The sequence below is a fragment of the Lynx canadensis genome, chromosome C2 (genome assembly GCF_007474595.2).
Source record: "Lynx canadensis isolate LIC74 chromosome C2, mLynCan4.pri.v2, whole genome shotgun sequence".
Taxonomy (NCBI): domain Eukaryota; kingdom Metazoa; phylum Chordata; class Mammalia; order Carnivora; family Felidae; genus Lynx; species Lynx canadensis.
The window spans coordinates 92,954,567-93,202,520 of NC_044311.2; the positions used below are offsets into that span (position 1 = coordinate 92,954,567).

The 247,954-nt window shown below is 37.6% G+C and overlaps 2 protein-coding genes and 1 non-coding gene across 5 annotated transcripts; 2 read left to right on the forward strand and 1 right to left on the reverse strand.

Moving 5' to 3' along the window:
• The first annotated feature begins 16,215 nt into the window (after positions 1-16,215).
• Positions 16,216-212,886, forward strand: GSK3B (glycogen synthase kinase 3 beta). 3 transcript variants are annotated; one of them, XM_030330443.1, is made up of 13 exons: positions 16,216-17,049; positions 80,804-80,997; positions 105,095-105,178; positions 124,166-124,276; positions 134,307-134,437; positions 137,637-137,743; positions 146,079-146,176; positions 170,000-170,095; positions 178,521-178,559; positions 181,217-181,403; positions 192,866-192,964; positions 198,401-198,450; positions 207,948-212,886. In XM_030330443.1, the coding sequence occupies exons 1-12, from the start codon at positions 16,962-16,964 to the stop codon at positions 198,403-198,405; spliced, it is 1,239 nt and encodes a 412-aa protein (XP_030186303.1). In that variant the 5' UTR covers positions 16,216-16,961; the 3' UTR covers positions 198,406-198,450; positions 207,948-212,886. The 3 variants fall into 3 exon arrangements, with proteins under 3 accessions (XP_030186303.1, XP_030186301.1, XP_030186302.1); XM_030330441.1 differs by lacking the exon at positions 198,401-198,450; XM_030330442.1 differs by lacking the exons at positions 178,521-178,559; positions 198,401-198,450.
• On the forward strand, positions 59,581-59,687 carry LOC115524287. The gene has a single exon (XR_003972000.1). It is a non-coding gene; the product is annotated as a U6 spliceosomal RNA (small nuclear RNA).
• Positions 212,887-216,554: 3,668 nt separating the features above from the next.
• Positions 216,555-239,150, reverse strand: NR1I2 (nuclear receptor subfamily 1 group I member 2). The gene is made up of 11 exons (XM_030328453.1): positions 239,111-239,150; positions 238,538-238,590; positions 237,683-237,738; positions 225,372-225,590; positions 224,158-224,291; positions 222,643-222,830; positions 221,248-221,522; positions 219,383-219,525; positions 219,098-219,214; positions 218,606-218,711; positions 216,555-217,223 (listed from the first exon to the last, which is right to left on the reverse strand). Exons 1-11 carry the CDS (start codon positions 239,148-239,150, stop codon positions 217,079-217,081), a joined length of 1,476 nt encoding a protein of 491 aa, XP_030184313.1. The 3' UTR covers positions 216,555-217,078.
• Between the last annotated feature and the right edge of the window lie 8,804 nt (positions 239,151-247,954).

Here is a 247,954-nt window from a genome sequence, read left to right on the forward strand (position 1 = left end):
TATAGCATGACATGGGCATTGACCAATTGGGACACTGGCCTAGTGCATTGTAGCAGTGCAAATGGACTGAAAAATAGCCTGGATAAACCCCCTTGTCGATGGTGTCCACACTTCTTGACAGTCTTTCTGCCAAAACCCATATGTAAATCATTTCTTGGTTGCCTAAACCCACCAATTTTCTGGATATGCCAAGACACATTTGAACCCCAGTGGTGGACAGAACTTTGTCCTAACAGAGAAGTTATATTTGAATGCATTTAATTTAATAAAACTGATACTCAAATTATATGTAGCAACAATAATGGAAACATTTTAAATGTAAGAAAAAACATTCAGAAAACCAACAAATGAATGAATCAAGCAACTTTTTATTCTTGGACATTTTCTCTGGGTCCTTGCCCATATGCAAATATTTTATTTTTTATTTCTCTAATGTTTATTTATTTTTGAGAGGGAGAGAGAGACAGAGCATGAGCCAAGGAGGGGCACAGGAGGGAGACACAGAATCTGAAGTAGGCTCCAGGGTCTGAGCTGTCCACACAGACCCTGAACCAGGGCTCGAACTCATTAACCACGAAGATCATGACCTGAGCCGAAGTCTGATGCTTAACTGACTGAGCCACCCAGGCGCCCCCATATGCAAATATTTTATAAAACTGTAATTTTAATCATTACAATTATGTTTCACTTTTCAAGTGCAATCATATTGCTCATTTTGCCAACTCTTTTTGAGTTACTACTATGTGTACAACATCAACTGAGATCAAGAGAGATGCTTTATATCTCCATGTAATTTCATTTAAGTTGGAGAGAAAGATATAAAGGCAAACTACATGTATGTCCTCTTTGGGTCACTCAATGGCTTTTTTATCACTCAATGGCTTCTCTTATGCTTAGAAGTACTTTACTTTAACTCCTCTCATGCCAGATTAAAAGCTTAACCTCCACAGAATAGTTTACTTACTGAGAGTTCCAGCTGACTTGGCTCTGTAAGGGATTTAGTTTTAATTCTAAAAGGGCTCATACCCTGTTGACATTGAAAATATTTTAAAAATGCAGATGAACAGACCATAGCCAGGTTTTGAAACATATACAGCAGTTTTCTCAATTTGCTGTGAGCAAATGTATTTCCCACCACCTCTGGCATAGTTGTGGGCACACAGAGAATGTACAATAGGTACTTCCTAGTGGTGTCAGGATATTCAGTAGTGGGTCTTTTCCTCTTTTCCAGTGCAGACTAGCAAAACTTATAAAATGTATAGAATCACAGCCAAAGAGTTTAATGATAAAAAATTAGGATAATTGGATCACTTTTTTTTTTTTCAACGTTTTTTTTATTTATTTTTGGGACAGACAGAGACAGAGCATGAACGGGGGAGGGGCAGAGAGAGAGGGAGACACAGAATCCGAAACAGGCTCCAGGCTCCGAGCCATCAGCCCAGAGCCCGACGCGGGGCTCGAACTCACAGACCGTGAGATCGTGACCTGGCTGAAGTCGGACGCTTAACCGACTGCGCCACCCAGGCGCCCCTGGATCACTTTTGATAAGAAGACTAAGTGGGAAAACTGTATTCAAATTCTCAGGTAATGGTTGGAGAAAGTAGAGTGCTGAGAGGGTTGCGTGGGGGGAGTGGCGGGTGTGTGTTCAGCTGTTTCACGCTGGTAGATTCCTCAAAAAGAAAAAAAAAAACCCAAACCTGAATTTCTTACTGACCACATAATATGGACAGAATATAATTTACCTAACCACACCTCTATTACTGATCCTGTTTTCCTTTATTTTCTCTAGGTCTGTATCTTACATGCTAATCTCACATACGTAGATTCAAACTACCTCCAGCTCTCTAAATACCTCTTTACATACATGTCTGGCATTACATAACCTCTTCTCTTTGTCTGGAATGTTCTTTCTTTTACCCATCTGGAAAACTGAACTTTGTTTAAAGTAGTGGTCTACAAACTGGCTGAATTAGTACTTTCCTGAGACTCCTGAATGCTCCTAAAACAGTAGTAAGAGTTATTTAGGGAAATATTAGTTATTTTTCCTAAGTTATTACTTTCATCTTCAAGCACTGGAACACTGCTAATGAATACACAATGTAAATTGTAAAAATAAGGAATAACAGACGTGCTGAAATATTAATGGGTTTACAAAACTGAATTATAAACCCTCTCCCACAAAAACCCTTTCTGGTCTGATATCTGGCATTTTCTACTACTGTCTGATTGGGAAGTTACATAGGAACACACATTCCTTGGGGCTTTGTGTGTTCTCTCCCATCCCCTTGTAGAATTCCATCCTACAGGTATAGGAATGAAGTTGAGCAATGATGCATCTTAGTGGCCACAATCCAGTGATTGGCCCTCTCTGCATTCTGGAATTTCTTCTTGATAATCCATGGGACTTCAATATTTTTTTTTCAAGTTTTCGCTCTGAGTCAAAGGTATTCAATAGCCAAGAAACAGAATGCCAGTTTTCTCATAGGTTCCACATTTACCATCAACATTATATAAAGACCTAAAGATTTTTGTTCTATTCTGAAATAGTCCTATTTCATGTAAAGAAGAAAAATTTGACCATTTCTGATTTGGTGCCAGCTAATGAGTTCCCAAACTTTTGTTCTGACTGAGAACTTCTCAGGCCTGTATCTATTACATTATAATGCACATAAAACAAGGCTGAAATACCTAGAATTTGTTGTAGAGAAGTATGCTTAAGTCAAAGTATTCAATCAACACAAAGTACTTACAGTTGTCTAAAAAAGTTCTTCTGAAAAAATGTGAATAGAAATGGAATAATATTGAAATAACCCCAAATAATCTAATTAGTAATAATATATTAACAACACAATATGCCCTCTTAGGAGCAGAAATGTGACAAGCATAAAAAACTAAAAGGATTCATCAAAGGTTTGTTCTCCTTTTATCTTACATAGTACAGTCCTTTGGATAGTAAAATTAGAGTGTTTATATATGACCTATCAAAGGCTTGATATGAAACTTTTAATATAACCAGAGTCTACTTCACAGTGGCAATATTTCAAACACTGTCCTTTTTGGGTAGTCACCTATTACTGTCCCATTTGGGCCCACTTCATTGATTGGAACAAGCATGACCAAGTATGATATGTCTTGTTATCCTGGGCACATATTCAGCAACCACACAAGTGAGTTACCTCAGAGGCTTTCCTGCAGTGACATCTTATATCTGCTAAAATGCCTCCCATAATTCTCCAATGTCTACAAGACAAATCCCAGATTTCTTGGTGTAACATTCAAATCTGGCCCCAAACTACCTTTTAAACCTTATCTTCCATTAGTCTCTTCTATCAGCTTTCTGTTCTAACCAGACTGGTTTTTCTAAAGTCAGATAAATAGACTCACATTGCCCTCAGTTGCTCTGACAGCTCCACCCACCTCAGAATTTACTAAGAAGGGGGTTTGTCTGATGGGTTGGAAATGAAGTAGTGGAAAATAATTTACTTCCTCTCTCCTTTCTTCATCTCCAAATCCTAGTACTTATCCTTTAAGATCCACTTTAGACTGAAGTGTTTTCCACTCATTATAAATAGGACAGCATGAAAATTCATTTGAGCAAATTGTGTTCTGGCTTGTAAGTTTTTTATGGGTTCAAATTGTGATTTTAAATAATTATTTAACTTACCATGTGTTTGTTTCCCTATAAGATAAGCTCCCCAAGGGCACAGAGCCACTCATGTAGCTAATATACCTCTTTATATCAGGTATCTAACAAATGTCTTGCATATAGTATGTACTCAGTAGATACTGACTAGACTTATTAATTTAAGTCACATTACAAAGGATTATCAATAAAAATGTTAGTGGTGGATAGTGTTGCTGAGGAATTCCATGTAGAGGCTTAAAAAAATTTTTTTTAAATGTTTTTTATTTATTTTGAGAGTGAGACAGAGTGTGAGGGGGAGAGGGGCAGAGAGAGGGGGACACAGAATCCGAAGCAGGCTCCAGGCCCTGAGCTGTCAGCACAGAGCCTGAGGTGGGCCTTGAACTCACCCGCTGTGAGATCATGACCTGAGCTGAAGCTTGGAAGGAAGCTCAACCAACTGAGCCACCCAGGCGCAACCCACTCCTTTTTTTTTTAAGAGAAAGAGAGAGAGAGAGAGAGAGAGAGAGAGAGAGATTGGGCACGAGTTGGGGAGAGGAGCAGAGGGAGAGAAAGAATCTCAAGCAGGCTCCGTGCTCAGCACAGAACCCCAATCAGTGCTTGAGCCCATGACCCTGGGATCATGGCCTGAACCAAAATCAAGAGTCGGAGGCTCAATGCACTGAGCCACCCAGGCACCCTAGAGAGGCTTTCTGAGGAATATGTGAATCACAGTGAAGAAATTAGTCTGGAGGCAAATTTCCTTTAATATCAGATTTATTGTATAAATATTAAATGAAAACATTTAAAGCTAATATTTTCATCTATAATTAAATATGCTGATATGTTAACAGAATGATTGTAATTTCTGTCTTCCTTTTCAGTCTTGATCTGAATGTATATATATTTTGCAGAATTGGAAATATGGTAACATATAATGTGAAGTCCTATATTTTTCAATTAGTATTGTTTCTGAGTTGCTTTTAGTCTTTACATTTTTACTGGCTGCATAATATGGACATAATATAGTTTACCTAACTACACTTCTATTATCTGATTATTGTTTTCCCATGTTTTCTCTAAGTCTGTATCTTATATGGTAATATTCTTAAAAAAATTTATTAATTTTTTAAGTTTACTTATTTATTTTGAGAGAGAAAGAGACGTAGGAGGGGCTGAGAAAGAGGCAGAGAGAAAAAATCCCAAGCAGGCTCTGCACTGTCAACGCAGAGCCCAATGTGGGGCTCAAACTCAGGAACGGTAAGATCATGACCTGAGCCAAAACAGGTCGCTTAACCAACTGGACCACCCAGGTGCTCCAATTTTTTTTTTTTTTTTTTTTTTAAGTTGGCTTCACACCCAGTGCAGAGCCCAATGCAGGGCTTGAACTCACTACCCTAAGATCAAGACCTGAGCTGAAATCAAGATGCAGATGTTTAACTGACTGAGCTATCCAGGCACCCCTTATATGCTAATCCTATATGCATAATTTCAAACTACCTCCAGCTCTCTGAATACCTCATTACATACATTTCTGGCATTGAATAACCTCTTCTCTTTGCCTGGAATGTTCTTCCCTTTACCCATCTGGAAACCTGACCTTTGTTTAAAATAGTGGTCTAGAAACTTTTATGATCCTATATCCTACTAGTAAAAAAAATGTTAATATCAGCTCCAATATAATCTGCATATTTACAAAACATATATTCTTGACCTAATGTGATATGCACATATAAGACACATACAAGAATAAAAAAGGATAAGGTATAATAAACAATATTTAAACATATAATTTTTTAAATATTTATTTTTGAGAGATAGAGACAGAGCATGAATGGAAGAGGGGTAGAAAGAGAGGGAGACACAGAATCTGAAGCAGGCTCCAGGCTCTGAGCTGTCAGCACAGAGCCTGACATGGGGCTCGAACTCGTGAACCACGAGATCGTGACCTCAGCTGAAGTCTGAAGCTTAATTGACTGAGCCACCCAGGTGCCCCTCAATCATATTTAAACTTAGGGTAAGCGTTGACTTTACCAATAGTGGATGGTAACTTGGTATTTGCAAAATTTTTCTCAAGAATTTCAAAATTTCAGGCCAATTTCTTGTCAAATTTGATTAGCTCATTATTTTCACCTAACAATGTGAATGAGGAGGCGTTTCTACCAAGAGTAGGAAAATGTCAACTTTGCTATTTTGTTCATTCACTTACTCTTGCACTGCTGGTAAAATCTGTCATCTATATATATCTGTAGGAATCACTTCAACCTGTGAGGGTCAATATAGTTAAAAGTCAAATATGACTGAAAAGTCACTTAATCTCTTGTTCCTCAGTTTTCTCATCAGTAAATAGAGAAAAATTTCAACTACTATATAAAGGCTTATGTGCTCCAAACACCTACCGTGGTGTCTCAGATGATTTAAATTTATTGTTGATCAAAGGGTAAAATTTTCATTAAAGGGGATTCTTTGAGTGGAAAGGAGAGACCAAAAGTGACAAAGAAAAGAGTGGATCAGAAAATAACCAGAAACCATGACAAAATAAGTAATAAAATGGCAATAAATACATATCTGTCAATAATTACTTTGACTGTAAAGGGACTAAACATGCCAGTCAAAAGACGTAGGGTGTTAGAATGGATAAAAACAAACAAACAAACAAACAAACAAACACCCATCTATGTGCTGCCTACAGGAGCCTTACTTTTACAGCTAAGGATACCTACGGATGGGAAGTAAAGGAATGGAGAAACATTTATCATGCAAATGGATGTCAAAAGAAACCTGGAGTAGCAATATTTATATTGGACAAACTAGACTTTAAAACAAAGACTCTAACAGAAGATAAAGAGGGCACTATATAATCATAAAGGGGAACAATTCAATTGTAGATATTTATGCACCCAATATGAAAGCACCCAAATATAAAAACAATCAATAACAAACCTAAAGGAATGAATTGATAATACTAGAGGACTTTAACACCCCACTTACATCAATGGACGGATCATGTAAACAGAAAAAAACAAGGAAAAAATGGCTTTGAATGACACACTGGACCAGATGGACTTCACAGATATATTCAGAACATTCCATCCCTAAAACAGCAGAATACACATTCTTTTCAAGTGCACATTGAACATTCTCCAGAATGGATCACATATTGGGTCACAAAACAGGCCTCAACAACAACAACAACAAAAAATACTGAAATCATACCATGCAACTTTTCTGACCACAATGCTATGAAACTAGAAGTCAACCACAAGAAAAAAATCTGGAAAGACCACAAATACATGGAGGTTAAAGAACATGCTACTAAACAATTACTGAGTCAACCAGGAAATCAAAGAAGAAATTTTAAAAAGTACATGGAAAGAAATGAAAATGAAGACACAACAGTTCAAAACCTTTGGGATGCAGCAAAAGTGGTCTTAAGAGGGAAATATATAGCAATATAGGTCTACCTCAAGAAGCAAGAAAAATCTCAAATAGACAACCTAACCTTACATCTAAAGAAGTTAGGGAGAAAAAATGAAGTCTAAAGTCATCAGAAGGAAGGAAATAATAAAGATTAGGGCAGAAATAAATGATATAGAAACTAAAAAATCAATAGATCAAAGAAACCAGGAGCTGGTTCTTTGACAAAAAATAATCAAATTGATAAACCTCTAGCCAGACTTGTCAAAAAGAAAAGAGAAAGGAGCCAAATAAATAAAATCACAAATGAGAAGGAGGAATAACAACCAACATCACAGAAATGCAAACAATTATAAGAGACTATTATGAAAAACTATATGCCAACAAATTGGACAACCTGGAAGAAATGCATAAATTTCTAGAGATATATAAACCACCAAAACTGAAACAGGAGGAAATAGAAAACTTGAGCAGACCAATAACCAGCAGAGAAATTGAATCAGTAATCAAAACAGGACCAGGTGGCTTCAGAGGTGAATTCTACCAAACATTTGAAGAAGAGTTAATACTAATTCTTCTCAAACTTTTGCAAAAAATAGAAAAGGAAGGAAAAGTTCCAAATTCATTCTGTGAGGCCAGCATTACCCTGATACCAAAACCAGATAAAGACTCCAATAAAAACCAAGAACTACAGGCCAATATCCCTGATGAACATGGATGTAAAAATTCTCAATAAAATACTAGCAAACCAAATCCAACAATACATTAAAAAAAAATCACTCACCATGATCAAATGGGATTTATTCCTGTGTTGCAAGTGTGGTTCAATACTCACAAATCAATCAATATGATACATCACATTAGTAAAACAAAGGATAAGAACCGTATCATTTCAACAGATGAAGAAAAAGCATTTGACAAAGTACCACCTCCATTCATGATAAAAACTCTCAATAACGTAGGTTGAAAGGGAACATACCTCAACACAATAAAGACCATATATGAAAAACCCAGTTAATGTCCTAAATGGGGAAAAACTGAGCTTTTCTTTTTTTTTTTTTTTAATTTTTTTTTTTCAACGTTTATTTATTTTTGGGACAGAGAGAGACAGAGCATGAACGGGGGAGGGGCAGAGAGAGAGGGAGACACAGAATCGGAAACAGGCTCCAGGCTCTGAGCCATCAGCCCAGAGCCTGACGCGGGGCTCGAACTCACGGACTGCGAGATCGTGACCTGGCTGAAGTCAGACGCTTAACCGACTGCGCCACCCAGGCGCCCCGAGCTTTTCTTTTATAGTCAGGAACAGGGCAGGATGTCCACTCTTTCCACTTTTATTTAACATAGTACTGGAAGTCCTAGCCTTAGCAATCAGACAACAAAAAGAAATAAAAGGCATTCAAATTGGCAAGGAAGAAATCAAACTTTCGGTATTTGTAGATGACATGATACTATCTACAGAAAACCTGAAAGTTTCCACTAAAAAACTGCTAGAATTGATAAATTCAGTAAAGTTACAGGGTATAAAATCAATGTATAGAAATTCATTGTATTTCTGTATACCAATAATGAAATAGCAGAAAGAGAAATTTAGGAATCAATCCTTTACAACTGCACCAAAAACAGTAAGATACCTATGTATAAACCTAACCGAAGAGGTGAAAGACCTGTACTCTGAAAACTATAAATCACTGAAGAAAAAAATTGAAGATGACACAAAGAAATGGAAAAACATTCCCCACTCATAGATTGAAAGAACAAATATTCTTGAAATGTCTATACTACCCAAAGCAATTTACACATTTAATGCAATCTCTATCAAAATACTACCAGCATTTTTCACAGAGCTAGAATAAACAATCCGAATATGTGTATGGAACCACAGAAGACCTCGAACAGCCAAAGCAATCTTGAAAAAGAAAAGCAAGCTGGGGGCATCACAATTCTGGACCTCAATTCATAATTCCTAACTTGAAGTCTGGCTCTTGATTTCTCAGGTCATCATCTCATGGTTCCATGAGATCAAGCTTCACACTGGGCTCTGTTGCTGATAGTGCAGAGCCTATTTGGGATTCTCTTGCCCTCTGTCTCTGCCCCTCCCCCATGCATTCCCTCTCTCTCTTTCAAAATAAATAAATAAACATTTAAAAAAAAGCTGTAGTGATCAAAACATTATGGTACTGGCACAAAAATAGACCCATAGGTCAGAGGAACAGAATAGAAAACCCAGAAATGAACCTACAACTATATGGTCAATTAATCTTTGACAAATCAAGAAAAAATATCCAATGGGAAAAAGACAGTCTTTTCAACAAATGGTGTTGGGAAAACTGGACAGCAACATGTTGTCTTATACATACATAAATTCAAAATGGATTAAAGGCCTAAATGTGAGACCTGAAACCATAAAAATCCTAGAAGAGAACATAGGCAGTAACCTCTTTGACACTGGCTGTAGCATCTTCTTTCTAGCTATGTCTCCTGAGGCAAAGGGAAACAAAAGCAAAAATGAACTATTGGGACTTCATCAAAATAAAAAGCTTTTGCACAGCAAAGGAAACAATCAATAAAACTAAAAGGCAACCTACAGAATGGGAGAAGATATTTGCAAATGACATATCTGATTAAGGATTAGTATCCAAAATCTATAAAGAACTTATCAAATTCAATACACAAAAAATGAATAATACAATTTAAAAATGGGCAGAAGACATAAATAGACACTTTTCCAAAGAAGACATACAGATAGCCAACAGACACATGAAAAGATGCTCAACATCACTCATCATCAGGGAAGGGTAAATCAAAACTGTAATATCACTTCACACCTCTTAGAATAGCTAAAATCAACAACACAGGAAACAAGTGCTGGCAAAGAGTGGTGATAGGGGAACACTCTTGCATTGTTGGTGGGAATGCAAACTGGTGCAGCCATTCTGGAAAACAGTATGGAGTTTCCTCAAAAAGTTAAAAATAGAACTACCCTACAATCCAATCCAGTAATTGCTCTACTAGGTATTTACCCAAAGAATGCAAAAATACTAATTCAAAGGGATACATGCACCCTGATGATATAGCAACATTATCTTTAATAGCCAAATTACAAAAACAGCCCAAATGTCCATTGACTGATGAATGGATAAAGATGTATATATATAATGGAATATTATTCAGCCATAAAAAAGAATGAAATCTTGCCAATTACAATGATATGGATGGAGCTACAGAGTATTATGCTAAGCAAAATAAGTCAGAGAAAGATAAATATTGTATGATTTTGCTTATATGTGGAATCAAGAAAGAAAGCAAATGAGCAAAGGGGAAAAAGAGAGAGAAAGAGGTATACCAAGAAACAGACTCTTATTACAGAGAATAAAGTGATGATTACCAGAGGGGAGGTGGGTGGGGGGATGGGTTAAATAGGTGATGGGGATTAAGGTGTGCACTTGTGATTAGTGCTGGGGTATTGTATGGAAGTGTTGAATCACTATATTGTACACCTGAAACTAATATTATAAACTGTATGTTAAATAACTGGTATAAAATAAAAACTTTAAAAAAAGGGTATAATTTTCAAAATGGCTCAATACTGCTGCCAAATTAAATTCCTCTGATGATTCCTATTTAGTCAATAGTCCACTTCATCTCCCTTAGACATAAAATTGACCCATTTACATGGTAGTGTCAGTAATGACCAATCTCTTTTTGGTGTCAAAGCCTACTACCGAGGGAGGAGCACATTTCTTCTTTTGCTTCAGACTCTCTAAAGATGCTCTATTTTTCTAGGTCTCTTTTCTACTCAGCCCTGAAATTGTCTCCTTGAATCCCTCTAAAAGTGCCTGTCTAGCAACTGCTACTTACCTTTCCTGTTAGATTACTTTCCTGTGGAACATTATCAAAAGTTATTGACTAAGGTACCTCTGTACTTTTTTTTTTTTTAATTTTTTTTTTTTCAACATTTATTTATTTTTGGGACAGAGAGAGACAGAGCATGAACGGGGGAGGGGCAGAGAGAGAGGGAGACACAGAATCAGAAACAGGCTCCCGGCTCTGAGCCATCAGCCCAGAGCCTGACGCGGGGCTTGAACTCCCAGACCGCGAGATCGTGACCTGGCTGAAGTCGGACGCTTAACCGACTGCGCCACCCAGGCGCCCCCCTCTGTACTTTTCAATGTGTTAATTCCCAAATTGAGCTATTTTATTTTTTATTATTTTATTATTTTATTTTATTATTTTATTTTATTTTTTGGTTCTTCTGCATTCCTACCTTTGTTTTTTCTTCTTAAGTGTTTTCTTCCACATTGTAAAAGTGGAAAATGAAGATAATACTGGAAAGCATGGAAACAATAAAGGTCATCCAAAATGCCATCAGAATTAATATTTCTGAACATCACACACACACATATAACTTTATAAATTATGTTACTTTTTTGATGGAAGGCAGGGTGAGCTAGTAGAAAGAGACTAAGGTGTAGATCCCATCCCAGCTTTGCCATTTACTGATCATGTGACCTTGAGTGATGTCCTTATTTTTTCCTTCACCTATTAAAAGAAGGGCTAATAACACCTATCTCTTGGGGTTTTTTGGTAAATTTAAATAGTCACTCAATAAATGTAAATATATTTTTCCCTTTCTTTTAATCGTTGACCTTAATATTGGAGGGCTTTCCTAGAGTTCATTAACCAACTCTTGTTCATCTCATAGTATTTGACTGCAAGTATCCGGAGCACAGAGACCATCTCTTATTAAAATTTGAAGACCATGGGGCGCCTGGGTGGCGCAGTCGGTTAAGCGTCCGACTTCAGCCAGGTCACGATCTCGCGGTCCGTGAGTCCGAGCCCCGCATCGGGCTCTGGGCTGATGGCTCAGAGCCTGGAGCCTGCTTCTGATTCTGTGTCTCCCTCTCTCTCTGCCCCTCCCCCGTTCATGCTCTGTCTCTCTCTGTCCCAAAAATAAATAAACGTTGAAAAAAAAAATTTTTTTAAATTTGAAGACCAGCACCCAACATTTAAGTTGGCTATATTCTGGCTAAATAAATTAGGTTCTATGATGAAGAGTTTGCCTGTGGGCTTCTGTTTGGAATGGTTGACTCTGGGTTCATTTAAACTGCATCTCATATTCTATTTGCTATCTTCATTCTTAAACCTGCCTATATTTTCTTCTAGTTTCAATTAAAAATGCAGCTAAGTGATTTTAAGCAAGTCATTTACTCTATAGTTTCCTCGTTTGTAAAAACAGTAATTTCATAATAGTACTTCCTAAACTTTATAAACATGATAGTACTTCCTAACTGCAAACTGCTATACAAATATTTGTTACTACTACAGAAGCTAGTTCATTGTGCATTTATTTTAAAATTTATTTTTTATTTATTTTGAGAGAGAGAGATCAGGGGAGGGGCAGAGAGAGAGGAAGAGAGAGAATCTCAAGCAGGCTCCACACTGTCAGTGCAGACTTACAGCATAGTGTTATAAGTTTGAGATAATATGTGTGAAGCACTTTATAACACTGTCTGGGACATTGTAAACACTCAGTAAATATCAACTATTAAAATTATGATAGCCCCCCTCCCCACCGCCCCCCCCCACTGGCAGTGTGGAGCCTGCTTGTGATTCTCTCTGTCCCTCCCCTGCTTGCTCTTTCCCTCTCTCAAAATAAATAAACTTAAAGAAATTACTATAAACTGATAAGTGGTTGACAACAGGTGAGAAGGTAAAGCAAGAGTTTGAAAGTTCAGAGAATCACTTAATGTTAATTTCAGTACTGTATTTTCTCATAAACTTCTCCCTTCTTACGCCCTAATTCTAGACTGAAATACTTTTTTTTTTTTCCTATAAAATTTCCCTCTGTTGGTCAGATTTTTTTTTTGAGAGAGAGACTCCCAAGCAGCTGATGGCAGACAGCCCAACTTGGGGCTCGATTTCACTAACTGAGACCATGACCTGAGCCGAGATCAAGAGTCAGACATTTAACCGAGCTACCCAGGCACCCTGGTCAGACTTTTTTTTTAACAGCATCAGTTCAAAATATTTGGAGGCAGTAAGTTTGACTATTTTTGTGCTTTGTTGTATATACAAGAATAGCCATGTTTCCAATTTGTATAACCTGAACTTTTGTCATCCAGTTTCCTGCTGGTATAATTGGAAGCAGGGATAGGGAGTAAAGAGGAAGGCAGGATTTAAAGCTTTGCTTCACAGCACTTTAGATACTAGAGACAAAGGTCTTTTCTCTCTCTCTCTCTCTTTAATAAATGTTCATTTTTGGAAGAGAGAGAGAGCGAGAGAGAGAGAGAAGGAGAGAGAGTCAGAGAGAGAAAATCCCATGTAGGCTCTGCGCTGTCAGCAGAGTCCAGTGCAGGGCTGGAACTCAAGACCTGAGCTGAAGTCCTATGCTTAACTGACTGAGCCACCCAGGCTCAAGCAACGGTCTTTCATAATGGCATGGAGAGACAACATTCACCTGACAAAGTTGCCATATACTGAGTTTACTTTTAACATTCTTTATCCTCTTCCGTGACATCCAGAGACCTCATGATTTCTCTAATTGCAAAAACCAAGAGTCTCTATGGGCTATAAAACCTATGTTCAGGTTCGATATTGCAAATGTACTGCACGTTGGCCATGTCTACTTCTGAATGTTTTAAGTTTGGCCTGCAGATTTCTGAATATTGGTTGCCAACATTTAAAAACCCAGAGATTTCAAGGGGTGCCTGGGTGGCTCAGTCGGTTAAACATACGACTTTGGTTCAGGTCATGATCTCATGGTTTGTGAGTTCGAGCCCCGCATCGGGTGCTGTGTTGACAGCTCAGAGCCTGGAACCTGCTTCGGATTCTGTGTCTCCCTCCATCTCCCGCTGTCTCTCATAAATAAATAAATGTTAAAAAAAAAAAACCAAGAAACCAACAACCAGAGATTTCACACAAAAACCCAGTTTTAGGGTTTCTCTTGGGAAAAAACCATCTATCTCAGAACACTGGACCCACATGCCTGTAGGCAACAATTTGCTAGAGCTGAACAGCTGCTCCTTTCAGTTACACCACGGACAATAATTTGCCACATTTCTTATTATTCTCCGTTGTCTTATATATACAAGGCCAATTTCATTCATTTGCTTTACTTTTCTGGCCTTCGTAGACATGTGAGTCTGCAAGCCCTATCTAGACTTTCCTGTCTCCCATCAAAGCTTACTTTGTTCCAAGTCCCTCACAAGTATTTCAAAGCAATAGCTAGGTAAGCTGATCAACTGTATTTTTACATGTGCTTTCTGGAGATAGTATCTTCACAAAAAGGATGACTATGCACATGGAAATTACAGGCACCACGGGATTAGTCAGGATGGCAGCTGTTCATTCTACTTTTTCTGCTATCCTGGCGTAACTATACCTCACAGTCTTAAAGCAAACCAAAGGAATTGGTTCTCTGTAGAACAATGAATACCGGCCTATGTGTGAAACCTACTTAACTAGTACTTTTCTAGATCACCCTGGTTCCAAACGACCAAAAGCTATGGGCTGTTCTGACTCCCCGTTTCCTCGGAGGCTTCAGGATATCCGGCCTGACGGCATTTCCCCATACCTGCTTTCGGGACTCGCTTTGCGCTGGGCAGGCGCGCCCAAGAAGCGCGCGCATCCAGCATGAGCTCATTTCTCAGGGGCGTTTCCAGGAGGCCCGGCCTGGCTGCGCACACCAGGCGCGGTCGGCCTCTCTATCAACGGCCCCCGCAGCTGAGCAGGGCGCGAGCGCCCAGAAGCGCTGCCTCTCTGAAAGCTTTGTTACTATTTTAGCGACTGAGAGTTCGCACCCGGCCGGGTAGGCGTCCTAGTTCCGTCTGGCCCTTTCGGGGAAGACGCTGATTCTCGGCACGCGCTATCCCGGGCGGAGGGGAGGCTCGGGCGCGCAGATTTAGCCGCGCCGGGGAGAGAACCTCTTCGTGGGTGGGGAGAGCCCCTAAATTCCCTGTTCGCTTGAGCGCTCCGAGCCCAGCGCCGCTGACCGCAGCAGTTTCGGACCGGCTGCGCAGTGCCCGCGCTCCTGATCTGCGGTTTCCACAACGGCTGAGAGCAGCCGCAGGCAAGCCCGTCACAAGGTCCGCCACGACCCTAATCGAGCTTCCCTCCGCTCCTGGGACCGCCGCCGGAGGCGGAAGGCCAATCACACTGCATCTAGGTCTTGCGATTGGACGGCAGTAAGTGCCGATTGGCTGCCGCTACGGGTTTCGGCCTCCCTCCTTTTCCCTTTTGCCCCCACTCCAGCTACAAGGGTTCAGGCCAATGAGAAGGCGCTTTATAGATGCCCTCCCTTTTCTTTCTTCTCTCCACCCTGGAGAGGGAGGAGACATTCTGACTGGCCAGACTGTCCTCGGAAGCCCCCCTCGCTTCGCCAATCACCGAGGGAGGTACACTCCCAGCGGAGTTTTCGGCCAATTACAAAGCGGCCGCGGCGCCCGACCGTGCTGTTTCACCAGTGACTCCGGGTTTCACCGTCCTTAACTCTTCAAGCTTTTTCGTGAGGGCCGGCGATTTTGATTGGCCACTGGTGCCATTGTCGAATTTCTGTTCTAGCCAGCCACTGAACGAGGAGAACCCACCTTTTCGTTCGGCTATTTTCGGCATTTTCCGCTTTTTGGGCGTGGATTTCCAGCGACACTTCCTAATTGGTTTCTCAGGTCGATCGGCTTTTTCCGGGAGGAGCCACAAACAATCGACGTCCGTGATTGGCTCCGCTCGGGCTTCGGCACCGTAGCCTAAGTGGGCGGGAGCGGGGCTCGGCCGGCGATTCCCAGACGCCTGTTACGCGGGTGGCGGGGCGCTGGGCGGTGTAAGGCTGGGTGGGGGAGGAAGGAGGCGGAGGACGAGTAGGAGGGGGGAGGGGGGAGTGGGGAAGAGCTAGGCGGCTGCGCAGACGGCGCTCCTCACACAGAACAGCCCCCGACCCGGGCGAATGCAGGATTGTGCTGCCGCTGCCGCTGCCGCCGCCGCCGCCCGGGCCGAGTGACAAAGGAAGGAAGGAAGCGAGGAGGAGCCGGCCCCGCAGCCGCTGACAGGGCTCCGGGCTGGGGGCAAAGCGCGGACACTTCCTGAGCCGGCACCGAGCAGAGGCGAGGGGCGGGAGGGCGGCCGCACTGGTGCCGCGGACGGGGGAGGGGGCCCCGAGGGACGGAAGCGGTTGCCGGGTTCCCATGTCCCCGGCGTATGGGGAGCAGTCGAGGATCCGCTGCCTGGGGTCTGAAGGGAGCTGCCTCCGCCACCGCCGCCGCCATGGCCGCTGGATCCAGCCGCCGCCTGCAGCTGCTCCTGGCGCAATGAGAAGAGGAGCCGCCGCCACCGCCCGCCTCTGACTGACTCGAGACTCCGCCGCCCTCCAGTTCGCCGGGCCCCCGCCGTCAGCCCGCCGGATCCCGCCGCTGCCGGAGCCGCAGCGTTTCCCGTCGCATCGCCGAGCCACCCCCCCTCCCTCTCCCTCCTTCCCATCCCCCCTTCTTTTCAAGCGTGAGACTCGTGATCCTTCCGCCGCTTCCCTTCTTCATTGACTCGGAAAAAAAATCCCCGAGGAAATTATAATATTCAAAGTACTTATTTTCAATCAAGTATTTGCCCCCGTTTCACGTGATATATATTTTTTAAGATTCTCCCCTCCCTTTTTCCCCTCCAAGGAAAGGGAGGGGAAGGAACTGTATTTTTTTCCCAGTCCCAAATCATCTATATGTTAAATATCCATACTGATTTGTCTTGAAGGAGAAACATCGCTTGTTTTTTTATAGCTGTACAAAAGGAGTGAAAAGCCAAGAGGAAGAAGTCTATTTTTTTTTCCTTCTTGTGGAAGAACTTAATGCTGCATTTATCATTAACCTAACACCCCAACATAAAACAAAAGGAAGAAAAGGAGGAAGGAAGGAAAAGAGGGTGATTCGGGAAGAGAGTGATCATGTCAGGGCGGCCCAGAACCACCTCCTTTGCGGAGAGCTGCAAGCCAGTGCAGCAGCCTTCAGCTTTTGGCAGCATGAAAGTTAGCAGTGAGTATTGATTTTATTTTACACCCCTACTTCACCTCATCCTTAAGATAAGAAACCTTTAATAACCAGGATCTTAAAATATCGGACCTCCTGATATAATAATCAGAGGTAATGGAAAAGGGCAAAAACCTATCTTCAGTCAAGGATAAGGCTGCTCCCTCTTTTCTCCTCCCTTACCCCCTCCCCTGGTCTCATTAACCTTGAATTGAGAGAATATGCTTTTTATTTGGATGATTTAGTTTGAAACATGTTTTCTTATACTTTTTGTGCTGCTGGTAGTCCGCTTTATCAAGTGCTTGAGTATTTCCATGTTGAAGTAGTGATGAGTGTTTACTTGCTCATCTTTTTGAATAAAGAGAAGGACAAGACTTGATTCCATTCATTTTGTACATTTGCGGAGTATATGTCTTTTGGAAAGAGGCATATATCTTAGTTAGCTCAGGTCTTAGGTGTTACCATAGTTTTGTATACTTCCTAGAAACACTAAATGTCACAGTCTCCTAACAATTGTTTCTTGCCTGTGTGACTACAAAGTGTTTGTTCTTAATCCAGAGATGAACTTAATTCAGTTACCATTCAGGTTTGTAGGCGAGCATGGACCTTTAGAAAAGGTCCGTAGGAGCTGGTAGAGACTTAGTAGCAGTAGTATCTCTTCAGGCATTGTTTTAAATTGAATACGTGATTTAATGTTTTTTTAACCTCGTTTTGACATTACCAGTTTACCACTATGTAATTTACATTTAATCAAAAGGTAACTTGGAAGTAGGTCCAGGTTTTGATTGAGGTTTATATTGTCATGTTGCCAAATACTACGTTGAATGTTAATTGTCACTGACTCATCAAGTTCAGTTTTGGGGTGTCATTGCATTCAGCCCTTGTTAAATGAGCTAGAAGTCAGGGGTCCCTTCCTAGGACGATTTAAAATACTCTTGCATTGGTTTCCTGTCACATTTAGATAAAACTATGGGTTTAGTTATGAGAATATGGATTTAGACCTTTCTGTCATGGGTTTTGCTGAAGGCTGTGGTCCTGGATATAATAGAGATATTTGAGCTTGTGTTCAGGGTTGTTTCCGGACTGTACTTTTGTCCTAGATTTGTGCTAAAAAGTCTATGTTCTTGAGGTGTTTGGTATAGTTTTGAGCTTGTGTTCAGGGTTGTTTCCGGACTGTACTTTTGTCCTAGATTTGTGCTAAAAAGTCTATGTTCTTGAGGTGTTTGGTGTAGTAAGTTCCAGTGTTCCAGGATGTGGAACCATATTTAGTGATAGCTTATTTAAACCATACTTCCAGAATTTGACAAAAATATCTACATTGTTTCCTTATTCCTCAAGAAGGGGACAAGATGAGGGCAAAGAAAACCCATTTTGTTGCCTAGAAGGAGAGAACTGAAGAACTGAGATTTTTAAAAAATCTGTAAATGCTCCTATGTGAAATTTATTATATCCTTAAGGAACATAAAATTATCACTTTTAATTGAACTCAGGGTTTCAATTCATGTTGGCTTTTGGACTTGCCTGAACCAGGGTAGTCTAAGGTAGTAGCTGAATGGCAGATTATTTTTAAAAGTTATTTATCTATTATTTATTTACTTTTGTGACTCGTGCAGAATGCAGGGTGTGTGAGGAGGGGAGCTGATGATGCATTTTTCAGGGAAGAATCAAGCTTTCTAAGCACTTTATGGGGTCATTTGAAAGGAATATTTTAAAATTCTGGGGTAATTTTCAGCTATGATGAGGCAGATCTTATAATAGCTACTTAAGAGCCTCTTGTGATACTGGAGTGTTTGTATGTTTTTCATCTTGGTAGTGTAGTTTAAAATCCACTAAAAATCAGTTTTAGGTAATTATTTTATTAGATCAATTTCAGAGCTCAAAATAGAATAGCTTATAATGTTAAATTTTTGGACTTTTTATTTTGTTTTCGGGATTTTCTTCGAAAATGACTCCTTAATTCTTGGTAGCGTGGATGTTGACGGAGGATGGAGTAACTCTTGTAAAGTGTGTGTCAAAGTGTTTAATTTTCTATTACCATATAGTTTAACTTAACATTTAAAAACTTGGAGTTCAATGTGTTTTTGACCACTTGACTTTAAGGACAGTTTAGAAGAAAGGGGAATCATTAAACATTTGTTAGTGCTACTGTTCTAAGGAACCCCTGTTCAAAAGAGAGATGCATAAAGAAATTGAAGTCCTTGGATTCAAAAGCTTATCGTTTAGTTGTAGAGGCAGCTTATGGGAAAAAGTAGGAAAACAATAGCATGGTGACTGCAAGATTATGAATACAAATAGAATGCTTTGTTCAGAGGGATGAAGACTACAGGGGTGAGGCATCTTGGTTGGAGAGGAAAGACTTCCTGCAGAGATGGGTTTTAAGACAGGTGTTAAAGGAGGCAGTCACTTGAATTTATAGAGAAGCATAAAGGATTCTAGGTGGAAGGAATGGGCAGAGGCGCAGAGATGGTATTTTTTTGTATGGTAGGTAGATAATTTTTGTACTTAAAAAGCAAGTTGGTAAATCTGAATTAAAGGGTCTTAAATGGGAAAATAAGAACAGATAGAATTTGGGAAATGTGTTTTTGATAGCTGATGGAGGACAGAGGGGGCCTGTAAGAGTTTGGTTGAGGTTCAAGAGAGTTTAGGATTGTTAGAGTTAGGTTGTTGAACAAGATATTTGAAGATGATTTGGGCAGCTGAAATTAATGGCTTACAGTAGTCATTGGAGCCCTTTTAGGGAGATAGTAGGGGATGTTGTGAATCATGAGAAAATATAAAATAAAATGTGAAAATGGTATGAAAATAACACGTTTGAGAGGTGGTGTGAATGAGGAACTGGCAGGACTTTGGATTGGATCGAAGGGGAATATTTGGGAAGGAGTCAGGAGTTAAAAATAAATTCTGATGTTGTTGGTCTGGAAGACTTGACCTGCTGAGTTATATTGCCGATTGTAATGGGAAAGTTGAGAAAGTGCCTTGATGAGAGGGTAGATGAGTTCACTTGTTAATAATTTAATGTACAGTAGGTTCCCTTGAAGTTCAGACAGCATTTGGTTACTGGCAATGATATTTAACTTTACAGCCTATTAATTGCACAGTTTCTAACATTTCTTCCCCTAAAAATGTTGGATTTATTTTTTAGAGCAATAAACTAAGGGTTTTAATTTAAATGCTTTCCATTGAAGTCTTAAAAAAGAAAGTAATTTTTTATGTAGATTCAAAAGCCTCACACTTGACCCTAGTTATAATAGTTCCATGGTAATTTGTTGGAAAACAATGGAAATATTTTTTGGACTAAATTGTGACGTAAAAATAGGTATTTTAACTAGCCTTTAATTTAGTCTTTGGAACATGCTTAAAACCTGTTTTTCATAAATAATGATTATTCTTAGGTAAACCTTGCATTTAAAATAATGATAATAATAATAGTAATAATAGCAGCCTTTACTTGGTTTGTGAAGGCTTCAGTAGAAATTAAAAGTTGACTTTACAACAAAATGCTTTTTGCCTTTTTGGTTGAGTTAAGCCTGCATCCTAAGTTTGAATCATGTATTTAAATTGTGTATTTGAAATATGCTTTTTACTTACTATGGTGAAACCAGTGTTTCTTTTTTGTTCACATACAGACTCAAGTGTTACTAAATAAACGTAAATAGCTATACAATTCCTTCTGTAGAATTACGTGATATTTTATTCAAAAAAGAGAAGGAAAGGGACTATCTGTGGTGGTTTTGTTTAAAATATTAGTAACAAATGCTTTTGGTATACTCTTGGCACAAATTTAACTAATTGGGTAGGCTTAATGCTTAAGTATAACATTTGGAAAGAGGAAAATACGTGAGTATCTCTTAATTAGGTCAGGTTTTTTTTTTTTTTTTTAGTCAAAGAATAATTAATAGAAGTTGTATATTGTGCAGTATTTAGTCGTATAGTATTAAAACCAAAGATTACGTGGCAACCTAGAGTTACTGTATTCCCAAGGGAGTGTAATCTTGTGACATTTAAAAATTAGGTTATCAGAATTAGGCAATTTCTAAATCATCCATGTTTACGTGGAAGAGAGCTTGTGTATGAGACTGAAAGCTAGAACTTTACTTTCATTAAATTTTCATTCCTTTCCCAACCAGATCTTTCCAGAGTTTTTCAAACACTAAGACTTTCATCTAAGAATTGCATGCTCTCTTGATGCATGCATCTGTAGAATGCTATTGTGAAATGACTATAAGGCACAGATACTAGGACCAAACTTCAAGGGAACCAAGAGATTCACACATCAATTAATGGCTGATTGTGAATGACATTGAGAAAATGAGGTGACATTCATATCACTGGTATAGTTCATAGAAAATCAGTTCTTGCACCCTGTGCTGTCTGCTCCTTGTTTTGGACTTAAGTTGCAGATGTGAGATACTGTTTTGGAGAAACAGCAAGGCTGGGGAAGCTTGGTGTCAGCAGCAGATTCTGAGACTGCACGTGCTGTGTTTTTGTGTGTAAAGAGAATGCTGTGAAACAGGCATATGCTGACCCTGATGCTACTATTTCATACTTTATAATAAGACTCATGGGATTGTGAGATAGGGATGGGGTCAGGCAGGCTATAAGTCTGCTGTCTCTTTTGATACTCCACCCTACAATGGAGAATGGACGGACAGAGCACGCGTGTGTGGAGTACATGCTAGTATTAACAGGACCAACCTGATTTCCCAGATCCTCTTCTACTAAGAGCATAATCACCATAAGTAAATGAATTTGTTGAAACGTTTAGCCTCGTTTTCTGGCATATTTTTGGATGGGGGCGTGTGGTTCAAAGGGAATTTTGAATGATTTCAAGGATAGTATTTTTATGGTTTACTGGGTTTAAAGTAGAGGTTACAGCCTTTGCTCCTATTTTGGATTGTACAAATCTTCCTTGGTTATAAGAATTGCCTTTGAAATTGGTTGAATGTAATATAGAAATGTATATTCATATAAAGACCTGCGTGAATAGTACAAAGAAAAACTGACAGTAGAGTTAAAGGAGCAGTTTGCTTTTCCAAAAGTTTCTTACCATTAAATTGATTTTAAGAAGGGACACTTGTTGTTTTAAAAAATGAGTTAATACACAGTACATAATAGGCATTCTGTAAATTATTTCAATATATATTTTTGTCTGTAATGTACTTCTTCTGGTATAAAAAAATATAAAGATAAAACTTTGTAGATTTGGGTTTTTAGTTTACAGTCCCCCTTCCCACTCTTGTTTATGTTTTGGTGAGAAAGGTCTACTTTCAAAGGGTGTGCAAGTTAAAACTTTGTAAATAGTTGAGTCTTATATTTTCTTATCGAATAGTTTTCTTAGAAGCGTTTTGGTTTGATCAGATTGAGGTAATGATGTATTTTGTTGTTTTGTAGTTAATTCTGCCAAATCAACTTTTCCTTTTGTCTCCAGGGTACCATAGCCAACAGTGGCACAAAAGATGAACCCTTAATATGTTCCCTTGTCAACATATTCTGGGGTTGTTAATTTCTTGATTATCCTTTGAATTAATAATAAAAAGTAAACATTTCTGATTGAAAAGGACTGTTTTTCTAGAAACTTGTATTTTAGATGGTGATGAAATTTAAATGCACTTATAGGCCCTAAAGTCAGAGAGGTAGGTAGGCAGGCAGGCAAAAATATTAGTAACACTGGTATAGAGCACTAATATCAGTGTTTTATCATTAATTATGTCATGTGAAATCCTTGGCTTTTAAAGCTAAAAATAAATAGGTTGCTTTAATAGAAAGTGGCCATGAATAATAATGTGATTGACATGTGATGTGCCTATTGAATGTTTACTATGTTCTAAATAAGCATTCTGCCAAATTCTTTATATGCAATATTTTCATCTTTTTAAACATTTTTATTCATTTTTGAGAGACAGAGAGAGACAGGGCGTGAGCAGGGGAGGGGCAGAGAGAGAGGGAGACACAGAATTTGAAGCAGACTCCAGGCCCTGAGCTGTCAGCACAGAGCCTTATGTGGGGCTCAAACTCAGAACCATGAGATCATGGCCTGAGCTGAAGTCAGATGCTTATCTGACTGAGCCACCAATGTGCTCCTATGCAGTATTTCATTGTAATCATTACAGCAACTCTACAAAGTAACTAATACTATTATCCCTACTTAATAGGTTAGGTAAATGAAATTTAGAGAAGTGAAGCAATTTACCCAAGATGACTTGGGCAAAAAGTTGCTTTGCTAGAATTTAAACCCAGGCATCCTGATTCTAGAGCTGTTGCTCTCTATTGTATATGTTTCAGAGAATTGTATTGCTGTTGCCTGTTACTCAGATTCCAGAGATAAGCTAGAGTGCCTTTTGCTTGTAGGATAGTCTTTCATTGATAGTTTAGCAGTGTATGTATAAGACTTTCATGATTAGTACTGCTTTTGAATTAGTTTCAGGGCGTGCCTGGTAGCAAATACAGTACTTAAATATTTATAGTTATATTCAAAAAATGCTTAAAAAATGCTTTTAAGATTTCAGGAAAACTTTTTAAGACAAACATGAAAATGGAGATATTCGGGCTAATGCCAGCCAAAAAAGAAAAATAAGTAGTATTGATTTTTTTTTTTAATGTTCAGAGAACTGTTTTTTATTGAGAAGTACTGGTTGTTCGTAGGTAAATCTGGTGTATTTATATTTCCAGGTAATATTGGAATGTGATTCTCAATTCTCTTTCTATAGGGTGTGAAGTGTTGTAAGTGTTCTCTTCCTCCTTTTAATAGTTGGCAGCAAACTTCATGAAAATGTGTGTGTGTATATATGTATTTGATTTTATGTGTATACAACCAGTTAAGTGTTTATTGGACATTAGTTATGTTATAACTGTGAAGCTATCTTCTAGTTAAGGCACTACATACAGTTACTTAAGCTTTCTTATGAATTATGATTAGCTGTTAGAGAGTAACTTTACTAACACAGTTAAGACCTATTAATGAGAATTGAAAAGGTCACTATCTTAATTGTGGATCTGAAGAAAAAGGACAATCATGGCAAAGTACTTTTTTCTCTTTTGGAAGTCTAAGAAATTCTTACAGGCTTAATTGGCTAACATAACTAAAAAGGTTGGGTGTTTTAGATTTCTTTCCAAGGAAGGTTAACCTATCTCTTAAAATGTGACTCCTTCTACTTCCCCTTATTCCATAAAGTCAGTTAATTCTTTTTAATTGATTAACCACTTTCTTCATGACTTGTGTTGAAGTTACTGAGCTGAGTCAAATTGCTACTTCTAGATTTTTAAGTCTATAGAGGCAGCATCTGAAGAATTTGAGATGCTGGAGTTATGCCTGGCTTCAGACTGCCAGTATTGCAGGTGCATTAGCTGTCCGATCGGAATTTCAGTTTTCACATTCTGTTCATTAAACTCTGAAGGGAAGAGGGAAGCTTTGAGTTGGTAGGGTTTCAATAATAGTTTGTAATTATATGTATATATATGTGTGTGTCATATTTATGTAATAAATAGTAATAACCACTTAATTGCATGCCATATGATGGACAATTACGTGCTTGTCTTATTTACATATTTTGCTTTAAAAGTTAGAATTTACTCATATAATTCAAAATTTTCAAGATTTTCGGTGATGTCTTTGCCTTACTCCTGCTTTTTAACTACCAGTTCCCTTTCCTGGGGACTGTCAGCATTCCAGTTTCTTAAGTATCCTTCTGTAGATATTTTGATTCTTTACTGGTTATTTCTATTATGGAATTATACTTTGTGTATATACACCTAAATGAACACAGGCTTTACCATAAGAATGTTAGAATTAAAATAAAATTTAAATCAATGATTCTAGAAAATTGCTGTTGTTTTCCATCCTAGTAGGTTACTAAACCCTTATTTTTTCCAAACGTGAGTTAGATGGGGAGTAAGTGGAAAGATGAGAGAGTGCTTCTCTTGGCAATAAGAGGTAAAATGCTAATAGTCATAACCAGTGAACACTATCACATTTAAAATATTTCCTACTCTTGTTGTATTTGAGAAATGATCTGTAGTGTCAAGTAGGTATTATCTTTTTTGCTGGAAGTAGTTTGTCATGGTAAAGAAAAACACAAAGGAACATTTACTTTTTCCTTTAACTTTCCATTTTTCTAACATCGTAGGTGAGAAAAACCTGTTCTCTTGAGAGATCAGAGGCGCAGAGTGCGTCAGTGTCAATGAAGCCTGTGCCTTTTACCTCTTTAAGAGCGCACGGTTTCATTCTGCTTCTAAACCAAGCACTCCTTAGTCTGTTTTTAAAAATTTTTAATTTTTATAAAATAATATATTCATATGATCCAAAGAAATCAAATCATGCAGAAAGTCTTATTATGGAAGTCAGTCTTCTCTTTCTAATTTCTGTTTCTCACAGGCAACCTTAAAACTGTGATGGCTGTTTTCCCGTATAAGTTTCTGTCGTATTTTTAATTAGCATACTTTTGGCTATTAAAATTACTTTTTGATATTGTTATTTTCTCATTATTTGGATATTATTTATTCTCATCCTAACCGCCCTTTTGCTATCATGGTAATATAGTTATACCATTATTTTCAGTTAAATAATTATTTAAATTATTACTCAAATGGTTAATACTCAGTATCTAGACACTAAGCAGTATTCTTAGCAGGAGCAAGTAGTGTACAATGATCACATAAGCCTTTTAAAAATGATTTCATTGAGACATAATTCACATACCATAAAATTCATTCATTTAAAATGCACAGTGGTTTTTAGTATGTCCATAGAGTTGTGAAACTATCACCACAATTTAATTTTAGCACGCTTTTGTCACCCCAAAAAGAAACCCAGTACCCATTAGTAATCATTGCCCACATTCTCCTTCCTCCCATCTCTTACCTACTTTCTGTCTCTATGGATTTGCCTGTTCTCATTTCATATGAATGGTATATAGTATGTGACTTTTTGTGACTGGCTTCTTTTACTTCATATAATGTCTTCTAGGTTCATCTGTGTTCTAGCATTTATCAGTACTTCATTCCTTTTTATTTTTGAATAATATTCCATTGTATGGAAATGCCATCATTTGTTTATCCATTCATCAACTGATGGGCATTTGGATTGTTAACCTACTTTTTGGCTAGTATAATACTTTTGTGAACATTTGTGAACAAGTTTTTGTGTGGATATATATTTTTGTATCTTTTGGGTACATACCTATGAGTGGAATTGCTAGGTTGTATGGTAACTGGTAACTAATATTTTAAGGAACTATCAAATTGTTTCCAAAGTGGCAATCACATTCCATTCACTTTTATTTTTTTTCTTTTACAGTTCATTGTTGCCATATTATTTTTCTTGCCCTGTTTGCAATGATCATAATTTCGCTTCTGTCCCCCAACCCCCCCTTCAAACTTTATCAGGCATTCTCTAGATTCTGCCCCACCGTCTGTTATTTTCCTGGAATGTCCTTTCCTAGAGTCCTCATCTTATTGCTGACATCAAGCTTGGTTGTTCTCCGGGTCCTGCTATGCAGCTGTCATTCTGACGTCATTACTCTTCAGGGTCCACTCTTGTATTTCCCTGCATTCCATTTCTTTGTATTGCTGAATACTCCTTTAACAGTCTCTGACATCAGCCAGCAGTGCCTCCAAAATTAACTGCTTGGTAAATGTATCCAGAAAAGTTGTTAGTTGGTTGTTTTTTTACACATTTGCTCCAAAACAGTAGTTAGGCCGACATACTTTTCTGGTATGTGTCTCATCTTTTCAGTATCTAGACACTGAGGCATAGATGTTGGGCGGTTACCTTCTATCATTATGATCAAGTGATTGCCATGCCGACATGAAGCAATAACCTAAAGCCAAGTACAGACTAATTCAAGAACTAATGTTAAGCAATTGTTTAAACCAGAGCTTTTCAATAGAAATATAATGCAAGCCACAAATGTGAGTCACATATGTAATATAAAATTTTCTAGGAGACACATTAAAAAGAGTAAATAGATATAGGTGAATTTAATTTTAATATTGTTAAATAACCCAGTATATCAAAAATATTATTTCAATATGTAATCAATATAAAATTTACTAATAAGATACATTACATTCTTTTTCTTTTTCTTTTTTTTTTTTCTTGGTGCTGAATCTTCACAGCCTAGTGGGTATTTTATACTTATAGCACATCCTAATTTGAAGTAACCATATTTTGTGCTCAGTAGCCACATGTTGCTACTGGTTATTGTATTGGACAATGTAGCTTTAGAGTTTTGTCCAAGAATTATGTTATTGTGTAACACTGTTGTCAATCTGTTTAATCATATAGTCTGTTTATTTTCAAGGAACAGATAAGATGTATGTGGTTTAAAAACACTTCATTGATTTGTCTTATTGCTTTGTTTTGTTTTTAGTCATGTCTTCAGTTAATTTTGAAATTTTATACCACATTAAAAGAGGTTGAGACATTTATGTTCTTCAGAAAGGTGCTTGCTATCGGAGGCAATGAGTTTTTCCCCATATTTTAGCACAACTGTAAAATTGTATATGGAAATTCTTACTGGTATGTTTGTTAAATATTTTCATTGCCATGATTGTCCCTGGTCCCAATGGAATCTTATTAGTATAAATCTTCTTTGTCATACATTCTCTCTCCTTGCTGTTTCAGAGACCTACTCAGCTTTCAGGGTTTCAGATGCCACCCCAACCACTTACTCTTCCATGCCTTACCCCCCACAAGGCATGAAATTCACTTGCATGTAACTCCTGTAGCACTCTCTGTCACCCTTCTTACATTGTGCCTTGCGTTCTGGGTAACTTGTTTTGTCTCACCCTAGGGGATTTTAAGTTCCGGTACAGTAAAAGGAGCATTTTATTTACCTTTGTATTTACTGTAATGTGGAGCACAGTGCCTTTTAAATTGGGTCACTTAATATATGTTTGAGTTGAAGGCAATTTATCATGGTAGTTACGTGTATACCATATATGGTAGTTATATGGTATAGAGTTTCCAGGTCACCAAACTATCACTGATATTTATAGAAACATTAAAGTTTTGATATAAGAAATTAATTTATAAAGTCAAATAGGAATTTTTGTTTAAAAATGAAGGCGTAATACCAGGGAAAGGAAAAAGACACAGACGTAGACACTTTATACTATGTGCTTAGCAACTGAGTGGCTCTGAACTTTTTGGATGGGTAGCTGAATGAATGAAAGAATTGAATGCTAGGTCACACTGGTTGGTGAGCATAGTACCTTTAAAACCTTGAACGTGTCCAGCTCCTACAGTACCCTCAAACCTTCTGGGAATTTATTTGGAGTGGGTGGGGATAGAAGAGAAGATGTAGATCAATGAAATCTGACAAATTAATTTTAAAATTTTCACCAAGTAGCTTATTCTGCAGGAGATAAAGTAAATATTAACAGGCCCTTTCGTCATGGATTGTAATTGTATTGTGGGGATTTATGAAAACTTTAATTTTTACAGGACTTCTTTTTCTTCTCTAAGATCATATTTGTTTGGTCTAATAGTATATATTGTTATATCAGTTCAAGAGCTTTCCCAGAGAGTTGAGAAATTTTAATAAACAATATGGGCTATCTTGCTAAATGATCCAACCTCTTAAATAGCTGTGAAGTTTGGCTGTTTGTATTTGGTTTTGAGAAATCATATTGTCACAATAATAATTTGGATTCTACTGATCAACATGGTATCTGCCTCTGTGACTCACTGTGTTAATTGTGAAATGCTTGCCTGGCTTGGGGCATGATTTTTAGACATGGAAGAGATTTATTTTCTCTGTAAGTAACAATTGTTTGGTATGCCATTCTTGAAGTCCAGGAGGAGTTACTAAAGAACAGAGCATAGTTCTTTTTTTTTTTTTTTTGGAGTCACACAGGGACCCACAAAGATCTTTTTTTTTTTTTTTTTTTTTTTTCTTTTTTGAACAGAGCATAGTTCTATTTCAATTCAGTTGAATATCAGGGATAACCTTTGTTTAGAGACATTTGAGACCTTAATGTTCTATATATTTACCTCTTGTGAGTTTTTAGAAAAATTTAAGAGTGTCTATGTACTTTCAAAGGATAGAAGAAATATTCTAGTATTATATTTCTGCTGTAGTGGAAAGTGAGTACCAAGTAAAAAATAAAGGGTGTGTGTCATGGCTTCTAAAATTGGAGCAGGTGGACCAGTTCCTGGGGACCTTAGAAAAGGAAGATCCCAAGAAGCAGAGGATTCTATGACTCCACTGCCTTGCACGTAGCATCAGTGTAAATTGTACAGCTTGTCAGTTAACAGCATTAATTTAGGAGTAAGATATTGTTTAAAAATGTAGTGTCCTGATTAAAAAAATCTTTTTATTTCTCGCATATACCTGAGAAAGCCTGTGTACTTTCTAAAGTTTTGGAAAGAGATGAGCAGAGCTACGGGTTGAGAAGTGAGGAGTGAGGGTTGAGAAAGAAGTTAGAGAAATGTTAGTGATATATATATATATATATATATATATATATATATATAAACATTGTTCTAATTCTTATACATATACATATATACATATGTATATATGTATACATATATGTATATATGTATATACATATGTATATATGTATATGTATAAGAATTAGAACAATGTTTATAGTAATGATGAGTATTGAGTTTCCATGGATGCTGTATTGATGGTAGCCCAGATCTTAGAACTGGAGTAATTTAGATTTGGGTACCCGTTAAGTATTTTTACTGTATGCCAAGCACTATCCTTTCCTTTAACTTTCATAGTTCTTTGAGGCAATATTATCTCCATATAATGGCTGAAGAAGCTAAGTTATAAATATTATGATTGATTTATTAAGGATCTTACAGGTAGTAGAGAATAGGTCCAGTATGTTGAACTCGGGACGCTAGACTTCAAGTAAAAGAAAAAAATTTTTGAGTACTTACTGTGTCATTGCATTGTACTTAGCAATTTATCTGTATCTCATTCAGTCTTTACCACAACCTGGTAAGGCAAATGTAGTTTATAAATGAATAAATTTGAGGCTTAGAGAGTCTTACATAGCCAGCAGATTTTGTCACCATACTTTGAATTTGTTCTCTTAACTGCTACACTATATGGCCTTTATAATTTGGAAAGAGAATAGGAACATTGTGTGAAATTGATTGAACTAAGGTTTCTATGGGTAACCTAGGAACTTCTACTTTTTATGATGTTTCTTACCAAGAAGAACATAATCGTCAATCACATGCAAGTAAACTAAGTATTTTAAATCCTTTTTTGTAATGAAACTTTAATAGCAAATACTTTGCTTTCAAAATTAATACAGGCTATCTATAAAACAGTGGCTATAAGAAATGGGTAAGAGCTATAGTTGAAATCCATATTGCAGAATCAGTTTTGAGCCAGAACTCGTTATCTTTAAGGAAATTCAGGATTAGGTTAAGTAACTTTTGCCAAAGTTTTAGAAGCAGCAGATGGCAGAGCCTATATTCCAGTCCAGGTTATTTAGGGTAGAGCTCTAATTCTTAACTGCTTTACTGGCCTAAGAGAATGTGAATGATTGTGCAGAAATGGAGCCTTCTTACCTCTGATAACTTAAAGACACTAATTTTGAGCCCAGATAACACATCATTGTTTGACTCAAGGGAAGTGTTAGACTTTATCTGCTTCTGTCCTTATTGTTTCCTTTGCTCACTTGTCTCAGTATTTTTTGTTGTTGCTTAATATTCTTGAACATGAAAATTCTCTTTATCAAGTTGGCACTTAATAAATGTTGAATGTTGAAAAACAAAAAAATTAAAAGTCTTAAGTATAGAGATGAAATTTTAACATATTCATTGATAATCTTTTTTTTAAATTAAAGTTTATTTATTTATTTTGAGAGAGAGAGAGAGAGAGAGAGAGGCAGAGAGTAGGAGAGATAGAATCCCAAGCAGGCTCCATACTCTCAGTGCAGAACCCACAAACCATGAGATCATGACCTGAGCCTAAATCAAGAGGTGAACGTTTAACTGACTGAGCCACCCAGGCGACCCATCATCTTTTTGTTTGTTTGTTTGTTTGTTTCTAATTGTTTTGTTTTGTATTGTGTTTTTTTTTTAATTTTTTTTTCAACGTTTATTTATTTTTGGGACAGAGAGAGACAGAGCATGAACGGGGGAGGGACAGAGAGAGAGGGAGACACAGAATCGGAAACAGGCTCCAGGCTCCGAGCCATCAGCCCAGAGCCTGACGCGGGGCTCGAACTCACGGACCGCGAGATCGTGACCTGGCTGAAGTCAGACGCTTAACCGACTGCGCCACCCAGGCGCCCCTGTTTTTAAAGAAGAATTTCTGTAGCTTTGGGGACTAAAATGTTAATTTAAAAGGTTGATTTAAGATTCTCATGACTTGGAGAAAATTTTCTGTGCTTCTGAGGAACTTTTCTTAGTTAACGAGTGTTTTAAGTGTCAGATTACAATGAAATCCTGTGGTGATACAAAATTCAGGTAGAGTATAGTTGGCTCCCACCCTCTGCCCTGCCTTAGTGCCTGCCAGTGAGGCCAGGTACCTGTTTTGTTTGTAATAATTGGCTTTCGCACAATTCTGGTAAATTAAAATTGATATATGTACTTTTCCTTCCTTGTTACTTCTATTCTTTAACTGGAAGACTATTGGAAAAATAATTGTTTTCTGTTAACTTTGAAATATTAAGTCCTATTTTTCATGTAGTTAGATTTTTTGGACCATACTTATAAGAGGATATCTGGGTTTTAATGCACAGTACTTAATAAATGGAGTATTCATATGTCCAGAAGGCACTTCTTTGCCAGCTTGATTGTATAGAATGAAGGCAGGAACTAGATAGTTGATAAAGATCCAAAAGAGCTATTGTAGAATGTGAAGCAATTTTTTTTTTTTTTTTTTTAAGCCTATATGAAATTCCTTTGGTCAGTGTTTCCTACAGTAGTTACTCTAATAGGTGTTATACTATAACAAGTATTCTATAGCCAGACAAGTTGAGGAAGTGTAACTTATAGGATCCCTTGAAGGACTGGTATTCCTTGGATCACACTTTGGAAGCTCTGCCTTAGGTATTTGGATCTTGCATTTATTTTAGAAGAGAAGGGAAAGGAGCCAGCATTTAAAAAACATTACTTCACAGGCCCTAGGTGATGTCTCCATTTTACCGACAAGGAACCCAAGGCACTTCTGGAGGGTAGAGGATACTAACAGGGCAGAACTGGAATGGATCCCAATCTCTCTGATTCCTAAATCTTTGCTCTTTTGTCTTTGCTATGCTACCATGTGATTGTATTGAATTTCTGGTTTTACTTACAAATGGTGACTTAGCAGTAGTACTAGGAAAGAGTATATACTTCCCTATTTAGAGAAGAAGAAAAAAAGAATTTGACTAGTTGACCATGTCCTGCATCCTTTGTTTTGCATAGATGAACTCCATGTTCTGGGGGGGGAAGATTTTAGAGAATACTCTACAAATTAGGCTCCTGTTTGAGTGAGATTTGATACTGTCTTTAGGTATGTATAGTTTTATATCTATATTTGACATCATAAGGCCAGAGCCTCTCTTTGATCAGGTATAGTGAACTTAGACGTTACTAATTTCAGTTACCTACCTTTCTGGAGATTGTAAAGCTTAATGAAGATAATTATGCATGTAAGATGCTTGGCACAGTGTCTGACCCATAATAATCTTAGCTGCTATTATTAATAGTAATAATAATTAAGGCTTAGGTGTAGGTTGTTACCTCTTTGTATCTGTTGTATATTTTTTTTAAGTGTATTTATTTTGAGAGAGTGTGTGTGCACTCGCACAAGAGGGAAAGGGACAGAGAGAGAGGGAGAGAGAATCTTGAGCTGGCTCAACGCTTAGCACGGAGCCCAACACTGGGCTCGATCTCACGACCCTGAGATCATGACCTGAGCTGAAATCAAGAGTCAGATGCTTAACTGACTCAGCCACCCAGGCACTCCTGTGTATTTTATTTTTTTTAACAGGCATGTGTATTTAGGGTGGTCATAAGGAGGCCTCCAAATCTTTTTTTTTTTCTTTTTTAAATTTTAAGAAAAAATCATCACCAGATAACCTTTTTATTTTTAATTTATTTATTTTTTTCAGATAACCTTTTTAAAGTAATGGAAATTATATCTTGGATGCAGTTTATAAGACAGTTACAGTTCCCATTAGGGATCTGGCAAATTTTTAGTGACTACTAGTTGTAATTTTTTTTTTTTTTTAACATGTATTTATTATTGAGAGACACACACAGAGCATGAGCAGGCCAGGGGCAGAGAGAGGGGGAGACACACAGCAGGCTCCAGGCTCTGAGTTGTCAGCACAAAGCCTGACATGGGGCTGGAACTCACAAACCACAGATCATGACCTGAGCCAGAGTTGTACACCAAACCAACTGAGCCACGTAGGCAGGCGCCCCATCAGTGAATACTAGTTGTAATAAGCAGATGTTGGCCTAGTGTCCATAAAGGTTTTTTGTTTTTTAATGTGAGATTTGTATTTTAAGTCAGTCTGATGTCTGTGTTGTCAGTCTTTTAAAGGCTGCCTATTTTTCTTCTGAAAGCTATTTTTATCTAGTTTGTATTCATTGGCAGTTTGGTTTACATTGGCCATTAGGTTATTAAATGTTTAACTGTGATGGGCACACCAGAGTACTATGGAATGTGAAGATTTTTTCTCTCCTTCCCGCCCCCTGCCCAAATCAGGTTGTCAGCAGTCGCATTCGGTAGAGTTAAAGTGGTCTGAGGTGCTCTCTGAACATTTGGATAACTAGAACCATGCAAAACCACTGAGGCTATTAACTGTGAATGGAGTTAAGCAGAATACTGTGTTCTTTTCCTTCAGTTTTTTTTTTTTAATGTTTATTTTTTGAGGGGGGAGAGAGACAGACAGACAGACCATGAGCGGTGGAAGGGCAGAATGGGAAGCAGGCTCCAGGCTCTGAGCTGTCAGTGCAGAGCCCAACGCGGGGCTCAAACTCACGGAGTACGAGATCATGACCTGAGCCGAAGTAGGACACTTAACTGACTGAGTCACCCAGGCGCCCCCGTTTTCCTTCAGTTTTGATTCCTTCTTCTCTAATTTGAGGAAGCTGGGGAGAGAAACTATCCACTCCCCATCCCATGAAAAGTTTCTTCTCCCTTCTTCACTTTTTATTTACTGCTTTGAAACAGCCAAAATCTTTGGGGGCTTAAAGAACATCAGACACTTTTCACAGTTTAAGGCAGAGTGATTTTCATGGGAAACCTTTTCTTATAAGTAAAATACTCTTTGTCCTTGCCAGGGCATTCTTGAAAGGGCAGCCAGCAGCACCTCACTGCTTTGTCACTAACCGGAATAGAGAGGAGAGAATGAGTCACAAGGTTCCTTCTTTCACATTTTTCCTTTTCTCTTTTCCCTTTCCACTTAGCTTTTCATGGGGACTGAACCTGGCTTCTGGTGGAATGGGGGTAATTTTACTTCAGTGCGGAGCCTTCTTGGTATTTATTCTCTCTCTCTTTCTGAGCGTCCCCTGCTTGTTCTTGCTCTCTCTCTAAAATAAATAAATAAACTTAAAAAAAGAGCTTTATTTCAGTAGGTTACATGATTATTCTGAGGAACAGCAGATTCTTTTCTTACTATTTGATAGGGGTAGCCAATGACCAGTGAGATTGCTTAATTTTTTTGTGTCTATATGAACCTCGGTTTTGAATATGTTTGTTTTAATCCATTGTAGTTTTTCTTTTTAGTTTTCAAATTGTCTCATTTTAGTCAGTGGGAGCCCCTTCATATTGGTTCCTGTATCTGTAGATATAACCTCAGTAATCTTTGGTAATTCTGTTTTCTAGTATACAAGATGTTTCAGGCTCATCTTATCCATAACCTGCCTTAGATCCAGAACCAGAATTTAGATTTCTCTGAGGGATTCTGATTCCTATTAGTATTAGTATTTAAAGACCATAATTTGGATATTTGTCACTATGTGTTGGTTGATTGTTGTTTCTAGGCTCATTTAGTGGACAGAGCTAGGGTGTATATCTGTGGATGTGTGTGTGTTGGATTTTTCTTATTGTGGTGAAATACACATAAAATTGACCATTTGAACCATTTTAAAGTGTACAGTTCAACAGTATTAAGTACATTCCCACTGTTGTGTGTTCATTACCACTATCTTGTTCCAGAAATTTTCCACACCCCGAAAGGAACCCTTGTATTCATTAAGCAGTCACTCTGCATTCTTCCCTCCCTCCAGACCCTGGCACTAATCTGCTTTTGACTGTATGGATTTGCTTGTTCTGGACAGTTCATATAAATGGACTCGTACAATATCTGGCCTTTTGTACACTGGCTTTCACTTAATAATGTTTTCAAGGTTCATCCATGTTGCAGTATGTATCAGTACTTCATTCCTTTTTATGGCTTAAAAATATTTCATTGTATGATAAATTACATTTTGTTTATCTGTTTAGTTGATTGACATTTGAGTTTTGGCTATTGTGAATAGTGTTGCTGTGAACATTTGTGTGTAAGTTTTTGTTTGAATGCTTGTCAGTTTTTTGGAGGTATTTACTAGGAGTGGAATTGCTGGGTCATATGGTAATTCTGTGTTTAATTTATTGAGGAACTGCCAACCAGTTTCCTAGGGTGGTTGCACCATTTTATATTCCCACCAGCAGTGTATGAATGAGAGTTCCAGTTTTTCCTATAACCTCTCCAGCACTTTTGTTTTCCATTTTTTGATAATGGCCATTCTGGTTGATGTGAAATGGTGCTTCATTGTGATTTTGATTTGCATTCTCTTAATAACTAATGATGTTGAGCATCTCTTCATGGGCTTGTTGGCCATTTGTATGTCTTCTTATAGGAGTATACACTCAAGTCCTTTGGCCATTTTTAAATTGGGTTGTTTGCCTTTTTGTTGTTGAGTTGTAAGGATTCTTTATATTTATTCTGTATTAATTTATACTTATTCTGTATACTAGACCCTATCAGATACATGATTTGAAAATACAGTCTCCCATTTTAGGAGTTGTCTTTTTTTCCCCCCCACTCTCTTGATAGTGTACTTTCATGCACAAAAGTTTTAAATTTTGAAGTCAAATGTATCCATTTCTTTCTTTTTTGTGCTTTTCATGTTATACCAGGAAAAGCACTCCTGAATCCAGTTATGAAAATTACCCATGTTTCCTTCTAAGGATTTTATAGTGTCATTACTTACATTTAGGTCCCTGACCCATTTTGAGTTAATTTTGATTTATGATGTGAGGTAAGGGTCTAGTTTTCCAAGTTATATTTGTTGAAGAGGCTGTTCTTTTCCCATTGAATGGTCTTGGCACCCTTGTTGATAATCAGTTACCCATAGATACCTGGGTTTATTCATGGACTCTCAGTTCTCTTCTATCGAGATATATGTATGTATGTGTGTATATATGTATGTGTGTGTGTACACACATTTACTGGCATAAATACTATATATATGTATGTGTGTGTGTACATATATATAGTATTTATGCCAGTACTACACTGTCCTGATTACTGTAGTTTTGTAATATATTTTGGAATGGGGAAGTTTAAGTGTCCAACTTTTAAGGATTATTTTGTCTATTCAGAATTCTTCATGATTCCATATGTATTTTAGGATCCTCTTCTCCATTTTTGCAAGAAAGCCTTTTGGGGTTTGGATAGGGGTTGTGTTGAATCTGTAGATTGGTTTGGGTTGTATTGATGTATTAATAATAATGTTTTCTAATCCATGAGCTGGAATGTTTTTCTAGTTACTCTTCTTTAATTTCTTTCAGTAATGTTTTGTAGTTTTCAAGTCTTGTACCTCCCTGGTTAAATTTATTCCTGTTGTACACTGAATTGTTTGAAAATATCCTTTTCTGATTATTTATTGCTAGTATATAAAAATACAACTGATTTTTGTGTTGATGTTATATTCTGCAACTTTGCTGAACTTGTTGTATGATTCAGAAAATACACCATGAGTTCATACCAATATTTCCAAATCTGATGTCATTTCAAGGGTAAGAGGTTGCTATTGTAAGATTTTGCCTTTGACTTTTTAAATCTTTATATCTATAGCTGTTTTATGCCAAAAATCTTGTGAGTAGTGCATTACTTGATTTATATTTATATATACATATTAGTGTTGTTATTTTGAGATTATTGTAGAAAATGGTTGCTGCAAATAATTTAAGAATTCTTGTGTTTAATATAGATTTTATTAGGGATTTACAGTCAAATTACCTTTCTAAAATCATTTGAAATAACTTCTCTCTGACATTAAGCCACTTGTTTGATACATAATTTCTTTGGTCATTTTATTGTCAATTTTTGGCAGTAACTTATTTTCATTTTGATTAAATTTTGTTTTATAATTATGTAAAATATTTATGTTCCAAAACTACAGTATAAAGTATAATCAGAAAGTCAGCTTTTATCCTTTCCCTCCCCTACGGGTAACCATTTATATTCATTTTTGGCTATTAAAAAAAATAAATGTATGTGTACTTATTCATCTTTCTCTCTTCTTAGATACAACTTCCACTTTATTTTATACTTTGTATTTTTTTACTTAACAGAAATCCTAGAAATTACTCATAGTATATGAAGCTCTTCTTATTGCTTTGTATATCTGCATAGCATTCAGGTTTTTTATTCAAGCAGTTCTATATAGGTAGAGATTAAGGTGTTACATAGGGAAATTTTCAGTGAGACCAATTCTCTTGTTCTTCTGGCACTGAAACTTTAAAAGGTATTTTATTTTTCATTTTTATAAAGATACTGTTTTACCACAAATACTCCCAACAGTATACAACTATGTATGGTAAAAAAAGTTTTCTTTGATTCTTTTCTGCCCACTTTCCCTCCCTCTACTCACATCTCCAGAAATTACTACTAAGTTAGTTCAAGACATTTGTCTGTTACGAGTGTACATTTCTATGTACCACAAATGGTTTTTTAAGAAAATTGGGATCATATCTGAATGTTCTGCAACTTAATTTTTTAATATAATATTATCGATTGAGCTTTAAATTTGGGTAATGAAAAGAGATTCCTGAGTGTAAATAAGACTTAAAAAACAGTTTTGAGATCTTTTTTCCTTCTCTTTCATTAACACTGGATAGCATATTTTGTGTGTGTGTAACTTCCTAAATTTTCTGTATTTTAATTACTGCCCTAAAATACAGAAAGTAGTGAGGTGCCTGGGTGGCTCAGTGGTTTGTGTCAGAATCTTGATTTCGGGTCGGGTCATGATCTCATGGGTTCCTGAGTTCGAGCTCCCCATTGGGCTCTGCACTGACAGAATCCATTTGGGATTCTTTCTCTCCCCTCTCTTTCTGCCCCTCCTCTGCTTGTGCTCTTTCTCTCTCAAAATAAACTTTAAAAACAAAGGTTAAATCCAGAAAGTAGTGTGTGTTAGATTTTATTGTTGTAATCCATTGTGGCTTAATGTTAAAAGTGAATCTAAATAAAGTCAAGATACTTAGTAATAACCAGGTTGAATGTAAGTTTTGTAAAGGCAGGAAAAAAATTTGCCTTTCTTGTTTAGTACCGGGTCCCTAGCACCTAGGACAGCAACTGGTTCCCTGTTCTTCCCACTCTACTTATTTTATTTTCATAATGTAAATTATAAATGGATCATGCTATACAAACTATTCTGTTTTTTCACTTGTTAATGTATTATGGACATTTTCCATGTCAGTACTTAAGTGTCTATTCTTTTAAATTAATGGGTTAATGGAGATATCATATGTTACATATTTAGGTAGTTTAAAGACTTTAATTTGAACCATTTTTCTCCATTAGCCTTGGGCACTAGTGTTTTGTTTTTAAAATATTAGTGGAAGATACTAAGTTGAAGGATATGATGGAGTTAAAGTGTGTAACTCCCCTTTTTGAGTGTATAACATCAATGTGTTTATGTAGAGTGGTGGTGTATGTAACATGCTTTAGATAATGATCTGACTATTCTGACCATGAATGTTGGAGTAATTCATTTTAAAATATTTGGACAAACAATTCAGATAAGGAGAAATTATAGTTAACCTGTGAAAGTATTCATTTTAGTGTAATTGACAAAAAAATAAAATGAGAAAAAATTGTACCCCTAATCCCCATTTAAATTGACAAAGATTAGATACATAATAGTTGGTGACAAGGGTTTTGAAAGATGTGTTGCTGAAGAAAATAGGTTTGTATATTCTTTCTGGAGGGCAGTTTGACAGAATTTCAGAAGTTCTACTTCTGGGACGTTAGGGAAAGAAATTGAGATAGACTCACAAATTTAGATACATATAAATCGTTATGGAAATTTTAATCCTGGGACTAATAACAATAATATTACTTAAATAGTGCTTCCCCATGCCATACATTACATTTATTTAATCTTCTCAATGATCTTATGATATTCATGCAAGAGGATTAAAAATGATGATATAGAAGAATATTTAACATGGATGTAAATATTTTTTTAAGTACACATATAAGTTTTTTTAAGTACACATTTTTTTAAAGTTTATTTTGTGAGAGAGAGCACCTGTGAGAGCAGGGGAGGGACAGAGAGAGAGAGAGAGAAGAGGGAGAGAATCCCAAGTGCTAAAAGCACTGAGCCAGAGGCAGGACTCAAGCCTACTAACCATGCGGTTATGATCTGAGCCGAAATCAAGAGTTGGACACTTAGAGGCGCCTGGGTGGCGCAGTCAGTTAAGCGGCCGACTTCAGCCAGGTCACGATCTCGCGGTCCGTGAGTTCGAGCCCCGCGTCGGGCTCTGGGCTGATGGCTCAGAGCCTGGAGCCTGTTTCCGATTCTGTGTCTCCCTCTCTCTCTGCCCCTCCCCCGTTCATGCTCTGTCTCTCTCTGTCCCAAAAATAAATAAACGTTGAAAAAAAAAAAAAAACAAACAAAAAACCTCTGTATCAAAAATATCTTTTGATATAAATCACAGCATTTAAAATTTTCAGATAATAACTTATGTGTACCATGTGATGCTGTAATCAGTCATCCTCTTCTTGGTAGACATTTCATTGTTTCTGATTCTCTCTTTTGCAGTTATAAATAATATTTCAATGAATATTTTTGTAGTAGACCTTTAAACATGTTTTCATCCCATTAGAATGAAGCTAGCAGTCAAAGAATACATACACTTTTAAGATTTTTGATTCAAGTTGCTGGATTGCCTTCCGAAGATATTGTAACTATGTTCCTAACAGTAATTCATATGGTCACCTGTTCCCCTGTGTTCTTATTGTGTTACATATTATAATTTTAAATCATCATTGTTGATTTGATCCATTTTAATTTACATTGCTTTGATTACTAATAAGGTTGAGGGTTATTTTTCTACATGCATATTGGCCCCTTGTGTATTATCTATCTGTTTTCCCATTAGTTTTCAAGTCCTCATTTACATTTTGAAGGTTATTTATCTTTTCCTAGTGATGGAAAGAGCTCTTTATATATGAATACTCTGAACTCATTGTTGTATGTTGCAAGTACTTCCCCCCTAAATTATCTTGTAATTTTGCTTATGTTTATGTATTTATTTATGTTTATGTTTATGTTTATTTTTTTGCTTATGTTTATTTTTGGATGCATAGAAGTTTAAAAAGTTTATGCTAACATATGTGTTGATCTTCTAGCTTTAGGGTATTGCTCCACGAACGGTACAGATTGGCAGTTCTCAGACTTTGGTCTTAGCACCTTTTTGTACTCTTAAATACTATTGAGAACCCTGAAGAGCTCTTGTTAGTGTGGGTTACACCTGTAGATACTTGCCACGTTAGAAATTAAAACTGAGAATTTTAGGGGCGCCTGGGTGGCGCAGTCGGTTAAGCGTCCGACTTCAGCCAGGTCACGATCTCGCACTCCGTGAGTTCGAGCCCCGCGTCAGGCTCTGGGCTGATGGCTCGGAGCCTGGAGCCTGTTTCCAATTCTGTGTCTCCCTCTGTCTCTGCCCCTCCCCCGTTCATGCTCTGTCTCTCTCTGTCCCAAAAATAAATAAAAACGTTGAAAAAAAAAATTAAAAAAAAAAAAAACTGAGAATTTTATAAAATATTAATTTATTAGAAGCAATAAGTTTTTTACATGTTGGGGCGCCTGGGTGGCGCAGTCGGTTAAGCGTCCGACTTCAGCCAGGTCACGATCTCGCGGTCCGTGAGTTCGAGCCCCGCGTCGGGCTCTGGGCTGATGGCTCAGAGCCTGGAGCCTGTTTCCGATTCTGTGTCTCCCTCTCTCTCTGCCCCTCCCCCGTTCATGCTCTGTCTCTCTCTGTCCCAAAAATAAATAAACGTTGAAAAAAAAAAAAAATTTAAAAAAAATAAGTTTTTTACATGTTAACATAAATACCATTTTTAATGAAAAATAATTATATTTTCCCAAATAAAAAAATTGAGAAATTTTTATTTTTGCAGAGCTCTTTGAATGTAGCTGGATTCTCATATGTCTGTCTCTGCATTTAATCTCTGGGGATATCTATCATGGGACATATTGCCTCTGGAAAACTGTTTTGTATACTCCAAAGAATGAGTGTGAAAAAGCAGATGTTATATTATTATTGTTATGAACATAGTTTTGGTTTCATAGGCCCCCTGAAAAGGTCCAGAGATCTGAACTGTACTTTAAGAACTGCTGATACAAATGTTCACTTATATATTACTCTTGGAATTTTATGGCTGAATTTAATTTTCTTAATTATTATTTTTTAGCATTTATTTATTTTGAGAGAGAGAGAGAGAGAGAGAGAGAGAGAGAGTGAATGAATGAATGAATGAATCCCAAGTAGGCTCTGGCTGTCAGTGCAGAGCCCAACAGGTTCAACCTCATGATCATGATCATGATCATGACCTCAGCTGAAATCAAGAGTCAGATGCTCAACTGACTGGGTCACCCAGACACCCCTTTTATGACTGAATTTAAATGAATGAATTTGAGTTTAAGTTTATAATCCCCCCTCTTCCCAGTTAAGCATCCTTTTGTTGAAAGATCCATTTCTACGTAAATCATTGACTGATGAAACTCTAAACCTACCCACTTTTTCTCAGTTACTGAGTTTAACTGCAGTGAAAGCAGTAGTCTTAGCAATCTTTGCTTAATGTTCTATTTTGGTGTATTAGATTGCTGATGAATCCTCCAAACCCTGACTTCAGTTTCACAACCTATTGCCCTAAAAACTTAAAGATGTTTTATTCATGTTGATTATGGCGTTTTACTCTAACAAATATTGTTTCCTTTCCAGTTATGAAAGGGATACATGATCATTATAGGACATTTGAAATGTACACAGAAGCATAAACAAAAGAGTATTTTGTTACATTGAATAGGCAGAGTGCTATAGTCTCTTACTATACTTTAATGGGAGTTATTTCAATATTGAAAAATGCTAGCAAGTTGAACAATTCATAAATTCCTACTCCACAGTTGATGAATTGTATGACTTTTCATGTGTTGTTTAGCTTCTTGGGATTCCTAACTCACCAGACTTATGTTTACTATTCAGTGTGTGTTTCTAGGTGCTTTGGATACAAAGAGCAAGACATGATTTCCCCTGCCAGGGGAAACCAATTTGCAGGTTAATGAAGAAATATACATGTTCTGTAATAAGTATTACTATGGCCACAAACAATTATTAATATTATGGAAGAGCCTAAGCAAGCTAATGTTGAGAAATGATGGGGGAGTGAAGAGAAGGAAGTGGATTTGCAAAGATTCAGGTTGTACAGTCTTCCTTTAGTATTTGATGATTTATTGGCTGTCTGGTCAAGAATGACTCCCAGCTCTACCACTGAGTGGATAATGATGTATACTAAAATAGGGAATATGCCCCACTCCCAACAAAATAAATCTCCCAGCACATCTGTATTTTCCAAGGCTCTATTCTTTTGCTTTCCAAGATGAGTTCAATTGTGGCCATGTTGGATTTGAGGGGCCTGGAAATATTCAGGTGGAGATGTGTGGGAGGCATAAAGTTACCAGGAAAGTTGTGTAGACTAGAGTTCGTGGTGTAGCATATGTGATTGAGTGGAGATTAAGATCATCTTTTGAGAATTCTTAATAGGAGAGAAGAAGGCCAGTGATTCTCCAGCATTTGACGGAGAGTTAGAGGAAAATGAATCTAGCCAAAAGTTGTCAGAAGAGGGAAGATAGAAGAGTGGTGGTATAAAAGGCAACTGACCAGAATTTAAAGGAGGAGGAAGGGAGAAGGGGATCTGAAATGCTAAATCCTCCTTACAAGCTCAAATAAGACCTGAAAATTGTTCATTTGATTTAGGAATAAGGAGGCATTGATGACTTAAAAACAGCTTAACTGGGAAGCTGGGTGTGGAAGCTGTTAGCAAAGAGAATAGAGGTGACTGGGCGCCTAGGCGGCTCAGTCGGTTACGTGTCTGGCTCTTGGTTTTTTGGCTCAGGTCATGATGTCACGGTTTGTGAGTTTGAGCCCCACATTGGGCTCTATGTGCACAGTGCGGAACCTGCTTGGGATTGTCTCTCTCCCTCTCTTTCTGACCCTTCCCCGCTCACTTTCTCTGTCTCTCAAAAACAAATAAATAAACTTAAAAAATAGAGTAGAAGTGAGGAAATGGAATACAGTGAGTTTTGGCTACTTTTTTGAGAAGCTTGCAAATGGACATAGGGATTTGAGAATGTTATGTTGAGAGGAAGAGACTCCGAGATTGAACCGAGAGATGAGGACATTTGACGGAGAGTTAGAGGAAAATTTTAAACTTTCTAGAAAAACTTTTGTTTGCCCTTTTTGTTTTTTAAACTATTTTATTTATTTTAGAGAGAGAGAAAGAGAGCCCGTGTGAGCAGGGCAGAGGGAGAGAATCTTAAACAGGCTCCATGCCCAGTGTATAGCTGGACATAAGGCTCAGTTCCACGACCCTGAGATTATGACTTCAGCTGAAATCAAGAGTTGAACCCTCAACTGACTGGGCCACCCAGATGCCTCAATTGTTTGCCCTTTCTGTAAAAATTGTTTTAAAATATACAGTACATTTTAGATAATGCTAAATATGATTTTTATTTTTTATTAAAAAATATTTTTTTAATGTTTGTTTATTTTGAGAGAGAGAGAGAGTGTGAGCAGAGGAAAGATGGGGGGTGAGAGGCAACAGAGGATCCAAAGCAGTCTTTGTGCTGACAGCAGAGAGCCTGATGTGAGGTTCAGACTCACAAACCAAGAGATCATGACCTGAGCCAAGGTCAGATGTTTACCGACTGAGCCACCAAGGTATCCCTGTGATCTTTGATACTTTCTTATGCTGCTTCAGTTGCCATGAATATCTGTTACTTTACTGTTCTACTGAAGGATATAGAGATAGCCTCATTTAAAATACAACAGCTAAAATAAAAAAAATAAAATATAACATCTTAGGGCTATTTTGTCATGTTGTAGCTTTTTAATAGTCAGCTTCATCTTTTCTTTGTGCATATCTGCTCCCCCCCGCCCTCCCCCCCCAACTCATTAGTGTGGTTGATCCTAGCAATAACACGACTTGTTCCTACAAGCATGTACTGTACCTAAGTAATTGTGAACTGGGAAATCCATATTACCAGTTGTTAGAATTGTGCTCTGAATGAAATTAGTAATTTTAATCAGTAGATTGTAAGGATTTGGGGGGGGGGTTGCTTCTGTAAAGCTTAGTCTGTGATATATATGGTTTTCTACTGCTGTTTCACTTACAAAATTTAGAGCTCTATAGTTAGGTTGCATTAGAATCCTAACTCCAACACTTACTATGAACTTGAACAAATGACTTACTACCAGAACTTGGCTTTCTTCATCTTTAAAATGATAATAGTAGTATTTACCTCACAGAGCAATTGTGGAGGTTAAATGGTGTAATCCTAGAAGAACATAGCTTCGGACAGAATAGGTGGATTCAATAAACCTTTGCTGTTAACAATTATTTTCTGTCTCCAGGGTTTTGATTTTCTAAGCTTGATGTTCCTGGTAGTCTTCTTTTTTTTTTTTTTTTTAATTTTTTTTTTCAACGTTTTTTATTTATTTTTGGGACAGAGAGAGACAGAGCATGAACGGGCGAGGGGCAGAGAGAGAGGGAGACACAGAATGGGAAACAGGCTCCAGGCTCTGAGCCATCAGCCCAGAGCCTGACGCGGGGCTCGAACTCACGGACCGCGAGATCGTGACCTGGCTGAAGTCGGACACTTAACCGACTGCGCCACCCAGGCGCCCCCCTGGTAGTCTTCTTGATGAGAGAGGTGTTACTGTGTTTGAAAAATGAACAGATCAAGTAGAGTCATACTGTAGATTTTATGTATCTAGGGGGGAAGTGAGCATTTGTAGCATATAACAAGGGGATTTCAAGAGACTGTTAAAAACTGAGAACAAACTGAGGGTTGATGGGGGGTGGGAGGGAGGAGAAGGTGGGTGATGGGTACTGAGGAGGGCACCTTTTGGGATGAGCACTGGGTGTTGTATGGAAACCAATTTGACAATAAATTTCATATATTAAAAAAAAAAAATAACAAGGGATTTACTTCCTAAGGTAGGTTGGTTTGTTAGGGAAGGGTTTTTTTTTTAGAAGCATTTGGAAACACTCTATTTCTTGAGGTGGTCCTGTAAGCACTTAATTTTTTTATTGAATACTAAAAACTATTTTATATTTAGTATTTAAAAATTAGGGGGGTGAAAGATCACCTAGAATTATGGTATGGAATATCTTTGTGTGTGTGTGTGTGTGTGTGTGTGTGTGTGTGTGTGTGTGTAGGAAGTTAGGGGTTGTTGTAGACTAGATATTTTAGGACAGGAAATTAATGTAACCTGGTGAGGCTCATGAGTATTGCAGGCTGAGTAACAAAACTACTGGGTAACCTGTAATTTAACCCAGAACATTACTTGAAAGACAGGAAGTTAGGTTTGTGCCATGGTCTGAGAAAACCCTTAAAACCCTTATTCTCCTTTTTATATGAGACTTGCACTCTTGAGAGACAAGAGTGAAATTATATAGGATATTTGATAACCATCAATTTAGTCATTCTTTTCTTCTTTCTATCAAATAAATTGTACTATTCTTTTAGACATCTTAGAGTCCAGTTGAGAGTCAGTACCTTTTTGGTATAGTAAAACGTTAGTGGGTGGAAAATCCTATTTTCTAGATTTGTGAATGTAGGAGTACATTTGTTAAGGTAGTCCTAGCCATTAAATTTCTCTAACACCCACAGACCCCCTTTATAAAGGAGAGAAGCATTTAGTTTGTTTAAAAATAGTAAACTAGGGGTGCCTGGGTGGCTCAGTCAGTTAAGCATCTGACTTCGGCTCAGGTCATGATCTCACAGTTCGTGGGTTCGAGCCCCACATCGGGCTCTGTGCTGACAGCTCAGAGCCTGGAGCCTGCTTCGGATTCTGTGTCTCCCTCTCTCTCTGACCCTCCCCAGCTCGCACTCTGTCGTCTCTCCCTCTCTCAAAAATAAATAAACATTAAAAAAAAATTAAAAAAAATAAAAATAGTAAACTAAATTGTTTCCTTCTGATAATTGGCCCAGGTGTGTTAATGGTATTTAAAGTTTAACGCTGCTAAACTCACATAGGAATTTTGACTTGTTTTAAGTGCCGTAAAAACAGATTTTACTTTTGTGGATAACTCATTTAGTGAAAAGACTATGTTAAATTCAGGAATGATTTTAAAAACTATTAAAGTTTTCGTCTTCCTATTTGTAAGTCTCTCCATGTCTGCAGTCATACTAAATGACTCATGAATGCTTTATTTCTTGTCTTGCTGACAGAATTATCCTCTCAGCAATAGAGCGGGCATTGGCAGTGATAGGTCAGTGATTTGACAAAGCACTGCTAGTTTTTTGTTGAAGGGAAAAAAGATGAAGTCTGTGTCATTTGTTGAAGTATGTTTAGATGCCTGCCAGTTGAGAAAATGATTGATTGTACTGTTTGTGGAAGGTGTTGAATTAATATGGCTTAGTATTTTTGCCTTGTTGAAGTAAGATTTGATTGCCTTTTGTTTTAAAAGTTGCTCTTGGGGGGCGCCTGGGTGGCGCAGTCGGTTAAGCGTCCGACTTCAGCCAGGTCACGATCTCGCGGTCCGTGAGTTCGAGCCCCGTGTCAGGCTCTGGGCTGATGGCTCGGAGCCTGGAGCCTGTTTCCGATTCTGTGTCTCCCTCTCTCTCTGCCCCTCACCCGTTCATGCTCTGTCTCTCTCTGTCCCAAAAAAAAATAAATAAAAAATAAAAACGTTGAAAAAAAAAATTAAAAGTTGCTCTTGGGATGCCTGGGTGGCTCAGTCAGTTAAGTGTCCAACTTTGGCTCAGGTCATGATCTCCTGGTTTGTGGGTTTGAGCCCTGTACCCGGCTCTGCGCTGACAGCTCAGAACCTGGAGTCTGCTTCAGATTCTGTCTCTCTCTCTCTCTCTCTCTCTCTCTCTCTCTCTCTCTCTCTCTCTGCCCCTCCCCTGCTTGTGCTCTGTCTTCTCTTTCAAAAAGAATAAATAAATAAACATTAAAATAAAATAAAAGTTGCTCTTCTGGGACATCTGTGTGGCTCAGTCAGTTAAGCCTCTGACTCAATGTCTTGTGATTGTGGGATGGAGCCCTGTTTCAGGCTCAGTGCAGAGCATGGAGCCTGGTTGGAATTCTCTCTCTCACTGTCTCTCTGCCCTTCTTCTGCTTGTGCTCTTTCTCTCTTTCTCTCAAAATAAATAAATAAACTTAAAAAAAAGTTGCTCTTAAGGTATAGTGCTTCTGAAAATTAAAAGTCACCAAAGTAGCACTTGAAAAATTTAGAAACTCTTATTAGAGAATTCCCTCACTTAACAACAAAACCCTCTAAAAACTCCAATTTTAATTAGCTGTAAAAGTACCTCCCCTCAGTTGCTATCATGTAGTTATTTTCCAAAGACACATCATGTTATCAGAAATTGCATTTATGTTTTTAATGGCTTTAAGCTGCTGTAGTTTTAGGGGAAAAGGTGGTGGTAGCTTAGATCAGTTTTCAGATTCCCAATCACAAGTAATCGTAAGAATTTAATAGTTAGGTTTTCCTTTTCTCTTTAAGTTATAGGAGTATATCTGTAAAACCCAAACCACACTGAAGAAATTAGTATTAGATGACATAAATCTAGCTTTTATGCCAAATTAACGGTCTTTTCCTGTCATCACTACTATCATTAGTGTATGTTAGCTATTGATATATAACAAACCATTCCAAAACCTGGTTTAAAATAACCACCCATTTTTTATTGCTCATGAATCTTTGGATCAACTGGGTAGTTCTGCAGATTTGGGCTAGGCTTAAGTGATTTTATATGGGTTTGCTTGTATTTCTTGTGGCTTAGCTGGTAGATTGGGTAAGACTAGCTTGGCTAGGGTCGTGGTTGGTAGCTGAGGTAACAGGGTGACTGAGCAATGCATCTCTAGGTATCCAGCACACTGGCTTGGGCTTGTTTCATGGTAGCAGAACATACTTCCAAGAGAGAGGTTATGGAAGCATGCAGGAGTTCCTGAGGGCCATGCTCAAAACTGGCAAACTATCGGGGCGCCTGGGTGGCGCAGTTGGTTAAGCGTCCGACTTCAGCCAGGTCACGATCTCGCGGTCCGTGAGTTCGAGCCCCGCGTCAGGCTCTGGGCTGATGGCTCAGAGCCTGGAGCCTGTTTCCGATTCTGTGTCTCCCTCTCTCTCTGCCCCTCCCCCGTTCGTGCTCTCTCTCTCTCTGTCCCAAAAATAAATAAACGTTGAAAAAAAAAATTAAAAAAAAAAAAACAAAAAAAAAAACTGGCAAACTATCATTTTCACGGTTTTCTATTGGCCAAAGCATGTCATGAGTCCAGTTCAGATTCAAGAGGTGGGAGAAGACTACAAAGTTATGCAAAGGGTGTAAATATAGGGAGGCCTGCAGAATTGGCAGAACTTTTGCAATCAATCTCCCACAAAATTTCTGTAGTGCTTTTTTCGATTACCCAATCATATACTTTTTAAAAAACTTTTATTAGTGATAAAGCACCTATCCACTCCACTGTGTAGCTGTGCTATATCTACAACAGTTTTTATCTTATTTCTTTTACAGTTACAGCTTCCCCACATAATGCATATGGGTTCCCTAATTAAACAGTTGAGCTGTGTCCCCTTCTAGTTAAGAAAACTGGAAGAGATGCCTGAAATGGTCTTCTGTTTTAATCTGATTAAGTCTTCCTCTTTCCTTGAAGCCTTTTAATCTTGTTTTCTTCTCAGTCTGTTAATTTTTATTTCCCAGTATTCTGTTCTTTGGCTTGCTTACTGGTTTTCTCCCTGTCATTTTTTTTTCTTAGTAGAGATGAAATTGTTGTAACAACAACAACAAAAAACCAGAACCACTTCAAAGTCTACAATTCAGTGGCATTTAACATTTGCAGTGTGCAAAGCAACACCTTTATCAAGTTCCAAAACATTTTCATTACCTCAAAAGAAAAATCTGTATTCATTAGCAGCCATTTCCCTATTCCCTCCTCCCACAAGCCCCTGGCAACCACCAAGCTGCTTTCTGTCACTGTGGATTTACCTATTCTGGGCAATCGTTTTGTTTTTTACCTTGTGTATCTGTTTATGTTCTTTCTACCTAGAGTATCCTAAATCCTATTAGACTACTTCAGCGTTAGGTCCACTAATTTCTTCCCCCTCACAAAGATTGTATTCTAGAGTTAAATTAGGCTACAGTGACGCTTAGCATTCTGACTTCACTGAAACTGCTATTGTGTCTCTCAGGTTGTTTCTTCTCATTCTTTCCTGCAGGGTGTGGGGATGGGGAGGACCCTCCCCCAGTGTTAATATTTGGTCTTCATCCCTTTGTTCTTAGTCTTCCCACCTTTTTTCCTCCTGATCTTAACTACTTCTGTAATGAACCTAGACCTTTAGACCAGTTCTCTTCAGAATTCCAGACCTGCTGGAATTTCTACCCAGATGTTTCCTATCTACTTTAAACTGAACATGTTAAAATTGAAATAATTTTCTCTCCTCATCCTGTCTTCTTCCTTAAACAAAATGAAATCTCAGTATTGCTCTTCTTCCCATTTTCTTTCGTGGTAAATGGGACCATGATCGTCCATAGAGATCCCTGGGTTTGTTCCTAGGAGTCAGAGTTTGTTCCTCCTTATACCTAATTCTCTACCCCTAGTCATTCTTCAGGTCTACCCCACTCTTAAATATCTCAGGAATATCTATTCCTTTCCATTTCTGTAGCCCTCGCTTTAATTTTTTTAATGTTTGTTTATTTTTGAAGGGGAAAGAGACAGTGTGAGTGGGGGGGTGGGGTGGGGAGTGGGTCAGAGAGAGAGAGGGAGACACAGAATCCGAAGCAGGCTCCAGGCTCTGAGCTGTCAGCACAGAGCCTGACGTGGAACTCGAACTCACTACCGGGAGATCATGACCTGAGCCAAAGTCGGACGCTTAACCGCCTAAGCCACCCAGGCGCCCACCCTGTCTGTAGCCCTCACTTTAGTTTAGGATCTTATCACTCTTCTTAGACAAGGGTTCACAAACTATAGCACACAGGCTAAATATAGCCAGCTGCCAGTTTTTGTAGATCAAGTTTTATTCGGAATACAGCCATGCTCATTAGTTTAGGTGTTTGTTGTTTATGGCTGCTTTTATGCTACAAAGACTGAGTTGTGTACTTGCAGCAGAGCCCACATGGCCTGCAAAGCCTAAAATATTTACTGTCTATGGGCACCTGGGTGGCTCAGTCAAACATCCAACTCTTGATCTCAGCTCAGATCTTGATCTCAGTGTTGTGAGTTCAAGCCCCACACTGGGCTTTGCACTAGGCATGAAGTCTACTTAAAAATTACTGTTTGGCCCTTTATGGAAAAGCTTTGCCTACCCTTGGGCTATACCTGATTTTCTGTCTCTAATATTGTCTACCCTTCTCTCCCACCCCAGTTGAATATCAGAAGTTTGACATACATCCTCTTGCACAAATCTTTTGCTACTCATTCCTCACAGAATAAAATTTAAGACCCTTTCTTATCATAGCATAAAGCCCCTCCCTATTTGAAGTCTTTGACATTTCTGATTATTCTCTTCTTTGCTTCCTTCATACCTTCTACAACTTTTGCTGTACTTAACATAACTGTTGGGCTGTTTTATCCATTTAAGAGTATTCCCTAGTAGACTTTAAAACCAGCCTTGGAACAGGCCTGGGACCAGGCACTTAATACTCTTCAAGAAGTGTTTGTTGGCTGAATGGGTTGATTGCTTTTGTGTTTGTTAGACTCTTCCTAACTAGTCTGTCAAGGTAGGAATTAGGTCTCACTCTACTTTTACATCCTTTGATTATATCTGAGGAAATGTTCGGCCCATAGTAGGTATCTGTAGTTGTTAAAATTGATTTTGAATTATTACCTAGACAGAGTGAAGAGGTACAAAGATTCCTTTTGGGGAGAGTGGGCATTCATCAAAGTGAAACTATCTAGCTAACCCTGTTGAAAAGAACTTGATTGACTTAATTACCAACTTTCCCCCTTGTCACATAAGGCATTTTTTTCCCTCTGTACTTGGGAATTTGATTTTAATTGAATACTTTGTGCCATCCATTAGGCATCATATGATCTTTTCTATATAATATATCTATAAGGAATGATTTAGGTAGAATGTGCTAAGAAGTTGAGAGGACAGAGTTATTCCAAAAGTACTGATTTAGTCTGGGTGTAAATGGGAACAGGAATAGATTGTTACTCTTGCCATTAGCTGTGAGTTAGCTGTATTTTTTCTTTACTGGATTAGTTTGCCTATTTGGTGTGCATAGGTGCCAGTCCTGGTAGGATTCCTAGCCGCAGCAGCAGAAGTAGAAGTAGTAGAAGTAGTAGTAGTAGTAATCACTTGTCTAGTGTTTTTCTGTGTGACAGCTGCTGTTTTAACCACAATATATAAATTAACTCGTTTATAATCTATGAGATAGATATTATCCCTATTTTTTAAATATATTTTTAAATGTTTATTTTTAAGAGAGAGAGAGACAGAGAGCAAGTTGGGGAGGGGCAGAGAGAGGGAGACACAGAATCTGAAGCAGGCTCCAGGCTCTCAGCTGTCAGCACAGATCCCAACTTGGGGCTCGAACTCATGAACCGCTAGATTATGACCTGCGCCAAAGTCAGATACTGAACTGACTGAGCCACCCAGGGGCTCCATTATCCTTATTTTATGGATGAGCAGCCTGAGGCATAGGGAAGTGAAATAAATAAACTTGGCTAAGATAATATAGGTAGTAAGTGGTGGAATCAGGATTTAATCCAAGCTGTCTGGCTCCACACTACACGTTCTTGGTCACTGTGCTGGATTTTCTCTTTACGGATCATGGAATGATTTAAGTGCTCGGTTCTTGCATTCATTGCATTTCTCTCTAAAACAGAAACTCTGACTAGGATTTTGGGTCAGTGTGGAAAGGAGGAAGTACCAAATGGTTAAAGATCGATTTTTTTTTTTTTAAGACACATAAACACCACTTTATATTTATCATTAGTTGTGGACTTCTTTTTAGCTCTATTCCATTTTTATCTTTTAAAGGCAAGAGTGTGGTTTTCTTTTGCCTTAACTTATATGAATACAGTATATACGTACTAAATGATCTTCCTAAATGATCTGGCTTATGCAAAGAACTAGCAGCACATTATAATTGGAAAGTTAAATACATATAGTGAAACATAAAATCATGTATGTGGTTCTAGAAGATATAATTTTGTTTAGCTGTGAGGATATATAGTCCCTTGGCTTGGAATTATACTGTGGTAATCAAGGAAATCATCACTGGAGCTGGGTGGGGTTGGTCTTTTTGATGTTTCTTTTAGCAAACTTAAAAGAACACTTGGAGGTATAACTTACATACAGCAGATGGCATAAAGCCTAAGTGTGCAACTCAATGAATACATTACCCCTCATATCAAATGAAGTATAAAACAGTTTCATCATTGTTCAGAAGGCTGTCTTATGGCCCCTCTCGGTCAATAAATACCCCACCCCTTACTTACCTTGTTTTATTTTATTTTATTTTTAATTTTTTTAATGTTTATTTTTGAGAGAGAGAGAGAGCGAGAGAGCACAAACAGGGGAGGGGCAGAGAGAGAGGGAGACACAGAATCTGAAGCAGGCTCCAGACTCTGAGCTGTCAGCACAGAGCCCGACACGGGGCTCGAACTCAACACACTGTGAGATCATGACCTGAGCCAAAGTCGGACGCTCAACCAACTGAACCACCCAGGCCCCCCTGTTTCATTTTTTTAAATTGCATTTATTGCCACTTGGCATGTATTAGTTTGTCTTTCCTACTAGAGCATAAAGTTTATGAGAACAGGGACTTAGTTTTGTTCACTCTTTGCCCAGCATAGTACCTGACATACAGTAAGTGTTCGACTACTATTAGATTGCTACAAATTGATGAAAAATACAGAATTGTCCACTACATACCGTGTTATGTGGTATACAGGTGCTGGTTCATGCTGAGGATAGATAATAAATTTTAGTTTTCTAGGAAGAGACTTTTGACATTCAGTATGATACTCAGACCAATTTTAAGAGGGAAATTGAGCCATGCTGACATTAGGTGTGCTACTAGTCTTTGCTCATGTGAATGTTAGGAAATATGGAAATTTGCTACCAGTGAGATCAATTGGATTGCCTTCTTGAGAGTATCTAATTTCTTACAGTTATCTGAGATTCTTAACTCACACTCTTGATAATCTTTTTGAATACCTCAAAGAGTTGCAAAGGACTAAATGCTGTTCTTCCGAGGAGAGAATTGTGATGGAAAAAGCATTGGTTTATTTGATCAGGTAAGACAGTTTAATTGTAGTTTAAAGGTCTTTTGTAGCACCTTAGTTAAAACAATGAAAATTCTGTGTTTTGATTAGATTTAAGATAATTAAAGGAGTATGTAGTTTAGAAATCATTTCTAGTTACACTTATGTAGAGCAGAAAGTAATTTTGAGCTGAAAGTGACCTTAGTATTCTGGTTCATGCTCTTGTCTGTCAAGTTACCCTCTTGTTTTACATTTGAGGAAACTGGGGTACAAAGAAGTTACGTTGTGTTCAAGCTTAGTACAAAGCAGCAGTCAAACCAGTCTGTTTAACTCAGAAGTTGAAAGACTCTTTTGCATCATGTTGACAGTAGAATCATTTGGGAATTTTTGGAATCCTACATGAGTTAGGGTCCTACTCCCAAAGGTTTTTGTTTTTATTAGATTTGGGATGTGGGCCAGACATGTGTAATGAGATAATAAAAACAAAGTAAAATTAAAACTCAAACCATGCTATCCCCTTAGGTTTTTAATAATGAATTATTTTTCCAAGTGATACATAGTGTAGTGGTTTAGGACCATTGTGCTGTAATGCCTCCTTTCCTCTTCTCCCCTCTCTGTCTCTCCTTCCTCTCTCCCCTTTCCCTTCTTTGTAACTACTAGATTTTATTTCTTAGAGCAATTTCAGGTTTACAGAAAAAACTGAACAGAAACTACAGAGAATTCTCCTATACTCTCTCCCCCTACCCAGTTTTCCTTACTATTAACATCGTGTATTGTGTGGTAGTATTTGTTAAAATTGATGAACCAGTATTGATAGATTGTTACTAACTAAAGTCCATAGTTTATTATTCGTAACTGCCATTAGGCCCACTCTTTTTGTTGGATAGTTCTGTGGCTTTTGACAAACGCATAATGTTATGTATCCACTATTGCAATAGCATACAGAATAGTTTCACTGCCCAAAAAATCCTCTATGCTTCCCCTATTATTTGTATTCCCCCACCCTGGCAACCACTAGTCTTTTAAATATCTCTATAGTTTTATCTTTTCTAAAATGTCATGTAGTTGCATCATAGAGTATGCAGCTTCTTTGACTTAGCAATAGGCATTTAAGGTTCCTCCATGTGTTTTTGTGCCTTGATAGCTCGTTTCTTTTTATTGCTGAATAATATTCCACTGTATAACTATACCAAGATTTGTTTTTCTTACACTTATTGAAGGATATCTTGAGTCCTTCCATGTTTTGGCAAATCTGAATAAAGCTACTATAAACATTTTTGTGCAGGTTTTTGAGTGGACAGGTTTTCAATTCACATGCATAAATATCCATGAGTGCAATTGTTGGATTGTATGGTTAAGAGTATGTTTGGTTTTGTAGGAAACTGCCAAACTGTCTTTCAAAGTGGCTGTACAATTTTGCATTCCTATCAGCAGTTTGTGAGTGCTCCTCTTGTTCTGCATCCTTTGGTGGTGCCAATGTTTTGGATTTTAGTTGTCCTAATAGGTTTGCAGTAATATTTCATTGTTTTAATTTGCAATTCCCTAGTGAGATGTTGAATATCTTTTCATATGCTTATTTACCATCTGTATATCTTCTTTGGTGTCAAGTGTCTGTTCATGACTTTTGCCTATTTTTAATCATGTTATTGTTGAATTTTAAGAGTTCTTTGTGTATTTCGGACACAAGTCCTTTATTAGTTATGTGTTTGACAAATATCTTTCCCCAGTTTGTGGCTTGTCTTTCCATTCTTAATAGTATCTTTTGCAAAGCATAAGTTTTTATTTTTGATGAAGTCCAGCTTATTAGTTTTTCTTTCATGAGTCGTGATTTTGGTGTTGTACCTAAACAGTCATCACCAAACCCAAGGTCACCTAGATTTTCTCCTGTTATCTTTTAGAAGCTCTATAGTTTTGCATTTTACTTTATGTCTATGATCCATTTTGAGTTAATTTTTGTGGAAGGTATAAGCTCAGTTTCTATTCTCTCTCCCTCCCTCCCTCTCTGTTTTTTTTTGCATGTAGATGTCCAGTTGATGTAACACAATTTTTAGAGAAGATTGCCATGCCCTTTGATGTCCTTTTTCAATGGAGTATGCGCAAATATGCATACACAAAATTGAGTTCTTATTATTAAAATAAGAAACCTGAGATTATCATCATTATTTTGACTTACAAAGCTTAAAAATACTGAGAAGTTAGTAGCTAGCATATTAAGTAAGAGCTTGGGCTCTGGAACAAGTCATTTCTTTTATTCAGATTCTGAATATGCCATTTACTAGTTGTGACCTTGGACAAAATATTTAACTGCCCCAACCTCCTCATCTATAAAAAGTGTTTTTATACTAAATAAATTCTGTGTACTATAAAGCATAAAGCATTTAGTATAGTGCTTTGCCTATATTATAGTTATGGAAAATTAATAATAATAAAGAGCCTCAAATATTTTGGATACTTTTAATTCACTAATCTCTGTTGTTCCTTGTGGTGTGTTGTAAGGGAATAATAATATAAACAGGAATAAACAATATACTTGGACCTTTTCAATCATTATTGATGACTTTCTGGCAGAAGCAGATTTACATAAGGGAGCTTAATGAATGACCTTGAATAACCATCATTTAAAGAGTATAAAATGTATGGGGCACCTGAGTGGCTCAGTCGGGTTAAGCGTCCGTCTTCCGCTCAGGTCATGATCTCACAGTTCGTGAGTTTGAGCCCCGTGTCGGGCTCTGTGCTGACAGCTCAGAGCCTGGAGCCATCTTCAGATTCTGTGTCTCCTTCTATCTCTCTGCCCCTCCCCTGCTCATGCTCTGTCTCTCTCTGTCTCAAAAATAAATAAAAACATTAAAAAAAATTTTTTTTAAAGTATAAACTGTAAAAACAAAAACGGTGCTTCATTCTTATATGCTCTCTTTTTTCTAAAAATCAATAAATACCATCAAATCGCTTAAGACTAAAGGTTATAGGTATAAGAAGATGGTGAAAGAAGAGTTGTAGCACTTTATAAAATGTATTTAATTGCTTTGCATATGATGTATTATACACTATCTGCTTCGTTATATATTTAGAATCATTTCTTACTTTAGATTGTGTTTTAGTTTTTTAAGGTAATGTGTCTTCAGTTCTTCAGAATCTGTCACAGAATTTCTGGGCAGAGAAGCATGTGTTTCTTAATTGCTGTGGATAAGCTATTTCTTTAAAAGTGTTCTTTTCTAGTATCTTACTACTTGATTTTTTTTTTCCCCCTTAAGAGTAGATGAGGAACCGTTAACAGTATAATTAAGAAATGCCTGTCTGTTTTTAAAGTTCAGGCTGGGTAAGACAAAGGGATGAATAAGGGTCCTTTAGGGCAACACCTTGAATAAAAGCTAAGCAGTTCCTTATTTGCTTCAAGTAATTGCTTATGAATTGAATTATGGGTATTTCCACACTTACATATTCAGCATTTCTGTGTATTTAGTATATAAGGTATTGGGGTGATAATTGTTTAATGCACTGATAAGAATTGCTGTCCTGCTGAGTTATCATAAAGTTTGAGTTTTTCAAAGCAAATTTGAGTTTTAGGTTAAATTTATTTCTGTGGTACAGAATTTGTAAATGTGTCTTAACAGTGATTCTAAAATGCTTATTGATGCATGCTATTATTTTGATCTCTGTGTAAACAGTTCTTTTTTTTAAAACTGCTATGTGGCATAGATTTGTTTTTTAAATTAACTCTTTATTCTCAGTCATTTGGCACCTATATGAGTCATGGTAGCCCTTCTCTTTGATATTTAAATTGGTGATACCCTGAGGATGTTCAAAACAAAACAAAATAAAACAACAGAAGCTAGTGACCAGAATTAATTTGACAACATATTCTTAATGAGGATATCTTCTGAATTGCCAGAATAAACTAATAATTTATATTTTCCTGCTATATATTAAAAAAAAAAAACAACCAAGACTTTTTTTGGGGGGGGGGGCAAATTGTACCTGATACTGGTTTTAGTCATTGAATCCACCATAGAGCATCAGCAGGCTACATACTATATAAAGTACAGAGACTTTTTAAAGTACATTCCATTTAAGGGGCACCTCCGTGGCTCAGTCAGTTGAACATCTGAATTCGGCTTGGGTCATGATCTCGTGATTTGTGGGTTTGAGCCCCGCATTGGGTTCTGTGCTGACAGCTCAGAGCCTGGAGCCTGCTTTGGGTTCTGTGTCTCCCTCTCTCTGCCCCTCCCCCGCCTGCACTCTGTCTCTCTCTCAAAAATAAATAAGTATTTTTTAAAAGTACATTCCATTTATGATAAAGATATTCAACAAATGAGGAGTAGGAGGGAACTTTCTCTACCTGATAAAGAGCATCTATGAAAAAACCATGAGTGTACATCACACTTAATGATGAAAGACTGACTGCTTTCCCTTAAGATCAGAAGCAAGATAAACAACCTTCAACATTGAGGTTCTTGACAGGGCCTTTGGCAAGAAAAAGAAAAGGCATCCAGATGGGTAAGAAAGAAGTTAAAAGTATCTCTGTTGCAGACGTGTATAGAAAGTTCAAGAAATCCACTATTTAAAAAAAACTTTTTTAATGTTTATATTTGGGAGGGAGGGAGGGACACAGAGAGAGGGAGACACAGAATCTGAAACAGGCTCCAGGCTCTGAACTGTCAGCACACAGCCTGATGCGGGGCTTGAACTCGGAAACGGGAATGGCGAGATCATGACATAGGCCAAAGTCAGATGCTTAACCCGCTGAGCCACCCAGGTATTCCTAAGAAACCCACTATTAATTCACTGTTATAGCTGATAAACGAGCTCAGCAAGATAGAGAATCAATGTAAAAAATCAGTTGTATTTTTATACAGTAGAAATGAGCAAATTATTGGAAAACCATTCCATTTATGGTAGCATCAAACGAAATAAAATACTTAACAAAATTAACAATAAATTATTTAATAAATTTAATGAAAGAATGACAAAACTTGTACTATGGAAATTATAAAACATTGTTGAAAGAAATTAAGAAGACCAAAATAAATGGGAAGACATCCCATGTTTATGGACTGGGAGACTTAATATTGTTAAGGTGGCAATATGCCTCTAATTCCCAGATTCAGTACGATCCCTATCACAATTTCAACTGCCTTTTTGCAGAAATTGATAAGCTGATCCTAAAATTCATATGGAAATATAAGGGATCCTGTATTAGTTTTCTAGGGCTGACATAAAGTACCCAAAAGTAGGTGGCTGAAAACAAAAGAGGTTTATTGTTTCATAGTTCCAGAAGCTAGAAGTCCAAAATCAAGGTGTTGAACGGGTGATGCACTCTCTGACAGCTGTAGGGAAGAATCCTCCATTGCCTCTTCTAGTTTCTGGTGTTTGCCAATAGTCCTTGGCATTCCTTTGCTTGTGTATGCATGACTCCCTTTACCTGGATATCTTCTCCCTGTGTGTGTCTTCACATTGTCTTCCCTTTGTGTGTTGTGTGTGTCCCAAAGCCCCCTTTTTATAATGAAAGGACACCAGTAATATTGGATTAGAGACACTTGAATAATCTCATTTTAACTTGATTATTTCTATAAAGCCTTTCTTTCCAAAATCACATCCTGAGGTACTCAGGTTTAGAACTTCTACGTAACTGTTTCTGGGGGTTGGTGGTGGGCGGGGGGTGAGGGGGACCCAATTCAACCCATAACAGAACCTGAATAGCTCAAAAAATCTTGACAAAAAAAAAGTTGGAAGACTTTTACTTCCCAATTTCAAGACTTATTACAAAGCTACAATAATCAAGACTGTGTGCAGCTGGCATAAGGATAGACAGATCAATGAAATAGATCTGAGTGTTTAAAAATAAACCCTTACAGTGCTTGTTTCGGCAGCACATATACTAAAATTGGAATGATACAGAGAAGATTAGCATGGCCCCTGCGCAAGGATGACACGCAAATTCGTGAAGCTTCCGTATTTTTTTTTGTATCGAAACCAACTTGACAACAATGTCATATAAAAAAAAATAAACCCTTACATTTATGGTCAGTGGTTTTGAAAAGGATACCAAGACAAGTTGGAAAAGAATAGTCTTTTCCACAAACAGTCTGGGACAACTGGATATCCACATGCAAAAGCAATGAAGTTGAGGGTGTCTGGGTGGCTCAGTCAGTTAAGTGTCTGACTCTTGATTTCTGCCCAGGTCACAATGTCATGGTTGATGGGGTTGGGCTCTGCATTGTCATTCTCCCAAGAGAATACCACTTGGGATTCTCTCTCCCTTTCTGCCCCTCCCCTGCTCCTGTTCTATCTCTCTTAAAATAAACAAACAAACTTAAAAAAAAAAAAAAAAGCGGTGCGGTTGAATTCCTACTTTATACTGCATACAAAAATTATCTCAAAACAAATACCTGTGTGCAAGAGCTAAAACTAAAACTCTTAGAAAACAGGAGTAAATCTTTGTGACCTTGGGTTAGACAATGGCTTCTTAGCTATGACATCAAGAACACAAGCAACAAAAGAACAAATAAATTGAACATTATTAAAAAGAAAAACATTTATGCTTCAAAACACCACTAGGAAAGAGAAAAGACAATCTACAGAAAGGGAAAAAATATTTGCAAATCATTTATCTGATAAAGGACTTGTAGCCAGAAAATATAAGTAAATCTTACAACTCAATGAGAAAGACAAGTAACCCAATTAAAAATTGGCACAGGCATTTCTACAAAGAAAATATACGAATGGTCCATAAATACGTGAAAAGACATTTAACACCATTAGCCATCAGGAAAATTTAAATCAATACTACAGTGAAATACAACTTCACATCCGCTAGAATGGCTAGAATCAGAAAGTCAATATCAAATGTTTGTGAGGATATGGATAAATTGGAACCCTCATAAACTGGGAATCCCACCTGGGAATGTAAAGTGGTGCAGCTGCTTTGGAGAGCAACCTGTCAGCACCTCACAGTTACAGATAGAGGTATCATATGATCAGGATTCCACTCCTAGATATATACCTGTATGTCCATGTTCATAGCTTTATTATTTATAATAGCCAGAGAGTAGAAACACCCCGGTGTTCATCAGCTGATGAATGGAGAGACAAATGTGGTATATCCATACAATGGAATATTACTGAGTAATCAAAAGAAATCATGTAAAAAAAAATCAAGGCATACTACAACATGGATGAAACTAGAAAACGTTATTCTAAGTTAAAGAAGCCAGTCACTAAAGATGTAGGATTCCATTTATATGTTGTGTCCACAATAAGAAAAACTATAGAGCTAGAAAGTAGATTAATGTTTCCCTGGGGCTAGTAGAATGGAAGGGTTGGGGAATGATGGCTAAGGGGTGCAGATTCTTTTTTGAGTAAGGAAAATGTTCTGAAATTGATTGTGATGATAGATGCACAATCCTGTGAATATGATAAAAGTCATTGAATTATACACTTTAAGTGGGTAAATTATATGTTATGTGAATTATAACAATACAGCTGTTTTAAAACATATTCCAGGGGCGCCTGGGTGGCGCAGTCGGTTAAGTGTCCGACTTCAGCCAGGTCACGATCTCGCGGTCCGTGGGTTCGAGCCCCGCGTCAGGCTCTGGGCTGATGGCTCAGAGCCTGGAGCCTGTTTCCGATTCTGTGTCTCCCTCTCTCTCTGCCCCTCCCCCGTTCATGCCCTGTCTCTCTCTGTCCCAGAAATAAACGTTGAAAAAAAAAATTAAAAAAAAAAAAACATATTCCAGTTTATATGGTAATTTTATAAGGCTAGGGACACTTCATTTTAGGGAAACATGAATATTTAAATAACATAAGAGATGCTATAAAATGGTAATACATAAGCTGATATATATGGATTGATGGTTTAGATCAGTGCTGTTGAGTAAAAATATATTGCAAGGTACATATATAATTAATTTTCTAATAGCCACATTAAAAATTAAGTAGAATTAATTTGGGTAATATATTTGATTTAACCTAGTATGTAAAAAATTAACATTTCAACGTGTAATACATATAAAAGTTATTGAAGTATTTTACATTCTATTTTTTATACTAACTCACCATCTCTTATGTATTATAGCACATGTCAATTCAGACTAACCACTTTCAAGTGCTTAATAGCTCAATTTAGTTTAGTGACTGTTGTGTTGAAAAGCACAAGTAGAGTGAGTCAGTGTGACTCCACAGGAAGTATAATCATGGTAGTTTAGAATGATTAGGAAAACATAGAGAAGATGATACTTGAATTTATTTTGGTCATTCATTCATTTACTGATTCAGTCATCCATTAACCCAAGAGATTTTGAGCTCTTTGTATGAAAACTGGTGGAAAAATGCAGACATGTCTTATCTCCTAGTGGAAAGTACATTGAACAGTTAATTATACAATTATTTAATTAGAGGAGGTTGCTTAAGAAATCTTTAGTGGAAAGAGTATAGGCTTAGAGTTAAATATTCCCTGGGAAACAAAAGATGATGATAACTGTGTTGTGGGATTGGTGGGAGTAAGTGAAATACAATATGCCCAACACTGTACTTGTTGTAAAGTGTTCAATAAATACTACTTTTTTCCTTCTCTCCTCCCACTTCATACTGTGCTCCTTGTTGACTGCATAAGTCTGGGCGTGGGGCAAAGAGGCTTAGAACGTGGCAGAGTCCAAAAACGAGCTGGTTATCCAGGGACTCAAATGAGTTCCTTTTTTTTTTTTTTTTTTTTAATTCCTCCACTCTGTTTCACCACAGAGTCCTGCTCCTTGAACTCAGAGCTCAGGTTTGTGCTGTTAGTACTAAGGCCTACTTAACCATTGTTAAATAGGTTTTTGTGGGCTGCTTTAAGAATATAAATTACTGCTGAGGCACCTGGGTGGCTCAGTTGGTTGAGCATCTGACTTCTGCTCAGGTCACGATCTCACAGTTGTAAGTTCGAGCCCCACTTTGGGCTCTGGCTGACAGCTCAGAGCCTGGAGCCTGCTTCGGATTCTGTGTCTCCATCTCTCTCTGCCCCTCCCTTGCTCGTGCTTTCTCTCTCTCTCAAAAGCAAATAAACATTAAAAAATTAAAAAAATATAAATTACTGCCTTTTCTGGAAATTTTTTATCTGTGTATTTCATTCCAAAAAATTGTATTAGTTAAAATGTGGAACTCTGCTAAATTAGTTAATTGTCTGTCTCTTGTTTATTCACATATATAAGCGTTTTAGAAATATTTTGAGAAGTGTTGAAATGATAACTTTTTGAAAATCCAGACCCTCCTGTTACATTTCTTAGCATTCTGGTCCTTAAATTTTTACATTTTAAGATCTCTTAAAACTTTACCATATCCTTTTATAGTAAGGATAATTAAATATAAATATTAAATGTAGTTACATTATGCTTGAGATGAGGAATTGTAGGGACATTATTATTGTGTATTAAGAATTTAGATTGGGCAGCTTTTAGTTTTTTGTGTGTTAGCTGTATGGTTGTGAGTAAGCCCATTCATTTACTGATTGGGCTAATGATGTAGTTAGTAGTATGCTTAATATGGTCAGGATATTGTTTGTGTATTTACTTATTTACAGACTATGATAAGTGTTTTTTAAAGGAAAATAACTAGTTACTGTGAGAGGATAATAACAGAGGAAAATTACCTTAGATTTGGATAGTTCTAGACAAGGTATCTGAAGAAGTGACATGTAAGCTGAAGCCTAAAGAATAAAAAAGGAATGGGCTAGTGGGCTAGAGAAAGAACATTCCGGACAAAGTGAAACATCGTATAAAAAAAGTCCTGAAGAGGCAAAGAGCTTTGTGTATTCAGTAAATCAAAAGAAGCCTTGTATAACTGATGAATGATAGTGAGCAAGGGGAAGAATGGCATGAGATAAGAATCAAACCAAATCTTGCAGAGTCTTGTAGAACATTTTGAAGCTTTTAAGTGTTTAAATCAGTGAAACAAGATAGTCAAGTGTAATTCTGAAGAAGTGGGAAGTGGAATATAGAGGTCTCTAAAGGTTGAAAGAGTAGTCTGGGCTACAGAAATAAATTGGAGGGGTGCCTTGGTGACTTAGTCTGTTAAGCATCCAACTTTGGCTCAGATCATGATCTCGCAATTCGTAAGTTTGAGTCCCGCATCAGGTTCGTGCTGACAGCTCAGATCCTGGAACCTGCTTCGGATTCTGTGTCTCCCTCTCTCTCTCTGCCCCTCCCCTGCTCGTGTTCTGTTTCTCTGTCTCTCAAAAATAAATAAACATTAAAAGGCAAAGTAAATTGGAGAACCAACAGTTCTCAAATGATAGTATTTTAAATACCATGTATTTAAAGTTCTGGAAATGCCTAAGATAATTTGGGGAGAGTATAGAGACAGAAGAGAAAGGGGATCTAGGATCAAAGGGGATCTAGGAGTTCTAGAACTCCAACATTTAGAAGTTGGTAGAAGAGGAACCAACATAGGAGGGCCTTAAGTAATCAGGAATGTTTGTTGTTGTGGATGACCAAAGGTCCTGAAATGGCAATAGGGAGCAAGGAGGACATTATTTTGAGATGTGTGAAGGAAATGAATAACCTCAGCCTTTGTGAGATTTATAAGGTAGTTACATTTTCCTTAAGGCAAGAAGGTGGTGTTTGGTAGGCACAGAATGTAATTCAGAGAACATTCTAGAAGGGGTAGGGTTGAGGAGTCAACTCAGAAAAAGATATATAGAGTAGATGGAGGAATATATAATTACAAATGGGAAAGGCTTGCATTTCTGGTGAAGATTTAGGTAAACAAGGGTATGACGTAGATTTAGTCCTTGAAGTCTTTGGTCAGCTGAAGGGATCTATGGCATTAGTGGTGGGGTCTGGACAGTTTTAAATAGTTTGTGGGAGGAGGAACCAGTTTTTGGTGAGTTAAGCTGGTGTTAGCAGGTTCCATTTGTGATATGGTGAGGCTCTGGGCTGGCCTCTTTAGTACTTTCATTTGTTAAATAGTAATATCTCATTGATTGTTGTAGGATTTAAATGAATAGTCACAAAGTGGTTCATAGAAGTTGAGTCTGAGTACAGATATAGCCCTTCAGGAAATCTTTTAAACATACATCATTAAATGATGCATGATTTCCAAGCTTATTTTCTTGTATTCTTTTCTGTATTGAGTACAAGAATTAGTGCTTACTTGAAGAATAAACGTTGACTATGAATGAGGCACTCAGTCCATTTCTTCATAATGTTTTTATACTCAAGGATAAATCATTCAAGTAGTAGACATTTGCTCATTTTTACTTTAAACAGTTCCTTAAGCATGCTTGGACTTTTTAGAACCAGTGAAGAAATGTTAGATTATAACAATAATACTTTTATGAAAAGAGTTACCTTTTTAGAACTTGAAGCAGATTCATCTTAAAAAAATTTACATGCTTAATTGTAGAGAATTTGAAAATTATAAAGAGGTAGAAAAAAAATAAAAATTTACCTGTATTCTTACTATGCAGAGCAAACTGTTTACTTTTTGGTCTTCTTGTCTGTCTAACATTTGTGTTCCAAATTGGGATCACATAGTACATAGCAGTTTTGTAACCTGCTCTTTTGTATAATCTTACATCATGAATATTTTTTTTATAGCTTCCTTCAGTATTCTTTGAAAATGTAATTGTAATGGGTGTTAAATATTCTGTTCAGTGTGAACATACATTTATCTAATGACTTACTATTGGGCGTCTAGATTGGTTCCAGTTCAGTGATATTATATACAGTGCTTCAGTGAATATCTATATATAAGTCAATCATTTTTTTCTCAGTTTTTTATTACTTTTCCTCCACCATATTCCTAGAAAGGGAAATACTGGATGAAAGGCTTTGTTGTTGGTGCTGCTGCATTTAAAGAAAATTACACTTAATCAAAACAGGATCTCATATAAAATAAGACCTCATATTTAACAATATATATGCATATATTTAGGTATGACATTATTGCTCTATTCCAACAGTGGTTGATTTTTTTTTAATGTTTTTATTTATTATTGAGAGAGAGAGAGAGAGAGACAGATCTGTGCAAGTGGGGGAGAGGCAGAGAGGGAGAGGGAGATACAGAATCCGAAGCAGGCTCCAGGCTCTGAACCGGCAGCACAGAGCCTGATGCGGGGCTTGAACTCACAAGCTGTGAGATCATGACCTAGTGAAGTTGGACACTTGACTGAGCCACCCAGGTGCTCCTACATACCATAAAGTTTAAAATTTTGATTTAAAGTGTACAATTCAGTTACTTCTAGTATGTATACAGGGTTGTGCAACTGTTGCCATAATCTAATTTTATAACATTTTCATCATCCCCACAAGAAATCTCTTAACCCATTTGCAATCACTCCCCTTTTCCTCCCCACCTCCCTCCCCAGCCCTAGGCAACCACTATTACCTTTTGTCTCTGTAGATTTGCTTATTCTGGACCTCATACAAACAGGATCATGTAATTAATATATGGTCTTTTATGCTTGACTACCCTTCTTTTATTACCATATTTTGCTAAACTCCATCAGTGTCTTTCTTTTTCTGTGCCTTTATTTTCCCACCTCATTGTTCCCAACCCCCTTCACACCTTTGAAATTGCAACTGAAATACCACTTGCTCAAGGCAACCCAACCATGATTAGATGCTAGATCCTTCATTATAGGCTCCATTGCATTCTGTAATTCTCTTTTATATAGTCGTACCTCCACTAATATATAACTGGGCAAGTATTTGTATGAATAATATTTGCTATTCTTACTAGGTGGTAGGTCCATGGGAGAAGGGAGTTTGTAATTTATTGTTGCGTTTTCACAGTCTAGGGAGAAATAAATACTTCAGTGAATATATTCAGGTGCTCAACCCACTAGAAGGGGAAAAAAGTTTTCAGAGGAGAGGGAGGGGGTGTATGTGTATTATTAACTATTAATGTAGCAACACTACTCATAGTTGAAAATGGAAGCTGAAAAGTTAGAAAATTAGTGGTTAATTTGGCTTTGTGTATGTGTATCAGATACTATAAGAATTGTCTGTTTACACTCTCCCAGAAATATGAATCTGGGAAATTTCTTGTAAGAAAATTTAAGACTCTCAGTGCCTAGTTAATTTTTGGAGTCCATTTATGTTGTTGGCTAGGTTATCTGGAATTTTTACTCCACCCAAGAAGTCAAATAACACAACTAAAATATTCTCTTTTTTATTTGGAATCCATTTCTTCTCTGTCATGGTGCGTTGATTGTTAGGTACATTTGTTCTCTTGCTTAATGTTTACTTTGCCCCCTTTTGAGTAATGTAGGTACTTGGACAGAGGAATGAACTATGCGGGTTGTGTGTGTGAGGTCTCAGTATAGGGTAAATAGTCTTTTTCTTCTCGATGAAATTTAAAGTAAGACTTTAAGGGTAATGGGTTAGATGGCTTTCTGTTGACCTTGTTGATCTGTGGGACTATTTATTAAATCTCTGAAGCCTTAAACTCTACCTACTGTGGAACTCTTCTATGAGTATGTAGTTTCAGTTTTTATAATGGAAATGGGTGAGAAAATAGGATGGCTCTACAGATACTTATTTTATAGCTAACTTTTATTAACAATACGTTTCATCTATGAAGCACAAATGTTCTACAGAATGGAAGGCTGTATTGGATGGAATCTCAGAAGCTCAACTTGAAAAAATTTTCGGTGGAATCTTGGTCCTGTTATTTGCATATGTTCATACCAGAATTTTTTTTTTTTTTTTTTTTTTGGTGTTTGTTTTGTTTGTTTTTTTGAGAGAGGGAGAGAGAATCTCAAGCAGGCTCCATGCTCATAGCGTGGAGCCTGATGCATCAGCGTGGAGCCTGCTGCAGAGCTCAGACCCACAAACCATGAGATCATGACCTGAGCCAAAACCAGGAGTCGGATGCTTAACCGACTGAGCCACCCAGGCACTCCCACACCAGAATGTTTTTAAATATTTTTATAATTTTACATGAGTAAAAAGTTAATTTAGTAATCTGGGCATTCAATAGTATCTTTTCCCCTTTGGCCTTTTCTTTAGAAGCAGGTTGATACATTAGTAATAGAGTCAACACTTAGAATTAAAACAGCTGTTTTAATGTGGCCTTTCTTTATTTAGTTTGTGATCTCTAATAAGTCTCTTAACTTCTTAGAGCTTCAATTTCCTCATCTGAGATGGAGGTAATGTCATGCACCTCACGTGATTAAGATGAGGTGCATTAAAGAGAGGTTTTTAGAAAAAGAAAAGATTAAGAAAGGTTTTAGTGAAAATAATTGGTAAGGCATCTGGCTCTTTTGTGTAGTAAGAAATACTGAATCCAAATTTTGAATAAATACTGAATCTGGTTTTCTCAATAAATAAATTTTCTTTGAACAGAAAGCTTCATAAAGGAAGGGGCTTTGTTTGTCTTTATTTTTTTGTCTTACTCATTTTTGTGACCCTAGTTCCTAGCACATTCTGGTACACAGAATAGTGCTTATTAATAAGCATGTGATGGATTAATCAATAATGACAATGTATTTGAACCAAAAATTCTATCATATCATCATTACTTTTCTGTTCTCAAGATTTTTGAAACTTTTTGTCAGCCTAATCACCATTAATATGAGAGAATACTTACAAAATAGAAAGGATATGCATGCCATGAGCATATATGTGAGAATTAATAATATACAAAGCCACCTAAGGAGTGATTTATTGAAGTACAAGTATTGGAATTATAGGCTTGCATCCCTTTCTCTTGCTTTCATTTTAAATAGTACTCACTTTTCCACTGATTTTCTTTTAAAAATGAGGTTATGTTCCAGTGCTTCTGCAGAAGCATTGTGGAGGTATGAATAAAAAAAGAAATTTAGCCAGTGGTGTTAGCAAACTGGTGCGGGTCCTGCCCTGGTTTATTATTAGGTCAAATAAGTAACAGTAGGAGATGATAAAGACCATCTGAAAAGGGCAAGGTTAGGAATGTAGTTGTTTCCCAAGGACAAAAGTTCTTTTTCAAGAGAAAGTGTTTCCTATCTTTAAGTCCTCTTGACTTCTGTCACTTTAAGTAATGAGTCAGCAGTGTGAGAAGTACTCTGCCCTGGCATGGGGAGTATCCAGCATATGCTTCTCTGATCCCCTGGCAAAAGGATTAGCCATACATCTTAGGCAGTGACAGAACCAAAACTTACTATAGTCCCACTGTGAGTGTAGGACTGTGTCATTCCAGTGGTACTGTTAGCATCTCTTCTAGCAGAGCCTTGTAGTGAGAAATGCTAAATGGACTCTGCTTTGTGAATTTACCCGGTGGATCTGTCAATACTCTTCTGTGGAGACATGGGCCTAGGATTTGTCCTTTGTCCTACTTGAATGGTATTGCTAGGTTCTCTAAAGTCCATTTTTTTATGGGGAGAGTATTAGGGGATGTTAAACTAGTTTTAGAAAGAGGAAGAGGGGCACATATAAAAACCCAATATGGATTTGATTCCAACTAATTAGAAACAGGTGGGACAATGTTACTTAATTTATTTTTCTTTTAAGCATATTCCTTATTAACTATAAATGTAGCATCATTACTCATATAGTTGTAAATGTAAACTAAAATTAATTTGAAAATGTGTGGTGCCTCTTGTAGAAATGGAATGAATATAGGATTTATACCTGGTTATTTTATTTTTCATATTAGTGAGATTCTTGTAAAACTCTTAAGGGGGTACCCTACCTTATTTCTACTTTAACAGTTTATTAAGTTAAAATGTAATATCTTAGGTGTGTTTTCCACCAAGATTATACAGAAAAGTCTTAACCTGTAAGTAAATTGTATTCTAAAAGTTCATCACTTGTTTTGGGGGAAATTAGAACATATTTTTCCTTTGAAAGTTTTGTTAAGTATGTAAAATAAAAATGGCTAGGTGCTAGGCAGGCTATTCTACAAAAGCCTAAGCCATAATTAGCTCAGAGAGCTACATATTTATAGTGAAAAATAATAGTAAACAATAATATTGCAGGGGTATTAATTTAACAAAACTATTAAAAAACCCTAAAACTAGTTTTGAAAAATTCTCTTGAATGCTGGTAGTTGATTGATAAAAAGATTTAATTTGAGGGGGATAAGGAATAGATAGAGACTTGTGTGATGCTGACAGATCTTTCTGGTTACTGGAGCTTTATAGGTTGATGGCATTGGCTTTTCAACTCATGGCTTTTAACTTTCTCTTGACTGGTATAGAGCAGAAGTGCTATCCTTTTGCTTACCAGCTGTGGTTAAGGGGTCCTGTCCTTCTCCCCCCCCCCCCCCCCCCCACTGCACCCCAGCTCTTGAGTGGAATGAAGAGAGTAGGGAAGAGAGAAAAATTTTCCTCTAAGATTTGAGAGGAAAAAAAAAAAAAGACGATGGAAAACCCTAGGATGTTGCCTGAGGTGGATTTAATTGACAGAAGAATAATGCAGGCTTAAGGGGAGGGGGCAGTGTTAACAATATGAGGATTCCTGTTGGGGGAGAGAGAAGATGGTTAAGTGTGCTGGGTTAGACATCCTTGTATTGGTCAGTAGGTGCTCCTGAGTATCTTTGGAAGCTGTTTAGAACTAGGTATGAGGAATAGTGAGCGATTTTGGTGTTTATATATGCATATATTTCAGAGTTTTTCATGATGTGGAACAGCAACCACCACCCAAATAATTGTATACATTGGAGTATTTTTAAAAAATTTTTAAATGTTTATTTATTTTTGAAAGAGAGCATAAGCCGGGAAGGGGCAGAGAGAGAGAGAGGACAGAATTCAAAGCGGCTGCAGGCTTGGAGCTGTCCGCACAGAGCCGGACCTGGGGCTCAGACCCACAAACCATGAGATCATGACTTGAGCTGAATCAGATGCTTAACCGACTGAGCCACTCAGGCGCCCCAGTGGGGTATTTTCAAAATAATAAATTGAATTCTTCTTTTTCTTCTTGTTCTTCATCTTCTATTATCTTTAAACTTCTGAAAAGTAGAATAATGTAGGCAGGCGATTGTGATGTAGAGAGATTTAGTCTTCACATTCCTTTTTCTGTTTATTGATTAGAAAAATCATGCTTTCCTGCTTTTTCAGATCCCAGTATTTCTTATTTAGAATAAACCAGTCTAAAAAAAAAGCAGGAAATGCTCTTTGTATCCCAGCAAAAGTAGCAGCTGTTAACCAGTGGATTATTACTTTGTATTCTGATACATCTGCTCCTGATACAGGTGCTTAAATGTTTGTTGTCAGTTCATTGATTTGATTTTCCTCAGAATTCCAACTCTTCTTGTACTCAATTTAGATGATTTGTCTCTCAGGTAACCTTATATCTCAGACAAAATGAAGCAGTTTTATAGTAAAAGATATTTTTGCAGTACATATTAAAAAATGTGAGGACATTTACTTAAAATGTATGGTTATACTGGACAGTTATTTTTGTGACTATTTTGGAATAGAAGTAGATGGCTTGATTTGTTTCCTTCTATTTTTGGTATTGGAAAGTGTACTAAACTTGGGAGTTGGAGGAACTGGGTTGTAATTTTCAATATTACTGTATAAGCTAGAGCAGTTTTACTTATCTTTTGAACTTCAGTTCTCTTTTCTCCATTTAGTATTGGTTCTACCTCCCTCATAGGACTATTGCCTGGCTAAAGTGAGGTAATGGGTGTAAACATGCTTATAAACTGTAAAGTGATTCATAATTTGTTACTATGTAATGATGATGAGTGATGGTCATGTGTGGTGATTGTCAAATCTCTGAATTTTGTGTTTGCATTTTCTTCTCTATTGAATGACCCAACCATTTTGAGAGGTGTTGATAAGAGTCCTGTGTCATCTTAGAAGAGTAGTTAGAGGTTCTTTCTTTAGTGACTTTTAGACATTTAGTGGTTTCCAAAGTATAGTGGAATCTTGGATGAATTCATTCACCTATAAATAAATTAATATTTTACAGCCTATGTGCATAAAGCATAACATGGGGCTACCAGCAATAAACGTGTGATAAACATGATTGTTGCCCTCATAGATTGGATAATATCCAAAGCATATTGGACCAGTTGAGAATAAGCAAGTCTTCTGGGGGAAAAGAAATCCCATCCTGCCTTCTTTCCTGCACCAGTGTTTGAAATTTAACAGAAAATTTTAGTTTTATAACCTCCACTTTAAAATGTGTGTAAAAATGTGTGTAAATTTGTATACTGTGCTGTAGGAAAAGCAATTTGAATTTACAGGTGGGGATAACTTCGGTGCATAGTTCAGGGGAAAGCAAGGCAGTGCACTGTTACATTGCAGGGATCTGAGTTGTCAGAAGGCAGTATTGAGGATAATGGGGGTATCTGGCAGGCTGAGAAAAGACCTAGTTCATTAAAAAAAATGTAGAGTGTTGATATGAATTTTACACTCACTTAAAGGCTAAAATAAAATATATCAGCTTTGTTAGGGCTTGTTTTCTGGCTTTCTTCTGGACTTGTTGCTGCTCAAGACTCAAGTTGTCAGAAGTGTGACCACTGGATCAGTGAGTGTGTTTTGTAAAGTAATTATTTATTTCTTTTGTCTAAGTGTTTTCCATTTACTCTTTCTACTCATGTACCATATACATATTCATTTTTGTCATATGATAAACTTCCTCATTAAGAAAAATTTAAATATACCCCTTATTCCAATCTCCCTCCCCCAAATTTGGGCAGTTTGTAAATCAAACAGACAAATATATTTAAAACTTAAATATTCTAGGGGCGCCTGGGTGGCGCAGTCGGTTAAGCGTCCGACTTCAGCCAGGTCACGATCTCGCGGTCCGTGAGTTCGAGCCCCGCGTCAGGCTCTGGGCTGATGGCTCAGAGCCTGGAGCCTGTTTCCGATTCTGTGTCTCCCTCTCTCTCTGCCCCTCCCCCGTTCATGCTCTGTCTCTCGCTGTCCCAAAAATAAATAAACGTTGAAAAAAAAAATTAAAAAAAAAAAACAACTTAAATATTCTAATGTAAATTCCTAAAAGTTGAAGTTCTTATACACATCCTGCAAGCCTTTTAGACTTTCATGGAAAATAAACCTGTCTCTAAAATGCATCTTGATATTGTTTCAAGTGAGGGTTTAAGACCAAGTGAAATATTTATTCATTTGGGGTTTGGTTTAATTTTACTCCAATTCACTGGAGTCAGAGGAAAAATATGCTTGATTCCAGGTCATGGTTCAAAAGTAAAATAATATTTAAGTTCAGGCTGTTGAAAATTGGCAGGATTCATTCTGGTTTTTGGTTTGTTTGGTTTAAAGTAAAATTAGGTTTTTGAGAGAAGAGAAACATTTTGAGTCAATTAAAATTAGTTCAAAAGGACTATGGATATTTTGAGTTAAAACTTTTGAGATACATACTTTTGCGATAGATACCTCAGAACCTTTTGTAAAGTATTTCAGATTTTCAGTTCTGCTGAAAATAGAAAGTTGATTTTGGGACCTCAACGCCTGTGTTGTTTTTTAGCATGGATTTAAAGCAAAGTAACATTGTAGGGTACAGGTTTTAGTTCTGAATCCTGTGGGTGCAACCAAGGGAGTTACTTCGGGTAAGTTATGAAACCTTTTCAGTTACCTTAGTTTCTTCCAATTTTTTTTTTTTAACGTTTATTCATTTTTGAGGGACAGAGCATTAGAGGGGGAGGGGCAGAGAGAGAGGGAGACACAGAATCCGATGCAGGTTACAGGCTCTGAGCTGTCAGAACAGAGCCTGACCCTGGGCTGGAACTCACAAACTATGAGATCATGACCTGAGCTGGGGTCGGACTGAGCCACCCAGGTACTACAGTTTCTTCCAGTTGTTAAATGATTATCGTGGGTATGTCACAAGGTTGTTGTAGGGTTTCAATAGTATTATAGTTCTTTCTCAAAGTACGGTCATTGGAACTGCATTAAGAATTAGAAGGAGTACTTATTAAAAATGCAATTTTCTGAGCTGCATTGCAGACCTACTGAGTCTCTTTAGGGGTGACATTCTATTTTCAGTAAACTCTCCCAGGTAATTCTTCTGTCTTCTGTGAGAGGTTCTTACAAACTGTAAAATGGTACTCAAAGAATATACTTACATATAGACTGATACAAATTGAACTTAAGACCTCAAGAGGTGTCCCCTGCCCAGTTCTTATCCATTGCTGCATATTAATGCCTCAAAAAAACCAGAATTATTTGGAAAAGAGATATGAAACAGACTAATTCTCCTACCTATAAATAAATACAAATGTGGCACATTGGGTCATTTGTTTGGCTGCATGTTATCACCATATTTGCAGTAAACCCTTCATTCTGTTTTACTACTGGTAAGACCATTTGTACCTAGGGAGTTGTATCTGATCAATGGTAAGCATAAGAAGAAGCAAAAGCACTGCTTAAAGTTTAACACAAAGTAGTCAGTTCCCAAATCCTGACAATTGTGCTGGAGTAATTGTACAGAAATTCAACAGCAGACCTTTGCTGAGCACCTGCCTTGTGCCAAACCCTGTGTTAATAAGCGCTAGAGAAAGGTATATGATTCAGATAATGTCTGGCTTTCCTAAGAACTCCTTAGTCAAGTGAGGGGCTCAGACTCTTAATAATTATAGAACATTGTGATAAGCACTGTAGAAGAGCATATACCACATGTTAAAAGAGCATAGCAGGGCAAAAGAATGTTTTGTTTTGTTTTTTTTTCATTTCCACTGCCAATAATTCAAAGGTCAGAGAAACTATAATTTGTTGAGCACCCTCTGTGGGGCATGCACTTAAAAAAATGCTTAACCTATTAATCATCATAGCAGACTTACAAAGTAGCCGCTATCTCCATTTTATAGGTACTAAGTGGTAGAATATGTACTTCAGACCTTGATATGACTTCGGAGTCCATATAATACAATATATCTCTAGCAAAAAACTTGACCAAATTTTTTTTCTTGAGGGGAGTTTTACGGTTTTTCAGAATTGATGCTTGTTAATCCCATTTACATGGTATATTCCTTTGATTAAAAATGTATTACTATGCTGCCAGGGACTTTGGAGTCTTCTGTCTCATCTTTATCCTCCGCCACCCTGTTTTTCCTTTCTATTTCTAGAAGTGATATATAGGGAAACGTGTCCAAAGCCAGCCCATGTGTAACATCTGTCCGTTTTGTTTTCCCTGCCTCTCCTTTTGTTTACTCTGTCTTCAAAAGAAATGATAGCAGTTCTTTTGTTTTATTTTTCTCAGTCCTCTAGATAGAATCATGTGGAAATGAATGATGTCTCAGGGAAATGTCTCTGCTGGAAAGATTTTTAGCATATCAAGGTTTCATAGAAATTGCCTTAAAATTTGTATCATGCTCTTGGCCATTGGGGTTGATCTGGCTGATTGAAGTGCTTGATTGAAGTGCTTGATTGGCGTTCCTTTCTTCATAGTTTTGCTCTGGGGTTGTGAGCAGATGCACTCTGGCTAGAGCTTCCACATCATAGAGTCGAGTCCCTATTTCACGACAAGTTTATTTTTGAATTTGCTCACCTCTGATTCTGTGGACCTCAGTTCCTTACTTTTTATTTCTTTTGCTTATTTTTATGCTTTTTTCATGTTTTTAAACAAGTTTTCGTGTTTTGTGAACATCTTGCCTTAATAGATGTTCCTTAGCGAGTTACTTAGGACAAAAAGTATTTGAACTTTGAGATCAAAACTTGAAAGTTTGACAGTAGTCAGTGTTTCCACTTCAGACAATCTTAATCATGCCTGAAATTGATGTTCATTTTGATTCTTTTGAGTAATTTATATAATATTTTTTGATAGAGTTTTGCCATGTTATTGTTAAACATATGTAAAAATAGCTGTTACTTCTCTTCGGGATGGAGAAGCATAGGCAGTGTGTTTACCCTACTAGTACTGTTGTTAAATAAAACAAAACAAAATAAAACAAAATAAATTCTTTAAAAAAAATTTTTTTTAATGTTTATTTATTTTTGAGACAGAGAGAGACAGAACATGAACGGGGGAGGGGCAGAGAGAGAGGGAGACACAGAATTGGAAGCAGGCTCTAGGCTCTGAGCCATCAGCCCAGAGCCCCACGCGGGGCTGGAACTCACGGACCGTGAGATCGTGACCTGAGCTGAAGTCGGACGCTTAACCGACTGAGCCACCCAGGCGCCCCAAAACAAAATAAATTCTTAACAATACTTCATACCTTCCTTGTCACAAGTAGTATGCTGGTTTCTCTGGGTTTTTGTTACAGACTTTTAACTTTGTTATTTCTGTAGAGAGAGGTTATTTTTGAGTTAAAGGAAATTGTTAGACAGTCATTGACTTTGTTCAGTATGACTTGTTAACATCTCTATAAGCCTCACAGAAAGTGTAGTTTTTGCTTTTCCTCAGCTCTAAATCTTAAGAAACATCATGGGGTGTCTGGATGGCTCAATCGTCCGACTTTACCTCAGGTCTTGATCTCATGGTTCATGGGGTTTGAGCTCCCAGTGGGAGCCTGGAGCCAGGTTCGGATTCTGTGTCTCCCTCTCTGTCTCTCTGCCCTTCCCTTGCACCTCCCCTCTCAAAAATAAATAAACATTAAAAAAAATTGAATCTTAAACATCAAATCAAATGGCTAAAATATGAATGAGATTTATCATTCATAGAAAATTAGGATGTCAGTGTCAGATACCTCCTAAATATTTAAACATGCTTGAAGTGGCCTTTCGGTTTGGGGATGCTCACTCCACACTTGGATGCTTTAAAAAATGTAACCATGAGGTGTTGCTTACAAGGTACAAACCTATGTTTGAGAGGTTGGATACTAGGTCACACATATTATTTTAGGATATGCCTAAGGCTTTTAAAAAATTGTATTCTATATATATAACAGCCTTCAATAGAAAGTGGTTATTCTCTTGTATATCATCTTTCTGTTGCTTTATAAGGAGTCTATTGTGGTTTATATATTTAAGATTTATTTATTGTGGTAAAGAGTAGGGGATTTAATTCTATTTTCTAATTATAATAGGAAGTTTATACCTCCTGAGTGAATTTTAATTGTAATAGAGGATCCCAGGAGTCCTCTGGCAGGAGACAAAGCCTCCTGGAGCTAAGCTGTTCCCACTGTTCTGTTGTTGTACTGCATTTTTGGAGACTAGTTTTGTTGTAATTGGTATGAGACTCACTATGCCATGCATTCTGAGAAATTTAGCATTGGGCAGAGTGGTGACTTTTTTTTTTTTTTTTTTTAAATGAGGGAGATTTATTGCTTTCCAGTTTTTCATCAGGTTTTCGGCCTCTTGGTAGCAGTGCTTTATAATGCTCTGTTGCTAAGATTGAAAATTATACAATTTCTGGTAGCAAATGTTAAATTGTTTGAACATCACTGAATCGATTATTTTACATTTTTGTTTTCCATGTGCTTTTGCTTTGGGATAAGTTTTGAAATTGAAGGTTACCAAAGTATTTTGGAAAATAGCTCTTTAGCTATTAATAAGTGAATGATTGAGGCCTGAAATCTGTAACAGATTATCATTTATTCTTTTATTTCTTACTACTTTGGAGCTGATCTTTTTATATTTTCAGAAACATCTGCTTCTTGCGGGGGGGGGGCAATAGTATATGAAGTTAAAGTCTTTCAGCTGTAGTAGGAAGGTTGTAAAATATAGCAGAGGCAGTATGAGGCAAGGGAAGAATTCTTGCTACTCAGAGCTTTCATCTCTTAGTTTTACTTTCCTCATTTGCATAGTAAACATTATTATAATGTATCCCTACATTTATTGTAAGTATTAGAGTAGATAAAACAATGAACTGGATGGATATACAGTGAAATTTTATACAGCTATTTTATTGCTAAGTCGGCAAATTACAATGCCACATGGTGGCATGCTTTTCCTTGGCACATTAGCTGCTGACTGCCCCATGTGCTCCTAATGCTCATGCCAAGTCATCCCCAGTATTATCTTGCCATTTTTTACAGCTCTGCTATTTCAGATCTCCGATGAAGCATTCTGAATAGAAATTCCAGAATGCTTGAGGTAGAAAGCCTGAGAACCATCGTTCGTGTTATACTTAGAGATTTCATATTAGTAGAGAATGTAGCCCATAAGAGTTCTCAGCATTTTCTGTAACTGCTCGAAAGAGAATAGAGTGAATCTTTAATTTCTGCTGAGATAGTAAGTCGTTTTTTTTTTTTTTTTTTTTTTTTACTAGATATACAAGAAGGTGAAAGGATTGGTCCTTGTCCATATCCAATCATAATTTAACACTAAGAGGCCTTAAGACTTAAAAGTCTCTTCCAGTGATAGCATCTGTAGTACCTATCTATTTATCTTTCTACCCTGCTTTAATATTTTTGCAGAATTACTTCATTTATGCATTATAATTTGCATATGAGAAAAAGCACGATTAGATGTTAGGCATTACCCAGGCCTAATAGTTGATTTGAAGAGATTTTAAATCCCAGGGTTCTGGGGCGCGTGGGTGGCTTAGTAGGTTGGGCATCTGACTTCAGTTCTGGTCATGATCTCATAATTTATGAGTTTGAGCCCCACTTTGGGCTCTGTGCTGACAGCTCAGAGCCTGGAGGAGCCTGCTTTGGATTCTGTGTCTACCTGTCTCTCTGCTCCTCCCCCACTCACGCGCGTGCGCACTCTCACACTATCTCTCTGTCTCTAAAATGAAGCTAAAAAAAAAAAAAAATCCCGGGGTTCTGATGTATATCTTTCATAGCTGATTCTTGAAACCCTGAAACAAACCATTTTTCTGAAATGTGGAGAAATGCAACCTAAAGAGGCAAGTAAGGAAAGTCATTACACATGCTTATATTGTTTTAAGTTCTCTACTGAAAGCAAGTACAAAACTGTGGCTACTGTTTTCTTTATTGAAATATGGTTATACAGTAGAAAAGCATAATTTTTGTTTATGCCTCAGACAGCTTTTGTTTTCAGTTAAAGTTGTGGAATGCAACAGCCATTCTTAAAATCTGTTAATTTATTTTAAAAATAATGATGCTTTGTTTTGTGGATTAGACGTGTGAGATTTTGCAAGCAACCTGTTCAGTGAAATTATTCATAGTTCTTGAAATATATAGTTTTTGGTGATACGGTTTTGACTTGGATGATCTAGGGAAGAGTTGGTTGGACTGTTTGAAATCAATTCTGTTTTTTATTTTCTTTGGACAATTGGATTGTAAGAAAATGTGTTCAGTACCTTGAATTTTAATCTTTCCTGAATCTAACCTTCTAGATCTCTTCATTTTTAGTTTAAGGTCAGAAGACTGTGATTCTGTCTTTAGAGGAATGTTACAAGTAAAGATAGGTTTATTTTACAAATGAAGAAGAAAATAACTTACATTAAGGTTTATAGTCAACCTGAAAAGTTGTAGTTAACATTAACATGCTCAAAAGTGAAAGTGATATGGAATATTTGGGGGAATTGAGCATGATGATTTAGAATTGAGATTTGATTAAACTAGGTTTTGCAAACATATTAGATTTATTTTACTAGGAAGTGAAATGTGAAGGGATCATTTGAAAGCATTGAGAACTACTGTATATGTATTGACTTGTGCTGGGATTTGCATGTATTTAAAGTACATATAATACTGTTGTGAATAAAAATGTTGGTGTTGACAAGATTTGAGTTACCTTTCTACAAGTGGTGTTAGATTTGTGCTGTCATATCTGTTGGGCGTTATACCTTAGAACCAAAACCCTACATATTTAAGGTAGTTAGCCATGATATAATATATAATGTAGACTGCCTGTAAATTTACCTTGCTATCTTATGTAGGAATCCTTCATTGCTTTTGTGTCTGTCAGGAAGGCTGCCTTATAAACAGGAGCATTAATTAGTCACAGATATCACTTAGTGTGTTTTTTTTTTTTTTTTTTTTTGCCTATATTAGTACCTTTGTGAACCAAAATGGCTATACATATTGGTTAAATGTGCCACTAACATTTGGATATTCATTTGGTAATTTTATTTTGGGAAAAAACACTCAAACCATTGGAAAATGAGATTAATATATATTTTTTTATATGTGAGGTTCAAGTGAATACTTCAAAATCTTGGCTTGGTATCTAGAGTTAAAAACTACATTTTTTTCTTTTATTAGGTTAGTATGAATTCAGTTAGCATCATACAAATAAAATTGATATAATGGAAGAGTAGAAGAAGAAACAAACGGAAAAAGTGCAGTTTAGTCAGTGAGCCTAAGGACTTGGATGTACTGAGATTTGGTTTCAGATTTGTCAGGGAAGAGAGAAGCACAAGTCATACTTGCTACTTACCAATGATTGTACTCAGTAGAATCTCTGTGTATTCTGAAATCACTAAAAGAACAATTTAAAACTCTTTAGAATCAGGTTCTAGGTAGCATAGTATGGTTTAGAATAGTTTAAGAGTTCAGAGACCCAAGATGATTGTGAACTCTGCCTAGGCAATAAGAGGTGGCTCTTGAGCTTGAATTGAAGTCTTTAGATTGTTACTGGGAAGGGTGGGAAGGCACAGAAGATAAGGCAAGAGCTATTGAGTGGGCAGAGACCACAGAACCAGTGAGCTACTTATGAATGAGGCTCACTCAGTTCAGAATGGTTTTGGTTTTTCTTTTCTTACTCCAAATTAATACTCTTTCCCATGTTCCTTTTCCCCATTTGACCTTTCTCTAAGAGATAGTTGATTTTCTTAAAAAGAAGTAAGATGCAGAGAAAGAAAAACTCAAAGCCTTACCTTCCTAAAGGCAGAATGGTCTGAATAGAGTCAACATATTTAGATGTTTTCAGTAGTATTTATTTTCAAGTAAAATAAGGAAGCCTTGAGAAAAGAACTAGGGCCTTCTTTAGAAAGAACAGATGGGATTCAAACCCAGGGTCCACCATTTGACTTTTGACCTTCAGCAAATTTAACATTATTTCCATTAGTTTTGTATGGAAACAGTATTATATACTTCATGGGGTGATTGTTTTCATTAAATAAATCCCCATATGTAAACTAAGCATGATGTCTAGTCTACAGAATGACTAAATAAATGGTGGTTAAAAAGTTACTTACAAATTGAAACAAATAGTTGAAGTAATTCTATACAATAAACTAAGATGAGCATTTAAAAATGATTTGTAGTAAAAAACATAGTTTACTATGTAAACTATTGTGTACTTCAGCAATTTTCTCTGTTTAATTCTTTACAGTTCTCATTTTTCTGTCTCTTGTTTCTTTTAGGAGACAAAGATGGCAGCAAGGTAACCACAGTGGTGGCAACTCCTGGGCAGGGTCCCGATAGGCCACAAGAAGTCAGCTATACAGACACTAAAGTGATTGGAAATGGGTCATTTGGTGTGGTATATCAAGCCAAACTTTGTGATTCAGGAGAACTGGTTGCCATCAAGAAAGTATTGCAAGACAAGAGATTTAAGGTAAGACCTTTGGTATTTCATGCATTTTGTTGCTATCAGTTGATGTGAATGAGTATTTTTTCTAATCATTTCTTTTTGCTTCAAATTTCATTTACTGTGCAGATTTATTGTAGACACTGTATTTTCTCTTGTATATTTTGTAGAGATAAAAGTTACTAAAGATTGCAATATTATTTTTGAACCACTGCCTTAAGTGATATATGATTTTAAAATGCTGTGAAAAGTAGATTAAAATTCTTAATTTATACTTTTAAAAAGTGACCTCTCCTTGCCTAGGGTCTCATTGGTGTAGGAGACCAGAGAAATAGTACCTGTAGTGTTTGGTCATTTGACTATTGACTATGCCTCCTTTCTTAAAATTTCCTTTGAATCTGTAATGCAACACTATCATTTTTTTCCCCAATAACTGACTTTTCTTTGCTATTTTCTTATGTCTTTCTTCAGTCTACTCTGAGAAACAGTTTATTTTCATTTCTTACACCAGCTCTTTAGGGGATCCTATGCATGAATGTTGAAAGGTCATCTCTATGTTATGGTATAGTGTAGAGAGTCAAAAGATCTGGGCTCTAACGTATGTTCTGCCATTAACAAGCCATGCAGCTCTGTTCTCTTCTCTACTTCTGCCACCTCTGCAACATCTTACTGAGAGTCTCCCCTGTATTAATAAGTATGCCAAACATGAAGGGCTATAAAAATAAATAAGAGATGATCACTGCTCTGAAATAGCACAGAGTCTACTATCTTTATTGCTCTAGAGTGTCTCAAACATTCTAAAGAGGTTTTTTAGGAAAAAAAAATTGTTACACCTTTTGTCTTCAGTACTCTCTCTCTTAAGTTCTAGTCCCATGTTGCCAAATGCCCACTGGATATTGATATCTGGTATCTCACATTGCAAGGGCTTCTTGCTTAATTCTGATCTGACTTTTGAGACCTGGTGGAAATCCTTTCTGTTGCTTCCCATTCCTTTTTGCTTTTTGCTTCTAATGATGTCATTCGCTTTGTCATTCAGACTTTTCTGGTCTCTCATATCTCATATCCACTTGTCACCCTGCATTGATTTTTTTTCTTTTCTTTACTGCCTTGATGATTTGTGCCTTCTTTCCTTTTTTCATCACTAGTAGTCTAGTCAGGCCCTTGCCATTATTTGGCTTACCTACTAGTAAGACTCTACCTCTGATCTTCTGCATACCACCACAAGAATAATCCCACACTTAAGGTTGATCATTATTTCTCCTACACACAATTCTTCTGTGGTTCCTCATAGTCTAGAAAATAAAGCCTGCCTAGTTCAGTAGTGTGTTCAGGGACTTCTGTAGTCTTATCTCCAAATACTCAGCTTTCCAAACCTTTTATGCTACTGTCCGTGAAATATATATTGGTTTTTATTTAGCTTCCTTTCTGTCACTCCCGTTCTCTTGCTAATCTAAATCCTGTCCTTTATGAAATTTCTCAGATGATTCCGGCCAGCCATATGGATTTTGTTCTAAATTCCTTGAACACTTATTGTCCCTAAACTAGGAAATTCCAAAATTTTTCATGACAAGGACTCCATTTTTATTATATGTATCTCCTGGAAACCTGCAAAATCAGTGGGTTGGTTTTTTTGTTTTTTGCTTTGGATTAGTATTGATGATAGCAAATACTTAACAAATTCTTGTTATATACCCAGTGATCTCCTAAGCTTTTTACATAATTAGTTTTATTTGAGCCTTATCATTAGTACTGTGAGATTGGTACTGTTGTTATTTGGCTAAGAAAACTTACGCACAGAGATTATAAATTAACTTGTCCAGGGTCACACAGTTAGCAAGTAGAAAATTGGGCAAGTATTTGAATCAAGCATTCTGACTCCAGAGTGCTTTGTTAAACATTTTATCATCACTGCATCAGAACCATATATTCTGTTTAGAAAGTATTTGTGTTTGTATTCTTGCTTTTTTTTTTTTTAATTAAAAATTTTCCCTTTAGCGTGGTTTATTTATTCATTTGAAATAGTTTGGTTCATTTGTTTCTGAATGTATCCCTTCTTAGAACTTTAACCCTGTTTTTTTTTTTTTTTTTTTTTTTTTTTTTTACTTTTTAAAAAATTATATTTTCTATCTGTGAAACACACTAACATGGTTCCAAAGATCAGAAATATACAAGTGCCATTTCTTCTCTATTCCCTGTATTTTGTTTCTACTCGCTTCCTGTAGCTAGCCAGTCTCATTATGTTTTGGTTCATTTTTTCTGGGTTTCTTTTGCACAAGTGAGCAATTAAGTATAATTTTCTTGGCTTCTTTTTTACATAAAAGGTAATTTATTAAGGGAGCTCTTTTGCACTTTGCCTTTTCTCTTGATACAGTTCTTAGAAATCATTGCATATCATTTCAGAGATTTTTCTCATCTAGCTGCATAGTATGCCAGAGTTGATTCAACCATTCTTGTATGTATGGATATTTCATTTCTTTTCAGTATTTTTTTTTATCTCCAAGAGTGCTGCTCTGAAAAACCTTCTCTCATATATTTTTTTTTTCTCTCATATATTTTTTTAATTAGATGTGTATCTTTACAGTAAATTAAGAGAGGTAGACTGCTGAGTCAAAGCATAAACACTTAGGTAATTTTGTTTGATATTGTTAAATTCCCCTCCATAATGGTTGAATCAGTTTGCATCCTCTTTGGTCATTTGAGTGCCTATTTCCCCTTAGCGTGGACAACTTGCCTTGCCTAAGTTTTTCAATTTTTGCCAATCTGATATGTGAGAAATGGTAGCTCATTGTAGTTTTAATTTATAATCTCATTATTATGAATGTAGTTCAACATCTTTCCATCTGTTTAAGGTCCGTTTTGTTTTTGTATGTGTAAATTGTTCTTTTTTCTTTTTGTCCATTTTTTAAATGAGTTTTTGGTCTTTTCCTCTCAACTCTGAAGAGTTCTTTGTTACGGATTTATTCTTTATCTGTGATGTATTGAGTATTTTTACCTTGTGTATTCTGTTTTTATACCATATGAAAGTCTCCCACTACCCCATACAGTCGAATTTATTGTTCTTTTCTTTTATCATATGTGGATTTAAAAAAAAAAAAATTTTTTTTAACGTTTATTTATTTTTGAGACAGAGAGAGACACACAGCATGAACAGGGGAGGGGCAGAGAGAGAGGGAGACACAGAATCTGAAACGGGCTCCAGGTTCTGAGCTGTCGGCACAGAGCCCGACGTGGGGCTCGAACTCACTGACCATGAGATCATGACCTGAGCTGAAGTCAGACGCTTAACCGACTGAGCCACCCAGGCGCCCCATATGTGGATTTTAATTTATGATTAGAAAGCCTTTTCCTTATAAAGCCTTTCCTTATAAAAAGCCTTTTCCCCAGGTTAAAGAGAAATTCAACCATATTTTCTTTTGGTAGTTACAAGATTTCACTTTTTACATTTAAATTCCCTGATCTGTTTGAAGTTTATTCTTGTTTATGGTGTTCATGCCTCTGTATGGTATGAGTTACTGATATAATTTTATCCTTTCTTTAAAAAAAATTTTTTTTATTACGTTTATTTATTTTGTGAGAGAGAGAGAGGAGGAGAGAGGCAGAGAGAGAGGGAGACACAGAATCCAAAGCAGGCTCCAGGCTCTGAGCTGTCAGCACAGAGCCCAACATGGGGCTCACACCTACAAGCTGTTAGATCATGGCCTGAGCCAAAGTTGGATGCCTAACCGAGTGAGCCACCCAGGCACCCCGTAATTTTATCCTTTCTCAATCATTAACCGGTTAGTTGTTCAGTACAGTTTATTGAAAGGCCGATCTTTTCTCCAGTGATTTGAGATGCTATGGTTATTACATGCTAAATTTCCACATGTAGTTGGTCTGTTTCTGGACTTTCTGTTCTGTTCCACTAGGTCATTTGCATACATGTTCCTGTGTCAGTACCACATTATAGTATGTTTTAATATCTGGTTGAGGTAATCCACTCTTGAGGCTTTTTTTTTTTTCTCCTAGCTTTTCTTGAATGTTTATTTTTCCATATGAACTTTGACATAAATTTGGCTAACTCGATTTAAAATAGGTTGCTGATACTCTTAATTGAAATTTCATTAACTCATTAACTTAGGAAGAACTAACCTTTTTGTGATGTTGAATTATCTTATCGAGGAATAAGAGATAATCTGTTTGTTCACATTTACGTTTGTGTCTTTCAGGAGTTTTATTTATATAGACTTTTGACATTTCTTATTAAGTTTGTTCCTAAGTACTTATTGCTTTTATTGCTATTGTATGGTTTTGTTTTTGTTTTTATTTTAATTTTTTCTCTTACATGCTAAAAAGTGGTAAGTTCATTTCATTCCACTGTATCACCTTTCCTTTGTGAAACTTAAGTATTTGTTCTTCTTGCTAAATGTTAACTGTTTTAAAAAAAATAATAAAATTTGATACATTGACCAATTCATTTCTCTTGATTATTATAATATATATACTATGAATTTTTCTGACAACTTAAAATTCTGTAGTTTCACATCTGTGGTTTACGTAGCTGCTGCCTAGGATTATATTAAATAATTAGATATTTCCAGAAAAAGTTTGAAGTCTTCTCCTTGCCCAATCAAATAAACCAACCTGTTGAACCTGCTAGTATCAGTGAGAGGCAGTTTGTTTTGGTGAAAAAACAAGGAGAGAGAAAACGGTCAGAGACAAAAAGAAAATCAAGAGGAATTACCCTGCATCAGCAATCATGTAAACTATATCTAAGACACTGAGCTTTTCTATTAGAAATTTCTGGAATAATCTTCATTTCAGTAATGTTTTACCTGCAGTTTGAATGCTTCCCCCCCCCCCCCACCGTGACCATTCTGTGACAAATTACTTAAACAGAAATTAAATTACTTCACTTAGCCAGTTTAGAAGTACTTGTTATAGAAAATGCTCTTGTGGTTTTGTAGAGGTAAAGTCCAGCTAGGTACCTTATGTAGGAGACCTTTGATATTAGAGCAGAGAGAAGATTAATCAATCCCAAAAGCTACTGACACTTGTTGAGGCCAGCTTTTCTAATTTGAAAATTGGTTAGTTGCATTTTTAATTAATTAATGATCTTAGCTTCATAAACTATTAATTTCATTTCTCCCTTTGAACTAAGTCATAGGTTTCAGGTCTCCTGCTTGGTTTCACTTGTTCTGTGGTTAGATATGGGAGTGGAGGTGTGAAGTGTCACTGTTGTTCTATTGTGAATAGAGAGTGAATAGAGCCCTACTTGTAATATATACCATTTTCAAGAGTGAGGAGAAATAATGCCTGGTTTGATCCTTGAAGGTATGATTATTCTCTGCATGATGTTGTGGAGACACCATAGAAGAAAGAAGACCTTGTTGTTTGCATTAGTAGTTTTGTAAACTAGAGTATATTTATTAACTTTTTGAGTCTCAGTTTCATTATCTATGAAATGAGAATGCTACTACTACAGCAATGCCCCAGCTTACTGTTTGGCACAGAAAAGGAGTCATTATTGTGTTCCTTTTTTTCCCCTTCAGTGTTGTATAAATCAAATGAAACAATGTATTATGAGAACATTTTCTGAATTTTATTTATTTTTAAAGTTTATTTATTTATTTTGAGAGAGGGAGAGAGAGTGCAGGCTTGGAAGGGGCAGAGAGAGGGAGAGACAGAACCCAAAGCAGGATCCATGCTCCATGCAGAGCCCAATGCAGGACTCACAAACTCATGAACCAAACCATGAGATTATGATGAACTGAGCCAAGATGAGGAGTTGTATGCTTAATTGACTGAGCCACCCAGGTGCCCCACATTTTCTGAATTCTAAAACTCCTTATAACTAAGTTGTTTTTATTTTTAGGCATTTGAATTACTACAAATGGCTATTCACTTTGGATTTTTACCTGTTTGTTTTACTTTCTATTAAATTGGGTAGTCTTATTTTGAGGCACCTAATTGTATTTATGTAACTCTTTTAAGTCATTTGTGGAAAATCTATTTCCTGATAAAACTGACAGGCAACTTGAAAAGAAGTATACTTGAAAACAGGCAACTTGAAAAGAAGTTTACTTATGCCATACGAAGCTATGTTCTTTGGGTCATAGAAACTTGTTATCAAGGGAAGCTAGAAATCAGGTCTTAACCTCTGGGGAGCAGGAAAGACAGCAGGTAGGAAAAATCTTACACTGCCATGCAGCTTTAAGGAAATTCTAGCAAAACCGGTGGGGGGAAGTCTCAGCCCAAGGTTGACTATCAGGGGAATCCATTGTCTCCTGGGAAAAGATCTCCATTAAATACATCTGCCATGCTCAGTCAGTTTCTGGAAACAGCACATGGGTAGCTTGGTATGGCCTGAACAAGGGAATGGCTTTGAAAGCTCAGCAGCTGGGCCGTTGATCAGTGATGCTCCCTATAGTGGGAGATCTAAGAGACACATTTTCATAATTACCATACCAGTCCTTATAAGGATAGTGCTACTTTCCTAAGTGTGTAGGTATGACTAGTAAAATTTTTTAATTGAATTGAATTTTTAGAGACTACAAAGTTTCGTGTGGAACGGTCCTGTTGATTTTGCTTTTAAAATTATGTATAGAGGGGCTCCTGAGTGGCTCAATTGGTTAAGTGTTCGACTTTGGCTCAGGTCATGATCTCATGGTTCCTGAGTTCAAGCCCTGCGTTGGGCTCTGTGCTGACAGCTCAGAGCCTGGAGCCTGTTTCAGATTCTGTGTCTCCCTCTCTGTCTCTGCCCTTCCCTCCTGGATCTCTCTCTCTCTAGCTCTCTCAAGAATAAATAAAAAACATTAAAAAAAAAAAAGATTCCATCGAGAAAACTTTTGGAACAAATGAATTCAGTAAAGTTGCAGGATATGCAAATCAATACACAAAAATCAGTTGCATTTCTATATGTCAGTAATGAACTATCAGAAAGAGAAATAAAGAAAGCAGTCTCATTTACAATTGCATTAGAAAGGACAAAATCCTAGGAATAAATTTAACCACAAGGTGAAAGACTCTATATTGAAAATTGCAAGACAATAATGAAAGAAGTTGAAGATGACACAAATGGAATGATACTCTTTCTGTGCTCATGAATTGGAAGAAATCAATATTGTTTAAATGTCCATACTACCCAAAGTAACCTACAAATTTAGTATAATCCCTCTAAAAGTTTCATTGGTATTTTTTAAAGAAATAGAAAATAATCCTAAAATTTGTATGGAACCATGAAAAACTGAATAGCCAAAGCAATCTTGAAAAAGAAGAACAAAGCTAGAAGCTTCACATTCTCAGGTTTCAAATTCTATTACAAACTATAGTAATCAAAACAGTATGGTATTGGCATTAAAAAAAGATACATAGATCAATGGAACAAAATATAGAGAGCTCAGAAATAAACCTACACATACGTAGTTAATCTTTGACAAAGTAGTTGAAAGTATGTTTCTTGGTTTGTGCTTCTCGCTTACACTTGCTTGCTTTTTTTTTCCTTTGCTCATTTTTTTTTAAATTCCACATATGAGTGAAATCATATGGGATTTGTCTTTCTGTGACTGATTTGGTTAGCATTATACTCTAGCTCTATACATGTCATCACAAATGGCAAGATTCCATTTTTTTATGGCTGAATAATATTCCATTGTGTATACATATCACATCTTCTTTATCCATTCATCTATAAATGGACACTTGGGTTGCTTCAATAGTTTGGCTATTGTAAATAAAGCTGCTTATAGACATAGGGGTCCATGTATCCCTTTGAATTAATGTTTTTATATATTTTGGGTAACTATCCAGTAATGCGATTACTGGACCATAAAGTAGTTCTTTCTTTTAACTTTTTGAGGACCCTTCATACTGTTTTCCAGAGTAACTGTATGAATGCAGTTTGCATTCTCACCAACAGTGCAAGAGGGTTCCTTTTTCTTCACACTTTCACCAACACCTGTTGTTTCTTGTGTTTTTGATTTTAGCCATGCTGATAGGTGTGAAGTGGTAACTCATTGTAGTTTTGATTTGTATTTCCCTGATGATGAGTGATGTTGAGCATCTTCTCATGTATAATAGACTTTATTTTGCAGTTTTAGTTGTGTAGAAAAATCAGTGGAAAGTACAGTGTTCTCATACATACTCCCCTCCTCCTCAGTTTTACCTGTTATTAACATTTTGCATTTATGTAGACTTGTTACAATCAAACCAATATTGATACATTATTAGTAATTAAAAGACTGTAGTTTGCATTATAGTTCAATCTTTGTATTGTGTCTGTGAGTTTGACAAACGTATAATGACATATGTCCACTATTACAGGGTCTTACAGAATAGTTTCACTACCCTAAAAGTTCCCTGAGCTCTCTACCTTTTCATTCCTCTCTCTTCCCTCTTTCCCCAACCCTATTGATTTTTTTTTCTTACTGTTTCCATAGTTTTGCCTTTTCTAGAATGTTATGTAGTTGAAATCATACAGCATATAACCTTTTCAGCTTGGCTTTTTTCACTTAACAATAGATATTTAATGTGCTTGCAAAGTTTTTTTGTGGCATGATAGCTTGTTTCTTTTTAGCACTGAATAAGTATCCCAGTGTACTCATGTACTGCAGTTTGTTTATCCATGTTTATGCATTCACTTATTGAAGGATATCTCGGTCACTTCCAAGTTCAACAGTTGTGACTAAAGCAGCTGTAAACATTAATGTGTTTTTGTGTGGATATAAGTTTTCAGTTCATTTGGTTAAATACCAAGTACCACAGTTGCTAGATTGTGTGATAAGAGTTTGTTTAGTTTCTCAATAAATTGCCAAATATCCTCCAAAGCAACTGTAAAGAATAATTTTGCATTCCCACCAACAGTGAATGAGATTTTTCTATTGTTCCACATCCTCAGGAGGCTTTGGTGTTGTCAGTGTTTTAAATTTTAACCATCCTAATAGTAGAGCAGTAGTATCTAATTGACGTTTTAATTTGCAATTCTCTGATGACATATGGTGTTGAGCATCTTTTCATATGCTTATTTGCTGTCTGTATATCTTCTTTGATGAGGTGTCTGTTCATATAAGTGCTTATTAATGATTGTTTTCTTATTGTTGAGTTTTAAGAGTTTTTTTTTTTTTTTTAATACTTAGGATAACAGTGCTTTCTCAGATACATGTTTTGCAGAGATTTCTTCCAGGCTGTAACTTATTTTTTCATTAGAAGTTTTAAGTTTTAATAAAAATTCAATTTCTCAATTTTTTCTTTGATAGATTATGCTTTTGGTGTTGCATCTGAAAAGTCACTGCCAGGGGTATGTGGATGGCTCAGTTGAGTGTGCGACTCTTGATTTCAGCTGAGGTCAAGATCCCACGGTCGTGGGATTGAGCCCCATGTTGGGCTGTGTACTGAGCATGGGACCTGCTTAAGATTCTCCCTCCCTCTCTCTCTCTCCCCCCCCTCTCATTATCTCTTTTCTCCCTCCCTCTGTCTCCCCCTTCCCCCCCTTGCACTTGCTGTCTCTTAAAATAAATAAAATAAAATAAATAAAAAGTCACTGCCAAACCCAAGGACACCTAGGTTGTCTACTATGTTGTATTCTAGATGTTTTGTAGTTTTGCCTTTTACAGATAGGTCTATGATATATTTTAAGTTAATTTTTGTGAAAGCTATAAAATCTGTGGTTACATTCATTTATTTGCCTGTGACTGTCAGTTATTCCAGTACTGTTTGTTGAAAAGAATATCCTTTCTTCATTGAAATGCCTTTGACCCTTTGTCAAAGTTCAGTTGAGTGTATTTGGTGGCTTTTCTGGGCTCTGTGTTTTTTCTAGTGACCTATTTATCACTTTTTTTTTTAAACATTTTTTTAAGTTTATTTATTTTGAGAGGGGGGGTGGGATGAGTGGGGGAAGGACAGAACAGGAGAGAATCCCAAGCAGGCTCCACATTATCAGTGCAAAGCTCAATGCAGGGTTCGAACCTACAAACTGTGAGATTATGACCTGAGCCTAAACCAAGAGTTGGACGCTTAACCAGCTGAGCTACCCAGGTGCCCCTCACTTTTTTTTTTTTTTAACTGTAGCTTTATATAGTAAGTCTTGAAGTCATTCAGTGACAGTCTTTTGGTTGTTCTTCAATATTGTGTTCACTACTGGGTGTCCATAAAATAACTTGCTGGGTTTTTTGTTTGGCATTGCATTGAGTATAGATCATGTTAGAAAGGACTGGCATCATGACAGTATTAAGTTCTCCTATCCATGCACATGCAATATGTTTCTGTTTATTTAGATCTTTGATTTCTTTCCTCAGGGTTTTATGGGTGTCCTCATGTAAATTTTACACATATTTTATTGGATTTATACTTAAGCATTTCATTTGTGGGGGGTGCTAACATAAATTGTATTGTTTTTAATTCCAAATTCCAAATTTTTTATTACTGGTATATAAGAAAGCATTTGACTTTTGTACCTTAAACTTGTACCCGCAATCTTGCTATAATCACTTAATAGTTCCAGGAGGTTTTATTGTTGATTTTTTGAGATTTTTACAAGCAGATTTTTACAATCTTTGTAAACAAAGATAATTTCATTTCTTCTCTTCCAATTTGGATGCCTTTTATTTCCGTTTTTTTTCCTTATTGTATTCTGTACGGTGTTGAATGGGAGTGAAGTCTTTTTTTCTCTTGTTCCTGATCTTAGTAGGAAAACACCCAGTTTCTTCTCATTAAGTATGTTAGCTGTAGAGTTTTGCAGATGTTCTTTATCAAATTGAGGATGTATTCTGCTGTTGTTGGATACATTTTTCTATAAATGTTTATTAGATCCAGTTGCTCAATAGTGTCATTCAGTTCAACTATGTCCTTATTGATTTTCTGCTTGCTGGATCTGTCAATAACTGATAAAGGGGTGTTTAAGTCTCTGTAATAACGGATTTGTCTATTTCTCCTCATGATTCTATTCGTTTTTGCCTCAAGTGTTTTGATAGTCTTTTGTTAGGTGCATTCACATTAAGAATTGTTGTCTTCTTCAAGAACTGATCACTTTTTCATTATGTAATGCCCCCCTTTATCCCTGAAAATTATCCTTACTCTGAAGTCTTCTTTGCCTGAAATTAATATAACTACTCCAGTTTTTTTGATTACTCTTAGTACAGTGTACATTCTCCATCCCTTTACTTAAAAAAATATATATAACCTTAAATTTACCATCGTAACTATTTCTTCTAAGTTTGTATTTTGCTGAACTCCTCCCCCCCCCAGTTTTATTGAGGTCTAATTGACATAAAATTGCATATATTTTTTTTTTGATGATAATGCTCTTTATTTTTTTTATATATATGAAATTTATTGACAAATTGCTTTCCATACAACACCCAGTGCTCATAAAATTGCATATATTTAAAGTGTACACCATGATGATCTGTGTATGCATTGTGAAATAATTGCCTCAGTTGGGTTAATCAGCATATTCCTCATCTCACATAGTTACCTGTTTTTGCACATGTGCATGTGGTGACAACATTTAAGATCTCTCTTAGCAAATTTCAGCTATACAATAACTATCCTTACCATGTTGTATATTAGTTTCCCTGAATTTCTTCATTTTATAACTGAAGACTCCATCTTCCCCACTCCCCCAGCCCCTTGTAATCACCATTCTACTCTGTTTCTTTGAGTTTGACCTTTTTGTTCGTTTTTTAAGGAGTCCACATAAGGGAGTTTGTGCTTTTATTGTTCCCATTGACAGTCTGAAGTTTTTAAGTTTGTCATAGTCCCATTTGTCTTATTTTTGCTTTAGTTGTTTGCACTTTCTGGTGTCCCCTATCACTTGCAACAACAAGGGATGAACCTTAAGGATAGTATTGCTAAGTGAAATAAAACAGTCACCAAAAATCAAGTACATTGCCATCTCCAGTGTTCTGAAGCTCTTCTCCTATATTTGCTTATAGGATTTTTATAGTTTTAGGTATCATGTCTAGGTCTTCAATCCCTTTTGAGTTAATTTTTGTGTGTGGTGTAAGGTAAAGTTTTATCTTCATTCTTTTGCTTCTTAGTCCAGTTTTTCCAACACCCATAAGGGTAAGAAACTGTCTTTTTCCCATTGTGTAGTCTTGACACTATTGTTGAAAATTATTTGGCCATACATGAGGGTTTATATCTGGTTTTTCTTTTCTGTTCCAGTTGTCTATGTATTTGTCTCTCTGCTAATTCCATACTGTCTTGATTACTATTGGTTTGTAGTTTGTTTTCAAATTAAGAAGTATTAGACTTCCAACTTTGTTCTTCCTTTTCAAGATTGTTTTGGTTATTTGGGGTCTCTTCAAATTCTATATAAATTTTGGGATTTGGTTTTTCTATTCCTGCAAAAATGCCATTGGCATTATGATAGGGATTGCACTGAATCTCTGTATGGGTTTGGGTAGTATTGACATTTTAATGTTACTAAGTCTTCTAAGCTACAAGCATGGAATGTCTTTCCATTTATTCCTATCTTCTTTGATTTCTTTTGGCAGTGTCTTAACAATTTTCAGTGTATAAATCTACCTCCTTGGTTGGGTTTTTTCTTTTAAAAAAAAATTTTTTTTTTTAACATTTATTTATTTTTGAGACAGAGAGAGACAGAGCATGAACAGGGGAGGGGCAGAGAGAGAGGGAGACACAGAATCTGAAACACGCTCCAGGCTCTGAGCTGTCAGCACAGAGCCTGGCGCGGGGCTCAAACTCACGGACCGTGAGATCATGACCTGAGCTGAAGTCGGACGCTTAACCGACCGAGCCACCCAGGCGCCCCGATTGGGTTTTTTTTCTTAAGCATTTTATCCTTTTTGATGCTATAGTAAATGAGATTGCTTTCTTTTTTGATTGTTCAAATGAGCAATCAATAGAACCAATTTTTAAGTGTTCAGTTTGTATCTAAAACTTTGCTGAAATCATTTCTTAGTTGTAATAGCCTTTTCTTTTTTAATTCTTTAGAGTTTTCTACACATAAGATCATCCCTCTGTGAACAGAGATGATTTTGCTTCTTTTCCAATTGGGATACCTTTTGTTATTTATTTTTCTTGTCTAATTGCTCTGGCTATGATTTTAAGTACTTTGTTGAATAGTGGCAAAATGGGCATCCTTGCCTTGGTCCTGATCTTAGAGGGAAAGCTTTCAATTTTTTTCGGCTTTGAATACGTTAACAGTGGGCTTTTCATCATGTATAACATATTGAGGCAGTTTCCTTATATTCCTAGTTTGGTGAACATGCTTATCATGAAACAGTGTTGAATTTTGTTAAATGCTTTTTCTGTACCAATTGAGATGGTCATTTGGCTTTTGTCCTTCATGTTGCTAACGTGGTATGTTTTCATTGATTGATTTTTGTATATAGAACCATTCTTGAGTTCCAAGTATAAATCTTTGCATTATAGGTATAAAACTTGGTTGTGGCTTATAATCCTTTCAGTGTGCTATTGAGTTTGGTTTGCTAGTATTTTTTCGAAGGTTTTTGTATTAGTATTCATCAGGAATATTGGTCTGTAGTTTTCTCATTGTGTCCATCCCTTTTTTTAAATGTATTTGTGTCCTTTAAGGTGGGTTTCTTGTAGATTATATATAGTTGAGTCTTTTTAAAATTAATTTTTTATCAAGTTTTATTTTAAAACTTGAGATATAATTGACGTGACATTGTATAAGTTTATTTTTTAAATGCACTGACAGTCTCTGTCTTTCATGTCAGTATATTTAGGCTTTTGATGTTTAAGGAAATTATTGATATAGTTGGATCATAGTTTTGCCATATTTGTTGCTGTTTCTATTCAGTGCTCTTGTTTCTTCTTTTGTCTTCCTTTCTTTTTCTGTTTTATCTGTTTTTAACTGAGCATTTTATTTGATTCCATTTTTTTCCTCCTCTCTCTGAAATGTATTAATCAAAATGTATTTGGTTTCTAGCATTTATTTTTGAATATATATTTTTAACTTTTTATTATGGAAAATTTCAAGCACACAAAAGTAGAAGTTCCAGTTATAAAAAAAATGTCAAATATTTGTTACTCTTCTTTCATGCTTTCCCCTCAACATTTTTTTAAAATTTCAGGAATAGAATTTAGTGATTCATTTATATATAACATCTAGTGCTTATCCCAACAAGTGACCTCCTTAATGCTCCTTGCCCCTTTAGCCTTTACCCCCACTCAACACCTCACCAGCAACCCTCAGTTTGTTCTTTGTAGTTAAGAGTCTCCTATGGTTTGGTTTATCTCCCTCTTCTTTTTTATCTTATTTTTTGCTTCCCTTCCCCTATCATATGATATCTGTCTTTCTCCAACTAACTTATTTCGCTTAGTGTAACGCTTAGTGTAATATACTCTAGTTTCATCCATGTTGTGCAAATGGCAAGATTTCATTTTTTTTTAATCGCCAAATAATATTCCATTGTATATCTATATACCACATCTTCTTTATGCCTTCATCAGTCAGTGGACATTTGGGCTCTTTCCATACTTTGGCTGTTGTTGATAGTACTGCTGTAAACATTGGGGTGCATGTGCCCCTTCAAATCAACACTCCTGTATCCTTTGGATAAATACCTAGTTGTGCAATTGCTGGGTTGTAGTGTAGCTCTATTTTTAATTTTTTGAAGAACCTCCATACTGTTTTCCAGAGTGGCTGCACCAGTTTGCATTCCCATTAGCAGTGCAAAAGGGTTCCTCTTTCTCCACATCCTTGCCAACATCTGTTGTTGTCTGAGTTGTTAATTTTAATCATTCTGACAGGTGTGAGGTGTATATCATTGTGGTTTTGATTTGTATTTCCCTGATGATGAGTGATGTTGAGCATTTTTCATGTGTCTGTTAGACAGTTGGATGTCTTCTTTGGAAAAGTGTCTATTCATGTCTTTTGCCCATTTTTTCGGTGGATTATTTGGTTTTTTTGGGTGTTGGGTTTGATAACTTCTTTATAGATTTTGGATACTAACCCTTTATCTGATATGTCATTTGCCAGTATCTTTTCCCATTGAGTCTACAGTGTACATTTACAACTTTTCGAACTGTACTTTTAAGGAGACTGTACTAATCAGGGATAGTGCAATTACCTTATGACAGAGTATTCCCAATTTCTCCTTCTCATTCCATATAATATTACTGTCATTAGTTTCACTAATCCATAAGCTATAATCACTGAATACATTATTGCTGCTGTTATTTTGAACAAACTGTTGCAGCTAGATCAATTAAGAATAAGAAAAGTAAAATATATTCTACTTTCATTATTCTTTAATACTCTTTCTTTCTTTACATAGGTACATATTTCTTTTTTTTTTTTTAATTTTTTTTTTTTTCAACGTTTATTTATTTTTGGGACAGAGAGAGACAGAGCATGAACGGGGGAGGGGCAGAGAGAGAGGGAGACACAGAATCGGAAGCAGGCTCCAGGCTCTGGGCCATCATCAGCCCAGAGCCCGACGCGGGGCTCGAACTCACGGACCGCGAGATCGTGACCTGGCTGAAGTCGGACGCTTAACCGACTGCGCCACGCAGGCGCCCCACAGATTTCTTACCTATGTCATTTTCCGTTCTTCTGGTAAATATTTTACTTTAACATTTCTTGGATGGCAGGTCTACTCTTGACAAATTCTGTTAATTTTTGTTTTCTGAGAAAGTCTGTATTTCTCCACATTTGAATAATAATTTCACTGGATGCAGAATTCTAGATTTTTTTTCTTTCAACATTTAAAATATTTTACTTCACTCTTCTTGTTTGCATGACTTTTGAAAAGAAGCTCAATGCAGTTCTTATCTTTGCTTGTCTATGGGTGAGGTCGCCCCCCTCCCCATCTTCTTTCAAGATTTCTTCTTTCTCTTTGATCTTTTGCATTTTGAAAATGATATGCCTAGCTGTAGATTTTTTGGTAATAATCCTTCTTTATGTTCTCTGAGCTTCCTGCATGTGTGGTTTGGTATCTGACATTAATTTTGAGAAATTCTCAATTGTTGCTTCAAATGTTTTTTCTGTTCCTTTGTCTCTTTGCCTTGTGGTATTCTCATTATGCATACATTACAGGTTTTGTAATTGCCTCATAGTTCTTGGATAGTCAGTTATTTTTAATTTTTTATTTTTCTCTGCATTTCAGTTTTGAAAATTTCTATCGACGTTTCTTTAGGCTTACTGGTTCTCTCCTTGGCCATGTCCAGTGTATTCATGAGCCCATCAAAGGCATTGTTGGTTTCTGTTACAGTGATTTTGATTTCTGGCATTTACTTTTGACTCTTTTTAAAGTTTCCATCTCTCTCTGCTTATATTACCCATCTGTTTTTGTGTTACCTACTTTTTCCATTAGAGCCTTTACAATATTAATCAATTGTTTTAAATTCCTGGTCTGATAATTTGAACATCTCCACTAAATTTCAGTGATTCTGATGCCTGTTATGTGTAGTCACACTTTAATTTTAGTCTTTTAGTATTTTTTTGTAAATTTTTTGTTGAAAGCTGGTTATGATATATTCACTAAAAGTTATTTAGGTAATAGGTCTTTTTTAGGGCTTGACCTTTACAAATGCTTTTTCAGTTTTTTAATCCTCCTCCCCTCTCATAGGTGAGATAAGAAGACTAGAAGGGGCTGGAGTTTTATATCTCTCTTCTCACACATAGGAAGAGGTTAGAATTGGGTATTTCTTTTTCCCCACATCTAAGTCTAGAGAAGGCTAGAATTGGGTATTTCTTTTCCTCCAGTTCAGTTGCTCTGGTAGAATAGTTTTCTTTGAGGGCAGGTCTTTTTTTTTTTTTTTTTTTTTTTTTTTTTTTTTTTTTAAATTTTTTTTTTTCAACGTTTATTTATTTTTGGGACAGAGAGAGACAGAGCATGAACGGGGGAGGGGCAGAGAGAGAGGGAGACACAGAATCGGAAACAGGCTCCAGGCTCTGAGCAGTCAGCACAGAGCCCGACGCGGGGCTCGAACTCACGGACCGCGAGATCGTGACCTGGCTGAAGTCGGACGCTTAACCGACTGCGCCACCCAGGCGCCCCAAGGGCAGGTCTTAACAGAATACTCTGGGGTGCCTGGGTGGCTCAGTCGGTTAAGCTCCGGCTTCATCTGAGGTCATGATCTCACGGTTTGTGGGTTTGAGCCCCGCATTGGGCTCTGTGCTAACAGCTCAGAGCCTGGAGCCTGCTTTGGATTCTGTGTCTCTCTCTCTTTCTGCCTCTCCCCACTCACACTCTATCTCTCTCAAAAATAAATAAACATAAAAAAAAAAAAAACAAGCAAAACAGAATACTCTTGGGCCTGTTTATAAATGTTTCATCTCATCTCCAGATATTTCCTAGATTTTCACTGTAAGGACCTGGTAGGGCTCCTAGAAATAAAACTGAGAAACATGTGGAGGCCCCCTCTGGAGTTTTTAACTCTCAGACTTGTTCATACTGCTCCTCTGTCCATTACAGTTTAGGTTTTCCTCTACTGGTACTGACTCCAGAGGCAGTTTCTGCTCCTGGGTTTCTGCTCCAGTAAGCTGTGATTCTGTATATGTGCCTGTTTCCAGTTTTTAGGGCAGTGGTTTGCCACATGAGCCCTCAATTCTTTAATGGATTTAAGAAGAGTTGTTGACTTTTTTCAGTTTGTTCAGCTCTGTGAAGATGGGAAGGATGACTTCCAAGCTCCTTACATACTGGGCTGGAGACCAGAAGTCCTTCCTTTGCTCATTTTGGCTTTTTATTGTTGACTAGAGTTCTTTATTCTGGATACAGATTCCTTATCAGATATATGATTTACAAATGTTTTCTCCAATGGGTAGGGCAGTTGGGAGAAGCCTTGTTGGCTATAGTAAGGATTTTGGCTTTAACTCTTTTCAAGGTAGGGAGCCACTGGAGGTTTTAAGCAGAGAAATCTCATAGTCTATCTTATATTTTAAAACGTGAAAATCACTCTGCCTGCTTTGTTGAACATAGATGGAAGGTGAACAGAGGGAAGCTGAAAGACTTGCACTAGAGAGGTAGTGAGAAATGATTACACCCTGGAGATACACACACACACCATGTATTTTTATTGTTTTTTGTAGTGAGATAATTGTAAATATATCTGCAATTGTAGAAGTAATACAGAGAGATACCATGTACCCTTTACCCAGTTTCCCTCAGTGGTAACATCTTACAAAATATAGCACAGCATCACAGTCAGGATCTTGACATTAATACAATCCACCAGTCTTGTTGAGATTTCCCCAGATTTACTTTGTGTGTGTGTGTGTGTGTGTGTGTGTGTGTGTGTGTGTACTTCTATACAGTTTTATTATATGTGTAGTTTTGTGTATTCACTAGAACAGTTCCATCATCACAAGAATCCTCTTATAACCATACTTATTTTTCTCCCTGCCATTCCTCCACTCTTAACCCCTAATTTAAAACCCTTGCAACAACCAGCAATCTGTTTCCCATATCTATAACTTTGTTATTTCAAGAATGTTTATCAATAGAATAAATAGTGTACGTAACCTTTTGGGATTGGCTTTATTTGCCCAGCATAATTCTCTGGAGATTCATTAAAGTTGTTGCATATGTCAATAATTAGTTTTTTTCTATTGCTGAGTAGTATTTCATAGTATAGTATACTATGGTTTGTTTATCCATTCACCCTTTGAAAGACATCTGGTAGCTATTCTGAATAATATGGCTATGAACATTCATCCATAGGTTTTTGTGTGAACATAAATTTCTGTTGCGTAAGTGCCCAAGAGTGCAATTGCTAAAAGCTTGGAGAATTATATAAATTTTTTTTTTTAGATTTTAGAGATTGTGGGGCTCCGGCTCATAACCCCAAGATCAAGAGTCTCATGCTCTACTAAGACAGCCAGGTGCCCCTTGGATATATTTTGAAGGTAGAACCCAGCAGGATTTTTTGACAGATTGAATGTGAGGTCAGAGAGAAAGAGGATTCAAAATTGAAATTTCTTTGTAGAAGATTTTAAGCCTACCTGAGCAGTATGTATTTTATATCTAATTCACAATTTAGATTATTTATTTATATATGTCTAATTATAGTAATGTAAAAGAAAAATGTTACAGTAAACTTCCAGAACATTAGTTGATATTAGAAAGTCCACTATATATACGATGTGTGTGTGTGTGTGTGTGTGTGTGTGTATGCATGCACGCGTGCGTGCTAAGTTGTGAAAGAGATTGAATATATAAAGAATTTTCTTTCCTTGGCTTCTAGAACAAAAGATGGCAAACTGTGTGCCTGTTGCCTCTTTTTGTAAATAAAGTTTTATTGGGATATACATAGCCACCCATTCCTTTGCATATTGTTGACTGCTTTTCTGTAGAGTTGAATAATTGCAACAGAGACTGTGGGCTGCAAGCCTAAAGTATTTATAATCTGGCCCTTTATAGAAAATGTTGACTGACCCTTATTCTAATGTATTATTTTGGTGATTCATCTTTTACAGCTTTGCTCATTCTCAGTTTCTTGTATGATTCCTTTTCATCTGTCTGCCTAAATGTTCATATTCTCCAGGATCTTCTTCAGAATATCTTACCTGTCTTGGGGCTTATGTGACACCATCGTCTAGGTTTTTACTACCTAACCAGTTTCTTTTTTAGTGTTCTTTATAGGCTTTTCTGCTCCTGGAGACTTTGGCTACCTCCTTCTTATTTTACAGGCAATTTTATCTATTCCTGTAGCTTCAAGAACCATCTAGACCTCTTGCTAGAGGATAAGATGAACATATCAGATTGCTTTCTGGACCTTTACATATCTGTGTCCTTCAGGCATTTAAAGCTAAACGTGTCCCAAACTGAACTCATTCCTTCCTTCTTCCAAAACAGCTTCCTAGGCCAGTGAACTCTATTGCCATGTTAATAGTCACATGAGTCAGAAGTTTGATAGTTATCACTCCCCTCCTTCCATTTACCAAAGCAGTAACAGTATGTGATCAAATAACTGTTGATCTGCCTCTCAGAGCCATTCTCTTCCTTCTGTCTTGACTCTTTCTACCTCCGTACAGGTCTTAGTTTAATTTATCTTCTCCTTAAAAACAAAAAACTTTTTTTGATAACCAGTGATCTTCCCAAAACAAATCTCTTGCTTAGAACGTATTAGTGGTTCTTCATGGCTTGTAGTATTCAAACTTTTTAGCATTATATTTAAAACTTTCCACCAGGTCTCTTTCCCGAATTTTTCAAGGTACTAATAAGCAAAATTTTTATAGGTCCAAATCCCCATTTACCCTATCGCACTATCTGAGTGACCTACAGTTTCCACATTGTATTGTAATTGTTTGGTTTGCTTACCCATTGAAAACTGTGAGGACTATGAATTTTTATACGCTCAGAGCCCTGGCTCTGACACATAATTAGCTTCAAAATATTTGTTGTACACAGGGAATTATTTTGAGGTGACATTCTAGCCAATTGTAGGGTCTTTGGGGGTATCTGAATTTACTCTGGAATCAAAGATTTAGAAATGGATTGAAATAAACACTTTTTCAGTCCTAGTGTGAATTCAGAAGAAGGATGATGGAACTTTAGGTAATTCCTTTTTGAAGAAGAAGGTATGTTTTGGACAAAATAGCCTTTGAAGCAAAACTTTTTTTTTTTTTTTTAAGTTTATCGATTTTGAGAGAGAGAGAGAGTAAGCAGGGGAGAGTCAGAGATAAAGAGAAAGAGAGAGAATCCCAAGCAGGGTCCACACTGTTGTCAGTGCAGAGCCCAATGCAGGGCTCAAACTCACCAACTGAGAGATCATGACTTGAGTGGAAAACAAGAGTTGGACGCTTAACCGACTGAGCCACCCAGCACCCCTGAAGCAAAACTTTTGAAGTCAGTCCTATTTTACTAGATTTTATGAAAATGGAACTTTCTATGGTAGGAAAGATCCAGTGGAATGAAATTTGGTGAAGAAGAGAAGATGATAGCCATATGCTGCCTACCTGACATCTACAGTATTATTAAGCTTTCTGGTTGTTACTTCACCTAAAAGTTAGCTTTTCCTTTATTGAATTTTACATAGGGTACATAAAGTACCCTTTAGGGATTCCCTTGACACAGTGCTTTTAGCTTTGGAAGTACCCCTCCCCCCCCACTTTTTTTAAAGTGTGAGATGTCAAATGATGTAAAAATGAACAATAGCCCCTGTCTAGTTTAGAGGAGGATATATGTTAATGGCTATTGGTTAAACCAAAAGGATAATTTTTCCTTTAAATGTACTTTTCAGGTTTTCTTATACTTGTGTGTTATTTATTCCATCTTGAGCAGTCTTTTTGTTTTCTCTTATTTTGTTTTAGGTGGGAATGATAAAAATAGTTTACATGTAAGTTTTTATCGTTTCTGTATTGGAAAAAATTTGCCTTTATAGACAGGTTGTTTTTCTACAATGGATTTAAAATTTTTAACTATGATCTTGTAGTAAGAAGTAGATTTTACATTGCAACCCAGTGCACAGAAAAATAACTGAAGTAAGTTTGATGAAAAAGTCCTTAGTCTTACTGTATTAAACTTCTTATTCTTTTCTCCTTACCCACCCCCTTCTCATTTCCTGATTGGCTGATCCCACAGTTTGAGAATACGGGTGTACAGCAAGTTGTAAGGCAGAAGAAATTATAAAAACAGGGAATTTACTCTGTGAAAGACAAAGTAACCAGCTTTGAGAGCTCCGTCTCTGATACAGAAAGATACAAAATTCAGCTTTTCTTAAGGCACATGTATAGTAAGTTAGTTGGACAAGTTGTGTTAGTGTGTGTTGTGTTTCCCTACAGTGACTACAATGTAGTATCTGATTTCTATAAGGTACTTTTTGAAACGCATTCTTTTATATGACACTATTGAACTACAGTTTACAAAAATAAAAACCAAGAAAGTATATACTCAATTCTAAAATATTGGTAGGTGCTGCAGGAATTTAGAGATTAGAGAAGATTAGTGTGAGTTGGAACAGCTGGGGATAGCCTTGTGAAAGAGGTGGGAGTTGAATAGGAACTTCAAGGATGGATAGAATGTGTGTAGGTGGAAGGGAGGGATCAAGACATTCCAGTGATGATGTGATCAGTGGTTTAGAATTGGGAATGAGATAATATGGTCAGAAAGAGTGAGAAGTGGGATCTAGTTATGATCATGTTGGTTATGAGTGGAAGATAACATGAAGCTGATAATAAGGAACCAGAATATGAAGTGATTTAGACTTTATCTGGTAGGAAATGGGGAAATCGCTGTCTCTCAGAATTTACTTTGTCTGCTAATAACATTGCTGCTCCAGATCTCTTGGTGCTGTTTACTTGCTGTATCTTTTTCCATCCTTTTACTTTCAAGCTGTTGGTGTCTTTGAATCTGAAGTGTGTGTATCAGAGAGAGAATATAGTTGGAGCTTGCTTTCTTATTGAATCTGACATTCTCTGCCTTTGATTGTGTGCTTAGTTAATTACATTTTATGTGGTTTTTGTTACGGTTGGAATTACCTGTGCCATGTTGCTTTTTGTTTGCTTACCTCTCATGGTTTTGTTCCTCTGTTCTCATGTATGGCCTTCGTTTTTTAAGGTGCCATTTGTAGGTCCAGGTTTGATTTTTTTTTTTTTGTTAGTATTACATAAATTATTTTCTTTAAAAAAAATTTTTTTTACATTTATTTATTTTTGAGAGAGCGCACAAGTGGGGGAGGAGCAGAGAGAGAGGGAGACAGAATCCAAAGCAGGCGCCAGGATCTGAGCTGTCAGCACAGAGCCCGACGCGGGACTCAAACTCACAAATGGCGAGTTCATGACCTGAGCCGAAGTTAGATGTGCAACTGACTAAGCCATCCAGGAGCCCCTTCTATCATCTAAGAACTGGGGACCACTCTGTTCTAGGATAGTTCTGCTGATTAGGCTCCTCATCTGCTGTGCAACCCCCAGCCCCTCTTTTTTTGGCTTTTTTTTTTTCTAACCATAAAGCATTTTTTCCATCCAGATTCCCAGGTATATTAACTTTTATGTTTTGTAGCTCTTCTAATTCACTATTTTACCTGAAATTTTATATTTCCTGATCATATAGCTGGTACTTTTTAATATTTTTTCTGTTATGTAATTTGCCTTTATTAACTGGACTTTTGACAGCCAAGTATATTGTTGGAATGTATCTTCTTTGTTAATATATACTCTTCGAATTTATTACTGCAAAAACTTATGTTGTTAGGAAGCCATCATATTATTTGATGGTTTCTTTTCATGAAGAATGAACATAACTTTGAAACTCCCCAAAGGAAAAATTATTTGTGTGGTTTATAAATTTATCAGGACTGTACAGTTTCTGGGATGTCCTATTATAACTCTGTAAAACTTAGCAACTGAACCTGTCTTATGGGGCTCTCAAAAAAAATTTTTTTTTTGACCATATCTTGGAAGATAGTGGGGCTTGTAAGAGCTCTTTGCACCCAAATTTATGTGTTTAGTGAGAAGCTTGATTTTTATTACAGTTGTGAAAGATTCCAGTAATAATAGCTCATTCCAGGTATCTCTGTCATAATATAGATCACTGCTTCTCAAGCTATTAGTTGTGAAGTATTAGTTAAAAAAATTTCCAGTTCATCAGACTGATATTTTTGTAACATAAAATACAAATCAATTACTAGAAAAGTGAAATTAAAAAATACAAAATATAGGCCCCACTCTTAAGATTCATAAATATGAAATTATTCTGTCAAATTGCTGTGAAAGATTCTAAGCACTTATTCTCAATTTCTGTGTTTATCTTATCGCAAGGCAGTAGTAAATAGTTCATAGACTAATAACAAATAGTTTGCAGGTCAGTACAGACCATACTTTTTATCTTGTTTAGAAAATTTTTGTTATTGTTTTAGTTTTTAAATTTTTAATTGAAGTATAATTGACATTATATTAATTTCAAGTGTATAACATAGTGATTTGACAGTTATATACATTATGAAATTCTTACCACGATAAGTGTATTACGGTATTATTGACTATATTCCCTGTGCTGTACTTTTCATCCCTATGATTTATTCATTCTACAGTGGGCACTTTGTACCTCTTAATCCCCTTCACCTATGTTGCCCAGACTCCCAACCCCTAGACCATACTTTTTAGTAACATATCCATGGCCTGTTCTTTGTAGTGTTTATTATGAAATTTTAGTATCGTAGTCAATATGGTGAATAGCATTTATCCTTTAAAAAATATTTTCATGTGTTTCCTTTTCAGAACCGAGAGCTCCAAATCATGAGAAAGCTAGATCACTGTAACATAGTCCGATTGCGTTATTTCTTCTACTCAAGTGGTGAGAAGGTAGGTCTTGAAGAAAGTGTGTACTGAATATTGTGATAGACTTGTTATTCTAAAAATAGTCCTTGTTCTGCACCCGATCCCCCACCCTGGCCCAGTGAGTGAAACAGTTTTGCTAATATTAAATGGAAGAATTCTAAAGCATAAGCCCTAGTAATCCTGAGCTCAAGACATAATCATTGACTATCAGTAGTTGTATCAGAAAATGTTAATGAGATGATAAAGGGAAATGAATTTTGAAGAATTTTCTTTTTTGGAACATTTGTCTTTAGTTCTTTACACACACACACAAACATACACACTCATACACACACATATATTTATTTATTTTTTAAACTTCTGTGTTCCTTATGCGTTTCTGGAGCCACATGATAGTTCTAGTTGTTTATTAGAGGGTGGAAAATGATGTCATTTTGTTAAGTGGAAGTATTGGAGGGAAAGGGGAACAGGAGGACTTTAGTAGGACCAGAATGAGACTTCAACATTGGGAGGCAAATTTAACCTATCCTTGGTGAGGGAGAAAGTTAGAAAGGTACAGTATTATAGAGCTTGTTATACATGGTCATTATTTATGATTGCATTTAATTTTGTGAAAGCAAAGGATAATTTAAGAAGACCATATACTGTGAATCCCTGACCCTTTTGGTTTTTCTCTTCAAATAATAATAATTAATGTCATTGTGCTCCCTGGAGATGGAAGCACAGAAAGTCTGTTTCTTCTGTTTTACCTTCTTCTTTCTGCCTGTTCACTGTCCTTTCTTCCCAGATTCAGTATTTTCCTTAAATTTCTACTTTACTGGTTTCTGGTGAGGGGGCAGGGCAAATAACAAACCACTTAATCTTTTTGGCTAAATAAATATGACTTTGGATAGGTTCATTTGATATTTTTGACGTCAAGTTGCACATATTATCTTAAGTTCCTAGATCTGTAATCCCTCTTGATTACTAAGCCCAGTGTTCTTTTTACTTCATGTAACTACTTCCCAGTGTATCAGAGTTTAATCATTTTCCATTAAATTTTAGTTAGGTTATTTCCTTAGAAGTTATTTTTTTCATGACAGAGCCTGTAATATGGGAAGATGCCTATGTATTAAGCCAAAACTGTGATATACATTGTGTAGATACATAAATGTTATTTATATATTTGTGTGTGTGTGTGTGTGTGTGTGTGTGTGTGTGTGTGAGTGAGAGTCACAGCTAATGTTTTAGCAATGATAATTAGCAAATTGGTTCCTTTGTGACTCTTGTTTCTCAGGTGCTTGTATTAGGGACTGTAAGCCTTTATAAGTATTTGAGCTCTTTTGTTTCTAAAGCCCATTATGAGGTTCATGCCACTTTTTTTTTTTCTTAAAAACCTAGCAAACAGCGTGTTATGTCTTTAATCTTATTTGTTTTGATATGTCTTTACTTTTTCCTGGCCCTTCCCAAATAAAATTATGGAACATCTGTTATGTTCACAGCACTCTTACAATGGAATTTTGCATCCTCATGACTTTTTGTTGTTAGATGCTAGACCTAATAATACGTCAGGGAGGAAAGTAGAGGTCAGAATTATCAAAGCCCCTAAACATTTTCTCCTGATTACTTTATTAGCTCTCCCTATATGGCAGATACTGTTTTTAGTACTTTACAAATATTAACTCATTTAATGCTCACAAAGATAAAGAGCAGAAAAAGAAGAATATCAAACTTTTGAATATAAGGCTGTGTTTGTGGTGGCATCAAAAGGCTTACCTATCTGGTTTTGGTCTGGTGGAAGCCCTGATCACAGTCTGCCCTCACCCTCACTTAATTCTGCCTTGGTAGTGACAGTGGACTATTATTTGTGTATCCCAATGGATGATTTTCCTCCCTGTTGCTGTTTAGAGCTGCTTATTATTAAAAATGGTCTTATAGATAAAGAGCAATTGAGAAGTTATTAAAGGAGGTTAACCAGAAGGACAGTGAACCTCTATTATAAAAAAGAAACTACTTTATAATGTTTTATTTATCTCAGAACTTTCTCTTGAGCATTGTAAATTTTTCATAGTGAAAAAAAGATTCCTCTTAATTTTGGATAGCTTCATTAACAAAACAGAAAGGGGAAAAAAAAGTTGTGATATATTGCTGAAAATAATGATCCTTCCTTAACAAAAAGAGGTTTTCTGAAGATATGCAGAAATACACAGGTGCAGGACCTCCCATGATCTTCTAGCCACCGAAAAGATGATTTCTTCTTGCTTTCCTCACCATCTCTACTTCCATTCTTCTGAATTGTTTTGGCAGGGCTAACATTACTCAAGAGACCAGGTAATAAACTAATATGTCCCATATGAAAAGACGGGTTCTGCTCTAGGGTTGAGAGTTCAGGTTTGTTCTGTTGTTGTTGTTTTTTTTTATTTTATTTATTTTTTTTTTTAATTTTTTTTTTCAACGTTTATTTTATTTTTGGGACAGCGAGAGACAGAGCATGAACAGGGGAGGGGCAGAGAGAGAGGGAGACACAGAATCGGAAACAGGCTCCAGGCTCTGAGCCATCAGCCCAGAGCCTGACGCGGGGCTCGAACTCACGGACCGCGAGATCGTGACCTGGCTGAAGTCGGACGCTTAACCGACTGCGCCACCCAGGCGCCCCTGTTGTTGTTGTTTTTAAATATTTATTTATTTTGAGCAAGAGAGGAGAGAACGCTAGTTGGGGAGGGGCAGAGAGAGAAGGGAAGAGAGAACTGAAGCAGCCTCCACGCTCAGCATGGAGCCTGAGGCAGGGCTTGATCCCACAATCTATGAGATCGTGACTGAGGCGAAATCAAAACTCAGACATTAACCAACTGAGCCACCCAGGTACCCCAGGAGCTTAGGTTTGTTATTATCAGTTCTGACTCTCCAAGAGTAGATTACTGAGAGTGAACTTAGAACTACAGTTGTAGAAAGGGATCTAAATGTCTTAGGAAATTCTTACAGACCTTTAAAGATGATTTCTGTCTGAAGAGAAGCTTGGTGTACTGCCTGTGTGTGTGCGCGCGCGTGTGTGTGTGTGTTTATGTTTATATATATATAAATTTGGGGGGAGGAAGTAACAAGTTAATAGTTTTGAGATGTCTCTGGGACAAGCAAATAGAAATACCCATTAGATACATGTATGATTTCACATGTAGTGGTGGTGGTGGTGTCAGGAAGTGGGGTGCTAAGTGGAGAAATGATATTGACAAAGTTGGGTTGATAGAGTTGTGTAGCCATGTGAAAGAGCTCTTAGGAATTCTGGGAGAGGGGCTGTTTGAGACCAGCACAGCAAAGAGCCAGCAGTTTGCCAAGTATTGTCTGCTGGTCCTAGAATGTGTTGAGGGTGAGAAGAGTCCTCATTTGAGAGAGCTGTAGGGAAACCATTGCCTTTGGGTGGGATCCAGGTGGATCTGGGGAAAAGCAGTATAAGGGCAAAGCAGTATAAAAAGCCTCCATGAAGAGACTGGGATTCAAAAGAGTTCCTTTTTGGGGTTTCAGAGAGCTTAGGGGACCATCTGGACAGGAGATCAGTGGTCAGAACAGGAGCCCAAAGGAGATGTGAGGAGGCAGTTAGGGGGATGATTTTAGAAATTTTGAGGTTGAGAAAGAGCAGAATTCAGTGTTTCAAGATTATAAGGATGAAAGACTTAGTCGATGTATGAGTTCAGATATGAAATATTTTGTAACCTTTTCATCGTCATCATTATCTCTCTACCGTTTTCTGTCTCTTCTATGCCTATTGTCTCACTTCTGTTTAGTCTCCTCCATCTACTTTCTGGGTTTTTGCTCCTTTTACTCTGGGTTCTGGGTCTCTCTATGTTTTGGTCTGGGTTTCTGTCCCTCTTTCTTGGTCTATGTCACCCCCTCATTTCTTTTCCTGCTTTAACTCTGGTGTCTGTCTTTTGCTCTCTCTCTTGGTTACTCTCTCTGTGGATTTCAGCCTCATCTCTGGGTTTGTGTACTCTTCTTTCATTGGGTTTCTTCCCATCTTTCGTTGAATGCCTGATCCTTCCAAATCTTTATATAGATTCTCATCTGTCCTGAGCCTTCTTCATTCTCTTTCTATCCTGACTTTTAACTTCTACATCTCTACATATCTCATTCTATTTGTACATGTTTTACAAAATTGTATGAATAATTATTTATAATCTTATTAAATATTGGAGATCTCATAATATTTCTGGTTATTGATTATATAGTATGTATTTCACTGAGTTGTTGAACTGCATAATACCCCCTAACTACTCCCACATTGTTATTTTTTTTTTTTTTTTAAATTTTTTTTTTTTTTCAACGTTTATTTACTTTTTGGGACAGAGAGAGACAGAGCATGAACGGGGGAGGGGCAGAGAGAGAGAGGGAGACACAGAATCGGAAGCAGGCTCCAGGCTCTGAGCCATCAGCCCAGAGCCTGACGCGGGGCTCGAACTCACGGAGCGTGAGATCGTGACCTGGCTGAAGTCGGACGCTTAACCGACTGCGCCACCCAGGCGCCCCCCACATTGTTATTTTTAATTTTAAAATTATAGCTAAGCTATCCCAAAGCTTCATCATAATTTTTGTCCATAAGCACTCTTCAGTTGTGGATGAAGTTAGAGTAGGATTGTTGTAATACTTGGCAGATATTTCCACTGATCACAGTTTGAAAGGTTATATCTGTTTTGGTGAACTTGTCTTTATTTTGCTCCACTCTGCCATTTTAAACAGTATTTTTATTTAGGGATTATGAATCATCAGCTTTTAGCATATAACTGAGGAAAGGAGTAACCAGGATGACTAAAAGAAGGAGGAATTAAGTCAGAACAGAGACCAGAGGTGTTACTTAGTCTTAGTTGTAGTCTTCTGATTGGAATTACTAGTGTTTGCTATAGTAACTAGAGCATCATGTAGTCAATTAGTATACTTTAGATTACCCAGTAGGTTTTAGTAACTGATTTAGTTCAGAAAAAATAGCACTCTTTCTCCTTGACCAGAGGAAAAATGGGATTTTTGAATGTTTTGAAAGTCTAGGCTTAATATACTTTTGTGAATTCTGAGTACCCTAGAGAATGGTGTTTTTTCAATATCAGTATTTGGCAGTAGAAATTCCTTTCCCCCTAAATAAAATTTTATGAAGAACCCCTATTCTGTAAATAGAACAGATAAAAAGGAAAATTGCTTTGGTTCAAACTGGGGTATGGGGCCAGCTGACTTTGCTTTTCTGAGTTGCAGCTCACCTCTGTAGAACCCTAGGACTCTGAATGACATAGTTTGTAAACCACATTGTGTCTTTACAGGAGCCTTAAATTTTATTTAAATTAATTTTTTAAGAAAAATTTTTATAAGTAAACTTACGTGTGAAAATATCTTACCTTTGTTCATCATAGATTGATTACTTGGATAATAAAGAAATTGCCTTCCTTAAAATAAAACTCTCCCTCTACTTGCATGAGAGGCAGTTTAAATAGCAAGGATGACAAATTGATTTCATTCCTCATATTAACTTTGTTCTATTGATAGTAACTGTGTAGAGGGCTGTATGCAGAGGAAGATTCTACCACTGCTTTTGGGATCAGAGAGAAGAATGCTGTGCTTGATTATGCCTGTTTGTCACTAGCCCTGGATAGGAAAGGGTAGGAGTGAATCTGTTCTGAAAATTAAAGAGCACTAGCTGGATTTGCGTCCCAATTCTGCCACTTGATAGCAGTATGACTGGGCAAGATACTTACTGTAGTAAGCCTTTTCCCCTTCTCATCTATACAGTAAGGGTTTTGTAAGAAAAAAGTGTAATAAGTTTAAGTGCTTATCATAGCACTTGGCATATAATTAACACTCATTAACTATTTTACAATTTATTGTTTAATAATAGCAAATATATATTACACTTGCTCTGCATCAGGTATTGCTGTAAGCACTTTACATGTACTTTATAACTCACTTAAACTTTACAGCGACCCCGTAAAGAATGAGTACTGTTACTGTCCCCCATTTTATGGAAGAAGAAACTGAGGCAATTGCAGTTAAGTAAGTTAGCTGAGAGTCCTACCGCTATTGAGTGGCAAAGTTAGGAGTCAACTCTAGAAAGTCTGTCTCCAGGGTCTGTATAGTATGCTATATATACTATTTAGCATAGAATGTAAATTTCTCCAGGAGTAGTGTATTAGAAATATAACATTTAAAAATATCTCAGCAATTATTGCTAAACAAGGAGAAGTTATATAGTGTCTACTTTGGAGAATTTTTAGAAAAGAGTAAATAGCCTTTTGTTCTATGACAAAAATTATAGCAGCAGTGATAATAATATCCAAAATTTATGTGGTGCTTACTGCCACATAGTTGTAGACTCTTCAGCTATTAAGTCTGTGTTCTTTCCAAATACCCACTCTCTGAAATCTTCCAAGTTCATTTTAATTTCAGCCTGTTGGCACTATATAGTGTTTTAGGTACAAAGACAAAGTATAAGGTCTGTCTAAATGAATTTGAGAAAGACAAGAAAAGAAATATACTGTAAAATGACAAATGGAGTAACAATTACTTGCACTATGAACAGAAATACTATAGAGAAAAGTAATACATTATCCAGAGTGGTCAGCAAAGGAATTACATAGGAAAAATGATACTTAGGGTTTTGAGGAGGAGCTCTTTAGATAAATAGTACAGTATAAGTGTGCCAGGTTAGAAGTACAGGATGTTTGAAATGCTTGGTGAGGTTAAACAACATAGTCTGTGTAGAAGAGATACAAGTATTTTGAAAGTTCTGGTATATAAAGTATGGGAGTGTGGGTCTAGTAGTGGGAGTTGAGGCTAGGGATGTAGAAAGGAGTTCATAAGTGATTGATTGGATCAAGGTCAGCCTCCCTATGTGAAAAGTGTCTTTTGTTACTTTTTAATTAAATGAAATCTCAAGTTCTAGAAATGGTGTATGTATAGAAATGCTGTACAAAGTTATAACTGTGTACACCTGGTCTGCTTTACAAAATACAACTCTCCTCCATTCCTTTATCTTCTCTCTTTCACCTTCCTTATTTTGTGAAAATCACTGGTAGCAGAGAATTTTATTTACTGAAATAAAGACGTTGTGTAAATAACTCCACAATTTTGTTACTTAAAATTTCATGTTGAATTCTGTTAAAGTGGTATACATATTATCTGTATGAAAATTTTCCTGATGATCAATGCAGGCTTTTCAATAGGAGTGTGAACTAGAGAATGAATGTATAGATAATGCAGAATTCTTGAGGTAGATGAATTGTCAAGGCTCTTCATAAATTATAAATGATAGCAAGTGAGAGGATAACTGTCATTTGTTTGAAGATGTGAATCTATAGGTTTCTTTTGAATATCAGTTACCACCTTGTTTTTATGTTATTTTAATATATTTTAATGAAACTATAAAATATTACAGTTCATATTAGAAAAAAATTGAAATAACACAGGACAGTAGATAAAAGTAAAATCTTTAACCTGATATCTAAATCCTCAAATCCCTCTCTGTAGAAGTAAATTTCCTGTATTCATATATAAGCATGTATATCACATGTTAATGTAATAATACTCATATTATTTTGAAACATGTTGCCCTCATTCCCCAAAATATAACAATATGGTGTTTTATGTCTATATGCATAGACACTGCACCTAATTTCCCCCATTGTTAACGTCTTACATTAGTATGGTTACATTTGTTAGCATTAATGAATCAAATTGATACATTATTATTAACTAAATTCCATAGTTTATTTAGATTTCCTTACTTTTTCCTAATGCTTTTTTCTCTTCTGTGATCCCATTTAGGCTACCACATTACATTTAGTTATTTTGTCTGTTAGGCACCTCTTGACTATGGCAGACTTTTCCTTGCTCTTGGTGACTGACAGTTTTGAGGAGTACTGGTTGCTTGCCTCACTATTGGGGTTTGTGTGATATGTATCTCATAATAAATTGGTTATTTGTAAAAGTCCACAGTGCTGTGTTCATCACATCATATCAATGGCATATACCATTAGCACAACTTGTGGATGTTATTAACCTTGATCACCTGGCTGACCTAATACTTTTCAGTTTTCTCCACTGTGAAGTTATACCCCTTCCCTCCCACCCCTGCAGCTTTCCATGCTCTGTCCTTTGTAAGGAAGTTACTTTGGAAGGAAACCTACAGCTCAGAAGGGAGGACTTATGTTCCTTCTCCTTAAGAGCAGATCGGCTACATAATTATTTGGATTTCTTCTGCATGAGACATGGTCTTTTCTCCCCCATTTATTAATCTTTTTAGTCATTTTATTGGTTGGACTATTCCAGCTTTGGCCTTTGGGAGCTCTTTCCAGTTAGCTTCTGTCTACTTTTGACATCCCCTATTCATGTGGGCTTTTGTTTAGTTTTGCTTTTGAGCATGTCTCTACTTTCTGGCATGCAGATTATTTTTAATTTCTTGCTCTAAGCAAATTTCCAACTGTCTTTTAAAGTTTGTTTTCATGTTTATTTATTTTTGAGAGAGAGACTGAAGAGACTGAGCACTAGTGGGGGAGGGGCAGAGAGCAAGGGAGACACAGAATCTGAAGCAGCCTCCAGGTTCTGATGGTCATCACAGAGTCCAATGCGGGGCTTGAACTCATGAACCACAAGATCATGACCTGAGCCCAAGTTGGACGCTTAACCAACTAAGCCACCCAAGCACCCCTCCAACTGTCTTTTTGTGTGCACATGCAAAGACATATTTTCATACACGTGATTCCTAGAAATGGCATTGCTGAGTTGAATTGGATCTCTGTACATCTCTTTGGGATGTATTATATTAGTGCATTGATTTCCCAAAAGGTTGCAAGAGTTTGGGGTTTTCAGCACAAGTGTATGATAGTTCATATTGAACAATGACCCTATCCCAATACATACTTTTCTCAGATTGAATTTTCTTTTCTGGTTTGTTAGGTGAACAATGATAGCTCATTGTTATTTTTATTATAGTTCTTTAATTATGAATGAGGTTAAACATCTTTATTTTTATTGGCCATTGGTAGGACTTATCAGCCATTTGTTTATGTCCCTTTTAATTTTTTTTTTCATCGGTATGTTAGTATTTTCTTACTGACTTCGGTCATAATTAATGAGTTATTTGTATTTTAAACAAAACAAATTAGGGGCAGCTAGGTGGCTAAGTGAGTTAAGCATCTGACTTCAGCACAGGTCATGATCTCGCAGTTTGTGAGTTCGAGTCCTACATCGTGCTCTGTGCTGATAGGGCAGAACCTGCTTTGGATTCTGTTTCTCTCCCTCTCTCTCTCTCCCACCTCTACTCGCACGCACACTCTGTGTCTCTAAAAAAATGAAATTTAAAAGCATTAGTCATTTGTCCTATATGAGCAGAAATTTTTTTGCCAAATTGTCAATTTTTAAAAAATTATAGTTGATATACAATGTGTGATAGTATTTTTCAGTGTTCCATAGTGATTTGACAACTACGTACATTACAAAATGCTCACCATGATCAGTGTGTTTACACCTGTCACCATACAGAATTATTAATGATATTATTGGCTCATTCCCCATGCTGTATTTTTCATCCTTGTAACTTACTTATTTTATAGTTGAAGTTTGTACCTCTTAATCCCCTTCACCTATCCCCCCATTCCCCTCCCCTCTGGCAACCATCAGTTTGTTTTCTGTATTTAGAAGTCTCTTTCTGTTTTGTTTGTTTGTTTTTTCTTTTAGATTCCACATTTATGTGAAGGCATATGATATTTGTCTTTCTTAGTCTGGCTTATTTCACTAGCATAAACTCTCTAGGTCCATCCATGTTGTCACAAATGGCAAGTTTCATTCTTTTTTATTGATGAGTAATATTCCGTTGTGTATATATGCCACATCTTTTTTACCCATTCATCTATTGATGGACACTTATTTTGCTTCCATGTCCTGGCTGTGGTAAATACTGTTGCAGTAAACATAGGGATGCATATATCTTTTCAAATTAGTGTTTCTGTTTTTTTCAAGTAAATACCCAGATAGTGGAACTAGATTCTATGGCAGTTCTAGTTTTAATTTTGGGGGGAATCTTCATACTGTTCCACAGTGGTTGCACCAGTTTACATTCCTACCCAGCAGTGCATGAGGATTCCCTTTTCTCCACATCCTCGCCAACACTTGTGCTGTTTCTTGTCTTTTTTATACTAGCCATTCTGACTGGTGTGAGGGTGGTATCTTACTGTGGTTTTGATTTGCATTTCCCTGATGATTAGTGAGATTGAGCATGTTTTCATGAGCCTATAGGCCATCTCTATGACTTCTTTGGGAAAATATCTATTCAGGTCTTTTGTTCATTTTTAATTGGATTATTTGGGGTGGTTTTGGTGTTGAATTGTATGACTTCTTTATATATTTGGGATATTAACCCCTTTTCAGATCTATCATTTGCAAAGATCTTCTGTCACTCAGTAGATTGCCTTTTTGTTTTGTTGATGGTTCCCTTCACTGTATAAAAGCTTCTTAGTTTAATGTAGTCCCAATTGTTTACTTTTGTTATTGTTGCCCTTGCCTGAGGAGATGGAACCAGAAAAATATTGCTAAGGCAGGTATCCAAGAATGTACTGCCTATATTTTCTTCTAAGAGTTTTATGGTTTATGTTAGAAAGTGGTCTGGTTTCATTCTTTTACATGTAGCTCTCCGTTTTTCCTAACACCATTTATTGAAGAGATTGTCTTTTCCCCCGTTTTATATTCTCACCTCCTTCATTGTAGATTAATTGACCAAGGTAGGTTTAATTCTGAGTTCCCTGGTTTTTCCATTGATCGATGTGTTTATTTTTGTGTCAGTACCATACTTTTTTATTATGGCTCTGTAGTGTAATTTGAAGTTTGGGATTGTAATACCTCCAGCTTTGCTCTTCTTTATCAAGATTGATTTGGGATATTTTGTAGTTCCATACATATGTTAGGATTATCTCTTCTAGTTCTGTGAAAAAATACTCTTGGTATTTTGATAGACATTACATTGAATCTGTAGATTGCTTTGGGTAGCATGGACATTTTAACAATGTTAATTCTTCTAGTCCGTGAGCATGGTACCTTTTTGTGTTGTCTTCAATGTCTTTAATCATTGTTTTATAGGTTTTAGAGTATAGGTCTTTTACCACCTTGGATAAATTTATTCCTAGGTATTTTCTTCTTTTTGATGCAGGTATAAATGGGATTGTTTTCTTAATTTCTCTTTCTGCTACTTTGTTATTAGTGTGTAGAAATACAGCAGATTTCTGTATATTACTTTTGTACCCTGCAATGTTACTGAATTCATTAATTAGTTCTAATAGTTTTTGGTGGACAAAAATATTGTCCTTTTTTAAAATTTGGCTCTTTTTTTTTCTTCTGGAAAGTTGTATAAAAGTTTAATGTTTTTATATAATCTTAATGGCATCATTTTCCTTAATAGCTTATAGATATTTTGCCTCCAGGATTGCAAACACACTCATGTTTTCCTCTGGTAGATTTATAGTTGGTATTTTTTTAACTTTTGTAGTTTTGGTATTTATTTTGTGTTATATATAATGTGAGATGAGGATGAAGCTTGCCATTATCTTATATGCCAGGTACTTGTCTCCCTTTCCCCATTCCCACCCCTCGCAAGGAAAAGAATATTTCCCTTTCCCTAATCGACCCACTTTACTGTTAGTGTTATTCCCATCTCTGGCCTACTCTGACACACCCATTGGAGAAAAGGCATTCATTTTTAAGTTTTTTGTTTTTTGGGTTTTTTGGGGAGGAGGTTTGCTAGTCAAGTTCCCAAACCCAGTTCTGAGGAGAATCCTGGGCTGTCTACTTTGTTGAATGTCTTCTACTGCGGTTCTATGATAAGCCGCTTTGCATTCCATCAAATTTTTAGAATTATAGCATGATTTTGCTTAAAGCTGCAGCCTCAAGTAATTTTGTTTCCTTGACCTCAAAAATCATCCGTCTATTTTCCAAATGTTGGATAGAGTTGTCTCAGCTCTTGTTTAGTTGTTAGGTGTGATCAAAGTTTTATCACTTAAATTTATTCCTGACTGAATGGTTTTAGAGTAGAGTTCACAGAGGAGTGATTACCAGCAATTAGAGAGTAGTTTGTTAATTAAAGTGACAACTAGAAAAACTGAACCACTGAGAGAAATACTCCCTAAATTGTACATCATGTAATATATTAGAGATTTCTGAATAAGATCCATTTTGTATATTAGCAGAATTCTTTTTAAAAGATATTTAGCATGGGGCACCTGGGTGACTCCGTCGATTGCGCATCCGACTTCGGCTCAGGTCATGATCTCACGGTTTGTGGGTTCGAGCCCCGCATCAGGTTCTGTGCTGACAGCTCAGATCCTGGAGCCTGCTTCGGATTCTGTGTCTCCCTTTTTCTCTGCCTCTCCCCCACTTGTGCTCTGTCTCTCTCTCAAAAATAAATAAAATGTAAAGAAAAAAAAAGAAGCAAAATTAAAAAAAAATTTAAAAGATATATAACAGTGACTCCTTAGTAAATTTGGGGGAAACCTAATAATTGTCCTTTGAAATTAGTACTTTCTCATTATGTGAGAGACTGTTTTCAGGCATATCCATTCAAATGATAGTTTTTACATGTTGTATTTTTATATTTGGCTTTTAAAGCTTATAGCTAAGCTGTGAGTATTCAAATATTGTCTAGTAACCTAAAAGAGAGAGACTACATTGAGAAAATGGCAGACCTAGGATATTTTAGAAAATTACAAGCGATAGAAAAGCTGAGTCGTGGTCCTTTCTTCTCAAAATATTAGCATACCCTGTCCTATGAATTATATTTTTCATGAACCTCCCAATAAAACTACTTTTGGAATGTGAAAATATTAGTCTTTTCTGTACTTGATGTTTCCTACAGATGGGCTTTCCTCAGGGATTATTCCTATGACTATTACATTTAGCAGAATATCTGTCTGTAAGTTTAATAAGAGTATTTAAAGAACATGATATTGTTGAGCCCATTTATTTCAAATCAAGAGCAGTGATAGTGTTATTAGTTGGCTGCTTTGGTTTCCAGCCTTAGGATCCAGTTAGATTAAAAAAAAAAAAAAGTGGATGTGATTTTAATACAAGCACAGAACAATGAAATAAAAGGTATTTACAGTGCCTTTAAGTATAATGAGACACCTTCAATGTTTCAGAAAATGAAGACATTCAAAATGACAGTTTTAAATGTATATGGACATTTATACTTCACTTACAAAATGGACAGATGTCCTGTATGGTTCTAAAGAAGTTACAAGTTTTTGAGAATTAATGGAGTGAATAAACAAAATGTATTTGAGCAAAGAGACAGGTTTATGTTAATCTGCAAAGCAGTAGTCTAAATATAATTTAAATCCCATATTTCTCATAGCGTAGTGAATTAGAACATTCAGCCTATAGCAGACATGGTTTCTTTAATCTTTCTTTGGTGTATTCTGCTTTTTTAATATTAGGAATAAAATACATTGCCTAAAAATGGATACTTATCCGTATGTCAAATGAAGCCTGAACTGTGCCAAGTAGAGTGGAATTATCTTTACTGATCTGAACATAATAGTTCAACTGTAATCTAATATTGCATTAAGTTTCTCATCAACTGCACCTCAATGTAGATTGCCTTTTGAGTTCTCTTCATTACACCTATCATTTATTTTCCAACTGAATTGCTGTCAAGTCTTATCTGTCATTCTACATAATAAATTGATACTTTGAGTTTAATCATAGGGTTTTGTATTTATCTTTGTTAAATATTATATTGTAGGTTTCCTGGATATTAGAGTTCTTTAAACTCTTATTTGGTCTTCCATTTTAAGCCATTCTTCTTGGGTTTGTGTCAGTCTTTGGTGATTGTGTTAAAGTCAGAAATTGGAAATTGCCACATTCATCCCCTGATGTGTTTTATTTGGCTAGTGCATTCTGTTAATTTTTTGTGAATTAGGATGCTTAGAGTTAAGTTTTGTACTATCTGTCTGATTTATTAACCACTACCCCTTACTACAGTACCCATTTTGGCCTCACACATTTACATTTGTTGCTTAGCCATTGAAGGCATTTGCTTTTGCGACCCCTAATATACGAAATCATTTTTGAAAATATTGATTGGGACAGGGGAAGGACAGAGCTTATACAACTAGAAACTAGAAACTCTTCTCGAATTTGACATTAATGTTTTCATTTTTTATTCTTCACTTTTGGTATACTGTTTAGCAAATTAGTTAAATTGTAATACAGTGCTATACATATCTTCAGGTCATTCATAAATCATAAATATATCATAATTAACTCTTTCAAATGATTTATTAAAATTAAGAAACCCTGTAATTAGCTAATCAGGTTTTTTTTAAAGGATAGTTTTTTTTTTTTTTTTTTTTTTTAATTTTTGGGACAGAGAGAGACAGAGCATGAACGGGGGAGGGGCAGAGAGAGAGGGAGACACAGAATGGGAAACAGGCTCCAGGCTCTGAGCCATCAGCCCAGAGCCCGACGCGGGGCTCGAACTCACGGACCGCGAGATCGTGACCTGGCTGAAGTCGGACGCTCAACCGACTGCGCCACCCAGGCGCCCCTAAATGATAGTTTTAACACCTGTGTTAGTGACCTTTCTGAAACCCAAAGCTTACCATCACTTGAATTCTATGTACACATCCCTTTGACACCAGCTGGATGTTCTATTTATGTGTTCCTTTTATTGGACCTCAACTTCACTTGAAGCTTCTTGTCTAAACGTCATCTCTGAAATTAAAAAAAACTTTAATGTTTTTAAATTTATTTTTGAGAGACAGAGCGTGAGTCAGGGAGGGACAGACACAAAGGGAGACACAGAATCTGAAGCAGGCTCCAGGCTCTGAGCTGTCTCAGCCTGACACGGGGCATGAACCCACGAACCACAAGATCATGACCTGAGCCAAAGTTGTACACTTAACCGACTGAGCCTCCCAGGCGCCCTGTGAAATTTTCTTCTCTTAGCCTGCAGTATTACTTTCACTACCTTTAGTTCTGCAAATGACCTTATTTCTTATTTTACAAGAAAGAGCGTCCTTAAACATATACTTATTTTACTTACAATTCTCACTAACTTAATTTATTTTAGGTGTACAGGAAAAAAAATGTGGTGTCATTTTTTTCTAACAATGATAGTAGTGAAAATTTAGAGACTGTTTAATTAATTTCAACTTATTTGTTTCTCTGGTTCTCTGTTACTCTCATGTTTAGCTAGCCAATATACTTGCCCCTCCCAACCTCCCTTTTCTTTCAGTCCTTATTGCCTAAGCCCTGATGTAGGCCTTGGATTCTTACAGGTTTCTAGAGGCTGACACTGCTTTCACTCTTAACCTTCCTAACTCCTCCTTGCCCCCTTACCATATCCCACTTTGCACAGTGCTGTTTGAGTTAAAGCCGACTTGTAAGACTGTCATCCTAATTCTTAAATAATATTCATTGCCTCTGAGTTTAGTTTATTCACCAAATATTTATTGAGTACCTACTATGTGGTAGGCAATATTCTAGGTGGAAAAGAGCAGTGAACAAAAGACAGTCTTATTTCTCATTGAGCTTAGTTGGGGGGAAGCAGACAATGTAAACTATGTGGTTAGAAAGCAATAAATATCTTGGGAAAAAATAATATGGGGAAGGTAGGTAGGATTGTGGGGTAGAGGAATTGGGGAGAGTCCAATTAAGGAAAGCCACTCTAAAACAGTAACACTTTAGCACAGATTTGAAGGAGGTGAGGCAAGTGAGGTGTGTGTTTATGTCTCGGGGGAGAATACTCTAGGCTGAAGGAGTAATCAGTATAGAGGCCCTGAATGTGAAAGCCTGCCAAATGTGGTCAAGAAATAGCAGGAAGCTGCTGTTGTCACTAGAGATGAGTGAGCAATGGGAACAGCAGTAAAGTAGAGGACAGGAAAATAAGGAAGTATGTGTGGAGGCCTTTGCAGACCACTAAGAATAAATCTTAGTGAGATAGAGTGGAAGAGCTACAATCTAACTTCTGTTTTGTTGATATTAGATTAAAGGGTAAAGATGGAAGCAAGGAGACCATTTAGGAGGATATTGGCGATAATCTAGGTGAGAAGTGGTAGTGGTGGAGACTAGGGTTGTAGCAGTGAAGATGGTAAGAATTGATTAGATCCTGAATAAATTTTAAAGGTGGAAACATTAATGTTTTTTTGGTGTATGTATATGTGTGAGAGAAAGATGGGGGTGGGAAATTAATGATGATTCTAAGGTTTTCAGCCTGAGCAATGTTAAGTGCACAATTTGACATAGTAGCCTGGAGTTAAAAGCAGAGGCCCAGCATATATATGAATTTGGGAGTCATCAGTGTAGAGTAGTATTGAACCTTCGGACTGGATGAAATCATCACGAGAGTGAGCTTACATTAAGAACAGTGATTGGAGGACTGAGCCCTGGGATCCTCCATTCCTTAAGTGAATGAGCCAGAAATGGAGAGCAAGAAGAGTAGTCTTTGAGGTAAGATGAAAACCAGAAGAGTATAGTGTTTTAGAACCCAAGTAAAGCAGGCATTCGGAAGAAGGGAACATGATCCAACTATGTTAAATAGTGGTGCTCAGTCACGTAGAAAGGGAGGGATAAAATGATGACTGAAAATTGGCATTGGATTCAGCAACAAGGAGATTACTGATCTTGAAGAACAATTCTGCTCGAGCAGTGGTGATGAAATCCTACTGGAGTGAGTTTCAGAGAAAATGAGAAGAGACTGGTATTGGAGAATGTCAGTTTAGACGCCTCTTTGGAGGAATTTTACTGTTATAGGAGGCCAGAAAATGTGGTAATTAGTGCAGTTAGAAGGAGTTTTCTTTTTAACAATGGGAGAAATAACAGCAAGTTTGTGTACAGATTGTAATGCTCCCAAAGAGAGAGAAAAATTAATGGAGAGAGATAGGAAAATTGCTGAAGCACTGATTGTGATTAGGAAAAGCAGAATAGTATGTGTGTGTGTATGTGTGTATATATAATTATTATTTTATGTTTAGTAGGGTTTACCTTAAAAAGGAACTTAGTTTAGTTAGAGAAGGGAAGGAAGAGCATATGGAATTAGATGATGTAGATGGGTGCATGTAGTGGTGCAAGCAAGGACATCAGCTGAGGGTGAAATGGAAAGAGGGGTATCGGAAATCAAAGAGAAGGACAGAAAAATCAAGTATGGTACTTTGGAAAAGTGAATGGACTAGGCAAATATATTATTGCTGGGCCAATTGAATTTCTTGATAATGAATTTAATGTGAGAAACAAACACCACAGTTTTAGCCACATTCAGCAGTTTGGGTGCAGGCATGGAATGGATGGAAAGCTGGATTTAACCATGGTTGTGGCTTATTAAACAGATATGACTTGACACACTTTTTCATAAAGGGCCAGATAATAAATATTTTTGGTTTTGCAGGCTAAAGTCTCAGTTATAACTATTCAGCTCTGCCAGTGTAGCCCCAAAGCAGCCATAGACAATACGTACATGTATGAGCATTGCTTTGCTCCTTAAAACTTTATTTATAAAAACAGGCATCAGGCTTTTGCTGTTGTTTACTGACCCCTGTGTTAGAGAGTGAGGATAATGGTAGACTGTGGAATTTAAGCTGGATATGGAGAGAAGAGAGGAGAAAACGGGAGTGAGCAATAACGCAAAGGTAATAGAGTCAGTGGCATACTCTCTCACTAAACTGTTTCCTGTGCTCCACTGTATTCATTGATCTCATATCTTGTATACAGTTTTCTCTATGCCTTAAGTGCTCCTCTCATACTCAATTTAGATGTCATCTCTTTTATACCTACACCCTTATTACTTCCTTTGCAGTGGCTACTGACATGGAAAATGTCAGTATTAACATGAAAAATTTTCAGTAACTGCTGAAAATGGAAAATTTTCACTTCATTTTGGTAGATAACATGATTTCAAATTGGGAAGATTGTGAAAGTTTCTTTACTTACAGATTTTCCCATTCAGTAGCCAATTCTGGATTTGCATGTGATTCTCAACTTTGTTTTCTGCTTCATTTTATCTATCTGCTATTGTTCACATGAAGAGAGTAAGGGTAGCACTCTGTCCCTCTTTCCTACTTTGTACTTAGTTGGAATTCCCTTCTTTCTCTCCACTGATCTTGGATTCGTGTCTTTAGGCTGCTGAGAAAGGATGTTTAAACATATGACCTGCAATAAACTTGTGACTATGGTAACTCGCCTCCTTATAAGTTATTCTTTTTCTTTCAGTTACTTGTAGAAAACAGTGGTTATTCTACTAATTACAGACTATTAGACAACCATAGAACCTTGTAGAGGTTAGAGAAATTTTGAAGACCATCTAGCCCAATTTTTCATATTATAGTTAAGGAACAAAGCCTAGAGAGATTGACTTGCATACATTAGCACAGAGCGAGGGCTGGAAATCTTAGCTCCCAGTTCAGTATTCACTCTGCTACAGTGACAGCTTTCCTTATAGGATATGAGGGTACTGGTTCTCAAACTAGAAAATATGAAATTTTGTGGGGCACTGGGGTGGTTCAGTCGGTTAAGCTTCCGACTCCTGATTTCGGCTCAGGTCATGATCTCTTGGTTCCTGAATTCAAGCCCCATGTTGGGCTCTGAGCTGACAGTGCATGGCCTGCTTAGGATTCTCTATCTCCCTCTCTCTCTCTGCCCCTCCCCTGCTCTCTCTCTCTCTGTCTCTCTGAAAAATAAATAGACATATTAAAAAAAAGATGAAATTTTGTGACAGGTGATATCCTCTTATAACCAAAATAATAGTTTAAATATAGTTAGGAATCTTAACAGTATTGAAATGGCTGTGTTTTTTCCATGAAATTATTAGTAAAAAGGTAGACTTGCTTTTACTATTATAGTTACATTCTGAATTATTTTTGTATAATTAAAATTGAATGCATGAATCTTTTCTTAAAAATCCGAATAAGTAGGAAAAAATCTGAATAAGTGACTATATAGAGATTTTACTCTAATTTGAATACTTAAAAGACTAGTTTCTAAGTTTGTTTTTTCTGTTTGTTTGTTTTCAATAAACTCTTTCAGAAAGATGAAGTCTATCTTAATCTGGTGCTGGACTATGTTCCGGAAACAGTATACAGAGTTGCCAGACACTATAGTCGAGCCAAACAGACGCTCCCTGTGATCTATGTCAAGGTATGTAAAAATGGAACAACTTTCCACTTTAAAAAGTACTTACTATGAAGCAAGAAAAGTGCTGGATCTGTTTTAACTATATTATTGCATCTAATGCCAAGGGGGGAAGCTGCAAAGTAGGTATTGCTAGAGTTTTGTTAAATTCTTGTATACTTTTTAAAGTGTGAAACCTTCACCTTTTAAACTTTCATGACTCAGATATTAGAGATAACTTGTCATCTTTCTGACAAGTGAATTTTTCATAGACATTTATGCATTTTAATTTCATTAGCCATAGCACCTTTTTATTTAATTTCTGATACCTTTATTATGCCATAGACCAAAACAGGAGCAAGCATGTCATATAAAATTATAAAACATCTATATGTGATCAAATTAAATATTATATCATCATTTATAGATATGTTGTAACTGTAGCTAAAGTTTAAACTTTCTATAATTTTAAATATGCACAGATGTGCATATTAGGGTGTTACTTAAATTTTAGTACCTAATGTCATCTCATGGAGACACAGAGTGTCACAGACTGGCTAGGAATTTACCCAGCATAATTCTGATTAAAGTTGTGATCGCTAATTAGAAACATTTTTATTGTTATTATCATTATTATTATTAGGTTCAGATCTTTATCTATTTTTAATAATAATTATAATAATTTTCTTTTCTCTTTTCTTTTTTCTTTTCTTTTTTCTTTTCTTTTCTTTTATTTATTTTATTTTTTTTTTTTTTTCAATATATGAAATTTATTGTCAAATTGGTTTCCATACAACACCCAGTGCTCATCCCAAAAGGTGTGCCCTCCTCAATACCTATCACCCACCCCCCCCTCCCTCCCACCCCCCATCAACCCTCAGTTTGTTCTTATTTTTTAAGAGTCTCTTATGCTTTGGCTCTCTTCCACTCTAACCTCTTTTTTTTTTTTTTTTCCTTCCTCTCCCCCATGGGTTTCTGTTAAGTTTCTCAGGATCCACCTAAGAGTGAAACCATATGGTATCTGTCTTTCCCTGTATGGCTTATTTCACTTAGCCTCACACTCTCCAGTTCCATCCACATTGCTACAGAGGGCCATATTTCATTCTTTCTCATTGCCATGTAGTACTCCATTGTGTATATAAACCACAATTTCTTTTTTTTTTTTTTTTATTTTTTTTTTCCAACGTTTATTTATTTTTGGGACAGAGAGAGACAGAGCATGAACGGGGGAGGGGCAGAGAGAGAGGGAGACACAGAATGGGAAACAGGCTCCAGGCTCTGAGCCATCAGCCCAGAGCCCGACGTGGGGCTCGAACTCACGGACCGCGAGATCGTGACCTGGCTGAAGTCGGACGCTCAACCGACTGCGCCACCCAGGCGCCCCTAAACCACAATTTCTTTATCCATTCATCAGTTGATGGACATTTAGGCTTTTTCCACAATTTGGCTATTGTTGAGAGTGCTGCTATAAACATTGGGGTACAAGTGCCCCTATGCATCAGTACTCCTGTATCCCTTGGGTAAATTCCTAGCAGTGCTATTGCTGGGTCATAGGGTAGGTCTATTTTTAATTTTTTGAGGAACCTCCACACTGTTTTCCAGAGTGGCTGCACCAGTTTGCATTCCCACCAACAGTGCAAGAGGGTTCCCGTTTCTCCACATCCTCTCCAGCATCTATAGTCTCCTGATTTGTTCATTTTGGCCACTCTGACTGGCGTGAGGTGATATCTGAGTGTAGTTTTGATTTGTATTTCCCTGATAAGGAATGATGTTGAACATCTTTTCATGTGCCTGTTGGCCATCCGGATGTCTTCTTTAGAGAAGTGTCTATTCATGTTTTCTGCCCATTTCTGCACTGGGTTATTTGTTTTTCGGGTGTGGAGTTTGGTGAGCTCTTTATAGATTTTGGATACTAGCCCTTTGTCCGATATGTCATTTGCAAATATCTTTTCCCATTCCGTTGGTTGCCTTTTAGTTTTGTTGGTTGTTCCCTTTGCTGTGCAGAAGCTTTTTATCTTCATAAGGTCCCAGTAATTCATTTTTGCTTTTAATTCCCTTGCCTTTGGGGATGTGTCAAGTAAGAGATTGCTACGGCTGAGGTCAGAGAGGTCTTTTCCTGCTTTCTCCTCTAGGGTTTTGATGGTTTCCTGTCTCACATTCAGGTCCTTTATCCATTTTGAGTTAATTTTTGTGAATGCTGTGAGAAAGTGGTCTAGTTTCATTCTTCTGCATGTTGCTGTCCAGTTCTCCCAGCACCATTTGTTAAAGAGACTGTCTTTTTTCTATTGGATGTTCTTTCCTGCTTTGTCAAAGATTAGTTGGCCATACGTTTGTGGGTTTAGTTCTGGGGTTTCTATTCTATTCCATGGGTCTATGTGTCTGTTTTTGTGCCATCAGATCTTTAAAAAAATTTATTGAAGTATGATTTTTTTTACCTATGACATTGTGAAAATTAGGAGTTAAGTTTCAAAGTCTAGATACCTAAATATAATTTTTTACATTTTATCCTTTATAGTGATGACTCTAGAAAACAAAATGGCAGTGACTCTAAATATTTTAAGATTGAGTATTGAATTTTACTTAATAATTACAATTTTAAACTTTATAGTAATAAAATGGGTACCAAAGCAGGAGTTTGCTAGCTAATTTTGACAAGGAGCCAGGATTCCTGTTGAATTCAGTGCTAGGAATTTAAAACTTAGTTGAGTTTGTGGTTCAATTGATCATAGTAAGAACTAAAAAGACACAGTTTTTGTACTACAAATTTACTTTAGTATTTTATTCTGGTTTTAAAATAGCAAGGCCCTATTCAAGATAACCAGCATAATAGAATATCCCTTTGAAATCCCTAAATCTAGAGTAATCTTTGAACTTCTCAGTTTAGAATGGTGATGGTTTCATTCTACCTGCTCATAGCTCATAATATTAAATGTGGAGCACTGGCAAATTTATGAAGCAGAAAAAAAACCCTAGATTTAGTTCTTGAAGTTAAGATCCAACTGCTTTTGGGCAGTTACCACTCCATTCTCTCCTTAACTTCCATGTTGGTAGCTTCCATATTGGTAAAGTTGTACTCCTTTCTTTCCTGCTCACTATATAGCATTATGGGTCTATAAGATGAATTTACCATATGAGAAAACATTTTTGGAACTATAGAATAAAAGTAACAGAAGACCATAAAACTAGATTTAAAAAGTGACACATTGAGAACATTTAATAAGAAGTGCACAGTGGTTCTACCAGTTTTTTTGTTCTAACTCTAATTCAGCAAATAAATGGTAAATGATTGCAGCATAATGTGAAGGTTAATAAGATATTTTATTCCTCCTCTGGTAAGGAGAAAAAAGATTACACAAATAACTATAAAACAGGAAAAAAAAAGTGTTACAAAAGTGGTTAGATATGTCCTATTTTTTTTTTTTTTTTTTTTTTAATTTTTTTTTTTCAGCGTTTATTTATTTTTGGGACAGAGAGAGACAGAGCATGAACGGGGGAGGGGCAGAGAGAGAGGGAGACACAGAATCGGAAACAGGCTCCAGGCTCTGAGCCATCAGCCCAGAGCCCGACGCGGGGCTCGAACTCACGGACCGCGAGATCGTGACCTGGCTGAAGTCGGACGCTTAACCGACTGCGCCACCCAGGCGCCCCAAGAGAAGTTTATAGTAATACCTCTATTGAATCTGTCCTCCAAATTTACTTACCTCCTAGCAGATCTCTATTGCTCCATAGCTGAGCCAGTACCTATTTTCCCACCAACATAAAATGTGCCAAATGATTTTCTTATCCTATATCTGTCTACAAAAATTTTACTTCAGGATCTTTTAGCTCCTCTAAACATTTTTTTATTGAAGGTTTCAAATAGAAATAAAAAAGAAAATGAAATCATGAACCCCCATGTCCCCATTATACAGCTTCAACAATGACTAGTTCATCGCTATTCTTTTCATCAACACCACCATTTATTCCCTACTTGCTTTATTTTGAAGCAAATCACGGATGTTATTTTCATCTGTAACTATTTCAGTATATATGTGTACATGATAGGGACTTTCTTTTTAAAAACTTAGCTACAATATCATTGTCTTTACCTATACAATAAATAGTAAATCATCAATATTATTAAATATCTAGTTACTATTTTTATTCCCAAAATGTTATATTACATATGTTTTTAATTGGGATCTACATATGTTAGAATTGGGATCTAAGTAAGGTCCATATAATTGATTTATGTTTAATGTTTCTTTTTAATAGACTCACTCTCTCTTAAACTTCGTTGTTAAAGAAACTTGGGTCAGTTGACCTGCAGTTTGTTGGTCTGGATTTTGCTGATTGGATTACTGTAGTGTTAATATGTTTCCTGAAAATTGGTGATTAGATATATTTTTGTAAAATTTAAGACTACTTCATATATATTGTTGAGAGCTTTCCTAAGGAAGCACGTAATGTCTGTTTTTTTGTGATGTTGTGGGCATTGATCATTGCCTAAATTCATTAATTTATCAAGGCTTACAAAATGTTGGTATTCTAATATTAGTTCTTTTTAAATTTATAAGCTGGAGTAGTTCTGTAAATAGAAACTTTCCATGTCAGCTCTTTGGTTACCCTCAGATACTACAGTTAATATAAAAAATACAGGATATATATTTGATTATATCCCTTTATGTACCAAAATTTATAATAATTAGTTGGTTCCATAGAATTGGTTCCATAGCATCCCCCAGAGGTGACCAATGAGATATTTTTTGTTGTTGTATGTTTGTTTTAAAATTTCTTGCATGAGTCTTAATTATCTTTGCTAGCTTCTTCACTTTCTGTCATGATAGTGTTCTAGATTCATCTTAAACATTTCTTCCCCAGACTTGGACTCAGCCTTTCCTTCAAGGAGACCTGATTCTTTTAGTGAGAAATGGTGTTTGAGACCACTGTCTGGATGTTAGGAGTGCTAATTGCTACAGGGTTGGTTACTCTTTCTAGGGTTTTTAGTGGATAGAGCTAGAAAATATGTGGATAATTTTTTCAAAGATAGCATGGGGTATCTTTTTTTTTAGCCTCAAAATGAATATATATTGACATTTCTAACTAAATATTGGATGCAACAATCTACATTTGTATTTCCTTTCTCTTACATTAAAAATTCCAGTTTCAATGATAGTATAATTACTTGTTCTGTCCTATACTCTACATACAATATTCTTATAATAATAATACTGACACTACCATCACCAACTGAAAATAATTTAAGATCTCTTTGCAGTTCTTTTTATTCCCATGGTATATTTCATTAGGTATAAACAGTTAAATTTCTTTTTTAAAGAAGCATTGAATAATTCCTCTCTATGTGATTATATCTCACTAAGCTTTATTTCATTTTACTTTTATTATAGATGGCATTTTAAAAATTTTAAATTAATGTTACTTTAAATTTTATGTCAAAATTGATATAAAATATTTACATAGTTACAAAGTAAAATCTACAAAACAAGATATATATAGTCAAATAAGTTTAGCTTTTATCCCTGTTTCTTCTACCCTGTTCTTTCTTTCCCCCAGAGTTAAATATTTAAAATTTTTATGGTCCTACCATAGGTTAATAAATAAGCAAATGTATATAATTATTTTACTCCCCCACCTCCTTTTTATGTAAATGATTATATAATATGTACATTTTCTTCTGTCATACTTTTTATTTTTTTTTTTCAACGTTTATTTATTTATTTTTTTTGGGACAGAGAGAGACAGAGCATGAACAGGGGAGGGGCAGAGAGAGAGGGAGACACAGAATCGGAAACAGGCTCCAGGCTCTGAGCCATCAGCCCAGAGCCTGACGCGGGGCTCGAACTCCAGGACCGCGAGATCGTGACCTGGCTGAAGTCGGACGCTCAACCGACTGCGCCACCCAGGCGCCCCTCTGTCATACTTTTTAAATTAAAAATATATTCTGGGTTGGGGCGCCGGGATGGCTTAGTCAGTTAAGTGACTGACTTCGGCTCAGGTCATGATGATCTCATGGCTTGTGAGTTCGAGCCCCGTGTCGGGCTCTGTGCTGACAGCTCAGAGCCTGGAGTCTGCTTCAGATTCTGTGTCTGCCCCTCCCATGCTCATGCTCTGTCTCTCTCTGTTTCTCGATAATACACACACACACACATATATATATATAGAGAGAGAGAGAGAGAGAGAGATTCTGGAAATCGGTCTGTATTAATGTGGGTATTTCACCTTCCTTTTTTATAGCTGCACATTAGTGTATTATATGGCTATGTTCTAATTTATTAAGCTGGTAACCTATTAGTGGTGTATTGTTTTCAGTTGTTTGTTTTTGTTTTTGCTATTAAGAAATAATGTAGTGAAGAGCCTTGTGCTTTCTATGTTTTTGACAGCATGTATTTGGATGAGGTCTCTGGCATTCTATATTTTAAAAAAGAAAATAATGTTATTATGCATATTGAAGTTGGCAAACAAAGAAAGATATAACATTCCCCCTTACCCCTTGTTGAAAAAAGGATGGTTCTTTTATAAACCACAGACCTTCCAGAGTCTGATTTATTGGCCCTGGACATTGTTCTTTGAGGACACAAATCTATTCTCACATTTCAGAGTCTAAAAAAGATAAAAACATCTTCTGAAATTGATAATTTGATCTCCTTCACTTATTCCTTCTACCTAGTTTTATAAAAAACTATTTCCATGAAAAATATTGGATTGGAAGATGGAAGTAAAAGTGATAAACACATATAACTCTTGTCTTCATAGACCTCACCATCTAATAAGGGGTTGGTTAGCATATATGTCACCAAAATGGCAACTACAGTCCTTTGTAATTTTATGACTTCCACTTTTTTCACTTTTTCTGGGGAAGTTGAGTATATTATATTGTATTATTACATCAGTCCTTTCTTCAGTCTTATACTACGGGTTGCTTTGTAGTTGACAGTGGTTAAAATACAAGTTAAGAAGTTTTTGAGTACCTTTCCTTTCTGATGAGCATCATTTATAACTAAGTCGGTTTTAAAATCCAAGTCTGAAACAGATGCTGGGAAAATCATCATTGTGAACTTGAATTTTTTTTTTTTAATTAGAAAGACATGTTTAAGGATATGGTGTGAGTACACAAGAAAGCTGAGGGCGTTTTTGTGAATTATAAAATTGTTATTCTATTATTTGTTTTAAACAGGTTTAATAACACAGAGGAAAGAACATTGGACTGGAGTTAGATTTGATAACATTGTAACTGTTCAAACTGTTCATTGGGCTTCAGTTACCACTTCTGTAAAAATGAGGATAAATGAGCATCTCACAGAGTGATTGCAAGAATTAAATAAACAAAAGGGTGAAACCTCTTGGTTTGACAGTACCTATTAAATAAATCTTGAATTTAAAAATGTGTTGAATACCTCCTGAGTTTCTAAGTTTGTCATTCTAGTTTTTACTTAGTGATCAAGCTATTTAATGGTTACATTTTCCACTTTTATTTAATAGAATAAAAATATAACAAAATATGGAAATCATTATTAAAGAAGTGTACTTAGCCCAAGCCAGTATAGAATATTTAGTAATTGATTTGGATTAATTGCTTAACCTCTGTGCCTCAGTTATTTTATATGTAAAATACAAATAGCAGTACCTATTTAGATAAAGGTTAAATGAAAACACAGGCAAAGCATTTAGAATAGTGCCTGGCACATGATAAGTTATTTTTCTTGTTATTGCTGTCTTAATAGACATCTAGATTTTTTTTTTTAATAAATCTAGAGAAGGCCTCTCCATTTTTTTTTTATAAATAAACTTTTACAGAGTCAAAAAAACAAAAGATGAAATTGCATATTTCATTCTTTATCTTTTCAAAAGATAAAGTGAGGTGAATGAATATAATGAGTAGATCTTTCAGATCAATGAATATAGTAAAAAGACCCCTCAACCTCATTTAAGCTCTAAGCATTTTTGACAAGAAAATCTTTTTTCCCACTGATTATTGCTGACCTAGACATTAGTGCCCTGACACAGAGTTTGTAAGTTCTCTCCTTTAGTAAATGAATGCCTATGAACTCAGTTTCTTCTTGGAGCTCATTTTCTTAATGGTAGTAAATAAACTTTTAGGGGTGCCTGGGTGGCTCAGTTGGTTTAGTGTCCGACTTTGGCTCAGGTCATGATCTGCCAGTTCATGGGTTTGGGCCCCACATCGGGCTCTGTGCTGACAGCTCAGAGCCTGGAGCCTGCTTCAGATTCTGTTTCTCCTTTTCTCTGCCCCTCCCCTGCTTGCATTCATATTCTCTCCCTCCCTCTCTCTCTTTCTCTCTCTCTCTCTGTCAAAAAATGAATATATAAACATTAAAATTTTTTTTTTAAATAAACCTTTAGAATCCTGAGAGTAAGCTTTAGGACTTGAAGATGGATTCTGTGAACAATAATACTGTGGTAGAATTAGGAAGCTTTTAAAGAGTTATATGGATACCTAAGTTCCTTAATTCTAACTTTGGGGACAAAATGCAGACCTTACCTATACATTTTGCAGCATGCTTCATTAAAAAAATTTTTAATTTTTATTTATTTTTGAAAGAGAATATGAGTGGGAAAGGGGCAGAGAGGGAGGCACAGAATCTAAAAAGTAGGCTCCAGGCTCTGAGCTGTCAGCCCAGAGCTTGATGTGAGGCTCAAACTCATGAACCACAAGATCATGACCTGAGCTGAAGTTGGACCCTAAACCGACTGACCCCCTAGGCGCCCCAACAACATGCTTCATTTTAAAGATGGCTTAAACTTTTCCAGCTTTAGTTCAGTATTAACATTAATGATGTACTGAAAGTCAGTTGTAGTTTTCATCAATGCCTTTGAAGGAAAGTAGGTCTCATGTTAACTTCAAGAAACTGAGTCATACCAGTAGCCTCCTTAGGTGATGCCTTATATCAGTGCTTTATCTGACCTTTGACTGTCTTTGTTGATGTTGTTGTTTTAACCAAGATACTGGTGTCCTTGATTTGAATCATTTCAAAAATTCTTTCCATGATGTAGAGGTAACTTTGAGGTAGAGGTCAGAAGGTAAGTAGTCAGAAAAATTTAAACACCAGCCTTGGGATAAACAGAAGTTTAAGAACTCATTTTCTTCATGAAGTACCTCTTTTCCCCAGCCAAGAGTCTGAGTCTTTTGTCCATGCAGACTCAGTTCCTCAGTGTATTTTTTTGTAATAGAATTGAAATAAATATTCTTTAATTTGATGTCAGTAGTCAGCTAGGATCTGTTCTAAATGGTATTTTTTTTTCTAATTTTATTTTTGAGAGAGGGAGAGAGTGTGAGTGGGGGAGGGGCAGAGAGAGAGGGAAACACCAAATCCAAAGAGGCTCTAGGCTTCGAGCTGTCAGCATAGAGCCCAGCGAGGGACTTGAACCTACAAACCATGAGATCATGACCTGAGCCAAAGTCAGACACTTAACTAACTGAGCCACCCAGGCATCCCATTAAATGGCATTTTAAAGTCTACTTATTTCTGAAGGATATTACAGGAAGAGTGCTATGCTGTTATAACGGAGTTACTGATGTCTTGATAGGACATCAACTATAAATTTTCTCAGTTGACATGTGAGTTTTCTCAGGCCCCTGTATCAATAACCTGTATGGCTGACATCTCAGAAAAATGTTATTCTGAAGATGAAATTGTACATACTTGTAAAGAATGATGGACTTAAAAAAAACAGAAGACTTGGCTTCTGGTCTAATCATTGTTGTCATCATTGATTTGGGATACCTCTCTGGCTTTTCTGTTTTGTTTGTTTTTTGTTTTTTTTTAAAGAAGCCCATCTTAGCGGGCTTAACGCAAGATGTCAATAAAATAAAAAATTATAAAGCACATTGTAGCATTTCCTTTTTTAAATTATTAAAGGCTAGTGCAAATATGGCATGGTTAATGCAACTGCAGTTAGCTAATATAGAAATGACATGAAACTCTTAAAAGATTGAATGCTGTTCTCTTTTGAAAATCTGTTGCTTTATTTATTTACTGCTTAAGGATTCTGATTTGTTTGGGGCAGAAAGTCTTCAATTAATTTTTACTGTTTATTCCAGTTGTATATGTATCAGCTGTTCCGAAGTTTAGCCTATATCCATTCCTTTGGAATATGCCATCGGGATATTAAACCACAGAACCTCTTGTTGGATCCTGATACAGCTGTCTTAAAACTCTGTGACTTTGGAAGGTAAGCTAGCTCTCTTTTCTTCTTTCTTTCACTCCTCCCCTCCTTCACCCTCCCGCCCTATATGCTCTTTTAAAAATATATGCCTTTTACAGTGTCAGTCTAAAAATACCATAGTCCTTATTCAGGGAGTATAAACTAGTACAGGTTCTTGTGAGAATAGCTTTGGTAAATTCTGTTATAATTATAAATGTGTATAGTCTTTCATCCAGCAATTTAATTCCTAGGAATTATTCCCTTAGAAATACTTTAAAATAGTGTATACACAGGGATTTTTATTATAGCATTGTTTATAAATGTCAGTAGGAAAATGACCAGATAAATTCAAGTATATACACATAAAATGTAATACATACAACTGTAAAAGATAATGAGGTAGCTGTCTGAATTTAAAAGGAATGATGTCTAAGAAATATTAAATTGAAAAGGCAAGGTCAAGACTATATACAGTATGTTCCTTTTTGTGTTTTAAAAACACACATAGTATAGCCACGTGTATACAGATATATGATTATTTCTGGAATGATACATAATAAAACCACAACATTGGTTGCCCCTTAAGAAGGGAAACTGGGAGTATAGTATAGTTGCTTTTTCATTGATGGTACTTCTGTATCGTTTGAATTTTTTATTGTGTTTATATTCCTTTCTCAATAATAATAAATTTTTAAAAATATTATCATTCATTACTGCATTTTTTTCCACTTCAGTGTTAACCTTAGTAGCAGCGGTTTCTTCCTTTTCCTCTTTAAATGAGTCTCTTATTCTCCTTTTCTGCAAATTCTAGTGCACTTTGTTTTCTTAAACTAATTCCTTGGTAATAATATATTGTGTAATAAAACTTCATCCTTTTTATTTTCATAGTGTTCCACATCTTGTACCTCTTTGATCTACCTCTCAACATGAAACCAAGCTTACATATTCATATAACTTAGTTAACCTTCTTCCCCCTCGATTAGTTTCTCTCCTCTCAATCCCTAAGACATTGCAACATAACTTGAATTCTCTCCAATTTTTTTCATCCTCACAAATTCTTACTTTTCAGCTTTTCATAGATAGTGACCTACACCTCCTAATATCTCTGTTCCCACCTCTTTGTAATAGTTTTGTATTAACTTACAGTTTAAATTTTAGGTTTAATATAAGATATATTTTCCACAGGCTGTCTCTTAAGAGTGTCTTTAAAAAACAAGCACATCTGCTCTGTCAGGAATTCATTCTTAGTCTCACAAGGGTGTGCTCCTTCATACCATCCCCCTTTTACAGTTCACTGATTTCAGACACCTATTGTGGGATTCAGCTCATTTTGCAGGCTAGAACTCTTCCCTAAACTATCAGAAAGGCTGAAGGATATTAAATCAAAACTGTTATCTGATGATGGAAACAAAGCACTACTGCTTAATATCTATCTGTAGGACAAACTGAAGATCAGTTGAGTATTACTGTCACAGGGTGTCTTCTGCACTGACAGTGACTGATTAGTATGAACTGTGAAGAGACTGTGAGACATCAAGCTCAGTGAAGCTTCTGTTCTCGCTATACTGTCAGAACACTGTTGCTATGGACCTTTTTATTGGGATATAGAAGTTGTTTTGTTCTAATCTATTTGGAATAGGGATTTCACTTGTATGGTAATAGGTCATTTTTAATAGCTCTGATAAGTAACGAAACTGCCTGTTATGTTTTTATTAGTTGGTTTGGGCAACTAGAGTTTTCCATACACTTTGGATTCTTAGTGCCAGGTTGATGGTGACTTGAACAAAGCAGTATTACTCTCTTTCAGTAATTCTTTACTGGATGAAATAAGGCCTGGAAATAGGTTGAAGAGTTGGACTTTCTCAGAACTATTTGTAGTCACTGCATTGGATCCTCTTATCCTTCAAAGGGCAGGACGTAACAAACAGCCTCACCTGAAGGAGAGAGGTAGCTTCATCAAGTATTGAGGAAACCTACAGGGTTTCCGATATTACCTTCTTATAGTGAATTTTCTGACTATATAATAGGTATCTATCTTGTTAATAAAAAGAATCCTTTTTTTTTTAAATTTAGAAAAGTTTTATCAGTTGAGCTGAAAAGGTGTCTTAATTTTCACGCAGCCTAAAAACAAGGATTGATACTATTAATTTATGAAATTGTTGCTCTGTGTCAGTACTGGGGGAGAATATTAAAAAATATACTGCCTCCCACCTTCAAAAGTTGTAATGAAGAAAGAACAGGTTAAGGTAAGAGTTACCATTGACCAGAAATAAATGGAAGAAAAGAAAATCCAAACTTTGAAACCTTTATGACTATTTTCATTTGTCTCTTCTCTGTTTTCCTACACCATTACCTCAAAGTTTTCCCTTTCTTTGTTACTTACATTCTTAGTATTTTGATTTTGTTGTGTTTGTATTTATTGCCTCTATCTTTGCTGTCATCATATGCCAAAGTAGTCAGCTTCTACAGGTGTTTATTTCAGTGTATCTTCAAATGATCTTGAGAGACATCTCAAAAGAAACTAATTTTAATTTACTTTAATATTTAAAATACATGCCACAAAGTATTTTGGGAGGAAAGTTGGAGTAGAGAACATGTAACTAAACTTCAGACAGCAGAGTTAGAATTCAGAGACCGTGAATCATCTGTGTCCAAAAGTGGAGGGCCTGTATTCTTTATTGGGTAATGTATGTTTAGATAATTAATAAAGGGACCTACATAGTGGAAAAAGAAAGTAGATTGGGGTCTGTAAGCCTTGGGATAGTCACTCCGAGGCAGAAGCCAAAGTAAAAGAGAGTGATCAATTTCTGTTAAAAATATATTAGAGAAGTATTCATTCTTATAATCCATTATTATGCTTTTAGTGGGTGGAGGTACTTCTTTTTCTGCCCTTCCTTTGTATTTTAGAGGTAGTATTCAAGGAAAAGAGGATCACAAGAAATTCAGCATTTATCCTTTTATGACTTTGTCTCTTTTTCCTTAGGTAACAGTTGACAAATACATTCTTTAAAAGCTACTGTTATTTTTCTTTTTTAAATACTGTTATGTTAAAACTTTGTTTCTTTTGTCAGATAGTTAACGTTTTATATTTTCCTTTTTGTATTTTGTGTGAATAGATTGTGTGAATCTTAGATAAATGGTCAGTGTTGTGAATGATAGCATTTAGCTTCTCTTAAGGTTTAGACTTAGTTTAAAGAATTTCTGCTTTTTATTTTTTTTTCATTAGTGCAAAGCAGCTGGTCCGAGGAGAACCCAATGTTTCGTATATCTGTTCTCGGTACTATAGGGCACCAGAGTTGATCTTTGGAGCCACTGATTATACCTCTAGTATAGGTAAGTACTGACTATGAATATAATGGCTTGTAATTGTTACTTGTATCTTGTTTTTAGTAATTTAGTATTACTAATCTATACTTTAACTTAAATATAAAAATAAGAATGACCTAAAGTCTGTTTCTTCTTAAAGACAGATGTACAAAAATGTGTAAAATATTTTAAATTTCAACTTTTAGAATTTAAGATACCTTTACTATTTTATTTTACAGTTTCTATGATTTTTAGAAAAATAAAGCTATTCTTTATGAGTGTGTGGTTCCATTATGATTACATTTGTTTTTAACCTAAAATTTCAAATCATTCCTAAGTATATCTTTTCTTTTTAAAAATTGCAATCCCCCTGAAATACTAACTTCTGAGCTTGATCACTGGTGGAGAATTTACATCCATTATGTTTATGGTGAAAATGATAGGATGGCCATATTGTTGACATTCCTACTAGGCTGTCCCAGTGGGTTATTTAATTTTAAGTCAGGTCACAAAAAATAATTTTGACTTTTTCATTAGTTTGGCTAATGATTCTGATTCTGATTCTGTAGAAGTCTTCACAAAATATCTTTAGTGATAGCACAAATTGAATAGGGACAGTTTGCTTCAGTCTTCAGTGACCTCTTCTACCCCATTTTAGCCCACTAATAGAGAACATAGAGTACCATCAGCTGGACATGAATAGTGAAGCTAAGAAAGGAGAGCAACTTTAGGCTAGGTGTGTAGGTAGAGGTCAAAATTATTTTATTGTTGTATACTATTTCTGAAGAGAATTCCTTAGTCCAAAAACAGAAACAAGAGCATGCAGATTCCAAACAAACCAATCAAAAAAACCAACCATGGTTACAGAAAACTAAGAAAAACCACAATGTGAACAGTTTTTGTCTTTTAATTCAAGTGGAGGGGCGCCTGAGTGGCTCATTTGGTTGAGCATCAAACTCTTGATTTCAGCTCAGGTCATGATCCCAGGGTCATTGGATAGAGCCCTGCTTCAGGCTCCACGTTGAGCATGGAGCCTGCTTTAGATCCCCCCGCTCCCTCCCCTCCCTCTCCCCTTTGCCCCCCATCCCCCTTCCTCTCCCTCTGTACCTCTCCCCTGCTTACATGTACACTCTCTCTAAAATTTAAAAAAAAAAAAGTTTTTTAAGTAGTAATAATAAAAAAATAATACAAGTGGAAATTCTCTGTTGAGCACAGACCTCTGGACAGAAACACATTACCATTTAAAAAAAATGTTTTTTGATGTTTATTTATTTTTGACAGAGAGAGAGAGAGAGAGAGAGAGACAAAGCATGAGCGGGGGAGGGGCAGAGAGAGAGGGAGACCCAAAATCTGAAGCAAGCTCCAGGCTCTGTGTTGTCAGCATAGAGCCCGACACGGGGCTCGAACTCACAGACCACGAGATCATGACCTGAGCCAAAGTCGGACGCTCAACCAACTGAGCCACCCAGGCACCCCCACATTACCATTTTTATTTTGCCAAAGGACAAAATGCCAAAGAGCAATTTGATTTGTGCCAAGGGGCCCACAGGTTTTACCCACCAATTCTTATGGAAAATAGCTTTGCCCTTTAGGAGCTCTGAAAAGGGTCTAGGAAGCCCAGGGCCCTTCAGACCATACTTTAAGACTTGTTGCACTGGAGGATAGAGAATACAATGGGTGTGTGTGTGTGTGTGTGTGTGTGTGTGTGTGTGTGTGTAGTGCTGAAAGTTTCATCATGGCTGTGTATGTTAAGGGACAAATGAGAAATAGCAAAAAGGGTATTTTGATTGGAGTAGAACTAGATTTGAGTTCCAGGTTTGTTATGACTTAGTTAAGCTATGAAGTGGAGATTGCTAACAGTTCTGCCTACCTTTCTGAGTGGCTGTGGTGATTAAATACAATGTTAGTGAAAGTACTGTAGAAATGTAAGATGGTATTCACTTGTGGTATTTGTTAACTAGATTCTCCATGAGAGCAAATTTAAGTCTAAGCCCTTTATCTTTGGAAATATCATTGGATTTTCCAGCTGCTTTATATTTTATTCAAATATATGATACTGATCATCTTCATACCAGATATTGGGATGAGTTGTGCCAGGGTCACTGAAAGTAAATGTAGTTTGCTTCTTTTTAGAAAGTCATGACCGTATCATCTGACTCAGTAAGGCATGTTTATTATGAACTTGTGACCTGCTTAAGAGTGCCTAGCACTCTTCTATAAAGGTCCGTGTGCCTAGCAGTTCTTTGAAATTGTCTCACAAAAGAGGAGCCTTTTAGTCCATTTTCTCTCTTAGGAACCACTTCTCTGGATGTTATGAGTACCTGCTTTTCAGTAACCTCCTTTGTATGGCTAAAGCCAGAATCTGACTTTCTAGGCTTAGGGCTCACCTCAGCTGAGGTCTTTTGAACCATAATAAACCTAGATTTGACCCCCTCCCCTTTTTTTAAGTTTATTTATTCTGTGAGAGAGAGAGAGAGAGAGAGAGCATGAGCTGGGGAGGGGCAGAGAGAGAGGATCCCACACAGGCTCCGCTGACACAGGGCTTGAACTCATGAACCGTGAGATCATGACTTGAGCCAAAATCAAGAAACAGGTACTTAACTGACTGAGCCAGCCAGGAGCCCTGACCTCCCTTTTTAGACTTGGATATTTCCTCTCATGACTCTGGGAGATTTGTAGACAGACAAAAACAAAAATACTTAATAGTGTACTAATGCAGGTACATTTTAGGAATATTTTTAACAGTGTTATTTGAAATGAAAGAGTAGCTGTTTCTAGTTAGAGTATTGTCATATTTAGATATAACCAGAACTAAGGCTGATGGCTCTGGTTATATTGTCTTGCTGAGAAATGGCAGAGAATAAATGGCTTCTTTAGGACCAGGAATTGAGTTTACAGGCCCTTGAAGAGACAAGTAGCTATTCTTCGATAGTGAGGCAGTTATTCAAGACAGTAATGTCTAGGGGCGCCTGGGTGGCTCAGTCTGTTAAGCACCCGACTTCGACTCAGGTCATGATCCTGCGGTTCCATGACTTTGAACCCCACATTGGTCTCTCTGCTATCAATGTGGAGCCCTCTTCAGATTCTCTGTCTCCCTCTCTCTGTCCCTCCTCCACCCTCGCATGCATGCATGCTCTCTCTTTCAAAAATAAATAAACATTAAAAAAAAAAAAAAAAGACAGTACCTTGATTGGGAATTGAAATTGGATTCCAGGCCTACCTCTGCTACTCAGTAACTTTACCTTGGACAAGTCACTGAACTTTATTGTGCCTTAATTTCCTTTTCTGTGGATTAAGTATGTTAAACTAGGTAGTCTTGAACACTTTAACCAGGAATTAGAGGTAAGTATGAAGAGGAATGCTATTTTGGCTGAAACCCCAAATAACCAGATAAGTCAGTGGGCCAAAACACTTATTTTTCGTGCCTTCTGTTAATTCTGTTTTATTCTATTTGGAGAATATTATTCATTTGTCCCACGAACTATGAACAGAATAGATTTTGGTATCTCTCAGAAAGTGAATGATAGACCACTGGTGTAGTTGCTACCTAAATCTGTGGCAACCACTAAGCAATAGTATCCCTTAATGGTTTACTCCTTGTCTCCCATATTTGTACCTAAGTCCTGCCTAAGAAAGTATTTCCCATGGTTTTTAATGAACATTTAATTATTCTTCTGCAATTTTTCCAGCCTTGTCTTCTGAGATGAATTATTCTCTATAGAGGAAAGAAATGAGTGCATATTACCTTCCATCTAGTTACCTAGGTAAAGGTATATTTTTAAACCTAGATCAAGATAAAGCATTTATGTTCATGAAGATATACATCTTTTCCACTTCATTTTAAGAGTTAGTATTACTTGACTTTGAGTGAAGTACAGTTTTGTTAGCAGGTTTTGATATTTTCTTCATTTAGCAACTATCTAATATATCAAGGAGGGCTCTTTCGGTGTTTGCAAAATAGGTGTCTTGGTTATCATTGCTTAGAACTGGACAAAATCAACTTGAATTTCTTAAATAAAATTGTTGAATCCTTATTTTCCTAGGTCAGTAAAAAGTTAGTCACTGGAGCAGGGATTTCTAATCCCTTTTGATAGTGCATCTAACCACATCAGACCTTTTGAATTATTCGTTGTTCCAATGTCATTGACCATTTTTCTTTCCTGCTAGTAGATGAGAAAGCCCAGCAATGATTTACGTTCATCTCCTAAAGCATTTGATTGTTGGTTCAGACAAAACCCAGGAGTCTCAGTATTCCAGAAACTGAAAATTAGCTTTTTCTTGAAGGAAGTCTTAATGGTAGGCATAAATAGAGTAACCATGTAATTTCTTATTTGGTAATACTTTTAAGATAGAAAAGGAATGCTATTAGTAATTATCCCAGGACAGTAAATCTAAACCAGGACTATCTTGGGTAAGCCAGTATTGTGTACTTTAAATTATTTTTTGTTAATTAAATTTAGTTATAAATTATTAAAACTTATTTTAAAAGTTTGCTCTCAGGATTGAGGTAAAAGTGAATTATTTTGTCTTGTTTTTTTTTTTTTCTTAAAGTATTTTAATTTTACAACAAAATAACTAGCTGGCAGGCTCAGATCTCACATTCCCATCCAAATTTGGACTCTTCCCTCCTTCATTTCTTTTCTCTCCTCAATTGTAGTTTACATATTTCATTTTCTCGGTACTCATTCTGCTTGGTTTCTGACTCTGCTTGCTTTCATATACCTTGATATTCATTCTCACATCTCTTGTTTTCCTTTGTGCTTGTCCTTTGCTATCATGAAGCTCTTCTTTACCCTAACGTCCTTTCACCTGGTACTTTTTTCTTTTTTTTAACATGAAAAATTCATATATTGAAAAACTAAGTACAGAAAACTTCTAGTTGGCTAAAATAAGCAATACACAGTTAAATAAACCATCCTCATACCAGATACTATATATAGTCCGCTTCTTACCCAAATTACCACCTGGATATACCATAATAATAACAAAACTTACATATTGAAAATTAATGATTATATCTCTAATCTTAACCTTGACCTCTTCAAGGATTTCCCTTTTTTTTTGTCCTTTTTTAAAGCTTTTACTTAAATTCCAGTTAACATACAGTGCAATATTAGTTCCAGGTGTACAGTATAATGATTCAGCACTTCTATACAACATCCAGTGCTCATCACAGCAAGTGCATTCCTTAATCCCCATCATCTACTTAACCCATCCCCCTACCGACTTCCCCTCTGATAACCATCACTTTCTTCTCTATAGTTAAGATTCTGCTTCTTGGCTTGCCTCTGTCTATATTTTTTTTCTCTTTGCTCATTTCTTTCTTAAATTACACATATGAAATCATATGGTATTTCTCATTCGTCAGACTTCGCTTAGCATAACACTCTAGTTCCATCCATGTTGTTGCAGATGGCAAGATTTTGCTCTTTTTTATGGCTAATATTCCATCACATATATACCGTATCTTCTTTATCCTTTCATTAGTCGATGGTCACTTGGGCTGTTTCCATAATTTAGCTATTGTAGATAATACTGCTATAAACATTAGGGTGTGTGTATCCCTTTGAATTAGGATTTTTGTATTCTTTAGGTAAGTACCTAGTACTGCAATTGCTGGGTTGTAGGGTAGCTCTATTTTTTTTTTTTTAAAGAACCTCCATACTGTTTTCCAGAATGGCTGTACCAGTTTGCATTCCTACCAATAGTGCAATAGGGTTCCCTTCTCTCCACATCCTTGCCAACACCTTGTGTTGTTGATTTTAGCCATTCTGACAGATGTGAGGTGAGATATCTCATTGTAGATTTGATTTTTATTTCCCTGATGATGGAGTGATGTTGAGCATCTTTTCATATTGCTTTCAGCCATCGGTTTGTCTTTGGAAAAATGTCTGTTCATGTCTTCTGCCCATTTTTGGTGTGTTGAGTTTGACAAGTTCTTTATAGATCTTGGATACTAACTTTTTATCAGATATGCCATTTGCAGATATCTTCTATTCTGTAGGCTGACGTTTAGTTTTGTTGATTGTTTCCTTTGCTGTGCAGAAGCTTTTTATTTTCATGAATTCCCAATAGTTGATTTTTGCTTTTGTTTCCCTTGCCTCAGGAGACATATCTAGAAAGAAGTTTCTGTAGCCAGTGTCAGAGAGGTTATTGTCTATATTCTTTTCTAGGACTTTTATGGTTTCAAGTCTTATTTTTATTAAAAAAATTTTTTTTTAATGTTTATCTTTGAGAGATAGAGAGAGACAGAGTACAAGTGGGGGAGAGGTAGAGAGAGGGACACAGAATCCAAAGCAGGCTCCAGGCTCTGAGCTGTCAACACAGAGCCCGATGCAGGGCTCGAACTCACAAACCATGAGCTCATGACCTGAACTGAATTCGGACGTTTAACCGACTGAACTACCCCAGGCGCCCCATCAGGTCTTATTTTTAAATCTTTAATCCATTTTGAATTTATTTTTGTGTTTGGTGTAAGAAAGTCCAGTTTCATTATTTTGGACGTTGCTGTCCAGTTTTCCCAGCACCATTTGTTGAAGAGACTATCTTTTTCCCATTGCATATTCTTCCCTGCTTTATTGAAGATTGACCATATAGTTGTAGATTCTTTTCTGGGTTTTCTGGTCTGTTCTGTTGATCTATGTGTCTGTTTTTGTGCCAGTACCATACTGTTTTGATCACTACAGCTTTGTAATACAACTTTAAGTCAAGAATTGTGATGCTCCCAACATTGCTTTTCATTTTCAAGGTTGCTTTGGCTATTTGAGCTCTTCTGTGGTTCTGTACAAATTTTAGGATTGTTCTAGCTCTGCAAAAATTGCTTAGTGGTATTTTGATAGGGATTGCATTAAATGTATAGATTGCTTTGGGTAGTATAGACAGTTCAACGGTATTTGTTCTTCTGATCCATGAGCATGAAATGTCTTTCCATTTCTGCTTCCCCCCCACCCCACCCCCTCAGTGTTTTATAGTTTTCAGAGTACAGGTCTTTCACCTCTTTGGTTAGGTTTATTCCTAGGTATCTTATGGTTTCTGCAGCAATTTTGAATGGAATTGTTTCCTTAATTTCTTTTTCTGCTGTTTCATTACTGATGTATAGAAGTGCAACAGATTTCTGGACATTTATTTTGTATCCTGTGAGTTTACTGAATTCATATATCAGTTCTAGCAGTTTTTTTAGTTTTGGGTTTTCTATAAGGTATCATGTATTCTGCAAATACTGAAAGTTTTACTTCTTCCTTGCTGATTTAGGTGCCTTTCATTTCTTTTTTTGTCTGATAGCTGAGGCTAGAACTTCCAGTATTGTGTTAAATAACAGTGGTGACAGTGGTCATCCTGTCTTATTCCTAACCAGAGAGGAAAAGCTCTGTTTTCCCATATTTAGGATGATATTAGCTATGGGTTTTTCATATATGGCCTTTATGATGTTGAGGTATGTTTCTCTAAACATACTTTGTTGAGGGTTTTTATCATGAATGGATGTTGTACTTTGTCAAATGCTTTTTCTGCATCTATTGAAATAACCATATGGTTCTTATCCTTTCTTTTATTAATGTGGTGTATCACATTGATTGATTTGTGAATATTGAACCACGCTTGCAACCCAGAAATAAATCCCACTTGATTGTGTTGAATTTTTTTTTTTTAATGTATTGTTGGGTTCGGTTTGCATCCACGTTCATCAGGGATATTGGCCTGTAGGTCTCTTTTTAATTGGATTCTTTATCTTGTTTTGGTATCAGGGTAATAATACTGGTCTCATAGAGTAAATTTGGAAGTTTTCCTTCCTTTTCTGTTTTTTGGATTTATGAAATACAATTCATTCCTCTATATATTTGTATTTAAAAATGATGATACATTTAAGCACATTTTCCTGTCAATTGTATTACAACACAGAAGCCAACCATTTAAGGTTTAAAATTTTTTATCCTAATTTACATTGGCCTAAAACCCTGTGGACAAGAGATTGAACCCTTGTTTGTGGCTGTTCTGTAAGCACTGCTAATGTACAGAGGTTGTGTCACTTTGACTTATTTTAAAGTATGATAAGTAGATAAGCATGCCCTATGTTTGGGTGCTGTAATCCCCTGCCTTGGTTGTTGAAGATTTGAACATCTGATATTTGATAATTAAATAGACTTTACCCCTTTGTTGGAATTTTCTTATCAGCTTTGTTTCCTCTTTGGTAAATTTAACACTTTAGGGACGGTTTGAGGGCTTTCTTCCCTCGGTTTTGGATTCTACACTTTTTTGCTTGTGATATTTATTCTGGGATCAATGTGAAATTAGAACATGATACAAATAGTTTCCAATGCATCTTAAGCTACACGCATTACTAACTCTTGTTTTCTCTTTTCTACAGACGTATGGTCTGCAGGTTGTGTGTTGGCTGAGCTGTTGCTAGGACAACCAATATTTCCAGGGGACAGTGGTGTGGATCAATTGGTGGAAATAATCAAGGTGAGAGTTTGAATCAGAGTTTTTGAATGCAGTGAATTTTTTTGTTATTCTAAGACTCCATATCACATACACCCAGGGAAAACTTCAAAAATGGAAAAGATCACATAACAGGGTCAGGTATAGAGGAAGTATAAGAACACAGCCTTTTGGTTTTTAATTGAGTTATTTTTTTGTTATATGATCCTATAAAAGGTATTTTAGATATATCGTATGCATAAAACAAGGATATATCTGTTATTTAAAGTACTCAAAAGCCTTAAGATCACTAAAATGTATATACACCAAATACAAGCATAAGTTATGTGTATTTTTGCTCGCCATGTCCTGTCTGCTGAGCACATGATGCTTGTATTTTTTTCAGTATGTGTAAATATCAACATGTACAAACAGAGCATTGATAGAAGTAGAATTTTGACTTATGGGTTTAATATAATTTTAATTATTTGATCTTATCAGCACTTTTATTAACAACACTAGATTTAAAGTATTACTATCTTGGAATTAATATTGTGTCTTAAGAACAGTAGGGGTGAGATTTTAATTGAGTTTTTAAATGTAATTTTTAAGAGTTTTTAATATTTGAGACCTTAAATTTCCCACCCCCTTTAAAAAAAATCTAGTGTCTATATATTTACACCATTAGATAGCTTCATTCTAAGGTTACAGTTTGTTCAAAGCAGCAGTACCTGCTGTCTTTTGGGTTTTAGTCTTGATTTTCTAAATATTTCTTAAAAATGTAAAGTTGAAAATCTCCCCAGGGGTCTTGTAGTTCAACTCTCCAATCAGTGAAAGAACCATCTTACTTACATTCCTGACAGGATGGATTTGCAGTGTTTCCTTAAAGACTTCCAGTATCAAATCACTACTTTGGAATCCAATCTGCTTTGTATCTAGATAGCTTGAATTTAGTTTTTATTTGCTGAGCCATAACTCCTCAGTAGCTTTTACCAGTTGTTCACAGAACTATGATTGTTACTTAAAAATCCTTGCATTTCATTCTGTAAAAATATGTTACTTTTGATAAGGTGATTTTGTGAGTATGGTTGAAGAGACTACTGTGTGATCAAGAATCTTCTTAACTATCCATATTTTTTATGATTTACACCTGAAACCTCTGTGGTATATGCAGTCTTTTTTGGGTAACCATCTTTCAGTTCCACATTAAATTTTACTTTGTTCAGCAGATCTGCTTCCTTTCTGATTCTCACATTATACTCAGATCTGAGTTCAAATAATTTGGTCTTTTTTGTTTCAGAAAAGCCCATTCCCCATTATTCAAATTAATATTCCAATACAGGGTTTGGCAAACTTTTTCTTTGGAGGGCTAGATAAAATATTTTAGGCTTAGTGGGCTAAAACACAAATCAAGGATGTCATAGAGATAGGCAACAAGAGAAAACAAATTTCTTCAAGTTTTTCATCGAGGAACATCAAAATATATTAATAATTGAGTATAGTTTTTTTTTTGTAATACAAGGCTACTAATTAGAGGAATGGAGTTCTTTTAGAGGAACGGAGTTCTTTTGAGGGAAGGCTATAACATTTCTCTTCATTGGAGTTAAAAGTTAGTATTCCCTATCATCAAGTTGATATCTATGTCATCAAAATGATTATTTGTAAAATCAGTTCTTAGTTCATAGACCACAAAAACAAGAGTTTGGGCCTTAGTTCGACCATACTATAGTGCAGTCATTCAGCATTTCTTTTATCCCCAGGTTTTCACTTGATGTACTTGAGCTCACCATACTATAATTGTCTGGGCATATTGCTATTCTATTTGTCATTTATGTTTAGCTTATTAGAATTATGTCATTTTCCTATGGATTATAGTTTAGAATCTTGTGATGATTTATTCTGTTTGTCATTAATTTCAGTTCATATACGATACAAATGAAATTAGTCATGAAGCTAAGTGGCCTTCTGTAATAAGTCCCTGTCTCGTGCTTGCCATCATATCTTATAAATCTTTGTATCTAGAGCTTTTCTTATCACCACCATTATGGTCCTTTTAATTCATTTTTCACCTAGTATTGGTTTGTGCTTATTTGATAGATTTTAGTAGAAACTGTTACTTTGTTATTTATTGATGATTTAAGACTTTTCATTATCATATAGGGCTTATTTGTTTAAGTGTTAGTTAATCAATTTGTAATTGGAGGCCAACTCTGAAATATGTGTTGTCCTGTCATCTTGCATTTATATGTAAGGAACATAGTCATAACCCTACTGTAGTTCCACGATCACTGTCTATAGATGTTTTGAAGGTGATATGAGATAAAGGAATTAGGATCCCGGGGCACTTTGGAATATCCAGCTTCTTGATCCCTTTTACAGTTTTAAGCATAAAGACCCTGTACTAGTTTACTACCCATTTGGTGACCTGAAGTTATATATTACATTGAGATTATTAGACATTGTGTTGTGGTATGTGTGCGTAGTATGTACTAAATCTTACTGCCTGGAGGTTAATAAGCATTGTATAGGTTTTGTGTATGTGTTTAATATAGCTCTAAAATCTTGTTGATCTTGTATATTTGTTTTCTAAATATTGGATATCCGTGATGTTTCATTGACATAAAAATTCATAACTAATTCTGATGTAACTTCTCTAGTTTTCCTGATCTAAGTTGTAAATCAGAAAACAAGTTGTGTTGGTTAGCCTTTAAGTTAAATGTTATTAAACACATTTTATAGTTTAAACAGATATTGTCAGTATTGCTAATCAGGGCTTCAAGAATAGATTTGAGGGGTGCCTAGGTGGCTCAGTTGGTTGAGTGTCCATCTTCGGCTCAGGTCATGATCTCGTGGTTCATGAGTTCAAGCCCCCACATTGGGCTCTGTGCTGATGCCTCAGAGCCTGGAGCCCGTTTCAGATTCTGTGTCTCCCTCTCTCTCTGCTCCTCCCCTGCTCGTGTTCACACACTCCCTCTCTCTCAAAAATAAATAAAAACATTTTTAAAAAATTTAAAAAGAAGAATAGATTTGAATTTTCTATGAAAGTGATCTTATAGGTGCCCAATTCCTTTCTCAGTTTTTTTGAGATAATATAGTAATGAATCCTTAGGATAATTAGGGAATCTATAAAAATCTGTTCTTTTCTATTTTCTCCCTTTAAAATTTTATGATTGCTTTGAGTATCTGGAGGTAGCTGACCGCCAGTAAAATAAATACTCTTCTCTCAGGATTTGAGTTTATGCAAAAAATGAACAATCATACAGCAAATTTCATATATTTTATAGTGATAGACTTGCCACATTATTTTATAATGAATAGGGACTTTCTTTATCATTATGTTTTATTAGCCAATGGCATCAAAATAGTTTTCAGTAAAGATTTAAGTTGAATTAAGCTGCAAGACCATTGTTCATTCATGAATTTGGAATTATCTAGGAATTAATAAGAAAAGTTGTGATTGTTGTATATGTTGTTTATTAAATTTTGTTGACTCAGATGCTCATGCCAGTAATTTGTAGCATGAGTAACAGAGTTTTATAAACTGAGCTAACTTCATCTCTCTTTTTTTTTTTAATGTTTATTTTTGAAAGAGAGAGCGTGCATGCATGCAAGCAGTGAAGGGGACAGAGAGAGAGATCTCCTCTCTCCCTACCTTCTAATAAGAAGACTTTTATAAAATATTTAGAATAAATCCAAGTATGTTATCTTCAAATAAGTTAAAAGTATAAAGGAAAATGGAATTGAAAGTCTTGAAAAATCATTTCTAAGTGTGAAGAACACTTTCTGAGGTTGGTTTCATACATAGGACCATTAGATCAGCAATTCATTATGCCAGTCAATCTCTGAATATCAAGAAATGCTTGGATCTTCAAAATATTTATAAAAAGAGAAATTCTGTCAAGGACTTCTCAGTTAAGATTTTTTTTCCCCGTCAAATTCCTCCTTAACATACTACGTAAGATAAGTTCAAGAAATATCTGTCAGGAGGAGGAGGGGGGTGTTCAGCGTCTGACTTCAGCTCAGATCATGATCTCATGGTTCGTGGGTTCAACCCCCACATCAGACTTTGTGCTGACAGCTCAGAACCTTGTGCCTGCAGATTCTGTGTCTCCCTCTCTATTTCTCCCCTGCTTGCACTGTTTCTCTCTCTCTCAAAAATAAATAATAAAAAAAAAAAGAGAGAAAAATATCTGATGTGGTTTCAGCTATCTGATAAAAAATACAATATTTGGGGAAAATCTCTACCAGGAGTTTCACAAACACAGGTTCCGTGACATAGCATTGTCCTTTGGCACCTCTGCTGTCAGTCATAGCAGTAGAGTTCTTTAGAAAAGAGTCTTCTGAAGACTTGGAGAAGGTAGTTTTTTATTAATGCCAATTACTTGTTTTATAATTATACTGTATTTTCTGTGCTCAGTTCAGGAGACTGAGAATACACAGACACACAAATACAAAGAAAAGAACAAAAGCAGTTACAGTTCTGGCACATCATGAAAAACAACTTCTATAAATATTTTGATATCCTTTTCTGGACGTATATATGTTTAAACAAAAATGCCATCTGTTTTGTAGACTTTTTTTTTACTAAATAACTCATTTCATTTCTCACAAGAAGTATATTTTGACTAAGTGACTTTTAAAAATGCATAGATTCTATTGTATGATTATATTCTGAATTACATAATTGGTTTTGAAAAGAATAGCATAACGAAGGCAATGCGATATGTTATTTCCTTGAAAAGAAATTACATGATATTTTTGGCTTCTCAAAGATTTGATTATTACATTATATAAATGACAAATTTACCCCATACTCCCCAAATGGATTGAAGTTGAAGCAATCTCTGAAGCTCTGAACCTGGAAGTGCTGTAAATTTTACTAATAGTTTCTTATCCCCCTCCGAATTCTAAACTATAAATTTCAAGTAAGGAAAGGTGAACTTCAGTGCAGAGCTCAGTTTCTGGATTATAATATTACAAGAGGCTCCTGGATGGCTGAGTTGGTTAAGCATCCAACTCTTGATTTTGAACCAGGTCATGATCTTATGGTTTGTAAGAACAAGCCCCGTGTTGGGCTCTGTGCTGACAGAGCGGAGCCTGCTTCGGATTTGTCCTCTCCCTCTCCCTCTCCCTCTCCCTCTCCCTCTCCCTCTCCCTCTCCCCCTCTCTCCCCCTCTCCCCCTCTCCCCCTCTCCCCACCCATTCCCCTCCCCCCTCCCCCCTCCCCCCTCCCCCTCACCGGTCTCTCTCAAAATAAATAAATATTAAAAAATAAAATATTGGGGCGCCTGGGTGGCTCAGTCGTTTAAGTGTCTGACTTCGACTCAGGTCATTATCTCACAGTTTGTGAGTTCGAGCTCTGCATCCGGCTCTGTGCTGACAGCTCAGAGCCTGGAGCCTGCTTCGGATTCTGTGTCTCCCTGTCTCTCTGCCCCTCCCCTGCTTGTGTTCTGTCTCTCTGTCTCTAAAATAAAGAAACATTTTTAAAAAATAAAAAATATCTCAAAAAACTAAAAGTTTGGAAGAAACCAATTACTGTGTAGAATTTCAAATTTTAAATGAATTAATGTTCCTAAAGATATCCTTTTATTTATTACATAAATGTTTACTTATGCTTTGTGATAATTTGGCCATTGCTCCCTAATGGAAGAGTTTTAGAGCAGAATTGGTCAGAGTCCTATTTCTTGATAGAATTTCAATGGGGCTTCCATAGTTTTAGTAGCTAGCCTTTTAAGTTTGAATATTTTTCTTTTAGAAAAACATGACATTAAACATATAGATACTTAAATTATTTGCAGTAATAAAATTATTGTAAGGCAATTAAAGTTAATTTATCTTATAAATTTATCTTATTTTATCTTATTTATCTTATTAATTTATCTTATAATTTATCTTTACTAAATTGTTTAATTTCTCTTAGCAATAATTACTGTTTAGATATCTGCATAGGTAGCTCTTCCATAGATAAGAGCTAATAAAATCTTTCCTCTAGTAGAAGCATTATTTGAGAAATTTGAAAATAGGAAACAGTAAGATACAAATAATCTTTTGATTATGGGATTATAGCTAAGTAGGTGGACCTCATTTCTTATGCCTGTAAGTAGAGAAAGATTTAGAAGGAAAAAGATTTAGCAGTGGAGAGTGGGATTAAGGGAAGAGGGAAAGGAGAAGGTTTTCACTTTTTATTGTTCTGTGATGTTGATTTTTTGAAACAATTGTTATTTTTTTGCAGTCACAGAAACTAGGAAAACAGATGTTTTCAATTGTGCTGGAATCTTTTGTTAGTAAACAAAAACAGTTAAGAGAACCCATTTTGTTATAAATGTTTGTCTAAACAGTTGTTTTCCTGGTCTTCCAGCTTGACTGATGGTTGTAATATAATTTAGACAAAGAGATCAGTGATTTCTTGGTTCCTCAAAATCTGCATTTTCAAATATTGGGAAAGCTGCCACTCGTTGAGACTTTACTCTGCACCAGCCACTGAGCTAAACACTTTACATACATTACTACATCAACCCTTAACATTAATCCTAGGAAGATGATGGTGATGGTGATGGTGATGATTATGATGATTACCACCACCATATCCAGGAGAGGTTAGATGATAGAAAAATTCTATCTGATTCATCTTTAGCTAAATTGGTGTCCCCTGCTTATAGAATTTTATAGCTCTGGGGGAAAAGTATGATCCTTAATTTTAACTTGATATCCAGAACCAATTGAGTCATATTTATCATATATTACTGTTAAAAAAAGAAACGTGACCACAAACTAAAGGAAAAAGCTCCTAAATTTTACTGTGATGAATACACCAAATCAGCTTTGGACTAGGTCTAATTGTGCTTCATCTAAAGGAATCAAAGTTATAATGGTGGATTTCTTTGCTTTCAAGTATAGCTCAACCTTAACTTTCACCATCTTTGTTTAGCAAACGTTTTAGATTTTCAGTTATCCTATTCCCATATTATGGCTTGTTCAACACCTGTGTGTGTACACTCTCCTTTCCTGGCCTAACACTCTATCAAATAGTCTCTCATTCAGAGCTTTAAGATATTAGTTAAATCAGATTTTAAGAAGTATGAAAAATACTTATTTTCCTAAGATTTTTGATGGATCCGTGATGTGTCTTTACTAATATGCATTTGGAGTTTAAAGCTATGTTACCTGGTAAAATTTCTTATGTAATAGAGCTCTTTTGTTGTTAACAGACTGCAGGGATAATATATTAAACTTAATTCTGTCTTCTTTTTCCACTTTCCAGAACATGTAAGTACACCCCATTATACATTGTGGTATACACTTTTACTTGTGTGTGTGTGTGTATAAATATATATATACATATATATATAATATGTAATATATAGAGTATTTGCTTAATTCATTTTTTATTGTTTAAATTTTTCCATGTTTGTTACTGACCAGAGCAGCAACTTTTAATAACTTTTGGATCATGGACCACTTTGAAAATCTGATTCTAGCAGTGGACTCTTCTCTAGAAAAATGCATACATACCAGAATTTTACATATAATTTCAGGTGATTCTTGAGCTTTCTAAGCTCATTCAGGAACCGTAGGTCAAATATCCTTAAGCTAGTGCAAGGAACTATGGTTATGCTTTGTAGTAACCGCCTGCAGTGTAGGTATTACACATACAATATGATGTAAACATTTTTGAAGTAAGTGAATGGATAAAGGAGGCATTAAAGTAATTATTTTAATGTATTGCTCATCTGCCTTTTTACATTAAATAATGTTTTCCATAGACCAGAAGAAGCATCCGTTTTAACTTACTACTATGAAATTTTACTGGCTATATAGTAACTTACTCATAGTTGGCTAAATCTGTGTACACTATGGGTATGTGTGCCCAGGCATAGAAAGTGGCTTCCTGGCAATGTGACCTGGTTCATCTTTTGACTTGAGAATAATGGCATTCATTTGAAATCTTTTACTTTCTCCAAAACAACCAGTGTAGGATCATTTAATAAGTTGCCAGTATATGTTTTATTTAAAGAGATATTTTCACACAAATGAAGTTTCATGACATTGTCACCTCAAAACTAATTTTTATCATTTAATAAGTTGCCAGTATATGTTTTATTTAAAGAGATGTTTTCACACAAATGAAGTTTCATGACATTGTCACCTCAAAACTAATTTACTGGTAGTCCTATTGTAGAATCTGAGTCAAAAGACCATTCATAGGATTACTCTTCTTGGAATATAGTACCCTTTACTTATCAACTGCACATTCTTCTGCACAGTTGCATTATTTGTGTTTGGCATAATCTCTAAAAGTATGTAAAGGGGCAGGTGAGAGATGGGATAGGGAGAGAAATCTGTCAAGTTAACAGTATTCGTAGTCCAGACCCTGATTTCAAGACTGATGCTTTTACTGAGAAGAACTCTGTGTTTCCTTTTTAAGCAAAAGGTTAGAAGTTTTGAGAGCAATGATTCTTAACAGCTGAGCTGTGAAAAAAATATGAAGAAACTCTGGAATCATGGAGAGGGTTTATAGTTTATAAAAGTATACTGAATGCTATATCATATTTATAAAACACAGGTTGTGTTTTATTGATATATATGGTGCAAGGAAAACATGAAAAAATCTTGGTTGATTATGTTACAAAGAACTATAGTGTTAGTGATTCTCGAAGCAAGAGTTGGATGTTGTGTGAATAAAATGTTTACATACTCAAAGAGGGTGTGCTATTTTTTTAAGTTTTTTTTTTTTTTTTTCTATGTTTATGTTTGAGAGAGAGACTGAGGAGGGGAGGGGCAGAAAGAGAGAGACACACAGAATCCGAAGCAGGCTCCAGGCTCTCAGCTGTCAGCACAGAGCCCGACGTGGGGCTCGAACCCACAAACCATGAGATCATGACCCAAGCTTAGTTGGACACTTAACCGACTGAGCAACCCAGGCGCCACAGGGGGTGTGCTATTTTTAAAGTTAAAAAAATAAAGTGGTTTCTTTTTTTTTTTTTTTTTCTTTTTTTTTTTTTTTTTTTTTTTAAATTTTTTTTTTTTTTTCAACGTTTATTTATTTTTGTGCCAGAGAGAGACAGAGCATGAACGGGGGAGGGGCAGAGAGAGAGGGAGACACAGAATCGGAAACAGGCTCCAGGCTCTGAGCCATCAGCCCAGAGCCCGACGCGGGGCTCGAACTCACGGACCGCGAGATCGTGACCTGGCTGAAGTCGGACGCCCAACCGACTGCGCCACCCAGGCGCCCCCTTTTTTTCTTTTTTTTTTTAATGAACAGATTCTGATACCACCCCAATGCACACACACAAACACACCCCTGCCACCCCTTTCTATTTTTATACTCCTTTGTTGAGCATACTACTTCAGTTGAGATTCACCTAGAAAAAAAGGTCTTTTGATGCCTGGGAATATGTATCAGCCAAGAATGACTGTTTTACTTACATTCAGTAGTTTGCAAAACAATAGTTCCCTTTTTAGGGGGAAGGAGGAGACTTATTTCCAAGTATAAAGTTTTATTCAAGAAATAAAGAACGAGGGTCAAAACGGTCTTTAAAAAGAAGAATGAAATGGAGGAATTGTACTTCCCATTTTAGAAATTTATTATGTAGCTGTAGTTATCAAGACAAGTACATATACAATGGGATAGTATTTGGCCATAAGAAAGAAGGAAATCTGCCATTTTAGAACATGGAGGGACGTTGAGGGCATTATCCCAACTGAGATAAGCCTGGCAGAGAAAGACAAATACTGCATGGTATCAATTATACGTAAAATCCAAAAAAAAAAAGAAAGAAAAAAGTCTAAGTCTAGAAATAGAGAGTAGAGAAGTATTTGCCAAGGGCTGGGGAGTGGGGGAAAATGAGGAAAGGCTGTAAAGGGTACAGACTTTCAGCTGTAAGATGAGTAAGGTCTGAGGATCTAATGTAAAATATGGCAACTATAGTTGATAACACTGTACTATTTCATTGAAATTGGGAAAGAGAGTAGAACTTAAATGTTCTCACCAAAAGAAAAATGTGTGACGATGGAGATGTTACTTAACTAGATGGTGGGAATCCTTTCACAGTGTATATGCACATCGAATCACTACGTTGTATATTTTATGCTTTAAAAAAAAAAAAAAAAAAAGGACATGGTGACACAAGTATAACTCTACAGATCAAATAGGATTGAGAGTCCAGAAGTAAACCTTTACATTTATGGTCATTTGGTATATGACAGGGGTTCCAAGGCAATTCAGTGGGGAAAATACAGTCTTTTTAGAGCTTAGAACTGAATATCCATACACAAAAGAGTGAGGTTGAACTGCTACCTCATACCATATTATAAAAATTAACTCAAAATCAATCAAAGACCTAAATGCAAGAGCCAAAACTGTAAAACTCTTAGAAGGAAATCTTTGTGACCCTCAATTAAGCAGTGGTTATTTAGATATGACAGGAGGCACAAGTGATAATAGAAAAAATAGATACATTGAAATTCATCAAAATTAAAAACTGTTGTGTTTCAAAAACGTTAAAAACCCACAAAATGGCAGAAAATTTTTACAAATCATATATATTATAAAGGACATATCTAGAATATATAAGGAACTCCTAACAACTCAACAATAAAGACAGCCCAATAAAAAATGGGGAAAGGGTTTGAATAAACATTTCTCTAATGAGATACCTATGGCCAGGAAGCACAAGATGCTTAACATCACTACTCATTAGAGAAATGCAAATTAGCACCACAATGAATACTACATCACATTCACTAGGATGGCTAGAATAAAAAGACAAACAATAGCTAGTGTTGAAGATCTGGAGAAATTGAAACACTCATGCATTGCTGGTGGGATTGTAAAATGGTGCAAACCAAAAATGGTTTGTATATGTTAACTATGTTTAAAATATTAAACATAGAATGGCCATATGACCTGGCAATTCCATTCATAGGTCTGTATCTCAGAAGTTGAAAACACATGTCCACACCTGTGTTTGTACATGTGTACAAACTTGTATATACATGTTTATAGTAGCGTTATTTATAGCCAAAAAGTGGAAACATTTTAAATGTCCATCAGCTAATGAACAGATAAAATGTCAAGCACAAAAATCCACATGTTATATGATTCCATTTGTATGAAATGTTCAGAATAAATATCTATAAAGACAGATCAGTGGTTGTCAGGAGCTGGGAGGAGTGGGGATGAGAGTGATTGTTCTTAGGTACAGGATTTCATTTTGAGGTAAAGAACATATTATAAAATTAGATGGCAGTGATTGTTGTATACCTCTGGGAATATACTAACAAACCACTGAGTTATATAGGAGTGAATTTCATGATATATGAAGCATATCTCAATAACGATATTTTTTAAAAAGATAAGAATGAGTGCATCTACTTATGAAACTGTTGATTGATAAGGTAGCTTTGTTGTTACTCTGATCATATTTTTGCAAAGGACTCTAGATGACTTCTCATATTTATCCATCTACCCCCTGGCACCTGATCAACTGACAGATGGTACAAGAGTGAATGGACTAGAGCATGGAGACATAAAGGAACCCTCCTACCCCAGTTCACCTTCCCTAGGCTGAAAATTTAAACTAGCCAAATCGTATAGTTTTGTTCAAATAACATGACAACTTGCTGCCCTTTTCAGTGAAATTCCTAATGGAATTTAAAAATTTGTACTGCTATTACAGTTTTTTATTCCTTGCCTTTTGGAAATTGGAAGAAAACCCTAAGAGAGAAACATTGCACCATAAAGACAAGGGTTTCTTATATGAAAATTTCAATCATATATTATAGGGAAGAGGCAGATATTGGATAAAATCTACATCAGTTTTCTGGGAGTGCAAATGTAAAGTAGTAATTCCAATGTCATTAGAATACTGATAGTTTGAAATAGAATAGCTCAGTGACATGTTTTCTAGTTTTAGATACATTTGTCAAACTTATGGTGTAGGCAGCCAAACCTGAGAGTTATCCAAACTGGAAAACAGTTCTTTTTTGCAGAAAAGAAGTGAAGATGTTTGATTGTTCAGCCATGCTACATATAATCTCTCTTGCCTCTAGGTTATTCAATTTTTATCCACTTATTTAAAAAGCTTTATTATATAATAGGCCTGGCCATGCGCCCCTTTACTCTTTCAGGGAGCATACCACTTTAACTACTACTAATGTTTTTATTAGGTGCTGGGCTAGAACACAGAGAGTCCTTGCTCTCAAGGAATTCAGAGACTAAGAGGAAGGGGGGAATAACTGAGGGCAATGGAGTAAGGTGGGTATTACCCAAAAGTCTGGGCAGAGTACAAAGGCAGCATTGTATTTTTGGAGGGAGTGCTCTCTGGAAAGGTATCATGGGACAAGTGACTCTTGAGCTGAATCTTGAAGCAAGGAAAGGTATTCACCTTTTTAGAGGACCTTTTAGAAGGAAATAGAGGACATGTGCATGAATTTGGGCAAAGATGCTTAGTGAAATTGGGTCTGTTACGTGTTTATGGTTTGAACTTAAGGTTCTGAATGGTGGGTATACTAGGATAGGAATTTACTGGGACAGAGAAGGCTGGAGCTATGGGCCATAGCCAGACCACATTAGCTTGTAGGTAGTAGGAAGCCACTGCAGGATTTTAAGCAGAAGAGTAAAAACTGTAATAGGATTTCTTTTACTTCACCTTGCTGTTAAGGCTGCACATGCAGCATTCTACTGCTGAAGTTTGGCGACCTCTGGTGTTGAGCTATTAAAAATAAAGCTGTGAAAGAACTGCTTATCATACTTTAGTCAGATGATTCTTGGCTTTCTTTCTTTGAAGAAATAAATAAGTCCTCATTTGATATTTATCAGTGTCTGGGTACATATGTAGCTAAATGAGTGAGAAAATGTTACAACAAATGTGGATGGGCCTGGGTGCAAATGAAGTGATTGATTTAATCACGAACAGCATTCCCAACCCAACGTGGCCGACTAATCTCTGATTTTTTGGAACATTTCACCACCTTACCTGTCATGATCTAGGATGGTGGGCCAAACAAAAGGTGTTTTTTTACAGTAAATGGAGAGGTCTTATTCTAATAATAGATAACAGAATACATATACTCTTAACGGTAGTGTGATAATTTTTAACATCTCCCCTCCCCCCTTTTTTAATTGTGCGAACTATCATACTTACAGAAAGTACATAAAACATTTATGTGTAGTTTCATTTCCTTTAAGTCATGGCAGAACTCAGTTTTTAGGAAACCCAGAAAGAGTTATTTTTTTTCTTACCATATGTCCTTAATCTAAAAGTTTTGGAGAAAAATATTTTTCTATCTTTTAAAATTCAAGGGAATTTTAAAGAGTTGATAAGATTCATTTCAAACATTCTTTTTTAATCTATCAAATGAAAAGGCTCAGTTTATATAATTTGAAAAATTCCAACTATATAATTGAGGTGGAGTAAATCAGGTAGAAATATACTCCTAATAGCGTATCAGGTAGAAATATATACTCTGTATATAATAAAATTGAATATAAAACCTAAAGATATACTCAAATAGAAATAGGATAGTCAGTTAAATGTCCTCTGTGTTTATTGTATTGATTGCAGATAGTGATGCTTTTAGAATCTTTGCTCTTCATAATTTGTCATTTACTTTTCAGCCTGTAACATTGCTGTCCCTCCATTATCCAGTTCTTAGTCTCTGTTCCTATTCAGCTGTTACTGTTATCCAAATCAGGCTGTTTTCCACTTCACACCTATCATGCATAGAATGCGTGTCTGACTCATTTGCTTCCTAGACTCTTTAAGTAGAGTCATCTCTTGTCTCTCCTTCCAGAACTCTTTCCTGAACCCCTTCCCCTTCCTCTAGAGCAGGGTAGCACTTTCATCTCACACATGTATCTACGCTTATTTTGTTGTACTGATCTTTGTTGATTGTAGAAGTCTCTCTGCCCTACAGCTCTTTGAAGATAGGAACTCAATAAATGTTTTGAATGAATGAATGACTTAAGAGGCTGAGCACAAAATTTTAAATGCCTCTTGATTGTCTTACCTTTGCTTTCTTTAAATATTTATTTTGAGAGAGAGAGAGAGAGAGCGCACGTGTGCTTGCAGGAGGGGGACAGAGGATTTGAAGTGGGCTCTATGCTAACAGGAGAGAGTCCAAAGCAGGGCTTGAACTCCCTAACCATGAGATCGTGACCTGGGCCAAAGTCAGACACTTAACTGACTGAACTACCCAGGAGCCCCATACCTTTGCTTTCTTAAAGACCATGTATATATTATATATAAAATAATTCTGTAGAGTTTGGTACCTACTCTGACACTTTAGATGCTGGCCTTAACAGAGGATAAGGATAAGCATCTGGTTATATTTAGTGTAGTAAATGTATCACAAATTACATAGTGGTCTGTTTTACTTTTCAAGTCAACATCATCCAGGTGTAATTTACATAAAATGTAGCTGTTATAAGTATATAGTTTAATAAGCTTAGACAAATATATATAACCATGTCCAGGTCAAGATTTAGAACATTTCCGTCACCCCAAAAGTGTTCCTGTGTACAGCCTGGGCTGAGTAAATATTCCAGCGTATGCCAGGCAAACCAAGACAGTTGATCGTTCTCTTCATGCACCTTCGCAGTTAGTTCCCCATCTTCTGTCTCCGATGACCATTGGTCTGCTTTCTTTCAGTACAGATTTGTTTTTCTTGTCTATAATTTATTATGAATGTATGTTTCTTTTGTATCTTTTTTTGCTCAACATCATGTTCTTGAGATTCATCAGTGTTGTTGCTTATATCACCTGTTTTTTCCATTTTATGCTGAGGTATATTCTATTAGAACACACTTTTTTTTTTTTTCAACGTTTATTTATTTTTGGGACAGAGAGAGACAGAGCATGAACGGGGGAGGGGCAGAGAGAGAGGGAGACACAGAATCGGAAACAGGCTCCAGGCTCTGAGCCATCAGCCCAGAGCCCGACGCGGGGCTCGAACTCACGGACCGCAAGATCGTGACCTGGCTGAAGTCGGACGCTTAACCGACTGCGCCACCCAGGCGCCCCGAACACACTTTTTTTTTAATCTCTTCACCTGTACATGGACATTTGACTTGTTTTTGGTTTTTGGCTGTTGCAAGTAAAACTGCTATGAATGTTTGTTTACAAGTCTTTTTGCAGGCATATGCATATTTCTTTTCAAGAAAGGACTTGAAAGTATCTATAAAGGACTGAAGTTGCCAATCATATAATAAGCGTATGTTAACTTCATAAGAAATTAGCAAACTGTTTTCCAAAGCAGTTTTACTATTTTTCACTCCCACCAACAAATAAGAGAGTTCCTGTGTTCTACATTTTCGTCTATACATGGTATTCAAGTATAGTCTTAAAATTAATATTATCATTAGGAAATGTCCCTCTTTAGTTTAATTTCTTTGCCCTGAAGTCTCCATTTTCTGACGTAGACACTCCATTTTTCTTATGATAAGTGTTTGCATGGTATAAGTTTCTGCATTTTGACCTATGTGTCTTTATATTTCAAGTTTCTCACAGACAACATATACTTACTTTTTTTATAGAGTCTGACAATTTCTACTTTTTTTTAAAAGTTTTATTTATTTATTTCAGAGAGAGAGAGAGAGAGAGAGAGAGAATCCCAAGCAGGCTTAGCGCCATCAGCACAGAGCCAAACGTGGGGCTCAATCCCATGACCCATGAGATCATGACCTGAACCAAAATCAGGAGTCGGACGCTTGCTTAACTGACTGAGCCATCCAGGCGCCCCTTTTTTTTTTACTTTTAAATAGTGCAAGCCTTTGCATGACATTCCAAATCTATTGAACTACTGATGCAAAATTATACAAATTGTGCTACTTTACTTAAGGCTTTTAGTTTACACTTGACCACCTTTAAGCAGTTATGGCTCCCAAAACAATTTAATAACAACAATAGTTTCTGTAAGTTAGGCTTTGCAATTAAAAATTCTTGCAATAAAATTACAGTATGCACAACTATGCATAATATGGCACTTACCCACTGTTTAACATTCCAAGCAAGATTTTATACATGTGAAATAATCACGGCAGGCAAAAATACTAAAAGTTGAATGCTTAGTATTGCAAATATAGTTAGACATGAGTAAGCATAGGATTTATAGTGAGAATCTACAATTAAGGAAGTCTGAAAGTGATTTATCAAAGTTTGAGGTTTGTTAAACTTTCTAATCTTGTTTAGCTAATTAGATGCTTACATTTCTTCATATAATTCTTCTGTTGCCTCAGATCTATATTAACCGTTCAAGATATTCTTTTTATTTTTTTATTTTATTTATTTATTTTTTTTAATGTTTTTATTTTTGCAACAGAGAGAGACAGAACATGAGCAGGGGAGGGCCAGAGAGAGAGGGAGACACAGAATCGGAAGCAGGCTCCAGGCTCTGAGCTGTCAGCACAGAGCCCGATGCGGGGCTCGAACCCACAGACTGTGAGATCATGACCTGAGCCGAAGTCGGACGCTTAACCGACGAGCCACCCAGGCGCCCCAAGATATTCTTTTTATTAAGTTGAATTACCAGATATGAGTAGATTTATTTTAAATTATTTTTTATTGTTAATTCTATTTTTTTTAGCTTTTAATTATAGCCTTGTGATCTTATAAAATCTTAGTATATCCTGCACAACTCAAAGAGATTCAGACTTCATTTTATAGTATAATCATTAGAGTTTAAGAAAATGATTTTTTTGAATTATTTAAAAAAAACTTTTCCTTGTTTTTTTCCCTTAATATTAGGTAGACCATTTTAGGGAGTCAACTACACATGTGTTTGAATCCCATATTTACAGCTGACAAACTGTAGCTTTGAGAAGTTGGTTTACCGCCATCACTTGTAGGTTTCTTTTAAGTGTAAAATGGGTAAATAAGTATTTATAAAGTTTAAATGAGAAAAGAAAACTGATAATCCGTCACGCAGAGCTTTCTATATACTGAATGCTCAATATTTCTTCTCTTTGTTCTCTCCTTTTCCTCACTCATGGACCTTTTGAAAGGAGAACTTACATATGCTGTCTCCACTTACTTCAGATGATTGTGTCTGCTTCCTCTTTTCATGGTTGATCTCACCATGGTCAGAAGGGAAGTCTCTTCACAGCCAGATGTAGTAAACACCTTTTGGGCTTTATTTTAGCTGAGCTAATTGTGTCGTAAGTTACCTCTGTCCTTTAAATGTTTACTTTCCTTGGCCTCCATGGTATCATTGTCTGTAGGACTTCTAGTCTCTTGGACTTCTGTCTCAGTTTTCTTTTTAAATTTTCCTTTTACCTATATATTTGTGTCCCATGGGCCATCTTTAGTGCTCTTCTCCTTCAGCTTGCTCGACCTGTTATACACTGTCGCATCCACCAAGCACCTGTACATCAAGTACTACCAAACCTGTTTTCTACCCTCATGCCCTCTTCGAAATGATATACCTAATATTGGCCCCTTAGTTCTTCTTGAATGTCTTAAATATTGTTTTTTTTCCAGCACTATGCGTTCATGCTTAATAGCATCAACATCTTTCACGGCTTCCAAAATTAGAAACAAATACTGTCTTCCAATCAAGTCCAATAAATGGATTCTTTGATACCATCTCCTAAAATTGTTTTGCCACTGATGAGATTTGAATTATGCCCAACTCTGCTTCTAATTAGTTTTAACCTGAAAAGGTGCTCCTTCTGGGCCTCATTTTTTCTCATCTCTAAAACTGTTTGGAAGAGGTCAGAGTTTGGCAACTACGGCCCAGGAGCCAAACTCACTCTGCTACTTATTCTTGTAAATAAACTTTTGTTTATGGCTGCATTTTGCTACAGCAGCAGAGTTGAGTAGTGACAGAGGCTCTGTGACCTACAAAGCCTGAGTATTACTCTGATGCTTTATAGAAAAAGTTTGCTGACCCCTGTTCTGTGGGATTTCCCATTTAGTTTTCATCTCTTTTAGCCAACCTGGGGAGAACCTGGTTTAAGATTTTTTAAAAAATAGTAAAAAGAATAGAAAAATATTATAGTAGTTGACTATTTGGCAAGAGAAGTTAAACATAGAAAATCCTATGACATTAGAATCTCTGTTTCCCCATCTAATGGCCTCAGTGAGTCATGATCATGTGGCCATAACACGGATAAGAAGTTCTCCATTGCTGCTTTGTGGTAACAGACTAGTTTATTTGGTTAATTGCTTTTAACTATCTGATAGTGAATAGATCAGTGATTCCACTTACTGGTTAGTAACTAGGTTCTCAGAAGTCACAAATACACATATTTTAAAAGTAAAGGACACATTTAAACTCTGACCATCAATTATAATTATAATTAAGAATCTTTTTTATATCATTATTTGCCAAAACATTATTTCTCAGTGTGATAACAGATTTTGCACATATATACACTGTGTATATTGAAAGAAGATTCGAAATACACAGAAAAATACTTATGTAAAAGTCATAAATACTGAACCGTAATTAATTCCAGTACACATATGCTAAGGTGTACTAATGTCTGCAGCTGACTTTGAAATGTATCAAAAAATAAGGTGAATTTATATATGTGTGGATAGATGGATGGAAGTGTGATGAACCAAACACAGTAAAATGTTAATCATAGAATCTGGGTAGTTGGTATAAAGGAAAAGGGTTTTCACTGAAAAAAATACATATAAAATTTTGGGCAAATGTTTAGATGTGAGTAGCTCTGAGATAGGAATTTAAGGAGAAGATATGGGAGTGAAAACACACAGTATACCTTCTTGCTTTCACATTAAATAAATTATTAAAAGTTTGTAAAGCAAACTTGTATATATGGCATGTTTCACAGCTGTTTTATTGTGTATTTCACAGATTTACTTCACCTTAGGTTATAATAAAAAACACGTAAGAATTATAACATTCACTTCAGGGAGGATGCTGCCTTTTCATTATAGTTTGTAACTGGAATTCTCTTGCTTAGCCCCTATTGGAAAGTTAACCAAATGGCTGATAAGTCCATGTGATCTCTGTCCATACAGTCTGCATTTACTAATTGGACATCATTCAATTCTCATTTCTTTTGGCATTCTTACCAACTAGTAGGGAGTTAGGACTGTGTCTTGTGTTAACAAAGTACTGAATAAATAGAGGGGGACTGCACAGCAAATAGTGATTCAAATGTGGGCATTTTTCTTAAATGTCATTTCGTTTACTGTGAAATATATCATAATACAGAAATATATTAAAATGTATTCAGTGTAAAGCACAATAATAAAGTGAATATCATGTAATTATTACTCATATTAAGAATTAAAGGTTAGAGGTTAGAGAGGGAGGGAGCCAAAACATAAGAGACTCTTAAAAACTGAGAACAAAGTGAGGGTTGCTAGGGGGTGGGAGGGAAAGGAGGGTGGGTGATGGGTATTGAGGAGGGCACCTTTTGGGATGAGCACTGGGTGTTGTATGGAAACCAATTTGACAATAAATTTCATATTTTAAATAAATAATATTTTTTTAAAAGGTTACAAAAAAAACAAAGGAATTATTTATGCCCCAATCTGGTTATAATCCCTCCTATATTTTCTCTGTTGAGTTTAATAATCCATACTTGATTTTTCTAACACATATTCCCATGTTTGTTTATTATATAGTTTTAGAATTTTACTATATAAACTAAAATATACTTTGGTCTTGCCTGCTTTTAAGCTTTATATAAGGCAGTCCTACTGTATGTATTCATTGCTGAGTGAAAACACCACTTTGTGAGATCCTTCAGAAGGGATGTGTAGTTAATGTACCATTTTATGACTGTACCTCAATTTATTAATGCTACTTTGGGATTTTTGCTTTTGCCTGCAGTATTTTATTATTATGAACAATGTTGCTTTGGATGTATAAAAAGTTTCTCTAGGTTAGAGGATATACCTTAAAATGGAATTAGTAAGTTGTAGCATCATTGAAGATATGCATTTTATTTTTTTTTTAATTTTTTTTTCAACGTTTATTTATTTTTGGGACAGAGAGAGACAGAGCATGAACGGGGGAGGGGCAGAGAGAGAGGGAGACACAGAATCGGAAACAGGCTCCAGGCTCCAAGCCATCAGCCCAGAGCCTGACGCGGGGCTCGAACTCACGGACCGCGAGATCGTGACCTGGCTGAAGTCGGACGCCTAACCGACTGCGCCACCCAGGCGCCCCGAAGATACGCATTTTAAATACTCAGTTATTCATGTCGTTGTTGTTGTTGTTGTTTTCTTCCAGTAGTTAAAAGAATCCACTAGGGTTGCATTTGGGGAGCAGAATTATCGATTAGTTCACACTCCCTTCTTTTTCACTCCTCTCCCTCTTTCCCAGTACATATACACACATACATAGACACACAGACGTGCACGCGCGCATGCACACACACACACACCCTTCATTGAGGGTCTAAAATAGGATATTAGTGTTTGCTTTATTACTTAAAAATAAAAACTGAGGGGCTCTTGGGTGGCTTAGTTGGTTGAGCATCCAACTTCAGCTCAGGTCATGATCTCACAGTTCATGAGTTTGAGCCCCACGTCAGGCTCTGTGCTGACAACTCAGAGCCTGGAGCCTACTTTGGATTCTTTGTTTCCCTCTCTCTCTGCCCCTCCCCCTCTTACATTCTGTCTCTCTCTATCAAAAATAAATAAACATTTAAAAATAATAAAAATTGGGGCGCCTGGGTGGCTCAGTCGGTTGAGCCTCCGACTTCGGCTCCGGTCATGATCTCATGGTTCGTGAGTTCGAGCCCCGCATCGGGCTCTGTGCTGACAGCTCAGAGCCTGGGGCCTGCTTCCGATTCTGTGTCTCCCTCTCTCTCTGACCCTCCCCTGTTCATGGTCTGTCTGTCTTCTGTCTCAAAGATAAATAAACATTAAAAAAAATTAAAAAAAAATAATAATAAAAATTAAGATTCATTTTTAGCCTTCATATTTTAAGTGTGAATAGTTCCTTACTTACAATGTCTGATGTCTACAGCTACAAAAGCCTGTGATTTCCCTTCCCAATACTAGATAATACCTTGCTCCTGTCTGTAAAGTTGGACTTCTGCTACAAAAAGGAAGGGAGCTTAAATAACTGGAGATACGTTTCCAGTGCCCAAAAGTGAGCTTTCCACAGAGTGATGTGTTATAATTTAGATCATTTTTACACATCTTTTTTTATCCCCTCAATGACATCAGGGGTTTGCTCAGAAATTGTCTTTTAGGCAATTAAAAGTCATTTTATAGTTAACTAGATTCTTTTTTTACTTACATTGACAAATAATAGTATATAACTCTATAGCTCAGAATGTTCTACCTCTCTTACTTCAACTTTATATATTCTTATACTTAGTTTCTGAAAGATATAATTGACATATAATAAAGTGCACATATTTAAAGTGCACAGTTTGGTAAGACGTATGCACATAAGAAACTACCACCATGAAATCAAGACAATGAACATATTCCTCACCCCCCATAATTCACTAGTACTCTTTGTAAGGCTTGTCTCCAGCCTTCACAATCATGGCTTTCTTTTCTGTCACTGGAGACAAAATTTTCTACATTTCTGTACAAATGAAATGATAACAGTAGGTACTGTCTCTGGTCTGGCTTATTTTACTCAGTGTAAATTTTTTTAGATTCATCCATGTTCTTTTTCTTATTAGTGAATAGTATTCCATTGTATGGGTATACCCTCATTTGTTTATTTATTCATCTGTTGTGGACATTTGAGTTGTTGCTACTTTTTTGGCAGTTGCAAATAAAGGTGCTATGCACATTTGTGTAAAAGTTTTTGTATGAACATATGCTTTCATTTCTCTTGGGTAAATACCTAGGAGTAGGAATGATGGATGTATGGTAAGTATATGTTTATGTCTTTAACATACTGCCAAAGTATTTTCTAAGGCGCCATACAATTTTACCTTTCCACTAGCAATGGATGAGAATTCCAGTTGCTCTACATCCTCACCAGGACTTGGTTTACACAGGCAATCTTTTTTTTTTTTTTTTTAACTTTAACCATCTTAATAGGTATGTAGGTGGTATCTTACAGTTTTAACTAGCATTTCCTTGATAGTAATGAGGTTGAGCATTTTTGCATGTGCTTATTTAGTTTACTATCTGAGTGTTCTTTGGCGAAGTGTCTGATTCTATCTTTTGCCCATTTTTATTGGGTTGTTTGTTGTTTTGTTTTGAGTTTATAGGAGTCTTTTCTATAATCTAGATAGGAGTCCTTTGCAGAATGTATGTTTTGCAAATGTTTTCTTTCAGTCTGTAGCTTGCCTTTTTCTTAAGAGTGTCTTTTGGGGGCGCCTGGGTGGCTCAGTCGGTTCAGCATCAGACTTCAGCTCAGGTCATGATCTCACTATTTGTAAGTTCAAGCCCCATGTCAGGCTCTGTGCTGGCAGCTTGGAGCCTGGAGCCTGCTTTGGACTCTGTGTCTCCCTTTCTCTCTGCCCCTCCCCTGCTCACACTCTGTGTGTCTCTCTCTCTCAAAAATAAGTAAACATTAAAAAAAAAAAAAGAGTGTCTTTGAAGAATAAAACTCTTAAAATTTTGATTAAGTTCTGGTTTTAATGAAGTCTAGAGAATTAGAACCAAAAAACAAACCAGGAAAACCCTGAAATTCTTACTTTGCCCTGATTATCCACCGGTTACCACCACAAATCCAGTACTTATTATTAAGTTCCACTCTTTCTTTGCCACTATTTTTGAATTACAAATGGCTGAATATTGTAACAAATTTGTTTTATACCAGGCTTTAGAATTATAAAGAAAGATATGTATCATCTTTCTTCAAAGCACTCTCGTTTTTAGTAATTTATGTTTCTTCCTGTCATCTGTCTTGTGCAGTCAATTCCATAGACTTTCCTTTGTCCAGTGCATACTGCATCTCTAGAGACAATGATGCATTCAATATATTTTTATTTTGTATTATACTCTTTCCCATGCACAAATATGTAATTTCATTATAACAAGGAATCTCTTCTTCTTTGTATTCTCCATATGTCATAGCATAGTTCCTTGGACACAGAGAACAATCACTAAATACTCACTGAATGGTATTATTGATGACTGTTTGAGTAAGTTCTCCTTATTAATTTATTGATAATAAAACCTGTGGGGCACCTGGGTAGCTCATTCCATTAAGTGTTTGACTCTTGACCTCATCTCAGGTCATGATTTCATGGTTCATGAGTTCGAGCCCCACGTCGGGATCTGCGCTGACAGAATGGAGCTGCTTGGAATTCTCTCTCCCCCTCTCTCTGCCCCTACCCACTCATTCTGTCTCTCTCTCTCTCTCTCTCTCTCAAAATAAATAAACTTAAAAAAATTAAAACCTTTGACTACACTAAATGAATAAAAGATCTCATTTCAAATGTCCATGGTTACAGTAGATGGTTTTTCTAGTTAGAACAAAGATGTTTGATTTTTACTTGAATGCTTTTGAGTGATCTTTTTTTTACAACAGTGGCTTCACATTATGATTATCTCATAGAAGTCTGTGTAGGGTAGTATAGCATTAGGATCCATAGCCAGTTAAAAATTAAAAGTCTTGGAGCGTCTGGGTGGCTCAGTCAGTTAAGTGTCAGGCTCTTCTGACTTCAGCTCAGGTCACGATCTCACCCCCATGTTGGGCTCTGCGCTCACAGCATAGAGCCTGCTTGGGATTCACTCTTTCCCTCTCTCTCTGCCCCTACCCCACAAGCGCGTGTGCTCTTTCTCTCTCTCTCAAAAATAAACTTAAAAAAAAAAAGTCTCGTGCAAAGTCTGCTCTTTTTAACCAGTTTTGTATTTCATAACTTTGGAATTCCTTTTTCCAATGAAACCAATATGCTAAAACATAAAGACTTAATATTTGTAAGTATATAGAAAAATATGGCAATAACTTGCTTTCTTTATCTAGGTCCTGGGGACACCAACAAGGGAGCAAATTAGAGAAATGAACCCAAACTACACAGAATTCAAATTCCCTCAAATTAAGGCACATCCTTGGACTAAGGTGAGTCAAAAAGAGTTTTTTAAAAAGCACATTAACCAGTAGTTAACTTAAATTTGGGTTTCTCATTGTTCTTAAACTAAACTATTTTGATACTAGATAGCTGCCTGAGTACAAAGTATACAGCAGCTCTGCATCTAAATATAGTTGGGTAGTATCAGTGTGTCATTGACAGTATATAGTTTTGTCCCTACTGATTTTCTGTAGATGGTTTTCAGCCTGGGTTTTTATTTGTAGGATAACGACAGTGTACCTATATCATCAAAATAAAGAATTTCATCAGGAGTAGTATCTTATATATAAATTTTGACTATGTAAAACTCAGAAGTTAATTTCTTCACACAATTAGAGATACTTTTTCAATATATAGCATATGAAAATGTATATTTCATATATTTATTTTTAAAACTATTATTATATAGATCTTATTATAGATTATGCTGTCTTTTTTCTTTTATTTACTTTCCTGTTGGTGTTTTGGGAGAGAAATAAAAAGATCTGATCTGGCTTGGAGTATACATTGAAAGTATTGATATGTTAATGGGATATCACTAGCCCTTGGATAGCCTCACCCCAACATTAGATGGAACCAATTCTAAGAGCATAGGTACTAATTTACCAGAAAATTGATTTTTTTCTTTGATACTTAATTGAAATAATTTTAAGAGAGATTTTACTTAAAAGTTTTTTCATTTCGGTGTAATTTGTGAGATTAGAGCAGAGGAAGAAAAATCTCAATCAGGGCTTATTGCTAGAGTGAATCTCCAGTGTCCTTATTTTATAGATTCAGAAACTCTGGCCAAAGATACCAAGTGACTTATTCAGGATCACATAGGTGGCCATGACAAAGCCAGGATTAAACTTCTACTGTGTGTGTGTGTGTGTGTGTGTGTGTGTGTGTGCGCGCGCGCGCGCGCATGCAATGCCAGACTTTATTTAGAGTTATGTAACATGTACCTCTTCTCGTCTTTATGTATATTTCATTATATATTTTTGTGAGTTAGAAATGTTCAGCTCTTTTATGGTTCAAGCAGAGATTTTCTGTACTTAAAAATGTAGATGTAACATTTTGTTTTGAGCATTGATGGGTTCATTTAGTTGGTTATGTATCTTTTATGATAAGAGGTGAAATAATTTAGGGCTATAGATGAAATAATTTATATTCCCAGATTCAAAGTATGTTTCTTTCTGTAAATTGTATTATGGTTCTCGTTACTTTTCCTTCAAGTTCTCAGAATCTTATTATCTCTCTTCACTGCAGAAGATCCTTTTGTCACTAATTACTTGTTTAGAATCGGAGATCTTGGTGTTTTAGTGCCAGAATTCTAGGTTAGCTTTTACTGGCCATGATGTTGCCTTCCCCACCACACCTTTTAAAATTTATAATAAACACTAAGTATTCTGAGATAAACCATTCTTTGATCTTATGCTTAAAGTTTATTTTGAACTGGGTCAGAAGATACTTAGGGTCTCTCACCTGGCTCTAAACTCAGAGATTCCTAGGTGACCTTTTGGGATTTAAAGGTTGAGTTGTAGTTTGAATTCAGTGAAGTTTTATAAGTTAAAGTATAAGTGACTTGTAGTATACTATGATTTCAACCATGTTAAAGAAAAACAAAAAATAAAGAGAATTCTATATATTGAATAAATACAGGGAAATACTCCAAAATGCTAATGTTTGAGTGAGATGAGTGTAGGTGATTTTATTTTCTTTGTTCTGCATTTCCACACTTTCATTAATAAGAGTGTCATTTTTATGAAGAAAGAAAAATAAAGCTCTTTTTGGTATAATCTAAGTATTCCTTACATGCTACCCTTAATATAGAGTATCTGTCTAACCAACATGATGCTGAAATTGAGGTCATGAAATTTACTTTAACAGTTTCTATCCTTGTTTTTTTTACATCAAGACTGCTGCCAGTATTAGTGTGTGTCATATTCTGCATTTTTTCCCCCAGGATATATCTTTTGAAGTATTAGCTAAGATGGAACGTGAGGTGAGGAATGGTTGTTTATAATTAAAATGCAGCCTGCATAAGATTTGTGGTCAATATGTATACTTTACATCTTCCTCTACTTATGTGGACTCCTGATGTTTTATATCTTACAATAATGCTTTTCAAACTTGAATAATCTATATAAAGCCCTTTTGTTTGTTTGTCTTCTTTAGGCTTCCATTCCTATATACCATGTGTAGAATGATGACTCACTTCTCCCACCTATTTTGTGTGTTCAAACTACTGTGAACTCTTCATTCATATAGTGTGCCTTGGCATAATTTGATTTTCACTTAGTACAAATGCATTTATTATGTAACAAGTACACTTATGTTAATTTCTCATTAGCGCACATAACTAGGTTGATGTTATTGGTTGTAAACACAAAACCAAATTCAGACACAGAAATTCCATGACACTATTCTGTCATCTGGATGAATCTAGATGATCCAAAATATGCTTATGTTGATTTTTAAAATAGGTTATTATCAAAATGAAAACACAAAATTTTAAATTTCTGGCAGGAAGTGAGTCCCCTGTCTTCTCTGTTATGATAGTAAACACCAGCCTCAGAAGTACTGTCTTATGCTAGGCTGCCAGTGAAGTTATTTTTTAAGAAACACATAATGTTCTCTAAAGAGAAGAGCTTCTTGCCTTTTGAGGGCAGGTAACAAAGTCTGGAAACAAAAGCTGCTTTGCCTTTATTTTGGTCTTCTGATAGAACCTACATTAGGTCCATTTCCTAAAACTGTGAGCATGTGAACCCTGCTTTTCTGTGCTGCAGTATAGTACAGCTATATCCCCAAATACTGGAAGCTGGTGTGCTCAAAAATGTCGGCAGACAGAAAGATCAAGAAAGAAATGTCTTTTATGCAAACATTGAAGTGAAGGGATTTAGATGTGTAGGAAAAATAGCAAACAGAAGAACTAGACAATGAGATGTTTCTAGTATGGTTTAGGGCAGGAATCTTGAGAATTTAGAAATCCAATAAGTTGCCCTTGACTATTACTTAATAGCCAGAGCAATCTAATTCATTGATTTAATGTTTAAGTAGGAAAGAAAATGCTAATGTTTTGAAACAGGGACCATTACTGAGTGGGGATAAGAGGATAAAAACCTCCTGCATTGCTGTATACTGTAAACTTCAAAGAATAAAAAGCCAGATGGAAAGGAAAACAAGTGATGCAAAGAAAGTTTGAGAATTAAAAAGAGATGGAAATTGGCTGGCAGAAGAAGAAGCTTAAATTCTGCACTTAGTATACCGAGGTATGGTTAAATGACAGTCTGTCTATTAGGTATGAAGTGAGGATCTAGTTTGAACATCACTCCTACTCTTTGTGCCTGGAGTTTTTTCTTTTGCAAGATACCAATTAGCTATTGTCTTTTCTAGGATTCTTTGGAAAATAGTAATATGCACATAAAGGATTATTTTATTTTAGTTCTAAAGTAATATAAAGATCCTGCCTCCAATATAGTTCTATGGTTTGTCCTCTCTGTCCTGCCCGGAGTTTAGTTTTGGCCATCATCGTATCATAGAATTGTTAAAACAGCCTCCTAACCAGGTTCCCTCCTTCAGTTTCACATCTTTTTTTTTTCTTTTTTAATGTTTGTTTATTTTGCGAGAGCACATATGTGTCAAGCGAGAGTGGGTTAGAGAGAGAGAGAGAGATAGAAAGAGAGAGAGAATCCCAAGCAGGCTCCACACTGTCAGCGTGGAGCCTGACACAGGGCTTGATCATGCAGAGCTTGGTCTCACAAACCATGATGTTGTGACCTGAACCAAAATCAAGAGTGGGACGCTTAACCTACTGAGCCACCCAGGTGGCTCAAAGTTTTCTTAAAAGTACATGTAATACTGTCACTCCTATTTAGAAATCTTCTCTGATTACTCATTGCTTTTAGGAAAATATGACATACATATAAAGACAAGGTGATGATTATGTCCCACTTTTGCTTGTCTAGTTCAGTTATTAATTGAATGTCTCTTCACTCTCAAAAGTGTCCCATTTTGGATAATAGATTATACAGTCATTCTGTTCCTTATTGTTTCTTTTTTTCCCCAGAATAGCAAGAAGTTTATTCTTGTTCTGTTCCTGACCTTTCTAACCTCTAATTTTCCCCCAGAGAAGCGATTTATATTTCTCTGTTATTAGCGTCTTTTCACACTTGGAAGGATCTTCTTGCCTGCTTACCACATCTTAATCTTTTGTCAAGACTCAAATCTTAACTTCTCCCATGAAATATTTTCTAATTTTCTGAGCTCTCCATGATTAATTCCCACCATATAACTCTTATAGTACCTTTCAAGTTATACCATATGTATTGTAGCAGTTCCTAATTTCTTTTTCATAATGGTAATAATAAGATGGATATCAGTTACTTTAAAATGTTTGTTGCTAAGTCTTTGGAACACGTAGTAAGTTTAATAGTTAAGTGTCTGTGTATATGGGGCCGTAGATTATTGGTTAAGTATCACAGAAAGCAGTATCCACAAGTCAGTCCTTACATACTCAATTTCTTAGAACACTGTCCACATACTTGAAAATGAATAAATGTAGTACTATTTACAACTAGCTATGAGTAAGCAGAAAATTGGGTTCGGGGTCGTTTCAGCTGTTAAAGGTACCAGACTAGATAGGACATGGTACATTTTTTATTCTCTATGTTTAAAACTAAACACAAAACCTTACTGTACTTTTTTTTTCCTACCGTACTTATTTTTTGAAGACTTTATAATTTTACCTTTTTTTTCTGAGCTTTTCAGTACAATATTTTTCACTTGGTAAACTTAGCTGTTTCAACTATAGTTTAACACATTTACAGTTTTAAAAAATGCCTTCAGAGGGGTTGAGAGAGCACAAAACAAAATTTGTTGTCAGACTTCTTTTTTTGCAGGCAAGCTTATCAACCTTTTCTGGTTTTGCTCACATGTATTCCAGAAAGCCTAAAACAATGGTGGGATTTCTACTAGTTCCTAAGATTGCACCTGTCTGTTTTGTTCTGTTGCTTAGGTAAATTAGTTTTATATTATTACTTAACATCTGCCCTGAACATTCTACTAATCCATTATCACTTGTGTCAAAAATACACTGTTTTCTACTGAATTTTCTACCTACATCTTCATTAGTGCTAGAATAATCACTTCTTCTCTAACATTTATTTTCCTATGTGCGTAGACTTCCTCATTTTTCTAGTTATACTGGCTATGCTCCCATTTCTTTGCTGAAAACTATGCACTTTAAAATCTAGCCCCTAGGGTAGCTAATCCCTATGTAAGATGGATAAAATAAACAAGAAAGAATACTAAGGCATAAGTTTTGAGATCGCTTGTGGGGAGCAGAGGGATAGGGTTGGAGGTAAATTAAAAAAGAAAGCAAAAATCTACTTTTAATATATCATTTTTTCCTTAAAACACCTATCTCCTATGTACCCAGCACTGTGCCAGATACCATAAAGTATGAAAAAGAAGTAAAATATATAGCCCTTGTTTTTGAAAAGCTTACAGGTGATATAAATGACTCAGTTGAAGCAAATATTGAATAATATATAACCAGATACTTGATTGTGTGCTGTAGGTGTTCAGAGGTGTTTCACATGCTGTATAGGTATAAGGCAGATCTCCAGTGAGGGAGGTAGAGGAAAAAAGGAAGCCTTCTTAAAGGTGATAGAAGAAAAAGGTGGGGTGGGCTGTTGAAGGAGGATTTTGATTTGATTAGATGTTGGTAAGGTCAGGAATTGTTGTAGCCTAGGGGACTGTCCCTTAAGATGAGGAGGTATGGATAAAAAGAAAATATTCCTATATTCCTAGGAAGGTCAGTCTAACTACAGTAACTATTTTGTGAACAATGAGAGATTAAATTGAGTAAGTGGACATTTGGTAAATCATACTTCTGGGTAAGCCTGCAGTACTATTTTATCAGTGAGTGATGTTAGAGGGAGAAATTAACTAAATGCTGATGTCAACACATATAATAATTTCTTACTGTAGTAGAGCTCAGGAAAACTCAATAAGCCTTTTAATTAGTACAGATGAAATTTGTTGAATGCTGTCTCTGTTTTGGCTAAGGAAAGGATGTTTGTGCTTCTTATGAATGATGTACCACATGTGAACTCTTTAGTAGACTTAAGTTTTTTTCGTAGCTACTTAACCTGGTTAATTAACATAACTCTTCAACAAATCTATGGCATCGTCTCACTTTTAATCCTACATTTAGGTTTACAAATTGCAAATAAGTTTAGATGATAAATAGACTGCTTGAGAGGCAGTATTGGGGTTGCTCTTTAGGAGTGTTCATGGTTTATCAGTCTTCAACATTGGGTGCTTGTGTATTTTGTGTATAACCAGAGAACAGCGTCTATGTTGTACATTTATTTATCACAATGAAATCTAGGAAAGAATAGCTGTTCGGAACAGGCACAGCACTTGTTCTGTGTTCTACTTAGATTAATTATCTTTGCCATAGGCATTTTTACATTGCTCTGGTTGGCTGTTTAATATAGTAGAATTGCTGAGAGCTGATGCTATGAGAATCAATCATAGGCCTTGATATTTGTTTATAAATGGTAATTTTAAAAGGCTTAAGATTCAGTTATAACAGTTAGCTCCAGCTTGAAATTTGGTATTTGATGGCAAAAGTTTCTGTCTAGGACATGTAAGGAGAAAATTGCCTCTGTCATTTTTGAGTTATCCAAATGCAAATTTATTTTGAATAATTCTTCATTTAAGGACTCATTTGCATTTGTTCAATACCATAGAGACTTTCTTTTTGAAAAAATGAATTTTTTCTGTTAGTTTCTTCTATGGACTAGTATTTGTGGTGAGAGTTTGCTTCAATTTAAGAAAATGAGTTGCTGCACAGGTGAGGTAGTATTTGAATCACTTAAAAGTTCATGTCAGTGTTTTAGTTCTTTTCAATTTTTCCTTTCTGTTTTCTTTCTTTTGTTTATTTATTTATTTTTTTGCTTTGTTCTGTTTTATTTTATTTATTTACTTTTGTTTTTAGTTTTTACAGGGGGTGTTTTGGGCTCTTCATGGCCTTGCTAACATACTTGGCTGGCCATATTTAGTCTGCGCACTAATCGTTAGTTGGCCCAATTGAGTCTTACTTTGTGCTCTCATTTTTTTTAGTCTTGCTTTCTATCTTTGTCCAGCTGATTGTGTTTTAGTTCATGAGAGATTTTTATTCTGATGGGCCGGATTTTAATCCGTGTACTAAATTTTAGTCTGCAGACTAAAAGTAATCCGCGGATTATTTATTTTTGCAAAATATTAATTCCCCCACTGGAAACTATCCTAAAAGAATGTTAAATTCTCTTAGAATAGCCAAGGGAATTCACAGCTACTGGTGAGTTCTGCCATTTTTTATTCTCAATACCTAGACATAATAGATCCTACTAGCTCCCTTGCGTATTTGGCTCCGTTGTGCCTAGGTGTTGGTGTACATTACTATGCATGTCACCTATAACTGTGACTGTCCCTTAGTTGTATTGTTTATTGTATATATTTTTTGTTTAGCTTTTGGTGGGTGAATTGGGCATATTTGCACATGGAACTGTGTTGAATTTGTAGTGCTCAAAGATGTAGCATTTTTTTTTCAGTGAGTTTTTCCAAAAAGGAAAGAATGTTCTATATTTATTTTTACTAAGTAATGGGTGCAAGGGTATGAGGGGGCAAAGCCCACAATAGAGAAAGTAAGTTTATACCCGCACTCCTGAGGTGATATGTCAATTTCCTGAAGAATCCTAAAATAATGAGAATGTCAGCAAATATCTTTTAGCAGGGAAGTCAATCCAAAATGGAGAATAATCCGCGGTGGCCTGATCCTTCTTAGCTCACACAAATTGAAAATATCTGGCTTGAAATCTATAGTAATATAAATTAAATATATTTATTACTTTCTTCCATCACTAATAATTAAGCAAAAAAATGTTTATACTGTCTAACTGGAATAAATTAATAGATAAAAATTAGCATATTGGGAACTGATATCTTTAAAAGCAGGCTAATATGCCCCATCCCAGTCATGTCAATGGATGATGAATCCAGGTCGTAGAAGACCAAACACTTTACTTTGGGAAGTTTACTTCTAGATTTCATTTTGATTTTAACTTTTTTTGGTTTTGTATTTTTTTAATAAACGCACTGGCATTGGAACATAATAAATTAAAATTAAAATGTTTCTTTATTGTGCCTCACCATTGCGCAATCAAAAATTTTTTTGCATACACTGTGGTGAAATAATTTTTAAAACTTGGACTTGCTACTGTGGAGACTGATGTTTAAAGTTTATAACTGTATAAACATTTTCTATGTCCCCCCCCCCAACACCATGGATTTCTTATAACACTGGATATATTTTTCCTTGCTGGACTATTCTCTTTTGGATTGACTTCCCCTGTTTGGATTATTTCACTGCATTATCATCTTTAGGATTCGTCAGGAACAGGACATTTCACCTCAGGAGTGCGGGTATGTACTTAATTTTTTTTTCCCAAAATTTCAGGGCAGGTCTATAAAACTAGGGGGAAAACTTTTTTTTAGAAAGGCAAAACCGTTATTCATTCTGGAAATGTAAAAGTAAAAACAGCATAGGTAGCTAGCTGTGATTTCTTCTTCATTCACTATGTGGCGATACAGGTTTTACTTATCATATATTTAGGTTGTCAGTCTCCTGAGTGATTTATTGACATCTAGTCTAAAGTTTAGGAATTGTGGGGTTTAAAAATTACTTTTACAAGAATAAATATGAACAACGATACGCAGCAATAAAGGTTATGAATCTTAAACAATTTAAATGAGTACAGCAGCAGAAGCTTTGTTATTAGCCAGATTTCAGTAGTTACTGGCTTCCTTTTCTTTAGACACAAAGATAATTCAGAAGAGCTGTTTTCTAGTTTGGCCTCTAATTTTTTGAAGTTGTATGCTACCACACCCTATATTATGGTCACAAATCTGAACTTTGGGAGACACTGGTTTTGACTCCACATAATTTCCCACTTAACCTTTATCCATAGAGTACTGGTCTTATCAGGAATCTCTCAAAGGGTATAAAAAAAATAACGGATACTTTTTTAAAGGCAGCTTAAGTCTTGATTTTAATGTAGGCTCTTAGAATGAATTCTTCTTTATTGTTTTTAACTCTGTTTTTCCATGAGTTAGGATTCCCTGGCAAAATAAGCTAATACCTATCTTAGTACCAACCTGGATGGTCATTTGTAGCCAGTAAGATACTAAAAGGATGTGGGTGACTTTTTTTTTTTTTTTTTAATAATCAGAGATAAGGTTACAGTACTGGTTTATTAGTACCTTTAACACAAAATCTTCATTAATATAACATGAAATTATTCATTAAAGTACACTCACTGTCCAGCTACCCTACATTTGAATGTTAGCAGGAGACACTTATTTCTACTTTTAGTGGTACTTTTAATTCTACTTATGTGCTCCCATATTGGTGCAAAAGCATTTTTCCTTAGACTAGCTAGCAAAATAAATCCATGTGCTGTGAAATAAATGCAGACAGCCCTCAGGGATAAAACTTCTCAGTAATACTTGATATTTTTATGAAAGGTTTTCTGAGTTTTCCCACTGATTATTTTCTTTTACATTCTGAGTTTGAAAATGATCCTGGCTAGAAAGCAAGAGAGGGAAAAATTTCTTAGAATAGTGGAAGATCTGAACGTTTCAAATAATATAATACTTCGAAGATTTCCTTGACTGAGGCAACTCAGATCACTCAAAAGAATAAAGATAAAGCAGTTTTTGACTGTACAGAGAGTTTTCTAATATGGTCAAATGAATAATTAAGGCCTTTAACGTCCTGAAATGAATTCCTACTCAAGCCAATTTCTCGATTTCCATGGAAAATATCTTTATTAGCAATAAACTTTGTGTAAAAACAAAAGAAAAAAAGGTTTTCACTGTAGAAAGTACTCTTACAAGTAGTCTCTTGAAAAGTAATGAGCTCTATAGTAGTAACTAGTTCTCCTACCTCCAGTCTAAGTGAACGGCCAGATGTTACATGAGCTGCTCTCATCAGGAAACCTTACTCCCAGGGTCCTCCATGCCTCATCACAATCTACATGTCCTTCCTGCACTGTTTCCCTCCATTTATACTTTTCTGCCTCTCTTTATATGTCTGTCTGCTGCCACTACCACACCCTCTGTTATCCTGTGTTCTTCCTGTCAAGGGGTATACGTTTCATTTTTCTTTTGTTTCAAAGGCTTTCTGTTCATCTGTTTATATTTATTTCTGTTTTTCTCCTTTCTGTTTTTATTCTTCAACTCTCCATAATTTAGAACAGTTATTTTCATAGTTTTATGTATTGATTAAGCATTTCAAGACATAGATGTGGAAGGCGTTCTGTTCTTTTAAGCAAACTAGTTCATATGTATTTTGCTTTAATATAGCCTTCAGTTGACTTTTTCTGTGAATTAATGGCTCTTAATGAAAAGTACATTTCTTTCTCCCTAATTAAAACCCTAGAATATTCATTCAAATGAGGGTAATCTGGCCATGTTTGTGATAACAGCTACTCCTTGAGAAAAGCCTTGGACATTTTGTCAAATTCTGGGTACTCAAGAATTTTTTTCAAATAAGGTAGACTCTTATATTAAAGAGTTAATACCAAGTCACTGGCATTTGTAGATCTAAAGTAAATAGCTTTTCTCTTTTAAAAGATCTTGATTACCAAATTTGAGTAGGTCTGTCAATTATTCTGATAATTATTCTGCTAAAAATCACACAAAAGAGGCAGCTTTTTATTTTACTGCCACAGTAGTCAAATCTTTTTTAAAAATTTTATATTTTTCTAGGTGTGCTTACCTCCAGAATCCAGTCTTTCTCTTGTGCCTGTATTTTGTGTGCATATTTAATTGTGCTGTAGATTTTTTTTCCTATTTCCCCTAGTTTTTTCTCTGAGCTTTTCTCATATAGTTTTTAATTAGCAGTTCACCCCATTGTGGTGAAGCATATGCAGTTAACTCTTTTCATTCTAGATGCTTCCTTTCACAAATGCAACCATGTTGTTGTACGTGGTGGGAATTAACTCAGTACTCAAAGGATAATTTGCTAAGATTCTTACACTGAAGCATTAATTGTTCTTTCCCTTTTTTTTGTGCTGTAGGTCTTCCGACCCCGGACTCCACCGGAGGCAATTGCACTGTGTAGCCGTCTGCTGGAGTATACACCAACTGCCCGATTGACACCACTGGAAGCTTGTGCACATTCATTTTTTGATGAACTAAGGGACCCAAATGTCAAACTACCAAATGGGCGAGACACACCTGCACTCTTCAACTTCACCACTCAAGGTAATTCCAAACACTTAGCTCTTTTTACCATTTCTGAGAAAACTACGTATGTGTGTGAAGTGACATTCTGTTAATTAAAATCTGTGTAGGACAAAAGTGGGCACATTAAGTGCTTATGCAAGTAGGGAGCATTTTTTCTAACCACTTACTAGGCCACTAGGCCACTACTTGTATGGTTTGGACAAAATAGTGGCAGATAAGATTTTTCCAGTAGACATAGCTGCTCTCATTTTTGGCAGATTATAATAAATCTTGGCACATGAGAAGTTATAGAGATTTCGCTAATAAGACTAATGTACAATTTAACTTTCAGGTTTGTATTTGAAACTTAGAATGTTAGTATTTCTTGCTTCCCAAGGATTTATATCAAGTTTTTTAAACCTAGAAATAAATTGGTGGCTATATTTGTATAAAGTCAGATATAAACAGGGAAAACTGGAATTCTGTAACTCTTTCTTAGAACTTGTGTAAGGGATGTAGGTAGAGAGATTCTTATCCCTGCTGGGGCTTGGCATTATTGCTGCTGCTGAGAGAACATTGAGAGGAAAACAGAGTTTGTGAATCGGTGGTTTCTAAAAGACCCAGGGAAAGTCATTATTTCTTAACCACTTCTGTGTTCACTTTTCTCTCTGATTAAGACCTTAAGTGATTCATTTAATCAGCTATACTGCCTTTGATGCTGTGATTTTCTTCATAAACTGAACATTAAAAGTGTACAATTTCCTGTAGATAAAACACGCAATAAATATTCGATTGATTATTAGTTTAGTCAAGCTAAAAATATACAAGGGAAATGGAGAGCTTTGTGTGACCAAGAAATATATATTTCCTTTATTCTAAGATGAATTCCCCTCCCACTCATATTTAAACTTGGAAGTGGAAAAATGCATTTTGCTTAAGCAGTAGATTTGGAAGACCTGAGTTGTTAGTGAAATGGACTTGGGTGATTCCATTGATTATAATCTTAAGTGGTCAATAACATGTAACTATTAGCAGTGCTGATACAGTCTTAAACTGCATTCATAAAGGTAAAAGAAAAATATTCAGATATCCTGGGATTAATTCTGACTCTTTAGGGCTGATCAGAAATCATTTGGAATGTTGTTTTAGGTCCTGGCTACGCCATTTTAAGATGTTAATGAAAGACGGGTAGGGTATACAAAGGAACAGAACCGACAGTAGATCCTGGAAAAGTGAAAACTTAAAGAATACCTCATAGATTATCTTCTAAAGAAAGGTGTTAGCCTATATTCTTTCTCCATATTATAAAATTGGCAATAGTAGGTAGCAGAAAATTAGAGAATACTACATATTTGAGTTTATCATGCAGACCTCAGCCCCTGGCATAGATAGAGATTAATAAATAAAATTACTGATGAATCAGGGACTTTTTCAATTGTTTAACAGTGGAACAAGTGTTTTTCAAAATACTGATCTCAGTATGAGGAAGAATCTGGATGATGTCCAATGTTCTCCAATTTGGCAGTAGGTTAGACTGGGAGACTCTTGGCCTCTTCTGGAGCAAAGGTTCTATATAATTCCATGTCACTAAGAAAATAAACTTTATTTTCAGTTCTTACTGTTCTGTTTTAATCAAGAGTAGTACATGTAGATTGAGGAAAATGTTGAAAATGCAAAAGAAGTATAGAGAAAATTAAAATCACAATCCTGAAGTAATCACTTTTACCTTTCAAATTAATCACTGTAACATTTTCATAGTGTAGCTCTTTTCGGTCTTTTCTCTGATGCAACATATACTTATAATCTTTGAATATAAAGTGATACTCTATTTTCCCATTAAGATCACAAAAGGGTTTCTTTTGATTAACTCAAAAATATTTAAAATTATACATTATACAAGATTAATGTTTATTCAGGCATTTCACTTTTTTACCTCTCATTTCATGAAACAATTTTATTAATACTTCTTATAAATGCATCTTTTACATCTGTGTCTTTGTCATCAGTAGAGCTACTTTTTGAACTATCATAGATTTTTAGGTTATATCACCTAAATTTTTTGATATGAAGCACTTTTTGAATCTGTATGAGGCCACCACTGGAAATTCTACAGGTATCAAATTTCATAAGTTTTTTTTTGTTGTTGTTGTTTTGTTTTGTTTGTTTTGTTTTGTACTGTAGGTGTCTGTTAATTAGCTACACATATAACTATCTGCTGGGTTGCTTTTTAAAGTGGTCTCTAAAAGGCTCTGGATACAGTGACATCCAGCATTTGTTACTGTGGAATCTTGACATCAGAAACTATTATGTTAATGTTAACTTTATTTGTTTCTCTCTCTCTCTCTCTCTCTCTCTCTCTTTTTTTTAACCACTTTTGTCAGGTGAACTTAGTTTCCCAAACAAGCATTGATTGTGGTTTTATTCACACGAAGTATCTTCTCCAATGAGTACTTTGTTTCTCAAATACATGAATTAAGGAAGCCTTTTGTCAAGTAAGCAATTCAGTAGAACCCCAAACACACATGATATTTATAATGGACACATTTTGGAGAATGATTCTCCCTATATTCAGACAAATTTCGTATAAACTCTTTAATACACCTGTATGTGTTGATCAAAACTGAGATACTTAAACATTTTATTTAATCAGATTTAAAAATCCAGGATTTGGTTTCATTGTTCATATATACGATTCTTTACTCACTAATAATTATTCATTATTACTAAAGAAAATAAAATTTTAAAACAACTAAATTTATTATTCTATGGAATCCTAAGTTTTTTGAAAACTGAGGAAACATTTGTATAACATGAGCCATTTTAAAGTAAACAGTTCAGTGGCATTTAGTATATTCACAATGTTGTGCAACTACCACCTTGATCAAGTTCTAAAACATTTTCATTGCTCCTAAAGAAAACATAGCCATTAAGTGGTCAGTCCCCATTAACTCCTCCTCCAACTCCTGGCAACCACCAATGTGCTTCCTGCTTCTGGACTTCACTATTTGGGATATTTTATATAAATGGAGTAATACATTATGTGACCTTTTTATATGGCTTCTTTCACCTAGCATAATGTTTTCAAAGTTCATCCATGTTGTAGCATGTGTCAGTATTTTATTCCTTTTTATGGCTGAATAATATTCCACTGTAGTATGTCTTAATCAGTGTAGGCTGCTATAACAAAACACCAGAGACTGTGTGGCTTAAACAGCAAATATTTATTTCTCAGAGTTCTGGAGGCTGGGAAATTCAAGATCAAGGTGCTAGTAGATTTGGTGTCTGATGAAGACATAGTTTGTGATTTGCAGATGGCTACCTTCTTACTGTATCCTCGTATGGTAGAAAGAGATTACGTCTCTTGTGTCTCTTCTTATAAGGCCACTAATCCCATTCATGGGGGTTCTACCCTCATGACCTAATTACCTCTCAAAGGCTCCATTTCCAAACACTATTACGTTGGGGAGTAGGGCTTCAGCATATGACTTTTAGGGACACAAACAATCAGTACACAGTGTATGGATACACCACATTTTGTTTATCCATCATCTGTTGGTGGATATTTGGCTTGTTTCTACCTTCTGGCTATTATGAATAGTGCTGCTATGACCATTTGTTTACAGATATTTATTTGAATACTGTTTTTAATTCTTTTGGGTATTGCTGAGTCATGTGATAATTCTATGTTTAACTTTTTGAGGAACTGCCAAACTATTTTCCATGGTGGTTTGCACGTTTTATATTCCCACCAGCAGTTTACAACAGTTCCAGTTTCTCTACATCCTCCCCAATACTTATGTTCCTTTTTTTTTTTTTTTTTTTTTAATAGCCATCCTAGTGGATGTGAAGTGGTGTTTCATTGTGCATTGTGGTCCTAAATAAGTTTATTGCAATAATGAATCACAGCCTGGTAAATGCTATTTACCTATTCTCTAGTAAATTACATTCATAAGACAAACTGACATGAAAATAAATTGACTTAGATTTTAGAATATGGTTTTGAAAATATTGGACTTTTGTGAATGGACAGTTTTTCATATTATTTAATCAGATTTACTTAATTATTTGTTTAATAATTAAATATTTAATTAATTGTTAATTAAAGAGTTATTTATTTAATAGAGTCAGCTAACTTTAATGTCCTTAGAAGCCTCCAAAGTTTTTCTTAACTTCAGCTTTGACATATGCGTTTTAAAGTAAAGAAAAGGCTCAACTTGAAGAAGAATAAATAATTTAGCTCAAACTTTATTTATACATATCTGTTATTTACAAGCTTTTTAAAAGGAGTGACGATTGTTTTATTTTGGTATTTCAAATTGTTATATTTGCCCAGAATATCAGATATAATTATGGCTCTATGTATGTCTGAATATACATAATATGTCTTTGGGGATTTAAAGAGTGTGTGTGTATTTGGTGTGTATAGAGTATATGCAATCTCTACGGCGCTGTGACTCTGTGATTCTGTGCATATTAGTGAAAAGGATATGCAGGAGTCTTTGTATCTGTTCACATGAAATGTGTAGATATGTTCTTGAAATCCTTTTCCATAAAACTAAATGTGTTAAATTGAGAGTGCCATCATTTTGAGAGATGGTGCTTCCTTTTTAAGCATTAAAATGCCCTATCTTAACAACCATTCTGAAACTGGGCTGTCATCACTGGTAGTACTTTCTCCTTTTCCTTCTAGATCACTGTTACACTCGAAGAGTGTTTCGGCCCAGGGAAGAAGTGTTGTTTGATGTTGTTCTATTTGACCTTCTGTATTCTGATTTTGGATCAGTGTTTCCAAATGATGATCTTGTTTACCAAGGCAAAGATGTAACTGTTGTGCAGATGCAACTCTAAAGCACATATTAATAGCAATAAATGAACAACCAGAATAAAGCCGGGTAATACAAGAACTTGGAAAAGGAGAATCAATCCCCCAGTTGGTTGTATAGCTAGAGAGGGTTCAGAGATAGGAAACACTGGGGTGGGAGGGTGTTAGTGAGGTTCTGCTATAGGCAGAATAAAACCCTCTTCCAGCCTCATACATTTTCAGTGAAGTCTGTACTAATTCCCCCAAGTGAAATAAAGATAACTCCTGATCAGCATGTAGTAGGTGCTTAATGAATGTTTGAGTCACACATGCCACTTTAAGTAAACACAATATTCATGTAACCAATATTTATTGGACATTTCTAATGTGCCTTCTAGTTGCTGTTAGTGTTGTTTTAACTAGTAAACCTGCCATATGAATAGAACTATGAAGATTAAACACTTGAGTAAAATACAGGGCTGTATTAAAGTAAAGCTTAAAAAAAAATAAAGTAAAGCTTAACAATAAAGCTAACTGCAATTTGATATTTGTTACTGTGCCACAAGTAACTAGGAATAAATGGTCACTAGTATTACTCATAATTAAAACAAGCATTTCTGTGATCAGCTAGAGGAGGAAGAAGAGGAATGAACAAGGGACAGAAAACTTGGAGATCCTTTTGACCTTCTGGATTCACAAAACAGATTATCAGACATCTCATTTTTCTGGCACTGGGGCTTCAGTGCTCTGGGACCCCCTGAATGATACTATCTTCATCTAGATGTTGGAAACCTGAAGAGACCTTTGGCACACCCTCTTTCCTTCAGTCATTGGATCTCAAAGGTTGGACATAACTGAATCAGACCTCACGAATTGGAATCAGGAAATTCCAACGGGGATCAGTATTTTCTTTATTCACCAATTCCTTTCCTAATTCCATGGCTAGAATATATTGGGAAATTGGTTGCTTTGTATGTTTAAGTGAGTCTACAGTTAATCCCACCACACCTCCCCAATACCAAATTTTCTACCTAATTTGTATGAACTTTTACAAGGAAAGTTATTTTAGCAAGCATTGTCCTGGTTGGGGATTTCATCACCAGATCTTTTAAAATACTAACATTTTGCTGGGTAACTTCTAAAATATGTCACTGCTATAAATGTAGTATACTAAACACATTCAGACATTTTTTGGTGACTGGTACAAATTGTGATGCTTCCTCTTAGGCAGTTCCAAGGCAAAGTAGTCATGGATTTGTGTAGATATTATGTAGTCCTCACATTAAACATCATTAATATCACTAAGAAGCAGTAGTGAGCCTTCTAATTATTTTACTATTTGTCTGACCTTCTAATAAGCTTAATTATTTGTTTAATTTTAAGATTTTGTTAGAAACTTGGTCAGGGATTTTCTGGACACTTTGAAATTGTTAGGAGAAGAAAGGAGCAGTTATAATAGGGTTATTTGTTTATTAAAAAAAAATCCATAGAAGCAGCATTAGGATTCAGTAATGTGTGTGATCAAGGTGTACATCCTAACATTTGAATTCTTGCTCATGAAAAGTACACAGATGAAATGGGCATGCCATTGTGAAATTGTCTAAACCTTTTTGTGAGAGAAATACCACTTTACCTATAATAGACAACCACTGGCAATTTTCATATGTATATAGGAGGCCTGATATACACATGAAGACCTCGACCTAATTGCAGAAGAAAAAGCATGTCTGCCTCTTTCAGTGACTCCTTTCGGCAGGTCTGCAGGTTGAGCTTCAGAACTAATGAAGATTCCTCTCTACCTGATGAGTGGTATTTTATTACATCACTGTTAGAGAAGGTCTGGTGAACAAAGGGATTGATTTCTTCCCTCTGGTTAGCACATTGATTGCTTCTCTCCAACTTATCCTCAGCTTTCACACTATACACAGTTTGAACAAACATATACACCCTACCCACCCACTGAGCCACTGTCCCCCCTACCCCCCAAAAAAACCTAGGAAAGTTTCTTATCTACTTGTCATTGAATTTGGGATTCATATTTGGAAGAATAGAAACTTTAAGTTAAGGAATACTTAAGGTTTCGTCAACTAGATTTATGTTTTGTTTTAATATTTTAAAAGATTGCTTTATCAAGTAGTCAGGTATGTTTGAGTTTATTCAGTTTGCCCTTTCATGGGAATGTTTCTTCTTTCATTTGCATTATAAACAACAGTGCAGCAAAATTTAGTTAAATGAATTCAGTCAGCTTTTTAGCTGATGAATATCTATCTTGGCTTTATTAATTTTTTATTTTATTTTTATTTTTTAAAATTTACATCCAAATTAGCATATAGTGAAACAATGATTTCAGGAGTAGATTCCTTAATGCCCCTTACCCATTTAGCCCATCCCCCTCCCTCACAACCCCTCCGGCAACCCTCAGTTTGTTCTCCATATTTATGAGTCTCTTCTGTTTTGTCCCCCTTGCTGTTTTTATATTATTTTTTTTTCCTTCCCTTATGTTCATCTGTTTCATCTCTTAAAGTCCTCATATGAGTGAAGTCGTATGATTTTTGTCTTTCTCTGACTAATTTCACTTAGCATGACACCCTCCAGTTCCATCCACGTCGTTGCAAATGGCAAGATTTCATTCTTTCTGATTGCCAAGTAATACTCTATTGTGTATATATATACCACATCTTCTTTATCCATTCATCCATCGATGGACATTTGGGCTCTTTCCATACTTTGGCTATTGTTGATAGTGCTGCTATAAACATGGGGGTGCATGTGTCCCTTGGTAATAGCACACCTGTATCTTGGATAATTGGATAAATGTATCTTGCCTTTATCGATACCTATTTTAAAATTCATTTTGCTTTTATTTAAATTGTCCATTAAAGTGTTTGGTTATGGAGCACATAATGATTGATACACCATCAAAAGATTCTTAATATTCCCTGATAAACTACTATATGGTTTTTTTGATGGATAGTTTCATGGTATCTGCGGTTGGTTAAAGAAACCTTTATCATCATTAACGTTTCCAAAGCCTTCTGAGCCTGTTGCTATGTTGTTTTCAACCATGTCTCTGAGATAACATGGTCTATCTTATTCCTACCTTTTCTCCGAACTAGCACCAATTCAGTATTATGGACCTCCTTGTTTCCTTAATTATCTCCGTACTCTCAAGCCTAGGACAAATATTTATTAAATAATACTATTTACTTTTTTTTTCAGCTTTTTATTTTCAGTCTTTTCTGTACTTCTTATTCTCTGTCTTCAAGAATACATGCACTCTCCCTGATCCTGAAAAGTTCTGTTGCTTTGCTGTACCTGTCCTTTAAAATGTCATCTTATTTTGCTTTGTGGTGCCCACACTGCAGTTTGGATCTGCACTCATTGCCTCAATTCCCTTAGTTTTCATTGTCATGGATAGGCAGGGAGACCGGGAGTGGGTGTAATTCTTGCAAGCAAAAAATCATTACAGCCATTTTGTACCAGCCCCATAGAAGTGCCCATAATCTGTCCCCACAAAAGGAATAGACTTTAGTGTAGAGAACAGGACTATAGCAAGAATATAAGGAGGCTTCCTTTTTCACATAGGCAAAAGTTACAACAATTAACAATCTCTCTGAAGTAGAGAAAAGCTAACAGATGGAAAGCAGTGGACTTCAAGGAATCCCTATAAGGAAAAGAAGAAGGATAGTGAGTTATAGATAATGGGAAGGGTTTAGGATTCCTTAATTTTTAGTATGTCAAAGTCAAAAAAACTTGCAAAAGCCCCCTGCCTCCACCCAAAGGCCACTCATTGACTCTAGGTTAAGAATCTAGTCTTTGTAGTTGTTTTGTGGAATTTACTTACTCTCCCCTCTGTCTTTGGATATGGCAAAACCTCCAGGATCCCACAGCTTCTTTTTCTTGTTTCCTTATTTTCTTCACTTTTCTCCTTTCTTTTCATTAGTTACCCCTCTCTCCCTACCCTAGACCCAAATGGCTGTCTACTACCTAAGGAAAAAGAGGTTGCTTTTTTCAAGCCGTGTGTGTGTGTGTGTGTGTGTGTGTGTGTGTGTGTGTGTGTGTGTGTGTGACCTAAAACCACCATGACCCTTCAACTGGATATACAGATACATAGAAAGGTGATCTGATAAGAGAGTAAATGAATGGGAGAAAGTGGGCAGCATGGACAGTAAGTACAGTGACCACAGACTGCTGATATTCAGTTCATTTTAAAGATAATATTAAAAGTGGCTTTGTCAAAATGCCTTAAAATCTCTGGTCATCTTTTCCATTTTTAGATTTTCTTTTAGATGTTGGGCACTTAGTCATAGAGATCATTTTTTTTGTTTTTAATTTTTATTTATTTCTGAGAGACAGAGCATGAGCAGGGGAGGGGGAGAGAGAGAGAGAGGGAGACACAGAATCTGAAGCAGGCTCCAGCTCTGAGCCGTCAGCACAGAGCCCAATGCAGGGCTCAAACTCCCAAACCGTGACGTGAGATCGTGACCTGAGCCGGAGTCGGACGTTTAACCGACTGAGCCACCCAGGTGTCCCTCATAGAGATCTTTTTAATTTAAAAGTGCCCCTATCCTGAATAGGTTGAATGCCTTTCTTGCCGGCTTATTTGTGCAGTTGACCTTCCATTTTCAATTTCTTTTAATCAAAGATGGTTATCTTTTTCTCTGACTTAACACAGTTTTATGCTCAGTATTGATAGACACATGGGAGGATAGATGGATGAATTTTAAGAAGCCTTTCTATTTTAGCAGATTTTAATTGTAATTGAGATGGTAAATCTTTTAGGTTAATCAAAAGTAGTTACCACACCCTGCATTAATTTTTATTACTAGAACCATAGAGTCATCAGCCATGGTAATTAGGATTCTCTTGCTTTCATAGATACAAGATTGTGGGTTAAAATTGGATTAACTAGAAATAAAACAACTTAGGATCTTCCTTTTCCTCTGTGAGAACCAAAACAGCTAAAAGCTGATTATGAGAAAACAGCATCTCTTCAAACTTGATCATTAAGGCAGTGGTTTTCTAACTGGCTTCCAGGGAAGACATGAGAAATACTTCTATCCAGGGAAGCTGCCTTACATCTTCTCATTTAAGGGGAAGAATTAATAAATAATTAATAAATAATAATAATTAATAAATTCACTCAGTTTTAGGCTTTTGTTCCCATTCATTTTTCATAAATCTTGGGATAGGTTTGTTGAGGGTTTTTTGTTTGTATATTTTTACCAGAATCTGGTATCATTTAGTATAAAATTTAGATATTTAGGTACCAATTTGAGTAAGTCCATATTAACAGGGGCTTTGCAACAGAAAATGTTTTTAAGCTACTATATTAAAACACTATTTCCCTTGCTAGGGGCTGGGGGGAGGGACGAATGGGGAGTGAGTGCTAAAGGTTTCCCTTTGAGTGATGACAGTGTTTTGAAACTAGATAGAGATGATGGTTGTACAACATTGTGAATGTACTAGATGCCGCTAAACCTTTAAAATGGTTAATTTTGTTATGTGAATTTACTTTAAGATTATACTGGTTAACTTTTTTTTATTCCATGCCATATCTGTAAATTGTCAAAGTGTATGCAGTAGCTCAAAGAATGTCTTCCTGTAACTAGTATGGTTGTGTAATTATCCCTTCAAATTGCAACACTTATGAGCATGAAAATCAACAGTCACTAGATAAATGCTGGGATAACAAAAATAAACCAGAGTTATCCTGAGCAGACCAGGAAAACAGTCACGTTACCAAAGCTAATACCAGATACTTACATGTAAGAGCTCACTACCTACTTCTTGCTATATGTGTGCATCATTAGATCCAGTGTCATCTTAAATTGCTTCTTAAGGCTTATATATAGAACTTGATTCTTTAAAGAAAGCCACTCTGTTTACAGTCGACAAAAACTTCTACATGAAGGTAAAAAGCCTATTTCAAACTTAGAATCAAAGTAATGATCTTACTGAGTTAAAAAGGAAAATAGAGTGGAATAAAACCATTCTGATTTTTGGGGTAACTGGGTGACTCAGTCGGTTAAGCGTCTGACTCTTGGTTTCGGCTCAGGGCATGATTTCATGGTTTCATGAGTTTGAGCCCCAGGTCAGGCTCTGCGCTGGCAGCATGGAGCCTGTTTGGGATTCTCTCTCTCTCTCCATCTCTCTCTCTGCCCCTCCCCTGCTTGCACTATTTCTGTCTCTCTCAAAATAAATAAACTTAAAAAAATTATTTTTAATAAAAGCAATGAAACTTTTAACAGTCAGGTAGTTTGGTCCATGCATGCATACGCAAACAATAGTCCTAGTCTCTTTTCTATGACATCATCACTCTCAATTCCTGTAGTCAAATACTGTCAGAGCCGTATGGGAAAACCTAGTATATTTAAGTTAATGAAAGATGGAAATATATCTTAGTGATACGCTTATTCTCAAACCATCAGCCAGTACAGTTCCCTAAGCTATCTTTACTTCTCAGACATATATTAATTTTATTAGATAGTGCCTTAGTTATGTGTACAACATTTCTGTGGACTTTGTCTATAAATTGATTTCTAGCTCATTGATTTAGTTTTAGATGTAGGTTTATCATGTCTTTTTTTCTCTTAAGCCAGTGTTTTAATGCAGTATTTTATGCTTATTGTTAACAATAAAAGTAGTTTCACATACAGAGTTCAGAATGGGTTCTAACATGTATCTTACTTCTCTTTAGAACTGTCAAGTAATCCACCTCTAGCTACCATTCTTATTCCTCCTCATGCTCGGATTCAAGCAGCTGCTTCAACCCCTACAAATGCCACAGCAGCCTCAGGTGAGAACATAAGTCTCTTCCATAAAAACATATTCTGTTTTGATGAACATAAGAGAAGGGAAACAAAAATAATATAAAAACAGGGAGGGGGACAAAACAGAAGAGACTCATAAATATGGAAAACAGAGTGTTACTGGAGGGGTTGTTGGAGGAGGGATGGGCTAAATGGGTAGTGGGCATTAAGGAATCTACTCCTGAAATCATTGTTGCACTATATGCTAACTAATTTGGATGTAAATTTAAAAAAATAAAAAATAAAACAAGTTATTAAATGCAAAAAAAAATACTCTGTTTTTTTTAAAGACATGATTACTTCCATTTTATTTCATTTGATACATGTGAACATTTAATACCATCCAGGTATTAAAAACATAGCACAGCCAAATGAATAAATGTGAATAAAATGTTGCTTTATTTCCAAGAAGCATGAAAGGACCCCATAAATACTTTAGATATAAATTGTAAATATCTTAATGTTAAATTCTGTCATCTTAGTTGTTATATTAAAAATCATTCTTTTCAAATAATTTCTTGATTAATATAGGTCAGATGAGATACCTGTATCAGGAAACAATCTGTACAAATGTAATAATATTGAAGGTAATTTACTTTAGTTCCATCACTCTGAATGTAAACTATATCTACTAGAGAGGCAAATTTTCAAGAAGTATAAATATAGATTGGTATAATTTAATATTTTGAAAGGCTAAAACTGTAGTGTAAATACACTTAACTAAGATTTAGATCAAAAGTGACTAGATCTCATCAGTGAAAAAAAAAAAAATGCCCTCATGGTCTCCTAGGTTAGAGCTCGGGTATACTGCTAGTCTCCTTAGCCAGCTAATGGGGCCTGATTTTGTGAGAACTGCAGATATTCTGAAAATCTCCCAATTCTCTAATGAATTTAAAGGTTCTCCGAAGAATGGCTAGATGCTGTTTAAAATGAAGTTTAAATCATCTGTTATATTGAATTGAGTTTGATCAGACCCATTTTTGCCTAAGGGCATTGATGCTGCAAGAGATAAAATATTTCATTGTTAGTTCTTAGCATTCAGCAGAAAGGTCATAATTCATCTCTTGTTTTCTGACACACAGTTGTTTGTTCCTCTGCAAAGTTTTTTTAGAACATTGCTAATAAAGATGAGAAACATTTCACTTTAGTCCATGTCCTACCTTCATTCCAGAAAATGTCTAGAAAGGTTTCTTTTCTAGTTCTAGTTCCATCAGCACATGCTACTTTGAGAAAGTCATATGAACTTCATTAGTTTTAGTAATGTCTTATTAGTTTTCTCAACCCGTAAAATGAGTGGCAGTACTCTCCTAGAGTAATATTGTAAAAATCAAATATATGCTGAATTGTGCTTTAAATTTTTTAAATATAAATGTTTTTAAACTATGACCAATTTATTTAAAAGCAAGATAGAATTGCTTAGATGAGCTATTAATAAACTTAAATCCCTGGCCTGAGTAGAGTAGGTTGATTGTTCAAAACATGAACAGCCCCTAACCCTGAATTAATGCAGTTACTTGTTGAGCTAGTTTCCAGGAGTTTTGTTAGAATTGCTTTGGATTATGAATACAAATGAGAATTATGATTGGTAAGTTTTGGGTAATTTTAAATGACTTCCTTAGTATGAGATACTAAACAAATTAAAGTAAGGTTTGGGGCATATTATCTGCCTGGTCGAAGCATAGTATAACCTGATCTTTATGTTGCATTGATACAAGTTACAGCAGATTCCCCCCCACACACACCCGCTGCCAAAAAAATACAGTAAAATCTTGGTTTGCGATAATTTGTTTTGAAAACATGTTTGTAATCCAAAGCACTTGTGTATCAAATTGGATTTCAAGAACCATTGGCTGAGTTGTGGTCATATGACATTCTCCATCAGGTACTACACTTATTACAAGACATCACTTGTTTATTAGGTTAAAATATATTAGAAATGTTTGCCCATCTTGCAGAACACTTGAAGAACTCGCAATCCAAGGTTTTAACTGTGTGTGTGTGTGTGTGTGTGTGTGTGTGTGTGTGTGTGTGTGTATTCTTAAAGCAGTTGAAATCAGCTTTCGGTATAAATATGGAAATGACATTGGACTCTTGTCCTAAGAGTTTACTTCAAAGTTGAAGTAAAATAGAGTATGAGGAATTTAATACAGGGAGAAGATACTTGAGTATCTTAATATTTACCAAAGAGGATTTCAGATACTGCCTTGAGCTTCCTCCTAGTGGCTAAAGTAAATAAAGAAATGCTACCTGTTAAAATTTCCCATTTTTCATTAAATAAGCACACTGATGGCTTAGGAGAAGCAAAATGTTTCTGGCCCTGCTGTTTGAGTATTTCTCCCTTGGGGCCTCAGATTTGGTACTATAAGAGATACATTAAATGAAGTTCCCTTCAGCATTCCAATAATAAATGCAATAATGAGTTTTCATAAGGATACCTTTTTAAGCGCCCCATGGTGTAAGCCAACAGCATAACCCCACAGTATAGTCAGGGGGAAACCATTTTCTTTTGGGGTAGTAGTGAGAACTAAAGTATGTTACCAAACGTGTCTCAGGAAATGCTGATCTAGATGAAGGAATTGACTATGCAACATTAACAGCTGTCTATATTTAAATAAATATGTATGTATGATTATTTATATTTTAAATAAGAATTTGGCAATGTGGGTTATATTCTTTAATAAGACCTTAAAATATACATGCTCTTATTGTCTCTCTTGGCTTCAGTTTCCTTATCCATAAAAAACAGGAATAGTAAATACTCATTACATAGACTTGTGAGAAGATGTAAAGTATAAAAGTGCTTAAACTAGTGTTGTATTCAGAGTTCAGGGGATGACTGCAGGTAAATTGATTTAAGACCTGTTGGAAGGCATTACTGTATATAACAAGAACCACCAGAGTTCATACTTTTTAGTTCACTAACCCCACTTTGGAGATCTTAACTTCAGGATACTTTTAATAGAAGACAAAAAGCTACCGTGTACAGAGATACAAATAGGAATAATTATATAATAATAACAAGGAGAGCCAGTCTGATCTGAATGGTCAACAGGAGGAAATTGTTTTGATATATTATGGAATCTCCATCTTTATGTAATTATAAATAATTATGAGCTTACATAGACATTTGTAGAAATATTCATCAAATCTTATGTACCATGTTGGCAAGTGCCAAAATTAATGTTTGTCTATGGATAGAAACACGTTAAATATATACAAAAATTAAAACAGTTGTGTTAAATTAGTGGGTATGGATGTTGATTTTTTTTTTTTCTTAAAAACTTTCTTTCTAAATTGTTTTTAAAATACCTCAGTTTCTGGGGACATTATAGTTGATCATGGCTCTGATAAGAAACTCTTGAAAATTATATATACTATTCTGTCAATAAAATATGATTTTGCATATGTATGATATATAATTTTATTATACATATTAATATATAACAATTTTATATGTGTGTGTGTATGTATGTGTGTGTGTGTGTATGTGTGTGTGTGTGTATGTGTGTGTGTATATATATATATATATATATATATATATATATATATATATATATTTTCTGATTTGCTCCACTCTCCCACCTCTCATTCACTCCATTTGGAAGACCATTCATCTAAACTATTTAGAGTAATAAATCTTGAGAAATTGTAGTTTTACTGATCAAACATGAATCACTTTAAAGATTATCTGGTCCAAAGCCAGATGAGTTAAGTGTGAGATGTGGTAGGGAATTTTAGCTAGAGCAGTTTTCTCTCTTTATCTGTTTTGTATATCAGTCTTCTGAGTAAGGTTTCTTTCAGTGCAGTGGTTCTGCTATTAAATTTAAAAACCACTGATTTCCTGTTGGTGGGAATGCAAATTGGTGCAGCCACTCTGGAAAACAGTGTGGAGGTTCCTCAAAAAATTAAAAATAGACCTACCCTATGACCCAGCAATAGCACTGCTAGGAATTTACCCAAGGGATACAGGAGTACTGATGCATAGGGGCACTTGTACCCCAATGTTTATAGCAGCACTCTCAACAATAGCCAAATTGTGGAAAAAGCCTAAATGTCCATCAACTGATGAATGGATAAAGAAATTGTGGTTTATATACACAATGGAATACTACGTGGCAATGAGAAAAAATGAAATATGGCCTTTTGTAGCAACGTGGATGGAACTGGAGAGTGTGATGCTAAGTGAAATAAGCCATACAGAGAAAGACAGATACCATATGGTTTCACTCTTAGGTGGATCCTGAGAAACTTAACAGAAACCCATGGGGGAGGGGAAGGAAAAAAAAAAAGAGGTTAGAGTGGAAGAGAGCCAAAGCATAAGAGACTGTTAAAAACTGAGAACAAACTGAGGGTTGATGGGGGGTGGGAGGGAGGGGAGGGTGGGTGATGGGTATTGAGGAGGGCACCTTTTGGGATGAGCACTGGGTGTTGTATGGAAACCAATTTGACAATAAACTTCATATATTGAAAAAAAATAAAATAAAATAGTAATTGACAAAAACAAAATAAAATACTAATTGACATTCAAAAAATAAATAAATAAAAACCACTGATTTCAGTTCACCTTACTGACTGGTGAGAACTAGCCATCTATCCCATGCTTCTGTATATTCAGTAACTGGAAGCTCATTACTGCAAGAATGAGCATATTCTGTCTGTATTTCTGTTAGAAAGTTTATCCTTTTTTCAACCTGAAATTTGTCCCTAATACTTTCTTCCATTCTGTGTTCCTCCTCTGGAATTATATAGAACCAGCCCAATCCTTACACCCAAAAGTCCTTCAAATTTTATGATGACCAACTACTCTCCATATTAATGAGGATTTCAGATTCTGATCCTGAATATGTTCTGTGTCAAGGAGTTAGGTTTTCTGTACAATTATATATCATGTACACGTTTCATAAACATAACAATTTTTGGCCTCCTTTTAAGCAGCTAATAAATGATGTCCAACAGTACAAGCAAGGCAGGGCCTACTTAGAGATTTTTTTGCCTTTACCCAAGTTACTGATAAAATAAGTTAAATAGTATTAGGCAAGGCTTATTAGAAATTATTTTTCTGGTGGCCTCTTGAGTGATTGTTTACCCCTCTTGTTTGCTTAGCTATAGACCAACTTTACAATGCTTATGTGTATAATAATGTTATGAAAAATTTTATAAAATGCTTTATTGTTATCAGGAAATTTTTCAAGAAATGTTTTCCATCAAAAAGGTAACTATCAATGGAAATTAAACTTTCTTTTTAAGACTTAGGAAAATTTCTAGTGTCTACTATTTGTCCACTGTGGGTTTCTGTAATCCATTTAAGAGTTTATTTCTTGGACTTTTGATTCTGGGTTTAAAGACATTTAAAATGTATAGATTGCCCTCACCTTCCTTGGGCTGCATTTTGTTTATTAGGATTTTTGTTATATCCTTTCCAGGTTGAAAACCCTTCTAACAGAAAAGGGAATCATGATAGGAGTTGGACAAGGTCTGTCTTCTCTGTCTTTTTACCTGGTCAGAGGGTTTAACTTTTCTTGACCTTATTTTGAAAACCTTATGCTGTTACCTTATTTAAACCGAAACTGGCCTGTTCTTACAGGTTCATATTGTTATTTTCTGTTCTTCCTTGGATATGTGCCCCTCTTAAAGTTATCTATATTTAAAATTATGACTTTATCAGAGAAAACCCTTTCAGTTGGTTTCTTTGGTTCTTCTCCCTTTACTTTGCATTGAGATTATTTGCAATTGCTTGGTCAGAGTTTTGTTTTTTCTGATGTTCTATTTCTTGTCAGTTTTGAGCCCCTTTTGAAGACTATAGCCATAAAATCATACCTATTGTTTCCTGAACTTTTTGAAATCCATTGACTGAATCCATTGACTAAAGTCATGGCTCAGAGTTAGCCAGGGCCAGTGGTTCCCTTTACTTGCTACTACAGTTATTTTTACTTCAGAATTCCTGTCACCTACATCGCCAGTCAGTTCTTTCTAGCTGGGCAGAATTACACCCAGAATAATTTCTCCCATTGTCTGTTTTCACTGATTTTTGAGAGTTAAAATATTATACAAATTAAGTCCATATATCAAATACTTTCCAAAATGATGGTTACCATCCTTTCATCCCCTCCCCAGGTACTATTATCCTTTGTCTCTTTGCCACTGTACTGTGTGTTCTGGGAAAGCTGAATCCGTATCTTGTCTGATTGTAGAATCTGGAGGGTAGGCCCTCAGGTGTTCCATTTCCTAACCATGTCCTTTCTGTTGTCTCTTTATCTTAACCCAAATATATATGGAATTTCTAATAGTATATAACTTTTAAAAATGGGGAATTTTCTCTATTAAAAACATAATATATAGTTATTGTAGAAAATAGAAGCCTCCCATATTCTCAATCCTAAGATTAATGAAAGGTAACATTTTACATATTAGTCTATATATGAATGGGCAGTGAGACGTGCTTTTTTTTTTTTTTTTTTTTTTAATGGGCTATGGTAGGGGCGCCTGGGTGGCGCAGTCGGTTAAGCGTCCGACTTCAGCCAGGTCACGATCTCGCGGCCCGTGAGTTCGAGCCCCGCGTCGGGCTCTGGGCTGATGGCTCAGAGCCTGGAGCCTGCTTCCGATTCTGTGTCTCCCTCTCTCTCTGCCCCTCCCCCGGTCATGCTCTGTCTCTCTCTGTCCCAAAAATAAATAAACGTTGAAAAAAAAAAAAATTTTAATGGGCTATGGTATTCAGGGGGTAGGGGGTTAGGACTATACATCTTAAGCCTATACCATAATTTATTTAACTTAATTACTTATTCTTGGACATTTGTGTTACATCTCAGTCTTTAAAAGTATAATTGCCAAGTCAAAAGATAATGAAAGATTTTTAAGTTTTTGATACATAGCAAATTGCCTTCCAGAAAGTATGTCCCAGTTTATACTGCCAACTGGCAGTGGATATATTTTTCCATTTCTCCATTACCTTAACATTAGCCAGCCCAGAGTGGGGGTGGAGAAGGTGCTGTGTGCATGTGTGGACATGTATTTTTAGGTATTATTAACTTGGTAGCCCAAGAATGTGGGTGTCTTTTTTAGGTACAGTGCTATACTCAGTTCTTCCTATTGGCTCTGTGTTTGAAATACATCCATCCACATGTGTCAGTTTGACACAATGACTGACACCAATGAGGATGTACCTATCCTATGTTAAGGTTTCAAGTTCACTTGGCAAGTTTTTTATATAGATACCTAAAGTCAAACCAGCTTAGTTATTATTTTCATCAGAGCAGCACTAAGTATTATTTTCAGGAAATTTTTTTTCCTTTTTTTTTTTTTTTTTTGAGAGAGAGAGTGAGTGAGTGCACGAGTGAGGGAGAGGGGCAGAGGGTGAGAAAGAATCTTAAGCAGGCTCCACTCTCAGCACAGAGTCCAACATGGGGCCCAATCCCACAACCCTGGGATCGTGACCTGAACTGAAATCAAGAGTCGGGGGGGCTCAACCAACTGAGCCACCTAGGTGCCCCAGAAATTGTTTCTTTTTATTCAAAACCTGTTTTCTCCCATTGAGTCAAAAATTGTACCTGTTTTTCCCCCCCTCCAAAAGTTGATTAAGTTGATGAACGTCCTATCAAATATTCTTTTAGATGTTCTTCAAATATTCCTTAGTTCCTTGCCTGAAGTCACCTGCTTATATTCATATAAGCATATTCTTTATTCCTAAATTAGGTAAAAGTGTTTCCTGTGTCCCCATGACCTTCAGTTCCCTACCCTGAATGACCACGTTTCTTCAGTGTCCTCTATGCCTGAGCCCAGAACACCTCTCTGGTGCTGGCAGATAAAATATAAACAGTCTTATTGACAAGCCCTCCAACTTTGCTAGTGGACTAGTTTGGCTCAGTAGCATCTGAATTGCAGTTCTATTTTTGAAATGACTGAAACTACTTGTGGCACATCTTTTCCTCAGAAAAATATGAAAAAAGAGGTAATGATGCTTTGCTGAAGAGGGGTTCCCCCCTCCCTCTCCCTCATTATTATACACCCAAAACTGTCAAAAACTCATAGTAGACATTATAAAGAGAAAAATGAAAATTGAGTCCTTTTCCTTACAGATGATACTTTCATTTCATTGATGTAGGTTATGATTTCAATTTATTTATTTATTTATTTATTTTAATTTATTTTTTCAACGTTTATTTATTTTTGGGACAGAGAGAGACAGAGCATGAACGGGGGGAGGGACAGAGAGAGAGGGAGACACAGAATTGGAAACAGGCTCCAGGCTCTGAGCCATCAGCCCAGAGTCTGACACGGGGCTCGAACTCCCGGACCGCGAGATCGTGACCTGGCTGAAGTCGGACGCTTAACCGACTGCGCCACCCAGGCGCCCCATGATTTCAATTTAAATACAAGTTTAGGGTATCCATTTGATTCTCTGTAAATAATGGTCTTATTCCTGTGTCAGTTAATAACTCTAATATCTAAAATATGATTTTTTAATAAAGATATTTCCACTTGGAACAATTTGAATAGGAACTTCCTGAGTTAGCTACACAGTATAAGTAACATATCCCAGGCTGCCAAAATTTTATCTTTTAGAGGAGTTGACCTGTCGTGAGACATTTCTAACTGTTTTTTTTATTTTATTTATTTATTTTTTTTTTAATTTTTTTTTTCAACGTTTATTTATTTTTGGGACAGAGAGAGACAGAGCATGAACGGGGGAGGGGCAGAGAGAGAGGGAGACACAGAATCGGAAACAGGCTCCAGGCTCTGAGCCATCAGCCCAGAGCCCGACGCGGGGCTCGAACTCACGGACCGCGAGATCGTGACCTGGCTGAAGTCGGACGCTTAACCGACTGCGCCACCCAGGCGCCCCAACATTTCTAACTGTTAATAGAAAGACAATAGTGGCAAATAGCAACATAAAATGGACTTGGGAGAGTATAATAAAAGAAATAAGGAAATAAAAGTGTACTTAAAGCTAGCCAAATATACTTATAAAGTACATGTAAAATAGAAAAAGGATTTGATATATTTGAAATATGCTCTTTCACTAATCTGTCAATGATAAAAATACTAAAAATTTAATGATTTTTTATAGCTTTTAAGAACTTGAAACATGTTTAGGATAAATAGGGAACTAAGCTTTTATTTTTATTTAATTTCAGTTAAAATTAAGTAACTATATGTAGCTTAGCAGCCACCCTATACGAGAGTGTAGATAGAACATTTCCATTGTTGCTGCGGGGCCAGTGAGCACTTATATTACTTAGAAGGCTTTATCTTTTATAAACCCATAGTTGCAGAATGCTGATTCATGGTGGCACGGCCTTTGGAACACCCAGCCTCCTATGTTTTCTGTCCTTTCCTCCCAGCTTGTTTCCTTGTTTGCTAACTCTCTTTTCATTTAAACACTTTGACAACAGTTTATAAAGATGGGACTTTCCATTCACTCTCCTTCCCCTTGCCATTTGTACATTTGATTAAACACATTGGGAGGGAGAATAGACAGTACTTGCTGATGCATTAGATGTAGGGGGATAGGGAAAGGAAAGAATCCTGGTGATCACTTGTGGTTTATGACCTGAGCAACTAGGTGGGACAGTTTCCTCAGTATTGAGACAGCTGCTCAATGAATCCATGACTCAGTTATCTTGCCACTCTGACAGTTCTCTGAAAGGCTGAGAGGTAGGGGAGAAGCTATGGTTCCTCTCCGAGAAAAATGTATGTGTATTATATATGGAATTTTGTACATCAAAATTTTCTCTAGAGCATGGGGCGCCTGGGCGGCTCAGTCAGTTAAGCCAACTCGATTTCGGCTCAGGTCATGATCTCATGGTTCGTGGGATCAAGCCCCACTGTCAGCACGGAGCCTGTTTAGGATTCTCTCTCTCTCTGCCCCTCCCTTGCTCACTCTTGCACATGCTCTCGCTCTTTCCCCCTGTCTCTCTCACTCAAAATAAATAAGCTTAAAAAAAAATTCTGTGGGATAAAAGTTGCACCCTCATGAATTTTATTGAGAACCAGACACCTTAGGGCTTCACTCTTGGCTTCACTATGAGGTTGCCCTACTTGTCATTTTTGTCTCTGAAGCCACACAGAATAAAGTTGGTTTCAGTAAATACGTACACAAATTCCCTTTGCGCTATCCAGCACAAAAGCTACAGAACCATAGAATCTTCTTAGAATTAGGGGAAAAAACAATTGATCATCTGATACCATTTTCCTTGCCTTTTTTATGTTTTATTAGGAGCATACTTAATCTTATAAAGGGAGTTGGTCAGGGATGCTCTCATGGGCTTGTGAGTGTAAATTCTGCCTGGCATTTAACTTATTTGACCTATGTGTATGTGTTAGTTTTCTGTTGCTACAGATTAAGATACCCCAAAATTTAGCAGCTTAAAACAAGAATAAACATTTATTATCTCACATGGTTTATATGGGTCAGGAATTGAGAAGCTGCCTAGCTGGATGATTCTAGGTCAGAGTCTTTTATGAGGTTGATGTCAGCCAGGGCTCCAGATATTGGAAGGCTTACCTGGGGCTGGAAGATCTGCTTTTAGGATGGCTCATTTATATGCTTGGTGAATCCATCCTGGCTGCATGTCCCCTTACCATGTGTACCTTCCACGGGGCTGCTAAAGTGTCACATTGTGGCAGCTGTTTCCCTTGAACCAAGTGATCCAAGGAGGACGGAGGACAAGGTGGAAACCAGAGTGTCTTTTATGTCCTGACCTTGGAAATCACACACCATTCATTGCCTCTGCAGTATCCTGTTGGTTACATAGGTCAGCCCTATTCCTGGGAGAAGGGACTACCTTAGGGTATCGACATCCAAGAGGCATGACTCATTGGGGCCATCTTGGAAAGCGGCTACCACAGTGTGTAAGAATGATCTTATACCTTCATTCCTCAAAGCTGATTATTCTCTCCATTCTCCCTGAAATCTGTCCTTTGTTGGTTGGTTGGTTAGTTGGTTGGTTGGTTCTGAAGTAGCATTAGAAGGATGGTAATAGGCACTGGTTTCTAAGAAGCTTAGATGTCAGTGAAATATCACCTCTATAGTTGTTTCCAAAACACTTGTATCTCTGTATACCCCATATAGATTGAGAATTAGGAAATAAAATAACTATTTTTAATTCATATCATAAATTCACAGATCTGTTTTAATGAGTAACCCTTTTAGATAATAGAAATAGGCTTTTAGAAATCGTAGTAAATCAATTACATAGGAGTTGGGTCTGAATGAAAGTCCCCTTAAGCTCTTTTCTCCCTTTGCCAGGAAATCCTTTCTTCTGTCCCCTGTACTGCCCATAAAGGCCATCATTCTCTTCTCTAATCCCTCTGTACTCAGTTCTCCCGCTTGTCAGCTCTGCAACCTTGGGCACATTACTTAATTTCTTTTGCCTCTATTTTCCCCTTTGCAAAATGGGAGCAATAATTATACCTATTTCTTGGGGTTGTTCTGTGGGCTAAATGACATGCTGCAGTGTACTTAGTATGATGTCTGGCACATTGGTAAGCACTCAGATGTTAACAGTTGCTGCCCCTTTATTATGGTGGTGATGGTGGTTATTGCAGTCACACTAAACTATAAATTTATGTATTTTTAGATGTCTCTTTTACCTTTCCATTGATTGAACAATTACTATAACCCAGGTGCTGTGCTAAAGCACCTTATGGGTCTTATTTCATAGGCAAGTGATATTATCTCCATTTTACAGATGAGGAAATTAAGACATAGGTTAAATAACCTGTTATAGGATCATACAGCTGTTAAGTTGTACTGCTGGGTCTCTTAGTCCATGTTTGTGGAATTAGATTAGATTTAAGAAAGATGTGTCATTGTGAATTTCAAAATAGCATCTCAAGACTAAAAACAAGAGACTGTATAGTCAGTCTGTGGTTATTCATAGTTGAGTTGGATGCTTTATAATCAAAAGACGGAGGCGCCTGGGTGGCGCAGTCGGTTAAGCGTCCGACTTCAGCCAGGTCACGATCTCGCGGTCCGTGAGTTCGAGCCCCGCGTCGGGCTCTGGGCTGATGGCTCAGAGCCTGGAGCCTGTTTCCGATTCTGTGTCTCCCTCTCTCTCTGCCCCTCCCCCGTTCATGCTCTGTCTCTCTCTGTCCCAAAAATAAATAAACGTTGAAAAAAAAAAATTTATATAATCAAAAGACGTTAGCCTATCCTTTAAACCATAATGCCATGTAGTATCAATTTTACCAGTATGAATGTTAAAGGGAAGGGAATGCAGGAGAAATGAGCAAAATGAATTTTGCTGCTTTTAAACAGTCACTGTTTAAATGTTTGAGAAGAAACGTTATAGAAATTACAGTAAATATCCAAATCCAGTGACAATTTGTAATTAATAAACATTTTTATTATAAAAGGCCCATATTCAATTATATAAAATAAAATAAGGGGCGCCTGGGTGGCTCAGTCGGTTAAGCGTCCAACTTCGGCTCAGGTCATGATCTCACAGTTTGTTGAGTTCGAGCCCCGTGTCAGGCTCTGCTGACAGCTCAGAGCCTAGAGCGGGCTTCAGATTCTGTGTCTCCTCCTCTCTCTGCCCCTCCTATGCTCATGTTGTATCTCTGTCTCTCAATAATAAATGTTAAAAAAAATTGTTAAAAAATTTTTTTTAATAAAATAAGGTTTCTGATTTGACAGTAGGAACAAAGTAAGTATGTACCAAGAAGAGCATCTGAAATGTAGTTTTGTTCAGTCACTAAGCCAGGTGTTCTGTTGGAGCTACTATTGAGTTTGTAGAACTTTATATTTTCTTTGTTTTGCGTTTCTCCTCCCTATACTTTGTCTGCCTCTGAAAAACAGATCTCAGTTCTTTTTCTCAAGGACATATATAATTTGACTTTAAGTGGAATTCATTGCAGTGGGCAAAGGTGTTTTTGTTTGATGAATGAATACAGTCGTGTGACTTTAGGTATCAAGGATATTTGTAATCAAAGTAATGAGCTGTTAAAATTTTAGTTACTAAGTGATTTGGAGATAATTCAGAGAAGAAATATGAGATCATTAAATGACAAATCTGAGGAGCCTAAGTGTCTTTTCAAATTTTATTGTTCGGAAGGTGAATTTGTTCTGGTTATATGCCCACAATAGGATTTTTCTAAAGAGTAAATTTACATAATGAGCTGGATGGCCTTGTAGATGAGCCTTAGTGGTTGTCCTCTAGTGTAGCTGATGGCTGACATGGCCAGAGCTGCTAACAATGCTGGTATATTTGTTAAATGGTCAAGCAGATTAATTTCTCATGATTGGTAAATCTCTTAAGTCCCGAAGAAGACCAGAACATATAAAAAATGAGAGAGGAGTGCTATTTGGTGATGATCACGCATAGTTTCTGAGCGTCCGCCAAAGCACGGGAAATGCCACAATAAGTTTGGACTTGTGAAGAACATTGTAATTCTGAAATAGCTCTGTGGCCTTTCAGACTCTTTCTAGACTTGTTTTTTAAGCAGCCTGTGCCTGAATTACGAAAATGATTGTTTTTCTTGAGGAAGGCTTACAACATGTGCATAGACAGAAATTGATGTTATCCCTGATGATAGAATTTGGATGATCATTGAAGAGTAAAATTCCTGCTAAGAAAGACATATCTAAGAAAGACCAGGAGTCATGAAGAAAACATTTTAGACATTGTTATTTACTGATTATTGGAAAAGACATGTACCTGCCCTTGGAGAAAGGTTCTGTGTCATATACCCTGCCACCTGTCTATGTGCCATACCGATGAGTTAATGAATGTAATATGGTCTGTGCATGGACCCTGTGCTGTAATGTTTGTGCTTATTTGCATGAAAATAGGAGTAGAAGTAGCTATTAAGTGTTTTGAAGGAAATTAAATGAATTACACGTAACCAAATTAAGAGATATAAACATTTCTTCCCCAAAGGCTGAGTTAAATATATAGAAGGAAGGCTGGAGGGCAGGAAAAATCAGGAATTTAGAAAAGAAGTTTAGTTTTTTTAGAGTAGCCATTGGAATGATAAACTCAACACCTAATCCTTACGTGAAGAGTTCCTGTGTGTTCTTGGGTTTTTTTTGTTTCTTCCTATAATTAAGAAAATTCAAACAAGAAAGATCCAAGGACCAAATGTTACATTCAGCCATAACAGTTGTTTAACTCATCATAGGATATAGCTATAGCCTCTAGGGAGGCAAAACTTCTGGACTTGTTTTTTAGTGTCACCAGCTTGTATGGTCAAGGGCAGTATGACTTCTAGGGAGATGGCTCATAGAAGTTACCCATCCCAGTCAAGCCACTTCTCTTCTTGCTCAAGGCTTAGCATGAAGTGCTAGGGAGAAAATTTGCCCAGCTGTGTATTAACAGTCACATACATGATGACACAGGGACGTGGCTGGACTAGCCGACTGAACAGCAGTCTTGTTGCCTACCTGAGAGGCAGTGCTGCCCCAGATGCAACTAAATAACTGCTTAAATGTTAATAGATGCTGTGGAATAATAATGGAGTTTAAAAGGGGGGGGGGGACTTAGAAAGTGAACAGCTGAACTTGATTTAGGCATAGCGCTTCTGCCTCAACACTGACCCGTATTACATTCATTGCCTCCACCCATTTTACACTTAAGCAGATGGCACATTATAACACGGTTCAGAATTTTTAGCAAGTTTCGCAGCTGTGCGATGTTCATTTATTTTCAAGTGAGCTGACTCCCAACTGAGTATTCATGCATGTACTGTTAATCCCAGTTGTAGCAAGAGTTTTGACATAAGTGGGGTCTGGCCCCCTAAGTCTATAACTTAACTCAAAGACACTATCTTTCCTGCACCAGGACCAGGCCAAGGCATGGGTTTAGCTCTAAGCAGAAAGAAATTCGGATTTCATGGTATTGGCCGTATTTAAAACAACATTTTTAGATACAGCTTGGAAGACCACCGGCTCACAGTCTGCAATTCGGGCAGTGTGCTTTTCTCTTCGGGCTGTTACAGCACTGCTCATGCTCTCTCGGGACTTTTGATTTGCAGATGCTAATGCTGGAGACCGTGGACAGACCAACAGCGCTGCTTCTGCATCAGCTTCCAACTCCACCTGAACAGCCCCCAGCGGCCAGCTGCACAGGAAAAACCACCAGTTACTTGAGTGTCACTCAGCAACACTGGTCACGTTTGGAAAGAAAATTAAAAAGAGAAAAAAAACCTGCTCATTTTAGTGTTCAATTTTTTTATTATTATTGTTGTTCTTATTTAACCTTGTAAAATATCTATAAATACAAACCAATTTCATTGTATTCTCACTTTGAGGGAGATCCAGGGGGTGGGAGGGGTTGTGGGGAGGGAAGCGGAGCACTAGAACACACAATCTCTCTCCCACGACAATCTTTTTTATCAAAAGTCTGCTGTTGTATACTTTAAAAACAGGACTCCTGCCTCATGCCCCTTCCACAAAGAAGAAGACTTTGTTCTGTGCTGAAGTTTTTTTGAACTTTGTTTTCTTTTCAAGTCAAGTGTAAGACTTTGGGCTAGTGCACAGCTTGAAATTGGTTGGGAGCTTTAGCAGGTATAACTCAGTGGGGACTTAAATGTCACTTGTAAAATTAATCCATATCCTCTGGTATTTGAAGACTTGCCTTTGGCATATTGGTGGCAGGTGTGGCAGACAAAAAAGGAAATGTGTATCATTTGTATGTAACCCAGGGAGGTCAATAAAGTTTGAAGATTCTTAATTGACTTGATAAGGTCTTGTTTTGCTCGTAATCAGTGCTAGTGGTGAAGAAACTCAAGAGGAGGCGATCAGAGGAGCAAGCGTGCTCCGAGTGCAGGTCTTTGTTTGCCTGACTGAAGGTTCTCTGCAGATCTTAGTACAGTTTAACCTAGTGGCCTAGGAGAAGGCTGAGAGGGTGTTGAGCCAGTGTCTCTGGCTGCAGCGGTCAAAAGCTGATGAACCTGGAGGAAGGGCACAGGCCAAGGCCAGATCTCAGCACTGTGAACGAATTTGTCCAGACTTGTTTCTAAAGTTGCTTCCCTTGGAAAGAGACACTTGAGAGGACATTATAGTTAAATAATGTGAACTGTAACAGTCTACTGGTTTATTTTTCATATTTTTTTAATTACAAATTGAGCTTGCAGAAATTGCCACATTCTGCACATAGTTCTAATTTTAAATCCAAATCTAGAAATCTGTATTTAATTTCAGCTTTTTTTTAACCTCATGCTTTTAAATTTTTATTTATTGATGTATGTCAGATAGACCATTATGATTTTAGATGGTAGGAATTTTAAGAACTACACATCAAAATGGTATAAACAGTCACGTGTACTGCTGACTTTATAGGAAAGCTGATTATATAAATGTGTGTATGTATATATGTTATATATACATAGATTCAATACTGCCTTTTATTTTTGTTTTTGTCCACAGTATCAAAATCAACTGGTTGAAGCATGAGAAGAAGAATGTTTCCCCCCACACCCAGTTAAGAGTTTTTGTTCTGTTCTCTTTGTGTATCAGTGAACGGTGTAAGACTCAGTCTCTGTTTTTGAAGAAAAAGCAATATTCCTTGGAAAGCAAAGAGGATTGAAGGATTATGTTTGCAGTGAGGAAATAGATTTTCACAACTAGTTTGTTTTATACTTTTAAGGTTGCCATCTTTGTGGGCCTTATATACTCGAAAATGAACCTTAGTCACCTTGGTGCTTATGGGCCATTACTTGACCTATGAATCTTTAAGGCACAATCAGTTGTACTTTACATTTAAAGATCACTTGAGTGATGGCCGCCTTTCCTTTCTACCACTCTTTCCCTACACACCTTCCAAGGTTAGCTGATGACTGCAGGGCTGAGGAGCTGAGCCCTAGACTGTGTGTAGCCTCCCTTCACCCTCATTGCCACCTGAGGTCATGTTCCGGGTCTTGCGCCCTCCCTGTGATTGGGAAGTGGAGTCTCTTGGCGGCCCTCACGCAGGTCCCAGTTCCCTGTCCTGCTTCTTAACCAAGTGTGTGTGACTCTCCAAGAGAGTCCTACTGCCTGCTGAAGTGAACCAGTACCCGGAAGGGCAACTGTGAGCCGTCTTAGTTTTCACTCACTGTTTAGCTAAGCTCTTAGGCCACAAAAAGGGTTTCTCAAACCTCTGGTTGTATCAGAGTTCGTGAGAAAGGAAACACACTCAGTCAAACCAAATCAAACAAATTGACTTTTACATTTTCTAATGGGTTTCTGAGAGCTAATTAAGATTTGAAAGAAGTCTGAATCAAAGTATTTGGCTGGGTAATTCCTACAGGGAATGGCTTTGATAGACCATTTTCAGAAAAGATTTATAGAGAAGCTGAACAGCAGGTCTCTGACAGAGAAGTAAACCTGCTTTCGCACCAGACTGCCCAGCCAAAGATTTGGACACAGACACTACTCTGGACTTGGTATACCCACTAGAGTCCATAAAAATCTGTGCTTGTTTTGGGAAACACTCCCCCCTCCTTTGCCCCCATAATTGGGGTAAGAGAAGAAGAGAGAAAAGTATAATGCTTTTCTCTCATCTTATTGTGTGTGTGTGTGTGTGTGAGGGCTGAGGTGTGTGATTTTTCTTTCTCAAGGATCATGGCGGTATCACAGAACTCTTTTATACAAGTGAGATCCAGGTCTCTGAATATCTTTTTGTAAATAATAATAATAATAATAATAATAATAATAAAAGCTCCTCACCAAATTCAAGCTTGTACATTATATTTTCTTTCAGTGTTTTTAAATTTAAGTTTTATTGTTTTGTATGTAAATATGTGGACCCAGGAACTGTTATTAATGAGCAAAAAGTTACTGTTCAGGGCAGTGATTCTGTTTAATAATCAGACAAAATGTAGACGAGCTTTTTAAAGCCATATAGTTTTAACTCTGTACAGTAGGTACCGGCCTGTATTATTGTAACAATAACTCTAGCAATGTATAGTGTATCTATATAGTTTGGAGTGCCTTCGCTTCCATGTGTTTGTTTTTTGTTTTTGTTTTTCATTTTTTAAGTTTTAATTGGTTTTTCTATCCATGTGTCCCTGTCCCGCCCCTTTCCCTTTGAAATACTAGCTCGCTCCTAACAGTGTCTTTGCCCCTTCCACAGTTAATTTCAGTGATACCATGCTCAGGCGTGGAAAGAGGAAACCATGTTCATGATCTCATTTCATTTAAGCCCTGCCTTGGTTTTGGTTCTGAACAGTTGTTTCCTCCTCAGTCAGTACCAGTGACGAGTTTCATTTCATACTTAAGTCCATCCAGGGACTTAGTGTAGTGCCAGCGAGCCCTAGATCTGGAAGATACCGAATAGATTCGAGTTTGCTCATCTCTTCCCCAAATCCTAACCATGGGTCTTACAGACAGCAGATTCCGGGAGCCTTACATGCCCTCCTCTTTATCTGCTTCCCTCCTGATAGAGAGAGAGAGAGATGGTTTTATAAATCAGAGTTTCTTAATAGTATTGAGTTTTGATACATCAGTGGTCTAAAATGCTACAGTGCAATTAATTACTAGCAGTTACTGCACGGAACTCCAGCGTGCTGATAGAGGGCTGTCGTTGTAACAAGGGAACTTTTAGCCCATCCCCTCCCTCCTGCCACCTCTACCCCTGTTTAGTAAAATGTCATTTTAATTTCGTTCTTAAAAAAATAAGTTTAATTCTTACTGTGTGCCCATCATGAAGGCCTTTTTTGAAAGAAAAAAATCAAAATCATTTGTTTTGCCTCCGAGTACTCCATATAAGATGTCTTGAGTAGTAGAAAAAAAAAAACTTTACCAAACCAAAGGTTGCTATTTTTGAAACATCGTGTGTTCATTCCAGCAAGGCAGAAGACTGCACCTTCTTTCCAGTGACATGTTGTGTCAGTTTTTTAAGTCCTCTTAATTTTTAGACACATATTTTTGGTTTGTGTTTTAACAAAGCCTACCTGACCAGTCATCTTGTCTGCACCAATGCAAAGGTTTCTGAGAGGACTACTGTATTCTCTATCCCTGTGGATATAAAGACACTGGCATTTCATTTCTTTTTCCCTTTCCTTTTTAAGGGATTTAACTTTGGAATCTTCCAAAGGAAGTTTGGCCAATGCCAGATCCCCAGGAGTTTGGGGGTTTTTTTCTTTGTTTTAAACCAAAATTGTATCTGATTTCTATTGTTGATGTTAGTGATCATCTAATCACAGAGCCGAACACTTTCTCCCCTATATAGAAAAATAAAGTAAGCATGCTTTCCAATAAAATCTGTCTTTTCTAGTAGAAACCTGAGCCACTGAAAATAAGAGAAAAGCAGAATAGAGTCCCAGACTAAGGTCTACGTTTGAGAGGCTTTGAAAGTAATCCCTGGGGTTTGGATTATTTTCACAAGGGTTATGACGTTTTATTCACGTTTGTTGCTCCGTTTTGTACCTCTGCAATAAAAGCAAAATGACAACCAGTACATAAGGGGTTAGCTTGACAAAGTAGACTTCCTTGTGTTCATTTTGTTTGTTTTTTTTTCTTATTATATCTGTCTACAGGCAGATACAGATAGATGTATGAAAATGTGCTTGCCTGTAAAATTTGCATTTATAAGTGTGTTGCCGATGGATCACTTGGGCCTGTACACATACCAATTAGCGTGACCACTTCCATCTTAAAAACAAATCTAAACAAAATTTATTATATATATATATATATATATATAAAGGACTGTGGGTTGTATACAAACTATTGCAAACACTTGTGCAAATCTGTCTTGATATAAAGGAAAAGCAAAATCTGTATAACATTATTACTACTTGAATGCCTCTGTGACTGATATTTTTTTCATTTTAAATATAAACTTTTTTGTGAAAGTATGCTCAATGTTTTTTTTCCCTTTCCCCATTCCCTTGTAAATACATTTCGTTCTATGTGACTTGGTTTGGAAATAGTTAACTGGTACTGTAATTTGCATTAAATAAAAAGTAGGTTAGCCTGGAAATGAAATTAAAATTCACAAGTGTGTGGTCTTTATTTCAGTACCCAACCCTCTTTTCTTCACCCTACCTATTCTGCTACTGCGGTATATAGTCACATCACCATCTCCGTTCCTCCAATTAGAGAAACATGGATCTTTGTTATAAAAATCGAGATGCAAACACTAGTTCTCCTTCTTTAAATGATCTTATTGTATGGCCCCAAGAGGTGCAGCTTCCATCTTGGAAACCTTTGGATTTGATGTAGAGGAAGCTTTGCAGACACTGCTTTGAAAAGAACGAAATGTCCCTGAAAGGGACAAATTTTTAAAATGTGTATAAGCTGCTGTCTTCGATTACTGTGTTCATGGTTTGGTGTAGCTGTATTTTCTTTTAACTTTCATCCCATTAGTAATGGTCTTTGGGAGTATCTGTAAAATATATGAACACCACAAACAGTGGGGCTGTACCTCCCAGGTTACCAACACATGTTGTGTTTGAATCTGCTCATTTCCAATACTGGATGATGTATGTAAACATGTTATGTCTCTTAGTGCAAAAAGAAACATCATTTTTTTAGGGCTGGCTCACTCTGTCAGGCCTAATCTAAAGGCTAGATATAAAGTCATGTGACTGCTGCTTCAATAAAAACAAATTTATATTGGATAAAGTCTGCTCTCTATTTATTTTGTTTATGGTGGTGGTATGGGATTGGCTGATATCTGTAAAATAGTTAAATATGTTCACCAGTTGCCAGGGGTTTGGGGGGAAGGAAAGGAATCCATGCAGACCTAAAGATCACACTTGTGGGATGGGCCTCCTGATGGCATTGAAATGCATTTGTTTGGGATTCACCACTGTTTTATTTCCTGCCTTATTTGGAGTTGGAATTGAGCAGGAGACCCTTTTAACTTAAAATCCTGGAAAGTGCATTTTTTTTTAATATGTAAGGTCTTCCAAAAAGTACTGAGTAACCTGTCCTTTGGATCGTGTTTCAAGAGAGCAATGATAGCAAATGCCATTTTACAGGTGCACTAGAAGAGTAGTTGGGAAAGGGAGGGATCAGATGGCAGAGTTCAGGGAGAAGTTTGTGAAAGGAAGTGACCAAAAGTGATGATGTGGCCACCCATTTCTCAGGTGTGAGGTATTCATCCACCCCCTAGCACCTACAGATTTAGAAGCACTGCGGGCATGTTAAGGGAACGTGTCCAAGGCAAAACGGAAGCTGGTGTGTAACATGACATGATGAGGCCCACAAGTCAGCAGCTGGGAAGGGATGATCAATCAAATGTATGTTTCTCTTTACATCCTCTTTTCTCCAGAAAAGAGAGGCCACCCCGGGCCTTCCCACAAGAAAACGTTATCAAGGCTTTAGTTGGGCCCATAAAGTCTGGGGCAGGTAGAGACTGGCCGCAGAGTGCCTCTGATAAATGGGGGAACCAGAAGGCAAGCAGTACTTACTTAGAAGGGCTTTTCTGCCTAATTATAGGGATGGACTCCATCCTCACCTAAGGCAAAACCTAGTAAATGAATAGCAGCCATTGCGATGCCTAGAAACGGACAGTTTTAGGTGTTCAAAGGCTCAGGAAAGGGAGTAATACAGTAATCCAAATGTTAGAGAGTAGGCAAGTTGAACCTGGCTCCGAGCCCTATAAACTCAAAATCCACAAAGTATTCTATGTGAGCTATTTGGTGTTTCTCACCTCGAATCTAAACTACACTTGGACTACAATAGTTTTTATAATATACATAGCTCCTATGTTCATATCCATTCAGCTGCCCACATATTTTTAAAATCAATATGAGCACATGGGAGTTTACATCTCATCTTAATTTCACCTTACTGTAGCCTACATTTAACAACTGTTCTGGGCTCTTGAATTCATAGCACACTCAAAATTATTTCAATGGGGGAAGAGGAGATGCATGTGATTTATGAATACAGTTGAATGAAATTTATATTTCCAAAAGAGTATAATTAGACAAAATTCCCGGGAACAAAATCTGTATTCATTGTATCTGGAGAGAGGAGCTCTTTTTTCCTCAGTTTCTTTTCTAAAAATGAGTGTGTTCTATATCCTTGATGCAGAAGAGGCTGATAAGTCTGGAGGGGTGGAAAGAAATATGCTTGCTTGATTTATAGTATCAGTGATTTCTTATGTTCTCAAAGTTTGGCCACCTTCTTGTAAAATGATAAACAAGTATCTGTTCCTCAAAATTCAGTTATAACACTTATAGCTTCATTTGCATCAAAACATTAGACATTTAAAATTAATTCAATTACTACGTTTAAATTTTTTATATATATGTACACAAACACATACACAATTGGGGAGATGTAGCATTTTTATATGGTTTTTTTTTTTTAAATAATATCTGAATTTTCAACGTTTATTTATTTTTGGGACAGAGAGAGACAGAGCATGAATGGGCGAGGGGCAGAGAGAGAGGGAGACACAGAATCGGAAACAGGCTCCAGGCTCTGAGCCATCAGCCCAGAGCCTGACGCGGGGCTCGAACTCCCGGACCGCGAGATCGTGACCTGGCTGAAGTCGGACGCTTAACTGACTGCGCCACCCAGGCGCCCCTGGTTTTTACATGGAATAATCGTGAGCAAACCAGGTGAAATCATTGTTATGTTTTTACACCAATAGCCTTTAGATGTGTAAAGGGCAATAGTAAAATAAGTAGTAAAGAAATATATAATAATACTTCTATTTTCCCACCCCCACATTTCTTTCTCCCCCAGAAAAGAAGGCAAAAAAAGGTTTACATCTCTAGCCAAAAGTTATTTAAGTCCTCTTGCCTTTATTTGACACTGAACTCAGGAACCTATTTGCTAAGCCTGTCCTTGGGTATAGAATGCCTTTTGTGAAATTAGTCAAAATATAATTTGCACAAAGGGCAAAAACATTTTTAGTCAAAATGGCTATAAACAACGCACTTTCATACTCTGTAGCTTTCAAAATAGATGTGTAAACAGGAACATACGGTGCATGTGTATCTAGACGGTTTATTAACTGCCTGCCAGTGTAGCCTTGTCACACAAAGCACCCCTGTTTTCCAGCCTCAGGAGAAAAGCCAAGCCCCAGTCCATATGCGGAGCAGACCTACACCAAGGCACACACATATGCACACAGCCAGTTCGGTCCCACGAACACACGTTCCAGAGATCCCTCACTTGGGTCCTCAAGTGCATGCAGAACCCCACATGGCATTCACAGAAATTCCTTGTGTTTCTTATGTCAATTATCACTGTTTTTGATCAAAGCTATTTGTGTTTCTGCTTTGTTAGATTGAACTTGAAAGTATTGAAGGTCGGGAACCATGTCTGAGTCAGCATTGTATACCCCACGCCGAGCTGCAAACTGTTGGTGCTTACTAATGTGTTTGAATGGATGCAGAGACACAGAATGAGGTGCCCAGAAAGAAAGAAGAATAGACACAGAAGTCATGACAAGCTTCTGCCGTTTGCTACAGGCCTTCAGGCTTCTCTCAACGTTTATTTATTTTTGGGACAGAGAGAGACAGAGCATGAACGGGGGAGGGGCAGAGAGAGAGGGAGACACAGAATCGGAAACAGGCTCCAGGCTCTGAGCCATCAGCCCAGAGCCCGACGCGGGGCTCGAACTCATGGACCGCGAGATCGTGACCTGGCTGAAGTCGGACGCTTAACCGACTGCGCCACCCAGGCGCCCCCAGGCTTCTCTCACAGACACAACACCTGCTGATGAACACAGGCCTGGGACTCACTGAACAGCTCAGGACAAGAGGCTGCAGGTTGGGAATGAGTGAGGTGGGAAAGACAGGGATCCTTAGAGATAGCAGTGGAAACATCCAAGAAGCTAATGAACTTGGGTGCGAGCATAGACTCCCAGATGGTCCAGCCCCAGTCACCTCTTCCCCTCTCCCACCATGACACTAAATCCCCAGACCACAGGGCCATTTCTAAGGGGAGGGTGATCTCGCCTTTGGACGGGTCCAACCTATAGGCCAGTGCACTCTTCATCAAAGTGTCTATGTGGCTTCACTCTCCATGCTGGGGAGACCCTTATCCCCTTCCTGAAGAATGCCAGGCAGCATTGTCGGAGGGGTGGTTGTGCATTCCCCGGGGAGGCAGGACCTGTAAGGCATTGTCAGCTCTCAGCCGTATCCATCTATCTAGCCCCAGGAATGGCAGCTCCGAGGGCTCTGGCTGCCCCACGGAGGCTCGTCCAAGGGGCAGCTGCTCAGCCATCCGTGATGCTGAACAACTCCCGCATGAGGGGGGTAGCAAAGGGGTGTATGTCCTGGATGCGAAGCAGACGCTGGGTGTGCTGGGCGTTGATGCTGCGGAGCTCGGTGAGCATGGCCATGATCTTCAGGAACAGGAACCTGCAGACCAGCCAGAGGAAAAGTTGCGGGTGCAGCCCACCCTTGTCCCCATCCGCCAACCCTGGGACTGCTTTGAAGTTGCACAAGTTTGGAGCTTGGATGTTCTGTTAATCTCAGAACATCTCAGGCAAGCCAAGAGATAAGGTTCAGTTGAATTCCTGAAGCTTCCCTTAGTCTGTGGAAGAAAAGGGCAGAAAAGCCTTGGGGGGATTGAGGTGTGGATTTGCACTCTCCACTTGCCCTTAATGCATGGGGCTTGAGTCCTTGTAGACAGACATTTCCATGGGAAAATCCGGGCATTGCAGGGGCCAAGTACATAAGGCAATCTTGGGGAGAAATCACTGCCTTGGCTAATGGCTGTGGGTCAGGACCAAATGGAGTAGTTGTGGAGGCAGGGACTACAGGCTGCCCTGAAGATCCTTCCTGCATCTAGCCTGGTATCCAGTGTCTCAGACAAACCTTATGCCTTAGTTTCCACATGATGCCTCCTGGCTCCATACAGGGGAAGACCAAGCAAATCTAGACCTGGTCACCCCCAGCATCCCAGATGCTGAGCTCAAAATAAAGTTGAAGCAGGCCAAGTAAGGACTTGAGGTTTTAGGCTCAGCCAGCATCCCCAGTACAGGCCTTCACCCCTCAAGGCCGAGGCCTTCGGGCACCAGGTCATGGAGACTGCTGAGGGGATGGAAACCCCCATCTGGTGAAGCCCTGAGCTTTGCTTCCTCCTTTGCTTGTGACCAGAACAAACCAAGAAGTTTCCTACCCTGTTTGCTTGGGTTTGTTCCTAGAGGTGTGGGCCATGGACTTATCCACCCGGGGCTAGCTCCAGATCCAACCCAGCTGGCTCTGGACCCTGAGGCTCCAGTCCCTCGCAGGACAGTGGTGGCACCCACTCCATGGGGCTATTCTCAAGATTAAAGGTGACAATACATGTAAACTGCTTGGTACCAGGGCTGACACTTCTCAATACAAATGTATTTCTTATTATCATCATTATTGTTATCCTGGTTATCTTTATTATCATTGCAGTTCTTGCTGGCTCCTGCTAGAAGACCCCGTAGGAGCCTCAGGAGAATTCCTGGCTGTTCCCGTCCCTGGCTGACAGGAGCGTAAAAGGGCAGATGTGAGCCAGGGAGCAATGTCCATGGCTGGGCATGGCCTCTGGCCCTCCTCAGGTTTCTCTAGTTGGGCTGAAGCTCAGGCTGACTGGGCAGGAGGCCTCACTGGAGGTCACGGAGCAGGGCCCCAAAGCCCCAGCAATCAGAGGCTGCCCCAGGAGTGGCTCCAGTCTGCCCTCCCAGCGAGGCCTGGGGAGGGGGCGGGGCGCTGGAGGATGGGGCTGCTGAAGGGACCCCCTCATACCCTCCCTGCTTGCTGCTCACCGGTGGGCAGGCTGGGGCCGATTGCACTCGATGTAGGCCTTCAGGGCGATGGCGAATCTCTCCTGCAGCTGGTCCACCACGCTGCGTTGTACCACACCAGGGCGGTCTGGTGGGGAGGGGAAGGCCGTGTGGTGCCAGCAAGACAGTGGGGGTGAAGACAAGCTCAGTTCCGCCCAGAGAGGGCAAAGTGCCAGCCAACCACCTTCCAGAGTCAGAGGCACCCAGGCCAGGAAGTAAGGGTAGCACTGGGAGGGCTATTTATCACCCCACCGACCCATGGAAAAACCAGCCAGTGTCCCGGTCCTGGCCAAGCAGCAACTGGGGGGCAAGGCCATTCATTGGTTGGGACCCACCCTGGGGAGGGTGGGGGATGTGGGGGTTGGGGGTGTTGCTGCCTCCTATAGCTAAGCCGGGGGGGGGTGTGAGCAAGTTGGGGGGAGAGGGGGTGGGGGCGGTGCGGAAGTGGCCGCATAGGCCAGGTGGGGTCATCACCTGGGGAGAAAAGAGAGATGGCCTGCATCAGCACATACTCCTCCTTATGCAGCTGCAGCTTCTTCAGCATGTAGTGGAATTTCAGCACGGGCTCCAGGAGAAGCTGCTGGAAGCCACCTGTGGGTGAGTGTGGCATGAAGGGCAAGCAAACTCCTCAGGAAGCTGACCCAGACTTCCCCTCACCAAGGTCTTGGTTCCAAACGCCCAGATCCTGGTGTGGCTCCTCCCCTCCCCCTGGGCTGTCCTTCCCTCCCTCTGCCCTGGGGGCAGGCGTCTGTCTGGCACCTGCAGTGTCCTCCAAACAGTAGGACAGCCGGCCACACTCCCAGGTTCCAGTCTCTGCGTTGAACACTGTGTTGAATCTCAGTTGGCACAGCTCAAAGGTGGCCCCCTTCAGCAGGGAGATCTGGTCTTCGATGGGCAGGTCCCTGGCAGCAAGGATGGGGGGCGCCAGCTTCCACACGGGGTCTATGGGCCAGCCCCCTCCCATCATGCAGAAATCCGGTAGGGGCAGGTAGCAGGGGCCCTGGCCCCATGAGGAGTCCTGGCTTTTGGATTGCCTCCACTCTCTCCCCTCACGGCAGCTGAGCAGATCGCTCCTCTCTGCCACCCCCTCCAGTGCATGAGTCCCATGCAGCAGGAATATTTGCATCTTGCTGTCTGTTTTAGATTTAATTTCTGCCACTTCTCTCCAGGCAGCCTGGATGCCGCAAGCCCTGCTCCCAACACTGATACGGGCCTAGCCACAGTGGCCACCTCTGACATTCCTGGATAGACTGACACACCTCCCAATCTGAGAGGCCCACCCCCCAGCTCCCCATTGAGGGCTGTTCCCAGTAGGACCCCAAAAGGGAGGACAGTCAGGCTGGCTCTTGAGGGGGCCCTTGGCCTGGCTTTGGTCTCATCGGAAATCCAGTCCCTTGTTTTTTGCACCACCTCCCTTCTTTTAGATCCATAATTTCAGGAAGTTGATCCTATTCTCTCGAGTCTCCCAGTGCCTGGCTCACGACCTGGCAAGCAGCTGGCTTTGAACTCTATACTCTTTGCTTCCAAATCTGGCCTCTCTGATTAACTGTGACCCTGTGCAAGTTCCGTGACCGGGGTAAACCTCAGTTTTCTATTTGTAGAATAGAAAGAAGGTGATACTAATGTGTACCTCTAAGGGTGACTGTGCTCACAACTGTGGTCACAAGAAATGGCAAGTAACCTCACACCTCGATGTTACATCGTGGGTCATCAGATGTCAGTGGGGATCTGCGAGATCCACACATGGAAGTAGGCCTTTCTCCCTACTCGACCTAATTTGCTACAATCTGACCGGTGGCCACCCCATTAAATAAGGCCTGCATGTCACCCACAGGGCCACAAGGGGAACTGGTGGGGTCCTGGAATATGACCTGCCCTCTGCCTACTGATGGAATCAGGGGCTTCTTGTATGTGTGACTCAGCTGTAGCTCACCAGGCCTGGCAAGACCAGTGCTCGGACTGAAGAATATGCCTGTCCAGACCTGACAGACTACATATCACGGGGCCATGGTTGCCACCACACCAGACGGTCCCAGGGGTTCTTGCCAACCTCAGTTGCCCATCATTGTCCCCATACCTAGCTGTGGGGAGCCCAAGCCTTTGGTTCTCAGGACCACCCCTCTTCCTCATGACCTTCACAACCTTCTCTTGGTGTCTGTTCCTGTCTCTCCCTTTCTCCCTCTGGACTTCCTTCCCTTTCCTTCCTACTCCTTCTTTGTTCTTGAACCATCAACTTGAGATGGCCAACTCCTGCCCTTTTGCGGGGCAATAGGGAAGAGATTTACTATCTGAATGCCTACCATGTATGTGCTGGCTGCTCTTAAGATGTTTTCTTATTTCACACAACAGCCTTGCAGTGGGCGTTATTAGCAGACGAGAACGCTGAGGCACAGTTGGGTTACATGGCAGGCCTGCAGTCCAAAGCTAATGAGCCAGAGGGTGAGGCCTCCACTTCCCAGCAGTACCAGGTGCTTCAGGCCGGGGGGGGGGGGAGGTGCAGGGCTGGTAGAGATAAAGGAGGGTCTGTGGGCTCCCAAATGCAGAGGGATCTACCCTTCACCCTTTGAACCTGCTAGCCACTGCCTGCTCCTTTCCACACCATTCACCCAGCTCCTGTGTCCTACCTGAAGTGGGAGATGACTTTGGCAAAGTTAATGATGCCCTTGAACATGTAGGTTGACATGTCAGCCATGTGGGGCAGCAGGGAAAAGATCTCTTTCCCACTGCTGTCAGCTTGGGGTCTGTAGTTCCAGACGCTGCCATCTTTCCCCCGCAGCCGCAGAGAGACCTTCAGTGAGCACAGATCCTCCCTGATCTGGCTCCACTTGGCAGCGTCCTCCCCCGATGGAGTCTGCAGAGATTCCGGAATCCCAGGACCGCTGCTGAGCACTTCTGGCAGCTGAGACAGGAGCCAGGAGGTGAAGAGAGGACAGGAGAGATGGCATGTGTTCTCCCAAACAGGTTTCCACACAGGCCCAGAAGGTGTGCACAGCCACAGCTGCAGCCTGAGAGGACGCACAACAGCAGGTACGTACACACACACACACACACACACACAGCACTTGTTTCTTCTCTCTGGGCTTCTGCTGTCGGGTGGTGCACTTTCTCGATCTGCCTGTCCATGTTCCCTCACATCCTGTCTGGTCTGGAATGAGTTTGCTCTCTTCCCAGTAGAAGGTAAGGGGTCTCCACCTATGGGTGTGTTCCAAGCATGCCTGACTTAGGAAGAAGGTTCTGGGAGCTACAGATAGAAAGAACAGATTTCTGGGGCGCCTGGGTGGCTCAGTAGGTTGAGCGTCCGACTTTGGCTCAGGTCATGATCTCGTGGTTTGTGAGTTCAAGCCCCGTGTTGGGCACTGTGCTGACAGCCTGGAGCCTACTTTGGATTCTGTGTCTCCCTCTCTCTCTGCTCCTGCCTTGTCCACGCTCTGTCTCTCTCTCTCTCAAAAATAAATAAAAACATTAAAAAAAACAGAAAGAAAGAAATAACAGACTTCTGGGGCCACTGACTTCCAGCTCCCTGAATGGAGCAGGCCACCCAAAATACTTGTGAGCACAGAGGAGGAGGGGGGCACTGGGATCAAACATGGCTAACGTTGCTGGGGTCACAAATGTTTCTTAAATCTGTAAAACCCGTTCACAAATGCCACCCCCATGGTCCTGACCCTGTCCTCATAAAGCCCTGAATGCCAACAGCCCTGGGGCTACTCAGCTTTCCAAAACTCTATTTATGGCTCAGACCCAATTGCTACCTGCTGTGGAGGGAGAGAAAAGAAATTCTCAAACCTGAACTTGTGTCAGAATCACCTAGGGGTTCCTGTCAAAACACTGACTGCTGGGCCCTCCCTCAGAGTTTCTGACTCAGCAGGTCTGGGAGGATCTGAGAACTGGCACTTCTAACAATTTCCAAGGGACACTGCTGCTGTTGGGGCAGGAGCCACTCTTTGAGAACCCCTGGGCACAAGACTGGGGTTTTGAAGAGCTAGCATAATGGCTGAGCCAACTGGAAATCCTCATACCCGGAAATCCTTGAAGTGGGAGAAGGTGGTGTCAAAGGTTTTCGTCTGAGCATCCATCAGCTCTCTGATCATTGTCTGCTGTTCCTCAGTCAGACTCTTGGCTTCCAGGGGCTGAGTGCCCATCCGTTCTCTCTTCTTCCTCCTGATCAAGGCCCGCCTCTGCTCCACAGCCGCGTCCGACATGATCACTGCGGGGATAACCAGAAGCAAGCGCAAGCACCTGCTAGAGCTTGGCTGCACTTTGTGACAGCAGGAGGGGACGTGCTGGTGACAAAACCCCCGCCTTTCCCAGGCTCCCCTGCTTAAGGGGAGAGAATGAGGTGTAGCTGGTGTGCTGTGCACGGCAGTGGGTTTTGGGACAACGCTGTAGAACGGTGGGAAGAACTCGGGCCGCAGAATCAGAAGGTGCTGGGTTTGCACGACAGCTTTGCCATTTACTAGCCGTGACCTTGAGCAAGCTCCTTACCGGCTCTTGGCTTCAGTTTCCTTCTTCATAATATGGAGTGGCAATGCTCACCTCACACCATTGCTACGATGAGGCATTGGGTGGAAAATGCCTAACAGAGCTCCTGGCACGTAATAAGTGGTCAGTGGCACCTGATAGTATTTTTTTTCTTGGTGGATTAGATACCAATAAGACTCCTCAGAGTCCCCCAAGGTATCTGGGTCTCCAAGACCCTAGCGAGCTGGGGCCACTGCTTAGCAAGAAATATCAACTCCAGCCACTTCCTATGTAGCCTGGAGCCTTAGGGCCTTCCGTGGATTTCTGGAGCCCACTTATGTGTGCAGAGCAAAGATGTGGGGTTGGTGTGAGGAACAGCAGGGACAGCCAGGGGAGAGACTTGCTTTCTGTCCACATGCCCAGGGAACTTGTCCCCTGAAAGAGGCTGCCTACTCTGTGACGAGTGGAGAAAAATATACACTAGAAGCTTCCAGCCTTTTCCCGATTAGCTTTGAACTCAGTGACCTGGGAACACAATTATAACACCAAAGCTTGGCAGGTAGAATGAGAGCATCCTCTGGCACCTGTCTGCAAACAGTTCCTCTGTAGGACACCAGGTTTGGGAGGCTGATGGGCACCCGCTGCTGGAAGGTTGGAGGTCATATCACACCATGGGTCTCTGACTTCCTTCTCCCAAAATCACCTTGCCCAATTTTGCTAAAACACCATTAGGACACTTATGAAGGGGACAAAAAGAATCATGCAAGGGCACCTGAGGGGAGCGAGGGGCATGAGATGCCCACCACACCTGCCGGAGCAGAGAATAAAGATGCCCTGCACCCGTCAAGTCCCTCCGGCAAGGGCCCGTGGTGGTGCGGGCAGATGGCCCACAAGCTCTGCCCGACTTTGCCTGCGGCACCCAGGCCACGTGCTGACACGTGCACGCTCACGGTGCATGTCTGTACACGTGCTCATACACGTCCCCACGCTCCCTTCCTACTTGCCCCCCCACCCCGGACTCAGTGCCCGTGCACCCCAGCCCACACCCGCCCAAGGCACTTCCCGCCACTCACTCTCCTTCTTCATGCCGCTCTCCAGGCACTTGCGGAGGCGGCAGGCCTGGCATTGTCTCCGGGTCTTCTGGGTGATCTCGCAGGCGCCCTTCCGAAAGGGGCACCTCAGCCGGGTGTTGCGTTTCATGGCTCTCCTGTGAAAGAACAAAGAGCAAAAGGTAGGTTCGGGGAATACCCAAGCTTCCCAGGCTGGGGGGCTCCAAGCTACAATCCGTACAACGCCACGTTAATTTCTCGCTGGAACACGGGTGCCCTTGACGGGCATTGGCCACGCCTCACCACGTGGGACCTGAGAGCAGCTGAGGCTTCACCACGTCAGCCCCAAAGCCCGTACTTCTTCGCTTGGGAGATGCGGAAGCTGCCTCAGGGCCTCCCTGGAAGTCCCCCGCAACCCCCGGTGCGTTCTGGCCCCCCACCCACGACATGCTGACTGGCGGCCCATCTTAGGGATCCTAGGGTGGGTCCTGGCTCTGGGGTCCATGTCCATTCACATGTCCGGCCACCAGGAAGAACTCTGCAGAGGACCAAGGCAGGCTAGCTGTCCTGGGAATTCAGGAGGGTCCTGAGCGGGCCCCTGGGTGGGAGCTGCTGTGTACATACCTGGCCCTGAGGGCAGACTGGGAATCCCTCCTCACACATTCTCTCTCTGGCTCTGCTTTCCTGGTCAGCTGCTCTTCCTCCCATCTGAGCCCTGCATGGAGCTTCGGCCTCAATCTTTCTTCACTTGGAACAATGTGAGCCCTTCTGTCCAGGCCTGTCTTGCTCTGGCCTGGAACTTCTTAATCCTTAATTTTTTTGGACCTCCCCATTTCCCTGCTTCTAGATGAGATTGCTTTGTCCTACTCTTCTTTTCTTTTATGCCTTTCTTTACTTAACAGTCACTCCCTAAAGCTGGTTTGAGTACTTGCAGTTTGGCTTTCCTCTTTTATGAACTGACTCTCCATTTTATTCAAGAACACATGGAGAAACAAAGGCATATCTTAATGAGAGGGGCCCTTTCCCACGTAGGGTAGGAAGATGGAAGATGAATTCCCCTGAGATAGTCATGGCTCTCTTGAAACATTAGGAGGCTTTTGAATGGGCCACTGCCCCACACTCCCGGGAGATAGGTCAAGCTGAGGCCCTGAAGCAGTGCCCAGCGGGTAACGCAGAACCCCATCAGACATGACCCAGTGTCGGAGGTGACAGGTGGGCAAATGCTGGCAGGTAACTACCTGAAAAAGCCCTTGCATCCTTCACATGTCATGACATTGAAGTGGTAGCCAGTAGCCTTGTCCCCGCATACACGGCAGATTTGGGGACCCCCATCTCCCTCAAGTGTGCTGATGGCAGGCTTCCCAGGAGCTGAATCTGCGGCTTCACAGTGCATAAGGGCAGCATGTTTCCAGCTTTCTCCAGGTCTCTCCTCCAGGTTGGCTGCCGGGCCTCTTGGGCTACAAGTGAAAAAACCACAGGGAACGAAAGGGCTGGACAGAGACATGCTGAGGCAGTCCTCACTGTGGTCGCTCACATGTGGTTCTGTGGACCCAAGAGCTGACCCCAGGTGGCAGATTTGGGGGTGGGTTAGACTTGTTATCAAGAGAGATGTAACCATGGCATTGTGTATACAATAATAGGGCCGTGGCACGTTGAGCAAGCACAATGGAGAGAGAAGGGGAAGGAGAAGAGATGAGAAGGAAAAAGAAAAGGCTATCTGGGTTGAATTACAGAATATACTAAGATTAGGAGCCCATGATCTGGTCAAAGGCCCATAGAACAGCCCACTTTCTGGAGATGGTCTGGGACTAGGGAGACCTGAGGGAGACAGTCTCTCAGGCATGTTGTGGCCCAAGCTCCCAGAGAAAGCTTAAAAGCTGTGCAGAAAGAGGGATTTCAACTGAGTAACCAAGCAAATGGGGAGAAAGACAGAGAGGAGCCAAGCTCAGGAAGCAGGAAGAAAATGGCCCAGGTCCCAGTCTAGCTGGGACATGAGTGAATAATCAAAGAACTTGTACCCATTAATAGAGCTGTGTTCAAGAGGCTCGCCCCAGGCAGCTTGCACCCGGACAGCGTGACTTGGATTCTGTACTTAGAATGAGCACAGAGGACGGTGAGCAGAAATGGGGAGCTGTCCCGTTCACGACTCTTCTCAAAAGCTTCTCTGCGCACTGATTCTGAAGGGCTGCCACACCGCAGATGACGCTGCCTTTTCTAAACCTCAAATAAAACCTTAGTAAAATTTTAACACTCGAGGGGCGCCTTAGTAAAATTTTAACACTGGGTGGCTCAGTCGGTTAGGCGTCCGATTTCAGCTCAGGTCATGATCTCGCGGTCCGTGAGTTTGGGCCCCGCATCGGGCTCTGTGCTGACAGCTCGGGGCCTGGAGCCTGTTTCGGATTCTGTGTCTCCCTCTCTCTGACCCACCCCCGTTCATGCTCTGTCTCTCTCTGTCTCAAAAATAAACATTAAAAAAAAAATTTCAACACTCGAGTTTCTGTTTCCAACAGCATGACAGATGACAGCAAGCAGTTTCACCTGTAAAGACGAATTAGAAATTAATCTGTCCTGCAGCCCCGACCCTCCAGAAAACTGCAAATAAAATAGGCTGACAGAAACTTGAACTGAACCGGTGTGCACAGAATCTGCCCTGATTTTTCAAATCATAACCCTGACCTCAAATGGGCTTGCTGACAAAATGTGTATGCAGAGCGTTCCCAAAAACCTGAAGCCAAGGATTCGATTTAAAGAGCTTTTTGGTGGGCAGTGTTCCCAGACACCCTCAGAGGCAGACACATTCCTCCTCTCTAGAGGAACCACTTTCCACCCAGGCACAAAGAATCATACAAGTAGTTTTCAAGAAATACGAGCAAAAACTCACAAATCATGAACCAGAGACGAACACAGCAGCCTGAACAAGAGCCAGCAAAAACAACTTACAGCAGAATTACACGTACAAAGAATTGTTCGCAAAGGGACAAAGGGGAGGAGGCTTTTACTTATGCTGTGTCTGACTGATACATTCTCCAGTTCCGTAATGAGGGGGTATTAGGATTAATGCCAGAGACTCATTTCAGAGCATTTGTGTAACTTTTACTTTGTTTGGCCTAAGCTTACTGTTAACTAGACAGATCTTGTACATTCTGCAGTTCAGTCTCTCATGTGATCAGGAAGCCCCAGTTAGAGACCCTGTGACAGCTATGCTCCCAAAAACCTATGCTCCCCAAAACCACCCCTCCTGGGGGCCACACCTTAGTGCCATCCTTTCCTGTGAGGAATCCGGGAGGGCCTGTGACTTGCTTTAACCAGTAGAGTCGTCGGAAGTGACACTGTGCGAGTCCTGGGCCAAAGCCACAAGGCCTGGTAGCCTCTGCTTCTGCCCTTTGGGGAGCCCTAACCCACCATGTGAGAAAGTTTAGCTACGCCGCTGGGGTGATCACCCCCTGAAGGGACCATGCGGAGAGGCCATGTGAAGAGGGAAAACTTTGACACGACCAGATGACAAAGACCCAGCTGCCCCAGCCTTCCAGCCATCCCCATCAAGCCCCAGACATTTGAACAAGCGCTTGTGGACGTCCCAGCCTAGTTAAGTGTCCTACTGATGTCATATGGAGAACTCCTGACTGAGCTCTGCCAACACAGAATCATGACAGAAAATAAAATGGTGGCTGGTTTGGGGGAGTAAGTTTTGGGGAGGTTGTTACATGGCAAGAGATAATGGAAACAGAACCCCTAGAGTTTTGTTAGAAATAGATCTGACCTGGGGTGGATGGGTGTGCCAGCTGATGCCTGCAATTCTGTCCCTACTCCCCCCTTACATCAGTCCTTACAGCATGGTGCCCTGTAGACAGGAAAATTACGATAACTTGGTGACTGGTATGTCAGCCACATCTCTCTTTCATGTGAATTTAATAAGACTAATTAAATATGCAGTTTCAATTGAATCCAGTTGTGTTTGTTCTGGGCGTTGCACCTGTTCCTCCATGGCTTGGTAATCTGAGCATGCTGGAAAATGGTGCTACAGGGAAGACAAGTCTGAACTTGGGGAGAGAGAAAGGAAGGAGAGTGATGCATCCCAAGGCGACAGTGGAGGGAAATTCTAAAGGAAACGTGAGTTAAGTATCTGCTATGGAAGGAGCAAGAGAGACTTCGGTTAATACTGGGACCAGAAAAGAATCCCACAGAAAGCTGGACATGATGGTCTTGGATTCACAAACAGGAGGGAAAGAGTGGACTGGGTGCCCTGCTTCTGTTGAGAAGAGCACCATGGCAGTTGCCAAAGCAGGGCATTCACTAAGTTCCCAGTCCAGCGGTTCAGAGGCTCTTCCACTGCCCTCCATATGCACCCCCGGAGCTCCGCCTCCACCAGGGTGTCCCTTCCTGCACGTCCACACGCTGCACTCTGCTCAGTAAGTGATTCTCCAGGGTCACCGTGTGAGACACGGGCACCATCCTCTCCTGCTCTTCCCTGGCTCCCTCGCTGGTCCGTGAGCAGAACCACCCAGCTAGGACAGACTCTGCCCAGCTGGTGTGGAGGAACGTTCACCAAATTCTCAACTTAGTCAATGGGCAAGCAGAGGTGGGCAGTAGTTAGATTATGTGGGGTCTGAGGCTTCTACAACTGGAGGGGGTCTTCTTCAAGAAAAAGAATACTCATTGCAAATACATAATTAGGTACCAAAGAGAATATGTATCTGTGAGAAAGATTAAGAAAGGAAATCAAAATGAATTACAAATATTAATATTGTCCTTTGTGGGAAACAGAATAATGGCCCCCAAAGATATCCAGGTCCTAATCCCTAGAACACGTGAATGTGCTTCCTTATATGGCAGAAGGGTCTTTACAGATGTGATTGAGTGTACAGACCTTAAATAGGGAGATTATCCAGAAGTAACCGTGTGGGCCCTATGTAATCACGTGAATCCTGAAGATCAGAGATACTTTCCTGGGTTTGGTCAGAGGAAGAGATGTGACAGTAGAAAAGTGAGCAGTGAAGTCTCTGCCGGCTGGTCTGAGATGTGGTCTCAGATGTTACATTGCTGGCTTTGAAGATGGAGGACGGGGCCATGAGCCAAGGAATCTGGGCAGTCTCTAGAAAATGGAAAAGGCAAGGAAACAGATTCTCCCCTAGACCTTCCAGAAGGCACCAGCCTGACAACACCTTGATTTTCAGTCAGTGATACTGACTCTCGACTTCTGACATCTGGGACTATAAGATAATAAATTTTGTATCAGGCCACCAAGTTTGTGGTAATATTGCAGCAGCAATAGAAAGCAAAGTATTCCCCTCAAATAACAACGATTTTGTAATGTCATTTTTTATACCAAGAACAGAAAGATAATAAAGTTTTTCCTCTAGCATCACTGGTCAAAATTTGCTTTTTATTATGATAACTATTATGATAATGGGAAAATTTTTCATCTTCCCATCTAGCTGAGGATTGTTGTCAAACTTAAGAAGACCTCTACCAAAATTCTTTCGTATAAATGTTCATATAGGGAAGAATTTTGCACGGTCTAGGTTCTGGCTCCACACATTTCAAACCTCATTCCCCTCCTTTAGCCTGTGCTGGCCACCTGCAGTGATAGTGGACGAGCAGCAGAGTGGGGCATTCCTGGGACCCATTGCTACACTGGATGGGTAGCAGTAACTCAACTTCACACGCAAGTAACCACCACCATGTGAATACACCCAAACTACACGTATCCCCAACTCAGCTGCCCCTAAACTAATCTCCAATGAGCCCATGGCCAACTTCCATCAACCCCTGACTTCAGGGGAAATAGGACAGTGGAGTAGAAATCGTCTCAAAACAACCATGCTTAAATATCTTCCTTTTGAAAATGTTACAAAAACACACGACTGTGGGAAGGAGCCTATGTAAGTAAGGGGCCCAGAAGTTTAAGCTTCATTAGCTAAAATCAATCTCTTCTCTGGTTCTGTTGCTCCTGTAAACTAAGCTACACAACTTGCTGGTGTCTCCAGGAGGGACCACATCTCAGACCGGCCGGCAGAGCCTTCGCTGCTCAGTCTTCTCTGTGTTACAGGCTGATGCTGAGGTCAGGCCCAAATGTCTTGACAAAAATGGCAAAACAGGAAGTCTTCAGAGAGGCCCCTTCCATTGATCGGGCACAGTGGGACTGCTTCGCCTGTGGTTGACCCTCTCCTGCCTCCCTGCTGCACCATTAACTCTTTAATCTTCTTCAGTGACAAGGATTGAAGCTTCTGTTTCTGTCTGGTAACTCTGAAGGGGCAAGAGTGGACTCTGGCTCGAAGAGAAGGGATTGGCAGCAGTGTGGGACTTAAAGTCAGATCTGGGGTTTTGAAAGGACACCCACTAAACAACTTTTTTTAAGCACAGAGATCAAGGAAAGCTTTTGGTAGAAAAAAGCATTACCCCCTCCCCTGTCCCCTCACATCAGAAGAAGATAAGATGTGTCAGATAAAATGCCAACATTTGTGAGACAATTACATGAGAAGAAATGATGTTGCAGACAAGTATTCACAGCCTCCCATCTCTGTCCTCATAAAGGAGACTCCTAAATTCACCCAGCCTGACCTCGCAGCAAGAGGATGCTAAGCAGGCCCACCCCATTCACAACACCCTCAGAGGGGCTCCGGGTTGGACCAGGTCCAGGAACCTGAACAAAGGGTCCATAGACTTTCTGGGTGCCTGTGAAGGATGGGGTTACTGCTCTCTCTCAGGGACAAGTGATCCAGTGACCCACTGAGATCCTCTCCTAGTGACACTGAATGCAGATATACAGACACAGCAACTTAAAGGGCTGACTGACTGGGCTGCTGACAAGGGAGCCACCGTATTCAAAGGGTATCAAAATGTTGCTAGAACAAATCAGAAATGAAGTAAATCATAAGCTGTTTCCTTTCCTACTGAGGTCATCATCACCCTGAGGCAGAGATTTAAGCACTCCTTGACCGTGCAAACTAGTCCCTGTGGAGTAATCGGGGGCACTCGTATGCCTGTCACTCTGGGCCACTGCAGCCAACCACCTGAGGAGAAGCCTCTGGACAACCCTGAATAACCTGCTAAAATTGGCAGACAGAGTCAGAAGCAGAATCATGTGTGGTGTAGGGCTGTTTTCATGGAATGAGTAGAATATTATCGAAACACTTAAACATGCCTTCTAAGAAGTTGTCTGGTTTGGAACATGGCACAGAATAAATTACTTATTTTGACCATGAGGTACGTGATACACCTTCTGCATCAGAAAAAAAAAATCACTCACCAACAAATATATGAAAAGATGCCCAGCAACAATCGTTAGGGAAATGCAATGGGACCTCACTTTACACCCATTAGGATGGCTGCTGTCACAAACCCAGAAAATAACAAGTGTGTGGCAAGGGTGTGGAGAAATTAGAACCCTCGTGCATTGCTAGTGGGAATGGGAGATGGTGCAGCCACTGTGGAAAACAGTATGGTGGTTCTCCCCAAATTAAAAATAGAACCATATGATCCAGCAATTCCACTTCTGGATTGAAAGCCGGGTCTTGAAGAGATATTTGCACACCCACGTTCACAGCAGCCTTATTCACAACACAGGTGGAGGCAACCAAAGTGTCCACCAACAGATGAATGGACAAACAAAATGTGATATATACATATAATGCAATATTTTCAGCCTTGAAAAGGAAGGGAATTCTGACACAGGCTACAACATGGACGAACTTTGAGGACATTACGCTAATGAAATAAGCCAGTCACAAAAGGACAAGTACTATATGGTTCCAGTTGTACGAGATACCTAAACTAATAAAAAGCTAACCTCATAGAAACGGAAAGTGGAATGGCGGCAATGTATAGGCATTATAGTTAATAATACAACATTGTTAATGTAGTCAGTTGGCTAATAATACAGTATTATTTATTTGAAAGCTGCTGGGAGTAGATCTTAAGCATTCTTACCACACACGCACACGCACACACACACGCACACAGAGTTAATTAACTATGTCTACTGTGTGGGGTGATGGATGCGTTAATTATTCCGATGTTGGTAATCATTCTAAAATGTATATGTATAGCAAATCATCACGTTGTACATTTTAAATATATACAAATTTATTTGCAGTTATTTCTCAATAAAGTATAAAAAGGTAGGAGAATGGTTTGCCGGGGCTGGAGCAAGAGAGGAATAAGGAGTTGTTTAAAGGGTAGAGTTTTAGTTTTATCAGATGAAAAAAGATCGGTTGCACAACAATATAAATATACTTAACATTACTGTACACTTAAAAATGGCTAAGACAGTACATTTTATCTGTATTTTACCATAAATTTTTAATTTTTTTTTCAACGTTTATTTATTTTTGGGACAGAGAGACAGAGCATGAACGGGGGAGGGGCAGAGAGAGAGGGAGACACAGAATCGGAAACAGGCTCCAGGCTCTGAGCCATCAGCCCAGAGCCCGAGGCGAGGCTCGAACTCACGGACCGCGAGATCGTGACCTGAGCTGAAGTCGGACGCTTAACCGACTGTGCCACACAGGCGCCCCTTTACCATAAATTTTTAAAACAGCATCACTTGTGGGGCACCTGGGTGCCTCAGTCTGTTAAGGGTCAGACTTCAGCTCAGGTCATGATCTCATAGACTGTGAGTTTGAGCCCCGCATCGGGCTCTGTGCTGACAGCTCAGAGCCTGGAGCCTGCTTCCGATTCTGTGTCTCCCTCTCTCTCTGCCCCTCCCCCACTCACGCTCTGTCTGTCTGTCTCTCTCTGAAAAATAGATAATAAAAAATTTTTTTAAAATAAATAACATGGCTTGTCACTAAATAAATGTTGATCAAATATTTAACGAATATTAAAAGGGAAGGCCAAATAGTAGACTGATGTGAGTGGCCACATATCTCAGTCCTGCTTTGCACAGGCAGCCCTGACACAGAGAAGGCAGCTGTGGAGCCAGGCAGGGCCGTGAGGAAGCAGACGGCAGGGGCAGAGATGAAGCAGGAGGAAAGGAGTTAAAGAAGTAAAGGAAAGAAGAAGCAACAGTAGTTAAAAGCACTACAGTGAGAAATAAAAAGATAACCAGGTCACAGTCCAGCTGCGCTTGAGCTTGAACGAGCCTGGCTTTCCAACCACATTGGAAATCGGCGACAGTTAAGATAAAATTTCTGCCTGCCTTGTCTTGTTCGTCTGCTTCAGATTCCACGTTAAGGGAACCCAGAGCACGTGCATATAATTTCAGAGCAGGTTCCCCAGCATTAAAGTGAATACAGATCACCTGGGGAGCTTGTTAAATGCACGTTCTAGTCCCTGGGTCTTGGGTGGGCCCCGCGCCTTCTTTCCCACAGGCTCCTGGATGCTGCTGGTGCTGCTGGTCTATGTCCACACTTGGAGTGGTAAGGACCTAAGAAATCCAACTAACCCAGACAGAAAATCAGCTGGACACAAAAAGGACACGATGGAGAAGATGACTGAGCGGAAGGCAGAGGGTATGGCAATTCAAACATTTGGGGGGTTCTAGAAAATGGGGGAAGTAATCAAACACACATATGAAATAACCGGCCTTGTAAATTGTTGTCTAAAGTCAATATACATTTGGGGGTGAGACAGCTCCTTCCAAGGAAAAGGGGGTGGGGAGGAGGTGAATATACATTTAATCTTCAAATGAGTCAAATCAAAAAGCTTTGGAACTAGGTCGCCAAGATTATGGGGAGGAAAGCGTGGGCAACTTGGACTTGAAGCCAAAAGGAGTCTAAGTGGAAGGAGAAAATGATACAGAACTCATGATTTTAGGGATGGAAATTATTGGAAGCAGCAGGATTATAGTACACATGTGTTTATGTATAATATATCTTATGTGTGTAGATATATGTATCTATACACATAAATGTATAAAATCAGAAATGTATGTATGTGTGTGTGTATATATATCAGAACTGGCCAGAGGGTAAAGAGGGGAAAAAGCAGGTAAAGGGAAACTTACACAATAATTGGGTTTCTAAGAAATTGACAGTGAAGCTTACAAACTCTTGGCTTTATTCGGTGAAGGGAAAAGGTAGAAATTTTATTAACTCCTATTACACAGGTTTTGTTGTTACAAAGTGAGGTGCCTGTGAGGTAAGCAGAGTGAGGTCTTTCCACAGTTGAGCAGGGCAAGACAGGTCTTACTGTCTACAACTGAGGAAACTGGGGCTGTATGTCCAAGGGCACAAAGGCAACAAGTGATTGAACTTCCTTTTCCCTTTATTCTGATTCTTCCTATAGTGCAAATGGATACACTATGTACTATGTAAGTTACATTTTTTGTCACAAAAGTCACCGGGATAAAATGAGATCATATAAAGTTTTTTTAAAAATGGATCAAATATTGCACAGGACTCCCTCCTTGGCCCTGACATGGGACAGGCACCCAGAAGGAACTTAGCAAAGATCACATTACACGAATTCAAATATGAAAAGTCAGCTGCCATCTTTAGGTGGCCATAAATGAAACCTGGCTTTTGTTCTTCCTGGGGTACAGTCATCAGATTCAAGCTGTCAGAAAATTTGTTCCTAGATACAGATCAGGGTCAAGAGCTGGTATCAGCCCAAGTCAAAAGCACACCCTGCACCATCTTCCAATATTTAACAGGACACAATGACCTCTGATTGAACTGTGTCTTACATACACGTGCAATGTTCTTATCGCCTAGGGTTTTATAGTTTGGCATTCATAGAGACCCAGGAGAATTGTTTCATACATTACATGAACAATTTGGATATATCTCTGTATCTTAATTTCCAGTTGGATATTGTTATTTTGGTGTTTCACAGAAGTTTAGAAGGTATGGCAGGTGGATGAGGAGGTATTGGGTGATAGGGAACTCTTCCCAGTCCCCTTCAAATCATACCACTTAGAAGGCACCACACACACTCCTGTGTCAAAGAGTCCGACAGAGCAGTCTCCAAGAAATATGAGTCCACACATGAAATAAAAATGAATTAAAATCAGAAACGTGACAAAAAACCTAAGACCTCTAAAGGTTTATGAATGGTACCCTTAGAATTGTGCAGTGTACTACTCACATAACTGTATACATCATCCCTAAAACTATGCTTGGTCTTAACTATTCCTCTGCATTGTTCTGGAAGGCCAAGAAAAGGCAATACGACAAAAAAAAAAAAAAAAAAAAATTAGGCCTGGCAAACTGACACATTAGTAAGCAGGAAAATGCTTAATAAATAGCAAGCATCAGGGTGTGGAGGAACAGTATCTATCATTCCCTGCTGGTGGGAGTATAAATTGGTGCAGGCACTATGGAGGGGATTTCACAGTAACAAAAATTAAAATGCACATAATCTATGTATAATACATATAAAGTTAAGGAGGTAGAGCTACATACGGATGTGGAAAGTCTCCATATGGAAAACAGATATGAAAAGTTTGTTGAATGGAAAAATAGAATGAGAATAATATGACAACAAATGGCTTATTAGTACACATATGTGTATGTGAATGCAGAGGAGACTAGCAACAAATACCCCAAACTAGTTATAGCAGTTACTTTTGGCTTAAGGAGATGAGCTTTATCTATGCTGATTCTTACCTACTTACTTACTTACTTATTGTTTCAAGTTTTTACTTAAATTTTAGTTAACATATAGTGCAATATTGGTTTCAGGAGTAGAATTTAGTGATTCATCACTTATATTTAACACCCAGTGCTCATCACAAGTGCCTCTCCTTAATGCCCATTACCCATGTAGCCCATCCTCCCCTAAAGCAACCCTCAGTGTGTTCTGTATAGTTAAGAGTCTGTTTTATGGTTTGCCTCTCTTTTTTCTCCCTCTATGTTCATCTGTTTTGTTTCTTAAATTCCACCTATGAGTGAAGTCATAAGGTATTTCTTTCTCTGACTTCTTTTCGCTTAGCATAATACTCTCTAGCTCTAGCCACGTCATTGCAAATGGCAAGATTTCATTCTTTTTGATGGCTGAGTAATGTTCCATTGTATGTATACCATACCCTATTTATCCATTCATCAGTTGACGGACATTTGGGCTCTTTCCACAATTTGGCTATTGTTTATAATGCTGCTATAAATATTAGGGTGCATGTGTCCCTTCAAATCAGTATTTTTGTATCCTTTAGGTAAATACCTAGTCGTGCAATTGCTGGATCATAAGGTAGTCCTATTTTTAACTTTATGATTCATCATTTTACAAAGAGTAAGTAATCATGTGTTACATCCATTTAAAAAGCTATTACCTACTAACAATAGTTTAATCAGTTTTGTGGTTGTTTATTATGTTTGTTCCATAATAATTGAAGAGTAAGTTGATAGTTTGAGACTAGGAGTTGGCAAACTTTTCCTGTAAAGGGCCAGATAGTTAACATTTTAGGCTTTGGGGGCTATACTGTCTCTTTTGCAACTACTCAATCCTGCCGTCCTAAGGCAAAAGCAGCTGTAAGTGATATGTAATTAACGAGCATGGCTGTGTTCTAATAAAACTGTATTTACAAAAATAGTTGGTGGTTCTGATTTGGCTTGTAAGCCATAATTTGCCAATCCCTGGTTTAGACTGTTCATTATACAACACATATTTTTCAAGTATATTTTAAAAATGAGTATTTTCGGTATATGGAAAAATTAATCTTTCCTATTAGATAACTAATTAAGTAGTAGCCTCTGGGGCCTTGCTTAGAATATTTGGACTCTGGTCATATCATTAGAGATCAAAGGCCCATCCCAGTGGAAATAACCCAGTCACCTCGGCTGTCTTGGTGCTGACCGTTGACTTTCCCAGCAGCAGAGCCTCACAACCACCCCATGTAGGAGTGGTATAGTGCCTGTCACAGCTGACTCACTGAATCAAGGTTCAGTGGCCTCAGAGGTGACTCCTGACCATCCCCAGATAAGGTATTGTCTTAAAGCCTCTGACTATAGCCTCAATCAGGATGGGCTGTAGTATGGGAAGAAGGAGGGCTTCTACAAGCACATGTAGGAGAGGTTTTTGTCCTGTGGGACAAGGTGTGTACTCTGGCAAGTAAAGGTAGAAACCTCACTGGCCCAAAGCCAACTAGGCCCTAGGACTGGGTAGGGGTTTGGAAAAGCCCCTGGGGACCCCTCACTGAGGTGGTGAGGCCCTACGACTCCTGCTGCCGAGTCTCAGCCTGGTCCCAAGGGCTGCCAGTTCCCCCAGTGGCCTACAGGAACAGGGCTGAGTCGTTCCCAGCTCCCACAGTCTCCGCACCTTGGTATTTTCTGGATCTGGAGACTCCAGCCCTGCAACGGAGAGGGGGCTGATTGTATGTGTGACTCATCATGGCTGATACAAGATTGACGTTTCCACTGTGATTATTTCTTTGGGAGATACTTGCATGATCAGGGAGCATGGTTAATGGAACTCTGTATTAAATGATTATCTTCATGTTTTTTTCCATCCTGGAAATGTGAACAGCAGCAAGGCCAACGGGATATACAACCCTCTCTGATGCTGCTCTCAAATGTTAAGATACAGTTGTGCTCCCACACTTCTTTTGCAGAGAGCTGGGGGGTGGGTGTGCAGTCTGCCCCCAGCAAAAGAGAAAGAAAGAAATCCATACCTGCTTGGTGGCAACTTCTTTGCTGTGACTTCTCCTTTGGGATCCACTTTGAATAACTAGGAACAAAGGATCAATCAAAACCTCTGTACCCCTGAAGTCGCTGCCTTGGTGAAGACTGGAACATTACCTTAAAATTATGCTTTTCGCAGTAGAGCACAATTTGCTTGGGCAGAGGCTGTGGCTCCTGTTGAAGGTAAGGCAGTGCTTCCTCTTCCCTAGTTATGGGTTATTTCCTAGGATGTGAGCCAATCTTGTCTCTCACCTACATTTCAGTCCAGGTCAGACGTAGGCTCTGAATGGCCCCCATCTGGCACTCCTAAGTCCCAAGTCCAGAGCTCCAACTAGCAAATGAACCTACTACCGTATTTACTCTCATTATGTGCCCCTACTTTTTTCTCTCTCATGTCTTCACTGTAAAGCACAGGAGAAGGTGAGGAATGTTGCTAGTGTCTGCTTTGTCTAACTGATTCTGAGGAAATTCATGCATCTGAGGGTGTCTGTGCTGTACCTCTCGGGGAAAGTTAATTCACAATTAGATCTCCTAACGCTTTGTCCTTTGTCTAAGTAAGCCACCTTCCTGGACATTGTTACTTGGCATGAAAGTGAACCAAGTACTGGATGATGAGTGAGGGCCAGGTACTGGATGATGAGTGAGGGCCAGAATGTTTATGTAAGAGAGGGACACACAGAGAGAGAAGAAAAGGGAGGAATGAGGGGTTTGAGCCCATAGCAGGGTGTGTGACCTGCAGCTCCACCTCAGGACTGATGGCCGACCAGGAGCCACAGAACGGCCTCGGAGAAAGGGTCCAAGGCTCTGTCCTCCTCTGGGCTTGGCCAGAGCCAGCAGCTCCTCACCAGTCCACCTGATCTTTCATGTTCCCTGGCAGCAGCCTGATGGCATTCTAGCTCTCAAGGGAAAAGAGCAGACAAAAGCCTAAAGCAGTGGGTTTCACAAACTATGTTTCTTCTACTTGCTTTGTTTTAAAAGGTGTTTTATGACTGACGTGGAGAGTAGACCAGGTACGTGCTTCTGACAACAGTAAAGCTGGGTCATTGGGGGAGGAAGAAGGGGAGAAAGAGGAGGAAGGAGGGGGAGCTGATCAATTATATGGGTAGGGATAAGAACTGGGGATGTCCAAACAATTATCACAGACTTCCTGGGTAATTTGGACTTCTTTATACTTATTTCTGATTTAAATTATTTTTATCTTGAATTAGATGTTTTAATCAAGCTCTCCTGAGATAAGAAAAGCAAGAATAAGTATGAGTCTGTTTTCGTTTTTTAGTTGGACTGGTTTCTTCTCTTCCACTCAACTTTCCCCTCCTAGGAGTGAAGAGGATTGGAGTCTAGGGTCAACATTCATCAAGGGATTCCTTGCTTTGCTCTTCCCAAGAAAATGCAGAAATAAGATGGTGCACACATCTCACTGTTAGTGACCTTCAGCCAGCAGTGGTGAATAGGACCCATGGTCCTGGGGACTCCTGTCTTCCACTCCAGTTCCTGTCTGTCCAGGGGATTCAGCTAGGGCTGGGGAGCATTGGATTATAAATCCCACTTCTTAGGAGGTTGACTTGAGTCTTAGACAGGGAGGACCTAGAAGGGCTGAAATACTGGATTGAGTTCCCAGTGGAAGCAGCCTGTCTAGTGTGCCCTGGCAGCTACATTCAGGGCCTGGTATCCTGCAAAGCTATGACCAGTGGGACACAACCACAGTGGGTGGGAAGACTGAAAAGTGTTAGGAACTCATTCCAGGAAACTTTGATCTCCAAGTTTAAAGGAGGCCTTTCTGGGAGCACAGAGTATTTCTAATGCAGTGAAAATACTCTTATATGATGCTGTAATGATGTATACATGTCAATGTACATATATCCAAACCTATAAATGCACAACACCAAGAATGAACTCTAATGTAAACTATAGACTTTGAGTGATTATGATGTGTCAGTGTCAGTTCATTGATTGTCACAAATGTACCATTCTGGTGGGGGATGTTGATAATGGGGCAGGCTATGAGGCTATGTGTGTGCAGGAACAGAGACTAAATGGGTAATCTCTGTACCTTCCTCTCAATTTTGTTGCGAATCTATACCCTAAAAAAAAAAGTCTTTAAAAAAATAGGCCTTTTTGTAAAAACAGGCATTTCTGTGTTCATGAAAAAAAAAAAAAAAAAAGGGCAGGATCCCAGCTCAGGTGGGGCAGCTTGCCAGAAGTCCTTGGGTTGTGGGCAAAATACATAGCTTTCATCATCTCTCAAATCTCTCCTGGCTCACAAGGGCCGGCCTTATCTCACTTAGAAAAAATGGTGAATTATTTACAGCAGAAACAGGGAACTAAGAACAGGTTATAAAACCACTGAGGCAAAGAAACTATTCTCAGGTTCTGCAGGGATCTTCTAGAAGGGTCTCTTGTGAGCTCATGGACCAGAAGACAGGAGGAAGGCTGTGGAACTGCCTGGCATCTGCAGTCTGCAAGCACTGCTTCAACATTAGGCATGCCTCTAAGCTAAGAAAACAGCTGGATAAGACACTGTAATTATTAAGGACAGCGTACAGATGCCCCACAACTAGGGTCTGAATCCATCTCAAGCACGGCTGGAAAGTAGGAAAAATTTGAGTCTCTGACCTCCGTTCTACACGTTGTCTGTTGCAGCAACCAGAAACATGGAGCTCCTAAGCCACTCTTCAGAGGAAAACAGATCTGATTAACCTAGGAAGTATCCTTAGTGTGAATTCACGGAATGTGTTACCTGGTCAAGGAATATTTATATTTAGAAAGAACAACAAAGCTAGTCTACTAAAGGAGTGTTTCACTAGAGGAGGAGTCTGAGGACAACAGGTGTTTATCAACCAAGCAAGTGGTCCTTCTCAAAACCTCTTAGGATTTCTCTGGGATGTGCTCAGGTAGGTGGTGAAAGCTTAGGGTTTTCTCAGGTCTTTTCTGAACATGTGTCCTGACCTGGACAAGTATGTTTCTTTCTAAATCTTTCTTTGTATTTCTGTGGTGTTGGTTGTTATTTCTCCTCTTTCATTTCTGGTTTTGTTTGAGCGCTCTCTCTCTCTCTCTCTCTCTCTCTCTCTCTCTCTCTCTCTCTCATCTAGTTTATCAATTTTGTTGATTTTTTTTCAAAGAAGCAGATCCTGGTTTCATTGATCTATTCTATTTTTTTTTAAGTTTCTATTTGTTTATTTCTGCTCTAATCTTTATTATGTCCTTCCTTCTACTGGTTTGAGGTTTCATTTGTTGTTGTTGTTGTTGTTTTTAACGTTTTTTGTTCTAATTTTAAAAAATATTTTATTATTCATTTTTGAGAAAGAAAGAGAGAGAGCATGAGCAGGAGAGGAGCAGAGAGAGAGGGAGACACAAAATCTGAAGCAGCTCCAGGCTCTGAGCTGTCAGCCCTGAGACCGACATGGGCCTTGAACTCAAACTGCAAGATCATGACCTGAGCTGAAGTCAGACGCTTAACTGACGGAGCCACCCAGGCACCCTTGTTTGTTCTTTTTCTTGGTCCTTTAGGTGTAAGGTTAGGTTGTTGGAGATTTTTCTTGCTTCTTGAGGTAGGCTTGTATTACTCTAAACTTCCCTCTTTTTTTAAAGTTTTAATTTAAATTCCAGTTAAGTAACATACAGTGTAATATTAGTTTTAGGTATACAATATAGTGACTCAACACTTCCATACAACACAAGGTGCTCATCACAAGTGCAGTCTTTAATCCCCACTACCTAGTTAAGCCATACCCCCGCCCATCTCCCTCTGGTAACCATCATCAGACTAGCAAAGGGGAAAAAAAAAAGAGAGAGAGGCAAACCAAGAAATGGACTCTTACCCCTTAGAATCTCTTTTGCTGCATCCCAAAGATTTTGGACCATCGTGTTTTTTCATTTTAATTTGTCTCTATGTATTTTAAAAATTTCCTCTTTATTTCTTGGTTGACCCATTCATTGTTTAGTAGCATATTATTTAACCTCTATGTATGTGTGTTCTTCCCAGATTTTGCTTGTGGTTGTTTTCTAGTTTCATAGTATTGTAGTTGGAATAGGTGCATAATATGATTTCAAACTTTTTGAATTTTTTGAGATTTGTTTTGTGGTTTAACACGTGATCTCTTCTGGAGACTCTTCCATGTACACTTGAAAAGAATGTGTGTGCCACTATTTGAGAATGTGATGTTTTGAATCTCTCTCTTAAATCCATCTGATCTAATGTGTCCTTAAAAGCCACTCTCCTTATTGATTGTCTGTTTGGATGATCTAACCATTGATGTAAGTGAGATGTTAAATTTCTTGACTATTATTGCATTACTATCGATTACTTCCTTTATGTTCATTATTAGCAACTTTGAGTGTTCACATGCTGGGTGTAGAAATATTTACAATTGTTATATATATCTTCTTATTGGATTGTTCCACTTATGATTATGTACTGTCCTTCTTTCTCTTGCTACACTCTTTGTTTTGAAGTCTATTTTGTCTGATAGAAGTATTACTAACCTGGCTTTCTTTTTACTTCCATTTGCATGATAAATGTTTTTCCAACCCTTCACTTTCAATCTGCAGGTGTCTTTAGATCTGAAATGAGTTTCTTGTAGGCAGCATATAGATGGGCCTTTTTTTAAAAGTTATTTTTATTTATTTATTTAAGTAATCTCTACACCCAATGTGGAGTTCAATCTTGCTTCTTTATCCATTCCATCACCCTATGTCTTGTGATTGCAGCATTTAGTCCGTTTACATTCAAAGTAATTATTTATAAGCATGTACTTATTTCCATTTGCTATTTGTTTATGTTTATTTTTGTAGTTCTCTGTTCCTTTCTTTTACTCTTTTCTCTCATGATTTTCCGGTTTTCTTTAATGATGTACTTGGATTCCTTCCTCTTTATTTTTTGCATATCTGTTACTGGTTTTTGATGTTACCATTAGGTTGATATGTAACATCTATGCATATAACACTCTATTTTAAATTGATGGTTGCTTAAGTTCGAACCCATTCTAAAAGCATTAAAGTTTTACTCCTCTTCCCCCTACATTTTAGGTACATGGTGTCATGCTGTACATCCTTTTTGTGAATCCTTTGACTGAGTTTTTAGATATACTTAATTTTACTTTTGCTTTGGTGCTTCCTACTTTTCTTACTCTTGCTTATGGTGTTTCTTTTCCATTCAAAGAGCCCTCCTTAACATTTCTTGTAAGGCTGGTTTAGTGGTAATGAATTCCTTTTAACTTTTGTTTGTCCAGGAAACTCTCTCTTATTGTGAATGAAAGCCTTGATGGATAGTGTACTCTTGGTTGCAGGTTTCTTTCACTCAGCACTTTGCTTATATCATGTGTCCCTTCTGGTCTGTTTTCTGCTGAAAAATCAACTGATATCTTTATGTGGTTTTCCTTATATGTAACTGTTTTCTTTTGCTGCTTTATCACTACTCTTTGCCATTTTAATTACTTTGTGTCTTAGTGTGGACCTCCTTGGGTTGATTTTTGGTGGAGAGCTCTCTGTGCCCCCTGGACCTGAATTTTTATTTTCTTCCCCAGACACACAAAGTTTTGAGCTATTATTTCTCCAAATAACATTTTATCCCCCCTTTTTCTTTGTCTTCTCTTTTTTGGATCTCTATAATGTGAATGTTATTATGCTTGATGGTGTACCTGAGTTCCCCTAACCTATTTTCATTTTTTATTACTTTTTTTTCTCTCTCCTGTTCAGCTTGATTGCTTCCCACTACACTGCCCTCCAGGTCACTGATCCATTCTTCTGCTTCGTCTAGTCTATTTATTCTACCTAGGGTACTTTTAATTTTAGTTATTGAGTTCTTCATCTCTGATTGGTTCTTTTTTATATTTTCTGTCTCTTTTTTGAAGGTCTTACTGAGGTCCTCCACTCTTTTCTCAAGTCCATTGAGTATCTTTATGGCCATTTCTTTAAAATCTGTCAGAAACGTTACTTATCTCCATTTTGTTTAGCTCTCTTGCTGTGATTTTTGTCTTGTTCTTTCATTTGGGATATATTCTTCTGTCTCCTCATTTTGTGGTAACTCTCTGCATCTGTTTCTGTTAGTTAGGCAAGTCAGCTATATCTTCTGCTCTTGAAAGTAGTGGCCTTATGAAGAAGTGGTCCTGTAGTGCCCTGCAGTGCAATGCCCTATGTTCACCAGAACCTGGAACTTCAGGGGTGTTTCCTATGTGTGTTTGCGTGTGCCCTACTGCTTGTGGCTGACTCATGTTTGCTTCCAGTCCAGTCGTCTGCAATGGCTCTCTTTGCCTGTTGTGGGCAGGGTTTGATCCCTGTGTTGTTCATGTACCAGTCTGGGGCTGCTTTGGGCTTGAGTTGAGTCAGACCAGGAGTTTTCCAGAGATGCAATAGGACAGAACTACAAGGCCTCTTCCTGTGTTGTCCCCTGAGAAGCTTTCCTTGGTGAGTGGGGCCTGTAGTCAGACCAGATGTCTACCCCCGCCCACTGCTAGGGCTGCAATCAAACTGATATGTGTGGTTTTCTTCCTTTCTCTCTGTGGTGGGAGTCACTTTAGAGTGGACTGCCCTCTGTTGGGCCGGCTTGCATGTTTCCTGGCTTGCAGTGCTGCTTTAAATAGACTCCTGTTAAGGGGATGTTTGATGTGTCAGATCTGCAGGAGAATGTGGTGGTGGTGGTGGTAGTGGTGTGTATGTAGTGTCAGTGACATCCTACCCAGGCTGCTACATGAGGGGACCTGTGACCACCTGAGAAAACTCCTACTGAGACTAGGGCTGGAGGAGGCAGTCTACAGAAGTGGGAATTCAGGGTGCATTGTTAGCAAGCTAGGTGAGAGTGTTCACACTGTGTTGGCTCTCACAGGTGTCCTTGTATCTAGGCTAGGGGGCAGGGGATGGGAATTGTGTCCATCAACTCTTTTGTTCTTGCTGAAGTTTCCCATAGGTCCCTGCCCCTGCAGTGTACATGCTGAGATTAGTGAACAAATCTCCCTCCTATATATGCCAGGTGTTCTTCAAACTGCTGCTTCTATGCTGTATCTCCATGGGCCTGTTTTCTTGGTGTTTTTTTTTTTTTTTTTAATGCTGTCTCTTTAAGGACAGGGATTCAGCTCTTCCAGGAGTAAGTTCTAGGTGGTAAGCCCCACTGATTGTAAGAATGCATAATGTCAGGCCCTATGGTTTTCAAAGCCAAATGTTATGGGGATTCATCTTCCCAGTGTGGGTCCCTTGTGCCTGGGTGCCTGGTGTGTGGTCTGCTCCTCTCTGTAGGGCCCTTCCTCTCACAGTCTCATGGGTCAGTTTAGTTCCTTATCATGTCTTCTCCCTTTCTACCAATTTCAATGTGGCCTCTTCTCTACATTTAGCTGTGGAGAGTCTGTTATGCCAGTCTCTGAGTCATTTTCTGGGTTATTTATACTGTTGTGGGTGTTATCTATGTGTATCTGTGGGATGAGGTGAGCCTAGGATCCTCCTACTCTCCCATCTTCCCCAGAAGTCTTGTGATCACTTTCCTACCATTTTTAAGTTGTCCTTTTCTTGATTCAGCATCTGCTTGGTTGTTATAAACCTTTGACTCTTTTCAAGAGTTCTAGCAAAGTTGGTTCTAACAGTTGGTATTTGCTCTTCAGTGTTTCTGTGGAGGAACAGGAGTTTAGAACTGTCCACTTTGCCATTTTTCTGATATTACCAATGCTAGTGGATGCCTCATTTCATAACTTCTTTGTGTATGTCTCCGTTCCCTTCTCTATACAAGAAAATGACACAGGTCGTTTGTAGTAAGGCTTTCCGTCTGAGAAAAGTGATCAATAAAATAAGAAAAGTCTATTTCAGAAGCCCAAGACCTTGCCATGTTGGGTTTTGTGTCCACATTGGTCATAATGGTGAACAACCTCTCCCAGAGGGAGCTATAGGCATATCTGTCTTTTTTGGTTCCTCTGCAGAGAAGTCATGAAGACATCTATGTTTTATTCAAGGAACTTCATTGTTTAAGCTTTTAATTTAATTCTGAGATCCATCCCAAATTAATTTTTGTGTTTGGTGTGATGTGGGTAACAAGGACTCATTCCCCTGTTTATTTATTCAGTTGTTCTAGCACCATTTGTTGAAAAGACTATCCTTTCCCCATTACATAGCTCTGACATCTTAGTCAAAAATCAATTAACTGTCAATGTATGGGCCTATATCTGGACCCCATATTCTGTAACATTTATCTATTTACCTATCCTCATGCCAACATTATGCTGTCTTTACAAGCAAGTTCTGGAATCAGCTTTATAGCAAATTTTGAATCCAGGTAGAATGCCCTATTAAACTTTGCTCAAAATTGTTTGGACTATTTCTTAGCCCCTTGTTTTACCATGTAAAATTTAAAATCAACTTATCAAAGTTAAAATGCCTGTGCTTTTTGGTGATTGCTTTGAATATAAATCTATTTGGGAAGAGTCGACATTGTAATAATATTGTGTGTTCCAGTTCATGAACATTGTATGTCTCTTCATATATCTCTTCATTCATTATATGTCTCTAATTTTTTTCACAGTGTTTTGTAGTTTTTAGTGCAGACGTCTTCTATGTCCTTTGTTAAATTTATTATGTATTAAGTATTTAGGTCTTTTGATACTATTGTAAATAGAATTTAATTTTATTTGCATCTTCCAATTGTTTATTGCTAGTATATAGAAATACATATTTTTCTGTATATTTCCCTGTGCCCTATGACTTTGTTAAATAATTCTAGTAGAAATTTAATATTTATTAGGTTATTCTGTGTAAACAATTACGTTTTCTGAAAAATATGTTTTTAGTTTTACTTTTTCCTTTCTAATCTTTATGCTTTTGTCCTCTTGCATTATTGCACCCATTAGAACCATGAATGCAGTGTGGAATAGAATGGGGGGAGGGGTGAATATCCTTGCTTTGTTACCAATCTTGATGTGGGTGGCTTTCAATATTTTACCACTGGCTATGATGCTAGCTGGAGGATTTTGTATAGATTCTTTTGTTAGATTGAAAAAGTTCCTATTTTTAGTTTTTTGAGAATTTCTAATCCTAAATGAGTATGAGATTTTGAATTTTCTTCAATTATTAAGGTCATAATGCTTTTATCTTTTTTTCTATTAACATGGTGAATTATATTGATTTTTGAATGATGAACCAACCTTTCATCTTTGAAATAAATCCACTGGTCCTGATGTATTTTCCTGGTTTTTGTGTTCCATTTGTGTAGTGCTGGATGTGATTTGGTAACATTTTAGTAATGACTTTTGCGTCTATATTCATGAAGTATATGGACCTATAACCTTCTTTTCTGTCTTATTTTCTTTAATTTTTTATAACTTTATTTTTCTTTGTTAGGTTTTGGTATCATGATTTTACTGGCCTCTTAAAATATAATGGGAAGTGTTTCCTCTTTTCTTTCTCTCTTTCTTTCTTTCTTTCTTTCTTTCTTTCTTTCTTTCTTTCTTCTTTCTTTTTAAAGTTTATCTATTTAGTTTTGAGAGAGACAGGAGCAGGGCAGAGAGAGAGGGAGACAGAATCGAAAGCAGGCTCCTTGCTGTCAGCATGGAGACTGATGTGGGGCTTAAACCCATGAACTGCAAGATCATGACCTGGGCCGAAATCAAAAGTCAGACACTCAACAAACAGAGCCACCCAGGCACCCCCCCGCCTTTATTTTCTGAGTTTGCATAAAATTGGTATCAGTATCCTTAAATGTTTGGTGAATTTATGTGATTGAATTTATTTATTTGGTTGGTTGAGGAATTCACCACTGAAACTATCTGGTCCTGAAGGTTTCTTATGTGGAAAACTTTTTGAATAAAAATTCAATTTACTTAACAGGTACAGAGCTATTCAGATATTATATTCTTAACAAAACAGATATAACAATAGGACTGTGTTTCAAGGACTTTGTCCATTCCATCTAAGCTCTCAAATTTATTGTTATGTTTTCCAAATATTTCCTTATTCTTTTAATGCCTGTAGGGTCGATAGTGACATTTCTTCTTTCATTGTAGTGATGCCTCTTTTCTCATTTTGACATTTGTGTTTTTTTCTTAAAAATTTTAAATGTTTATTTACTTTTGAGAGACAGAGAGACAGAGCACGAGTTGGGGAGGGGCAAAGACAGAGGGAGACACAGAATACAAAGCAGGCTCCAGGCTCTGAGTTGTCAGCACCAAGCCCAATGCAGGGCTCAAACCCATGAACCATGAGATCATGACCTGAGCCAAAGTCAGATGCTTAACCAATGAGCCACCCACATGCCCCAAGAGTTGGACACTGAGCCACCCAGGCACCTCTTG

What these genes read in the sequence shown, in the direction of transcription:
- GSK3B (XM_030330441.1), top strand. Translation starts at nt 16,962, where the DNA reads ATGTCAGGGCGGCCCAGAACCACCTCCTTTGCGGAGAGCTGCAAGCCA. An exon ending in TGCAAGACAAGAGATTTAAG is followed by an intron (nt 80,998 to 105,094) that starts GTAAGACCTTTG and finishes TTTCCTTTTCAG; the next exon opens with AACCGAGAGCTCCAAATCAT. An exon ending in TCTACTCAAGTGGTGAGAAG is followed by an intron (nt 105,179 to 124,165) that starts GTAGGTCTTGAA and finishes AAACTCTTTCAG; the next exon opens with AAAGATGAAGTCTATCTTAA.
- NR1I2 (XM_030328453.1), bottom strand. Translation starts at nt 239,150, where the DNA reads ATGGGTCCTATTCACCACTGCTGGCTGAAGGTCACTAACA. An exon ending in CTGGCTGAAGGTCACTAACA is followed by an intron (nt 238,591 to 239,110) that starts GTGAGATGTGTG and finishes TTTTCCCTTGAG; the next exon opens with AGCTAGAATGCCATCAGGCT. An exon ending in CTGTTTGGAGGACACTGCAG is followed by an intron (nt 219,215 to 219,382) that starts GTGCCAGACAGA and finishes ACTCACCCACAG; the next exon opens with GTGGCTTCCAGCAGCTTCTC.